The sequence below is a fragment of the Ceratotherium simum genome, chromosome 21, assembly GCF_057802395.1.
Source record: "Ceratotherium simum simum isolate JZ-2026a chromosome 21, ASM5780239v1, whole genome shotgun sequence".
In the NCBI taxonomy this organism is placed as follows: domain Eukaryota; kingdom Metazoa; phylum Chordata; class Mammalia; order Perissodactyla; family Rhinocerotidae; genus Ceratotherium; species Ceratotherium simum.
In genome coordinates, this window is record NC_141920.1 from 10,777,872 (window position 1) to 11,064,484 (window position 286,613).

General features: G+C 50.4%; 1 protein-coding gene across 2 annotated transcripts; it reads left to right on the forward strand.

Annotated features, from left to right (window-relative positions):
• The first annotated feature begins 48,250 nt into the window (after window positions 1-48,250).
• NFATC2 (nuclear factor of activated T cells 2) lies at window positions 48,251-190,948 on the forward strand. 2 transcript variants are annotated; one of them, XM_004430266.3, is made up of 11 exons: window positions 48,251-48,380; window positions 65,833-66,844; window positions 71,320-71,491; window positions 112,372-112,574; window positions 113,525-113,697; window positions 128,372-128,512; window positions 145,455-145,510; window positions 145,885-146,011; window positions 148,269-148,958; window positions 178,786-178,873; window positions 186,388-190,948. In XM_004430266.3, exons 1-10 carry the CDS (start codon window positions 48,251-48,253, stop codon window positions 178,827-178,829), a joined length of 2,748 nt encoding a protein of 915 aa, XP_004430323.1. In that variant the 3' UTR covers window positions 178,830-178,873; window positions 186,388-190,948. The 2 variants fall into 2 exon arrangements, with proteins under 2 accessions (XP_004430323.1, XP_004430322.1); XM_004430265.3 differs by lacking the exon at window positions 178,786-178,873.
• Window positions 190,949-286,613: the final 95,665 nt, after the last annotated feature.

Consider the following 286,613-nt stretch of genomic DNA (forward strand, 5'->3'; position numbering starts at 1 on the left):
TAGAACCACCCTGTCGGTGGGCAGCCTGCTCACACCCCCCGCTGGGGTCCCCGAGGGGCAGGAATGAACACGCGTGCTTCTCAAACTCGGGAGACCCAACGAGCAGGAGCCTCAAGTCGGTTGTGAGTCCACGATCCCGACCTGCACCCTTCAGACTGATCCCGCCAGAGACCCCGTCCCACGCAGGCGCTTCCAGGGGTCATCTTAGTTGTGGGGAGAGGACAAAGAAACAAAAAACCCGAGCTGTTTTACAGGAAACTCCTGAGTTCATAAACCGTCCGTGTAAGGACTCTGTCGACCTTTTTCTTGGTTCACCAATCTGGAAAGAACTTAAGAAGCACCACTGACACCCTCCCCTCGCCTTGGAACTCGGACCCGCGTCTGTGACAGCCAGTTGAGTCTGAAGTCAGAGGCCCCGTGGTACACAGCGCTGTTTAAACACTTTTCCTTACAGTAACAATTACAACTCCCCCTGCCCGCCGACAACACTAGGTATTTCTGCCAGAGTAAGCACTTTTATTATTTTGTGATGATTATATCTTTTGATGATGGTTGTGTGTGCGTGGGGAGAACGGAATCTGTTTGTCTTGTCTTCCTTCCTTTCTGTACAAAAATGACTGACGAGCTTCTCCATCCTGAATAATTTCTTACACCTGACGATTTTGATTCTGATTTTGCGAGCGTGTGGGCGCACGCGTGTGTCGCCTGTGGTGCTGGGTGGGACTGGTTGCACTGACCCTGGCTGCTTGGGGCAGAGGACATGGCCACAGAGCTGCGAAGGGCATCCCAGGGAGCATCCCGACACCGGCGCAGACCACCTGTTTACAGCCCCCTGGCGCTGGGAGGCCGAGAGCTGGGACTTCTCCCACTTTTAGCATTGTTGCATCCAGATCCCTGACTCACTTCCCTTTTTTGTGGCAGTAATCTAAAATGCCAACGTCTGCTTACCCTTTCCTCTGTGTGTTTTCTGCTGAACATTTAGGTTATCCTGACAGTACTTTTGAATGTATTTTGGGTTTTATGCTCATTGAAAGTTGACACGATCATGCCTGTTTTTCCTCCTCCAGACTTTTGTTTTTATCCTTTGTTTTGTTTGTGCTGGGGTGGGGATGGGAACGCCTTCACGCCTTGATGGGGCAGCATTTTAAACCTTTGCCAAAATTGCAGATGGGACCTACGTGTTCTTCAACTCCACCCTATTTAAGGCGAACACCTGTCAGCCATTTTTATCTCTGACCTTTTTTGTGTGTTTGAAATGTGTGTATGTCTGAGGGTATGAAGTCATCTAAAGTTTTTGGAGGAGTTATTTGGTTTTCATTGCATTAAAATCCTATCGCTCCCAGCTTTGTTTTCATTAAAAAATATACAAGGAGCTTTGTAAATACAACAGATTTTATTTCTCCCCCTCTCTTTTAATGTAAAGCTTTTTGTCGTTTCCATATACTTCTTAGGAAATATTTCTCTTGATTATGTCCATTTCATCTTGGAAAAAATGCATATTATGTTTTTGAATGGAATTGAAAAGCATACCGCTGTGTGAGCAACCTGGAGTTGCGTAGCATCTTCTCACGCCAAAGCAGCATCACCTGCCTGTGAATCTGTCTTCTCCGTTGCAGCGTGGCTGGAGACCCAGTCTGTTAATATCGCTGGGCAATGTCAGTAAATACGTGTTTGTGGGGGGGATGTGGGGGGGCGTGGTGTTTGCGAAAAAGAATTGTGGCTAATGTATTATTTTGTTGCAGTGGGGCTGAGTGTAAACTCATCTAGGATTCCATGACTTCCTCATTAGGAGATCTCTTTATATGTAATCCTTGTTGCAAGTATTCACCAGGACAGCGTTTTTTGATTAGAAGGAAGCTGTGGTACAGTATGCTTTAATTTAGCAGGAATTCCCAGATGATTTAAATTCTCGAGCCTGTGATGACACACACGTGATCCTGCGTGTTTCCCAGCGGTTCTACTTTCATTGTCTGCCAGCGTGGTCCGTTGCTGTTACCCAATAAAGCTTGTGTACTTTATGCCTTTGAGGATCATTTTAATTTGTGCGGAAACGTGAATTCTGCTGTCAAATGAGGGCTTTTCATTATAATGCTCCTTTTTTGTGTGTATCTCATGGTACAAAACATGTAAATAGCTTTTACTCCCCTTAAAATATTTTGATTTCAGTATAAAAACCCCATGCATTATTTATTATTCTGTACCGTTGTGTATTCCAGACATGTCAGAATTTCAAAAAGTGATTGATATAAATAGAAAAAAAGTGAAAAACATTTTATGATTGATATTTTATTGATATACAGTCCTTGATCGCTTTAGATACTTGATTTTTTTAATCAAGTGGTAGAAGATTTAGGAATGCAATCACTTAAGTTTTAGGCAAAAGGTTTTTAAGCTGTTGTGTAGGAAGCAGAGGACGTCGTGTTTTATTCATTTAATCCAGTGATTCTCAACCAGGGGTGATTTTGTTCCCCAGGGGACATGTGGGCATGTCTGAAGTCATTTTGGGTTGCTGCAACTGGGGGGAGGGTGCTCTGCTGGCGTCTAATGAGGACAGTCCTGCATCTGATGTCCTGCAGTGCACAGGACAGGCCTCACAACAAAGAATTATCCAACCCAGAGCTCAGAAGTGTTGACGTTTGAGAAACCCTAATATAATCTACACATGTCGTTTTTACCATTTGTAAGAGTCTTGCTTCATTTCCAAAGGAGCCCAGCAGTATCAACTGTCTGAAAAAACCAGTTATGCATCCAACTGACCAAATGTTTTAATTAGTATCTATTGGCAGTGAGGGCTGCTGGTTTCCTCTCACTTGGCTTTCAGCTGAAAGGGCTATTCTCCGTTTATCAATTAGAGAATTGTAAATTAGCTGTATCTCAATCGACAGTGGCCGCCCTGGGCAAATCAAGGACATACTTCAGCTCTCGTTACGTGGGCTCAAGAGCTGCAGATGAGCAGTACTTTTCCTTAAACGTGTATAGTTATCAACGTAAAGGCTTCAGGCTCTGCATCTGCCTGCTGTGCGATTCCGTGCGTGTGCAGACGCTCCTCCGGCCGAGCGCCAGGGGGAGCTTGAGGACCGACAGACATTCCTGTTTCCTGTTTTCAAGAATCGGGCAGGCCCAGCATAGTCAACCGCTCTGTTTCAAGACGCCGCGTTCATAGCCTCAGAATTTATTTCATGGCCAACAGCTCTGTTAGAAACAGACATTTCTTTTTATGTTGTTGACCAGACTTTTGCTGGACTTAGCTTGAAAAGGAAAAAAAAAAAACGGGGGGGTAGGGGGGAGATGAATATTTATTTGATCTTGGATATTTGCATTTTTGAATAATTGGCAACGGGGAAGGCTGACCCTACTCACTATTCAGGCTAACAAGGTTTTGAGACGAAATGTTCCAACACCCCAAGTACTTCAGCTGTTTTTGTTATGAAACTTTTCAGGGTGACACGAAACCCTGCGGTATTTGTGAGGAGATCTATAAATGATGGATTTGCTCACCTCAAAATAGAACTGTAGTCGCTCCAAACTTTCCAGAGGTCGGAGCACAGTAACAGAATTCATTCAGAACTCGCTAATTTCCTACTTTAACTGGGTTACATAACAGGACAGCCCCGCCTTCGCGCCTCTCAAAACTGCTCATGAAGTGATGGTGAAATGTATCATTAAAAGCTAGAAATAGCTTTGCTCAACTCTGGGAAAAAGATGAGTTTTTTTTCTGATATCCCCCCCTTTTTTTCACCCAAACATTGCATAATGTTGAAAAAGTCAGATCTTTCCATGGGATTTAATTTCGTTCTCCATGTGGCTGTGGTCGGAGGGGTAACTTGAGCACTTCGGGGGCTGGCGGATTTTTGGAGGATCACGCACTCCGGGATCAGTTTTCAGCGAAGCCTTAGCAGAGAAACACGCCCGATCCTGGGGTTTCTCCCTCTCCCTCCTGCTCCCCCCTTTGTGGGGGTGAGTTATCTGCGACGTAGCATCTTTTCAGAAGGCCTGCCTTCTCGTAGGAATGCCGAAGCAAAGCCACCCTCAGCTTTCCATGTTGAAGTTTTGATCTTAAACGGTTCCCCCTAAAGTTTGGGGTAACTGGATCGTGTGTGAAGTCACCCGCCCCACAATCTGTGCTCGATGACCAGCCGGGTCTCATTTCTAGAACCCAGCCTGGGGTTCTGTTGGCTCACACTAAGAACTTGGTGTTCCAGGCCTCTGCTGTCCATTTTCAAGAGATTTAAGAGAAAAACATTTTTTTCTTTTACTGGGTCCAGATAAGCCCAGGAATATATATATTTTTTCCTTCGATTGCAGCATCTACAGAGAGAGAGAGGGCTAGGAGTTGTGTGAAATATGCTGATTCCTTCACTCACTCATTCACTAAATATTTACCGAGCACCTTCTGTGTGTTGGGTACAGTTCTTTGGGCTGGAGGCACAATGGGGAATAAGATAGACAGTCCCTGGCCTCAGAGTGATGCTATTCTTGTATGTGTGAGAGAGACAACAGACAAACAGACACAGACTCTAATAGCCTCTGAAGACAAAGCAGGACAAGGAGCAGGCAGAGAGTGACAATCAGGTAAGAGAAAGTGATGGGGCCAGAGAAGGCCCCTTGGGGATGGGTCACTGGAGCAGAAGCCTGAGGATGAGAAGGAGGGAGCCGTGGAAAGCTATCGGCAATGTGGTGGCCAGGCAGGGGAATGTGCAAAGGCCCTGGGGTAGGAGAGGCTGGGCATGTTGGAGGGGCAGAAAGAGGGGCACGTGGCTGGAATGCTAAGGAGGAGTGTGGAGGAGATGAGGGCAAGGAGGGAGGCCGGGCCCACAGATGATGGTGGTCAGACTAAGGAGTCCCGGATGAGAACTGAGCAAGCATTATTCAAGTTAGCCCACTGCACTTGACCTATGTTCGCTCCTTCCTTTCTGCTCCGCCTCACTGACTGCCCGCTGCCTGTTCTCATTTCCACCTCAGTGTTCCATGGGGGCTCAGGTGAGCACCCCCTCCCTGCCCGGTATTTCCGCATGAACGATGCTAACTAGTAAATACAGGGGCGCAGAAGCCAGTCTGTGGATGAAGTTTCCTCTTGCTTTTCCAGCAAACACGACCGAGGGTCTCTACTCTACTGGGGGCGCAGGTGGCGGAGGCGGCTGTTCATGCACGTGTCCTGGAAAGCAGGCCACCTAAGAATTGGGAGGCGAGTCTGGAGGGAGAAGAGGTAGAGAAAAATTAACTGGGTCATGTTCTTCGAAGCTGCCGCATTTCCAGAACGTGCCCACTCGGGTCAGATCTTGAAGACGAGGCCTTTGCGGTTGTGAACTGCGGGAGCCCAGGCTGTGTTCAAATTCCTCCCGAGGAAAGAGAGAATAACAAGAACAGGCTGTGCAAAAGAATGTCGTTAGTGTCTTAAAGATGGGCAAATATTCATTCTCATTTGTCTCTTATGTGAAACAGATTTTTAAAAGGCAATTGGGGTAGCTAACGACATCCAGAACCGTGTTGATTCAAGTGGGGCTGGGGGGGCAGCTTCAGTTGGCGCAAACGACTAATCAGGCCTAAAGAAAGGGGTGAGTTGATTACCCTGGAAATTGCGCAGGAATTCTTCAAAGACGCGGCCAATAATTAGAGTATAAGATGCCGCTCTCTATGCACATAACTTAGCATAATGTTATTAGGCTCATCACCACCAGAATTAGAGAAAATCAGGCCAGAGAGAACCCGCTAGCCAGGCGGCCCTATGCCGACGTGGAGACTCGTGCTCCAAAATGGCCTCATGCTCGAGGAAGACGCCGAGAAAAAGCACCTCCTTTCTTCTGGGCCCTAATGTGGTGGGAATAGAAATGAATGCAATTCATTTTAGGGAATGTTCTGGAATTTGGGGGGATGCAGCATAAGGCAACGTGCCATGGACCCAGCTGGAACCAAGACAGACTTGGTTTGAACACCAATTCCCATACTTACTGATATGGGGCCAATTCCGTACATTCTCTGAGGTTCAGTCCCTGGCCTGTCATCAGGAGTACGAACCCCACTTGTGAGGCTGAGCGATGAGGCTCGTGGCACTGGCGACGGTGCAGAGACAGAAGTGGCATCGGTTGTCCTCACTCAAGACCTCTGAGCGGAGGGCAGGCTGCAGGGGGAGGGGGGCATCGTCTCTCCCCAGCTCAAAAGTCCTTCATACAGATGGGTTCACGCACATGTTTTCTCCAAACACTGAGGTCACCTGTCTGGACAGAGTCCTTAGATTTCGAAGTTTGGGCGCAGAGGCAGTATCCCACCTTGAATCTTGCCACGTGCTTTTCTCTGTCTTCGCAGGTGCCCTGCCTTTGAATGCCCATCCTGCGTCCTGCTCTCCCAGCCTGTGCTCTGAGAGGGGGGCGAACCTGCCTCCATTACGCTGGGCCGGCCGGGGCATCCCTAAGGGGCTCCCACCCCTTCAGGGCTGGGGGTAGATGCAGCCAAAGGAGAAAGGGGGCTCCCAAAAGACTCCAATGACTCAGGGGTTTGGGAGGGAGAATGAGAATAAGTCATTGAATTGGCAAATGATTTAACACATTTTTTTTCAAGAGAACAAATTCTATTTGTTCTCTTGTAAAAAATTAATGTAATAGAATAGAAGGCAAAATTGGCTTGAATTTTAAAAAATAAACCACGAGGCTCGAGAGAGATGATGGGGGAGAGGTGGTGGGTGCCCATGTGGGCATCTGCTCTGAGGGGATCTGGAGGGACAGCTTGGGGGGACCTGACTTCTGGTTGTATCCTCAGCCAGCCCAGGGCCTGGCCCGGGGTTAGGGCTCAGTAAACCTTTGTGACTTTGAGTTGTTTTTTTTATTGTGGCAAAATATACATAACATAAAATTTACCATTTTAACCATTTTTAAGTGTACGGTTCAGTGGCTGAAATCATTGAGTTTTAAGAGTGGATTCTGGAAGATTCAGGAACCTGACTGAAAAACGTGTGCCTTGCCTGGTCATGGCATTTTCCAGTTGCAAAATGCTTTTCCACCTGTGCCTCATAATCCTGTGAGGAGGGTGTTATTATCCCCATTTTGCAGATGAGAAAAGCATCACTGAGAGAGGCCGAGGTTGACCAGGCCCACACAGCAACACAAATGTTCACAGCAGCACCATTCATAGTAGCCAAAAAGCAGAAACAACCCAAGTGTACATCAACTGATAAATGGATAAACAAAACGTGATATATCCGTACAGTGGAATATTATTCAGCCATGAAAAGGAATGAAGTCCCGATACACACTACAACATGGATGGGTCTTGAAAACATTATGCTAAGAGAAAGCAGCCAGGTGCTATAGGCCACATATTGAGTGATTCCATTGATATGAAATGTCCAGAATAGGCAAATCTATAGGGGCAGAAAGCAGATCCACGGTTGCCTAGGGTTGGGAAGATAGGGACGACTGCTAACAGGTACAGGGGTTTTTGGGGGGTGATGAAAATGTTCTAAAATCGGATTGTGATATGGTTATGCAACTGTAAATACACTAAAAACCATTTAATTGTACACTTTAAATGGGTAAATGTTATAGTATGTACCTTATATTTCAATAACACTGTTAAAAAACAAAACTCTGACGCCAAACTGTCTCCAGATGGCGGTACCATGTTTTCATCCCACGGCAGCAATGCATGAGAGTTCCGGGTGCTCCACGTCCTCGTCAGCACTTGGCATTGTCAGTACTTTTTTTTAGCCATCCTAACGGATCTGCAGTGGTAGCTCTTCGTGATTTTCCTTGTCAATCCCTAATGGCTGATAACACTGAACATCTTGTCCTGTGCCTGTTTGCCACCCACATATCTTCTTTGGGGAGGTGTTCCTGTCTTTTTCCCGTTATCTTTTTTATTAGATTGTTTTCCTATTGTTGAATTCTGAGAGTTCTTTATATATTCTGGTTACAAGTATGCTGTTGAATATGTGATTTGCAGAATTTTTTCCCCCACCTGTAGTTTGTTGTTTCATTCTCTTTATTGTCAATATTTCTAATTCTAGCCACTCTGGTGGGTGTGTTGTGGTATCTCATTGTGGTTTTAATTTGCATCGAATCATTTCTTAATCTGGTTCGTGGGGTCTTGGTTCAACAGCAGTTCTGGCTATATGCAAAGTGCTTGACATACGGGGTCTTTTGGGAGGGAGACTGTTGTTACAGTCTGTTTTCTACAGGCAAGGCTGTAAGAGATTCAGGGACTGGCTCGAGGTGACACGGCTCCTATGAGAGAGGTGGGGCCAGGGTTGGAACCCAGGTCTGCTGTCTTAGAGGCAGCTACCTCTTCTGAGCTGTAACCCACTTCAAGCCTCAACTTCAAGGCTCCTGGTAAAAGCAATAGCCTGACTTCTCTCCAGCGAGCCGCATTCCTTTACGGCAAGTCACGAGAGGTTGAGAAATGCCAGCAAAGATGACGAATGAATCCTCCATTTATCCGACTCCCATCGTTCCCAAGGACCCTCCTCACCTCCATCCCTGACACAGCACTTCCCAGGGAATTGCCACATACATTCTCTGGCTGCTGTCATTGTGGCTGCTCCCACCTTCTAATTATGAGCAGAGTCAGCCTCGGGATGGGGTAGAGGCCTTGAGCCATGAGTCATCGTGGGGATGTCGTCACCCTGGGGGGAAGAGAGCCCCTGGGCTGTCTGGAGGCCCCGTTCAACATCCATGAGCACCCACTGGGCAGCAGGCAGCTTCTGGGCCCGGTGGATGCGACATTCATGATCTCTGCTCTCTGACGGAGCTTCTGTCTTAGACGGAGGGGAAGCAAACAAGCGTCCTTTAGGTCTTTGCTCCGATATCCCTTCTCAGAAAGGCCTTCCCTGACCGCCCCATCGAATGATACAGCCTGTCACTCCCTAGCCCCTTCCCCTGCTGTATTTGTCCTCAGGCACTTAGCACTATTAGAGCATTATTTTCAGTATCGTCCACTAAAATCTGTGCTCTTTGACTTATTTGCTATCCTGAGTACTTAGAAAAAGGTGTCACATAGTGGGTGTTCAATAAATGTGGAATGAATAAATGAAGTAAACGAATAAGATAACTGCATTTCACAGTGATAAATACCATGATGAAATTACATCAGGATGCCATTAGGGAGACTGACTGGAGTGGGGTGAAGGGTGAGGAGTGTGTGTGGCTATTTTAAATTGGTGGTCGGGGAGGGTGTCCTTGAATAGGTGGATTTTGAGCTTAAACCTGATGAGGGGAACCAGCATTCACAGATGTGAGAAAAGAGTATTCCAGGCAGAGGAAATAGCATGTGCAAATGCCCTGTGGCAGGCAAGAAGGCTTCCGTGTATTGAGAAACAGAAAGAAGAGCGGTGGTGGCCGGCACTGATGCATGGCAGGAAGTGACTATTGTTGTCTAGCCTGTCTCCACCATGCCAGAGCTTGCTGCTCTCTGACCTTCTAAGGTCAGCTTAGAGAGTGGACCCACTGTGTGTCACGTTGAAAGACTCCAGATCCTGGGATCATGGATTCCCAAAGCCAGAGATATCAAGGATGTGGCTCATACCCTAGACCACATTCCATTCCCCAAGTATGTCAGATTTCTATCTCCACGTCCAGAGCTGTGGCTTTGGGTAGCTGCTTCAACCCATGAGAAAGCTCTCTTAGTTCTTGAGAGCATCTCCCCTGGGCCCAGGAAATGCCTCTCAGAAAGGAGACTTCCGAGAGCCACGTGGCTTCCAGTGGGAGTGAGTGTGCTGGGTCTTAGGCACTGCCACTCGTATTATCTCGTCGAGTCCTCGCTGTAACCGTGTGGGTTGAGTGGAATCAAACTCATCTAACAGATGCAAGAGCAAGGTCCCCTACATTCCAGACCTGGCAACTTATTAACTATGAAAGGCTGGGCAAATAGGGTACTCTGTGTCTGAGACTCTCCATCTGTGAAATGGGTGTATGAGTGTATGTGTGCCCAGTCCCTAATTACTGTTGGGAGAAATGGATGTGGTGACCTACGGGAAGTGCCTGGCATGGTGTATGAACATGTAAAGCCATTCTGTACCAGTTACAGCTCCGTGTTTGCACGGAACCTAAACCAGCACTGGCAAAGTTAAGCCAAGACATGGGGAGGGGGGATTTATTGCCACGATGCAGACTGGCTCACAGACTGGAACTTCGGCTTCGAATGGGCCAGAACCAGGATACCCTGGGGATGCAGGTAGCAGAAGTGAATCCACCTCCAGTCAGCTCACTGAAGCTTGTTTTTATCATGTCCAGCTGTTTTGTCCCCCGACCCTACCCAGCCACCCCCACCTCGCGTTACTTGAGAGTCCTAGTGGGAGAATCTCCTGAGTCCAGCTTGGGTCCCACGGCAGGGTATTTTGATTGCCAGTCCCTCCAGACTGCCCGCCACGAAGAAGAGGTAATTCTCCAAAGGGATCGTTTCTGTTTCCCCAAGAAGAAAGGGCAAACGCACGCTTGGGGGTCAAAGGATAACACGCGTCCCCTGCAGTGAAGATGCTGGCGTTGCCACTGAGCTGCCTGCTCACGGTGGCCCCTCTCCAGCTTCAGTCCCTGCTCTGTCAAATGAAGGCACTGAGTTCCACACCAGGGTGACTCAGAACCTCTGGTGGGACTCAGAAAAATGAGGACGGGCTCTTCTAGGCCATGTCTTTCGATGAGCTTTGAAAGCTTCTCCTGGAAGTCCCTCTTACCTCTCGTTGGCCAGGACTGGGATACACGCCCACCCCTAAACCAACCACTGGCGCGATGGGAATGGCTAAAGACCAATCAGATCTGACCCCGTTCTTCCTGAAGGTCAGGAGAGGGGCGACAGGGGGCGGCCCCCAGGGTGGTCGGCCAGGCTCTCTCTCAAGTATCGTGGGTTCTGTCGGACAGACTCCTCTGAGCCAGTAAAGCTTGAAAATGGGAGTCAGGGTGTCCTTTTCCGTCTGAAAGTTGTTCATGAAACTGGTTGTGTCACCACCGCTCCTTGGAGCATCTCAGAGGGAGGCCATCTGTCACCTGCCAGGTAGCTCAGCCGCCCCAGGTACCGAACCTACCTAAAACGTGCCAAAGCCAGCGGCAAACCTGCAGAGGAAAGAAACACCAGGTGGTACCGTCCACTAAATAAGGATTGTGGCTGAATTGAAAACAAAAAAAACAATTCATCTTGCCAGGCACGTTGACTTCAGGCAGGTTTTAATTACAGCGCCAGGTAAGCCCGGCTCTGCCCGTCGGGGGCTGTCCCCAGCTCAGCTGTCAACTCCGCTTACCTTCCAGAGGGCTGACAATTTCATGGGGACACTTTTTCACTCTCGCGTGACCTAACACAGCCACGCTTCTCAAAAGCTGGTAACTAAATTTGAGGTGCTGAAAGAAATATTGCAATGGAAATAATGCTTTAGGGAACGTTTATATGCCTTGGAGTGAATTAATGTCTCGACAAAAGAGCCCCTTCTCTAAGCACAAATATATGCTTTTCACATTCCTTTTTAGGCACCAAGGATTTTAACAGCAGCGTAAATCAGAATTTACAGGCCACGTATTTCAAGTATGGAGTTCATTAAATGTGTGAAACTTGACATTTGTTTCAGGGAGTGCCTAGGGTCTCCAGTAAAGAATCACAAATTGTGTTGGGCTCTCTGATCAAGTTCAATATGGTAATCCCCCTGTGGAGGTGCACAAAGGCGCAATTTCTCTTCAAGCCTCCCCAAGCCTGGTTCTCCCCAGACCCCTCCTTCAGGGGACCAGGTACTAACAGGAGATGTGGGTCCACCATCTTACTTCAGGTTGAGGAACATGGGTGGCGTATTCTTTTAATTGATTCCTGAGAGGTGTCAGTGCATCCATTAATTCCGTGGTCATGTACTGAGCACCTACTGTGTGCCAGGCCCCATGTTGGCCCCGGCAATGGGGTGGTCAATGAGACAAAGTCTCGCCTGGTGGAGTTTGCAGTTTTAGGGGGAGACGGACATGGAATAATTACTTTCACCAACAATTAGGAATCGCCCGCTGTAAGAAGAGGTATGAAGGAAAAGCCTGGGGTGTTATGATTCCCAGGGGAGACCTAATTTTTTCTGGGAGTTTTAGGAAATGTCTTTCTGAGAGTCATAGTTAAGCTGAGACTTGAAGGATGGGTAGATCTTAGCTAGATTAAGAGTTGGGGATGGGGGGTGGAGGGAGAGGGGATAGTCGCAAAGCAGAGAGCATGCCCTATCCTCAGTTAATCAATGACTAAATATTTATGGACCACTTGTGCTCTGGGTTAGGCGTTACGATGGAGAGAAGGACTTAGAACTTGTATCAGCTGAGACTCATGGTTGCAAGTGACAGAAGCCCAATTAATTGGGAATTTATTTGCTCATGTACCTAAAAAGTACAGAATAAGGGCAGCTTCAGGCGTGGCTGGATCAAGGATGAAAATGATATCAGGCATTTGCATCTATCTCCTGGCTCTGTTTTGCTTTATGTTTGCTTATTTCTCAGGCAGAACCTTTCCACCTTGTGGCTCCAGCAGCCCAGGCTCACATCCCACTAGTTTTCCAATCCCAGCCAACAGAATGTCTCCTCATTAGCTCCAGCAAAAGTTCTAGGGTTGAATCTCATTGGCTGGTCATGCGTCCAACCCTGAGACAATCACTGTGCCGGGAGTGTGGAATGCCCTGGGGGCCACCTCTGGCTCTCATGCCATTACTGGAGCCAGAGAGAGGTGAGGTGAGCTCTGCCTAAGCCACGAGAATGAGGATGGAAACGGAATGGTTCCCCAAAGGAAGATTGGGGAATTGGAATGAAAAGATGGGGTAACAGCTGTGGGGCAGGCAGAACATCTGTCACAAAATCAAAGCTTCAGGTGAGTGACTCTTGTGGTGCTGTGCCAGGTGGCCCTGAGTGCAAAGATGCTTTCCTGAGCTCCTGTTCTGTCATGCGTGTGCTTAGAGAGAGCTGGACCAGGACGTCTCCTTGTCGTCTAAGTCCCTGTCTCTGAGAAGGGACAGGAGGTGCACAAATGACCAGGATTCGAGCATGGGTAACATGGTCTTTGAGAGCACTGTGGGGACAGAAAGCGAGGAAATGACAGCTCTGATTCTCATGGAAGGGAGATGTGCCTGAGAAGCGCCTTAAAGAGGAATCAGTGTTCAGGCAGGCAGTGATGAGAGGAGGGCACTCAGGTCAAGGGAACAGCAGGACTGAAGGCACAGAGGCTGGAACACAGAACATGTTCCGCTAACTCTTTCAGAGGCCATTTTCTCAGAAGTATAGAGACGTGTAGGAAAGTCATGAGATTACAATGAGGAGAGGAAGTTGGAACCATATCATTGCATTGCCAGTGACAGAAACTCATGTCAAACAAGTTCGAACTTAAAAAAAGAGGGTGGGTAGTATGGGCTTCAGGCACAACTGTATCCAGGGACTTAAAGATTTTTTTTTTTATTGAGGTCACATTGGTTTACAACATGATATAAATTTCAAGTGTACATCATTATATTTTGACTTCTCTATGCACTATATCATGTTCACCTCTAAAAGTCCAGTAGCTCTCTGTCACTGTACACATGTCCCCCTGTACTCTCTTCTGCTCTCCTCCCATCCCCCTTCCCCTCTGGTAACCGCCAATCTGTTCTCTGTATCTATGTGTTTGTTTGGTTTTTTATCTTCCACATATGAGTGAAATCATATGGTATTTATTTTTCTCTGTCTGACTTATTTTGCTTAGCGTAATACCCGCACGGTCGATCCATGTTGTCACAAATGGCAAATTTCGTCTTTTTTGTGGCTGAGTAGTATTCCATTGTGTATATACACCACAGCGTCTTTATCCATTTATCCATCAATGGACAGTTACGTTGTTTCCATCTGGCTATTGTAAATAATGTTGCAATGAACATAGGGGTGCAGACATCTTTTAGAGTTAGTGTTTTTGTGTTCTTTGGATAAATACCCAGAAGTGGGATTGCTGGGTCATATGGTATTTTTAATTCTCTTTAGTTCTATTTTTAATTTTTTGAGGAACCTCCATACTGTTTTCCGTAGTGGCTGCACCAATTTACAATCCCACCAACGGTGTACGAGGGTTCCCTTTTCTCCACATCCTCTCCAACACTGATTATTTCTTGTCTTTTTGATAATAGCCATTCTGACGGGTGTGAGGTGATAGCTCATTGTGGTTTTGACTTGCATTTCTTAGTAATTAGTGATGCTGAACATCTTTTCATGTTTAAAGATATTTTACAGACCACTTCTTTCTTGATCTCACAGCTCTGCTTAAATCTGAGTTGGCTCTCCCCTTGCGGTGGCAAGACGGCCCTTGGCAGTTCCTGGCTGCGACTTTTCAGCCTGGCAACCCCAACAGAGAGAGAGAGAGAGAGAGAGAGAGAGAGGGCCCTTCTTTCTTAGTAGTTCCAGCCGGAGGCCCAGCGTTGACCATGGTTGGCCTGACCTGGCTCACGTGGCCAGCCCTGAACAAAGTCCTGTGTTCAGGGGAATGTAGACTATTCCAGCCTGGGTCACACAACGCCCTCCTGGACCTGGGACTGAGGGCAGTCCCCAAACCACATGGACTCAAAGTGGGCGATGTGTGACTCCTCCCTCTTCCCCCAAGAAAACCGAGGGTGGAGTTACCAAGAGAAGAGGAAAAAAATGCTGGGAAACCAAAACAACAGACATCCATCACAGGAAGGTTTAACACCACAGTGAGGGAGCTGGTATTTATTTCAGGAGGCAGTGGGGAGCCATAGACGGTTGTTGAGCAGGGGAGTGATATCATCATCCACACTGTTCTTTGGGAAGATATCTTTGGCAGTGGTGGTGGGAGATTGGTCAGTTGGAGTGGAAAGAAAAGAGCTGAGGTGATGGGAGAAGAGGCTTTGCGATGGGTCAGAAGAAATGAGACATACGTCTGAGATAAGGAAGGCAGTGGCTGCCAGAGTGGAAAAGAGAGACCCACGTGGGAGGGACCTCGATGGGATGGGCTTGGGGATGTGCTGGGTGTAAGGCAGAGTCCCAAGAGCCGGCTGGAGACTGGAGGGCTGGGGTGGGCGCCATGCCCCTGGAGGTGGTGGCGATGCTGGAAGGATGTGACCCCGGCGAAGACAAGCCTTTGGGGGGAGAACAGAGGAGCCTGTGTCTCTCCTCTCGGAGCATTTGGGGCCAGTTGCAAATCCCATGGGCATTGCGTTCTGACTCCGGGGAGGGTGGGCCCTCGAGCAAGATGCCATTTTCCGCAAAGCCTTCCAGATGTGTGCTTTGTTGGTTGTGGCTTTATTTACTTATTTTTTTAAGCGGTAACAACAGAGGAAAAAAAGGAAGCAAATCAAAGCTGAAATAAGGGGCCTTGAGGAGAGGGGCCTGGGATGGGCTGGAAGTCGGGGCGGGCGCTCGGCCCTGGCCCCAGGCGTCCTCTGCTCCCCGGGCTGTCTGGGGACGGCTTGTTCGACGTCCCTCCCCTTTCCCTGTGCCCAGGCCCCGAAGTCCCTCAGGGAAGGAGCCCGCTGGGTTTTCTGCTGTCCCAGCCGGTGACTCAGACCTCCCGGGGCCTCCTGCCTCCACCCCGAGGGCGGCCGCAGGGCTGCCTCCGGAGGACCCTCGGGGGCAGCTGCTTCCCTGGTCCCTCCTGCTTGGAAGCGTAATTCCTAGGACCCGGGCTTGGTGTGAAACACGGCTCCACACAGCTGTGTGACCCCGTGTGAGTCACCACACCTCTAGCCTCAGTTTACTGCTTTACACAACGGGGACTATAGTGCGCCTTCCTCCTAGAACAGCGCCGTGGGGAGGAAGCGAGAGGAGGCCTGAACCCTCCATACGTAGGAGGCATTTCCAAACGAGAGGCTCGGCGATGGCTCTTTTCCTCCGCCGTGGCGTCCTTGCTGAGGGAGAAACCACAGTCCGAAGGATGGCCATGGAGCGACAGTACACACGCCCGCTGTCGGGCCACCGGCTGGTCTGAGGAGGGAGGCAGGGCCAGTGGGTACCTCTGTGCCCTTGTTGAAGGCTGTGGGGTGGGACATCAGTTAAGACACTCTGGGGTTCAAGTAATCCACAACCTGGCCCAAACTGGTAAGGTTGCCAGACAAAACACAGGATGCCCTGTTGAATGTGAATTTCAGAAAAACAACGAATAATTTTTTTAGCATACATATGTCCTATGCAATATTTGGGACATACGTACGCTAAAAAATTTATTCGTTGTTTATCTGAAATTCAGATTTAACCCATGGCCTGTGCAAACTTACAAACTGATCTGAGTAAAAAGAGGGAGTTTATTATTGAAAATCCAGGGGTGGACTTCAGGCTCAGCTGGATTCAGGGGTTCAAACGACGTGACTGGGACTGGGTTTCTCTCCCTCTCTTGGCTCTGCTTTCACCACACTGACTCTGCTCTGGCTGCCCCTCCTGTTGCCACATTGGCCTCGTCCTTCCACCTTCATTTCCAGCAGGAAAGAGTGAGTCTGTCCAGAGCCCAGCTGAAGGCGCCTTGGGTAACAGTGGCCCTGACTCGGTCACGTGCTCATCCCTGAACCTGTCACCAAGGTCGGGGGATTCTCTGTGCTGATTGACTCAGGCCTTGGTCACATGACCCCTGCTTCCTTCCTCCCTCCCTTCCTCCCTCCCTCCCTCCCCCCCTTCTTCCCCCTTCCTCCTCCCTCCCTCCCTCCCTCCCTTCCTCCCTCCCTCCCTCCTTCCTCCCTCCCTCCTCCTCCTTCCTCCCTCCCTCCTCCTTCCTCCCTCCCTCCCTCCCCCCTTCCTCCCTCCCTCCCTCCCTCCTCCTTCCTTCCTTCCTCCCTCCCTCCCCTTCCTCCCTCCCTCCCCCTTCCTCCCTCCCTCCCCTTCCTCCCTCCTCCCCTTCCTTCCTCCCTCCCTCCCCCTTCCTTCCTCCCTCCCTCCCCCTTCCTTCCTTCCTCCCTCCCTCCCCCTTCCTTCCTCCCTCCCTCCCCTTCCTCTCTCCCTCCCTCCGCCCTTCCTCCCTCCTTCCTCCCTCCCTCCCTCCCCTTCCTCCCTCCCTCCCCTTCCTTCCTTCCTCCCTCCCTCCTCCTTCCTTCCTCCCTCCCTCCCTCCCCCTTCCTCCCTCCCTCCCTCCTCCTTCCTTCCTTCCTCCCTCCCTCCCCCTCCTCCCTCCCTCCCCTTCCTTCCTTCCTCCCTCCCCTTTCCTTCCTTCCTCCCTCCCTCCCCTTCCTTCCTTCCTCCCTCCCTCCCCCTTCCTCCCTCCCTCCCCCTTCCTCCCTCCCTCCCCCTTCCTTCCTTCCTCCCTCCCCTTTCCTTCCTTCCTCCCTCCCTCCCCTTCCTTCCTTCCTCCCTCCCTCCCCCTTCCTTCCTTCCTCCCTCCCTCCCCCTTCCTCCCTCCCTCCCCTTCCTTCCTCCCTCCCTCCCTCCTCCTTCCTTCCTTCCTCCCTCCACCCTTCCTTCCTCCCTCCCTCCCCTTCCTTCCTTCCTCCCTCCCTCTCTCCTTCCTCCCTCCCTCCCCCTTCCTTCCTTCTTCCCTCCCTCCCTCCTCTCTCCCTCCCTCCTCTCTCCTTCCCTCTCTCCTTCCTTGCTTCTTTTCTTCTTCTCCCTCCCTTCCTCTCTTTCTCTCTCTCCCTCTCTCTCTGTCATTTGTATTGTTATTTCGCTATACAGCGTGCTCATGACTACACCAGACTGTTCTTTCGAATGGCACGTGAAGCCCAGGATAACATTTTTCTCCGAGTCCCGAGAACCTCAGTGTCATCTGTCTTTTGGAGACTCTGGTGTCTGATGCTGTCTGTGGTCCTGTCCCGAGAACACCAGTGGCGCTTAGTAGTAAGGAGCACTCAGCTGAGTCGTTCTGTCCTGGGTCCTGGCTCGGGGTGGTCACGTTTTCTTCTAATGGGGATGTCAGCGTGTGCTTCTTCCTTATTATGCAGAGGCCCGGGGGGAGGGAGGAGCGGGAGGGAGGCCCCCGGGTCGGGGGGGGAGAGCTTTTGTGTGTTCCTGTGGAGTGTCCCCAGAAGGGTGGGTGGCAGCCTAGCGTGCTGCCAGCAGACGTCAAAGCCAGCTCTGCTTTGCCATTACAGTCGCCTGGGAGGGAAGAATGTGCAGATTTATGACAAACACTATGTAAAGCTCCATTGGGGATTGGAAATAAGCGTTTCAAGAGCGTTCTCTTTGATTTCACCCATTTTACTGCTGCCACTGCCGTAGTGAATCAAGATGCTCATCAGGTGGTATGAACAAAAAGGCTTTGAAGAAAAGCTGCCTTAGAATCTGCTTCTGGGCACACGCCAATTTTCATCCCTTGTCAGCAACTCACTCGAGCCGCCATCTTGTCTGCACGTGACCCACCTGTAAACTGGGGATGGACCCTCCAGGTGTGTGGACGGAGGGCGGGGAAGGGGTGCGCTGCCAGAGGCAGACCTGCGGGGCTGTTTCGCCAGAAGGAGGGTGAACCGACGTGACTACCGTGGGTCTGGGTGAGGTCCCAGCTCTGCTTGTGTCCTGGCCACCCTTACGGAGTCACCCTGGACTCCATCCGAGGGACCAGTGACCCCTACACATGGAGGGCCCCATCCTCCCCGGCAGGACTCAATCAGGACACGGTCCCCGCCTGGCCTGCACGGGGTGTGCTGTGAGGGAGGGGAAGAAAATAAGTCAGAGAAGCAAGGGGAGCCATCTGTGGAGCCTCCACTTTGTCAGCTCCGGGCTGGAGCCTTTACCTAGCTGGTCTCTATTCCTCACAGCCGCTGTTTGAGGTAAGTGTGATCATCTCTGTGTTACGTAAGAAAACTGAGTGTGTCGCTTGGAACACTTGTGGCCACAAGTAATGCAAAACCTGGCTCAAACATTAAGGAAATGTATCGTCTCATTATCAGGAGCTTCCGTGGTAAGGTGGGTTTCAGGAACCGCATGATCAAAGCTCCAGCTACATTTCTCTGCATTGCCCTTGGTTTGCCCTTGTCTGTCTTCATGGTGGTGAGGTGGCTGCTGTCAGCAACTGGGGCGGCATTTCCAGAATTCAAACTCCTATGAATGAAATAGGAGATGTTGCAAGTGACAGAAAATCCAATTCAAAGTGGCTTAACTGAAAAAGAAATGTTTTTGTATATGTGAGAAGCTACATGACGTTTCCTGTGGCTTCAGGTATGGCTGGATTCAGCAGCTCAAGTGTTGTCAGCAGCACTGAATCTCTTTCTGTCTCTTGGCCTTCCTCTGTGTTGCTTACATTCTCTGACGTCTTGCTATATAGAGTGCAATGCACCAAGGTGGCTGACGGCAATTCTAGGCTTACATCCTTATATCTCAGGAGAGAGAGAAAATGTGTGTGTGAGGAAGATTCTCTTCTCTAACAGTTCCCACTAAAGTCCCAGGGCTGATTCTGATTGGCCTGAGCTGGTCACTCTGGATGCTGATTAGCTGGACCCAGGTCACATGTCTATCCCAAAAGCTGGATAGACGCAGGCCCTCCTGAACTGCACGAGCTGAGAGTCAGAAAGGTTTGATCCCAAAATAAGAATTGGGCACCGTTTCCAGGAGAAGAGGGAAGGGGTGTCAGGGGCTCGGGGCAAAGCCAATGGATATTTAGAGAAAGCCTTCCCTCAGAGGGTCCCCCAGCAGGCCGTGGTGGAAGGGTCCCTCTGCCCTCCCAGCCCCTCCTCCCCAGGCAGGGTTTGGTTTGGGGTGTCAGGACTGGGACCTTGAGATTGTCTGTCACCTGCATTCCACGCTCCGACTTTTCAGGTCTGGCGAGAGGCCGGTGGCAGGCTGTGCCCTCCCTGCAGCCTTTCATTCATAACTCCCATTTTGGTTTTTAATGAGTATTGCTCTTAAAGCTAATTACAGTGCAGTTTTACACAGTACTGCCTGCCTGACTGCAAACCGAGTCAGTGCCAGGAAAAGGCATCACTTTGAGAGAATCTGGCCCAGACGGCCAATCCAGGGGGCTGACCTGTCTTTGCAGAAAGAAGGAAGGAAGGAAGAGAGGAAGGGAGGGAGGAGGGAGGTGGGAAGGAAGGAAGAAGGTAGGTAAACACAATTCAGGGAGTGGAAGCACTCCCCGAGGAGGCCGCCCGTCCCCTGCTCCGCGGGGTGGGGTTCTGTTTGAGGACCCCTTCTTGAGCCGCCAGCTCAGGCAGGGCTTCCAGACGCTAAAGGGTGGGCTGCAGAAGGCGCTTCTAAAGAAACATCAAATGGTGCCCAAATGGGGCAGATCAAAGCATCTTCCGGAGGACTCGGATCTTCCACATGTGCCTGCCTCTGGGAGAAGTTGCCGCACACGCACGTGAGCTGGGGCTGCAGCAGTTTTTGGGTAAAAAGATTGAGAAGTTGCATCCGTCTGGCCCTGAAAACAGACGCATCTAAGGTAGTGCGAAGCTCCTAGTTTTCCTCCAGAGCTGGGTCAGCAAACTTTGTTTGTAAAGGGCCGGATGGTCGATATTTTCAGCTTTGCAGGCCGTTTGGTCTCCATTGCAACTCACTTGTGCCGCTCTGCCATGTCATCAGGAAAACAGCCCCGGACGATGCAGAAACAAATGTGCGCGGCTGCGTTCCAGTAAAACTTTATTTATAAAAACAGGCAATGGGCCAGATTGGATAGTAGTTTGTCAGCCCCTGACCTAGACCAACAAATGGTAGCAACAGTTAGTGCCCGAGCCAGGAAGCTGGTGTTTTTAAAAGTCAGCGTTACTCAATTCTAATTTGTACACGATGAAATGCTCATCTTAAGGTCACAGTTCAGTCGGTGTCGACCCCCAGCCCGGTCAGAATACAGAACACCCCCACTGCCGTTTGCAGTTGCCCCCGTCCGCTGCCCAGCCAACTGTTGATCCAACTCCATCCTACAGGTTAGTCTGGACTGTTCCAGCGTTCCGTATAAACGGGCGCCTGCAGGGTGCTCTCTTTTGGTCTGGGGAGGCTGTATGTGAGGCCCTCCTGGTCTGTTCAGCGAATCTGTTTGCTCACTGTCCTCATTTTATTCTGGATCTATGAGTTCTCTAACACACTGCCCTTCAAAAGGCAAAGGTGGGGCCTCATTCCTTTGCCCTTGAATGTGGGCTGGACTCACTGACTTACGTCAAAGAGCAGGATGTGGGGGGAGCGACAGAAGTGGCTTCCGATGTCATGCCCTCTCGTTCTGCCTGGTTCCCTTTCTCTTCACTCACTCGCCCTGAGGGAAGCCAGCTCCCACCCCACAGGGTGCTGAAGCAGCCCCGAGGAGGGGCCCATGTGGGGAGGAAGGGAGGCCTCCCGCCAGCACCCACATACCAGCCATGGGAGGGCACCATCTCGGAAGTGGGCCCTCCAGCCCCAGTCGAGCCGTCAGATGGCGCAGCCCCGGAGCACGTTTAAGACCCTGACCCAACCAAACTGTTCTCGAATTTCTCATTCACTGAAACTATGTGAGATAAGAAATGTTAAGACACTAAGTTTTGGGTTGATTTATTACGCAGCACCGGGTTACAAATACAGTCACGGGCACAATGACTCCATCTGTCCCTCCACTCATTCATTCATTCAACAAATATTGATTTCTTTAACAACAGTTATTTAATAGCTAAACTTCTGCGCTGTGTACTGCTCTCTCCTAAGCATGTTCCTTGTATTAACTTCCATCAGTGTCCCCATTTTGCAGATGAGGAAGCTGACTCCCTGAAAGGTTGAGTCACTTGCCCCAGGTCCCTTGGTCAGTGAGTGGTGGAACAGAGTTGGAACCCAGGCCCACAGTCTTCACCACTGCGGTGTGTGCACCCCTCTCCCTTCTGCCCTTGCTTGTCCCCAGGGAGACATCGACCACGGCACCCGTGGGTCCACCTGCTTCCGCATCTGTTGCTCTGCAAGGACTGTGCTCCTCCAGGCCGGAGGCTATGTCTTTTGTCTGTGGGGTGCTGGGCCAGAGTAGGACCTCAACCAATGTGTGTTGACTGACCAACTGACCAACTGGAGGGATGGATGGACGAGGCATGCCTCACACTAGGAAAGCCTTGGGGATCCTGAACAGCAGTGGCACTGCCCCTCTGCTTTAGTGTGAGACTCTGTCCTCCCCGCAGAGGCGGACAGCCCTGGAGTCTGCCCTCCCTGGGCTCAGGACGCAGAGAGCCCCAGAATAAGGACCACCGCTGCCCTGCTCCGCGGCCCGGAGCCGGCCGCCTGGGGTCCGGCATGAGCGTGTTTACCTTGGAAGGCCCGGCTTCTTTTGTAACACTCACTCATTGTTGCCAGGAGCCCAAAAATACTTTTATTAATGGAAAAACAGGGATGGCTCCACAAAGAAATATTTTGACGAGCCCGAAGGAGCCAGCGGGAAGGTTCAGAGCGTATCCTCAGGAAGCTGGGCTTCTTATCTTCCAGGGAGCCCCTGGGAGGGGAGCCCCCGGGAGGGGAGGGCACAGCACGCTGCTGCGGGCGGGGCGCCTGCCCAGTTTCTGCGAGGGCTCCCGGGCGTGGCGTCCAGGGCTGGATTGCGCTGAGGTGGCTTTCTGCAGGGCGGCCTGGTCCCGGCCACGCCCCACTCGAGATAAGCTCCCCGGGGCCCCGGGGCCTTATTCGCGGTCGCTGCCCATGCAGGCGTCCCCCTCGCGGCCCGTCTCCTCCCACTGCACATGAAGGCCGGACGCCGCCTCCAGACATGTCTGGGCCCCCAGGCACCTGGCAGTGCCCACGGGCAGAGGGAGCGTCCAACGTGCTCTTCTGGCTCTTCCTCAAGATCAGAGGGCCCCGGTGAGGGGGTTCTCCTGCGCTGCGCTCGCAGAGCCTAGGGCCCCCTAATGTGTGTCAAGTGCTGTTTTAAGCACCCTGACATGTGCTGACTCCTCACAGCAGCTCTCCAACTGTGATATTACCCCCATGTTGCAGATGAGGAAACCGAGGTACAGAGAGGTTAAGTAACTTGTCTCAGGTGACAAAGGTAAGGAAAGGCAGAGCTGGGATTTGCACCCAGGCCAGTTGGCTCCGCAGCCTGACTCTTAATCCCGTCTCTGGCCGTGTTTCTGAAGTGCGTATCTGATTGTGTCACTCAATGTCTCTTGATGTCTTTGTACTCATAAAATAAAATCCATATCGGTTAGGTCACAAGTTTAGCTGTTGTACTGAAGACCACCAAATAGCAGTGGCTTAAGCAAGTTAGATAGTTACTTTTCTCTTGCAAAATAATCTGGGTGGGAGATGCAGGGTTGATATGGAGGCTCCCTGATCCTTAGGGACCTGAGTTCTTTCTGTCTGTCAGCTTTGTCTTCATTAACACAGTTTCTACCTCATGGCCCAAAATGGCTGCTTGAGCTCCTACCATCAAGTCCCCATTTTAGCAGGAAGGGGAAAAGGGGAAATGGAGCGTATGCCCTGTCTCTTTAAGAGTTTGATTCCAGGCTTTTCCACCATGTGACCTGGGCCAAATCATTTAACCTCTTTCTTCACCTTTGAAAAGGGAAAATCTTCTAACTTCTTTTGAAGGTTTTGAAGATCAGATGAGTTAATACATGTCAAAGACTTGGAACAGGGCAAAGTGCAGAGTAAACACTCAATGAATTTTAGTGATTATTATTATTGATGCTGTTTAGATGACGCTGTTCCTAAAGGCCTCCGCCACCCCCATGACTAGGTTATGTGCCCTCCCATGTGTTCTATGGCTCCCCAGCCTCTCCTATTGCAGCGCTAGAATCTGCTTTGTAATGTCTGTTGACCTCTCTTGCCCCCCTGGATGGAGAGCTCCCTGAGGCCACGCACTATCTGTCTTGTTTTCCTGCTATTTTCCCAGCAGCAAGTTCAGGGCCACACAGCAGCTACCCAGGAAACTTGTCAAATGCATGAAGGAATGAATATTTCCGTGACAGCAGGCTCACTACCACAGAGGATTCTTCCTCAGGGCCTTTGCACATGCTGTTCCCTCTGCTTTCAATGTGTTTCCCTAGCTATCTGCATAGCCAGTTCCCCTACTTCATTCTATTCTGCTCACTGTCACCTCTTCAGTGAAGCCTCCCCTGACTACCCCTGCTAAAAGTGGCTCCTTTCCCCATCCCTTTCTATCTTCTTGCTCCACTGTATGTTTTTTTCTCAGCACATGTCTCCGCTCGTCAGTATCTTCACTTTTGCTCTTCCCCGCTGGACGGTGAGTCCAATAAGGGCAGCATCGGGGCGTCTGTTTTGCTCACAGTTGCATCCCCAGTGCCCAGAGTATTGCAGGTACGTGATGTTTGTTGAATGAATAAACAAAGCAACAACATAGCCCATTTGATTTTTAACAATGAGGACAAAAATTCTAGTTATATGCACCTCGGTCCTCCTTTTAACAAAAGAAAGGCCTGGACGTTTCCAGCTCAGCTCTTGGAGGAATGCAAACGCGATCAACCTCTCCTCGTCCTCCCTTGCTTTTTCTTCTGCCTACAGGAGAAAGGCAGGCCAAGCCTGTTGCAGCCTCGAGAGCCAAAAAGCCAATTCCCTCTCGCTCCACGTCAGCTCTCCAGCTTCTAGGAAAATCTTCCCCATCTCCGAGGGCCCGGGGTATTCCGAGGGCTGCTGCTGGCCTCCCGTCACATCCCGGTTCGCAGTCCTGGAGCGGCCGAGGGAGCCCCGCGGAGGGGCAGGCTCTCCCTGGAAACTCGCTGTCAGCAGCCCGATGAGCTGGCAGGGAGCATCTGGGGCTCTCTCCAAATGCCTCGGCAACCTCCCTGTTGGGTCACATTCCGGCTTGGGGGACCCTGGGATTACCAGCCAGCGGCTTATTGGGAGGGAGCGAGATTCAGCACTTCTGAGTTGGAAAAAGCGGTGCTGGGTCTTATTTTGGGAACAGTCAGTCATGAGAACCTCCGAGAGCAGATCGGGGCGGCTATTAAAAGAAAGACAATGTATTTTGAAATGAACCAGGTCGGGGAGACACCTCGCTCCCTGCCACAGCCATGGAACGGGGAGTTCTTTCCGGATGAGGCGAACCTTTCCATCTCTTGGAAGTGGGGAAAGCCTCTCCAGCTGCCCGGCCACCGCCCGGTTCCTTCTCCCCTGCCAACCCCAGCTGAGCATCCTATCCACCTCCTCGGCCACGTGATGGGGTGAGGGTCCCCCTCAGCCAGCTGAGACGGTGGCCAGACAGTCATGCCTGCCTGCCGTTCATTCAACACACGTTGAGAGGACCTAGGAGCGTGGCTCTGGAGCCAGGCTGCCACTACCCAAGTTCACGCTCTGTCTGTCGCTTCCTGTTTGGTGACCTTGGGTCTCTGTGCCTCAGTTTCCCACCTGCAGAATGGGGATAATTGTAGTCTTCATCCCACAGAGTTGTTGTGAGCACCGAATGAGTTAGTACACGTGGAGGGCTTGGGAGAGAGGCTGTCACATCATCATCACTCGGTAGACATTCGATAGGATTCTTTACTGAGTACCCACCAATTCCAGACTTCAGTCCAAGCCCTGAGGAAGACAGGCATGCCCTTATTTCCCTAGTCTAGTGGGGAGATGAGTCATAACCAAGCAAACAAACAGATGAGACAATTTCATGTTCTGTTATTCACTCAACAAAACTTTGTGAAGTCCAACCATATGCCAGGCATCATTCCAGGTGCTGAGGAGACAGCACTGAATAAAATACAGTTCCTGCCCTCCTAGGGTTTATATTTTAGTTGGGAGGCAGAGGAGACCTATAATACACACAGGAATATATAATTTATTTGTGGTAAGCGGTAAATGCTGAACAGAAATACAAGAGGGTGTTGTGATTGAGATTTGTGGGGTGGGATCGAGCCTGGGGCAGAGGAGCCTGTTTTGGAGACGAGGGTCATGGAGGGATGCTTTCATAGGGTGACATTGAAACTGAGACCAAGAGGATGAAAGAGGCCGCCGTGAGAGATGGTGGGACCAAGTGTTCAGGCACAGGGATAAGGGAGCACAAAGGAGAGGAGGTGGGACCAGGACAGGGAAGGGCAGTGAGGCTGGAGTGGGAGAGCTGACGGGAGAAGGAGGGACGTGAGATGGGACAGGTGGGAAGGGCCGGGTCTTGGAGGCCACTGTATTAGTTGTCTGTTGTCCCCCAGACTTAGTGGCTGCCAGGACCAAGTGTGTATTCTCTCATGGTTTCTGTGGGTCAGGGGCAGCTTAGTTGGGCGATGTGGCTGCAGGCATCCGAAGACTTGGCTGCTGGCGGGAGGCCACGTGCACCTCTCCCCAGGCTGCTTGAGTGTCCTCGCAACACGGCAGCTGGCCGCCCCAGAGTGAGGGATCCAGGAAAGCACGGCAGAAACCTCACATCTGCTATGACCTAGCCACAGAGCCACAGGCCACCATCAGCACTATTCTGGTGTTGCACAGGGTGGGCGGGGCTACACAAGAGCGGGGACACCCAGGCGGGCACCCCTGGGGCCTTCTTGGAGGCTGGCTATGGCAGCCCTGGTGACGTGTTTGCATTTTATCCTAAGAGGGACGGGAGACCTCTGAAATGGTGTCTTTGGTTGAGCTGGGTGCTGGCATAACTGCTGTATGTAGTGGCAGGATGATAGTAATTTTAGTGCCGTTGTGGAGTGCTTACTGTATACCAAGCATGCACTTAGTGCTTCATTAGACACAGTGTCATCAGATCCTCGTGTCTCCCTAAGAGGCAGGTATAGCTCCATTTGACGGATGAGGAAGCTGAGACTTCCCCAAAGCATCGTATCCAGGGTGACACCGGGAGGCCAGTGGGACTACAGGTAAAGAGAGAAGAGTGGGGATGGGAGGAGAGAGAACGCAGCCTGGCGGGAGGCCCAGCAGGGAGGAAGGATGGGAGAATTGGGGGCTCTGGGTGTTTCTGGAGGGCAGGAATGTGGAGCTCAAGGGTGTAAGAAGTGAATGATGGGGCTGGAAGGGAGGGGGGTAGGTTTTATAGGTCTTCGTGGGCCACATATGGGACTCTGGACTTTATCCAGAAGGTAATTATAATCCAATGGAGGGTTTTAGGCAGGAGGGATGACATGATCAGATGTGCCTTCAGATTCTAAAGTTTCAGACAGATCACGCGGGACGGAGTGGACAGAGCAGCGAGGAAGCTGTGGGCGTCCCCAGGAGGGAGATGTGGGGGACTGAGAGACTGGTGACATGAGGAAGAAGACAGGTGGAGGGTTCCAGAGAGTTCTGGGAGGGAGATGTGGCCGCGGGAGGAGGGGACAGAGTCGGGATGCGCCCACCAGCTTCCTCCACCAGGCCCCCTGAGCCAGGCCCCCCGCCCGCCCTCCGTGACGTCCCCAGCATTACAGTTCCCTCGGACAGTTCCTGCTGTCCTTCACTGCCGCCCCCTCGGCATCGCGGTGGCCTTGTCAACCCAAGAGAAGGCAGGGCCCGTGTCCTCTAGTTGTGTCCCCACCCCATTCCCACCACTCGGCCAGAGCCAGGTGCACCGTGTAAGCCAGGAATGAATAGATATTTGACGGGAGCTTCTCAGAGCAGTTGAAATGACATATGAGAGGTGGCGTAGCCCGGTGGACGAGAACGTGGGCTCCAGAGCCAGGCGGTTGGGGTTCAAATCCCACCTCTGCCACTTACTGGCTGTGCCACCTGAGGCAAGCTGCATAGCCTCTCTGTGCTGCACTTTCCTCCTCTGGAAAATCATAATCACGGGGTTGTCGTGAGGATTCAATGAGTTCCTGCCCGCCACGTAGCAGGTGCTCAATACATGTTCACTGTGATGGAGAGATGGACAAACCTCACAATTCTGGTTCTCGGACACCTGTGTCCGTCCCACTCTCTGTGTTTGAGGCTGTGGAAGTCCAGAGCAAGTCTCAACTGCCGTCTACCTTTCAGCCAGGAAAGGGTTGACGGTCAAGGTGACCGACAGGCAGAGATGACACTCGGGCTGTAAATGCGAGGTGCCCTCCTCGAAGCTGCCCGAGCCCTGTTAAATATTTCTGGTGTTGAATCAGTTGCTTGGGCAGCTCCAGTGAGTGATGTCTCAGCAGAAATACCTGCGCGTCTTATTTACGAGGCTGTCGGAGGGACGGGAGGCTAATAAAAGGCTTCCCGGTGAATCAAGGTCTCCTCCAGCCCAGATGTCTCGCAGTCTCCCGGGCCTTCTCCCCACGGCCACCTGGACGCCTTCTCTTTGCTTTGATTCTTTCTCTTTTTCCTCACACGCTGGCGCGTTCCCACCCCAGCTGAGAGGCTCTATTTTTGGGAGTTTTCGTGGAGAATTTAGTGGGCGGAAGCTCCCCACCCACCCCCCTCGGAGCATCCCTTAAAAAAAGGGAGAGTGCTCGAGAAAAGTGAAAAACAGTGGGTGGTTCAGTTCAAAAGGACAAAATATTTCTTGCCCTGGCACTGGGAGAGGAAAGAAATTGTCTGAGGAACCAAAGAACAGCTAAACTAAGAAGCCCAGCGCTGCAGCCCAGAAGGGCAAATTAGGTGACTCAGCTGGACTCCCCCGTTCCAGGCCTCGTAGTATTAATGTGCTTTAAAAGGGAAAAATGCTCAACTGTGACAAAGAGTGGGCTCTATAAACATGTGGCTAATGCTGATTCCACCAACTTCCAAAAGGCGTCCCCCTCTCCGCAGCGCTGGGCACCTGCGGCCATCACTCGCCTCCGAGGCCTGAGTCTGGGTGGGACGGAGTCTAAAATTATCCCCGATAATGAGTCTGGCAGAGGAGGGCCCAGCAGGCTCGTTTCCTGCCTTGCTTCTGGGCTCGGAGACCTCGGCTCCCAGGGAGGCCTCTGGGAGGCAGGGGCTGTGGTGCCAAGAACACGGGCTTCGTTGCCAAACAGAGTTGGGTTCAAATCCGGGCTGGCTGTGTGAACATCAAGTCATGGGCCTCAGTCTGCTCATCTGTAAGCAGGGCTCGCGGCGTCGAGCTCAGTGGGAGGGTGACATGGACTAGATTTTGCAAAGGGCCTGTTTCATGGCCTGGACTCGGCAGTTGATGAATAAAGGGAGGCCTGGAGGTGAAGGGCATGGACCTCAGTGTCAAACAGCCTTAATCCTGCCTTAATCACTACTCACTCTTGGAGCGTGGGAAGGTGTTTTTTTGTTTTTTTTTTAAATACACATTTTAAGCATTTATTATATCCTTACGCTTCTTAGCATCACATCCTTACGTCAACTCTGCCTCCGAGGAAGGCATTAATAGTGTCCCCATTTTACAGAGTGGGTGAATGACTCTGTGGAAGAGCCTAGAATCTGATTCTAGAGCCTGCACTTTATCCCGCCTCTCAGGTTGTCTAAGCCAGTGGTGCCTGATAGAACTTTCTGCAGTGATAGAAATGTTCTATTCTGCCCTGTCCAGCTCAGTAGCCACCAGCCACATGTAGCTTTTGAGCACTTGAAATGTGGCTCGTGGAACCAAAGAACTGACTTGTACACTTTATTGAATTGTTAATTAGTTTAAATTTTAATAGCCACCTGTGGCTGGTGGCTACCATATGGGACAGCGCAGTGCTAACCGCTCCCGGTGTCAGTGTGATACTTTGCGGAGGGTTGAGAGCAGGAATTTATAGATGATTCTAGCTTGGAGCCTGACACACAGCAGGAGCTGAGTGAGGGCTGCTATTCATAGTATTACCAAGTAGACTGGCCGTCTTCAGAAGACAGTGGTTCGTAGGCTTGCCTGCTGTGTGGACAGCGGCAAAGGAAGTGGAGTGCTGACAGCCATTCATGCCTAGGGTCACCAGCTTGTCCCAGCTTGCCCAAGACTTTCCCAGTTTGAAAACTGAAAGTCCCACACCCCGGGAACCTCCTCAGTCCCAGGCAGACCAGGATGGTTGGTCATCCTGTTCTTGCATCAGACGACGGGGCGCAGAGTCCTCAGGGAATGTGGCCTCCTCAGTAGGCTCACTGAAAAGAATCTCCTCCGCGGCCTCCCAGGCTGCTCTCCACTATTTGCCAAGTAAAGCCTCAGGGAAGCCATCTGCCCTGTATGTGCCTCAGTTTCCCTTTTGGAAAGTGGGGGAGAAGGATCCCCTGCTTGCAGGGTGGCTGCAGGGAATGCGAGGTAAGGTAGTCAAGGCTCGGAGGCGCTCAGGAGGTGGGCAGATATGGCTGCTCTTGGGGAACAGTGTGAGTTAAGCCCTGTTGCTGGAGGCCACCCTGGTTGGGGCAGGCTTCCAGGCGAGGTGGGGGTGGGGGGCTTTTCCCTGTTACTCTTTGGGGGACAGACAGCATCTCCAGAGTGGTCATGTCTGAGAGCCCAGTGAGGCTACTGTGGGCCGAGGTGTGGAATCCAGAAGGGTCCCACGGATGGAGCCAGCTCCTCTCAGCACCTCTTCAAGTCTGTCTGAAAGAAAGAGGGGAGGGCCCAATGAGTCACAGTCTTGGTGCTACCCTCAGTTTTATCAGAGCCCACAACAGTATCTGCAATGGCCATTTTCAAAGCTGGCTTTATCTGTGGGCCCCCCATGTCCCAACCTGCATGCAGGCGAGGAGGCAAATCTAGGCTAAGTCCAGAAAGCATTTTGACAGCTGCCCCTCTCCCCCTCCCCACCACCTTCTGGGGCCTGTGGCCCACTGATGGGAGCCACGCGTGGCATCCCACCGACCTTCTCCTGGAGGCTGTGCAAAGTTCATGACATCCCTTCCCTTTATTTTCCTGTTTATTCAGAGCATGTGTAAACACATGGGTTGCCTGGTTTCGGCGTCTCTTTGGCCATTTCATTATTGCTGGAGCCTCTGAGCATCACTGGAAACCTTGGGTTTTCTAAATGAATCTAAAAATAAACTCTTTGAAAAAAAAATCTTGGAGTTGGAGAGTTGACACAAGGCACCGTTATTTATTTCTTTTCCCTCCTCCTCCCCCTCCCCCTCCTCTCCCTCCTCCCCCCCTTCTCCTCCTTCTCCTCTGCCTCCTCTCCAGCATCCCTGAATACAAAAAATCTGGGCAGTGAGCGGCCCTGAGGGACTGGGAAGGGCCCCTGGGTCGGTGTCCAGGGGCCCCGACCACCTGGGGTGTTGGTTTGCGTCTTGGGCAGCTTTCTCTGAGAGGCGCCCGCTTGGAAAACGAGGGGTTTGGGAGTTTGGAGCATGATTTATTCAAGCTGCACGGGCTGGGGAAGGCGGCGGCTGGGGCAGTCCTTGCAAACAGCCGCCCGGAGCTCCTGCAAGGCCGACTTGGACACTCGCGCGCCCCCACCCCCTTCTCCCCGCCGTCGCCCGCATGGCTCCCTCTCCCTGACTTTCCTCGCGAACAATCAGGGACTTGTGCTGGCGGCCGAGGGAGCCACGGAGCTGGCTGGCCGCGGAGGAGGCGACGTCATGGATTCCTGAGTGTGAAGTTTGCAGGAAAGCCCTTAGTTTTGGAGATGGACGGGATCCAGTGGTTTCCATGGCGCTGGATAAACAGGAGGAAACAGTGAGGGAATCCCGTTATTTTACTGCATTGAAAGCCTATAAACACGGAGCGCGGGGAAGGAAGTCGCGTTCCCTCTCGAGTAAGCCCGAGCGCCGAGCCGCGCCGACTCCGCCGCGCCGGGAGCCGGGAGCCGGGAGGCGGGAGGCGCGCAGCTCCCGGGCCGCTCGCGGGCTCCTCGGCCAGGGCAGCCCCGCGAGCATGCTTTAGAGAGGACGGCGCCCCCTTGGCTCCTGGTCTACAAAAACAGACCCCTCTCCCGGCGCGCGCCAAGCCCCCATCCCCTCCAGATGCAGAGAGAGGCTGCGTTCCGACTGGGGCACTGCCATCCCGTCCGCATCATGGGGTCTGTGGACCAAGGTAACCGCCTCGCCCTCGGTTTCAGCCGTTTCCTCCGCCCGCCTCCAGCCCTTTCCCTTCTGCTCCTTTCCCGGGCGGCGCTTTCAGCTCCGGGCTGAGGTCGCGGGGAGGCCCGGGGACCCCGGTTTCCCAGGGCGCACAGGTAGCGTGGCCGGGAGGAGAGGCGCCCTCGCCGCGGCCACGGAGGGGAGATCCGGGGCGCCGACTCGAGACCACTTTGCACGGGGGCGGTGAAGCGTCCCGAGGCGGGATTCCCTAGCCGAGTCCGTCATGAGGATTTTCCCCTCCGTGGGACACGGGAGGGATTCTCGCTACTAACCGCTGGCTGCTTAACCATTTCCGCACTAGGCTTTTGACAGCAGATGCCATTCAGCTGTGTTGTCCTTAGATTATTACTATTATTATATCATTATTTAGCTTTTTCTTTCTTTCTTTCTTTTTTTTTTTTTTTTTTAGGAGAACAGGCTTGGTCTTTTACTGTATAGTAAATATAGTAATGAAGACTTTGCTTGTTAACAGTCGCAGCAGCAGATGCTCTGGGACATTTAAACAATTTTTACCCCCTTTTTTGATGTGCCTGGTGGATACAGTCCTCCGGCTGCCCCTTTAAAGTGCAATGTACCATCAGTTTGGCGATCTGATTACGGTCTACTTTCCGGGTGTCTGCCTCCTTTTCCCTCCTCTCGGAGTTAGCCCTGGCATCATACTACTTAGGTCTCGCGGGAGGGGCTTAACGTATAGGAATATGATATGAAAATATCCCATCTGGTTGGGATTGTGGAGGGGTTTGGGCTGGACTCGAATGAATCCGTCTTTAAGAGTGGAAACCGGGCAATGTGCTGTGTTTTTCAGAGGCCAGCCCTGCGTACAGCAGGGGCGCACCGCCCAGAGGGCAGGGCTGCAAGAGTTAAGTGAAATAAATATGCGTAGGAGGAGTTAGCCTCGTGTCATAAAATCAGACTTGAATGTAGGTTTTGTGCTCTGCGTGGCTGATTAAAGTTCTGGAGGGGAAGAAATGACAATTTCAGTACATAAACCTGAGGGGCTTTTTTCTGAAAACCAGAGTGAGGCCAAATGCCTCGGGTTAGGTAAATGATGTGCTTTGCCGCCGGACCTCAACGACGCATATTTTTAGCTGAGTCGCACTTTTCAAAGCGAGACCCTGCCAACGCGTTGAGCGTTTTAACTGGTACCAGTTTATCCTGTCCTCTGCCAGTGGTCAAGCAAATGACATAATGGCCAAAGAACATTACTAATGTGGCATCATCTTTAAAATTGATGCTCTCAGACAGGCGACAGATACATTAAGGACGCGAATTGGTTTTTACTGTCGTGCAGACCGAAAGAGAGTGTTTGATGTTGTGATGGTGGGAGTGGGGGTGCGGGGACAGACTAATGCCAAATTTAGCTCTATTTGGAAAGAGAAAGAGAACTTGGAAGAGAAGTTGGGCTTCTGTTTCCCTCTGTGATCTGACACAAGCCTCACATTTTATTGAGGCTGCTACACCTCTGCTCCAGGTTTATGAACTCGCTCCTCTCTCCCGGTTTTGAAGCTGTGTATTGTGTGTGTGCACGTGCATCTTCCACCCTCCCCAGCCCATGCTCATGTGTGCAGGGATTGTGAATATGTGCGTGCCACTGCGCGTGTACACATGTGGGAGACAGGGCACCACATTGTTCCCGGCAAACCACACTTGGCATGCCAAGGCAACCGGGCACACAGAATGCAACTGCAGGCATCAGAGACAGCTGGAGCGAGAGACGCTTCCACCGTGCCCTGCAGAGGGGTCTCCCGAGGGAACACCGAATGCCCCTTTAAACTCAAACACCACCATGATCACAGGGACAGACCTGAAGTGTGCCTGCTGATGGGTGGGGTCATTAAATAGCGAATAGAAATATTTGCACGGTAAGAAAATACTGAACTTGCTGTGCGGCGTTGGGTTGAGGCCCTGGGAAAAACTGAAGATCTGAAAGAGGTGTGTTCAGTTTTATCTGCAGTGGGATGATGGAAAGTATTTCAGGAATAAACAAACCCAGGGTGAGCTCTGCTCACTCCCAGACCCAGACTCTCTGCTTTCTGCTTGGATTAGAATTTCTGCTCGGCCACATCACAACTGTGTGGTCTTAGGCAAGTGACTTAATCTCTCTGTGCCTCAGTTTCCACATCTGTAAAATGGGGCCAATAGTAATGTCTCCCTTAAAGTTTGTTGCGAGATTAAGGGAGGTAACACACATAAATCATCTATCTAAATGGTGTCTCGCTTATAGTCAACGTTTGATAAATATTAGCTGTAATTCCTATTATATTAAAGATGCAAAACAGTAACGTGTTGCTGTAGCAACTGGATTTCACAGTGACAATTCATTGAAGAGACGCAGTACTTTAAACCACTCGAGGGACTTTTTCACTTATTGGGGCTTCACAATGACACAGGTTGGGCTACGATCATGGCCTGTGGAGCCTCGATTTCCTCATCTGCGGAGGGGAATAATGATAGAGCTGACCTCGTAGGGCTGTCACAAGCATCGTATGAAGTCACGCACGTAAAACGCCTGCCTCTCTGCTTCACTTGCGGTGAACACACACTGCCTGTTGTTATTGTCTGACAGTTGAGGACAGTGGAGCCAGCTGTGCCTGAGGTCACACAGCAAGTTAGTAGCACAGTGCTGGGCACACAGGGAGTGCTCTGTCACCATCCGCGATGGTGACAGCAAACGTATAGTGAGCACTGACTGGGAGCGGCACGTCTGAGTGTTTTACAAGAATTCAGTCTTTTAATGGTCAGGGCAACTGTACACGGTAAGTGCTGTAATCATTGTCTCCTTCATGGAGCAGGGGAGTAAGGCACAGAGAGGTGCGGTGACTGGCTAAGTGTTGCCCAGCAGAGAAGTGGTGGAGCCATAATTCGAACCCAGGCTCTCACCACATAGTCTGCTGTCTCTGGAATTCACTAACATGGTCATAATTTTTTATACCATTTGACAGATGAGGAAACTGAGGTGGACCAGACCTTGGTCCTGGGCTCTTTTCCCAACACCACGTGGTTCCTTGAATATCCTGGAAAGGGTAAGAGAGAAGGGTTGGGAAGATGTGGGAGGTACCAGCATCATTGTTAGAGATGGGGAAACTGAGGCAGCAGTTTGTCCCAAGCGTAGAGTGAGTCAGGGAGGGCTCCTTGCCCTGTCTTGCCTCAGGGAAATGAAAGCCCACTGTTTCCATTTCCACTAGAGAAAGAAAAGTCCCCAGATGCCAGGAGGCTCAAAAGCCAGCACTTTCTGTATGCACAGAACTGAGACCCCTGCAAGGACACCTCCTCCTGGCCACGCCCTTGCCTTCCAGCAGGATGCCTCTCCTCCAGCAGCCCTTCCAGTCTCATTTCTCCTTCTCTTCCCAGAGCTTCAGAGAGAATCGCTCGTTTTCCCAGATACTCCTCCGACTACCTTTATTAAAAACTTTCCTTAGCTGGATTGTAAGCCCCCTGAGGACACGGGCCGGGTCTCCTATTTCTGTGAGTCTCCGATGGGTCCCAGGTAACATTTCTACACCTCGGAAGTCGGCAGCTTGAGATCTGAGTGAGAGGTTCCCATCCTGGCTCTGCCCCTTGCTCGCTGCACGACCTTGTGCAAGTAACTTCACTCTCCCGTGCCTCAGTTTCCCCACATGTAAAAGAATGAAAGTAATATTATCTGGAGTGATAGTTAATATATTTAACAACTGAGTATCAACCCATCAGAACAGCTGGAGCAGAGTCCCAAGAGCCTCCCTGCTGGGCCAAGCTTTAACCCTTTATTTGCTGAATTTTGGGGAGGGTCCCAAGGCAGCAGAAGCCCTTGGAGGAGGGGGGTAACAGCAATTATTTACCACTCTATGGAGAGTTTCAATCTTTTAATAAACAGTATGACCCTCAAAATACCCACTTAATAAGTAATTGCTGTCGTTATTATTGTATAATTCATTAATTCAACATCCCCCCCCAAAACAATTACTAAGTGTTTTCTTGCACATTTTCTCATCGGATATCTCACACTTACTCCATAAGTGAGTGAGTGAGTATTTCTCATCTCACCTGGAAGAAGCCAGGCAGGTTCCTGTTTGTGTTCCTTTGCTAGAACAGGAATTTGAGAGTCCCTGGCTGCCCAGCCTGGCTTGGAGGCCTCCTCTGGGCTCGCTGGGCTGCCACCCTGTGCTGCCCCAGCCTGTGCCGACCACACGGGTGGTAAGTGGCCTGCTTTGTCCGTGTCCTCCTCCACATGTGGACTCTGGGAAGCAGAAACCACAACTGCCTTGTCCAGCCCTATGGCCCCAGTGCCTAGGACACTGCCTGGCACTTAAGTAGGTGCTCAGAACGTTTTTTGTTAAATGGATGGACACATGAATGAGTGAATGAATGAATGATGCACAATAGGAGTGACTTGTTGGGGTCACAGTGTTAAGACAAACTCTGGAACATCATGCCATCTTTTCAGCTTCCTCTCCTCTGCCTCCTTTTGACAATGGCGGTGGCCTTTGACTTCCGTGTTGTCCCACCTGGGGCTAGTGACCTAAGCTGGATTCCTCCTGGGTCACCCGACAGGCAGACACGTCCATGCTGTTGTCTGGAATGAATCAGCCCCAACACCAGTAAACAACAAACAAACAACCACCACCATGACAATGACCTCAGCCATCCCTTACTGAGTGCCAACTATGTGCCAGGCACCATCCTGAAGGCGTTCCGGGCGCCACCTCGGTAATGCCCATACCAGCCTGACTGTTATTGTCCCCATCTCGCACAGGGAGGCATAGTCACACCCCCAGGGTCACATCGCTACGTCCCCGAGCTTGGACTCAAACCCACTCCATGACGCTCCCCGTTGGGCTGAATAATCCCAACAATAAGGTGATCTGTCTTCCCTAGTGGACACTATGGTTTGGCCACGTACTTACAGATATTCTCTCAGAGGATTCTCACAATATAACCCGAGAGGTTGGTGTTTGCCCTGAGCCCCCGTTTAGAGAGGAGAAAGCTGAGACAGAGCGTGGTCCAGGTGACTCAAGGACAGACCCGGACCCTGTGGGTGCCAAAAGCACGATGGCTAAGGCCCCCTGCTTTGTCTCTCCTGCGTCCTGCGGCAGGACCCCAGCTGGACAAGAGGCCGCAGCCCCCTTGAGGAGCCAGCCCACTACCAAGTTTGGAGCAGGGGGTGTCTCCTCCCCTGCACCTTGCCTTTCTGGGCCACTCAGCAACTTCTGGCAGCCGCACCCCTCCCTTCTTGGTTCTCTCCAGCACAGCGCACCTGCCTGGGGACCCATCTCCTCAAAGCCTCTCTCGGTGGCTGGAGCCCAGCTGCGACTTCTTCGGCCTGACCCTCTGCCCTTCCTGCCCAGCACCGTTGCTCCTTCGGAGTCATTCGTTTTCATCAACATTTTTGCAGCATCTGCTATGTGCCACTTACCGGCCAAGATGCTGGGGACAGGGCAGACAAGACAATCTGTCCTCACGAGGCCAGCTCCAGGCAAGGGGGCCCAGGAGTGACCATCCGAGACGATTCCAAGTGATGTTCAATGCTAGAGACCAAAATAGGAGGACAGAGCTGCCGATGACGTGGTATGTGCGTGCGTGCATGTGTGTGTGTGTGTGTGTGTGTAGTGGGTGGGCCTATTAGCTTCCTGTGGCTGCCATCACAAATTACCACAAACTGGGTTGTTTAAAACAGAAATCTATTCTCTCACAGTTCCGGAGACTAGAAGTCTGAAATCAAGGTGTCGGCAGGGCCATGTTCTCTCTGAAGGCTCCAGGGGAGGATCCTTCCTTGTCTCTTCCAGCTTCTGGTGGCTTCTGGCAATCCCTGGTGCTCCTTGGCCTGTAGATGCATCCCTCCGCTCTCCGCCTCTGTCTTCACGTAGCCTTCCTCCTTGTGTGTTCTCTTCTCTTCTTGTAAGGAGACCAGTCATTGGATCAGAGCCCTTAGCTCTAGTATGACATCATCTTAACTTGACTACATCTGCAAAGACCCTGTTTCTAAATAAGGTCACAGTCGCGGGTATCTGGGGTTAGGACTTGAACATAATTTTGGGGGAGGGACACAGTTCAATCCACAAGAGAAAGGATTGCTCATTCAGACTGGATGGCCCCCTTTCTCTGTAAAGAGATGTCTTTTTCCTGGACCTCTGAATGGCGAGGGATCTGCCTGTAACATGTCTGGGGGAGGAGCATCACGGGCAGAAGGAGCAGTGATTGCAAAGGCCCTGAGGACAGACGTGTGCTCTGGATGTTCCACAAACAGCGAGAAGACAAGTGTGGCTGGAACAGAAAGCACGAGGGAAGTGTGATAGGAGGCAAGATCATGGAAGCAAGGCAGGGCGGGATCACGCAGGATCTCCTGAGCGGTTGGAAGTTCATTCTCAGGGTAATGGGGAGGCACTGGGGGAATTTTAAGCAGCAGAGGGTGTGGCCTCATTAATCTTTTCAAAGGATCATACTGACAATTAAGTGGAGAACAGCCTCTAGCCAGGTAAGAGGGGAGGCTCAGAAGGTAGGTGGGAGGCTGTTGTGGTGGCCTGGGTGGTGGACGATGGGGGCTGGGACCAGTATGGGGCAGTGGGGTGGGGAGAAGTGGCACCTCGAAGTCCACAGAGCGTTCTCCATTGTGATTCTCAAACTGTGTTCCCTTGAGCCCTGGGGTTCGGCAGGGATGGTCCCTGTCTTTGGCACCTGAGGGGAGATGCCATTAATTTTGTGAAGAATATAAACAACTTCAGACATGTCTTCCTCTCGGCCCAGCCTGGATTCCCCACACCAGCACCTCCTCCACCCCCTGCTATCACTGGGAGTCATCAGACTGTTCCGGTGTTTCATCTTGGTCCAAAAATGTCCCTTAGCAAATCCACCCTTAGCTAATAACCCGGGAACGGTGTGACTCAGTAATGAGTATCAGACTCGTGTGGGACAAAACCATTTCCCTGGTGGCATGTGTGACTTTAAAAGTCACATCACAGCCTACTCCGTGCCTCCGTTTCTTTAACTGAAAAGTGGGGGTCATAGTAATCCTCACACATGGGGGGTGCTTTGGGGTTTAAAGATCATGTCTGGGATGCTCTCGGTGTATATAAAGTGGTCAGTTCATGTTAGCTGTCATTTTTACGACTACTTGACTGTTTTATTTTTTTATTTTTAAATTTTATTTATTTATTTATTTTTCCCCCAAAGCCCCAGTAGATAGTTGTATGTCATAGTTGCACATCCTTCTAGTTGCTGTATGTGGGACACGGCCTCAGCATGGCCGGAGAAGCGGTGCATCGGTGCGCGCCTGGGATCCAAACCCCGGCCGCCAGCATCGGAGTGCGAGCACTTAACCGCTAAGCCACAGGGCCAGCCCTACTTGACTGTTTTAAATTCAAGTTAATACTTTCCTTCAGCCTAATAACCTTCACGAGTCCTTCCTGAAGGGGATAAATCCATTTTTTAGCAAATATGGGGTCTTTTCTGTGGGTTCTGGATGACCTACTTCAGTCATTCAGTCGATGAGTCCAGAGGTGTGTGTGGAGGATCTGCTAGATGCAAGGCCCCCGGCTAGGTGTGTGGAGAAAATCCAAGATGGATAAGACACGCTCGTTTGCATTTGCAAGTCAGATAAAGACTTTTTGTTCTTAAAGTAGACACACTTCTACGTGAAGCCATTTACGTGCTAAGTAACTAAAAGTTAAGGTGAAATCTGTGTTGACAGAGGAATGAAAGAGAGGGCAAGAGCAGAGGCCATGTGCTTTTTTGGGGGGATACGCTCCAGGGTGTGGTGGTGCTGAAGGCAGGCTGGTGGGGGGTGGCTCTGAGGTCCCTGAGGTCAGCTTGCTTCAAAGATTCTGAAATCGACACAGATGTTCGAGTCTGCAAAGACTACGGCAGGAGAGAGAATGGAGGTGGGAAACAAGATCCTGGGGGGTGCGGACGTCTAGGAAGACAGCCTGGGTGACAGAAGGGTGACAGAGGCGAGAGGGTAAAATGTGGACGGTTGAGAAAGGGTTGTGGGAGTGGGCAAAGACTGAGCAGTGCTCCCTCCCCTAACCAACCAGCCCTCTGCTGCCCGCCCTTGAGGCTCTGATTCAGTAGACATGAAACTCCTCTGAGAAGAGGGATGGTGGCCTCTCCTGCTTAATTAAAGGCAAGGACAGTAGTTTAAGGGGAGGGTGAGTTTGCTGACCATGCTCCCCTGTTAAATAGCAGTTCCGTCCGGCAGAGGGGAACGTGTGATGAAGCCAGGAATGGAGAGGAGAAACAAACCAGGCCAAAGTAGGTGAGCAGGGAGCAGGTGGGAGGAGTCAGGAGCCTGGAGACCGGGGTCCCAAGCTCACGTGCTCACAGGGGACGGATGGGGGCAGTGGGTGGGGGCTGTGGGGACCTGAGGGCAACAGGATCATCTGAAGGGGCTGCCTCTACGCAGCTCCAGCTGACTGGTCCCTCTTGGATTTTCCCATTTTTTAGGAGATACTGGAAATTTTGATTTTTAGATGAAATCTTCCAATTAAAAAATGCTAGTTCAGGGGCTGGCCCTGTGGCTTAGTGGTTAAGTGCACGCACTCCACTATTGGCAGCCCGGGTTCGGATCCTGGGCGCACACCGACGCACTGCTTCTCCGGCCATGCTGAGGCCGCGTCCCACATACAGCAACTAGAAGGATGTGCAACTATGACATACAGCTATCTACTGGGGCTTTGGGGAAAAAAAGGGAAAAAAGAGGAGGACTGGCAATAGATGTTACCTCAGGGCCAGTCTTCCTCAGCTAAAAAAAAAAAAAAAGAGGAGGATTGGCATGGATGTTAGCTCAGGGCTGATCTTCCTCACACACACACACAAAATGTGAGTTCAGATTCAAAAATCATTGCTGGGCAGGCCCAACATAACATGTCTGCAGGGAGGATTTGGCTGAGCTACTGCAAACCTGTGACTTCTGCTGCTGTCAGACGGGCATGTTCTACATCCCACATCTTGATTGGGATTCGGCTTTTGGTAGAATCCTGCTCTCCTAAAACATTCACCGTCAATGCCTGCCCAGGGGTGGCTGATGTCAACAAACTGCCTTTTGCCACAATCTCCTCTTGGAAAATAGTTTTCTCACAGCAGAGGAGTCCTGTTCAGGCTTCAAAAGATGATGTGGATGCTGGATTGGAGTGAAAGTCAGGTTTGAACTGTCTTGTTGTTCCCCCAATTCATAAGGAGCTCATTCCTGAAAACGGCTTTGGGGGAGGCAGAACGTAAGGGGCGCCAAAAACTCAGTAATCAAGATGAATAATATTGTAATGTAGTATTTTAAAAATCAAAGTGAATGCAAAAAATCCCTGATGAACCAAAAATAAAATTAAAAATGTTAACCAAAGACAGGATCAGTATTACTCATTTTTCCTTTGGCCTCAGGCTCCAGTATGGCTCCACATGGCATGGTTACCGATCCGGTCTTTTTTTTTTTTTTTTTTAAAGATTTTATTTATTCATTTTTTTTCCCCCAAAGCCCCAGTAGATAGTTGTATGTCATAGGTTCACATCCTTCTAGTTGCTGTATGTGGGACTCGGCCTCGCGTTGGACGGAGAAGTGGTGCCTTGGGGCGTGCCCGGGATCCCAACCCGGGCCGCCAGCATCAGAGCGCGCGCACTTAACCGCTAAGCCACGGAGCCGGCCCCACCGATCTGGTCTTTATTAGAATTGTAATAGCTTGCTCACTGTGGATTGGTTTTTGCATTCATTTTGATTTTTGAAAACATTTCATGAAAATATAATTTATTTGATTCCTGAGTTTGTAGGTGCCCTCTAGAATTTTGCCTCCTGCGCATCATTTCAGTTCCAGCCTGTAGGAGTCACATGTGTCCATCTATAAATTATAATATTAATATTGAGAGTGATAATCCCAGGATGTGCTTAAATTGAGGGGGGATTGTTTCTGGAATCTGGCAAAGAATGTTCCTGCTTTTTGGATTAGACTTAAAAACATTTCAGTGCCTATATTTTATACTCAGGGTGTTGTTACAATGGGAGTTGTCAAGATGTGGGGTTCGTGATGAGAATTTGTGACTTATTTGTTATGTACTGCCATCAAGACTGGCTACAACATTTACAGGGTCGGGTGTAAAATGAAAATGCGCAGCCCCTCGTTCCAAAATTACTAAGAATTTTAAGACAGCGACAGCAGAGCATTAAACCAAATGCGGGGTCCTTCTGAGCGTGGGGCTCTGCATGACTGCACAGGTTGTATCCCCATGAAGATGGCCCTGCCTGCCACTCAGGTTAGCATCTAAGAATCCTTGAATATTAGAGCTGGAATGGGGACTCAGGTATTATCCAATTCACTCTCCCCATTTTATAGATGGAGAAACTGAGGCACAGACGGACCAGATGATTTGCTTAAAGATCACAGAGTGAGTTAGAGGAAGAATTCGGATTGGATCCTGGGCCTCCCAGTTCTGTGATGTGCCTTATTGTACCACAAGGTCACCCCAACCTTGGCCAAACATTTATGTCTTCATGCCTGTGGGTGAAGGCGGGCTGTGATTGGATTCAAATCCACCAGTCTTGTTATAATGACCCCAAGAACATATTTTCTGTACCAGGATATATTTTCTAGAACAGTCTTTTTTTCCTCTTTCTTAATAAAAACATGTACAGGCAGAATTTCCCTGAAGCCATTGAGTCAGATGAAATGTTGTTTATATAAAAATGATTACAGGTATTATAACCACGCTAGAGGTTGGGCCGCCAATTATGCAAAACACCGAATTTCTGGACATACCTGACTAGTCCCATTAAACGGAGGAAACCAGGGACTCAGGTTCTCCTCTGGATGCAACTTGATGTGCTTGACGATCTCTCAGTGGAAGCTCTGTTGGGTACTGTTCATTCCTTCCTTCCTTCTTTTTAGTGAGTACTGCCATGTGCTGAGTCCTCTTCTAGGATGTGGGGATACCGCCAGGGTTGCCAGATAAAAATACAGGATATCCCGTTAACTTTCAATTTCAGACAAACCATGAATTCTTTTTTACTTTAAATATGTCCCATCCAATATTTGGGACATACTTGTACTAAAAAAGCATTCATTATCTGAAATTCAAGTTTAACTGGGTGTCCTGTATTTTTATTTGCTAACTCTGACAACCATAGATACGCCAGTGAACAAGGCAGAGAAATATCCTTGCCCCTGTGGGGCTCACATTCAAGTGAGAGAAACAGGCAAGAAACAGATGAACAAATATAGAGATGAATAAAATATACCGTAGAGGTAAAAGCTATGAGGAACAGAAGACAGGGTGTGGAAACAGAGAATGCCAGGGGATGCTGTTTTTATTGGAATGACCTTGGAAGGACTGTCTGAGGAGGTGACACGAGAGCTGAGGAATGAACAGAGCGAGGGAGTGGCCAGGCAAATATCAGCGGGAACAGTAGGTGCAAAGGGCCTGAGGTGGGGTTGTGCTTGGCATTTTCAAGGAACTGGTGGACGATCAGGGTGGCAGAAGGGAGCAGAGAAGAGGAGAATGGCAGGAGATGATACCCAAAGAGAGCTGGGTTGGGGGCAGCCTATCCCGGGCCTTGAAGGCCAAGATGTTTGTATTCAATTCTAAACTTAATGGGAAGTCACGGAGGGTTTACCAGATGTGTATTTTGAAAGGCTCCCTCTGGCTGCTTTGTGTAAGGGCAGAAGTGGGGGTGGTGAGACGAGGGAGGAGGCTACTGCAGGCATCCAGGCGAGAGATGATGGGGGCTGGGATGATTGGGGCGGGAGGAAGGACGTGAAGCTGGTGAGACATGGGTGGATTTGGGTTTCATCTTGAAGATGGAGCTGCCTGGATTTGCTGAGGGTTTGCGTGTGGACGTGAGAAGAGAAGAGGAATCAGGACAACTTCTTGGTTTTTGGTGGGAGAACTGGAAAATGTGAGGGTGATGTCTGAGCTGGGAACAGAGGGAGAGGAGCCGTTCAGAGGATAACAGGGTTTGGTTTGGACTCATCTTTGAGATGCCTGTTGGGTACCCAGACGGAGACGTTGGGTGGACGGTGGGGTATATGAACCCAGATTTCAGGGGAGAGGTCCAAGCTGTAGATAAAAACGAGCTTTATAGCGGAAGGGGGGAAAAGGGCAGAGCTGTAGGTGATGGGTCCCTCTGGGGCCAACGTGAAGGGGCCTCAGAACTCAGAGCCACTGGGGGGTGGTGGGGGCCCAGGGGTCAGTGCTCCTCAGATATTTGTATTCAGGTGGAACCAAGTTACGCTGCATTTTAAGAGGTAGCTAGAAGAGGAAAAGAGAAACTCAAGGATGGACCAAAGGAAGAGAGTACGTGTGTCTTTTCTATGCTTCCACTTTTTCCTGTCTCCACTGCCGTCACATTATCTCTTGCTTGGTTGGCTGCCAGAACCTCCTAAATGGTGTTCTTGCTTCAACCCTTGCCCCCCTGTAGTTTCTTCTCCACGCAGAACCCAGAGCGATCGTTTAAAAACTCAAATATGATCTTGTCATGCACGGCCTAATACTCCTCAGTTCTTCCCCATTGCTCTTCGATCCAAAATTCTCCACACGGTCCCCACTCACCCCAGCCTCACTTCACACCATCTTCTTATCCATTCCTGAGCACCTGCCACTCCAGTCTTCTTTTGGTTCCTCCAACACTTCATCCTTCCTCCTGCCTCAGGGCCTTTGCACATACTGTCCCATCTGGTTGTTAGCTCTTTTCCTCACTATTTCTTGGCTAACTTCTACTCAACCTTCTGGTCTCAGCTTAAACATCACCTTCCCAGAAGCCTTCCCTGAAATCCCTGTCTATGTCGGGTTTCCTTGATATAAGCTCTGTAGCACCTTCTCCTTTCCTTTTATGGCATTTATCTCGGTTTGTAATTATGCACTGGGGTAAATGCTTGTTGAATTGAGCTGAATTCCTGGGCCAGGGGCGGACAGTACCAACGTGTGCTAGAAGTTTCAAACTCTCAGTGGCTTCACTAGCTTCCCATTGCATTTTTGTTGGAGAGGCAGGAGAAAAACTAAAGGGCCAGGGCCTCCAAGAAGGGTCAGCTGCTGGGCAGAGAGAAGGTTGACAGAGCTGCACTGTTCAGGCCTCCATCCACCGCTCACCTGCCTGGGGTGGCCTCTGAATGCATAAAGGTCATACATTCTGCTCCTAGCCCTTACTCCTAAGAGCACAAATTATTTATTTTGGAAATGAAAATATACCTTCCCCTCAACGCAAATCTCCACCCTTCAAGGTGGACCTTCGAGAAGAAAACCCTCTTACTTCCCACTGTTCCAGCAGAAGCTCTGTTACGGGTCACGGCCTAGTCTGAACCCTTTCCCGAGTTTAAAGAACTCGGATTGCTTTGGTGCAGATTCCAAATCCTAGAAGCTTTTAAAATATATCCACTGCTCAGAGGAACAACTTAGGCAATTAGAATCTTGTTTAGAATTTCCTGAACTCTTCTTCTAAGGCTGAAGTTTTTGTAGCACTTTATCAGTTGTAAAGTGATCTTCCCTTTATCATCTCATCTTATTATTGGGTATCTCAAGAGGATGTCAGTTGCGGGTAAGAATTTAGGTTCTTGCCCTAACAATTGGGTGGCCAGAGAAAGCCTCAGGGAGGAAAGCCCTTAAAGAAAAAAGGTATGGATCTCATATACATAAGGAGAGTCAAACTCTTTTATGCATCCATTCACCCACTCATTCATCCATCCCTCCAAACATCCACTCTTCCATTCATCCCTCCCTCCATCCTTCCATCCATCCATCCGTCCATCCGTCCATCTGTCCATCCATTCATCCATCCATCCCTCTATCCATCCATCCATCCGTCCATCCATTCATCCATCCATCCATCTACTCTTGCATCCATCCATCCATCTATCCAACTATTTATCTGTCTATCGATTCATCTAAACATCCACTCATCCATCCATCCGTCCACTCATCCATCCATCCATCCATCCATCCACCCTTCCACCCGTCCACCCATCCATCCACACGTCCACATCTCCACTGTACATAAAGCTGTGAATGAGGCAATCATGACCCCTGCCTTTGTGGATCTCATAGGCTAGTGGAGATAAAATTCTCTGATTGGCCAAGCCTGGGTCATTTGTTCACTTCTTTGCCGGGAGAGGATGAGACAACTGGGTTGATAATTCTACCAAGATTGTATCAAGGGTAGTTTCCCAAAGGAACACACTGGGGTGCTCTTATCAGAAGAAGGGGGGAAAGATTCCAGGTAGGCAAAATCAACAGATGTCCACTAGATTAGAGGCATTTAATCATTATGGATGGGGGGATGAGAAAGGACGTGTGAGGGTGACACCAGCCTTTCTCCTTTTCTACAGCACACAGGCAGGCCGGTTCCTTTGTTTATCCCTGACCAAATTTCAGGGCCATAAGGACACAAGAGCATCCATCTCCTTCTAGATACTTGGCTCTAAGTGTCCTAGGCTGGGTCATCTCCCCTCCTCCACCTAAATTTACCAGCCATCCCCTAAGATGCTTGTTGGATACACCCCTATAGCTGTGCTTAAGGTTAGGAAACAAAGAAGAGGATTCTTTATGCTCTGACAACCAGAAAGTCCTTCTCAAGTCTTTGAAAGTTGGCAAGTCCTGAGCCAGGCCCCGGACCCTGGAATGGAGTTTGAGTCTAAACCAGTGGTTCTCACTCTTGGCTACACACTGGAAGCATCTGGGGAGCTTTTGCAAAATACTGATGCCCAGGCCCCACCCTCAGACATTCTGATCATAACTGGTCTCTGGTGGGGCCCAGCCGCTTGAATTTTTTCACAGCCCTCCAGGTGAGTCTAATGTGTAGCCAGGGTTAAAAACCACTGGTCTAAGTGCAATTTGAAAACCCTATTCACTGCTGTCCCTCTTTGCTTTCGGGATATAAGCCTGATGAGGGTAGAGACCCCGTCCTGTTGATGGCTGCATCCCCAAGAGCTGTAGCAGGGCCAGGTACCCAGCTGGTGCTCTATAAACAGTTGTGGAATGAATCACGATTGACAGCTTTGCACACACCCCTTAATGGAGCAGAGATGGCTGCCCCTGAAGAGTGCACATTCTCCATACTTCTGGCATGTGGGGAAGGGTTTGAGTCAGTCCCCACGAGTCAAGTGTGGTTCTCAGGGAGTCCCTGAACCGCTCCCACCTACTCTTCTGATCCAGTGATACTCAACGCCGGCTGCACTTTAGATGATCTGAGGTCATTTAAAAAAAATAACTTTGGATGTTCTGGTTCAGTGGTTTGGACTGAAGCCTGGGCACAGGCATTTAAAAATGTGTCCCAGGAGATTCTGAGGTGCTGTAAGGGTTGAAGACCACTGTTCTGATCTCCTTTTCTACCTCTGTGAGTCTGTTTTCTGACTTCAGCTAGCTTGGACCAAGATATCTGGAAGTGTTTTATTGGGAGGTACTGGGTTCTGATGTAGTGTTCCCCAAATGTACCTATTCATAACATTCACCCTGGGTGCTGGCTTAAGAATACGCATTCCTGAGCCTCTGCTACAGACTTAACGCCATCAGAAGCATCAGTGAGGGGCCTGGGAATCTGTGTTTTTGACAAGCGTCCAGGTGTACTTGTTACCTGCCAAGCTCTCCAGCTGCAGTGCTCTCCTTGCTCTGCCTCCAACACACAGAGCTCCTTCTGGCTTTTGCTGTCTTTTGGTTCCCACTGCCAGAACTCTCTTCCCCCAGATCAATCAGGTTCCTCCAAATGTCGCCTTCCCAGAGATGCACTACCTGACCATGGAAGTGACTAAAGCTTCCCCAGCCCCCAGCCTTCACCCCCTGCCCGGGGTTACTTCTCTCCTGACACCCTCCAGAGAGGACCTTTGTTCCCTTATCTCCTTCAGGCCTCTCCGGGCACCAGAGCTTCCCAGGGCACAGGGTCTGGTGCATGCTGGGTCCCCTGCACCCGGCTGGTGATGGGTGGCCAACAGGTTTAGATGTCAGAGTGAGACTAGTGCTTTCAGAGTATCTGTGATTCCTCTCAGGTCCTGGGAAACTGCGTCGAGGGGCGTGCAGGTGACGGAACTGTAGGTGACACTAATGCCACAGCTGTGGGCACAGAGAGGCACTTGGAGAGACAGGTCTGCGATAGAAGGGAGTGGGTGCGCCCCCCTCGCCCCTTAGAGAAGAAAAGAGGGAAAGGCTGGTCACGCAGGGCAAAACTACCAGAGGCAGCAGCTTGCCGGCCTAGATCCTGAGTCCGGCAGGGCGCGCAGCGCTCAGCGCGGGGAGGGTGGCAGCCAGCGGCCCCCAGCGCGGCGGCGCCGAGGGCCTGGCGGTGGCCCGGGCCGGTTGCTAGGCGCGGAGCCGGGGCAGCGCGGCCGGGGCCGGCGGGCGGCCTCCTTCCTCCCGGGCGCCGGGCAGCCCCGGCCCTTGCGTCTCCCTCCCTCCCTCCCCCGGGTCCCCGGGTGGCGGCCCCGCCCCCGCCGGCCTGGCCGCCCTGTCCCCGCCTCCCCCTCCCCGGGCTGCAACAGGTGCCTCCCGGAGCAGGAAGCTCGCGCCGCCGCCGCCGCCGCTCAGCTCCCCGGGGCGCGTCCAGGACCCGCTGCGCCAGGCGCGCCATCCCCGGCCCCGGCGTGCGTCCCCACGAGGACAGCGACCCCGCCGCTCGGCCCACCTCTCCGCCGCGCTTCCGGCCACCTTCGCCGCCCCCGGCGGGGGCCCAGGAGGAAGCCGAGCCCGCCCTCGCCCTCGCCCTCGCCCCCGGCCCCGCAGCCCTCCCGCCGCTTTGCGCCATGGACGCCCCGGAGCCGCAGCCGGACCCCGACGGCGGGGACGCCCCGGGCCGCGAGCCCGGGGGCAGCCCCCAAGACGAGTTCGACTTCTCCATCCTCTTCGACTATGACTATTTGAATCCTATCGAAGGTCGGTGGAGGCTCCCCCGGGCCTGGCCCCCGAGCCCGAGCTGGGGCCGGGGCCTGCGGAGTGGGCACAGGGCCCCTCTTTGCTCCAGATGTCACACTTCCTGGGGGGCCTGGAGGGAGATGCCTCTCCCCAGGTGTGAGGGAGGGCACGAGGCGTCAGGGACTGCTGCCACCCTTAGGGGGCGGTCGGCTCCCTCTCGCCCCGTGGGGCGTCAGTTTCCAGTTACTTGTGACTTCTCCCTGAGGGTCGCCGGTGGCAAAGGAAAAGGTGGCAAGGGGCTCAGCTGGCCTCTTGCGTGCTGCTGGGTCGTCAGAGGGCCACGGAAGTGATTGATTTGACTTTGGAGGGAGGAGAGGAGGAAGCCAAAGAATGGAGTTCAGTGGGTGGTGCAGAAAGAGGGTGCAGCTGAACCTGATTATCAGGGCCTGAAGCTGATTGTCCTCCCTCCGGGCACCGCCGCGTGCGCCCCGCGTTTGTTGGGGACTTTGTGTTGAAACTAAGGGAGAGGTCGTCTGTGTCTAACGCTGGAGGGTGGTTTGACTTCGCTGTTAGGCGGCAGGCCCATTTCCTCCCTGGGTTCTGCTGCTGCGTGTTCGAATCACCCCGAGTGGATCAGTCTGAACTTTATTAAGGGATCCCGGACCTCACAGTCATCCTGGATGTGGATGGTTGTGGGGTTTGGGGGCAGGAGCTGGCGTGTGAATTCAGGAAGCCGCAGGCTGTTCCTGCCTAAATGACCTGTCACTCTGTGCCTTCAAGGGCCCTCTGCTGCTGGGGGCTGGGGACTTGGGACTTCCCCAGACTGGGCGTGAGTTCACGTGTTCAACAGGGGCCTTCGTCAGAAGGAGGAGGAGGTCGCACACTCAACCTCACTGTATTTTTCTGGTTAGCAGGTTGTCTTGGGAAAAAAACAAAAAAGCCAACCAGGCTTCCTGATTTTGACAGCCCAGCCCAGCCAATGCTTGTTGAAGCCTCAGGGGCAGGCCTGTTGGTAACTTCCAGATGCAGTTGGGGCTTGGCTGCATCCGAGTGCAGGATGGAGTTGTGCTCGCTGGTTTGTGTAGGAGGCCTTTTCACGGACGCTCAGATACTCAGGGGCTTGCCGGTTCCCAGAGATGCTGTGTTAGGCAGGTGCATGAGACATTTTAACTTTCCGTCCATCTGCATCTTCACTGGCTACCTTAGGTGAGGGGCTTGCTTTGACTTTGGGGATCCCCTTCACTTGGGTACAAAGGGAAGATGGTGATTAGTAATTATTCTGTACTTTGGCGGGAGATGGAAGTAATTAGCCAGCCAAAGAGAGGAGTCTTCTGGGGTTACAATCTGGAGGCCATCCTTTGCTTTGAAAAGATACAATTAAGAATCTGCAAGCGATCCCTCTCGCATCAGTGGTCTTTCTGTTCGTTCAGATTAAAGTCATGTTTTGCAGGAAAATAATACTTGCATCCCTCCCAGATTCACAATCAGCTCACTTTTTTTTTTTTTTTTTGCAGGGGGGAGATTTCCGGGGAAATAGTTTCCACGCCAAATCTGATGGGAGGTGCTTTTTATAGTTTTTCTTGGCAAGTGGTGCTTGGTGGCCGCCAGATGAGTGTCTAAATGACCACAATGAAAGCCCGGGAATCTGTTATGTTTTTTTTTTAAGTAAATTTTATTTTTTGGAACAGTTTTAGATTTACAGAATAGTGGTAAAGATAGTACAAAGTTCCCATATACCCAGCACCCAGTTCCCCATATCACTAACATCATACCTTAGTGTGGTACATTCGTTATAATTAATGAGCCCATATTGACGCATGATTATGAACTAAAGTCCATACTTTCTTCAGAATCAGACTGTCCTTGTTTTTATGACCGTGACAGTTTTGAGGAACACTGGTTAGGTACATTGTAGAATGTCCCTCAATTAGGGTCTTTCTGATGTTTTTCTCAAGGATAGATGGGGGTTTTGGGTTTGGGGGAGGAAGATCACGGAGGTGAAGTGGCCCTTTCCATCCCATCATGTCAAGGGTACATCCTGTCCACATGGTTTTTCACTGTTGATATTGACGTTGATCACCTGGCCGAGCTAGTATTGGTCAGGTTTCTCCACCATTGAGTTGCTTCTTTCTAACTGTGCTCTTTGGAAGGAAGTGCAGCCACGCTTAGGGGCCACGCTCTGGATCTGTAAAATAATGACTGTTTGCTGGGAAGTTGGCAGCAGAGACGTGTCACGGCTCAGGAAGAGAGGGGACGTCAAGAGCCTTGAGAGGCTAAAGCGAGCTGTTCCAGACGTGGGTCTGGCTCTGGCTTACCCAGATGTTAGCAGCGGTCCCCTCTCTCTGCTTCCGCATGGTGGAACTCCCCAAGGGCCAACACCAGCTCTTATCTTGCTGTTGGGCTTTGTCCCAGGTGACAGTACATTGATGATGTGTGTGAGGTGTTACTCTTAACTCTGGGCATGAGCTTGGCAAAAACCGAGGAAGGAAAAGTACTGCTAATGGGACAGACTTTGTCAGAACTTGGTGATGGTACTTAGGGAATTTGGGGGAAGTGGGATGCTCACTTTCTAGAACTTTAGCATGTAGCAGACGTTTATGAGCTCCTGTACTACCCCTCCAACCCTAGCAGGTGGGCACTATTGGCAACTTCATTTGACAGAGGGGGACGCTTGGGCACAGAGAGGTGAAGGAATTTGCCCAAGAAAGCAGAGCTGGTAAATGGCAGAGCTGAAATATGAACCTGAGCACTGCTGCGGAGCCTGCGTGCTGAACTGCTGTGTGAGGATCCCTCCTTCCCTCGTGTGATGAGAGACACACGTGAAGTTTGTTAGGTGCCTGGCACCATGGCAAGGCCAGAATTTAAAACATGTACCAGCAGAGTGATCTTTGGCCAGTCATTTAACCTCTCTGGACCTTTGTTTGCTCATCTGTCAAATGGCTGAAGTAATGGTACTTCACCACCTAGGATCGTTGGCCTTGAGTGGGTTAATCCATTTAAACCAATTAACACAGGGTGTGGTTTGTTACCAGCATTTTCTTAAACCCTTGATTTTGTTAGAGGTGCTGCATTAGTGTGAGCCATTATTCATTTACTCAGCCAGCCAACTATTGAGCACCCATTGAGTTAGATCCTGGGGATATAACAGGAAATGAGACCCCACCCCTGCCCTCGCTGAGCTAGGGCCTCTAATTGTGCCTCTGTTTTCTCTTGTCTAATTGCATTGACAATACCTCCAGTGGCATGTGACAGAGTGGTGGACATGGTGGGCGTCCTTGCCTTGTTCCTGACCCCAGCAGGAACCCACTCTAGTGTTGGCTTTAGGATTGAGGTGTATGTATTTAATTATGTTAAGGAAGTATCCATCCATTCCTATTTTCTTGAGAGTTTTGGTTAGGAATGGGAGTTGAATTACGTCATAGACTTTGTAGCATCTATGGGCAAATATGATTTTATTCTTCTTAGATCAATTAATATGTTGACTTATATTAATAGAGTTCCTAATATTGAAACACTCCTGGTATAAACCTCACTTAGTCACTGTGTATTATTTCCTTATTGTGATGGGGCCAACATCTGTTTGATAATATTATATTTAAGATTTCTTTTAGCAGTATCATGAGTGATATTTGTCTGTCATGTCCCTTTTGGTGTGCTATTAGGTTTAGGTTTCTTTCCTTTTCTATGATCAGGAACAGTTTATGTATTGTTAGGACTATCTGGTTTCTAAGGCTGTGATAAAATTCCCTCGTGAATCCATCTGGACCTGGTGCCTTTTTATGGGTTTGTTCATGATAACTTTCTCTATTATGTCCATGGGAATTGGTCTGTTTACACTTTCTATTTTTACTGGAGTCAGTTTTGGTAAACTGTATCTTTCTAAGAAATGATCCATTTCATCCATCTAGGTTTTCAAATTTATTTGCCTAGAGGCATGCAAAATAGACTCGTATTTTTTCTAGTGAGAAAGATAGCTAAGTACGTAGTAACAGAAGGCATGAGGACAGGGCTGTGGGGGTCCTGACCAGGGCTACCGACCCCGCCTTGGACGGGAGTGGGGTGCTGGCTGTCAGCAGACAGCTCAGAGTTTAATTCCTTTGTGCATGCTTGTGGATTCAATGGATTCTTACTTGTCCCAACTTGTAATACATTGGGAGAGGCGGATGGGGTCTGGGACTCCTTGCTCACCGCCAGAGGTGCCCGGTCTCCTCTGGACTATGTCAGGAAGTGACCTGTTGGGAGCGTTCACTCTGGTCTGCTCAGTAGGGCTGGCGCATTTCTCCTTCAATTCCTGGGAAGCTCATGCATGTGGCGCCAACTCTGACCTTTCAGAAAAGAAGACAGACTCCTGGTCATTGCTTGTAGAGTCTATTCCGGTGTTCCTTAAACTTTCTGGTCACAGCCTTTGAAACGCTGCTGAAAGCCACAAATCCCATACGGACGCACACTGTAGGAGCACATGTGCATGCATACCATGCATGCGCACATTGCACATGTGCATCCCCCCCTGCCCCCCACGTGCCTTTTATACCATTTGTCAGGTAGAGTCACAGATCCTGCTGTGGCCCGTTCCCTAATGTCGCCTGCACTTCAGCTCAGGAACACCTGCTCTCAGCCCACTCACAGGGACAATTAAAGTCTCATTCTTGCAGCACTCATTCACTGAATGCTGGTTTTGTGCCAGGCCCGGTGGGGGTATAGAGATGAATTACATGTGGTCCTGCCCTCGCCTGGCCCCCAGGCCAATGTGGGGCACAGCCTGGTAAACAAATGGGGACAAACGACGTGCTGGGATAGAGTATCAGGGTTTTTTTTTTTGGTGCTTACTAAAAATAGAGTTCTACCCTAAGCAAGCAGGTTCGCTAAACACATGTGACATTCAGAGACGTTGCCGTCTGTGTCGAGTTAAGGACAGGCCTTAATAAGCCTGCTTTGTACAAATAGTGTCTCCAGGTGCAGCTGGAGAGGTGAAATGAGGGCTGGAATTGAGTGGCGGCCTCATCAGGGAGGCCGAGGAAATAGAGAGCAAGGTGCCTTAATTATTCTTCACTATTGAACACATGTCATCCCACCTTCCAAATTAAAGGCCCTCTGTTGTTTAGGTGACCTGAGATTTTGATCAAGAGGAGAGGCTCTTAAAACCTTAAAGCAGTGTTATTCGGCTTGGCTGCCAAGGATCTGCAGCCCTGTAAGGTGATGGGGTTGCATAAATTTTGAAAAATGCAGCATCTGCAGCCAGTGGTTCTCAATCCTGGATGCACCTTAGAATCTTCCAGCTGCACCCCAGACCAATGAAGTCAGACTCTTTAGGGGTCAGTTAACTTTGCTGAGAGTCTTGCAGGTAAATAGGGCAGGCCTTGCTTGAAGCCAGGCAGCCGGGGTCCCAAGTCCCTGCCCTCAACACTACAACTTATAGCCAGAATGTCGCCAATGAGAGCAGCAGGACCCCAGATGGAGCTGCCGAGTCCAGCATTGTTGGGTCCCATGTCTGGTAGCGTGGGGTGCATTCACCCCTTCTATTTGATATTTATGTAATTATCAATTGTATGTTTACTATTGTCCGAATGGTATGATACTCATTAATAAACACGCAGCAAGAATAAAAGTAGGAAAGGACAGGATATACATGGGAGTTCTGCTGTTTTTATATTTCTTCCTACATCCCAGTGGATTGTCATGTGTGCCTCCTGGGGCGCGTGTTCCCCCAACTCCGGAGGCCATTGGCTCAGCAAGTGAGAGCACCAGGTCTGGAATCAGAAAATCCTGACCTCTGGAGGGCATTGGCTGCTTGGAGGAGAGAGTCTTCGCCTTAGCCTTTGATGAATCCTGAGCCTTAAGAGAAGGTGGGCCAGGAATGAAGAGTCTGGTCATTAGAAAGGAGCCACTGGCTGCAGGGCTTGAGTTGGCGCTGTAGCAAGTTATCTGACTTATGCATGTTCCCTTCTGACTTTAAAAACTCTCATCTGGCCACTGCCTCAGCCCCAGAGCTTGGCTGGCTGCATAAGCTTTCTCGGTTGTCCAGACTCCATGGCTGGGAGGTTCCCCTGTGGCTGCCTCTCTCAGGGAGGGAGGGCCTCTCCAGGTGTCCTGTCCTGGCCTCGTGGGACCCCCTGAGCCAGGGCCAGGAAGGAGCAGCCCTGGAAATGCAGTGTGATGGATGCCTTGTGGCTTCCCCCACAAAGGGACTTCCTCCTTCCTCCCTCCCCGGCACAGGAAGTAGCCACAGCCTCGGCAGAGCTCCGGCCAAGCTTGGCTTTCCTGGGCTGGTGTGAGGTTCGGTTTTTGCTGATTGCTCCCAAACTGAGCTCAGGGGAGAAGGCAAGACAGGACCCTGGGCTCTTCCTGGGATGGGTCCAGGGCTATCTGCTTCCCTACTTGGAGCAGAACCAACACGGTTCCCCCAAAGCAAGAGCACCTGCCTTTGTCTTTTTCCTGAACTTTTATTATGAACTTTTTCCAAAATATGGAAATGTGGAGATAATGGTATAATTAACTCCCATGTTCCCATCCCCCAGCTCCACTAATTGTCAACGTAAGGCCAATGTTATTTCATCCCCTCCCCAACATGGTCTCCACATCCCCAACCCCAATTACTTTGAATCAAATTCCAGATAGCATAATATTTTATTAATAAATAGATTATATATAGCTCTCAAAGATAAGGACTCGAGAAAAATAAAATACCATCATCAAACCTAAAAAAACCCAATAATTACTTAATTTCAAATGTCCAATGTTCAGATTTTCTGCTTGTCTCACAAGTGTCTTTTTATAGTTAATTTCTTTGAACCGAGATCCAAACCAGATCCTCACGTTGTATTTGGTTGACACGGCCATTATGTCTCTTTTGTTCTGTGGAAGTCCCCATCAGTCTGTGTTCTTGCCATTTATTTGTTGAAGAGACAAGGTCGCTTTTCCTGTGTGGTTCTGCACATTCTGGATTTTGCCAGCTGCATCTTTGTGGTGTGTTTTAACATGTTCCTCTGTCCCCCTGCATTTCCTGTAAACTGGCATTTAGATCTAAAGCCCTGTGTTTTGGACTTTTACTGCTTTGTTTCCTCTGCAGAAGAAATACATCAAAGGCAGACTGTAAGCTACAAGCAGAGAGATTGCTTTTCCTGCGTTGGCGTTTGGGATCCTCCCTCCCTCTTAATCTGACGTTTGGGGAAGGAGCATTTTCTCAACAGAGCCTGTTTTAGTTAATAAAATGTATTTCTAAAAGCCAGCCCTTCCCATGTGAATTTTAATTGAGCCACGCCTGGGCGAGCTTTCTGAAGGGAAGACAGTGATCTGCAAAGCTCAGGATGTGTGAAGGTTCTTATCAAAACAGACCTGCTTGGGCACGCCTGCACGAGGAGGAATGTGACATGAGGAGGAAAAAGCCTTTTAGTCTGAAATGCCTGCAGAAGTTATCATAGAGACTGCAGAGAGGGGCTGGTTACCTCTGTGAGCCTGAGAAGGTGGGCTGCAGGTCTGAAGTGTGCAATGGGTGACATCACCTCCGCTGCCATGAAGAAAGGGGGCAGGTCATTAATGACTGGGCTTGGCAGGGGATACTGTGCCTGCCCTGGAAATGAAACTCCTGGGGGAAAGTGTAAATAAAGGACCTGTCAGTTGATAAAGTATTAATTTTAAATCTCTGCCCCCGGCCAAGGGTTACATGGGCCCCACTCTCTTTAAGGGGGAGTTTCCACTTGGATTTCAAGTTGGCTGAAAGAAAGGTGGGAATCAGCTTTAAAGGCTGTGCCGGGGGCTGTGGGCCTCAGTAAGGGGCGAAGCTCTGTGAGATGCTGGTGTAAGGGTGAGGGGTCTTTGCTAATTTGGTTGGAGGATGTAAAGAAGGGCAGGTGACTGTCCCTCCACCGGTCACCATATTAATGGATCTAAGAGTGTGAGTGTGCTGGATCTTAGGCACTGCCACTCGTATTATCTCGTTGAGTCCTCGCTGTAACCGTGTGGGTTGAGTGGAATCAAACTCATCTAACAGATGCAAGAGCAAGGTCCACTTACATTCCATTAATGGTAATGGATCTAAGTCAACATATTAATGGATCCATTAATGGATCCACACCTTGTGTGGGCCTCTGATGGAGAGATGGGTTTACCCGTGGTGAACCCTGTTGCTGTGGGAGGATTATCTGAAGTCTATTTCTGGTTAATTCTTCCGACCAGATCTTTCCTTCTCCTTTTGGTGAGGAAGCTGCCCAAGTCCTGCTCTGTGTCATGCACTGTAGGACGAGTGTGGAGGGACTCTCTTCTCTTAGCAGTGGACCTCTGTAAATGACAAGTTTAATCTCAAATGGCTATCTTTTTAAAAACAGAGGCAGTACAGCCAGGTGACTGGGTAGATACATTATGATGTAATCACACAATGGAGTACTACACAGCAATAAAAAAAACTATGGCTGCATACAGCATGGATGAATCTCAGGCATAATGTTGAGCAAAATAAGTGACATGTACATCCTGTATGATTTTATTTATATGACGTTTAACAGCAGGCAAACCCAGTCCATGGTGAGACAAGTCAGGCTAGTGGGTCCCCCTGGGTGAGGGTTACTGGCTGGGTGGGGCCACCAGGGGACCCTCTGGTGGGATGGAAGTGTTCTATATCTTGAGTGGTGGACACACGGGTGCATACATATGTAGAAAGGCATGGGATATACATTTAAGATTTGTGCATTTTACTGCATTTAAGTGATGCCTCAGTTTGGATCCCAGCCCTGCCCCTGACTGTTTTTGTGACATTGGGTGAATCCTGCACCCCCGAGCCTCAGTTTCCCCACCTGTAACACAGAGGTGTTGATTGTACCTGCCTCCCAGGGCTGTTGTAAGCTGCAGAGAGGCACAAAGTACGTGTGAAAGCTAGTGGGTCACTGCACATCAGCTGCTCGAATGAATAAGAATAGGAAGGTCTCTGCGTTTCTTGATGGCAGGAGGCCCCATGGAATGACTTGAAACCAGCCAGAGGTGGCTCTTTCCATCGCATTTTGAGGATGGAGATGAGGCCTCACGTCTGCCAGATGCCTGGGCCTGGCCGCCCCATTTCCAAAAGCTGACCTCGAGGCATGCGTGCTGTAGATGCCATACATTTCCCTACGCCTCTCCAAAAGGAATACGTGTCAGCGTGTGGGTGCATGTGTTTTTGCAAACAGCCATGCCAGCAGCCAGCCAGTAAGGCTTGCGGCTTGCAAATTGTCCCCAGTGCTGTGTCCTGGGCACCTGGCCTCATGGCAGGCTGCCTGGGCAGCAGGACCGAGCCCTCCTTTCTGCCCCGTCTGGTGAAGGCAGACAGCCGTCTTCGCTGGGGCCCGGTCAGCAAAGAGCGTAGTGTTCAAGGTGGCTTTTTTCAGCGGCTCCACATGGACGAGACGGGATGGTAAACTGCCTCCCGTCCCTTTCTGGCGTTTCTGGACCTGACTTATCTGGATGGAATTTCTCGCCTTTCAGGCCCTGCGTCTGTATGTGTCATCTCTGAATGACGGGTGTGACAACCTGATCCTCCGTCATTATTAATACACACGATTCATTGATTGGGAATCCAGTTACTGCTCTGCGTGTGCTCGTGGGGGCAGCAGGGCCTGGGGGACTCTTTGGCAGGTTTTCTGAGTGTTTATGGCTTGAAGGCAATCTGTAGCTTTTCAAAGAAGGCCTTTCCTATGGGTGGTGCAAGCCGGCAGATGAAAAATCCATCCACTGTCCTGCTCCTTTTGGCGATTCCTCGCAGCCCCCAAGGCGTAGGAAGTTACTAGAGAAGTCGGGGTTGCGGAGGCAGGATTTGCTCCCTCCATCTTCACCCCTCTCCTCCGGCCGCATGTGTGCCAGGTTGTGGCATCCTAAGTGCTGCCATGGCAACAGACTGTGATGTCTCAAACCCAGGGCCTGGGACTCGCACCACCTCGGGGTGTGAGCTCATCGGGCGATGGGTCTATCGCCTCAGACGCGGAGGGACCGCAGCTCCGGGGCCCTGCCGCCAGCCTGAGGGGTGTCTGGCCTCCGGGCCATGCCCTGGCTCCTCTCCTCCAAGTTGCTTAAACCTGAAAGCACGGGTCCATGTTGTCCCCTCCCTCTCCCCCAAAAGGACTGACGCCTCCTGTAGGTTCCCCAGCTGGGTTTCTATTTCGGTCATTCTATTCTGCTTCCTGAAAATTCCACCCGCCCGTAGTTCTAGGCGGAGAAGATGTTCTCTTGCTGTTCCTTTTTTGAGAAGCGATCTGTTGGCTGGCGGGCTGGCACTGAACAGCTGCCTCAGGCTTGGCCCTGTGTCCCTGAGGGTGAGCAACGGGCCCGCAAGAGGCTCCGGGAGGAGAGGCGCTGGCAGAGACCACCGTGTGGCCTGAGTGTGATTTTTAACATAATCGTTGACTCAATCCTGGGGCAAATGGAGGGACTGTGAATATTCCAGAAGAAAGGAATCGGTGTCTGTAGTTGTCAGGGGCAGCCTGCCTCCTGATGGGGACCCCAGAGCAGTTCCTATTCTGGGGACACCTCATTTCCCTGTGTTGGGGGTTAAGGTGTCACCATCCAGGAAATAGCCCCTTCCGTGAGAAGCAGGATAGAGTAATGGTTATGGGGGTGGAGGGGCCAGACTCCCTGGTCTGAATCCTGCTCTGCCACTTAGAAGCTGCGTGATCTTTGGCAAGTTAGTCCTCCTCTCTGAGCCTCATTTTCCCCATTTGTAAAATGAGGAAACTGTAGCACTTGCTTCATGGGGTTCTTGTGAGACAAACATTAATATGTGTTAAATGCATACACAATGGTTCTTGGTATAAAGTAAATGGTATAGATGTGTCAGCTATTATCATTTTTGTTATTACAAGTAGCTCACTGAGTCATTAACACTTTAGTAAGATTTAGTTGATCAGCTCCCAGGTAACCCAGGGGAAAGGGTACAAAGCACGGAATGGAGGGGGTGTAGGTCCTTTACCTACACCACATGTTGTCTGAAGGCTGGCAGAAAAAGAGAATTCCCGAAGTGCTGAACAGGCCATTTGATTTTTATAAAAATTTCCTCCCTGTTTCTTTTTTTAATGCTTTTGAAGGCATTGGAGACTCATGTGTGTCATGCTTTCAAGTAGTTGTAAAATAAAGCAATGAGAGCAGAGAAAGGGTAGAATTTTCACTTAAAAGATCATTCTTTCCATAATAATAACATACCGATAGGCCCCATTTATTGTTTATTCCGTGTGTTTCGGGCTTCATGGGGATTAGGTGAACTGTCAGGTTGGTATTGTCACCAAGCTCATCACTGTGTTGTACACGGGGACTCGGAGGTCCCCTCCGTCACACAGCCGGGGGTGGTAGAGCTGGGGGTCCCCCAACACCGTGTGTTGACCGAGACCCGATCCCAGTGCAGACGCCTTGCTGCGATGGGGTGGGGGTGGTGGCCTCCCCAGCAGTCTTGTCCTGCAGTTTCTGAGAGTGGCTGAGAGCTCCCCAAATGTTCCTGGGGCCTAGATGTTGGGGTGAGCGCCCGGGAACCTTGAACGGGAGGGTGATGATAACTGGAACTTGCAGATGTCTCCTGCAGAAATGGGCTCCCTGCGAGGGCTGGCGGAGAGCAGACGTCTCCTTTCTGGATGGTTTCAGGTCTAGGGCCTGACTCACGGACTGACGCCTCCAACTGGGTGCAGCCGGGGGAGGCGCCGGAGCCCCAGCCACGGAGCGGGGCTCTCAGCCGGGGGCCACCCTGCCTCGCAGGAGAAATCCGGCAAGGCCTGGAGAAGGTGTTGGGTGTCCCCGCTGGGAGGGGGCCGGGATGCCACTGGCATCTGGTGGGTGGAGGCCAGGGATGCTGCTCCACACCCCGCATCCCCCACAGGGAAGAATTTTCCAGGCCCAAATGTCAGTGGTTCTGAGGTTGCGAGTCCCTGGCCTCGTGGCTGATGGCGCTCAGGTCCGACGCGTTCAAGCTGTGGGGCCTGGGCAAGTGAGTTCACCTCCTTGTGTCTCAGGTTCCTTGTCTGTAAAAGTGGAATGAACAGTGCCCACCTCATAGGTTGTCGTGAGGATTAAATAATTTACTACATGTCACATGCTGACAACAGTGCCTGGCGCGTAAGTTCTCAGTAAATGTTAGCTGCTTTTGCAGTTTTTATCGTTATGATTATTATTGACTGGTGACCACTATCTGTCTTCAAAAAGCTCACAGTCTAGTGAGGAGACAGACAAGTGAGTCTGTAATTGATAGACTTGATGGCGTGACTCTAGGTTCTGGGAACACAGAAGAAGAGCTGCCTGATCCAGCTTAGGGAATCAAGGAGGGCCTTCAGGAGGAGGTGGCCCAAGTGAAATCTTGATGGACAACCAGTGGCTTGCTAGGAGAAGTGAGGACAGGAGATATGGAAGGGAGTTCTGGGCAAGGGGAACAGCATGTGCAAAAGCACGGAGGCACAGGGGACCTAGAGCAGCAACCTCCGAATCCCCCATCACTGCTTCCACCTTCTTCCTCTCCTCGAGTACCGATGCCTTGAGTGTGGGCCACATACCTCCCCTGGCAGCCGAGACGGTTTTACGTGGTCCACCGATGAGTACACTGCATACACTGAGTGCCATCTCCTTCTCAGTGCTGCTGTCTCTGAACTAGTCAGCAGGAGTGGAGTCTCCGTGAGGTGCTAATGTGTCTTTAACGTCTTTCATTCTGACTCTTACCATTCCCTACCCGCCACCCCCAGCCTTAAAAAGGGTAGATTTCTGGGGTTGTGGAAATGTTCTATGCCTTGATTGTGCTGGTGGTTATGAGGGTGTATGGCGTTTGACAAAACTCATTAAACTCTACAATCAAAATCTGTATATATAAGTTATACCGTAAGAAAAGAAATACCTTAATAAAAAAAGAGCATTGAGAGGGATGAGAGAGGAGGCCTCAGGCTCAGAGCCTTTGGCCGGCCAGAGTGTCTGACTTGAATTTAGTGACTTTTCTTTTTATTGTATTTTTGCCCTACCTTCTATTTGTGGAGGTGACACCGATTTTCCATTTGTGGTAGTGGTGTAAAGTTCCCTTTTAAAATAAATATCAAAGTAATCTGTGAGTGAATTTAAATAGAAATATTAAGTAAATAATATTTACTGGTGGTACACGGATCTAGCAAAGAGCATGCAAGTGGTAAGAAAAGCAAGATTTTTGGAAATCGTTCTGAGAAAATTTGGTGGTTCTGAGATGAGACCAGCTTTGCCCAGTGCCTTGTGGGCACGCAATGACTGTAAGGGAGCTGTCTGCGCGGTGGCGGTTGTGTAAGGAGAAATAGCAAAGAACCTCGCTACGTAAAGAAATGTTTTCATGAGCCATTTGTGTGTGAGATTTACTGTCAAATATCCAGAGGACTGAGAATTAAATAATTATAAATTACCTTCCTATTCCCTGCTTGCTATTAAACTTTCAAAATCTTGGGGAGGAAAAAGAAAAGAAGAAGAGAAACTCGGCTGCTAGGATTAATTAAAACCAATGTAAATGCTTTAAATGCTTTTGCTCAGCAAACCGGACTTTCTGTTTTTAAATGCTGCCAGGGAGCGTGAGCCATGTTTTGTTTTCATGATTTCACATCAGCCCTGAGGGGGTGTTTCTGATAAGATGTAATGCAGTTTTTCTGATAAGGCCGGAATTTTTGCTAAGAGACTTCTTGTGTTTTGTTTTGCTGGTTAGCAGGGCGGTGGATTATCAGAATGTTGTCAGACATGGATTTGACATTGATCTGTTCCTAGATTAAAAATCTATGCTCTGTTACCTGCCAGGAAGGCGTGTGTGTGTGTGTGTGTGTGTGTGTGTGTGTTTTCACACACAAATATAAGTTTATATTGAACTGCAACTTTGCAAGAACTCTAGATCCTACAGACTCTGGCTAGAAAAATCAAAGGATCTCACAGCCAGAAGCCACCGAGGGGACTGATCTGGTTTAACACCATCCTGCCGTAAATGAGAAAGCAGAGACCTAGAGTGGGTGGGGGACTTTTCTAAGGTCACACAGCTAGTTGGTGGCAGAGCGGGACTAGATCTCAGTTTCCTGCTTCCAAAACCAGGGTGTCATTACTATATATCATGTTATGTCACCTCCACCACCACCTTTAAAATAAAATTAAAAAATGTTTCTTTTGGGAATAATGCTGCTTTTCTCAATGTAAGTCAGAAAGCAGAGTCTTCTTTCTGCCCTGCCACTGCCCTCTAATTACTTAGTTCCCATCCCTGGAGGAAGTCACTATTACCTGTAACTTCAGAGAAAGCCTGTACACCGTCAGCATTGTGTGTGTGTGTGTGTGTGTGTGTATGTGTACATTCTCTCATCCTCTGTTTTTACACTATGTATACTGTATGCATCTCACTTTTCTCCTTAAACACTGTATCTTGTGGTCATTCCATATCAATGCAGAAAGAACTTTTTCAACCCTTTTTGTAGCTGTATTGTATCTCATTGTATGAATGGACCAGAATTTAACCCATCCCCAATTGATGGACATTAGGTTGCTTCCAGTCTTTTGAGATTATAAGCAGGGCGGTACTAACTAATTTTATGCACATATGAGAGTAAATCTGCAGGATAAATTTCTAAAAGCGACATTGCTTGGTTCCAAGGATACATGTGTCTGGAATTTTGATAGATATTACCAAATTACTCTCTCGAGGTTATATCTTTCTACCTTTTGGTTTGGATATTAGAATCTTTGAGTAGTAGTTTAAATATTTCACATAGACTTTTCTGAACTCACTTTATTTATTTATTCTGCCAACCAATAATTATTTCTTTTTGAGGGCCTGCTTTGTGGCAGGTCCTGTCCAGGTGCTAGGGACACAGTGGGGAGTGTGGGTGTCCTCATGGAACTTACTGATTGGTGAGAGTAGGGCTGGAGGCTGGGGGAGAGGCAGACAATAAACAGATAACGTCAGAATGACTTCACTGGAGTTGTGAGAAGTGCATGGAGCAGAGCAGGGAAGCGTGAGTGGGGTCTGATCTAGGCAAGGAGGTCACATGACACTTTTGCTGGATCGAATGAGTGGCTTTAGTTATGTAGAGAAGGGCATGGGTCTGGGTGGGGGAGGAGCTGTTGAGGAAGAGGGAACAGCAAGTGCAAAGGTCCTGAGCAGAAAGGAGCTAGGTGCTTTCTAAGAACAGAAAGGCAGCCAGTTTGGCTGGAGTCCAGAGAGAGAGGTGAGGCTAGAGGGTCAGGCAGGGCCAAGCCAGGCTGGCCTAGTTGAGGTTAGCTTTATCCTAAGAGCTGTGGGAAGCCATTTCTGGGCTATCACCTGGGCCCTATGAGACCGTATGAGATCAGCTCAGCTAAACTGGACAGCACTTACTCCAGGCTGGCCCAGAAAGGGCACCGGGGGGTGGGGATTACCTACATAGCCACCTCGGCTCCCCAAGGAAGGGGCCAGTCACACAACTTGAGGGAGAGGTCCCATTTCTGGCTGGGAGGCCCTTGGACATGATTCTTTCATTTACTTATTTGCTTAGTCACTCAACAAATGTTTACGGACGGCTTACAAGTACCTGTGCTGGATGCTTGGCAAATAATGCCAAACCACGGTAGACGTAGTTCCGACGCTCGTGGGGCGTGGAGTCTGGTGCAGGGCTGCAAACTCGTATGAAGGGCCAGATAGTAAGTACTGTGGGCCTTGTGGGCCATATGGTCCCTGTTGAAACTACCAACTCTGCTGTCCTAGTGCAAGAGCAAGCCATCAACCGTATGTAATTAAACAAATAGGAGTGGCTGTGTTCCAATAAAACTTTATTTACAAAGACAGTCCGTGGGCTGGATCTGGCCCATGGGCTGTAGTTTGCCTGCCCGGATCTAGTGGGTTGAGATTCCCTAAGCAGATAATCTCTGATGCGATGTGAGCCTGTAACAGGTGTCGACAGAGAAAAGATGGCAGGGAAAGGGGATGGAGAATGACACTGGGGTGGGGATGGAGATCTTTTTGATGGGCCAGGCTAAGGACGTGCTGACTGAGCAGACACATGAGGGATTTAAGGGGAGCAGCCATGTGGAGACCTCGGGGGAGAGCTTCTAGGCAGAGGAGACCGCACACTTGAGAACTCCAAGGCAGGAGCTGCTCGCAGAATAGCGCCGAGGTCGGGGGGCTGTTGTCACGTCAGGGTGGGGATGGGTGGGAGAGGCGAGGCAGGCCCGGGCTGGGGGAAGAAGTGTGTTAAGGACTTGAGAGCACATCTGGGAAGCCTTTAAATGGACATTTCACAAAGCTGCTCTGCAGAGAACAGATGGTAGGGGCAAGGACAGAAATGGGGAGACCAGGGAGGAGGCGACCACAGCAGCCCAGGTGGGAGAGGACGGTGGCGCGGACCAGGGTGGTCGCAGTGGAGGGGGCAGCGCATGGACGTGGTTGATATTGTGGCAGGAGAGCGTCAGGATTTGCTGATGGATTGGATGTAAGGCGTGGGAGAGGAGTTGAGGCTGACCCATGTAACAGACAGAGCAGGTGGAGGGGCCTCTGGAGCTGGGGGTCTGGAAGGAGGAGTGGGGTGAGGGGTGGCGGGAAAGAATAGCTAGTTCCTCCACTAATTCCACCCTCCAGCTGTGGGTCCTTTTGAGGTGGCAGCAGAAGCCCGAGTTGGGAGGCCACTGTTCACGAGAAAGTTAGGTCCTTCTGCATTCACTGGTTTTAATAGTTGGGAGACTAGACAGCCATGCCTCTGCTTTTGGGGGCCAAGTAGCTCGTCTGTGGGATTTCTAATCCTGCTCATTCTGAGTCTTTGGGTGAATCTCTTCCCCTCCCTGGACCTCAGTTTCCTCATCTGTAAAATGGCACAAGATGAGACGTGACTCAGAATTCCTGGTTCTAAATTAAGCCACTTTTTACACTTGGACGTGAACATCTGGGATTTGCACCCAGAGCTCTGTGGACTGCAGAGCCCGTGCAGCCTCTCTCTGCCTCCTGTAGCCGTATCCCACGTGCAGAGTGATGGGATGGGCCTCGAGCAGTGTTTTTCAAACTGTGGGTCACGACCCACTGGAGGGACAGGAAATCTGTGTAATGAGTTGTGACCAGCATTTAAACAAAATAACCCCAGACAGGAGGGAATATAAGAGTGTCTCATATGTAGCAGGGGTAAGTATTGTTTGGTGAAGCTTTTGTTTCAGTTGTGAGTGAAAATGATGATGTGAACTGGGTAGTGAAATAGAATGCATTTCTTCGAAGGGTTCCATTGAAACAAGAGTTTGGAAGCCGTTAGCTCAGCTCATTACCCAGGCCTCGGGCTAATGCCACCTGGAGAGGCCGAGCTGTGCTCCGTGCACCTGCACTAAACTCTTCCCGCTGCGATCTCTCTCCCCAAGGAATCTGGGATGAAGTGGCCTCACTTTCCTTCTAGTGAGGGAAGGAGGTTCCAGCTTGGGGTTTGGCGAGGTGGGGATTTAAAAAAAATTAACAACAGGAGACAAAACCCAACCTGTGATTGCTCTGCGTGGAGAGTTCTGTTTTAGAGGCTTAAAAAGACCCCTCCCTCCCCCCTTCTCTTTCCAGAAGAACCGAATGCACATAAAGTCGCCAGCCCACCCTCCGGACTCGCATACCCCGATGATGTCCTGGACTATGGCCTCAAGCCATACAGCCCCCTTGCCAGTCTCTCTGGCGAGCCCCCCGGCCGATTCGGAGAGCCGGATAGGGTAGGGCCCCAGAACTTTCTGATCCCGGCCAAGCCAGCGGGGGCCTCGGGCCTGAGCCCTCGGATCGAGATCACTCCATCCCACGAACTGATGCAGGCAGGGGGGCCCCTCCGCGTGAGAGACACTGGCCTCCTGGTGGAGCAGCCGCCCCTGCCGGGGGTGGCCGCCAGCCCAAGGGTCACCCTGCCGGTGCCTGGCTTCGAGGGCTACCGCGAGCCGCTTTGCTTGAGCCCCGCTAGCAGCGGCTCCTCTGCCAGCTTCATTTCCGACACCTTCTCCCCCTACACCTCGCCCTGCGTCTCGCCCAATAACGGCGGGCCCGACGACCTGTGTCCCCAGTTTCAAAACATCCCTGCTCATTATTCCCCCAGAACCTCGCCAATAATGTCACCTCGAACCAGCCTCGCTGAGGACAGCTGCCTGGGCCGCCACTCGCCCGTGCCCCGTCCGGCCTCCCGCTCCTCGTCGCCTGGTGCCAAGCGGCGGCATTCGTGCGCCGGGGCCTTGGTTGCCCCCCTGCCCGGAGCCTCACCCCAGCGCTCCCGCAGCCCCTCGCCGCAGCCCCGGGACGACGGCGCCCCCGCTGGGTACCCCCCCACGGCTGGCTCCGCCGTCCTCATGGACGCCCTGAACAGCCTCGCCGCGGACTCGCCTTGTGGCATCCCCCCCAAGATGTGGAAGACCAGCCCCGACCCGTCGCCGGTGCCTACCGCCCCCGCCAAGGCCGGCCTGCCCCGCCACATCTACCCGGCCGTGGAGTTCCTGGGGCCCTGCGAGCAGGAGGAGAGGAGGAACTCGGCGCCCGAGTCCATCTTGCTGGTGCCGCCAACCTGGCCCAAACAGCTGGTGCCCGCTATTCCCATCTGCAGGTGAGTCGCCTTTGAAAACGGTTTATTCCGTGGTTTAGTTGTGAGAGAAGGTTTTCTGGTTGTGAGCGTGGGATTTAGAGTTGGCTAGATTAGATTTAAATCCTGACTCTCCGTTTGCTGTCTGTGAGACCTCAAGAAGGAAGTTAACTCTCTGAGCCGCAGTTTCCCCATCTGTAAAATGGGTGTAAGTGTACCCCGCTTACTGGGGGGTTGTGATCAGGGTGCAGTCATAGAGCGCAGGTGGTTGCTCACCTGGCAACTGGCTCATTCATTCATTCAACAAGTATTTCTCAAACACCTGCAGTGTGCCAGCACTGTTACAGGTGCTGGGGAGACAGTGGTGAACAAAATGGGCAAAACCTCTCCCTTCATGGAGCTGACATTCTAGTGAGCACAAAGCAAGCCTTGACACGTGGGATTTTCTCTCTTATTATAAGAGGAGTTGAAGTTTGTTGGCATCTGCTGTGTGCTTCAGAGCTCCAATTAGTGCTAGGAAGGCCCTAAAAATAAACGTATGAGCCATAATCCTCAAGGGGCTTAAAATCTTGGCAAGCTGAAGAGATGCATGTAGATAGATCCATGTAGGCCTTGGGGTCTCTAAGGACTGGGTTTGAGTCCTGGCTCTGCCACTCACTGGCTGTGTGATCATGGGCCTCTCTGGTGCTGCCATCCTGCTGTGCCCATAACAGACGTCACTAATCATGCAGGACCCTCTTTCTCATTGAGCACCTTTCTAATGCTGTGCCCAGGGCAGACATTGCTAATCAATCTGGGCCATCTTTCTTATTGAGCACCTTACTGGGCCTTGGTTCATTCCTGTGAGATGAGGATAATAATAGTACCTACCTCATGGTATTTTTTTTTAAGAATTAGGTGAGATGATATATATCAAATTCTTGGCATAGAGCCTGCACAGAGTAACAGTGCAAAACCGGGGCAGCTGGGGGCCAGCGCAGTGGCATAGTGGTTAAGTTCGCATGCTCTGCTTTGGCGGCCCTGGGTTCATAGGTTCGGATCCCAGGCGCAGACCTACACACTGCTTATCAAGCCGTGCTGTGGTAGCGTCCTATATACAAAATAGAGGAGAGTGGGCATCGATGTTAGCTCAGGGCCAATCTTCCTCACCAAAAACAAAACAAAACAAAACAAAACAAGGGCAGCTGTTATTATTATAAGGGAATCTTATTGTTATTATAGAGGGAGAATTTAGAAACTGCTTCCTCATTGACAAGCCTTGCGCTAGGAGATTGGGCTACAATAGCTGTTAGAGTGGTGATAGTAACAGTAATTATCACCAGCAGTTAAGGATGCTTGCTGTGTGCCGGGTGGAATTCTAAGCACTCTGCATGTATTATTTCATTTAATTCTCACATACACCTGGTTTGGTATTATTTTTATCTTCATTTTTATGATGAGAAAAATGAGGCACACAGAAGTTAGGAGCAGACAATAATTCTATCTGTTCTCTTAGATGAAGGATCTGAAGCTTTATGCTTCAGATTACCACTATCCCGTGGTTTTCAAAGCATTGTTTGCTTTTAGCAAATGGAAGCTCTTTTTTTTTTTCAAATAAAATATTGAATTGAATACCAACATAGGTGATGGTAGGCTGTTTTGATTGATGTGGGGATGAAGATAGCCAAAGACCCTGTCCACTGCGCTTGGCTCACCCCCACCCCAGACCAAAAGGGACCGTACGAAGCTTCCAGTCTTATATGTCCTCCAAAGAGGTTCTGAGAACACCTGTGCCATCGTAGGTCAATTGGTCTTCCTTAAAGAAGGAGTTTCTGGGTTTAAGAGTTAAATCAATGCCTTTGTGCAGAGGCCCCTCCCAGCTGCGGACGGAATTTACAGAGATTTCAAAGGCCATTTGGCCACGCAGTTCTGAGTTCTGTGACTCGAGTGTCACAGAGCCACCTTAGGAAATGCTGATCAAGACCAACCCCTGGGACAGGTTGGGAGACCCGGGCTCAGAGGGGTGAAGTGACCCACCTGTGATCACCCAGCTGGTTAATGACAGAGCTGGCTGTGAGAATCCAGGATTCTTGACTCCTCATTCTTTCTGCTGCAAATCAGTCTCCAAAACGTGATTTATTTAGTGATTGGGGTTGGGGAAGAACATTACTATAAAATATGATAGTTTTGCATTTCTCTGAGATTTCATTATTTATAAAATCCTTCCCTCTCCACTGGTGGCTTGGTCGGAAAGGTTCTGAATGTGTTAGAGGGCCTTAGTCCCTTATGAGTGCCAGTTCCCACCAGCCAATGAGATATTTGCAAGAGTTTTCTATAAGATTGAGAGGATGGGGCGTTCAGGGAAGTCTCATGATGATATTTATCTGAGGGCTGGAATTCAAATACAGAGTTTCAGACTGGCTCCGATGGTCTAATTCTTAAGATTGTATTTTAGTAGTCAAAGACTTATTCTGGAACCAAACAAAATTGGGAGTTGATACTTAGAGTTATCTCACTAAATCTTCTGCTCACTAAATTTTTTGATACTTCCAAAGATATTAATACAGAGGAGAAGTGGTTTTTTTATGAGCCTTATTATTTTGCAAACTTAAAAGTTTTAATTTGCATACATAAATGAGAATAAGGATATTTAGATGCTTGAAGCCATGTTGGCACTAAGTAGCTAAGGTAGAAATAAAGGCACTGTGGACACCCTAAGATTTCAGGGTAAGAGGGACTTCAGGAGACAATCTGGTTGGAAAGAAGAGACAGAGATTGACTTGAGTAGTGAGGATATAATTTTAAGTTGGATTTATGTTCAAGTTCGACTCTGGCACTGATGGAGTTTATGGGCGCCCACCCCCCTCCATTCTCCCCTTGGTACTGCTATGATAGAGAAGGGATGGAATTGGCTTCGTTGCAAATGCTTAACTAAGTCCAGTTGATAATGTCAGCTGCTAGCAGCTCTGGGCTTAGTGGGACAGAATATCCTGATTGGATGAATGATTTTTGCCATATGTGAAAAATCAGGACATAGTGACACAAATCCATACATTTGCAACTTCAAAGCTACTTTGAATATAGAGGGATTCTTTGAAATAAAACCGCTCATTCATTCACTCATTTATTCGTCCATCTATCCATTCATTAACTATTCACGAGAACCTATCAAATGTCAGACATTGCTCTAGAGTCGTTCCATAAATGAGATATTTTCTTGGACCTATTTTAAATAAATTAGTAAGATAAGAAACAGTGTAGAGATGTGGTTGGGGCACTGGACTGGGAGTTGGAGCTTTGGCTGTGTCTTGCTGGATGATCTTGGGAAAACATCTTTGTGTTCTCTGAGGCTCTGAAGGAATGGGCCAGATAGATCATCAAGACCTCAGTCAACTCTTACATGACTTAATTCTAACCACATATCAAGTACCTGTTGTGTGTGCTGCGTGGGATTGAGACTGTAAATAAAATGAAACTTAGGGCATGCCCTCAAAGATCTTACAACCTCAGATGTAAAGGCGTGTATATCTAGTACCATTAACTAAGGTCAGATTGTCTATTTAGTAACTGTCTATTTGAAATATACAATATATTGCAGCAAAAAATAATTAAAGCTAATATTTATTGAGCACTCATTGTGCTAAGCTCTTTATATGATCTTAGTATTCCCCGTTCACAGTTGAGGAAACCAAGGCCTAGGCAGATAGAGGCATTTGCTCAAAGACACACGGGTAGTTAGAGATGGATCTGGGACTTGAACTTGGGTGTGTAACTCCAGTCGTGTTCTTGACTTTTACTCTTCATTTAATTTTAGGGAGTCTGAGTGGTCTGGCTCATCCATACCAAAACCAGACACATTTCTGTGGTTAGATGTTCTATACTTGACCGAGAAGTAATGACTGTGACTGGAAATGGCTTCTCCCTAAAGTTTTCTTTTAATTGAGATCATCACACGTAGAAATAAGAGCTGAAACAGCTCTCAGATGCCACCTAGTCCGTCTGTTATGTGGTTATAGGAGACTGAGGATAAGAAAGATGAAGTTGCTTGCCTAAAGTCATGGGGCAAGTTAGTGACACATGTGGGGCCCCTGATTTCCACTTCAGTGTTCCTTCTCCCACACTCACTCCTCTGGAAAAGGGAAACATCCTGGCGAAGGGATGTTTTTTAGAGGTGGGAGGTGATAATCTTCAAAATTCCCAGAGGAAAAGAAGTTACAGCAGTTAGAAACATGCTAGAACTAACATATAATAAAATTATCTTCATAAATTGAAGATGTCAGTCTTACTGTCTTCATCAGGATGGAAGAGAAAGCAAAGAAGAAGAAAGAGAAAGAAAAAGATCTCTACCTTTTGAGCAGCCCCACCTATCATGTCTGAGCAATCCGTGCCTTCCAACAGCCAGCGTTTTATTCGTATGCCCCCTGGACATGATTTTCAGAAAAGGGGCCATTTACGTTTACTGTACAGGTTGACTGGTTCTGACTGATTTTACACGTGGCTGAATCTGTTTCCTCCTGTAGCATCCCAGTGACTACGCCCCTCCCTCCACTTGAGTGGCCGCTCTCCCACCAGTCGGGCTCCTACGAGCTGCGGATTGAGGTGCAGCCCAAGCCCCATCACCGGGCCCACTACGAGACCGAAGGCAGCCGAGGGGCCGTCAAAGCCCCAACTGGCGGCCACCCTGTGGTTCAGGTATGGACTTGAATCCTCTTCCTTGTGTGTCCCTCGTCTGTTGCTAGGTGATCCGCTTCTGCCAAGCCACTGCCTATTGCTTAGTAGGTTGAGGTATGTGTCTCAGCCTCTGACTCCTCTGAGGGATGGGAAATTGGAGATTGAATGAGTGTCAGAAGCCAGTCTTGCTGAGCTGGATAAGAGTAGCGATGATATTCACGCTCAAGCTGCTTCCCCCCTCCCTTTCTGCTTGAGAAAGTGCTAGAGTTCTGTAGAGGTTTGTGTATTGATAGGTTTCTGAAGCCATCATTTTGTGTTTAAATTTCATATGAGAGTCCACTGAGGAAAATAAAAAAAAATATACTGAAAAGTAGGAAAAAGTTACAGCTATATATAGTCAAACTACTTAAAATAACTATTATTAGCATTTTGATGTATTTCCTGTTGCCTTTTTTCTATTCACAAACATGGCAATATCTATTCCTGTACATTTATATACTTGATGTAGTTTGTACTTTGATTTTTCTTCTTTTTACTTTACATTATACAGTGAGTATTTTCTCCTGTTTTTTCTTAATCATTTTCTTTTATGTCTGTGGCTTTTGATTTAACCACAATTTTTTTTTTCAAAATAAGTAGGGAAGTGTTCTTTCTTCTCGAAAATAATTAGAGTTGAAATATTCTTAATTGTATACTCTGGTTAACCAGGACCTGCTGACTGGTGCCCACCAACCAACTCAGTTAACCAGACCTTCAGTCCATTTAAATTAATTACTGTTTTTTTTTTTTGTTTGCCTTAAAGTGGAAGTATTCTATGATAGGAATTCTGTGATAACAATCTAATGCCGTGGGTATTAGAACTCTCTATAGTGTTTGTTAAAAATGCAGATTCTTGAGCATCTCCTGAAACTACTTAATTAGAAGCTGTATGACATGAGTAGAGTTCAGACAAAAACAAACAAACCCCAAACCCCAAAATCTCCACAGGTGCTTTGGGTGTGTATATCTGGTTCAGGCCTTTTATGATAATACTAGGAACTTACAAATCCTGGCAGTTGCTTTTTCTAAATCTGACATCACAGCCATCTTGGGATCTGTTTCTATTCATTGCTTCTTTTCACTGACCACAAGTCACATTTTCCTCTTTCTTTGCATGTCTAGTAATTGTTGACTATATTCTGACATTGTGATGATAATGTATACTGGACATTGTAGAGACTCTGGATTTTGTTATCTTCCTTTAAAGGAGTTCATTTACTGGCTGATCACTTTGAACTTGGGTAGGTTTGATTTTACACTTTGTTAGGGTAGGCCTGTGGAAAGTTCAAGGTGTTTCTCATGCCCTTCAACTTGATGGGGTTAGCCTTCAACTCCTTCCTTTGTAGATCTAGTTGAGCCTTGGTTTTAGACCCTGCTAGAGCAGGCCTAGAGTAGCCCTCACTCTAAGGCATGCCCTATTCCTAAGGCATAGCCTTTTTTAATGCTTGGTGGGGAGGTCACTCCTCTCTGGTGGGCTGGAATTCCAATATGCCAGCCCTGCTCAACCTGTAGTTTCTCTGTTCCCCTCTCTACCCCATAGCAGTGTTTCTCTCTCTGCTAAGTTCTGCACATTCTCTCTCTGCACTTACACAGCCCAGACCTTGGCCTAGGACTGAGGGCTCCCCCAGCACCTTACTCCTCTCTGATGCCTTCCCACAGATTCCAGCTGCTTCTGCAGCCCAGGACTCTGAGCTCTGCCCTCTCAGCTCAGCAGGACCACTGTGCTCCCTGGTGTGGTGGGGAAGCTGTCCCCAGGCAGAGAGCTGGAGTGAACATGGGCTTACTGCCTGTGCTTCCTACCCTCAGGGACCACAGTCTTGTGCTTCCTGCTGCCTCATGCCTGAGAGAAGTTGACTTATATGCTTTTGTCCTATTTTATAGTTGTTTATGGTGGAAGGGCTGGTCTGGTACCATTTACTCTGTCAGGCCTGAAAATGGATTTTTGGAAGTGAAAGTCTTCATATCATTATTGATCTAGGCTTATCTATTCTTGGATGCTGACTTCCTGGATTGGAGGGTGGTGTAGTGTGTATTGGAATCAAAGTCTTTGGTAATAATAGAGAAATTCATTCAAAGCATATTAGGAAAAGGGGATTGTATGACGAGGCTACTGGGGTACTGCATAAAACAGGCCAGGAGATTCCACTCGAGAAGAACCTGGACTTGGGGAGTCACTTCTGCAAGTATTTGTTGAGCACCTGCTTTTTGCCGTGTACTGTGTTTGATGCTGAAATACTATGAAAAAAGAAGTTATGGTCTCCTTCTTCCTGGAGCTCATGGTCTAGGGGGTAGAGAGTCATTGACTAAATAATCATGCAAATGATAAACTTACAAATAGTGGCAAGTGGCGTGAAGGAAAAGTGCACGGGGGCTCTAGGTGTGTAAAATGGAGGAGCCAACGTAGATGAGGAAGATTTCACTGTTAAGATTTCCCTGAGGAAGAGACTGGGGCTGAGGAGGCGTAGGGGGAACAGCATGTGTAAATGCCCTGAGGCAGAAGGAAGCAGACCACAGCAGAGGAACTTGAGGAGGCCTGTGTAACTGGAGCATGTAGGGCCAGAGGGAGAGGAGAGAGAGGTAGGAAGGGCCAAGGCATGCAGGGTGTGGGTGGCCATGGGGGAGAGTTTGCCTTTTATCCTGAGATGGGAAAAGCAGGAAAGAAACATGGTCTGATTTAGGCTTTGATAAGCCCCCCTCTGATTGCTCCGTGGGGGTAGGAGTCGAGATGAGGAGGAGAGGCAGGAGGCTCTGTCCGTGGTCTCAGTCCTTTTCGGGCTGTGGTATCTTCATTCTCTGGTCATTGAACACACGTCTGTTGAGCACCTACCATGTGCCAGACATGCTTCTAGATTCTGGGATGTGGTGTGAACAAAACAGCCAGAAATCCTCGCCCTCAGAGGCTTCCAGTTTAGCAAGGTGGTAGTAATAATAGTTCACACTTAGCGAGCGTTTACCGCATGTCAGACCCTGTTCCAAGTGCTATATGTGTTGACTCATTTAATGCTCAAAAGAGTCTTATGAAGCAGGTTACAGGTAGGTCGAGGAGACGTCAAGGAACTTGTTCAAGGTCACAGCTATTGAGTGGTGGACCCGGGATTTGGACCCGGGTGTCTGACTCCACCTGCTACACAACTTTCCTGATCGTCCACGTCTCTCTGCAGACCAGCCCTCCCTGCCCCCTCACTCACATCAGGCAGAAAACGCCTGGAGGAAAAATGCCGACGCTCCTGCCTATCCATTTGATATGCTATCCCAATTCTAGGCCCCTCACCAGCTCACTGGAGCCCAAATCCTGGTTTGCTAGGCTCTGCTCGCTCATTCCTCAGGGGCTGGGGCCATGGAAAGTTCCAGAGAAGGGAATGGGCTGGGTGTGCAGTTCAAAAGACACTCGCTATACTGCACTTGAAGTTCATGCTCCTCCTTCATACAGCCCCCAAGGATCCGTCCCTCTTCTTGCTCGTAACTTTGAAAACCCCATGTATGACTTAAAAATTTGTAGCCATATCCTTAAAAGACACATAGTGATGTATTTTTTAAAAAATCATTTGAATAGATTGTGTTCTCTTCAAAAATGAAATGTGCTAACCCCTGATTTTTAGCATAGGAAGTCAGTTTTTTTTTTTTAAACTTCTTTGAAAAATGAAGAAAAGAGGGGACTTGAAGAAAACTAATGCTCTTAACCTTTAAGTAGGTGCGAAAACCCCTTTCGAAATCTGGAGGTTGCCCTTTCGTTCCCAGAAGAGCAGTGAAGCCCTGTTTGGTACCTTGCCCGGTGCTTCTGCTGGGTTCTCTCTTGGTCTCTGTCTCTCTCTTTATCTCCACATCTGTTTCTATTTCTGTACTGTACCACGGCTCCTTTTTCCCCTCTCAATTCTTGGTCCCCACCCTTCTCTTTTTTATTTGCCACACTATAAAACTTTATTTTTTTTTGCATGCCTAGTGGTTTTATGCTCCTCTTTATATGAAAGTAAAATGAGTACAAGACTATTTCTTTCTCTTTCTTTAAATCTAAAATTAAAAATCTTAGGCATATGCCATGTTCGGCTGTTTTATTTTTTCTCTTGAATGTCACTTGGTCTTGGGAGAAAGTTTGTTCCAAACCTTAAATGCTTTGCAGATCTCATGACTCATTCATTTGGTGAATATTTTCTCAAGGACTTGCCGTGTGCCGGGCACCGTGCTAGGCGCCAACGATACAAAGATGGGTGAGATGGACGCAGTTCCTGCCTGATGGAGGGGGCACCGGAGGTGCAAAGTAGGCCAGATGGTTCTGGTGTGACCGTTGCTGAGATGTGGGTGGGTCAGAGAGGCCAGCTGGAAGGACCCCTGAACTCCAGGGCAAGATGTGGCTGATTCGGAGCCCATCTGTTGGATTCACAACTGGGGGGTAATGCTTCTACAACGCAAACCAGGCCAAGAGAAAGTACTTGGAAGACCTGCTTTAGAGGGAGGGTCTCGCTGAGGAGGTGACCTGCCTACTGGGACCTGGAGCAGGTGACAGAGTCAGCAGGTGACAGAGCCAGCAAAGAGAGGAATGATGCCTTTCCTCTCTGTGTCTCTCCTTCTCTTTTGGTAGTGGTGGGAGAATGTCCTGTGCCAAGACACAGCACATGCAAAAGTCTTGAGGCAAGGAAGAACTTGATGTGTCTGAGGAGCTGAAGGAGGGACAGTGTCACTTGAATTTAGCTTGGAGGGTGACGGGTGGGCAGGGCCAGGCTGTGCAGGACTCACAAACCAAGGTGAAGAGCTAGGATTTTATTCCAGAGCAAGGGGGAAAGAGTGATGAGTTTTTGAGTAGGAGAGCAAGGTGATTCTGATTTTATATATATATATATATATATATGTATTTTTTTTTTTTGCTGAGGAAGATTGGCCCTGGGCTAACATCTGTGCCCATCTTCCTCTACTTTATATGGGATGTCATCACAGCATGGCTTGACAAGCGGTGCACTGGTATGTGCCTGAGATCCAAACCTGTGAACCCCGGGCCGCCGAAGTGGAGCTCATGCACTTAACTGCTGTGCCACCAGGCCGGCCCCTCTCTCTATTTTATATGTGGGACACCTGCCACAACATGGCTTGGTAAGCCGTGTGTAGGTTCGCACCCGGAATCCGAACCTGTGAACCCTGGGCCGCTGAATCGGAGCGCACGAAGTTAACCTCTATGCCACCGGGCTGCCCCCTTAACATTTTTAAGATCACTCGGGCTTCTCCCTAGGGATTGTGTTAGAAGGAGTAAGGAGGAGGCAGGGAGATGAGATCGATAGGCTGTGGCAGTGCCAGGAGAAAGATCAAGGTGGTGAAGGCTAGGAGGTGGCAGTGGGAGGGGAGGGGTGGATTCTATGATACGATCTTCAGGACTTGGTGCTGACTTAGATGTGGGAGGTGAAGGAGCACCTGGGTAGAGAGTGGTGTCCTATGCCATGTGGGAAGACTTGGGGAAGAAGCGACTTTCTTAGGGGAAGATTATGAGTTCAGTTTGGGGTGTAGGAAGGGCTTGTGAGGCGTCCAGGCAAAGATGGCAAGTAGGCAGTTGGATATATGAGCCTGGAGCTCAGAAGCAGAGTCCTGGACTTTCTAACTCTCAGGCCCGTGGAATGGCACAGGACCACACGTGCTGTTATTAGAGGGCTTAGTGTGTATCCACTTGTAAGGATTTATTTCCCACGCCCTCAATAGCAACCTGCGTCTCTCCAGAAGCAATTGACTAAGGAGAGAACCAAAGAAGAGATTGGAGAAACAGGGTCACAAACTGACAAGCTCATGGGGGTCAGGCAATGAGAGGAATGACTGAATTGGCCAAATGTCGGGGAGCAATAGGGAGTGGTGGGGAGTAGGGCACAGAGAGTGTGTGCCTCGTCTCAAGGAGGCAGCCACTCTTCAGCCCCCGTTGGTTGTGCCACGTGGGCATGTGGGTCCAACGTTGCCAGGTTTTACAGATTTTTCAAGGGGGGCTAGGAATCTGAATTTTTATGTGAAACTTCTAATTTTTAAGTTTTGGCTACTAAATCAAACTTTGCGTTAGATTTGGCTAAAGCCAAATATCCTCAAGGTTATCCTCTGGGGGTAAACAAGGACTGTGCTACTTCAAGGTTTGTCAGACAGAAAGGGAGATAAAGAGAGAGGCTGCATTTATATGATTTCTCAGAATTGTCTGGTTAGGGAAGACGCACCGTTAGCCAGGCCCAGACAGGCTCTCCTATAAAGCTCTAAATCCCCTTGAAATAGAACAAGTTTATGGTTCTTTCCAAGGAGCCAGGGAATCTTAATTCTTTGGTCTGACTTTGGTCTGACTTTGGTCTGTAGGGATCAGACGAGAAAGGGAACCACTTGATTCACCTCGAAAGAGTCACACGCCTTTTGGTGGAAGCCTGCCATCATTTCCTCCTTCTATTTCGGGACAGGGTGCAGTGGTCCTGTGGTGGACAAACCTTCCGTTCACAGGCAGCTTTGTGAGGTTGTGCTTTTAAGCATTAGCTTATGGGATCTAAGAGTCCCCCGGTGAGAGCGGCCTGTATAACGCCATTGTCATTAATCCTCTCCACGTCTACTTCCAGACCCTCAACCATATTCCCGCATAGAAATTCCTGGGAGAGGACACTCCGTGACCTTCCTTATCCATCCTCGCGCTGGGGCTTTCAAAAAATATTATTCTTACCCCTCTCTGGGACATGTTGTCAACCAAAAGAAAGATTGGAAAGCCATCCTTTTAGTGAGAAAGTAATGAAAATATGAGAACGTTTAACGATAGTACACACCTCCAAAGACAATACTCCTGATTCTTTCAAACAGATGTTCAGACATATGGAAAAAACATGGTCGTTCCTTTAGGGGAAACTCCTTACAGATGCAGAATCCTGGTCTCTGTTTCGTCCTGGGGAGCGTAACGAGCTTCACAGGGCGGATTGTGAGGGGCCGGCGGCGCACCTGTCTAGGTTACCCCCGCCCCCACCCCCCTCCCCCACCCCTCTCCCCCCTCCAGAGGACGCCAGTAAAGCTGACGAGCTTTCATCCCGTAAAAGGGATGATGAGATAGTGATTTTCATCCCGTTGGATTTCAGCGTTTCTACTCTCTGCGACTCACTTTCAGTTATATCACGGAAAGGGAAGAAAGAAGCCAGAGGGGGTTTTCTCCTTATCAGGAGACGCTGGAGCCGAGACAGGGAGCCACGCTCCTTTGGCAGTTGGCTGGGGTGTTGGCTTCTATTTGGCTAATAAAATTTCCTGCTTAGTGAGGCCCCCCGATTTTAAGACATGAAACAGGAAGCAGATCTTGCTGATGCTAATTTGTCTCGATCCGGGCTGCCGTGTTGGCGTCTACAGAAGGTTCCATCAGACCTTCTGGAGGAGTGGCGTGGCAATCGGGCAGCTCAAGCTCCGAGGAGGGGAGTGTGGTCTGAGATCATTGGGTGTTCCTCTGCCCGTTCATTCATTTGTTTGGAATATTTACCTTCCATGGGCTCGGCCCTGTTCCAGGTGCTGGGAGCACAGCCGTGAACAAAACAGACAAGAATTCCTGCCCCGTGGAGCTGACGTTCTGGCCGGGGGAGATAAACAATAAATCTAATAAATAGGAAAATTAAATAGTATGTTGGAAGGTGATAAGTGCTGTGGGAAAACTACCAGGGCAAGGGGCTGGGGAGTGGTCAGATAGGCCTTCCTGAGAGGGGACATCTGAGCAGAGAAGCAGATGAGGGGGTCAAAGGGGCAGGGATCTGGGACGAGAGCTCCTGGCCGAGGGGACAGCCAGGGCCAGGCCGGGCGTGGTCTAGGAACAGGGGAGGCCCGCGTGGGAGGAGCAGGTCAGAAGAGGGGGAGGCGGGGGCCCAGAGGAAAGGGGAGGGGCGGACTGGGGCTGGGACACCCTGTAGGACTTTGAGTCTCAGGGAGGTGGGAGCCAGGAGCGACGGGCTCTGACTTAGGTTTTGGGAGGATGCTTCTGGCTGCCTGGCTGATGCGGATAGACTGTAGGGGGCGGGGACGAAGCAGGGAGCGGGTGAGGAGCCGCTGCCACGGTCCAGGCCAGAGAGGATGTGGCTGGACCAGGGTAGGGGTGGAGGCATGAGAAAGTGGTTGGATTCTGGGGATATTTTGAAAGTCAGGCTAACTGGATTTTTGAAAGATTGGCTGTGGACGAGAGGTGTGGGTGTGGTTGCAGCCTTGGGAAGGCCGGAGTTTCCAGGGTTGAGCCTCCTTCTGTTTTCAGAGGGAAGGCCTCTTCTAGAGGTGGCTTTATCGTTTAAAGACGGGGATGGGGCAGGGTGTGGGTGCTGGGGACAATTTAGGAGGAGCCGTCCTCACCCCCTCCTGTCTGTACCAGTCTCTTGATTATAACACTGGCCATTCATTTAACAACTTTTAAGAGTCCAGTCCAAACCATGTGCATCCATAGCCAGATGTGGCCCCCTGTGTGTGACCGTGGCAGAGGCTGGAGTGGTCACAGGGGCCTGGTGAAAAAATCGAGAGAGGTGCTGGCCTCCAAGGGTGAGCCAGGTGGAGAGGAGAGGAGGGGGTGTCCAGGGCGGGGGCCGGAGCGGGCACAGGTGTGGAGGGACGAGCTGGTGTGGGGCTGGAGGGTAACACCTGCTCATGCATCTTCACGCCCAAGGCACGGTGAGCAGGAGGTGCTTTCAGTTCACATTGGAAGATAAGTTATCACGAATGAGCATCAGTAAAACATTGCACTCAAATGTAGGCAGAAAACAGAAAGCTTCCAGAATCTTGAAGAAACAATTGTTCCAAAAAGAGAGATTAAGTCTGAGGCTTGCCGTATGTCTGCCAACCAATGGGAACACATAGAGGAAGGTTCATCTGTTCCACAAACAATTTTGGGGGTCCCTCCTACTGGCTGGGCATTGTGGTGTAATGATGAGAGCTACACTTACTGAGCACCTACTGTGTACTTTCCTTAGAGTAACCTACTTAATCTTTGCAGCAATGCCGTGGAATGTAGGTGGTAGGATTGCTACTCTCCTTTTATCGACAAGGAAACTAGGACATAGAGAGGTTAAGCAACGTGCCTGATGTCACCCAGCTGGTGAGTGGTGGCGTTGATTTGGACACAAGAGGTCTGAAGCCAGAGCCCACACTGAACCCTGGGTCTGTGCTGCGTCTTGGAAGTTTTCGGGAAGGGCAGGTGGTTTGGGGCCAGGCAGTCCTGGCGTTCCTTAGCCTTGGGCCTCTGGGTAACTGCGGCTGCAGTTTCTTCAATGCTGAAGTAATCTTTCAGATTATTTGTTTTGTTTTGTCAAGAACCATCAGGATTCTAAACAGAAGTGCCCAGCGTGATCTTTGGCACAAAGCAGGCGTTTAATCTGGCGTTGTTCTTTTATTGAGAAATAGAGCGACTGATGTGGATCTGAGGTCTTGGGAGCTCTGCTAGCCTCAGATTAGATCCTGGGCCCCTTCAGGATTTTTCTGGTTGAGTTAACCAAATCTGAGACTAATCTAGGAAACGGAGGGCACTCAGGGTTGTTTATTTACACATTGTCTGTGGTACAGATATGACCTTATTTCATCCTTGAGGAAGCTGGAGTGGTCACAGGGGCCATATTTTGTCCATATTTCGACCACACAGGGGGTTGGGCTGTTATTCCCATCGTACAGCTGGGTGGAGAGGCACAGGGGGAAGCTGACATCGCCAACTAAAGGCAGGCAGCCGGTGACCAGTGGGGCCCTGAGCTTGGCTTTTAGCTGCATCTGTCTCTCCCCCATCCTTCATCCCTTACCTGCCCCTGCCGGCTCTGCGTCAGCCCCAGCACAGAGCGCCCCAGCTGGGGGTCGCCAGGAGGGTAAGATGCTGTGGGGCTTGGGGAAGGCTCCTCTGCGGCAGCTCTGGGCGGTGCCCGGCGGTGTGATGTGAGCACTGGACCCACGCTGGGCGTGCGCATCCCGCCCTCGCCTCCGCTGTCTCCACTGAGGGACTCGGGCGAAGGAAAGGCTTTCTCTGGTCCCGTGAGGATGGAGGCGTCTGCTGGTGCTGGGTTTTCAAGCACCTTTGGCTCCAGCATCCCGCAGGAGAGAGGGACTGTGACCTCGCCTGGGACCCCTCTGGAGGCCCCCAGCCGTCTCGCTCTGACCCATCTGCAGGCCGGCTGGTGTGCACGAGGAGGAGCTCCCCTGTCCCCAGCTGCTCCTGCTTCGGGGTCCCCGTGGGTTTAGCGGGTGGGGGGGGCCAAGACATCTTGGTCGAACATTCAGCGTTTTCTGTTTTGGTTCCGTGAATGAGACTCGTAACCGCCTCTGAAGGCGCGGACTCCGCTAACAACCCAATCAGTACCTGGACCATGAGGGGGCTGGGAAGGCAAACAGGGAGGTGCTGGCTTCTCAGGGGCCCTGCCCCCTCTGCGAGAGCAGCAGAGCCCTGCTCTGGATCGCGGGGGACAGCAGAGCCCTGCTCTGGATGGCGGGAGACAGCAGAGCCCTGCTCTGGATCGCGGGAGACAGCAGAGCCCTGCTCTGGATCGCGGGGGACAGCAGAGCCCTGCTCTGGATCGCGGGAGACAGCAGAGCCCTGCTCTGGATCGCGGGGGACAGCAGAGCCCTGCTCTGGATCGCGGGGGACAGCAGGGGGCCTACACCGCTTGTTCCGAGCCTCCTGGAAGGCTGTGGGCTGACTCTGCCCAGCATCACGTCTGTTTACACGAGCGCGTCACGTGGAGTGACTCATGCTGTCCCTGCTCTGGCAGTGGGGAAACTGAGGCTCAGAGGCACTGAGTGCCTTCCCCAAGGAGCACGTGGTCGCTAGTGACAAAGAGGCTGACGCTGACCGAGCTTTCCCTGTGTGCCAGCTGCAGGAGGTAGTGGAGCTGTTAGAACCCCGTGTACAGATGGGGACACTGAGGCTCAAGGTCCCCCAGCTCATGAGAGGGGGTGATGCTGATGCGCGCCTCCCAGGGTTTTTGCAGACTCAATGACGTAATACCGCAAAGTGCATCGCACAGGGCCTGGCATGCAGCAGGCACTCAATGCGTGCTCATTGTTACTGTTTCTTCTTCCTCTTCTCGATTTCCTTCTGCGCCATCCTGTTAGGAGAAGAAAGGGAGCGTTTGTCCTCGCGTGGAAGTTTTGATTTCATGCTGCGCCCCTGGAGCCGGGGGGCACGGGAGTTAGATATGAGGATACGGTGGATGACATTAACGCCCATCATGAGCTGAACATGTGTTCTGTGCCAGGTCAAAGGGCTTGCTCTAGGTCATCCAGCCCGGATGTGGGGAGCTGAATTTAAAAGCACGTATGTCAGGGGGGCCGGCCCAGTGGCACAAGCAGTTAAGTGCATGCGCTCCGCTGTGGCGGCCCGGGGTTCGCCGGTTCGGATCCCGGGCATGCGCTGACGCACTGCTTGGCAACCCATGCTGTGGCGGCGTCCCATATAAAGTGGAGGAAGATGGGCACGGAGGTTAGCCCAGGGCCAGTCTTCCTCAGCGAAAAAAAAAAAAGAGGGTTGGCAGATGTTAGCACAGGGCTGAACTCCTCACAAAAAAAAAAAAAAAAAAAAAACCATGTATGTTGGGCTCCTTGGCCAAACAATTTCCACTGTTCTGTATGGTCGTCAGGCCCATTGCTTGGGGGAGGCTGATTGTGAACATTCTGACACCGGTTTGAAAACGTTCGTGTGTGTATGTATACAGATACACAGACACACACGTATAAATTATATCTATATTTAGATATAAATAGACACACGTGTGTTATATATAGATACTATGTAATGTATATATTTCCGTGTCTGTGCTCCTTGAATTTTTATTCAATTATCTGTTTTACTTTTTCTTGTTTTAATATGTACTTATTGTGTAAAAAATACAGGAAAATACAAAAAAGAAATCGAACAGCACCCTTGTCACCTGGAGAGAACGGCTCTTGTTGCTTGGGTGGATTTTCTTTCAGTCTTTCTTCCCTGCCTGCACATTTCATCTCATTGTACTCACTCCCAGCCCCGCTCACAGAGTCAAGTCTATATCAGGGGATTTTGATGACACCAGGGGGAAAATCGCATTTACCAAGATCTGAGTAAGATTGGGAATTGTTTTAAGTGCTTTCCATGTATAAATGGATATAATGCTACCATTATTTCTAGGCAGTACTTGGAGACACAGAGAGGTTAAGTAACTTACCTAAGGTCACACAGGAAGTGGATGAGCCACGAACTGAACCCAGATGGTCTAGCTCTAAAGCCTACACTCTTTTTGTTTTTTTTTTTTCGGTGAGGAAGATCAGCCCTGAGCTAACATCCACGATAATCCTCCTCTTTTTTTTTTTTGCTGAGGAAGACCGGCTCTGAGCTAACATCTATTGCCAATCCTCCTCCTTTTTTTTTTCCCCAAAGCCCCAGTAGATACTTGTATGTCACAGTTGCACATCCTTCTAGTTGCTGTGCGTGGGACACGGCCTCAGCATGGCCGGAGAGCCGGTGCCTCGGTGCGCACCCGGGATCCGAACCCGGGCCGCCAGTAGCGGAGCACGTGCCCTCAACTGGTAAGCCACAGGGCCCACCCGCAAAGCCTACACTCTTAACTAGATAGGCCACAGAGAAGAAATAGAAATCTTTAATGATCCTGAGCTAATTTTCCAGGTTGCTCCTAGGGGCTTTTATTGTTGCTTAAGTGTTTTGGAAATTCAGGGAATAAATCCAGTCTGGGGGAGCATCAAGTCAGATTTTTCCCTTGTTCGCTTGCTCAGGCTCTGTGCCTAGGTGTCTCTCCTGCCCCCCCACCTGGCTTCCTTCTCTCCCTGTGTTTGGCCACAGCAGCCAGAAGGCCCCTCCCAGGTGCAGGACAATAGCCGGCTTGTGGGGTGGGGCAGCCTCACTGTGGACTTCTGTGGACGCTCCTGAGCGTGTCCTGGTGTGAGGGCCCCGAGCCTGGGCCAGAGCCCCGGGAGGCTAGGGGAGCCTGTGCTCGGGGCCTGAGACGTCGGTGTCTCTGGGCTTAGCTCCCACATGCCAACCATAAGGATCTGGTTATTGTTTAGCCGGTCCTGGGACCTACTGGACCATCCTTGCCCTTCAGCCTGAGTCGTTCTCACTATGCTAGTAGTGTGACTGTGAACAAGGGTAATCTGACCTCCTGGGGCCTCAGTTTCCCCAACAGCAAATTGAGCAGAATGTTGCTTGTCTTTTAGGATTTCTGTAGGAGATGGGAATGTGTGTAAGACAGTTAGTATGGTACTAAGCGCAGACTGCTCTGGTTTCTTTTGTGAATTAATTGTTGGGAAGGAAAGGCATTCACATGGTGCAGAATTTGAAAGGTTCAAGAGATGGCAAGACCTGCCTCCCACCCAGGACCCGGGTGGCCACCTCCTCTCCCTGAGGCCCCAGTGTCACCCGTTTCTTGAGTGTCCTTCCAGAGGGGTCTGTGTCTGTCCTTGTGGTTGTAGTCACTGTTGTCGTCACCATCATCAGCAGTGTTACAATTTATAAAGGACTTGGCAGAATGCCCCATACGTTTAAAATTCCCATTTAATGATCAAGGCAGTTATTTTGAAATTAAAAAGGCATCGCATTTCGATTTTCCAAATAAGAAGTGAAGCTGAGTTGATCTTCTTGGCATCGTTTAGTTCACCAAATAGACCTTCCCCGTGAAACTTAGGTTTCTGTTAAGGAAATCCCATCTTCCTCATTTGACATTTACTATAGAACTGTAAATACTGCTCTAATAAATACAGGTTTTGGAACCTGTGTTAGGTACGTGTTTGTTAAGCCTTGCATTTACCTGACCCCAGGTTTAGTGACATAAAGTAATCCATCAGCAGACACTGGCTGTATTCACGTCTGTAGATGGGGCCTTCCTCTCTCCTCCAGAAAATGATACCTTGAGGATAAAAGCAATGGATGGCATCAGCAAGGGCAGGACGCCAGGGTTAAAAAGTAGCAAGGTAGGGGCCGGCCGGGTGGCGCAAGCGGTTAAGTGCGCGCTCCGCTGTGGCGGCCCGGGGTTCGCCGGTTCGGATCCCGGGCGCACACTGACGCACTGCTTGGCAAGCCATGCTGTGGCAGCGTCCCATATAAAGTAGAGGAGGATGGGCATGGATGTTAGCTCAAGGCCAGTCTTCCTCACAAAAAAAGAAAAGAAAAGAAAAAAAAAAAGTAGCAGGGCAAGTGTTGAGTGGGACTGTGAGTGGTTTTTCTGCTGATCTGTTTATTCCTTAGATATTGATTGGGCTTCTACCGCGTGCCGGGCGCTGTGCTGGGTGCTCCCCACTCAGCTTGGTCCATGGCCCAGCAGCAGACACCCCTGGGAGCTTGTTAAAAATGCAGGATCTCAGGCCCCCCACAGCCTGCTGAGTCGGAACCTGCCTTTTACAAGATCCCCAGGTGATTTGTGTGCACAGTAGAGTGTGAGGCACATTATTCTAGGGGTCGTCAAACTATGTCAGCCAAATCCGGCCCACCACTTGCTTTTCTAAATAAAGTTTTATTGGAACAGGCACGCCTATTTATTTACATATTGTCTGTGGCTGCTTTGCGCTACAACTGCAGAGTCGACTCCTCGCGACAGAGACTGTGTGGCCTGCAAAGCCTAAACTGTTTACTGTCTTGTCCTTTATGGAAGAAGTTGGCTGAATGGAGATGGAGATAGAGTAGTGATCAGAACAGACAAAACCACCTGCTCTCACGGAGCCGGTGTTCTGGTGGAGGGAGACATGCAACAAACAAACAAATCTACAATATGTTGGGTGCTAAAAAGGCAATAAGAAGAAAAATAAGGTGGAAGGTGGGGGATGGAAGATGATTGTGAGGTGGTGAGGATGCTACTTAGGGAAGAACTTTCTAAGAGGTGACATTTAAACAGAATTTTGAGTGCAGTGAGAGAGTAAGCTGTGTCACTATCTTGGGGGAAAGTGTTGTAGGAGAGTGAACAGCCAGTGCAAAGTCCCTGAGGCAGGAGGTTTCTTGGTGTCTGCCTTGGGCGTCAGTACAGAGGTGAGAGCTAGCCGGGTCTGATTTAGGAGTTAAGTATTGAATGTGGATTTTGTTTCCACATGACCTTTGCTGTGGCATTTCAGTGCCTTTAGAGTCCATGGAATGTAGACAGACGTCCCCAGCTCACAGCCTAGAGATGTCTTCTGGGTGTCACTGGGTACAGTTGCACAGGCTGTGCACTGCACGAGGGCGCTGCATATCATGAGGGCACCATTCACATTTGCATATTTATCGAGACAGTGTTCTGACACGTGCCTGCCAAGGGTGCAGAGGAAGAGGTATCTTTTGCTAATCTGCACACAAGTGCCAGACAATTTAGCCGTGCCCTGGTGGTATAATTCTTAAAAAAAGAAAAAAGTCTGAGTGTGACTGTCTTTAGGTTAGTCTTTGCACTGGGTGCCCAGCTCATTTACGTTATCTGCATGGCCCCTGAAGACATTTGAATTTAACTCTTGATAGTGAGAAAGGCATTTCTGCTAGGCTAAAGGACATCCCTCCTCCATCACTTCCCTTTCTCGCAGATGAGGTCTTCCTTGCTTTTTCCTTCCCTCCCTGTAGCCTGCCAGACTGCGTGGGACAGTGGGGGGAGCCTTATCAGCTTCCGCCTCTGCCTGTGTCTTGCTGTGCAACCTCAACCCACACACTTCTCCTCTCTGAGCTGTGGGAACCTCTGCTCCAAGATGAGGGGGTGGTGCTCAGTAAGCTCCCTCCCACCTCTCAACTTGCATGATTGTGTGACTCAGAGTAACAGGTATCACCTGAGTAGAAGTGCCTGTGTTTAGTTCTGTTCTCTTTGAGGTGGGAGTTCCAGCTTCTCGTCAGCTTGGCCTGCCTTAACTTGCATGGTTTCCTAGCTCCAAAATTGACTCATTCAGAGACTTGAAGCTGGTTTTTTTAGAGTTTGGGGATGACTGAGCTAGAAGGAGACTTAGAAATCATCTGGTTTGAATGACTGTTGTGTGTGATTCATGTATCATCTTACTGAGGGCTTCAGCTACCGTGTTACTGAGGGCTTCAGCTACCATCTTACTGAGGGCTTCAGCTACCGTTTTACTGAGGGCTTCAGCTACTGTTTTACTGAGGGCTTCAGTTACCACTTTACTGAGGGCTTCATATGTGCCCTTTTGCTAAGCTAAAGGTATCTCATTCAATCTCACACTGAGTACTTAAGGTAGGTACTGTCATCATCAGTTTGCAAATGACCAGATCAAGGCTCAGAGAGACGATGTGAATTATAAAGATAACACAGTGACTCAATTGGCAGAGCCGTGGTTCAGACTGTTAAAAGCAGAGGTTGGGAATGTATTATTTGCTGACCATGTAGAATATGCCGGACGCCATCGAAGCACCAGCGTGCATTACCCATCGTGACCCTGTGAACTGGGTCCTGAAATCTTACAGATGAGGAAACTGAGCTTCAGGGAAAAGTGTGGCTTGCCCAGGGCCGGGCCGGTGCAGTCGTGAGGAGAAGCATTTCAGCTTTTCTGGTCTTTCTCCTTCTCACGCGCTTCTCTTTGCCTTGTGAAGTTTTCGTGCATCCTGTTTACCTGTCGGCATCCGTCACCGGTCTGTGCATCTGTGCCAGGGAGGGGGGTGCTGGTACTCTGGTGGCCACTGGCTCAACCATTTCTTACCACCTTCCCTCTGCTTCCTGGGGCCGAGTGGTCATCATCCCTGGTCTGGGTGACAGCTACAGCTTCCTGACTGGTTCCCTGTCTCCACTTGTGCCCCTCGTCCAGTCTGCTCTCCACACAGCAGCCAGGGGAATCTGTTTGAAATGTAAATTGGTCCACACCACCCCCCTGTTCTGAATCCTCCTGTGTCTCCCCTCTCACGCACACACCCCTTACCATGGACTGGAAGGCCCTGTTTTATCTGGTCCCTGTCTGCCTCTCTACTCTTCCCACTCAGTCCACTCCTGCTCTACTGGCCTCTTGCTATTCCTCAAGCCCTCCAAGTAGGCTCCAGCCTCAGGGCCTTTGCACTTGCTGTTCACGTCTCCCACATTTCCACATGACTCTCTTTTCTGCTTCACTCAGGTCTCACTTAAACTGTCACCTCCTCAAAGAAACCTTCCCTGATTCCTCTATCAAAATAGTTGTCCCTTCCCCTGCCATCCTCTGACTCTCTACCTGTGTTGTTTTTTCATAGGCTGATATATTCTTCCTTCCTTCCCCCCTTCCCTCCCTCTCTCCCACTTATCCACCGTCCATCATGGCTCCATCCCCAGTCCCAGGCACAATGCCTGTCACACAGTAGGCACTTAATCTATTGCATGAACAACGACAGTCAAGTTAGTGTCCCCACTGTTCCTCTGGGCGTCGTGAGCCTGTCTGCCTCGGCCCCTCGGGCGCGTGGTCCTGGGACTCGGGTGACGGCTGTGCCGACACAGGCGGCTCCTAAGTGGCTTTCCTGTGCTGGAGGAAACGGAGGAAGGAAGTCACAACAATCACAAGGACCAATTCATTTCCCTGGGACGTGCCCAGGCTTCCCCTGCCCCTGTCTCCTGCCCAGCGTGACTCGGGCTCGCCTGAGGCCAACAGCAGTCGTGACTCGATGGAAGAGGCACGAGTTAGTTTTATAATGATTAAAAAGAAGAAAAAAACCTTATTTTTCACTTTCCTTTTTTAATCAAGAAGTATGCCGTGGGTGTTCCCTTGTGGTTTTTTAGTCAAAGGGAGGCTTGTTGTTGAGCACCGAGTTCCCCTCGGGCTCCAGCTTCGCGTGTGTCTAACTTGAACTTTGAACTAGTGCTTTTAGGGCTGGGGGTCCGGGGGTCCCTCTCGGAACAAGGGTGCAGGCTTGTCGATTGTGTCCCAAGTGCCCTCTGCACCGAGGCCGCCTCCCAGATCTTCCCTATCTTCTTCCTGTTCCCAACCACGACCCCCTCCCAGCCGGTCCTGCCCCTCCAGCAGGAGGGAGGGGACCGAGCAGAGGGGAGGGGGCCCCGCAGGGGGGAGGGGACCGGGCAGAGGGGAGGGGACTCCACAGAGGGGAGGGGGCCCCGCAGGGGGGAGGGGACCGGGCAGAGGGGAGGGGACTCCACAGAGGGGAGGGGGCCCCGCAGGGGGGAGGGGACCAGGCAGAGGGGAGGGGACTCCGCAGAGGGGAGGGGGCCCCGCAGAGGGGAGGGGACCGGGCAGTGGGAGGCAGGGGCTGCAGAGACGGGACTGGGAGTGACTGTCCGTTACAAGAGGAGCATCTGAACATGGGCTCCCGTGCGGGTGATAAAAGGAAGGTGGTTTAGTGGGGGACCGGGGGTCTCCAGCGAGTGCTGTCGGGGAAAGGAAATGCAGGAAAGGGCCGTGCAAAACGGGATCATACTCAGGTCAGACGGTGACCTCAGAGCAGCGCCGCGCGTGTGTCTAGAGAGTGTGTCCTGGTCCTTCTTACGCACCTGTGGCCCCCGCTCTCACACGTCCTTTCTTAGTGTGTTTATTTTCTGGTGGATTTGTTATTTGTCTTGCCAGGGGAACAGGAGGATTGGCTCCTTGCCTCTGGACCCCGGGTTGGTGACATTAAGAGGCGAGCACGTTGCTGCCGTCTCCTCGGGCAGGGGCATGACTTTGGAAAGTGCATGGCCAGGGGGAGGTGGACTCTGGGAAGCTGTGACGTGTTGGGGACCTGGGTGTGAGTCCTGCCGTGTGGTGGCCCCCTCTCCCCTCTCAGGGCCGGAATGCAGTGACATTGCTTGGCGGGAGGCTCTTCATTACCTCTTGGGCCCGTCTGCCAAACCCCAGCTGCGCTGCTGAGCACACAGGGCACCCTGATGGAGGCACCTGGATGGCACCCTAACCCCACCCCCTCCATCCCCGGGGCCTTCCAGGGACATCTAGGAGGTCAGCCTGGGCAGCAGTGTTCATTCAGTCAACAAATATTTCCAAAGTGTCAGCTACGTACCCTGGATGGAGGGAGAAATGAGATCAGTGCCTGCCTTCAGGGAGCTCTCGGTCTCATGGGAGACCTGGGTACGGGAATAACTGAGGTCACAAGGGTGGCAGTTTAACAAAGAGGTTAATAGCAGGGGGATGGAGCCCGAGGGCCTGGGTTCCTCTCCTGACTCTGCCCCTTACTGGCTGTGTGACATTGGGCAAGTCACTTAACCTCTCTGTGGCTATAAAGTGTGATGATGATGGTACTCAAAAAAGAGATGGTGATCATAAAGCATTAAGCAGAGGGCCTGGCAGAATGAGTCCAAGAAGTGGTAGTTATTTTTTGACTAAGATAAGGGCTAAAATAGGTAAGGGATGGAATAGAGAGAGAGGTGGTGAGGGTCTGGGCTGACCTGCTCACTCTGCCTCAGGAAATCTGGGGCGGCTTCCTGGAAGAGGTGACACTTGAGTGGGGTGTTGAAAGACGTAGAGGAAGAACGTTCCAGGCTTGGGGAACAGCCCAGTAAGCATGCAGAGGTCGGAGAACACCGTGAGAGCTCGGGGCCTGAGCCTGTCCAGAGAGGGGTTTTAGCAATTCATACTAGTTGCGAACATTTACTAACTAGGAGATTTCTCAGAAGTTAGATTTCTGGCTGATGTTAACGATCAGCAGATCTGGCAACACTGGGCCCACTTCCCGCCTGGTAATAGCGGTCTGAAGCTGGGCGACGGCCCCCCTTTAGACCAGAGCTGGGCTCCCAGGTCCTTCCAGTTCTAACCAGGCCCACTTCACTCATTTGAGTCTCTCACCTGGTTCTTCTGGACATCTCGTTGGTGACCCTGGACAGGGGTTGGAACCTGCTCCGGGAAATGCTTAGAAAAATGAACCCAGATCTTGCTGACTTTACTGTCTAAGCATTGACCCTAAGACATTAAAAAAAAAAAATCCGTATAGAAGAGAGGCTTTGAATATAAAGTTGACCTTCCCTTCTCACATTATTGTCCTTCTTTTAAGTAGAAGGGGGGGGGGTCTGTTCTGATCCACACATTTCCCACAGGGACAAAGGAGGGATAATTGAGGCCTGAATTACATTCCTCCTCAGATCTGGCCCGCGCAGCTGACCTGAGCTCCTTATGTACCTGGGAGTGGGCACGGGCTGGGCTCATGGTCGGTTTCAAGCTCAGAAAGGAACGGAATTGAACTCCGTGAATGTACAAGACAGAGCGAGTCGGTTTCCCGTGGTCCCTCCACATTCTCCGCTTGCTAAAAAGGAGCGCTGCGGAATTTGTTTGCATTCTGCCAGACGGCAGAGGAAATCCCAGCTTGGAGCTGGATAAGACAGAACCCAGAACAGGACACGTACATGATGTACGTACTTACACAGCCCCGAGCTTCATCTTGAGCATTTACGCTGGAATTTGTCTCTTCTCCCCCGCCTTAAGTTATGGAGAAGCTGCGTTCTCTCTGAGCTGAATATTCTGGTCACATTCAAATGCCTGTAGGAAGGGAGGCTGGGGCTAGCTGGGATTCTGGCCCCACAGAGTTGGGTTGGTCTTATCCTGCCCATCTGGAGGTCATCACTAACAACCCGATGCCTGTCCAGTGACTGGGTGTCTATTCAGGCCCAACACTGGCCTCGCTTCCGAGCGAGGATGGCTCGCAGGGGGCGGGCACACCCATTTGCAGTCATGTTTGGTGCAGACGTGGCCGTCTTCTCGACAGCCGTCTTTCTCAGCTGACAGAGGACCCCAGAGTCTGGGCCACCCCGGCCTCACTAATCTTGAAGGAGTTAGAGTGAGCTTTTCCTTCTTGCAACAAACTTCATTTTCTTTTCCTTCCCAAAGTTCTTCTTGGCACACGGTGGCTTCTCAGCCGGTCACCTCCCCGCCACGGAAGGTGAGGCCCTCTCCCTCACTGTGGAATGACGGGCGGGGGCCTCCTTGCTGGCAGCCAAGTTCCAGCCCCTCCACCCTCGCAGGTCCCGAGTCTCAGGACTCAGATGGAGCCCTGTGAAGCTCTGGGCCGTCGGAACGAACGAAGGTCTGAAAATAGTAGCAGAGGAAAAGGGCTTTGGGGCATGAAGTAAGGGGGGCCCCAGCCTCTCCGGACGGACGTGTGCGTGCATCGCCGTGTGCGCTGCATTTCCACTTGAAAGTAAAGGGGAGATTTTAAACAAAGAGGGAAGGAGGAGCAGGTGTAGCAGAGGAGCAGCGGCTGGACTGGCTTTTGATTTCTGCTCGCGCTGCTTCCGAGCTGTGCGCCTCGGGCAGCTTACTTAGCCGCTCTGAGCTCACGTGTGGAAGTGCAGTGCCTGGTGCAGGGCTTGGCGTGGGGGCAGCGTGGGCCCCATCCTTCCTCTACGTCCCATATTCGAAGGAGGACTAATAAACCAAATAAACTAATCATGACTGAGCTGCCTGAGAGAAAGGTGTGAAGTTACTGATGATGATGGTGAGGATGGGGATGGTGAGGATGGTGAGGATGGGGATGGTGAGGATGGTGAGGATGGTGATGGTGAGGATGGTGAGGATGGGGATGGTGAGGATGGTGATGGTGAGGATGGTGAGGATGGGGATGGTGAGGATGGTGATGGTGAGGATGGTGAGGAGGGGGATGGTCGGGATGGTGATGGTGAGGGTGGTGAGGATGGGGATGGTGACGATGGTGAGGATGGGGATGGTGAGGATGGGGATGGTGAGGATGGTGATGGTGAGGATGGTGAGGATGGGGATGGTGAGGATGGTGAGGATGGTGATGGTGAGGATGGTGAGGATGGTGAGGATGGTGATGGTGAGGATGGTGAGGATGGTGATGGTGAGGATGGTGATGGTGAGGATGGTGATGGTGACGATGGTGATGGTGACGATGGTGAGGATGATGAGGATGGTGATGGTGAGGATGGTGATGGTGAGGATGGTGATGGTGACGATGGTGAGGATGATGAGGATGGTGATGGTGAGGATGATGAGGATGGTGATGGTGAGGATGGTGAGGATGGGGATGGTGAGGATGGTGAGGATGGGGATGGTGAGGATGATGAGGATGATGAGGATGGTGAGGGTGACGATGGTGATGGTGACGATGGTGAGGATGATGAGGATGGTGATGGTGAGGATGGTGACGGTGACGATGGTGATGGTGACGATGGTGATGGTGACGATGGTGAGGATGATGAGGATGGTGATGGTGAGGATGGTGATGGTGACGATGGTGAGGATGATGAGGATGGTGATGGTGACGATGGTGATGGTGACGATGGTGATGGTGACGATGGTGAGGATGATGAGGATGGTGATGGTGAGGATGGTGAGGATGGTGAGTGCTGACATTCATCGAGGACTTACTATGGACCAGGCCCTGTTCTAAGCTCTGTACATGTGTTATATCATTTGATCCTCACCATAGCCCATGAGGTGGGTATCTATTATTATCCCCCTTGTACAGATGGGGCCAGTGTTCTATAGCCCAACGATTCTTAGATCTGAGACGCAGATGGGGCCGGAAAAAGCCGATGATGACAGCCACCATGTCCTGGCCAGGCTCTTTGCTAGTTGTTTCTACCCATCCCTGCTCGGGGACCTGGTGCTGACGTCGGCACGGATGAGGGAACTGTGCATGGACCGAGCTGCCCTCACTCCCTGGACTCGGTCCCGGTCTCCGTGCACCCGGCCCCTCGGAATCAGCACCGCCGGGTCGTCCTGCGGCGCTGGGCTGGGTTGCTGCTGCGTCGGAGCCGCCTCAGATGGAGGAGCGGCTCGTGCCCAGGACCTGGCGAGTGAGAATCACCGTCGGGGTGGGAAGACGCTCGAGTGACGAGAGGCTCTCTCACTCACCCCGAGAGGGCACAGATCCGCTGTGTCCATCCAGGGCGTTCACCCTGTCAGTGGAAAGGTGGGCGGAGTTGCCTATAAGACCAGAACTATTTCTCTGGCACGTCATCGATGTCACATCATTGAACATGACGTGATGCCACCGAATCTCATTCCGTGTCCCCAACAGCCCCATAAGGACATCATAAGAATCGTAACAAGTAAGATATGGGTGATGTTTATCAAGGAGGTATCACGTGTGGGCACTGTGCCAGGAGCCGCATGTGACAGCTCCTTTAGTCCCTGTCACTCCGTGAGACAGATAGGTGTGTTTCCAGTTTACACACATGGAGGCATTTTCAGGGTCTGAGTGACTTGCCCAGGGTCAGCAGCCAGCGAGTCCAGCCGCTGGGACCTGAGCTGGGGTCTGCCAAGCCCCAGGCCTACACTCTGGGTTCCACTGCTTTAAGATCACTTCTTCTGGTTTCCTGATGGCAAAACCAGGGCCCGGATGGCAAAACTTATCGTTTTGGTGACTTGCAAATGCCGCATGGCTAACCAGAGGCCCAGGCTTGGAGGCTCACGACCTCATGCTCTCTGAGACACTGGCCCCAAGCTGCCAACCCCAGCATGGATGCTGCCATTCGGTGCGCACGCGGACACTTCGATGACTGGGGGACACGGGGCGACATGAAAGCAACACGGCCGGCCTTGACGGGGGCCCCGCCCGGAGCTCACTTGGAGGCAGTTGAAAGGAAAGCCCCGATAAGGAGATGCTTTATCACGGCCTCTTGACAGGCCGGCTTCCTCCCTTCTGTTGCGTGAGCCTTAAACCCCTTCCAGGCCCTGGCGCGGAGCCCGGCCGCCTCCCCTCCCACCGGCTGGAGCAGGCCGGCAGCGGTGGGAGCTGGGAGCGGGCCTGGGTGGGCGGGGGCCAGCCCTTTGAAAGGAGCCCGAGGCCCCCCCTCGCCCTTATCTTGGCCCCGAGGTGGTTCTGGGCCGGAAAAGGGAAGCGCAGAGAGGAAGGGTTTTCTCCTGCGGCTTTTGTGTTTGGTTCGCATTAAATGAGGCCGGGGTTGTTGTTTGTTTTCCCAGTTTTCAGCGAAAGGATGACAGATGACTCTCCGCGTTGCCAGCGCTGGGTCTTGGGGGTGGCATACCACACACCATGTGACACTCACGCACTCTCGCACCCGGCAGTGTGCAGAGTCCCCTCCAGGCTCTAGGACAAGCCGAGGGCCGTGCGGGGTCCGCGAGGGGTCCTCCGGCCCAGTCAGCCCCGCGGAGCTCTGCCGAGGGCCCGGCGATGGATGGTCCCCGCGGTGCCAGGGCGTGGAGGGCTGTGAATTCACTCACTCCGGGGCCCTGGCAGCCGGTGGCCTTGTCTAGACAGGAAGATGTGTGTGATTGGGTTGAAAGACAGGCTGGAGCTCCTGCTGGGGTGGGAAGGAGCCCGAGCCTCGGGGCCAGAACACGGCTTTCCCCGGCCGAGGGAGCCCAGGCTGCGTGCATGCAGGGGTGTCGGTGGCACTGCCGAGGGCGCGGGGGACAGCAGGAGCTGGAGTGATGCGAGTGGAGAGGGGACCAGACCGTACATAGCAAGACCCTTACAACCTTTCACAAGAGTGGGACCGTGGGCAGGGGGCGTGCGTGTGTGTGTGTGTGTGTGTGCGTGTGCGTGCGCATGTGCACGCGGAAGCTCTCAGTTGGTGGGAGAAGAGAGAGTAAGAAATGGACAGCCTGATCCACGAGCAGATATTCACATGAACAGATGTGCATAGAGACCCAGGTAGCCAGGGGTGTGATGGAACCAGCTTGTACTAGCTCACGGGAGCCGAGTGTTAAATTTTCAGGAATTCTCCTACATTTTGATGTAATCTATGCCCCTGAGGTTATTTACACCCATCATTTCGTATGGCAGAAACAGTATGCAATGGTGTGCCACTGCATGTCCCCTCCCGGATCCAGAGACACCATGTTGGTAGCTGGAAATCAGCCATGGTGGGTGTATTTACACCACGGAAATTGGCAAACGCTACAAGTCAAGCCTTTCCCTTGAACAACTGGTTGTTAAACGTTTCCCAGCCCACTGCTGTATCCCCCACAGGACAAGGGGCTGCCTGAGCAAATGCCATTTTTGGTTTCAGGAAAATACATCCAAGTTTTGTACTTTGGTTGATTTTCCTTTTCTACTCCCTGCCCTGCACACGGGACCCTTCTCCTAGCACACGGGCAGGGGACAGTCCTTTGTCTTCTCGATGTTAAGTCTTTGGCAGAGCTTCTGAGTCCCTGAGCAAAGGTCTGCTGAGCCTCTCCTATGTCCAGGCACCGACCCAGGTCGTTTCTTAACAGTCCCTGATGATCTACAGCATCTGCTCTGGGCCCCCCAACTCGGTTGTCTTCTTCCCTGGCACCTCCTGTGATGGACTTTGTATATTTATTTTGTTGTGTATTTATTTTGTTTTTTTTGTGTATTTATTTGGTTGTGTATTTATGGGCACCTTTGATTTCTGACTGGTGATCCTGGTTTCCTATTTATGGTAGTGACATACAGTTTATATAAATTTCTATAAGGAAAAATGAGTTAAATTTTAAAGAGAAAGATTCGGTAACTAATAGTCCAGGAAAAGCTCGGGACTGGGGCTGGAGAATGACCGAGGTGTGGGGACCACTGTGGGTGTGCTCTCTCTCCCCCCTTCCAGCACAGCAGGAACAGAATATCATGCCGTGCTCAAGAGAATGGGCCTTGGAGCTAGACCTGCCCGGATTGGAACCCTGGCTTCTCGCTTGCTGCTGTGTGACCTTGAACAAATTGCCTCGCCTCTCTGGACCTCAGTTCCCCCTTGTATAAAATAATAGCCCCTGCCTCATGGGGTTGCCGAGAGGACTGAGTGAGCCGATGGACATCAGCACTTAGAACAACGCCCGATGTTTCTCGAGCACTCGATGCGTTATTAGCTGTCGCTGTCACTGTTGTTGTTATGGTTAATTATAGCACCCTCCTGTTATACAAATTTTCCCCAGCATGGCATTTTTGAGAATAGGCAGCGCTCAACAAATATTTGTTGACTCGAATTGAGTTCTAAATTTTTAGAAAGCTGCCAGGCAGGCCTGGCACCTCTCAACCAGGAAAAAGCGATTCGGAGACCAGACGGAAAGTAAGCAGCAGTTTTATTTCTAGCGAGCACCATCGTCACTCTGCGTGTGTCAGCCAGCCGTCTGTTCCCCATCCACCCCCCCTCTCGGGGAGACCTTTCTAGACGCTCCTCAGGTGGTGCGTCAGAGGGCGGGAAGCCGTGCAGACGGACCTGGGGGTCGTTACCCGATAGGGTTCTGAGCAGTTGGATGGCTTGATTTCCTGTCTGGGGCAGTTTCTTTCAGTGCTGGCTCTTTAGAGAAATCACTTCTTCTGAAGCCTTTTGTGAAGCAGACTTGGGCACTGATCTGTCTACTGTTTGCACCTTGAGTTGTTTTTTTTTTTAACTGAAGCTCACCTAAGCATGGTCCCCGCTGGAATGATCTTACTCCCGCTGAAATGCAGTTGAGGGGAACATGAAGGTGTGGAGGAAATGATGTTATGGTGGTACAATGTGATGAGTCTCTCAATTAGGCTTACGTTTAGTTGCATCTAACAGAAACCCAAAATAACAGTTGCCTAAACACTCAAAAATTTATTCTCTTATGTGGAAAGTCTCGAGATGGGTCAGCCAGTGTACTATGAAGTCATCAGGAAGCCCGTCTCCTTATCTCTTCCTGTTCCCCTCAGGGTCACCTCATGGTCCAAAATGATTGCTGGAGCTGTTGCCATCACATCCATATTCTAAGCAGTGGAATTCCAAGGAAGAAAGAAGATAGGGCAGATGCGGCCCACTCCCCAGCTGGGTTAGCTTCCTCTCAGGAATCTTTCTGCAAGTCCTCCCCACACTGTTGCTTACATCTCATTGACTCAAACCTAGCCATGTGGCCACATTTCTCTGCAAAAGAGGCTGGGAAGTGTAGATTCCTAGCTGGGCTCACTGCCACTTAGATCATTGGAATCCTGTTACTAAGGAAGGGAAAATAGATAATGGAGAGAGAGAGCAAGTGGTCTCTGCCACAACAGATGGCCTTTAGAAGGATATTGTAACACTGTCTTTAAAAAACTATTTTAAAGTTTTGAGAGGTGTGGTCCCTCATTTGTTATCTGATGTTCCGTAGCCTGTGGTCTAGAGAGGTGAATACTAAACTCGTAGATGCCACAGGGCCTTGGGAGAGGTCCCTGGAGGAAGCCACCAGAGGGAAGGGCAGGGAAGGTCTCCTGTGATGGCCCCTGGGAACCTGTGAGATCCTCTTTTGAGAGGCTGCGCCTAAACGTTAAAAACCCCCACTTCCCTCTGTCAGCCCTGTCTGTCTTTTCAGTGCTGAGTTTCCAGCACCTAGAACTGTGTGTGGCACATCGTAGGCACTTTATCTACAGTTAGTAGAAGAATAAGGGAATCCGAGCCTTGGTTTCCTCATCTGCAAAACCCAGACGAGCACCCTCGTCCCTCTGGCCTTCAGGGACAGAGCGTGCGCCAAGGAGCCATGGGGACGGCAGGTGCCAGGGCCATTAGAAGTCAGTGCTCACAATGCTGGGCAAGGTGCAGCTATTATTACTGTTTACTAAGGTCTTTTTCTTGTAACAAAGGCAATATGTGCTCATTGTAGAATGTTTAGAGCATACAGATTACTCACTCATAATTATTTATTAGGCACCTACTATGTGCCAGCCTCTGTGTCCAGGTGAAGGAGAAAAATGAGGTGTTCATTCCAATGAGGAAACAAACACTGAACAGGCTAAACCATAAATAGGGTCTTTTCAATTGTGATGAAGCGTTTTAAGGGGAAAAAGTGGGAGATAGGAGAAAATGCCTGGGGAGGTGGTTTACTTTCTATTGGGGTAGCCAGAGGATTCCTCTCCAGGGATGGGTTCATTTAAGTTGATATTCGAATGACAATAAGGAACCAGGCAGGCGAGAATCAGGGAACGAACATTCCAGATGGAGGGAACAGCAAGTGCAAGGGCCCTGAGGCAGGAGCCTGGGTGTTTGAGGAATGACAAGGAGGCCCTTAGTGTGGCTGCCTGCAGTGGACGAGGGAAGAGCGGTAGGAGAGGAAGCTGGAGAGAGAAGAAGGAGTCTGCTGGTGCATGACTTCGCAGGGAGTGGCATTTGAATTTAATTATTTATGTACTGGGAAACCATTGCTGGCTTTTGAGTAGAGGTGTGATGTGACTTGATTTGATTTAACAAGACCCCTCTGCTTCTCATGGAGAATCTATTTAGGATGGGGGGCAAGAGAAAAGCAGGAAGATTATCAAGGGGGTGGGCCAGGGGTCTAGCGAGAGAGGGTGGTGGTGGGACCGGGGGCATAGGAAGGGCAGTGAGAAGTGGAGGAATTAGAGGTGACTCCGGAGGTTTCTGATAGACGAGCGACGGGATTCCAATGCAGATTTTCTGCAGAAAAAGCCACTCTCCATAAGTCAACTTAATTGAAGAGTGGTTCTCAGGGGGGTGATTTTGTCCCTGGGGGGACATCTGACAATGTCCAGAGGGGTTTTTGGTCGTCACAACCGGGTGGGGGGGGGACGGGGTATTGGCATCTAGTGGGTAGAGGCCAGAGACGCTGCTCAACATCCTACAATGGACAGGGGAGCCCCACAACAAAGAATTATCTGGCCCCCAAATCAGTAGTCAACCTCGGTCGGTAGTGCTTGAGGCTGAGAAATCCTGATTCACTGGGTTTTTGCCCCATGTCTGAATAAATTGTGGGATAATCATCATCGCGAACGTTACCACCCACCCAGAGAGGAACCCGACTCTTCACCAAAGGGCTGTGCAGTCACATGGGTCAGGGGCTGTGCTGAAGAACAGCTTCCAGCGTAGCATCCTCCTCCGAGAGGCCCTCTGCCGAATGCACGACTAACGAGTGAGTGAACGGGCGCAGGATGGGCCTCCTTTAGGAGGTGAGTCAGAGTGGATCGGCCACACGCCGCCGTCGTGTTAGGAGAGCCAGCCCCGCGCCGCTCCACACAAGAACGGGCTCCTTGTTCCTGTGTGATGCGATCTGTTGATCTGCCAGAGGGCCCCGCCTCTCCCCGGTCACCGACAGAGGCCCGTCTCCGTGCCGGCCGTCTGGCCATGTGCAGGGTGCGAGAGTTATGCAGAGCCCTCCAAACACCCACCCTTTGAAACGAAAGAAATTGGATCTTAAAATCCCAAAATAGAGTGCGGAAAGGTACACATCACGTCTGCCTTCTCCTTTTTCCCCCTTGTGGCAAAAGTGACTCAGAATTCTTGGTCTGGATCCAGAGAGACCTGCGCGGCCTTTGGGATGGGGGCAGGGGTGATTTGATTGGGAATAACTCACCTTTTTATGCCTTGGCTGGCTCGGCGGCTCGCTCGCATTTTTCAAGTCCTGCTTTTTCCCAGCCCACCTCTCGGGGTTCTTTTGCAGCGTTTGGCTGCAGTGGAAGAGGAGGGGTCGGAACTCACGCCTCACCCGTGGTCCCTGACTCGGCAGACCATTTGTGTGAGGCTGAATTGCAGTTTCTCTGGGCTGTTTTATCAAAGCGTTCTGAGGGGCTGCCGTCGAGGCTGGTGGTTGGGATTCTCGTCCCAGCATCCCTGGGGTGTTCACACGCCGCTGTGTTGGGTACCACTAATCAGGGTCAGGTAGGTGCATGGAATGTCTGTGACCTGCCTTCAGTCTTCAGTTGCCCGCTCCAGGGGCACTCAGTCCTCTCCCCCTTCCCTGCTTCTCCCAGAGCCCAGGTCCCCATGGACAGTAGACACTTTATTCCTCAATATCAGGCCAGTGTCTGGAGTGAGAGGCTCCTGGAGAGATGCTTTTGATGCACGCTCTCCCTTCTTATCTTCGGTGAGCATACGGGTGGCAGGAAGTGTTCTCCATGCCTCGCTTTTCCCTCGCCATCTCCACGAGGCTGCCAAGTCGCTGCACTTTCGCCTCAGCCTCTCCCTGTGTTGATCCCTAAATGCTGCCTGGAGAAGAGATTGTAAACTTCGTTTTCCAGCCTGAGTTTGTCTCCTCTTTGACTTCCAGTGGAGTTAGCCTGGTACAATACGTCTCTTTCACGGTGAGACACATTCCTGCAGAGTGGCTCAAATTGTAGTGAATTTAGGCAGACTCCAAACGTGGGGATTCTCTTCCAGACATGAATAAGCCTCCTTTCTCAGGGTCACTGGAGGATGAATCACTTGGCAATATGTTGAGACACATAGGAACCTGAGACTCAATCTATTCACTTATTTACTCAGCAAATATTTATCGGGCAGGAACTGTATGCCAGCCACTGTTCAGGGTGCTGGGGCACAGCGAGGAGCAAGGTTTCATTCTAGTGGGAGGGACAGACAGTAAGCAAAGCATGAGATAACGCTTGTCACTATCGGGAGGGAAATCAGCAGGAAGCTGTGACAGAGTGACGGTGGTGGGGGGAGGGGGCTCTACTTTAGCTGCTCAGAGGAGGCCCTGAATTTAGGCTGAGACCTGAGGAATCAGGAGGAGCCAGCCATGGGAAGATCTGGGGGAAGAGTGTTCTAGGCCGAGGGAACAGCAAGTGCAAAGGCCCTGAGGTAGGAACAAACTCAGCCTGTTTAAGGACCAGCAAGGAGGCCCATGTGGCTGGACCAGAGTGGGGGAGGTGAAGTTGGTGACATGTGCAAGGGCCACGTCATGCAGGGTTTCGTAGGCTGTGATGAGGAGTTTGGATTTTATTCTACACATACCTGAGGATCATTACATTTTAGAGCCCAGAGATGACAACCTTCAAGATGATTTCTTCCAAGAACTGAGACTAGCTAGAGAAGAGGAATTTGCCAAAAGTCACCCAGCCATAGGAGGAAGAATATTAATAAAAGTTAACATCTATTGAGCGCTCGCTCCGTGCTTTACGCATAACTCACTTGATTCTCCCGACAGCCCAGTGAAGTGTATAGTGTCATTAGTCCCATTTACAGATGGAGAAACTGAGGCCTGGAGAGGTGAACTAACTTCCCTAGCATGACAGAGTGGGTGGCAGTGCGAGGATGTCACCCCAGACAGTCTGCTCCAGGGCGTGGAGCTCTCCGTGATACGCTGGCTCTGCCCAAGGGGGAGTTACAGAAAGAAGATGTGAAAAGTACTTGTTTGGCTTCTTAAGAAAACAAAAACACAAAACCCCATCCAAAGTCGCCTGAGAAGGCTTGCATATTTGAATCCAGGACTTCCAAACTCATCTGCTGTCTGACTCGGTGGCTCCTTGGCTCGGAGAGGTGGTCGGTCAGGATGGGGACGCTGGTGGGGAGCCGTGGCTGAGCTGACACTTCTGTGGAGGGGACCAGGAGCTGGGGGTTGAGGGTGGAGACGGGTGGGCGGGGCAGAGAAGGGAAAGGTCGTGTCTCCAGCCTCTGTCGGGGGGAGAAGGGGCAAGATGATCCAGTTTCTTTGTTCGGAGACCCCTGGGGGGGCTGTGGGAGAGGGGAACGGGGCGCAGCCCTGGTCTGGACTCCCATTAGGCCGATGTGCCTCGCCTCTCATCTCCTCACACTGTTTTCTACGGCTTCCTCGGGGTTTCGATGTGGACATGGTAATTGGAAACAAATTTAGCATGTTTCGGCCCATGAAGCTTCCCTCCAGTCAGCGTGCTTGCTGTGCGGTAGAGATGTCTGGTTTTAATTTCCAGTGATGTGAGAAATAGAGAAGGACTTGATTCTTAATTTAGAATACTGAGAGAGACTGACTTGTTTTGTTTGCGAGCCCGTGCAGATGTCTAACTCTCTTTTTGTGGCTCACGGTGCGATTTCAAAACGTGGCCCTATCAGTGGGCATCTGTCCATTGCCGGCCACAGAGGTCTCCTGCCAGGCTGAAGGCGTATCTGGCCGGCGGGACCCCAGCTTGGGTCAGGGAGCACACGGGGGCTCCTTTCTCATCACACCCCGGAGATGCCGTCCCCTCTGTTTGGGACAGGGCGGTCCAGGTACCCGCTGTCCACCCAGGCGCGTCCTGCCCACGCGGAGCAGGACACAGTGGGCGCTGTGGGCCGGGAGGTAGTCGCCTGCGCTGGAGGGAGCCGCGTGGGCACCCCCGCTCTCCTCCCTCCCCGGGTGCTCGCGCTCCGCTCACAGTGGCACGCGAGGCTCTGCAGACGCCTCGGCCAGCAAGACAGATAGGCTGCTGCCGCTCTGGGGGGAGGCAGGACAAATGACTCTATCACAGCGTCAGGTGGGGGTAAATGGCTGATGCAACAGAAAGGGGGTGGGCGGGTGAAGGCTGAAAATGGCTGAGGAGCAGTATTGGGGCGGCCGGGCCGGGAAGGCCTCTCTGTCGGGGCTCATCCTAGGAGCGGTCTGAGAGAAGGGAGGGAGGAGCCCTGTGGATATGGCGAAGAGCCCTCCACGCAGAGGGAACAGTACAGTCGACACCCTGAGGCAGGAGTGTGCCTGGTGTGTGCCTGGCTCGCCTGAGGACGACAGTGGAGGGAGGGGGAGGGTGGGCTGGAGATGGAGAAGAGGGGGCCAGATCATGTAGGATCTTCCGAGCCACGAAGGACGTTGGCTTTTTAATCTGAGTAAGACGTTTGCTCTTGGGGGAACAACAAGATCTAACAATTTGAAAGGTCATTCTAGCTGCTATGTGGAGAAGACTGTGCTGGGGGAGCGGGAGGGGGGCAAAGATGGAAGCAAGGAGACCAGGAAGGAGGCTACTGCAGCAGTCCAGGCAGGAGATGGGCCCAGTGGAGAGTCTACTGCAGCAGTCCAGGCGGGACATGGGCCCAGTGGAGAGTCTACTGCAGCAGTCCAGGGGGGACATGGGCCCAGTGGAGAGTCTACTGCAGCAGTCCAGGCGGGACAGGGGCCCAGTGGAGAGTCTACTGCAGCAGTCCAGGCAGGAGTTGGGCCCAATGGAGAGTCTGCTGCAGCAGTCCAGGCAGGAGATGGGCCCAGTGGAGAGTCTACTGCAGCAGTCCAGGCGGGAGATGGGCCCAGTGGAGAGTCTGCTGCAGCAGTCCAGGCGGGACAGGGGCCCAGTGGAGAGTCTACTGCAGCAGTCCAGGCGGGAGATGGGCCCAGTGGAGAGTCTGCTGCAGCAGTCCAGGGACGAGGTGATGGCAGCTCAGACCAGAGTGGTGGTAACAGGGCTGATGAGAAGCAGTTAGATTCTGGATGGATTTCAAATGTTGAGCCACCAAGACTTGCTCCTCGACTGGATGTGGTGTGTGGTTTGCTTCTGTCTTGGTGCAGGCCCCGTACCCTGAACTCACAGGGAGCCTGCTGGCACCTCTGCCAGCCTCCTCCTTTGCTGAGGTCTCCACCTTGGACTCCTGCTCTTGAGGTTTCCTGGGTGGGTCCTGGGTCTTGACTTTCTTGTGGGATGGGATGGGACGTTCACATGTATTTGTACCTTCATCACTTTAGTTTCTCTCCATTGTGGCTTTTAAAGACATGTCAAGGTTCACAAAGAGAAAAGCAGAGGGTGTCTCTTTCTCTGAATGAATGTTTTGGTGTCATTTTTTACTTTATACATTCCGAAAATAATTTTTGTGTTGAATTGTAATCATTATAATATGTTCAGGGGAGCTACAACCGTGGGTTCCTGGGACAACAGAACTCTTCCCTGGGAATGATCAAAATCCAGTGGACATTTTTAATAGGACATGATTTCTTTTCTACTTTTATTTTTAATTTTATTTTGGATAGACACGCAAGATATACACACCTTAGAAACACAAATAGATATATTTGTTCTCACTGTTATGGTATATTTTGGAGGTTATTCTCTATCAGTACATAAAAAGTTTCCTTAGGGTGCCCATATGGTTGCCCAGGTTGTGCACTGCACAACTCCAGGGGTGCCATTTGTGTTAACTGTCATGCTGGTCCCTAGCATACTCCTTCTTTTTTATAACAGCTTTGTATTCCATAATATACCACTACTGACTTAACCAGTACTCTTTTGATGGGTCTTTGGGTTGTTTCCCATCTTTTGCTATTTTATAGAGTGCTGCATCGAATAACCTTGTCTTTAGTTTTTTCCGCACATCTGCTGGGATGCCCATAGGATAACCCACTCACTAGTAGTGGAATTACTATGTCAAAAAGGGCGTACATTTGTAATTCTGAAAGATAACTGCCAGGTTGTCTACCACAGATGGGGTGCACTCTATTTCTGCAGACTACTCTTAGGTGTGCATATTTCAACGAGGCCAAGTTTCACGTGGGTGGCACCTTGTTCTGTCTTTTGCATCAGTCCCACAGGGAGCAGAGGAAGGGAGCGTTCCTCCTGCAGTCAGATCTGGGTTCACTGCCTCCTGCTTGGTGGGGCCCTCACGTCTCTGACCCGCGGTTTCCTCTTCTCTAAAAGGGCATTCGAATGGTTCATGGAACTTTACGAGGATGGAAAGGGGCAGACGTGCAACAATTGGGCAACTAATTATATCTTGCAATCATGATAAAGACAACAAAGGAGGCTATTACTGGGAGGACCCTCTGCATCCGGGGAGCAAGGAAAGACTTTCTTGGGAAATAACATTTGAACCAGGCTCTGCACTCTGACTAGGAATTAATTAGGACAAAGTTGGGGGAAAGGGTAGAGGGGGGATTGTTCCTGAAAGATCAGACAGGGAAGACTGAGGTAAGGGGGTGGGGGCGCTATGTGGGGAGGGGCCAGCTGGCGCATGCGCATTGGAGCCAATGGGCACTGGGAGGCTGATGGCCAGTTGATGTTTATAAAGGTGGCTCTGGCTGCAGAGTGGAAAACGGGGGGGTGAGGGCTGGAGGGGATGCAGGGAACTCCTTAGGGGAGAAGTGGTGGTGGTTTGGAAGTGAGGGAGGGGAAGGGTGGTGGATTTGGGTGTGCTTTAGGAAATAGAATTGATGGACTTGGAGGTGGATGCAGTATGGGGGTGAGGCAGAGGGAGGTATCAAGAGTTAGGATGTTTAATGTGGTTGTTAATACGTGCTCATTAGAACGATACGTAATGTTGTGGATGACTGAGATGGGAGTAAAGTGTGGTGGGTGTGGGGTCGGGGTGGCAGGTATGCTCTGCGACTTTTACATCCAAAATTAAAGGCAGAATTTGGGATCCATGTGTATTTGTGGTAATCTTCTCCCCACGTGCTGTGTGCCGTTGGGAACTGCAATAAAATGCCCCCCCTGGGCTTTCCCTTCTTTCAGAGTGAAACCTTTGAGGATGATAACCGATTTCCTAATATTCCAGATTCAACAAAAAAATGCTTCTTAAGGTTGTTAAAGTTTGATTTTAGTAAAATTCAAAACAGTTTTTTTGGCCAGTTGCCATCTTGAAAATCAGTCCCACATTTTGGATTTGGTGGCAGCCTCGTCCAGCTGAGAGTATTTAAAAAGCTCTGAGCAGAGCTGGTAGAAAAATCATTTTAAGGGAAGTGTCATTGACGAGTTCTCCTTGTGGTGTTTGTACTGGGGGAGAGTTCGAATAACCTAAATGCCCAACCATAGGGGATAAAACTGGTCCATACATAGGATGGAAACAGCAGGGCTGGGACGAGGGCAAGGCACTGGGGGAGGGGGCAAAATTTAAGGCAGCACTGGCTGTCAGGGGCCCACCTCGCATTTGCACAAGCCTGAGAGCCAGCGCCTCCTTAAATCATTTGCAGGGGCAGCTCCCTGGCCTTGCGATAGTCTGAGCCATGGAAGATACTCTGCTGTCATTTGAGGTTGTCTCATTAAACAAGATTTAAAGTCTGGAAGGACGTATGCCAAAATGCTTCCTGATTTCATGGGAGTATTCTCTTTATAATTTATATTTTTTATATGGTCGATTTTTCCTACGGTGGAGGAACCCCATTGACTTGTATGACAAGACAAAGGGAGAGCAAGTATCAGCAAACACCGACGCTCTTTGGTCTGTGCCTCGGGACGGTCACATTGCTGCAAAGCGTGGGCAGAGCCTGAATTTGGGGGTGGGGGTGGTTCTGAGGAGCTTTCCCTGTGACGCCGGGGGTCTCTGAGATGAGGAGACCATGTTCACTTCTGGCTGCCTTTTGCGGAGCTGGGGGATGGACTGCAGTGCCTGTTACAAAACGCACGATCCAGATAACCCCGACTCTGGGCGAGTTGGCCTTTTTCTGAGTCAGTGACACAGAGGAAGCCAGTCTGGCCGTATCCCTGGGCTTTGACCCTGTGGCTCTTGAGCTGTAGGGTCATGAGCAAGTCACTTAATCCCACAGAGCCTCAGCTTTCTCATCCAGAGAAGGGGTGACCCTGCTTTCCTGGGAGCACTGCTGTGCAGATTAAATCAGCCGTGACACTCCGTGCTCGTGCACCGGCTCTCAGGCTGTGCTGAATGCTCTAGAAACGCCCCTTCTTCCTGGGAGCTTGTCGACTGCCTGGGAAATTACCAGAAGCAGAAAACTTTTGCTCTCCTCTCGGCTGCAGGAAGTGGAGCCTCTTGCTTTGGACGCGGGCTGACCCGAGCTTCTAGGTGGCAGCAGGTGTCTGCCGTGGCTGGAAGGCGCCTCTGCCTGCGCAGGCCCCTGAGAAGACCTTACCTTTGGAGAAGCCTGGAAAGAGGCCTCGTGACCGAAGTCTCCCTAGAGTGGGGACGCAGGGCGTTTGAGACCTTGAGGGCAGGTCACGCCGTCCCAAGACATCAAGCTCTATTTGCAAGACCCAAATCACTCAGTTTTTGGAGAAGCAAGGAAATGGCTATATGCTCTTCTTAGCGAATCTCCGGAGAGCCAGCAAGCCTCCTCCAGAATGAGCATGCTGAGCGATCAGGGCTCTGGGCACCTTCCAGCACCTTCTGGGGAAGGGGAGGGTGGAGATGAGAGGGGAAGTGTTCTTTTCATGCGGGGCTGCGAGGTTCTTTTATCCGCCCCTCCCCGCTGCGTAGCCCACAGAGGAGGCTGGAGTGAGCCCCTGGGTTTCACACACGAGGCTGTTTTGGGTTGTTTTTCACTTTGTGAGCCTTTCACATTCATTCTTTGCCTTTCCACTCAGTTCTGTAATATCACCTCCACGTTTTGATTTGCGTCATTGTCTGATGACAAGGAAAGTTCTCGTTTTGTGGGCACCTACTGTGTGCCGTGCTTTGAGGCCTCACAAAGATCACCTTATTTAGCCTTTGAAAGAGCCCTGGGGAGTGGGGGGTGAAGTCCCTGTGTTATGTGAGCAAATGGAAAGTCAGAGGGGTGGAACCACTGCTCTGAAGTCACACAGCCGGTGAGATGCGGGGCCAGGTTGAGACTCAGGTGTGTCTGACCAAATGTAAAATCCTTTCTTCTTTCTGCCACACCACCGCCCTCTCTGGTGTTTCCTGGGCGGGGGACTCTCGCCAAGGTGAGGTGGGTTCCATCTGCTCACGTTGTGTCAGCTGGTCCAGCTCAACCAGGGGGCTGCTCTGGGACGCGGACGGGTCCTGCTTAAAGGATTGGGCTTCTCTCTCAAGGAGCAGTGTTGTTTGTTGGTGTTGATTTCTGTTGTCTGTTTCTTTCCTTCCCTCCGTCTCCCTTCCTCTCCCCCATTCCCTCTCTCTCGTTCAGCAGGAAGAACACTCTTAACCTTATAATTTAGCACTTACTCGTATTTCATTGAGGACCTGATCTGCACTTTCTGACCTGTGGTCATAGATCGTAGAGCAGCTGTGAGGCCACCAGATGCCAAGGTCAGATAAGGGTGTGGCTCAGAGCCTGATGACCCGGGGTTCTCATCCTGGCTGTGCCCTGTGTTGACTGGGGCAAGTTGCCCGACCTTTGCAAGCCTCAGTTTCCTCATCTATGAAATGGGCCCATCCTACCTGGAGTTGTTGTGATACCTGTAAAACGTGAATGCAGTGCTTGGCCTGAGGGAAATACACTGCATTGTTGGTGACGGTGACCATTCATTGATCATATTGAACAAAATAGACAAGGTCCCTGCTCCCATGGACCTCGTGTTCAGGTGGGAGAGAGAGAGCCTAAGAAATAACTAACTACACAAGAAAATTTCAAATGGTAAAGAAGTAACTATTCCAGCGCTGTGCTAGTGAATGTTCAATATCCAATTCTCCGGAAAAAAAGATCCGTGATTTGTAGCACTTGCCAATTTTCGTTGTGTAAATATTCCTACTGTGGCTGATTTCAGGCTACCCAAGTGACGTCCACTGGCTTTTAAAATTCCTAAAAATTTAACAGTTGCAAGGCTGAAAGAGCTGGCTAGCTCCAGTACTGGGTGTATGTCAGTAATGAGGTTCGGGAAAGACCTGAGGATCTGAAACTAAATGTACTGGTGGAAGAGTATGCCAAGCAGGCAGGATGGTTGTGCAAAGGCCCTGAGGTCAGAACGAGCTTGGAGTGCTCAGGGAACAGAAGGATGGCTGGTGTTGGCAGGAGGCTAATGGTGTAGAGAGAGAAGGCAGAGGCTAGGCTGTTGGAAGCCTCAAGACCACGGCACCAAGTTTGGATTTTATTCTTAGGCCACGAAGTCTTTGGAGGGTTGTAAGCAGGGGCGTGTCTGGGTCTGATTTGCACTTTTTAGAGATCATTGGGCTGTTTTGTGAAAGACCAGGAAGAGGCCAGTTAGAGGACAGTGGTGGCCACTCAGGGGGAGTCCTTGGTGGCTTGGACTAATGTACCAGCAGGGGAGGGGGCAGAAGTGACTGGATTCAGGTAGAGCCATGGGGACGTGAAAGATTTTATCTGCAGGTAGGTGTTCCCTGGCTGTTTGTCATGAGTACACCCAGCCTGCGATTTCTGCTCTTCTGTCATCGGGAAGAGGAAGGAACCTCAGACCATCAGGGCCCACTATCTGTTTTACCTACTTTTCTTCTCGATGCCCTGTAACACTGTTTACCACTTCCTGAGAAATCCACGATGTGCGAGGAGGAAATATATTTACCTTGAGCCCAAATGTAAAGCAAAAACAATAAGAAAACAAAATCTCTTCTCAACACTGCCCTTCTTCCTTTAATTTTTATCACCGAGAACAGTCCCCTGTTCTCCAGTGTGCGTAGGGGAGAAAGATAAGAGGCTCTGACTTCATTTCCGTTTTGCCCTGGGCTGCCTCTCAGGTGTGTATCAGACACGTATCTAAGTGTCCTGGGTGTCGGCCTGGCAGGTTATGAAGAAGGTTGTCATCTGGCTCTGCTGCATCCCAGCCTGTCTCTCTGTATAGTTTGCAGAAGGGCTTGAGAGAGCGCCATCTTTCTGGACTGGCATTGTCCAATAGAACTTTTCTCGAAGATGGAAATGTGCTGTGTCTGTGCTGTCCATTATGGTAGCCACCAGCCATTAGTGGCTACTGAGCACTTGAAATGTGGCTAGTGTGATGGAGAGACTGAATTTTCAATTTTATTTAATTTTTGTGTTATTTACTGTATTGGAGAGCACAATTCTAGACCACGTGTAATCGTCCATTGCTTAGGAGCCTTCGTTATTCGCAGTTGACTGGAGAGCCTACTGAAATTTCTGCAACTTCATGGAAGGGTGGGATCTTGGTGAGCTGTCACTTGTCATAGACCCCCTCAATTTGCAGAGAAAGGAATATGCACAGAAGGGCAAAAGGATTCAATGATTTTCCCAGCGTTTCTCAGCTGGGGAGTGGCAAGACAGGAACCCATCTTCAAACTCTCAACTCAACATCCAGTGTTAATTTCACGAGTTTCCAGGTATCTCTTCTTCCTATAACATTGTCAATAAAGTTAAAGTCCTCTTTGACCACCTTCTCAACCTTGATCTCCTCCCTCATCCCTAGAAATGATCCTGGTGTGGTCACTTTGGAGTGCATCCTCTCACACCTTCTCCTATTGCATTTACATGTGTATAAATGGATGGATTGAAAACATTCAGCATTTTAAAAATAAGTTGTATCACACTCTCTGTATTTTTCTACAAATTGCTTTTCTCTTTCAACAGTATGTCTTAGATCTGGATCATTTCATAGATCTCTACCTTCCTTTTTTTTAACTGCTGCAGTCTTCGATACCCTGGACATGTCATACTCCTCGTAAGCCTATTGATGGAGCTAATTATTTGTTATTCCATTTGTTTTACTAAACATTTTTGTGCATGTCTCCTGCATGCACAGTATTTCTCCTAGGGTACATACTGAGAAATGGAATTGCTGGGTCATGTGGAATACGTATTTTTAATTTTAATAGCTGCGACTCCAATACTCTTTAAAATGGTTACACCAATTTATGTTTCTGTCAGCTGCCTGAGAGTGCTTGTTTCCCCACAGTCTCCCAAACACTTGATATTCTCAGATATCTACATGCGTGCCAGTCTGACGGGTGAAAAATGGTTATCTCGTGGTTGTTAGATTTGCACTTTCCTGTTTATAAGTCAAATTGAACGTCTTTTCTATGCTAATGGCTATTTGTTTTTCTGTGAATTACCTGTTCAAATCTCTTGCCCATTTTTCTGTTGGATAGTTATATTAATTCATTCAACAAACATGTACTAGAATGCCTACCATGTGCCAAGCATTATTCTAGGTGCTAGGGATTTTGTGGCAAGTTAAATAAACAGACATCCCTGCTCTCAAAGGGGATAGTCTCGTTGTAGGAGAAAGAGCTAAGCAAAACAGAATTGAGAAAATATTTAGTATGTTATATGGCATAAAAAGAAGGAAAAGGAGAGAGGGAGAACCACTGGGGATGGGACTCAATTTTAAATAGGATGGCCAGGAATCTTGTTCTTATTCACTTGTACACATTCTTTATATATTCTAGGTACTAATCCTTTGCCTGTTATATGTTGCACATATTTTCTTCCAGTCATTAATTTCCTTTGGACTTAGATGGGGTACTTTTGCTTTGCTCTCTCTTTTTTTTAAATTACAAAATCTAACTTGTTAAGTGGAATATATTCATGTAAAAAGTGAAAGTTCATTCTTCTGATCTTCCCATTGTCAAGAGTTCTGGTTTGTCTTTTCACATTATTTTCTATCCTCACTACATGCAACACTTCCCTTCCCCAACCCCCAACCAGCAATTAATCATAGTTTCTGGCTGTTTCTCAGTAATTGCAATTCTGATTTACCAAATTCTTTCTCGTGGCTACTTAATATTCCATTTTAGAGAAGATCCGTGTAATTTATCTAAGAAGTCCCCTCTGGCTGGACATCAAGCTTGCATCCAGTTCTCTGTTCCTCCAGACGCTGCAGCAATCCCGTGCTCTTACCACTGCCCATGAGTTTCCTGATCTTTTCTGTTTGTTGGTCTCCAGCCACCATACCCTGCATGTTAATGTTGCTGTAATATTTTTATTTGTTTTCTGCCCCCCAGCTCCACGGCTACATGGAAAACAAGCCCCTGGGACTTCAGATCTTCATTGGGACAGCCGACGAGCGGATCCTTAAGCCCCATGCCTTCTACCAGGTGCACCGGATCACAGGAAAAACCGTCACCACCACCAGCTATGAGAAGATCGTGGGCAATACCAAAGTCCTGGAGATCCCCCTGGAGCCAAAAAACAACATGAGGGCGACGTAAGGGCTGGGGCTGAGGGTGGTGGGTCTTTATGGGGAGGAGAGTGGGGCCAAGGGGCAGGGATTTGGGACAGGGGACTCTATGGGGTTGGAGGAAGCAGCCATGGATGGTGGTTCCCACTGTGTGATGGACCCATAGAGATTTCTGTTTTAAAAGTTCTAGACCTAAATATTTTTCACGTGTATTAGACATAAGAATACTCATGCATCTTTGGATTTGGTTGTTTGGGATAAGGTTAAATTTATTTACATTTAAAAAATTTATTTGACCTAAAGAAACTCACAAAGCTAATATGCATATGGCTAAAATTTGGGAAACATTGCACCCATGTATTTGAGTTTAAACAACTTTATATTAGAAAATAATCTCAAACTTACTGAGGAACTGCGAGAATCATACAAAGAATTCCTGTATACTGTTTACTCAGATTTACCAATTGTTAACATTTTCCACATTCACTCTTATCACTCTTTCTCACCCTCTCTCCGTTTTCTCCTGAACCATTTGAGAGTTAGTTGCAGACATCAAGGCTGTTACTTTTAAATATTTCATCACGCATTTCCTAAGAATAAGATTGCTCTTATACTTCTAAGTGACTTATCAAATTCAAGATATTTAATATTGATACCCTACTGTTATCTATTGAATAATCCATAATCAATTTTCGCCAGTTGTGTATTTGAGTTTTTCGGATACTTCTAAGAGTACAAAAGTTGGCATGAGAAATCTCCCTGGGGAAGTAACTTCCACTGGGGAATGTCTCTACTTTGTAAGTGTTTCATCTCCGTCTTGGATAAATTCCTGGCTGAAATATTTATCAGTGCATTGCAATTACCCCTGTCGGGGGCTGCAGAGTTATTTTGTTTAACTGACTAGGATGGTTTCGTGGGTGATCTTTCCTGCTCACTAAGGTGATCAGTTAGAAATGGGGGTTTCAACCTTCCGGCAGCATCGACTGTGCTGGGATCCTGAAGCTCAGAAATGCCGACATTGAGCTGCGGAAAGGCGAGACGGACATCGGAAGGAAGAACACGCGGGTGAGGCTGGTCTTCCGGGTGCACATTGCAGAGTCCAGCGGAAGGATCGTCTCCTTGCAGACTGCGTCCAACCCCATCGAGTGCTGTAAGTGGGGCTCTGGGCAGGGTCGGTCGTGGGAAAGTACTGTCCATGACCTTCTACCCCGGGCAGTGTACCTGGGCCAGGTACCCAGCAAGAATACACAGGACCCACAAGGATCCACAGTGGGCCCAAGATGACCAAAGGGGCCCGACAGAGCACATTTAAGGATTCTCTCTACTTCCATTTACTTGTGGAGGGTTTTGAGGCCTCTCAAGAGATTGAAAAATAATACGGCTGATGCGTAGCCTACAGCTTTGTTTAGAAGATTCGAAGTGTATGAATGTTCTGGTCTTAGAAAGGGTAGATGCAGTTGGACTGAGTTGGTTGTACGTAGTGCCCCCTTCTTTTCCTCCTCTTCTTTCGGTAGAGTAACAATAGTATCACAGTGGCTCTCGCTTATTGAGTGTGACTCCATGGGTCACGGTGCTCTGCACTCAGCATGCAGGGCTCATTTGATATTCCCAGCAATCCTTGGGAATAGCTGGTGTCATGATGCCCATTTTACAGGAGAGGAGGGAGAGAGATGAGGGGTTGGGTAACTTGTCCGTACAGCCATCAGGGGCGGGGCTAGGATTCTAACAGGAGCTTTGGCAGGCAGGGGCCATGCTCCCCCGTCACCCTCAGCTCATTTTCACATGTTTACTGAGAATCTGCTCGGTGTCCAGTGCTGTGCCGGGGATCTGCAGATGAGTCAGACTTTTTCTCTGTCCTCAATGAGTTTACAGTCTGGTGGAGACAAAGATACCCAAACAAACATGCAGAAGATTGTCAGAATCCAGTACACAGTGGCCAAGATCCACCATCTGGAAGGGCTCTGAGCAGAGAGCTGCCTCAACTCTATCAGGCTTCAAAAGAACCAGCTGCTTGGAGCTCATTCTCAGGCACTTTTTGCAAGTTTTGTTGTTGGTTTTTGCAATTAGATGTGACAAAGCTTATTGTCTGCTCAGTTTTTGAGAGTTTAGGTATCATTTTTAAAAGCATAAAGAAGAAAAAAGTGAACATTGTTTCAGAAACAAAAAGTGGTTGTTATTTTTCAGTGTTTTTCTTCTAAGAATATTTTTGTGTTACAGTCATGTTTCAAATTCAATTATGTTGCAGGAATTTTTTTTTTTTGCTTTTTACCAGACATTTTACCGTAACTAGGTGTCACAAAATCAATTGCTTACAGAGGCCAGGAGGTCGAGGAAATGAGTGAAGTGGGTTGAGTGGGCAGCAGTAGGGAGTGGTGGAGACTGGGGACCAGGATGGCACATTTCCCACCTAAATGGGCTGCTGCGACTCATCTCCAGCTAGGATTTCCATGTGGGAATGCAGAATCGGTGTGGCCAAATCTTCTGATTTTTTTAAGATAAACCAAAAATCTCCTGATTTTCAAAAAGCAGCAACATATTCAAAATACTCTGTGAATCAGACAAAATCTGCATATGGCTTCAATTAATCAGGGGTAGTCTTAATCAGACACTAATGAGTAAAGGGAAAGCATGAATATTTTATGCAGAAAGGGTTGAGGAAGACTGGTCCTCGGGATTCCAAGCCAGCAAGAAGAGAGAGTGGACCCTCTTTGGGAGAAAAGCCAGAACTTGGTCTTGGTTGGTCTTGGGACACGGACAGAGGAGCCCTCTGGTTTCTTCCAGCCATGCAGACGGGGCTGAATGTGGTGTTCAGTTTCTGCTCTGCTGTGAGAAGAGAAAGACCCAACAGCAGACAACGAGGGAAAACAAGTGTTGAGAAGCATGTCATCACAGGAACGTTGGAATTCCCCTCTTCTACCCAGCAGACCCCACCCCTGTCCCCCGAGGGCTAGTCGTGGTGGCTGCCTCACCCTGGCCTTGGTTCTGAACTTCTCAAAATGTTTAGGGAAGGAAACTCAGGCTCTTCCTCAGTGATGTGGGGGATTTTGAGAAGATAAGGTCTCCCCTTTCTGGCAGGTGACTCACTCTCCAGGATGGGGCTGTGGTTTGTTGCAAAGTGGGGAGCAGGAGGCCTCCAGAGGGACCATACACAGGAGCCCACATCCCTCTCCAACTCTGGGTCCCTTAAGTCAACTATCTCATGTTGATCTAAGACTTTAAGGATCGTCACTGAACCACGCGCACCTCCAGCAAGATGTTCAAGGCGTTATAAAGTTGTTTGAGCCTTGAACATAGGGTTTTTTCTTTTCTTTTAAAATAGCGTTAGGCTGATTCAACTACCTGGTTTTGACAGATAAGGAAACTAAGATTTCTTGGTAAAGTGATTCACTCATTTTTACTTGGTAGGTAGCAGAGCCAGATTCTCCAACTTGCTAGTTCTGTGAAATACCTTCTTTTGGTTTCTGTAACATCACCCTTTCTGCAGTACCAAACTGAGCTACCAACTGGCCACCTTCCGTCTCACCCAGAATCTTCTGTCATTTTTATTTCCTTCTTTGTTCTGTTTTCCTAGACCAGTGCCTGGTCATTCCATAAATATTTATGGACTAATTGACTTACTGTATGATCTTTAGGGAGATAGTCAACAAATATTATTGACGATTAGTCCACAACATGTATTGACACAGTATGTGTACAATAAATATTTATTGCCTAATTGACTTAGTGTATACCCTTTGGGGAGGGCGACTTGCTAAGAAAAACACTCGATGGGCTGGTATTTATTTGCAAGGCTAATTTATTGACTTTGGAGGTGCCTTTTAGTAACTGTCTTAGGGATCAAGCGGAAGTTCTCAGATTCTAGTAGGAAAAACTTGAACAAACCACTGGAGGCCACTCTTTGGAAAGGGGACTTATTTGCTAGAAATGCAGATTCCTTGTGTTTATTTAGAGACCCGCGTGTCAGTCAAATCTCACCTTTACACAGACGGGTGTCCCGTCTGTCTGTAGTCTTCTGTCTCCACCGGATCTTCAGTGTTGCCAAGGAGATGCTTTTAGCCCTCCTGCTTGTTCTCAGCAGAGCTGCTTTTGAACCTTCTCCTGTCTTCTAAGCTCTGGGTGCCGCCCCCACCCCCTTCCCACTCCAGGCAGATAATGGCGCCTCCCACGTCTCCGAGAACATGGGAGAGGTCAGAAGGAAACACCCTCGTCTTCCCCAACAACAAACCTACTCGGGGTTGCAGCTGCAGGTCTTTCCTCATCCGGTCCCTTGGAAATGAGACGGTTCTCCTTTGTCCCCTGGGCTCTTCAGTGTCCCCAGCTTCAACGCCAGGTTCCCTCTGGTGGCTGAGCCTTCGCTTCCCTCCGCTGTGAGTTTCCTAGGGCGGGCATAACCAATCGCCACCAACTGGGACCCTTAACACAGCAGAATTCATTCTCTCTGAGATCTGGAGGCCAGAAGGCCGAAATCCGGGTGTGGGCAGGACTGGTTCCTCCTGGAGGCACTGAGGGGAAGCTGTTCCAGCCTTCTCTCCTAGCTTCTGGTGGTGGCCGGCAAGGCTTGGCTTGTGGACACTTCACTCCAGTCTCTGCCTCCACGTTCATGCGGCCGTCTTCTCTGTGTCCTTTTCTGTCTCTCACAAGGACACTCTCATTGGATTTAGGGCCCTCTCTAATCCAGGATGATTTCATCCATCCCTACCTTGCTTACATCCTCAAAGACTCTATTTCCAACTGAAGTCACATCCGAGGTTCTGGGTGGACGGGAAATTTTGGCAGGGGCTCTATTCAACCCACTACGCCCCCTCAGCTGTGTTTCTTGACTTCCTTCTCCTCTCAGCTCCTCAATTCCCAAATCCATTGGGATCCTTCTCAGACTTCCAGGCTGTCACCTCCGTCTAGAACATGGATTCTCAAACTTGGCTGCACGTTGGAATCACTTGGGGAGTTATAAAAAAAAATGATGCCTGAGTCCCACCCCGGAAACTGTGATTCAGGTGGTCTGCGGTGCAGTCTGGGCCGGGAGACTGTCAGAGGCCCTGGTGATTCTGACGTGTGGCCAAGTTTGAGACCCACTGACTTCGCCTCCCTGCCACCCTGTCTTTCAATCAGTCAATTAATTCCTCCTTATCCAAGGCTCCTGTTTAGACAACCCCTTGGGGAGGAAGCTTGCCCTGATCCCAGAGGGTGCGGGATCTTTGTGCTCTGACAACCGATTTACTTGTCAGTCTCTCTCACGTAAGGGCAGGGACCCGTGAGTGTCGGCCAGGGCCTGGCCCATAGCAACTGTCTCTAGAATGTTTGTTGAACAAAAATGAAAGAACGAAAACAAGCATCTTCCAGGCTGCCCGGTGGAAGAGAGAGGCCTCGATGAGACAGCGGGGAGATGTCCAGAGTGCAGACGCCTTGTCCCATGAGAACCTTCCCGTGGGGTTTCTCCTGCCCCACAGAGGGGCCTCTCCGTTCATGGAGTTTCAGAAAATACCGAAAGCAATTTTCCACCCAGCCCTGCCCGCTCAGAGCACAGAATGTCAATTCACTTTGCAGGAATTGGGGGGTGGATATAGGGTGTGGACTACAAAATGGATTTTCTCACATGCTCTTTTCAATCTCTCCCTTTTTGTGACATAAATATGTTTTACTGAAGTCTAATTGAGATACGATAAATCGCACAGGCTGTAACTCTTCAGTTCAGTGATTTTTGACAATTGTGTGTACGGCGTAACCACCTCTCAGAACAAGATACAGAGCGTTTCCTTCACTCCTGAAAGTTCCCCCAGGAGCTGACCCCTTTAGTCAGCGCCTCCACCCCAGCCCCACACACACGGGCAACCGCTGTTCTGATCTCTATCACCATAGATTAGCTTTCCCTGTTCTAGAACTTTGTATAATGGAATGAGACAGTGTGTACCCTTGTGTGTCTGGCTGTTTTTACTCAGCACGATGCTTTTGCGATCCGTGGCTGTCATCGCGTGATTCGGTAGTTCATTCCTTTTTATTGCTGAATGGTATTCAATTGTATGGATATAACAATTGTTTATTTACCATTGATAGACATTTGGGTTGTTTCTGGGGTTTGGGTATTCTGGATAAGGCTGTTATGAACATTCTTGTTCAAGGCCCTTTGTGGACAAATGCTTTCATTTCTCTCGGGTAAATTCCTGAGAATGGAATTGCTGGGTCCTTGGGAAAGTGTATGTTTCAGTTTATACATTTTCGATCTGTCCAAGAGTGGATGAGAGTTCCACTTGCTCCACGACCTCACCAATGTTTGGTTTTGTTGGTTTTTTTAGTTGCAGACATTTTAGTGAGTGTAGGATGGTATCTCATTATGCAGAGTGCGTAATTTGCATGCTTTGCATAATTTGCATTTCCCTAATGACTAACGATGCTGGGCCCTGATTTGTGCCCTGGTTGACGATCGATATGTCTTCTTTGGTGAAGTGTCTGTTCAGAGCTTTTGCCCATATTCTATTGGGTTACTCATATTTTTATGGTTAATATGCAGTAGTTCTTTATGTATTCTGGGTATAAGTCCTTTGTCAGATAAATGTATTATGAATATTTTTCCCCAGTCTGTGGTTTACCTATTTATTTTCTCAATTGTGTCATATTATGAGCATCAATATTTTATTTTGATGAAATCTAATATCTCATTTTCTTTTCTTATGGGATTAGTGCTCTTTGCATTCCAAGGAATCTCTATCTGAAGGTAGCAAAGATTTTATGTTTTCTTCTAGAAGCTCTTTGATTTGGGCCTTTAGGTTTAGGGATATGATCCATCTCAGGTTAATTTTTGTGTATGGTGTGAGATAGGGTTGAGGTCCATCATTTTCCCTATGGAAATTCAGTTGTTTCCTATGCCTTTTTCTGAAGCAAGAGCTTAGAAAGCCTGAGACTGCGTTCCCTCCCTGCCACCTTCCGTTTATATTCTCCACTCCACTCTCCTGGGGCTGGCCTGGGAGAAGGGTGACCACGCAGCATTGCTTTATGAAAATCCTTAGAATTAGTGGGACCAGACTGCATATTGACTGCCCTTTGCTTCATGAATCAGAGAGGCTCCTGCTGTCCACCTGCCCCTGACAGAGCCACAATGACCCACATAATTCTCGTGGGTTTCTTAACGTTCGTTTTTTCAATTAAAAATATATTTGGAGTGCATTATATACTGTTTTAGGCCTTGGGATACAGCAGTGAACAAAAGAAGTCCTGGCCCTCACGGAGATCACGTTCTAGTGGGGAAAACCCACAATAAGCAAATAGGCAAAGACATCATTTGAAGCAGAGCTAAGTGTCATGACGAAAATGACGAGGACTCTGTGTTGGTGACTGGGGGTTGAGAGAGCAGCAACTTAGTCGTGCTAATCAGGGAAGACTGCCCTTCCTTAACATGGTGGTATGTTAACCTGGACCTGAGTGATGAGGGACCATGGCCCAGCTGGAGGGCAGAGCAAGTGCAAAGGCCCTGAGGCAGGGATAAGCTTGGGGTCTTCAGGGAACAGAAGGGCAGCCTGTGAGGCTGTGTGGAGTGAAGAGGGGTAGGGAGAGGGGTAGAAGGTGATGTCTGAGAGGAAGCTGGAGACTTTGGATTTTATTCTAAGTGAAATGTGAAGCCTTGAGTACTAAGTAAGGGACTGACATGATGTGATTTATATTTTAAAACTCATTTAGCACAGAGCCTGGCACATAGTAGATACTAATAAACACTGAAAGACCAAATGAAGGGAGAAAGGGGGAAAAGAGGGGCAGAGCAGGGAAAGGTAAAGGAAAATGAGCGATTTTCCATCACCAACGGTATGTCAAGCACTTTCTATATTGCTGCTGAATCATCATAAGAACATCATGACTTGGTGTCTGTTCCCATTTTACAGATGGGGAAACTGAAGCGCAGAGAAGTTAGATAAATTGCCTGTGGTCACACAGCCAGTCAGGGGCCAAGCCAGCTGTGACATCCACGTCCTGCTGGATCTCAGGACACCAAGGCTGAGCTACATCACAAGTGACAGATTAATTTGGGCCAGAACCCCAAAGGGTGACATCATCTCGTGTAAACCAGAGACCAGCTCAGTGACCCTCTGAGGGCTGTGGGCGCCCTCCCACCACACAGCAATAGATCGTCTCCCTCGAGATCCTATAGCAGTGAATCTTGGGTGAAATTCAGACATTGGGCAAAGAGCAGGCAGGCCAGGCCTTTGTCAGCCCCTGCTCTCCAAGGTGGCTTTTAAGCAGTGACCACGAAGCCACATTTCAGGGACATCAGAAACCTACATGAGGGGGAGAGGCTGTTTAGGGTGGTGGCTAGGAGTGCGGGCCTGGGTTCAAACCCTGCCTCTGCTACTTGCTAGCTGTTTAGTCCTGGGAAGTCACTTAACTGTCTGCACCTTGGTTTCCTCATCTGTAAAATGGGGATAGAAATAGCACCTATCTCATCATGGTAGAATAACCCCAGTTCCTCTCTTGTGGGGTGTCTCATCCTTTCTCACTTACAGCCCTCCCCGTGCTCTGCAGAGCAGACTTTCCAGACCTCTGGCTGCCACTCTGTCACTGCCACTGAGAGACCACAGCCTAGGTGGCCGTGGGCATGTGTGGGAGTTTAGCAAGCACTAATCGTGTCAGGTGAGCTGGCAGCCAGCTGCACGCCCTCCTGCTGAGAGCGAGCCTAGATGGTTATCTGGCTGGTGCAGCGGGCGGCGGGGCGGTGACTGCTGGAGGGTTGGGTTTTAGGGGGAGCCCAGGATTGGGGTGGCTTCTCCGCTGATTGATATGGTTACCTGACCATACGGTTATGGCCCTTCGCTGAGCTAATTATGCAGGGGTGGGAAGGCAAAACGACCCTTTATTGAAGATCTTTGGTGTGCCCCCAGCTGTCACATGTATTAGCTCATTTCCATCCTCATCACGGCCTCAGAAGAGTCGTCTTAAAGATTCGCTCAGTTCACTCATTCGAAAATATTTATTGAGCACTGACATGTTTGAGGCGCGAAAGGCTGCCCCTCAGAGCTTATATTCTAGTGGGTTGGGGTTCCAAAGGGCTAAGTGATTTGCTGCAGTCACAGTTGGCAAGGGAGGGGCAGAGCTGGGGGTTGAAGCCGCGTCCTTTTCTCTGGCCAGGCTGCCTGGGGCCCCTCGTGACCAGGGAGCTCGTCCGTCGAAGGGGAGTCATGGAGCCGTCAGGAAGGGTCTTGTGAGATATATGGGGATATTCTGAAGGGGCCACCTATTTGTACACTGGAAGGGTTAGTAATCATCTGATCAGGAGGGGAAACACTAGGTCTTCCTCTGGGCCCGGTCCCGTGTGGATTGGATGAGATGAGATACACCGGTCCTGCAGGGCGGCTGTTACTGCTCCATTTTCCGTTTGAGGAAGCTGAGGTCCCCTGAGGTCCGGAGCACGAGGTGGTCTCATGCACTGCAGACCCCGTGCATTTGCAGCACACGGCACCCCACACCCGTGGCACGAATGTTGACAGGTCCCTCACAGAGGTGAACCCCACACTCAGGGAGAATTGGGTTCCTCTGTTCCACCCTCCTACTTCCCAGGGAAGACCCAGGAATGGCCAGGGCGGGGGCTGAGGGGCCTAGGGGCTAGTCTGCTGGTCCTACTCATGGCCCCTCCCAGGCGAGGCCTGAGTCAGCACCACATTCTGGGCCAAGCCAGGCTCCGCCGGGCCAGGCTCACAGCCAAGGACGGGGCCTGATGTAGAGACAAGAAGGGAGTGCTCGGCCAGGGCCAGGATGAGATGGAGGCGAGGACCCTCCTTGCCTGGGCTGGCCGGTGGGGTCCCACTGGGTCCTTCTCCGTTTTACTAAAATGGGGCCCTCGGGGTAGTGGAATCCCACAGTCTGGTTTCAAATTCTGCTTGTCTGCCTTCCTTAGCTGTGAGTGCTCAGGCATCTTCCTTCTCCTCTGGAGACTCAGTGCCCTCAGCTCCGGAGTGGGAATAATTCCTGCTTCGTGGTCTCATGGAGTTTAGCAGTAAAAATAAACATGACTCACATTCATCCAGCCTGATGGGTTGCCCCACACTTCCCATGCCTTAGCTCATTTAATCTGCAGACAGCCCAGAGAGGTTGGTACTATGATTATTCCCGTTTTATAGATGAGAAAACAGAGGCACAGAGAGGTTGAGTGAGTTGCCCAAGGTCCCAAAGCTAGGATGTCACCGAGCTGGGCTTTGAGCTCGGGCAGTCACACAGCAGCATCCTGACTTTTACGCCTGATCCTAAATTGCCTCATCATGTGTGTTTTATAAAATAAACAGAAATGTATTAGGATGCGCCTGGAATCCGAGGTACTCTCTATGGCAGCTGTAATTATTTGCTATTATTAGCAGAACCCACCCAGTCTGCACAAACGAATTGCCCTGACTGGCCTCTCCCGCCTCTCTCCTGAGGTCTCGGGTGGGTCGTAATTCTTGGCCATGCAGGCCTATGACAGGGTGAATTGCCGACGGGCAGGCAGTCGTGTCCCATTTGCAGGCCAACTGGGAGGTCCCCGCGCTGGTGTGCATTTCCCTTGTGGAGCCTTTTGCTGCTGTGGCTCTGCTCCCCTCCGCCGCTGTTGCTAGTGAGAGTCAACACTGGTTAAACCAACAGTGCCCTGTTGATTCAGGGCTCATAAAACGCGGGAGCCCCGAGCCCCTTTATGATGTGCCAGAAGCCGGGGCAGGAGGGAAGCCTGGGGAAGTCTCTTGGCGAGGGCCACCTCCAAGCTTAAGGTGGAGCAGAGGGTCTGGACCCCACCCACAGGCAGGGCCCTCAGTTGGCTTCACAGTGGCGGCCCCCGGGTTGGTAGAACACGGCAGGGTGTGCAGTTTGGATGGTTGAATGGTTGAGAAGCTGAATGGGAGTCCATGGGGGCAGGTAGGGGTGGTGGCGCAGGCCTGGGAGGCCCAGGGGCTTCCGGAGAGCCCTCCCCTAGGTCCCGGACGGTGTCACCCCAATTAGCAGCCACGGGTGTTGGAGGTTGTTGCATCAGAGAGAGAGGGAAGTGGACCCCAGGAGGGTAATTTTGCTTGCTGCTTGACTCGCCTCAGTTCCTCTTTCAGAGGCTAATTGGATTCGTGTGCTTTGCCCCCAGGCTCTCTGAGGATGCCGGGGCCGCCCCTGGAGGAGGTCCCCTTGTCCTCAGGTGGCCACGTAAGTGTGGAACTTGACTCTCAAACAAATATGTGTAACAGGTCACCTGGAAAGATTGGTAAAATACACACGTCCAGCCTCTGTCTAGGAGACGTGGGGGCAGTGGGTCTGGGGTGTGGCCTGGGCCTCTGCATTTGTGTTAAGCTCTGCTCACAACTGGGTAGTTGGGCTGCAGGTGGCCTGGGAACCTCACTTTGAGAAACGCTGGCGATTGGGGTCAAGAGACCTGGGTTATGGTTCAGGATCCACCAAGAACAACAGTGACGAGAGCAGTAATGTGTGTAAACACGGGGACACGGTCAGCATATATTTGGTGAAATATCTAAGGTAAGACCACAGCACATAGCCGGTGCCCAGCACCTGGAAACTGCTCGAGAAACCACAGCTTTTAGTGTTGTTAACCTTGCTGGCCGATACTTACTGAGCCAAACACACTTTTTCTGAATTCTCACCTTTAATTCTCATTATAACCCGTGAGATGAGTCTGTTAACAGCCCCATTTTTCAGATGGGAAAAATGAGGTTTAGAGCTGGGAAGCCCCGTACGAGGATCACCTTGTGGCAGACTTGGGCCGGACCTGAGGTTGGTCCACACAACAGCCCTCGCCCAGGCAGGGGCTGCCCCTCACTGAAGCTGAGCTCTGAGCATCTGGTTTTCCATCTGTAAAACGGCAGTGATAGTGTCTTCCTTGATTATCCAGCAGGGCTGTAATTTAAAGCTTTAAGAAGATCACAAATGAGAAAACATTTTGAAAATGACGAAGCAAGCAAGCAAGAGTGGCATTTTGAAAGTTAACAAAAGTAAAGACCAGTTTGTTGAGTGGTTACCGTGTGCTAGGCACCGGCTAAGTGTTTTTGTCTTAGATATATATTTTTTAATTGTGGTAAAATATGCATAACATAAAATTTACCGTTTTAACCATTTTGAAGTGTACAGTTCAGTGGCATTAAGTACATTGGCAATGTTGTGCAACCACCACCACTATCTAGTTCCAGAATTTTTTCACCAGCCCAAAAAGAAGCCTATCCCCCTCAGCAGTCACTCCCCAGACCCTGGCACCCACCAGTCTGTCTCTGCGGAATTGCCTGTCCTGCACATGTCGTATAAATGGGATCACACAATATGTGGCCTTTTGTGTCTCGCTCCTTTCACTTAGCATAATGTTTTCAAAGTTCATCCGTGTTGTAGCATGTGTCAGTAGTTCATTCTTTTTTGTGGCTGAATAATATTCCATTGTGTGGATATACCACATTCTCTTTATTCATCCATTGCTGGACATTTGGGTTGTTGACATTCGATGTTTTACCAAATGCACACTGACCATGTCCCCATGTTTGTCTACAGTATCTCTTGTACTGCTTGCAGCTGACCTATGAGGGCAGCTACTGTTAGGGTTTTACAGAGGAGGCTTGTGTGACTCAGAGAGGTGAAGTGACTTCCCCAGGGTTACACAGCAGGGAGGCGGCAGAGGCAGGACTTGAAACCAGGGCTTTCTGACCCCAGAGCCCAAGCAGTAGTAGACGGGGAATTCTCCTGCGGCTCCCAGGGTCCTGCCTTATCCTGTCGTGACGGTATGGCAGGTCAGACCTGGTGTGGTCTGTTGGAATTGTTAAGGATTGTTTTAAAAAAAAACATCTATGCTGGGGTCCTCCCCTTCAATGGTCCTCTGACCGTTGAAGTCAGAATATCTAGAAGAGTGGTTCTCAGCTAGGGCTGATTTTGGCTGCCTCCTTCCTGGGGGTGCATCCAGCTCTGTCTAGAGGCATTTTGGTTGTCACACTAAGGGAGAGGGGTGCTACTGGAATCTGGTGGGTAGAGGCCAGGGAGGCTGCTAAGCATCCTGTAATACACAGGACACCCCACAGCAAAGAAGGATCCAGCCCAAATGTTAGCAGTGCTGAGGCTGAGAGACCCTGCTCTAGAATTCGGGCCTGGGTGTCTTTGTTTTTTAAACTCTCCAGCTGATTCTGACACGCACCCAGGGCTAAGCAGTGCTTCTCAGACTTGCTAGTATGTGAGACTCCCCAGGATTCCTTGTTAAGCTGCAGATGTGGGTTCAGGAGGTCTGGGTGGGGCCCGAGGTTCTGCATTTCTAACAAGCTCCCAGCCGCACTTTGAGTTGCAGGGCTGGGGTCTGGATAAAAGCTTACGGGAAGCTGGACTGGCCTCTCGTTGTTGTCTTTCTTAAATTTTCATCGAAAAAGATAGTTTTCCTTCAGGTAAGGAGACGGGGCGGGAGGTGCAGATTTGGCAAAGGGAGAATCAGTTAGTTACTTGAAACTGTGAGGCTTCGAAGGGAGAAGCAACGAGCTTGCTTCAGGAAAGAGGCGAGTTGTGTTTGCAGCCATGCACAGTGATTCACAGAGCAGCCATCCGGGCAGCCTCCCGCCCAGCGCCGAGAGCTCACGGCCACGTCCAGTCCCCGGCCTGGCTGGCTGTGAGCCCTTGGTCAGCTTGCCCAGTAGCGATGACTCAGGCTTTCCACCTGCAAAATGGGAGGGATGGCTCTTGCCACCTCCCCACCCATCCGAAAGCCCCCAGCTGCCCCCCAGACTCATCAAAGGCAGATCTTAAAAGCCGGAACCTGCTTCTCCAGGCGATGCGGCTGCTGTTTTCACTGCTAATAAATCTCCATTTGTAGCAGCTCAATTAGGAAGTCACACAAAACTCCTCTACTGAAAGAAAGGAATAATAACCCAGCCCACGTGGGAGAAATTAGCAGCTTCTGCAGCGAGGCCTTTTGGCTGTAGACTCTTAAGTGGCAGCCCCTGGAACAGTGCTGGCTGGTCCCCGGGCACAGAGAGCGCCTGGGCAGAGCCGGGGGTGGGGAACCGGCAGGGGACCGTCGCGAGTGGCTGGGCTGCACCCAGGGAGAAGTGTCTGGGAGCGCCTGGCTGGTCCGCAGCAGACTTCTTACACGTCGCCCAGTGTGCACGGCCGCTCCTGGTGGAGCCAGCTTCCACGCGGCTCTGGGGCAGACGCCGGGGTGCTCGGCTGCCTGGAGGCCCGGGCCGGCCGGGAGGGAAGGGTTAGGTTTGGCCCTCGGGCCTCTCGCAGTTGCTGCCTCTGCTCCCGGATGGGGAGGTCCGCAGGCCCCTGGCACGGAAAGGGCTGGCCCTCCGCCCAGTTCTCGGCTCCGGGAGGAAGGCCAGGGGCTCAGGCTGACTCACCGAGGGGAGGGCCGGCCTCTTGGGCCCACGCTGCCAGGCGAGGCCTGCGCAGATGGCTCCCGCGCTGCCTGGGGCGTCCCTCCCCCTGCCCGGGGGGCGGCGGCTGCAGAGGGTCTTCACTCTCTCCCACCGGGGAGAATCGGTGGCTGGTGCAGTGGCTGCGAGGTGGGCTCTGGAGCTGGACATACAGCTCTGGAGGGTTCAGATCTAAGCCTCACCACATACCCGTGGCCAAGTGGCGACCTGCCTTCTCTTAGCTTCAGTTTTCTTCCCAGACAAATGTGAATAATTTTAACACTTCCTTCCTCAGAAGGTTGCTGTGGGCATTCAAGTATATCGTGTGGTTAAGCCTGTTCCGTTCTTCCATTTTTCATTCATTGTAGTTATGGGTGAGGATAAAGATGATCTAGAGATATTGATAACGTGTCAAGATATATTGACATACACCCATATCTGTCCCCATGCATCCATCTGTCCATCTGTCCATCTATCTCAAGCACCTCTCACTCAGTCCTGGGCGCTATTTCTGGCCCTGGGCGTACAGCAGCACACAGAGCAACGCCCCCTCTCCCGGGGCTTACGTCCTAGTGAGGGGAGAGACAGGAGACAGACAACCCAGTAAAGCTCCCTGCAGTGCATCTGCAAGTGAAAAGTTCTTTGGAGAAACACAAAGCGGGGTAAAGAGAGGGAGACAGATAGACAGACAGACAGACAGATGGACAGGGGTTGGGTACCGCTGTTTGAACCACGAGGGGGGAGGGTAGAGGGGTGGGGATAAGGAAGCCTCTCTGAGGAGGTGACATCTGTGTAGAAACCTGCAAGAAGTGAGGAAGGGGAGCCATGGAGATAATTGGGGAAGAACCTTCCAAAAAAAGGAACTAGAAAGTGCAAACCTCAAAGAGAGGAGTATGCTGAGTGTGTTTGAGAGATAGTGAGAACATTCTAGAAGTGTGGCCAGAGCAGAGTGAGCAAGGAGGAGTCTAGAAAATGAAGTCAGAGGGGTGATGGGGGCAGATCATGGATGTCTTGAAGACCATGTTCAGGATTTAGAATTAATTCCAAAGCAAATACATCTAAACCCTTCAGGAACCAGGTCCTCAGATGTAGCCCGTGTGAGTGGCCAGGTGTTTGCTGACGTCAAATGCGGGAGAGAGGATGCTCCAGCAAAGGGAATCTCTTATGAAAAAGTTCATTTGCCCATCCTTTTATAAAACAATAAAGAACATATCAAATTCTCCTACACTTTCCTCCCTATAAAGAGAGCAGGTGTCTGTCCTTTGAGTCATGAAATGAAACGTGTTGTTAGAAGAAAATTAGCCCAAAGAACTCGGGGCACTTTTACAAGAACACGACATTTGCAGAGTCACCGGTGTCAGGGGTGGGGGTCCCACGTTGGCGATGACAACAGGTGACAAAGGCGGGCAGAACGTGTGGTATCTTGCTGCTGTGAGATCAGAAAGCCTCCTTTGAGTGTTGGGCGCCGGTCATGACAGTGACTTCTTTTTCTCTTGCCCCCAGCCCAGCGCTCCGCCCACGAGCTGCCCATGGTGGAGAGACAGGACGTCGACAGCTGCCTGGTCTACGGGGGCCAGCAGATGATCCTCACGGGACAGAACTTCACGGCCGAGTCCAAGGTTGTGTTCACCGAGAAGACCACAGGTCAGGGGCCTTCTGAGCTCTTTTCTTCTCACTGGCGCCTTACAAAGGCAACCGTCTTTTCTTCCAAACAGCACTGATTTGGGGGTAGATCCCACTGTGTGGGGTGTTATATTCTGTTCTTGTTACTCTCTGTGAGATGTGTCCCACGTCTCCAGTGGTTGTGACGTCGGCCCAGTTCACCATCGTGCGAACGTGCTGTACTGCGTGTTAGCCGATCCTCGGTTGTTTCATTGGATGTTAGATTGTCCCCCCGTCCCCAACTCTTTTTTTTTTTTTAATTACTTTTTCACATAGAGAGCAAACTTTTCCAACTTTTGCTATTCTCAAGAAAGGAGGCCGAACAGCACGGTGATGAAGCACACATGCTCTGGCCCTGGATATCCTGAGTTCAGATCCTGCCTCTGCTACTTGTTTGCTCTGTGATCTTAGGCAAATTACCTAACCTTTCTGTGCCTCCATTTCCTTGTGGATAGAATGATAATAACAAGAGTTCTTACCCCAGAGGGTTGTCACGAAGGTTAATTGAGTTAATATATGTTGAGTAATTTAATAGCACCAGACATATTGTAAGCCAATAAACATTGGCTGCTTGTACTTTTATTATGAATAGTGCTGCAATTACTCTTCTTATACTTTTAAGGTTATTTGATTAGTCTTCTTATATATGAATTGCTATGTGTATGTTTTTGGTTTATTTCGGGTTTATTCCTAGCAGGGGAATTGTGGATAGTCATTTTAAGGGCTTTAAATACATATCGCTAAATTCCCTTCAGAAATTTGCAAATTGAAACTTCCACCAACACCATGTCAGTAATGGTTTCACCCCATCCCAGAAGTGCCTGTTTTTCAATTAAAATATTTTCTGACCTGGTACTTCTTTTCACTTTGCACTCCTTTGCTGTGAGAGGTTTAATGTTGTGGTTTATTGGCCTTGTGTATTCTTTCTTCCCTGCACTGTCTGTCAATGTGTTTTGCCAAAGAGAACACGGTAAAGAGAAGATGATCTGATGGAGGAAAAATATCAAGTCATGCCATTATTTGATAGTTATGGGTGCTGGACCTAGTTTTTTTCTCTAATGGGCACGACTTCAGTAGGTTAATGCAAAAGGGTGTTGATGTTTGTCTGTCTGTATATCGCCCTTAGGAGGCTATAACAGGCAGCTTGTCCAGTTGTGGGGATTGTGCACTGCACAAGCACACCTCCTCTGGGGGCTGCCATTCAAACTGGATAGATCTGTCTGTGTGTTATTGGGATGGGCTGGCTCTGTGACTGGGGCATGAAAACTGCTTTCTCCCACTTTGAAAGTGTGGTAGAAGGCAGAATTGATTTTAAAGAACTTTGATGAAGCTATTGAGGAAAAAAAAAAAGAAAAAGGCATTAAGTAAGGCCATGGCCATGGGGGCTGGAGATGGACGGAAGGGTGTGGGAGTGGTTTGGAAGGCACGTGGTCGGTCGCCGTGGGTTTGCGGGGCTGTGGTGGGGTAGTGAGGGGTTAGGAAGGCAGACATCTAAATGCATGCAATGCATTCTATCATATGGTTGTCCAGCACTTTATTTAACCAGTCCCCTTTTATTGGACATTAGGCTGGTCCAGCTTTGTGCTATTATGAGTAACTCAGTGAGGAACATCCTCTGCATTCCTTTTGTCAGCTAGGTAGGGACCCATGCTCTTGGGCCAGTGTGCCTGTGTTTACAACCCAGCTCCACTACTTTCTAGCTGTGTGACCTTGGGCAAGTTACTTAACCTCTCTGGGCAACAATGTCCTCATCTGTATAACGAGGATGATGACAGTCCTATCTCATAGGGTAGTCATGAGATTAAGAGTTCATACATGTTAAGTACTTATAAAATGCTTGGTGGATAGTAAGTGCTCGATATATGTTAGCTAATGCTATTTGTTACTGTTGTTTCCTAGGGTTAAGGCCTGCGTGTGGGGTAGTGGATTCAAGGGGTGTGCATGTTTTTAAGCATTTTGATATATTTTGGGGGAGGCTTATTTTTCAGAAATCTGCAGATTGAAACTTCCAGCAGTACCATGTCAGTAATGGTTGAGTAAAATGCTCTCTATGGCAAGAATTTGCTAGGCTCTTGTGAGTCAGAGAGCAAACCAATGTGGCTGGAGTAGAGGCTGGTTAACACCAGAAAATGTTTTGATAAGCAGGCAGAGGCCAGAACAGAGACGTCTCCCAGGGTCAGGTAGAGAGACATGGCCTTCGTTTGCTCTGCACATGGGTGAGGTACTAGGGAGTCATGGTGGGTTCTTGAGCAGGAGAGTGGCATGAAAATGTAAATGACCAAGTAAGCATTAGCCTCTCCAGCTTTGATGTATCCTCTGTACTGGGAAACCATCCTGCTGGCCTTCTGCTGACTTTCACAAGAAATGTATGGCTCTGAAGCACTTTACTGGCAGAAGGGAAGATGCTAATAATATATAGATGTCTTGTTATCCATGTCCAAGTTGGCAGTCTCCTTGGGGGGGCTGATGGAACTGTGTAGGGAGGGCTTGGAGGCTGGGTCCTACCAAGTTCCTCATGGAGTTAGGAGCCAGCCAGCTTTCAACTGTCAAAGGAGCTCACGTCCTTGTGAAGGGCATCAAGGGCCCTTAATTAATTGATGCTCAAGGGCATCCGTTAAGTATTTGTTGAATGAATGAATGGCACTTACTCTGTAGCTTTCCTTTTCTTGGTATCAGAAGAAATTCCAGTTCACCCCTTGAAGGGAGGGTAACTCAGAGCCTGTTCCAGCTTTGGGAAGTTGTGTGTTGCTAAGAAGAGCAGGAAACAGCTTCCTCTGATCACTCGCCGTCTGTGGGCGGGCCCTCTGCTGGCCACCTCCCACGTATTGTCTCATCTGGCCCGGCACCCGCGGCAGGCAGACGGCTGAGCCTGGGGGGTCAGGGACTCACTGGCAGATAGTACCCAGCACAGTCCTGTGTCCGCCTCCCTAGGCCTCAGTTTCCCTCTCTGTAGAGTGAGATAGTAACAGTCCTTCCCCCGTAGCGTCACTGAGCCGGGTTTCGTGGTGCACGGGAAGCGCTCACTGAATGTGCGTTATTATTTCTATGGTCTCTCCCGCCTTGTCATTGCTCGGGCCATGTTTATTCGTCACCCAGTGCCCCGGGCACGGCCTGGGTGGGCGAACTTTGTGGGGGCCGTACGCTGCGGCAGTGACAAGCCCTAAGGTCAGACGGCCTGAGTTCGAAGCCGTGACCTGCCTTTAGTAGCTTTGTCATCCTGGGTAAGTCCCTTCTCCTCTCTGAGCCAACATTTCCTCTTTAGTGAAATACCGATGATTTACTTTTCTTGAGAGATGAGAAGATTAAGTGAGATCACACAGATCAGGCTCTTTGCATAGAGCCTGGCACATCATAGATGCTCATTAAATGTTGGCTTCTGTTATTATTATCATTATATTTAGGCTGTGGCAGGACAAAGATGAGTAAGATTTTATCTCATGGAGTAAGTAATAATAATAAACTTTGTGCTGGGCCACTTTTCCTAAGCACTTTATAGGTATTAACTAATCTGATTCCTCATGACAGCCTTACAACATAGCTCCTATTCTCCCAATTTGACTGATGAGAGGCTGAGCACAGAGAGGTTAAGTAACTTGGTGAAGATCACACAGCTGGGAAGTGGCAGGGCTCGGTGTGACCCCGGCAGCCTGGCTCCAGAGTCTACAGCCTTGACTGCTCGCTGTTCTACTCTGAAGACGCTCAGAACCGGGTTAATTTCCCTGAAGACCCTTCAGCTGCCCTGAGCCACTGCCTTGAGCCGTTTTGGGGTGAGATAGACCCTTGAATTCTGCCGTGGGCCTCTGGGGTCAAGAGGATCCATTTCAAACCCTTTCCCGTCTAACTACAGAATCCTGGGTGAATGCAGCTCCTGGACTGATGCCAGCTGACGGGCAGGGGTATCTGAGAGCCCCTGGACCCCCAGAGAAGCGGTGGGCTTCCCCGGTGGGACGTCTGGCTCCGGGGGCTGTGACAGACGGGGGCTTCCTGCATTCGCAGGGAGCTGGTCCTGTTCTTCTGACCCCGGGAACTCGCCTCCCAGTCCGGGACCGCCTTCTGCAGGGGGAATCCCTGTTGCTCAACTTCTTTTTTCCAAAACGCATCTCCGTTCCCATCTCCATGGACAGCTTGGCCGGCGAGGGCGCTGCAGGGCGGGGTGGAGTGGAACAGTTGAAGTTTTCCAAGGAAGGGGAACCCCAGCTGGTTCTCACATTAAGGCAAGGTGACAGCCTCTCGGGCTAATCTTAGCCCCAAGTTGGGTCATCGGCACCGCCAACTGCAGCGTTCTTTTTATAGCCATCGACTGAAATGGAACTGGCAGTTTCCACTCCAGCGGGATGACAAATTGGAGAACGGTGGAAAAACAGTAGGAGAGGGGCAGCGTGGTGTTGCTTAAGTTAGAAAAGCTCGGTGTTTTGGAAAATGGCATCTTATTTATAGCAGCAGTAATAATAACGATTATTATATTATTTTTGTTGCTATTTTTAATTATTTTCATGACTTCCAGGAGCCTGTGTGATCTGGCCTCTGCCCGTCTCTCTGATTTCGGCTTTTCTGACTTGTCCCCTTGCTCCCTTGGCTGTAGGGACACTGTCTTCATTCTGTCCCCCATCAGGCCGCGCTCGCTTCTGTCTTAGGATCTTTGCTTTCGCTGTTCCCTCTTAGAATGTTCTTCCACCATTTTTTTTTTTTTTTTTTGCTGAGGAAGATTGGCCCTGAGCTAACATCTGTGCCCATCTTCCTCGATTTTATATGTGGGACACCGCCACAGCATGGCTTGATGAGTGGCGTGTAGGTCCATCCCTGGGACCTGAACCCGAAAACCCCGGGCTGCCAAAGCAGAGCGTGCCAAACTTAACCACTGTGCCACCGGGCCGGCCCCACCATTTCTTTCTAAGTCTGCGTCCTCCTTTTCCTTCAGCTCTCAGCTCAGAGGTGACTTTCTCGACAAGCCACTCCTGGACCGTCCACTCAGGTGGTTCCTCCTCCCCTGCAGCCCTGTCCCCTCTGTCCCATGGCCCTGCTCTGTTTTTTTCTCAGTAGCACTTAGCACTTCTGAAATTATCTTGTCTATTTGTTTGCTCATTTATTATCTGATCTCCCTCGTAACCCTTAGTTCCTTGAGGGCGGGGACTTGGTGTTTGCTGGTCTATCTGCAGCATTTAGAACAGTCCCTGGCACACAGTCGGTGCTCATACATGTTGTTGAATGGATGTGTCATCTCCTTTCATTGTCACACCGGCCTGAGAGGTGGGCGACATTATCCCCATTTTACAGGGAGGTCACTGAGGCTCCTAGAGGTCCAGTCACAGGCCCTAGGTCAGCCCCCAGCCGGTGACAGAGCTGGAATCCCAAGCAGCATTTAGCATCAACTCCCGAGTGATCTCTCTAGTCACGTCCAAGAGGACAGAGGGAAACCAAACAGAACCATCAGGATCTTGCCTATCGACCATTCTCAGTCGTTGCTGAAAAGCCTTCATAGAGTCTCTGAAATGTAAAAAATGTGTAAGCTTCCAGGCGAAGTTCACACCGGGAAGTCCAGGCTGTTCCTGACTTCAGCCCGTCACCCTGGCCCCTGGCCACCCAGGCCTCAGGCGGAGTCGGGGGTCCCAGCAAAACATTGCAAAACAGGAAAAAATCTAAGGACACAAAAATAAAAGTGATGTGGCAGCGGAAACGGGGTTGCCATGGCTCCGCGAGACTCGCCGAGCCTGGGTGGGATCCAATGTTTTGGAAGGTTCCTCCACATGACACAGGGTTTTGGAATTTTTCAGCTGGTAAATCTTTCTTAATTCAGGCCCCCGGCCCTGGCCAAGGAGCTCCCTGGCTCTGTGCGTCCCGCGGGGGCGTAGGTTGGAAACTTGCCTGCATCGGATTACTCAGCTTTGAAACTTAAATTGTTTGAAGAGCATTTGTGTTTTGTTTTGTTGGATGGTTTTCTTGGAACAGGGCGATGGCAGAGGCTCCCATCACCTGTTGAGAGGGCAAATTGATTTTTTAGAAAGGAGGCGTGGGTGGTGGAATTCCCTCTCCCACTGAGTCATCGCATCCTAATGTGAGTCATTTTATTGCTTGGAGGTTCCCAAAGGTTGTATTTTGAGCTTTGTTTAATAAATATAAATGCATATGCTTAAAATAATTTTTTTTGCTAAATTAAGTATTTTTCCATGAATTAGTATCCTGGAAAAGTTGGAACCATCTTCGAGAAGGCACCTCCTCCTCCCACCTGTTTTTCTCCGTGGGTTTGGTGCTGCCTGGTGTGGCGTTTTCTCAAACAATGGCCCTGGTATGGGACTCTCTCTAGCCTGGGCTTCCCTCTGGGAAAGGTCAGACTCCAGGCTGGGCTGGGGCATGACTAAAGCTCTGCAGACCTTTGCCCTCGGTGACTCACGGCCACAGTGTCATTGGGCCCCCTGGGCTGGAGCCCACCATTTACACACAGCTGGCTTTCCTCCGAAGACAGAGGCCAGGCTCCGCTCTGAAGCCCCCCTGGAGATAGAGAAAATGGTCCCATTTTCAGAGAGCCCGAAATATTTGCCCAAACTTCGATCCCCTTGCATATAAATAAGAATAGACTTCTGAGTGAAAAAAGGCTGCAGTTCATTCTGTTTGGATGCCTTTGAAAGAGGACACAGAGAAGTGAGTTTTCTAATTCACTCAGGCCCTAGTGTTTCCACCATCAGAAATTGTTCTTGGTGTCAGCAGGCCTTTGTGTAATTTGCACTTAGCAGGCTGGAATTCCCGCCCCGCCCCCCCCACCGCCCCCAAGACAATCATAGTATCTTTTATTAATTAACTGTCTGACACCCCTTTCTATTATTTTTTCTATAGTTTTTGGTTGCATAAGCAGGCTGGATTTTGGATCATCTGGCAGATTTGACTTGAAACCTAGATCGGCCTTGTATTTTGTGCTTTGGAACTCAGTTTCCCCATCTCTAAAATGGGCTTGGTGGGATTTTAGCGATGAAGGGGATCAAGGATCTGGACATGTCGGCACATAGTAGGTGCTCAGAAGATTCACCTGACCCTCCGTGTGCCCCTGGGAGCGCAGTTGACTTAACAGGGAGTCAGGAAGGCAGGGCCGTGTTGCTGTCTTGTCTGGGAGAAGAGTCCTTCAGGCGCAGGGGACTCTCCCCCCTCCTCTCACCCCCGAGCCCTCAGACTTCTGCTGTCACAGCCTATGGAGCTGGAGGGACTTGACTAATGGCCCCGGCCCTGCCCCCATCTGACAGATGGGAAAGCCGACTCACACAGCAAGGTGACAGAGCTCGTTAGTGGAGGGCCAGGTCTGAAACCCCCGTTTCCCGGTTGCCAGAGCGCCTGGCTGTGTGAAGCTGGCGTGGCACACCTATAGATGACCGCTCGTCACCGAGAAGAGGCGCGCCTGGCGTGAGCGACAGATGTAAAATGACCAAGCCACGCTCTTCTAGCCTCGCTCTGCTCACTCTGCCCCAGGCTTCCGTAGTCATCCCCAGCTATTTACTGAACACCTACTGGGCGCAGCTGCTGTGCCAGGCCCTGCGGACGCGAGACAGACGAGGTCCCTGCCCTCAGGGGGTGGACAGTCTCACGCTTGTTTATGCAGGCCACTTTGAGAGGGAAAGTGCCGTGAAGATGGTGAAACCACGTCACGGGAGCGAGAGCTAAGGGTCTGGAGGGAGGGGGAGAAACATAGGACACTCAGTTAAATTCGAATTTCAGACAAACAACGAATTTCTTTAGTATGAGTGTGTCCCATGCAGAGAGTTTGGGACCTACTTGTAGTAAAAAAGTATTCATTTGTTTCCTGAAATTCAAATTTAACTGGAGGTCTTGTATTTTTATTTGTTAAATCTGGCAACCCTGGAGAGAGCAGTCAGGGAGGGCTTCCCTGAGGAGGTGGCTTTGCGCAGAGCCCTGAAGGAGAGAAAGAGGGAGCTGAGTGCATGGTTGGAAGAGTGTCTCAGGCGGAGGGAACCACCCAGGGGCGCAGCCTCAGCCTCGGGGTGGGCTTGGGACCTTTGAGGAACTGAAGGCATGCCCAGGAGGCTGGTGCAGCCTGAGAGGTGGAGGGTGCGACACCAGCCAAGCCTGGAGGGGTCTCTGTGGGGTGGTCAGATCGTGCCGTGTCCTGTAGGCACTGCGAGGAGTTTGGATTTTATTCCAAAAGCAACGAGTAGCTGTCGGAGGCTTTGAAGCAGGGGTGACATGATCTAATTTATGTTGTAAAGATTGTTCTCACAGTCTGGCTGGAGAATGGACTTGGGGGGGGTAGGTGGACGCTGGGAGGTGAGTGGGCAGACACTGCGGTTGTCCAGGTGGGGACGGAGGGGTGAGCCCACCAAGGAGGTGGCGGGGCAGGAGGAGAGAGGGGAGGAGTTGGAATCAGGCCCTTCCTCCCCAGCTCTCAGTAGCTACACGTGGGCAGTGGTGCCATTCGGGAGGGTGAAGTCCTAAGCTAAGGCCCCGTCTGCTCGGCTCCTGAAGCCGGCGCCCCCAGGGAGCACGCGTTCTCCTGCTAGCCGTGAAGAGCAGACTGCAGTGACTTCAGCCGTCTTCATCTAGCTAATCCTCAAAGCAGAGCCAGCACTGGGAAGCATCACGCACGGTTTGCTAACACAGACTGACACCGTGATTTCCTCCTCGTTTGCCTCGAGCCCGGTGGCACGCTCGGAGCCGGGGTGAGGATGGATCGGCTCTCCCCGTCTGAGAGCTCGCTCGTCAATCCTGCGCCTGCTGACACGGCCCACAGCTCTCAGGCTGGCTGCTGAGACTCCAGCTCAGACCCAGCGCCAGCCCTGCTGCCTCCCGACACTTTGTTCTGCCGTAGGGCACAAGAGCTGCCTGCAGAGAGAGGCCAGCTCACCAGCTCAGTGTAGGGGCCGTCAGTCCACAAACGCGCGGGTGATGGAGTCCCGCTCTTCCAGTGCTGCGGTCAAGTGGAGATGAGGGCTACAGTGTTAGCTGAGCCATGCACGCCCCCCACCCCAGTTTTTTTCTTGCAGAATCTTGCTAAGTCTTCTCTAGACCCAACCCCTTTGCCCAAAGCAGTTGGCTCTTTTCTCTTCCCCTCTGAGTAAGACTTGGAAGGGCGCTTCTCGTGCTGGCTGCCAGTCCCCGTTAATTTAGGACGGAGGAAGTTTGCCCAAACATCTGCTTCAAGAGACCGAAGTCCTTTATTTCATCCCTGCTCAGAGCAGTAGAAGTGTGCGTGGGCCTCTTGGGCCTCTTCTGGTCTGGGCAGGTTTTCCCAGAGGCGCAGGCCTGGGGTGCGGGTCCGGAGGTGAATCAGATAGAACTCAGGCTGAGTTGCTGTGGTTGTGTTTGTTTCCTTGTCTGCACCCGTATTCCAGGCTCCTTCCTCATCAGTCAGTTCCCAAAAATGAGTCTTCAGTAAGGGCTGGGCGACTTCTCTTTGTGGAGTCTTTGTGCCGGAGAGGCCTGGAGAGGTCATACATTTCCTGCGCTCTGGCTGTGGGCCAAGCGCTGGGGAATCCTGAGTCAGTCTGTTTATTCCACCCGTGTTTATTGAGCGCCTGTATGTGCCAGACACGTGGTGCTGGGGATAAAGCAGAGAACAAGACAGGTGCATGGCCCTGCCCTCAGGGAGCTCACAGCCCAGTGGCAGAGAGAGAGAGAAAACCAATAGGCAGGAAAAATGATGTCAGAGAGTGGGTGGTAGGAGCAGAAAATGACAGAGGATGGGGACAGGTCAGGGGACGTCCCTGAGCTGAGCCTGAGGGTGGGAGGGAACTGGTCCTGGCGGGGTGTGGAGAGCAGCAAGCATGGTTGTTGGAGGGACCGAGAAGGTCAGTGTGGCTGGGGCAGAGTCGGGGGGTGGGAAGCAGGCAGGGTCCCACCCCAGTGGAGCTGAGGAAACGTGCGTCCGTCTGCTCGAGCTCTGGTGGGACCTGGGGCCCTGCTTCCTCGTCGGGGGGCCCTTGAGGGCAGGAAGGCACGTGTGTGGTTCCTATCATGGTCCAAACAGCCTGCGCTGGGCCTCTGTGCAGTAGGAGCTTACTCAGGCTGGTGGGCCGTGCCCGGCCTCTGTCTAGGATCGTGGCCGCAGAGGGCTCCTGGGAGACAGGCAAGTCAACAGGCAGTTGCAGTATACCTATTCATTAAGAGAAAAACTTTATTTTAAAAAACACTACAAATGCACACGAATTACAGTCACCATAGTTCTGCCGCATTTCTGGAATCATGTGACAGAAGATGTGAAGGTCCCTTGTCCTCCATCCAGTCCTGACCATGGGGGTGTGACAGTGGGGCTCGCTGGGGCACAGGTCCCCTACGTTTAAGCTGACATATTTATAGACTCACAAGGTGGCATTGTGCTGCACAGACTGGTCTGCGGTGCTTAAAGAAATCCCGCTCTTTAATATAACAGGGACACGTTTCCGGGTCAGAAAATATGACCTTCCTTGTCCTAAGGGCTGCCTGGTGTTCCTTTATCTAAGGTAGCTGATATTCCGTAGCGAGTATGGATGGCCCATAATTAATTCAGCCAGCCCCCCATCAGTGGATACTTTCTCTGTCCATTTTATTTATTCACAGTGAGAGATGTCATGCTATGAAATGAAATGAGAAACTGTGATGCCCACCAGAACCCTTGGGTCAGGATGGCCAGCCGATTCTTTCTCCCTAGAGTCAGACCTATGTAAGACATGAAATTCTAAATTAATAATGAAGGCAGTGCTCACTATGGGGTGGGCATTTTGCTAAGCATTTGATGTATAATCTCTATTTGAATTCTTGCTACAACTCTTTGAAGTCAGTAAATTAACGTTATTGTTTGCCTGTGAGGAAACTGAGGCACAGAGAGGGTAAGCTAGCACTCAGGGGCCACACAAGTAGCAAATGGTGATGACAGGACTTGACTTGGACAGAGTGACATCAGGCTGAGAGCCCCGCCAGCGTTTGTTGTGAATTCCGCTGCCTCCTGGGAGCTCAGTTCAGAGGGTGGGATTAGTGCGTTCTCTTGTGAGGACCTGTGCGCTGGGGGTTGCGGGGTGGGGATGGAGGAGGAGCCCAGGAAAATGGCCTTGAGGTATTTTGCAAACCGCACACTTCCCTTAGAGACCAGCCCTCTTGAGAGTGTCTTCTACATGCTACATAGAATAGAGGACAGCCACGTCAGCGTTCACTTCCCGTTGGGGACTTGTTTGTTGAGAACTGAGGGCAGACCCCACGTGCGACGCGCAGCCGGGCTGATTCCTGAAGCCCTTTGGGTGTCTGATGCCTGAGGATGCAAAGGGAGAAAAGAGGCCCCTGGCCTTGGCTCATGGTTTAGGTCTTGATTTCTCATTCCTGTGAGCTCTGTCTCTCTTTTTGAAAGTTGAGATAATGGGGAAAAGACCGATTTTTGAAAGGAAGGAAAATCAGGCACCACGCCACCTGTCTCACATAACACACATTGTTCCTTGGTAAATTCCCTCCAGCCCATGCGTGCAGGCAGAAGGATTTATAATTGCAATCAGAGAGTGTGGATTATTTTTTGATTAAAAAAATGCTTGTGGTTTTTTTCAATATTAACACATTGTGGGATAGATGCAAAAAATGGTAAAGAAGACAATATTTAAATAATTTGTTGCCATTAGCCATAATAACAATACTCGCCAACGTCTGCCGAATGTTTCTGCTCTGCTGCGTGTCTGTTATCTTGGAAAGAACCGTATGAGGTATGGATACTATGATTATCCCCGTGTTTTGGATAAGAGGCAAAGAGAGGTAAAGCATATTATTCAAGCTCACAGAGCTAATTGGAGGCAAAATAGGGGTTCGAAGCTGGGTCTGTCTGCTCCAGAGTTTGGGGTATGCGGGAATAAAATGTAGAGCACTGTGGTGACACAGAGAGGGGACACAGAACATGCTCGAGAAGGCTGGGGTCTCCAGTAGACGTGTCACTGAAGGCCTGACATAGGACGCCAGAGTGAGCAGGCATTTCCTCCTAAACCCATGGCTTCTTTCCCAAACTGACATGGGGCTCTGGGAGCCGGCTGTGTGGAGGCCGCGCAGGCCCGGGATGTGGCCGCGGCTGCCTTACTGCAGAGGGCGTGCTGGGGAAGGGCTGCCTGCAGGTCCTGTTTGCTCTGGCTGCAGCCCAGAGGAGAGCGGGCGGGCAGGAGGAAGGGAGAGTTTTTAAGTGCAGGGCTGTACAGGGATGTCCCTCTGCGGCCCGTGCTGGGGAGGCCTGTGTGGACAGACTCTCAAAGGAGGCTGGGCCGTGTGGTGGCCGAGGGCCTCCTGGGCACGTGGTTCTGATTCTGAAGAAAAGAGAAGGTCTAGTCCTGGGAGCAAGGGCCCCACGGTCCAGGAGGAGGGAAAGCGAGATGGTTCCCTGTCCTGACAGGTGGCCGGGGGTCCTTGGTTTCGGGGGAGGGAGGGTGCAGCAGCAGAGTGGGACACTGACTGAGATGCCATCGGCTGGTGGCTTTTTCTGGCTAAAATGTCGTGCAGTCATGAGGAAAACATCAGGCACATCCCGACTGAGGGGCCTTCTGCAGACACCTGTTCGCTTCTCCTCGAGATGTGGGAGGCAGAGCCAGTCTCTTTCTCTCAAAGGCCCGGGGCGGGGGGGGCCATGGAAAGTGAATGGGAGATGGGGGGCTGGGGCGGGGCAGTGTGGTGAAGTGGGGAGCACGGCGCTGTCAGAAGAGGCCGCCGTGGTCTGGTTCCCGTGTGGGTGCTCAGAATGGTCAGATCATCTGAATCTTTTTTTTTCAAGAGCAAAATCTGCATTGTTAGGTGAAATCTCATTTTGAAATGGCAGCAGCTAATTGAAAAACTGCCAAGCCACTCTGCAAGCCGCGAAACAAGCCAGGTCTCTGGGGTAAGGCCAATTGGCCTTTAAAAAAATTGTGGTAAAATACACATAACGTAATATTGATCATTTTAACCATTTGTAAGTGTATAATCCAGTGGCTTTAAATACATTCACAGTGTTGTGTAACCATCACCACTATCTATTTTTAGAATTTTTTACATTTTCTGGAACAGAAGCTCTGTCCCCATTAAACAATAACTCCCCACTCCCCACTCCCCTGAGCCCCTGGTAACCTGTATTCTTTCTGTCTCTATGAATTTTCCTCCTCTGTGTCCCTCATATAAGTGGGGTCATACAAGATTTGTCCTTTTGTGTCTGGCTTATTTCACTTAGCATAACCTTTTCAAGTCCGTCTGTGTGGCAGCATAGATCAAAACTTGCTTCCCTGTTAAGGCTGAATAATATTGCATTTTATGTATAGACCGCCTTTCATTTATCTGTTCATCCGTTGATGGACACTTGGGTTGTTTCCACCCGATGGACCTCTGCTTTCTTTGAGGAAGCATTCTCCTGCCCCAGCAGCCACTTAGATTGTGACTAGTACTTGTTGCAGGAATTTTAATTCTGATTGTGTCAACAGATGGCTGAGCACTGGGGTGTGGAGTGAGGAAGAGTGGCCTCTGAGAATGTCCTAGAGAAGGGGGGAGGCAGTGAGAGAGGTGGCGGTGGGGGAGCTCAGGGTGTTACGGGAGCCTAGGGCGGACAAACTTAGTCTAAAACAGGAGACCGCAGCTGAGTCGTGGAGGACAAGCCTCCTGGAATGCCTGCCCGCCGCCCTTCGTTAACTTGGCGGAGAAGCTGCACGGGCGCAGGAGTCTGAAACTGCATCATGTTGGCGGGATAAGGAAGGCAGGCTCTAAAGTCAGGCTGCCTGGGCTCAGACCTGGCTTCCTGACCTGCTAGCTGTGTACCCTCAGATGGCGTCTGCAGGCACAGGGGAAGCAGGGAAGGGTTTGAGATGTGCATGAACCTTTGTGGTGGATGTGACCCTAGAAATATCCCCCCTCTGTAGGGCCTTTCTCCAGCCTCCCAGGAAGTGGTTCATCTTATCTCTGCTTAATAACCTTGAGCTTCTCTCCTCGAAAGCTTCTCCTTCATTGTTGGCCTGTGCCAGTCATTGCTTAAGGACTGTGGTTTAATAACTATATCCACTGCCTGCCTTTGGACAACCCCCCTTCCTTTCCTGGGCCTCAGTTTCTCCATCTGCTGATGTTGGGCTGGCCCGTTTCTAAGGGTACTTACTCTCAAGGACCTGTGCACTAGAATTCTGTGGCTGTGGGTGGCTGGAGTTTTGTTTATGATGTACGCCCACCAGCGATGGAGAAAAGGGTAAAATTTGGGAGGAAGAGCTCCCTCCCATTTCTCTTGGGTCCCTAGACCAGAAGAGACTGTGTGAGAACCGTGCTCATGGTGACACTCTTTTCATCAGCCCACCATTTTGTATTCTCTGTGCTTCATCTCCCACTTGTTGGCAGGAGTCAAGGAAGAGGGCTGAGGGTGGAAGCCTTATGGACCCAGCTTAACACTCCTGATCATTTTTCCAGGTACTTCTCCCCATTTTCCCCCAATTATGAGACTTCAGAAAGTGGTTCTTTCTTTTCAAAGAGAGTGAAGCTCATACAGGGTAACGATCCAAATGAAGAGAACCATGGTACCGTTGGTGGCAGAGCTCAATTCAGCCAATGAGAGCCGAGGAGGGTCCCCCACCCAGACAGCAGCACATTATTGTCCATTTCCTTGATTAATTTATTACTTGATCTTCTGACTTAGGGCTCACGTTGCAGTTAGTGAATGAGAATGCACTTTTTTTTGTTTGTTTTGCCTGATTCTTTTTTTTTTCTGCTGGGAAAGATTCACCCTGAGCTAACTTCTGTTGCCAATCTTTCTCTCTTTATTTTCCTTTTTTCCTCCCCAAAGCCCCAGTACATAGTTGTATCTTCTAGTCGTGGGTCCTTCTAGTTCTTCTATGTGGGCTGCGGCCACAGCATGGCAACTGACAGACAAGTGATGTGGTTCTGCACCCGGGAACCGAACCCAGGCGAGTGAGGCAGAGTGCACCGAACTTTAACCACTAGGCCATCAGGACTGGCTCAAGAATGCACTTTTTTTTTTTTTTTTCTTTTTCCGCTGGGAAAGATTAGCCCTGAGCTAACATCTGTGCCAGTCTTCCTCTATTTTGTACATGGGGCTCCTCTATCTTGTACGTGGGGCTCCGCCACAGCGTGGCTGACGAATGGTGGAGGTCTGCGCCTGGGATCCGAACCTGTGAACCCAGGCCACTGAAGTGGAACGCACCAGACTCAACCACTACACCACCAGGCTGGCCCTGAGAGTGCACTTCTTAATGAGGACCCTCACCTGGCTTGTACCACCACCTGAGAGGGGAAACACGTGTCTCAGTGGGGTGACCTCTGACCTGTCTTTGACAAAGAAATGAGGATTTTCTCTGACTGGTTCTGTCCAGGGCTTTGCACCCTGAAAGTACCCTGTCTTGATGACTGAACTTCAAATTCCTTGATGCCCATCCATCTCTCTTTTCTTGCTTCCTTCTGAGCAGTGGCTGATGTTAGCTTCTGGCTTTTTCTTGGCCCCATCAGTAGCCTTTGGAGCTGCTGACGCTTTTGAATGCTCAGACCTGAGATGTTTATTAGGCCCCTGCCGTGTGTTGGGTGTCGGGGAGACGGTGATGAATATAACTCGGGGCCTCCCACAGGGAGCTCACACCACAGTGAGAGCCGGTGCACTGATCACCTTTTCCTCTTCCCTTTCGACATAAGCCCGCGTCTCCCTTAGTCATTTCGGGCCTGGCACGGAAGAAGAGGATTGTAAGGCCGAGACTTGCAGACTGACTTGTTACAGGGGGCTCGCTCTGGCTCATTGCTCATTTGTTGTTAAGATCATCTAGATTGCATCAGGTTTGGAAGCAATCACAAGACTTTTATTAATTATTATTTTGGGAAATATGTTCTATACTAGGAAGTTCAAATAATACGTGGAAACCAGATTTCTGTAGGTGAAACTTAAGAGCCAAGATGAAATCTAACCTACCATAGAAGATGCCAGTAGTTGTGCTTAAAAAAGCGAGGGCAGCTCTTTGGCCAAATGTTGATCATGCTGCATACTCTAACCCACGTTGGAGAGTTATGCCGCATGTGAGGAGATTAAAGGCTCTGAGAAGTCCTGCAGTAAAGAGACCCATTTGACTTTGACTCAGCATTTTCCAAATGCTTATTAGCTTGTAGAATTTGTTTCCCTTTCTCATAAACCCGTTTAACATTCTTCAGAGCCAGTGTTCCACAAAACACCCTGGAAACACTTGTGGAAATGATTTGTTTCAGCCGAAAACTGCCCAATGGCCAATGTAGGTGGACAGCAAAAGAAAGCTATTATTTGCAAATGCAGCGTTTTGCTTGGCCCAACTTGTTGGCCGCGAACTGGGGAATAGTGCTCTGCTCCAGGGAAGGAGACTTTGCCGTCGAGCACAACCTCTCGTCGCTTGTTGTAATGGGCCGTGTGAGATCCAGGCTGCCTGCTCACCAAAAGGTGGAGGGTGGGTTCCTGTGTTTCTCCCCTCTCAAGTGACCCACAAGCCAGGACATCGTTTAAGCCTCTTAGGACAGAATATGTAAGCCACCTGTGTTCTCAGACAGTCAACAAGGCATGTCTGGGACAACCAGTGATCCGTAATGGGGCTCCTGTGACAGTCTTGGCGTGTGCAGGACATTTTAGAAATAGTCTTTGGTTGAGCAAAGCACATGATAGAGTATAATGAATAACAATACTGCTTTTTTTTTTTTTAAAGAAAGAAAGCTATACAGACATTCGGATATAGAGAAAAAAGATAATGATGGTGGGATGATGGGCAATTTCTATTTTTTTTTTCCTAATTTTCTATTGTTGCCCAGTTTCCATTGTCAACCTGCATTCCCTTTGCAAAAAGAAATATACATATATATAAATAAAAATACATATATGTCCAGATATACATATGTAACACAAACACACGTACACACCTTACTGAAATGATATAATACAGAAACCAAGATAAGTTGGTGAGTTTTTGTCTTCCATCTTTGGTTTCTAATAGTTCCTTCAAAGTCTGTAATTTTTTAATTTTTCCAGATGGGCAGCAAATTTGGGAGATGGAGGCCACGGTGGATAAAGACAAGAGCCAGCCCGTAAGCACCTGTCCAGGATGACCGGACGCCCTGTCGTGTTTCCCGCCCACCTCCTTCGTGCTCTCTGTCCTCCTCCTTCCCTTCCTTCATAGAGTCCCAGTGCTTTGGGCCTAATGGGCTCTCAGTAGGTAATGAGTTGATGAATGAATTAAACATTTATTGAGCACCAGGCCCACTGATTTGTAACTGTGACATCTTAAATAGAGTAAGTGGCAATTCTTTCTTTGCTGCAGCTGGAAAGTCAAGTGGCCCTTAAATAGAATTTTGCCTGTAAACATATGGAGCGTGCCTTTTAGATGGGCTGGCTCAACGTGCCTAGGGCCTCGATAGGAGTTTAGACGTGGTCGCTGTTAACGACAACTCCTTCCTTCCAGAACATGCTTTTTGTTGAGATTCCCGAGTATCGGAACAAGCACATCCGCACGTCGGTGAAGGTGAACTTCTACGTCATCAATGGGAAAAGGAAACGGAGCCAGCCTCAGCACTTTACCTACCACCCAGGTGAGGAGTTCTCCCTGCAGGCCCCCGTGCTGTGGAGAGGCAGCGAGTGAGGACACATGAGGTCTGCTGCCAGCTGGGCGACCCTGGGCAGGTGACTCAACCTCTCTGAGCCTCAGTTTCCTCATTTGTCAAATGGCACCTTCTTGGCACCTTCCCTGTAAGAGTTACAGAAGTCACATGCTTAGCACAGTGTGCGGTAAGCTGATGTTAGCATCAGCTATTAATATTTTCCTCTGGGAGGGTGGAATTGGAGAGGCGCATGTAGACTTGTTCAACAGAAGGTTGCAAAGCTGATGCCTCCTGTCCCTGTTTTAGATTTGATCGTGATAGGGGTAGAAGGTGGATATACCCTGCTGACCCCACGCACAGCAGGTGGTCACCCTGTGGCTGAATGGAGTTACTGGGTGGTTAACCAGGCCAGGGGGTCTTGTTCCACAAAGTGCTACAGTCCCAGAAAGGGCGACAAGAGCCAGTTTTCCTTCATTCATTTGTCCAGAAAATATCTGAGTGCCAGGCACCGTTCTCGGCCTGGAGACACAGCAGAGAAGACAGCAGATAAAACCCTCACCCCGTGGAGCTGATGTCCTAACAGAGGGGATTCAGATAAAAGATAGTATTGACCGAAGGGGATTCAGAGAAGAGATAACGTTGACATCATTGATAAGTCGGATCACGATAAGGGCTACAGAAATAGGCTACAAATGTCCCACCGCTGAGACAGGCTTGCTGGCCACCTTCCCAGGATTGGAAACCTATAATCTGAGAATATCCCCCGGGGTATAATTTCCATCCTGTGACAGTTTCACACCCAGCCTCAGGGCTGCTGGAAGGGTGAAACCGAGGGGAGGGTACTAGCAGCCCGGCCTCTGGGGGCTTGGCTTTGGTGAAGCGCGTCCACAGGTTTGTGTGGCCCCCTTGAGCGTTCCGCCATCCCAGGGCTGACGTGACATGCTATGAGTGGCAGTGGCCTAACGGGACCCCAAACTGTGGGAGAACATCTCTGGGAGGACCCTGGACTGCAGCCCGGCGATCTTCTCTAATGTTGAGGTCCTCAGTGATGTTTAATGGTGCTCTCTCCTCTTGTCTGTGGTAACGAGACTTCCCTGGCCGGGCAGTGGCAGTCCCTCGTCTGAGCACGGCCTGGGCGAGGACTCCGTCCCCCAGCTGCCCGGGGACTGAGATGACAGTCTCTGAATGGCGTCTTGAGAAATGATTTCGCGGTTGAAGTCAGAGCTGCGCTTTTACTTCAGATCCTGAACCTCCCTTGCCTCCTCCAGCCCCCCACACTTGGCACCCTCCAGCTTGATTACAGTCCTGTCCCTGATTCACTCACTGCAGTGAAGAGAGGACCGATTCCTCAGCTCCTGGGACTGGTAATGTTTTAGTAAAGGGTGTCGGAGAAGCAGAAATGCTGGCGACTGTCCTGGGTGGGGAGAGAGGAACGTTAACCACAACACTAATAGTAATAATAGTGAGATAATAATGGCAGCAGCAGCAAGCCTTGAGCATTTGCTGTCTGCCAGTCTCTGCGCTGAGCGCCTTGCACACTTATCTCATTTCATCCTCCCAACAACCCCATGGGGGGTATGCTTCTCACTGCCAGGTAACAGATGGGGAAACTGAGGTCCAAGCCAGCAGGTCTCATTTCCCCAAATTACTACAGAACTACGGAGGGTGATAGTCCCCATTTGGTCTTCTTTCGTCCGGAAAATATCAGAGTGCCAATTAAGTGCCAGGTACTGTTGTAGGCCCTGGGGACCCAGCACTGAACAGAACACACACAAAAATCCTCCCTTTGAGGAGCTGACATTCTAGTGGGGGTGTTCATGTAGTAAGTGAGCACATAAAATATACAGACTATTTCAGATGGTGGTAAGTGTTATGGAGGACGCAAGCAGGGAAGGGGGACAGGGGCTGCTAGGGTAGGGCGGTGGGTCATAATTTTGAATCGAGCATTCTTTTCTGAGCTCCCCTCCCTGGGAAAAAAGGCTGCAGAGGTCCAAGGCTGAGACAGACCTACCAGCCGCCTTTCCACTATTGGAGAGACCCATAGTTCGAGATCATTGCCCAGGGTAAAATTTCTGACCTAAGACAATTGCCTGGGGATCCTCTTGCCCGAGGCTAATAAATGACAGAGGTCAACTGTTTGACGCCTGCCATTTGGACTCCCAAGGCCGTGTTCCCGACCGCTGTTGGCTAATCCTCTGTGCACACCTCACTAAGAGTGGTGCACCCCTGTGCTTTTCTCTTCTCACAGTCCCAGCCATCAAGACAGAGCCCACTGATGAATATGACCCCACCTTGATCTGCAGCCCCGCCCACGGGGGCCTGGGGAGCCAGCCTTACTACCCACAGCACCCGATGGTGGCCGAGTCGCCCTCCTGCCTCGTGGCCACCATGGCTCCCTGCCAGCAGTTCCGCTCAGGGCTCTCCTCCCCTGACGCCCGCTACCAGCAGCAGAACCCAGCGGCCGTCCTCTACCAGCGGAGCAAGAGCCTGAGCCCCAGCCTGCTGGGCTACCAGCAGCCGGCCCTCATGGCCGCCCCCCTGTCCCTCGCGGACGCCCACCGCTCCGTGCTGGTGCACGCTGGCTCCCAGGGCCAGAGCCCGGCCGTGCTCCACTCCTCTCCGGCCAACCAGCAGGCCTCGCCGGTCATCCACTACTCGCCCACCAGCCAGCAGCTGCGCTGCGGAAGCCACCAGGAGTTCCAGCACATCATGTACTGCGAGAATTTTGGCCCCGGCACCGCCAGGCCCGGCCCGCCCCCCGGCGGCCAAGGTCAGAGGCTGAGCCCCGGGGCCTACCCCACGGTCATTCAGCAGCAGAATGCTACAAGCCAAAGAGCCGCCAAAAACGGACCCCCGGTCACTGACCAAAAGGAAGTATTACCCGCGGGAGTGACCATTAAGCAGGAGCAGAACTTGGACCAGACCTACTTGGATGATGGTAAGAGGCTTGTTTTTCTCCTTGCCCATAAGGACAGTGCCCCCCACCCCCAGCAAGTTCACTGCATGGCCTGGGTGTCCTCTTCACCCCTTTGGGCCTCAGCGTCCCCCTCTTTAATTTAAGGGGGTTGAATAAGATAACCTCGAAGGCCTCCCCCTACTGTGTGCGTGAGTCATTTCCAGCGGGAGTTTGGGGGTGAGCTGTAAGAGTTTTAGTTGCGTCCCTACAGCCATCGCAACAGAGAGAGCAAATGAGGGCGGTTCTGGCCGTGGGAGTGTCCCCTGGCCATGAACTGGGTCAGTTTCACTGCTTCCACGCTCTTTCCATTTGCCAAATTTAGACCAAGGAGAGGAAAACAGAAAGGAAGGAAAGCTAACCTCTTATTCCTGTAGAGAAAAAAAATCCCACTCTATAGCCCTCTTGTGTGCATTTGGGGGAGGGCGTGGAGAGAAGGGAAGGAGAAAGCTCATTGAAAAGTGACTGTAAGAGAACGGAGCATGAATGGGGGCTTGCGGGCAGGCTGCGGGCATAGCTCTGCCATGTGCTCACGGAACAGAGGCGCATTGATGGGAGGGGAACAGTGGGCTTCCGTTGTGGTGAGCCCAGCTGATGGGGTGGCTGGGCCAAGGAGAAGATGCAGAGGAGGCTCCCTGTGCGTCTGTAGGTGCCCGAGTTTATTGGCGGGGCCCCGCTGGAGGGTCGTCTTGTGAGTGGCTATGCATGTGACACTGGTCTGTGATCTCAGGGAGGAAGGGCCAGTGGAGTTGGCAGGACTCACCTGGGATTAGCCAGGTGCGGCTGAAGGACAGAGAGGGCGGGGCAGGCAGAGCAGCCGTCCCCTGGGGGCCCCAGGAAAAGAATACAGGCGGTTTGAGTTTCTTACGGGAGAAGGGAAACCTACACCGTTGGCTGCCATCCACAGCTCCAGACCCCCGTTTTACAGCCAGTAGCATCTGATGTACCCTGAAACCTCAATTATTTAGGAAAATTTACTCTCAGGAACCCAGCCAGGGAGGAGGAAGTAAGGCACAAAGCTTTAAAATGGCCACAACAGTTACCATAAAGACCAGGTACTAAATATCAGACACTTGAGTGGCGGGAATCCCTGGGTGCTTACTCAGGGACTAGTGACTTTTACTTTATGCAAAGTTATGATCATCTGGGTTATCTGGGGGCTCTGTGACTTCCAGTAGTTTCCACGTCCTCTGTCTAGTAAAACCGCTGATCAAAAACTTCCCCCAAATGCATCCAGCGAGGATCTCTAGGGCCACGTGGTGTAGGGTCACGCCGCCCCACAGCCTTACAAGGCCGACCTCCAGGATCGCTGCATTAATAATGGATCTGTCTAATCCTGAATAATCAAACACAGGTTGCGTTAGGGTCACCGTGCTAGGTTGTAAAAGGTAAGACCCACGTGCAATCTATTCTTGAACAATTTACACCCCAAATGGTTAAGATGAAGTTTTGGTGCGTATTTGAAAGGGGGTTATCACGTGGGAAATTCAGCTAACGCAGAGAGCCTAGTGCGAGCAGATAAATGCAACATGGCTGTAACCAGAGCCCTCTCCACGTGCACGCTTGGGATGTGTCGGGGCTGAGGCACTTCATAAATAAATGATGCCGGCACGGGCAGGTACCTTTCCCCAGCTGACTCTGTGTCTGGTGTAGGTTTAGTGTCCAGAGTGAGAAATGAGCCAGCCCCTCCCGCCCTGCCTGTCAGGAGTTAGTGTGTGCCCTGGCTCCCCGTCAGTATCCAAGTGGTCGTGAGGAACCTTCCAGTGTCTGAGTGTCGTTTGTAGCCCCAGAGCCTTTCCTGTTTTCACAGAGGCCTACTGTTATGGAGAAAGCAACCGAGAGTGGAGACTCTTCTGGCCTCCTACGTATCTTTCTGAGCAAGGCAGGTTCAGAGTCTTGGTGAGGGTGAGCTCCCCGCAGGTCCATAACATGAGCCAGCTGAGGAGGTCTCGGAGAGCTGAGTGCAGTGAAATTTCTTCTCCTGATGGAGCCTTCCTTCAGTACGCTCTGCACAAGCCCAGTTCCAGGGGATTTTAGGAGGTATTCTCTGAAATGAGGGTTCCATGGCTTAAAAAGGTGAAAAAACTTATTAAAACCAAGTTTTTAAAAAACTTGTTTACTGCGGGACTTTTCAGAGCCTTTATGTGCTAGTGGACATTATCAATCTCTAGAATGAGGGATGTAGCACTTCCCAAAATTACTCCATCACAGACAGGAGAGTGACAACTCCCAGCGGTGCTGTTCCCGTTATATTTTATTGTGCTCTCTGTGAGGGGAGCCCCTGCAGCATGGCAGGCCTGGAACCCCGTCCCCCAATATCTGGGAGAAATAATATGAAGGAATCTCAGAGTTCAGAAGCCCAGCACTACCCCATCCCAGATGCCATGTTCAGGCTTCTCCATTCTTGGGCTTCACGTTCCTGGGGCCAGATCATGACAGGGCAGTAGAATACTTTCTACCCACGTGGCCCCCAAAAGGCAGCAGTGTGGCTGCTGGTTAGATGTCCCGTGCTTTGCCAGCGTTGTCCCCGAAGTTCTGCCCAACCCGAGACCCTCCGATGGGGAGATGCCCGAGTAGCCTGTTGTGCCCAGTTGTCAGCCCCAGACTGCACCACCGCTGCAGCCACAGGAAGAGAGGGGTGAGGTTTTGTCCCCTAATTGCCGGGAGTTCAGATTCCTCCCGTGGAACATTCTCAGATTCCACTGTTGGCTTTACAGGTGTGGGATTCAGACTTCTCAGCTTGTTGTTTTGTGTGTATTTCTGACAGGTAAACTGGAAATCCCTGGGTGTCATGTCTCTGGTCTGGTTGGGAGACACCCTAGCTTTGTAAGGTCCTTTTCTCTCTTTCGATGAGTACTCAGAGGGGGTCTCCCCCGCAGACTACATATCTGGTTGCACAACCTCCAGCAGAACGTGCTTCCAGTGTGTGGTGCTTCTCGTGTGCCGGTCACTGGCCTGGGGATTTTGGCAAAGTGGACATTCCTTGGAAACTTTGTGAGAGCTGGGCTTAAGTGTTTCGAGGGTCAAGGGAAGGTTCCGCAGCTGCGAAAGGAAGGGGCCACCAGCGGACTCAGGTCCACATGCAGACGAATCATCTTTGAAGTTGGCCCCGCCGCTGGACTGCCCCCGGGAGCCCCCGTGTTCGGTTTTCCTTCCCTGACCCTTAGCTGACGACCCGGAGCGTCTTGTCTGGGCGTCCCACCTGGCTGCGTCGTGTGACTGCTGCTTTACATCTCTCCTGTTCCCAAACTGCATTCCTGCACACAGACACTGTCTGTCTTGGCCCCATTTTTCTCTTGGAACTCCAAAATGCAGCTTCTACTTTCCCCACTCCAAGGACTGGAGACACTTTCAAAAAATCTCTTTTCGAACTAGCAAAATAAGTGATATTCCAGGACAAAAATGCATCCTCACTGCTCTCCTTGTGTTCCTCCAGCCCCCAACCCTCCAGCTCAGGCACTTTTTCACAGCTCTCCTGAAATGTGTGCTCTGCGCACACTCTCATGCATTTTATCTCTGCTCCCTTGTCGCCTTCTGGAACTAGTTTCTTATTCTAAAGCCCCAGGTTGTACCTGGGAAGCGCCAGCAGCCCCCAGCAGTAGCCGGATCCTGTGAATGAACTCTTCCCTCCCTGCCTTCCTGCCTCCCCCTCCATCCTGACCCTCCCTTCCTCCCTCCCTCCCTCCCCAGCCCTCCCCCCGCCGCACAGGTGTGTACTGGTTGCCTCCTCTGCGCCAGGCACTGTCCTGTCCTGGGCCTCAGGGATATACTGGTGAACAGTCCAAGTCCTTGCTCTCGTGGGCAAGGGAGATAGACAGCAGCGTGTAAGGGAATAATATGCATATTTCAGATGGCGATGAAAAGCCACAAGGGAAATTACACAACGTTAAGAGCTAGAGTGTGGCTGGATGGGGTGGTCTTGGCCCCCTCAGACCAAGTGCATAGAAAGGCCACTCTGAGGAGGTGGGCTTCGGGAAGATCTGGGGGAAGGGTGTTCCAGGGAGAGGGAACAGCAGATAGCAGAGGCTAGGAGGTCAGAGGAGTGGGCTAGCCTTGGCAGGTTTTTGGCAGCAGTGCGATTTGGTTTACCTGTTGAAAAAGATCACTCTGGCTGTGTTGGGAAGATGGACTGTAGGGAGGCAAGAGTTGGAGACAAGGAGTTTACTTCGTTTCAGACAAAGCTGGAGATGGAGAACGTGAATCCCACCCAGGAACCTTACAGAGGGAGGAGTGGCGCATCTGACCAAGGGCTGCCTTATGCGCACCGTCATTAGTGCAATTCTTTAAAATGTAACTGGAATTGTCAAGATGTGATTCGTTCACAATAGTTCTTACCACTTCCGTTGCCTAGAATGAAGGGCGTCGGCCCCCTCACTGCCCAGGGCACCTGGATTGAGCAGGTGGGGCGTGTTTGTGCTGCGCAGGCCCGGGTGACGGGAGAGATTCAGAGGGGACTCTTGCCAGGGGCTCTTGTGACACCGTCTCCACAGAACTGGGGTTCTCAGGTCATCATGCAGCTCCGCAGGCTCTGGGGCAGCGAATCTACACCGGTTGCCTCGAGATTCAGCCACAGACCAGAGGACTGAGGGACGGGATGAGGCCTGGGACTCAAAGGAGATCCTCAGTGCCCATCTGGAATTGTCTTGGGGACAAAGGATGTGGTCTCAGTGATTGCCAGAGCCTCTGCCAGCGGCTCGTAAGGACGGCTGATGGGGGTGTGTGTGTGCTTGTACACGTAGGAAGAGCACACACCAGTCTACTCATGTTTGAATCTGCTTCTCTATTCTCGTGAACTACTTAAAATCAATTTATTGAAATACATTAAATAAATTTGAATATTTCTTTAAGTATATTTAAATATTGAAATACATGCACATTCAGAAGTCAATAGTTGCTCTGAATTTCACCAGGTGGGCCACCCGTGTCATTACCACCTGGCCATGCATGCATGACATAGAATCTTGTTGGCACCCCAGCAGCCCCCATATGTCCCCTTCTGTCCTCTCCATGAAAGTGGCCACTCTCCTGCCTTCTAACCCCAGAGATTTGTTTTCCCTGTTTGTGCAGACAGAAGTCGTATAGTGGTGCTCTTTTGTGTCTGGCTTCCTTCCATCAACCACAAGCTTGTGAGCTTCGGCGATACTGTTGGGTGTAGTTGAGGTTCATTCGTTTGTTGTCCTGGATCATTGCACTACAGTGCAATAGCACAATAGCCTACAGTCTCTGCATCCATGCTCCTGGTGATGGGCATTTGAGTTGTTTCCAATTTTATGAGTATAACCTCTGAGAACATTCCCGAGCTCTTCTTTGGGCACCCACGCGTAAGGTCAGGAGTGGAGCCCCCACCAGATCGTGTTCCACAGTGGTTGTACCAGTTTGTACACCCACCACAGTGCATGGGAGTTGTGTGAGGTAGTTTTGAGTGTAGCTCATTTGATATCTTCTGACCTTGGGACCTACCCTCATTCCAATGAATGTGCCTAGTTATGGGGGATCCGGGCTGCAGACTCAGGGGGCAGCAAGCTGTTTGGGTGTCAGCTGCTCTGACCCCTGGTCAGGCCAGCTGCCTCAACTCTCTGGGTCTCTGATTTCTCACCCGTGAAAACTATACCTCCTGCTCAGATGCTCCAGCTGCCAAAGATGCAATGAGATCTGAACCTGGGGCTGCCGGCAAAGGGCGTGAGGCTCCTTGGAATCGTTCAACAATTAATATTGGCTCCGTTACTAACAATAACGATGATCCTCACAGCCCTGCTTCCCTTCAAGTTTCTCGTGGTGCTTTCTCCAGACTTAGCTTTATTTTGCCCACTTAAAGACTCTGGCCTTTTGTGTTTGACAAGAATATTCTCCATGAAAGACAAGTAGGAAAAAGCCCCAGAGAGAGAGCTGGTCTGTGACTCACAGGGGCTGGTTTTCAGGCAGCAAGGAAGCAGTAAGTTGTTCTCTTCACCTCGGGGCCGGAGCCTTCCTAAGTTTCATTTCCCCCCTGGCCAGCTCTCTTCTTGCCCAGTGACAGAACACGGAGGTTCAAATGAGCACGGCTGACCTCGCCCACGAAGGTTAGGTGGCAGCGAGTGGCTTTCTCTCTACCCTTGGAAGAGCCACCTGGGCACATTGGGAAGAGCCGACCACACCACGTGGAATTCTCCCTGGACGTGGCTGCCTTGGGCTGCCGGGCAGCACGGAGCCACAGGGTCAGCCCCACTGTGTAGACTGTGTGCAGTGCGTGGGCTGCGTCACGCATCTCTTGTTTCCGTTTGGTCTTGTTTTAATCTTCCCAGTTCTCAGTATTTACTCGCCGTGTCTCAGTGGCTTTGAGTGTTGGCCCCACCACTTACTTGGGAACTTGGGCAAGTTACCAGCCTCTCTGTGCCTCTGTTTCCCCATCTGTAGAGTGGAGATGATCCTGGCTCCTCCCTCATGGGACTGTGCTGAGAACGAAATGTTATTGCATGTCAAACCTTTAGAACAGGGCTTGGCACAGAGTGATTCTTGATAAGTGTTAGCTGCTATTTTTGTTTATTTATGATTTAATTGACTTGACTTCTTATAGGCCATAGGTCACATTTTTAAAAATACATTTGTATAAGAGAATAAAAAATTGGCTATTCTGGTTTTTGGGGATGGGAAAGACCCCTTATGTCCTGTCTCTTCCATGTGGGCAGAGGGATGGGGCAGAGCCCCAGGGCACGAGCTCAAGGTTCCCTTCCCAAGCTTCCTTCGGGGACCCTGGGATGTAAACCTGCACGAGGGAGATGGTGCCCTCGGCCCAGGGGCAGCTGGGAAGTCCCAGTAGCGTGTCCCCTCCTGGGCTCCCCTGGCGGAGGGTGGACCAGTGGCCCAGGTTTTGCCAGTTGTGCCATTGACAGAGGGGCAAGATGTCCTTTTAAAAGGCTGTGCTTTGTCTGGCAGCTGGATGTGCCTGTGTGTGAGAAACAGGCCAGGGAAGAATGGACAGAGGGACGCACCCTCCAAGGCGCAGGAAGGGGGAAAGGAACCGAGGGTAAAAAAGCGTTCTGTGACTGGCACGGCTTTGTTCTGCAGGTCAGGAATCTTTAATTGGGGCCACTTGGTGCCCACGGCAAGCCTTTGACAAAGCAGCTCCTGTTTGGCGAGGCGGGCGAAGCCCACAGACGGCCTGGCTGCTGCTGAGAGCAGCCCATGTGCCTGGCTGCTGTATCGGCCCCACAAGGGCCGGGCCTCCTGGCAGCCTCCCTGGGGACGGTGGCGCCCACAGAGGGTGACACGCAGGGCTTCTCTATTCTGCTGAGAACTGAACAAAACGGTTGCCTGGCGGAGCAGCCCGGAGGCTGTGGGCACCTGAGAGCCCAATTCGGGTGGTGTAGTGTGGGGCCGTGCAGGATGCCAGAAACCGCCAATGCCAACTTTAATTCACCCAGCTGCCTTTAGTGGGCGACAACGAGGCCATGCCCCTGGGAGGGCTTTGGTCAGTATTCTTTTTAAAGTTCATTTAAAAATATTTACATTTTATATAGGCAATACATTCGCATGCTCAAAAAACAATTTTTATAGATATCCAGCAAAAGTCTTGCTCCCATTTCTGCCCTGCCCCCCGAAAGTAGTTTTTCTGGAGACTTCTGGAGCAGTATTTCTCAACCTTTTTTCTATTATTGCCACCCTTTCCACTCAGGCTCCTTGTCAGACAATTTTTTCATAATCACTGCCTCCAGGAAACATCAATGCCACAGATATACTGTATATCTGTTTATGGACCATGGCCCTTGGCAGAGCCTCAAACCATTGTGATATGTAAGATTTTTTCATCCCCTGAGAACCAGTTTCACCCCTGGGGTGGCATCATCCCCCTTGGGAATGCACATTATAGAGTTTCTTTATAGAATCGTGAGCAGATGCAAATATATATTCCTATTTTCCCCTTCCTTCTATAAAACATAGTGACACACACACACAAGTCCCCGTGGTTGGGGACTTGGTGTCTCTTGCATGAGCAGCACTTGTACATCTGTCTGTCACTCGGCGAATGGGCAGGTCTGTCAGGGGCCATTTCTCAGGAATGGGGTGGCTGGTCCGAGGGTCCACCTCGAATTGGGGCCCATCGGGGGTAGAGTTTCTGGGTTGTCCTGCCTGGCTGTCAGTCTGGCCTCACCACTTCACTCTTCTGTGACCTTGGGCCAGTCTGTTATGGTAGTGGCCCCAACTCTGAGGGTTAGTGCGATGGAAATGGGGGCTTCCTGGTAAGGAAGCACTTGGACCTGTACTAGGCCTGCATGGACGTGCACAGTAGTTATGCTGTTCCTCCACCACCACCAATATCATCATCATCATCAGTTCTGGGCCACTGCTATGGTCTGAATGTTTGTGTCCCCCCTGCCCCCCAAATTCATGTATTGGGACCTAACCCCCAGTGTGATGGTGTTAGGAGGTGGGGCCTTTGGAGGTGATTAGGCCATGAGGGTGGAGCCCTCATGAATGGAGTTAGTGCCCTTATAAAAGAGACCCGATGGAGCTCCCTGGGTTCCTTCCTCCTTGTGACATAGTGAGAAGACAGCCGTCTAGGAGCGAGTGTCCGAATCTGCCAGTGCCTTGATCTTGGACTTCTCAGCCTCCAGAACTGTGAGAAATAATGTTTGTTGTTTATAAGCTACCCAGTGGCTGTTTCGTTATAGGAGCCCGAACAGACTAAGACAGCTGTGCAGGCGGTAGGGGCAGAGCTGGGCTTTGAAGAAGAGCCCAGAGGCTGACTTGTAACCTGTGTCCTTATCACCCTGCTAAGCTACTTCTTCCTAATTTAGCAAAGGACAGTTAGAGTCTCACTAGAAAATTCCAAAGTCCAGAAAACTGCTTGACCAGAAACGAGCCCACAAAATTTGCAAGAGCGACTGTTTGAAGGTCGCTTAATTGAGCTAGTAGCAGGTCTGAGTCCCTCTCCCAGGGGAGTGAGCCTCGTATAGGTATCTGTCCCTTGGGGCATCTTTACTTTGCCTCTCTTGATGTCGCCCTACCTTTTAAGAACCTCAGCTTTCTAGCTGTGCCATTTAGCTGTGCCTTCACCCCAGATGATGTGTCCTTTGCATCACTGGCTTATGTGAATATAGGGAGCCACCTTCCAGCTGACTCCAGACCAGGAAGTGCTCGGCCATCTTTGTGAAATTCTGCAAAGCAGATGTTTCCAAAGGAATGTGCTCTTGCGTTTCGAGGTCAAAAGCTACCAAACCACAAGAAAGTCTGTTCTCAGACTTGCTGTCCACTGGGCGTGCATTCCAGAGCAGCATCTGACCCACAAGAGCAGACAGGACCCAATAAAGAGGGCCAAGAGAGACATCGTTTGGTGTCATCTGAGGGCCCCGGTCATCCACCAAAACCGGCACTTTTAACTATTCTGAGTCATTTGTGCTGCATTTAATTTCCACCTCCAAATGAGGTTATTCTCGTGTGGTAACAAGTGAATATCCTTGCGAAGGAATGAGGTGATCAGTTAGGCAAGATTTCTGGTAGGTCAGCCTCCAGATCTCTGTTTAACGGTCCTCCTGTACTTTCATTCTTACTAGCAGGGTGCAGAGGCTGGCCTCACCACCTCCCTTAGTGAGCATCCTGGATGTGCCGGAGGCTTTGCTCATTTCTGGACGATGCAGCAACTCAGGGTGGTCACTGTGAACGTCACTTCATGCAGGACTGTGGTTGTGACAGCTCTTCACTTATCCTGGGCCATAACCTAAGATAATCCAGAATTTTTGTGTTAAAAAATACGTAACTTCCCAATATTAGCTCTCGCTGTCATTTGTTTCTCTCTAGAAAAGTAGAACTTGAAAAGCAATTTAGTTACTTGAGGCTATGAATTAGATGGGGGGCAGTTCATCAAATCTTATTTTAATACTAGCCTTTTCTCTGTACTCCCTCCCTTCTCCCCCAGCAATAAACGCATTTCAGATAAATAGTAAAGCTTTATTTTCCCCCCAAAAAAGCCCTTCTTTTGTGAGATTGTCCTGGTTTTACTCTATTCCATAGAATCGAGAATTGGATGCATCTTGTCTTCTGTGGCCTTCGAGTATAGTTCTTTTCTTGCTCTGGGCCTATTCAACTTTATTTTAGTACCAATTTTCTTTTACTTTTCACTCTTTCAGAAAAAAAAGAGGGCCTTTGTTCTCGCAGAATGATGAAACCATTTCTCTGGCTCTTCTCCACTGCATTCTTGACACCTCTTTAATTTGTTGCTGACCTGGGGTCTGGTTAAGCTGAGACTGTCTATAAATGCAGGGTTGGGCCTGTTTTGCCCATCGAGGATGTGAAGAGCCTTTCTCTGGGTGAAGTCAGAGGCAAACAGGGTTGGGTTTGAAGGAGTCTGTTCTGGTCCTCAGCAACCGATCCTGCCACTTTCAGGTTTCAGGATGACATCTGCCTCATCCCTTTAAACTGCCGTGAAATCAAATCTCTGGCCAGGCACCCGAAGTGGAGAGCTCCCTGGTCATTTAACAATGAGCATTGAGCACCCCAACTTGATTTTATGACGGGATTGTCTCTTGCAAGCGATTTGCACTGAAGTCCCGGGCATTCTGCAAACCTACAAATGGGTTTCATCTGAAGCCTGTTAGTTCCACCATCCCAAGAAAGTTGAAAGGACACTCCCTGGTTGTTAGTTTCCAGAAGTCTGGACAGAGTGGAGGTTCTGTTGCATAAGCCGACTACGTGGAGAACGCCTTTGAAATGTTCTGCAGCCGGTTCTTATAGATTTCTGGAAGTCGATGGTGTCTTTTGAATTCTCAGCTTTATTGGATGCCTAAAAAAGAATTGACCCAAAGTTGATTAATGCACCCTTTCACTTCTTACAGACGGATTGAGTTGTGGTCTGCTTCAATACTTGGAACAGGGGCAGCCAACTGGTGTTCCACAGGCTGCGTTTAGCCTGCAGATATTTTGTTTGGCCCACACAGTATTTAAAAAAATGTTTGGATTAGATGCCAACGTTTAAAAACCAGGAGATTGCATATAAAAATACAGATTTCCAGCTTTCCTTGGAAAATCTGAGGATCTGGCCACCCTGGGCCCCACATTCTGCATGGTGGCTACCTGAAGTCAAAGTCAAGGCTGGCGCAGTGTGGAGAGCACCTCCTTTAGACAGAGCATGCACTTGCCCTTGTCCATAGCCCCTGGCACTCCCTCTCGTCTCCTGAAGATGGACGGTGTGTCCACTGTTAGTTACTGTCATGCTTGTGTTACTGTTCCTCTTATACATGCTGGCTTCTCTCAGTCAAGCTGGACCTGTTGGGCATTTGCATTTGGGGCTCCTCGTCTGGAAGTTCCCCTCGCGTCTGGGGCTGCCTAACCCAGGACCTGGAGCTCAGTGGGGACTTTGGAGGTCTTAGCTCCTCTGTCTTTCTTCCTTCCCCTTCCTTGTGGCTAGGAGCAAGATTTTAAAAAACTTTTTGTGAAATGTTTTGAATGTATATAAATATCGAGTAGCACACTGCGCCCACGTACCCACCGCTCAGCTTCAACTGTTACCAACTCATGGCCAATCTGATTTCTTCTCTACCTCCATTATCTGCCACCTCCATTTCATAGTAATAATTTGAAACAAATCCTAGACATCAAAAATCCTAGATAAAACCATATCATTTCATGTGTAAATATTCAGTATGTATCTCTAAAAGAAAAGGATTCTGAAAATACTCATAATACCATTAGCACGCATGAAACTTAACAAAAATTCCTTACTATCATGAAGTATGCAGTATTTAAACTTCCAGTTGTCTCATACATATCATAAAGGTATTTTCTTCTTCGTTTTTAAAATTATTTTATAGTTTGTTTGAATCAGGATTCAGACCAGGCCCACACACTGCAAGTGACTGCCTGGTTTCTAAGTGTGTTTTAATCTAGAAGATCCCCCTCTAGATTAAATAGTAGAACCTTCTTTTGGTTTTATTATTATCATTATTATTTTGCAATTTATTTGTTGGAAAACCAGGTTGTTTATCCTATAAAATTCCTCACAGTCTGGCTTTTTCCAGTGAGTTCCCCGCGGTGAGGTTGAGCATGTTCCTCTGTCCTCCGTATTTCCTGTAAATTGGCAGTCGATTCTAGAGGCTTAATTGATTCAGGTTCGATTGTTTTGGGCAAGTCTGTTTCATAGGTGGTGGCGTATCCTTCTGTCAGGAAGCGCATGAGGTCAGGTTGCTTCTCTTTTGGTGATGTTAGCAGTTGTTAATGTCAGTGCCTATTAATGGAGACTAGCTCCATTAACTCAGGGGGGCATTGATTACAAAATGGTGATATTCTATTCTAATTCTGTCTCCCCTTCCTCTTCTGTTAGCTGGAAAACTTCTATAAAGAGAAACTTCCCTTCATCAACAATGGTAGAATTCATATAGGAAAAGCAGGATGAATGCTTGATTCTTTCCTTTTATTTACCAGTTTTTAAAATAATGGGTTGGTTCATTAACATCCTCCCATGGTGATCAATTAGGGGTTTCTCTTTGGTACCATTATACACATAAATTTAAGCATCATTGATGTTTTAAGATTTTAATGGGCTTTTTTTGGTAGTTCCTTTTTGTCCTTATCATTTGATGGATCTAAATAATGTGACTTCCTCTCCTTTCTTTCTCTGGCTTAGTCGTGTGCTCAGATAGTCTGAGGCATCAGGGAGGAAAGAATCCTGCATGTAGACTAAGGGTTATATCCCCTACGTGTGTGAAGGGGAAATCATAAAATAGTCTTGAGTGCCAGCTGGCTGAGATAGTCCTTGTATTAGATAATCCTCGCAAAGATTAAGGAGTCTTTAATTTCTGATTTCAGAACAGTTACAGTTTGCAGGGCAGGGGAAGGTTAGGTATTGATTAAGATATAGAGTATAGAGGGCTGCTGTTGTTACTAAACCAGGCTCGTTTTGCCTGCCACACAGCCTGCCAATCACCGAGGTAATGAGTTTTACAGCAGAGAAAGGATTTATTCACAAGGCAGCCAAGCAAGGAGATGGGAGAACAAGTCTCAAATCTGCCTCCCCAAAAATGGGGATTAGGGGTATCTATGGGATAAAGGGGGAGGGTGGTCTGAAGTATGGGGATAGATGATTGAAGGAAAGGAAAAGTGAGGTAAGTGATGATCTGCGCAAGTGTGGTCAAGCTTCGTGGCTCTTTACAGGACACGTGTTCACAAAATGGTGGCATTAGCATGATCTGAGGGTAGAGTTTTCAGCCCCCCTGATGTCAAACGGTCACCTATCGGACACTCGCACAGGCCCAATTGATGGGTCTGTGGTCTCAACTGGCCTGAACCGGATGAGGAGTTGACTCTCAGTTCCTGAAAAACAACTTAAGCCCCTGTTACCATGGTGACCCAAGTGTCAGAGATGTTATCGATAAGGAAGCTAGTGGGAGTCTGATAATACATTGCTTATCTACATGACTTTTAAGAATAATCATTAATGGCTATCTGGCCACCACTTTCACTGTAACCGAAACCCAAAGTAACAGTGGCTTAAACAGGATAGATGATTTCTTTCTCATGTAACAGCACAGCAGTCTCATGCATAAGCAGTCCGGGGCTGGGATGCTGGCCCCATGGTGCCAGGACTGGGCTCTTTCTGTCTTATCACTCCACCATTCTTAGGATGGTACCCTCATCTGCACTGTCCAGGATGGCTTCAGGATGGGAGCAGGGGGAAGGAGAAAGGAGGTAGGAGAGCCTGCCCCTTCCCTTTAAGGGCGTAACCTGGAAATCGTGTATATCCCTTCATCTGATACCTCATTGGCCAGAGCCTTGTCATGTGACCACACTGAGCTGCAAAGAAGGCTGGGAAATGTAGTTTTTAATATTTACATTACCCAGCCATGTGCAGAGCTAAGATCTGTTTCTGTGAAAGACAAGGAGAATGGATTTTGGGTCTCTGCACAGGAAGCATGATCATAATGGGAAAGTAGCTCCAAAAGGAGGTTGGATATTTTGTATTGTTTAATATTCTTAGGAGTTTCTTCATCTACTCCACAAATGTTTATTGAATGCCTCCCATGTGCCAAGTGCAATTTTTAGGTCCTGAGGACACAGCGGTCCACGAACTAGATGGAGTGCCTGCCTTCGTGGAGCTCCCCTCCTCGTTGGGGAACCAAACAAACTAATAAATATGTATTATAATGTCAGGTGGTAGTGAAGAAAATCTGAAACAGAATGAGGGAAGAGGCCTTAAATGTCCGGTTATTGCTGATTCCCCCAAAATTCAGAAAGCTCTTCTCCTCAGAGCCAGTCCAGGAACCCCAAAACATTTTCTTATTACCTTTTTGCCTGAAACAGGTGTCTCAACCTTGACCCTGTCGACATGTGGGGCAGATCGTTCTCTGTGGCGGGGCCGTCCTGTGCACTGTGGGATGTTCAGCGGCATCCCCTGGCCTCTCCCCACCAGATGCCAGTAGCCCACTCCCCCCACACCTGCCCCAGTTGTGACAACCAAATATGTCTCCAGATACTGCTGTTTGTTCCCTGGGGGGAAGAATTGCCACCGGTTAAGAACCACCAGCCTGAAGGATTTGGTGCCTCATTCTGGTGGAAACGGCAGCTTTATAATGTTGAGTGTTGACCAAACAATGTGTTTTTTTGGGGAAGGGTATCCACTCTGGAAAGAGGCCTGTTGTCTGTAGACTGGAGAATCCTCAGAGCTCTCTGGCTGTGTGAAGCCCCCAGGAACTGGTCTCTTGCTGTGTACAGCGTGTTGCCTGGGGAGTGCCCAGGACTGTGGCTTCGGGGTCGGAAGACGTCGATGACTGGTTGTCAAAGGAAGCTTCACTTGGAGCCCCGCTTCGCCTCTCCCTTGCTTGTGGCCTTGGGTGAGGCATGTGTGAAAAGCGATTTACAGACCGTCAGGGGCCCCACGAGGACCGGGGAGGGCCGATGGCGCCGTGTGGAGGCAGCCTCCTTCTGCACTGGGTTGCGACGGCTGCATCAGGAAACTGCCAGGAGGCCTCTTGTTTGGGCATTTGCCTTCGTGATTTGCTTCCAGTCAACTGGTGCCCATTTAGTCATTCTTTGAATGGACATTCACTGAGTACCTACTGTGTGCTGGGCTTTGTGCCAGGTGCCGGGACAGAGCAGTGAATCCAGTGGATGAGGCCCCTTCCCTGACAGAGCTCTCTAGGGGGAAAAGCTGTTAATTAAAAGTCAATGGGTAAATAATGAGAATTTCAGATGGGGCTAAGTGCTCTGAATAAAACAGGGTGATGGCAGGAGAGGGAGTAACTTCAGAGGGAGCAGTCAGGGACTGAGGAGGTGACATGAGACCTGAAGGAGAGGAGGTGGGGGAAGAGAGTTCCAGGCAGAGGGCACAGCATGTGCAAAGGGCCAGAGCTGGAAGAAGCCTGGTCTGGTGGAGGACAGAAGAGGTCTGGGGTGGCTGAGAGCCATGACCGGGAGATGAGTGAAAGGGAGGCGTTGAGGGCAGGCCAGACCACGGAGGGCCTCACAGGCCACAGTGAGAGCTTCAGATTCGATTCCAGGCGGGAAGGGCAGCTGCTAGCAGGTGGAAGGCTGTAGTTTGGGGTGTGTGTTTGCCAGGCTGGCAAGTACAGGAAATAATTATAACAACAGTCCTCCGACTTAACGAGCACCTTCCGAAGGCAGAGACTAATTATCGTCTCCGCATCACAGCTGTGAAACCAGGCTGCAGAGAGAGGAAGTGATTTGTGTCAGGTCACAAAGCTGGAGGCCCAGAGGGTGAGCTTTTAGAGTCACGTGTGGGAGAGAATGATCTAGAGTCAATTCGTAAACAGAATGGAGCATTTCTCTTGGGCCTTTTCACTCCCGCTATCTGATCAGACTCCAGAAAATTGGCTTTCGCTCCAGACCCGCCGGTCTGACCGCCTCGTGGACACCTCCGCTTGGAAGCTCCCAGGAATCTCAGACTCAGCAGGTGCCAGAGTGAACTCATACCCACCCTCCTCTGGCGGCCTAAGGAATTTGGAGGTGTGGCCTGAGGCAAGTTACTTAATGTCTGTGACCTCAATTTCCCCATCTGTAAAATGGGGATAATAGCAGTGCTTCAGGTTTAAATGAAATGATACATGGAAAGTGCATGTAACAGAGTCAGCACATAGTAAGCATTTCGTGGAGAGTAACTGTCAGCCTTGTCATCTTCCTCATCGTCATCTTCATCTGTCCAGAGTCGTGGACATGTCTCAGTCTCTGCATTTGGGATGTGCCAACCCTTCTCTGTTATCTTCCCACCAGTTCCAGGCTGAGGCCATCTGCTTGGGTGCCACCGTGAGCCTCGTTGTCAGGGACCCCGGCCCGGTCCATCGGGACACCCTGCTGCGTGTGGGGTGTGGGATGTTGACTGCCATCTTGTTTGTACTAGCAGACGACCAGAAGCAACCTAAATGTCCATTAATAAGACACAGCCACACAGGGGAGTTCCTGAATAGCTGGCGACCGGAGTAGAGGGGGACTTTTTCTGTTTGTGTGTGTGGTTTTTTTTTTTTTTTTTGTGAGGAAGATCGGCCCTGAGCTGACATCTGCCAATCCTCCTCCTTTTTCTGCTGAGGAAGACTGGCCCTGGGCTAACATCCGTGCCCATCTTCCTCCACTTTATACGGGACACCGCCACGGCATGGCTTGCCAAGTGGTGCGTTGGTGCGTCCCCGGGATCCGAACCTGCGAACCCCAGGCCGCCGCAGCAGAGCGCGCGCACTTAACCACTTGCGCCACCGGGCCGGCCCCTGTTTGTGTTTTCATACTTTCGAGTTTCCCTGTCTTCTTTGCCATATGCGTGTATTGCTTAAAAGACAAAAAAAAGGGACACATTTCAGGTCCTAGAAATGACCCTAGAGGCTAGTATAAAAAATGGGGATTTAGAGTAGAAAGCTTTTAGTTCTGATTGGGGTGTATCTCCCGCCATTCGGATGCGCACTTGCCCCTCGTGTGCACCCCTCTCGGCTCTGAGTGGAGGATGACACGTGGCTGTGCTGAGACTTTCTTGCCTCTGAAGCTTTGCCCGCGCCATAACCCCCTCCTGGAACGCCATCCCCTCCCTTTGTGCCTTTTGAAATCTGACCAGCGAGCGTTTCAAGGCTCTGACAAGGTCTCTTCTCTCTGCAGCTGGAGGGTTTTTCTCTTCCTGAGTCCTGGAAACACACGTGGTCCTTTGCACTTGCTGTTTATCACCTACACCTTTCAGGGGGTTCCTGTATATTTTTTCCTTCCCCTCTCAAGTCCAAGTCTGTAGGTGGTAAGGACTAATGTCTGTGACTTGTCTGCACCCTCAGCTACCCCTCAACTTGGCAGCACTTGTTAATGTCCCCTTTGCTCAAGGTGTGGCCCGGCTCCCTGCACATAAGATGCTCACCAAACATTTGTGGAGTTGAATGAATATCCAAGAATGAAATGGAAATCATACACTGCCCGGGTTTTAAATGGTTTAGAACTATTCATCATAAAACAACAACAATAATACTTATTTTCAATAATAATAATAATAGGAACTGTTTTTTCGATAGCACTTATTGTATAGCAGGTTCTCTACTTAGACTTGACTGTATTAACTCATTTAATCCTCACAACAGCCCCAGGAGGCAAGTTTCATTATTCCCATTTTATAGATGAGGAAACTCTGGCCCAGAGAGGTTAAGTAACTGGCCCAAGGTCACATAGCCAGTGAGTACATTTGTAGATGTTTTTTATCTAGATTTTTTTGAGGAAAGATGCCACACATTTCTTTGGGAGTTCAGGAATGCAAATAACAAACCCTAGAGCATCTGCTAACAAGATTCGATAGCATATACAACCTGGGGAGTCAGCCTGTGTCCTGGTCCTAGAATCAGGCCTCAGCAGGACAGCTTTGGAACCTAGGGCTGTGAGCTTTCAAAAGGCCTGAAAAACAAGTGTGAGAGACACAGGGTGTGGGGGTGGGGGTAGAGGAATAAACTTCTAGATCCAAGAAGAGAACTGCAAAATTGAAGTGATAAATGTTTAATGACATGCCTATAAACACAAGATGTCACCCAGTCACCTTCAACCTTTATAGCAGTGTTTAAATTATATTTATTGTGAGCAATGGAGCATTTTAGTTGCTTGGCATGATGGGCCCTGGAGTTTCCAAAGGTGGAAGTGCTGGGCCCTTGAATGTCCCACTGGGACTTTGCAGGGTCGCAGTGAAGGGGGCGCATCCCTGTCTGAACAGCACCGGGGCCTCCAGCCGGTCCCTGGGCTCCCTCTCAATGCCGCGCTCCCCAGGCCTCGGAGTGTCCAGTGGACTTGACTGAGGCAGAGTCTGCAGCCCAGGCCGGGCCAGGCCCTCAAAAATGTGCTGGCTGCTGCGCCCACTAGAAAATCGATTTCTCGCCTCCGGCCAGCAACGCTGCCCAGCGCCTGGCCATCCTACGGTTGTTGTGACAGCAAAACCAAGTGCCATGGAAACGATTGTGCAACCCAGGAGCAGGCTGCCTGGAGAGCCGGGCGGCTGCTCTCAGCTCGGCGCGCTGGGCCCTCGCCTCGTTCTGCCTCTCTCCCCATCCCTCTTGTGATTCTGTTGTGCTTGGCCTGGGCTTGCGTTGGACTCAGAAGTGCTCCTTTTGCGGGGAGACCCGCGAGCTTGCTCCGCTTTCCATGCCAAGAGACCAGCCCAGCTGGCACATGCGCCCCTTATCCCTTCTGCTCCCTTCCAGCTCCCCGTTCCTCCCGAAGATAGCGTCCCCGGGGCCCAGCTGGCAGAGGGCATAAGGTGCCCGGGGACACCTGGGAATGGGCATCCGAGCCGGCGGGGCTTTCCTCTGTAAACAGCACAGCATTTGCATCCCTAGCCTTGCCAGGGCTCTCCCGGCAGGCCGGCCACCGGGCCTCCCTCCCACTGTGGTTCCAGGCGTTTCTGGGGGCAGAAAACAGAAACCAGCCCTGTGTTTTCCAGGCTGCCAGGCTTCTGAGCAATTCATGCCTCGGCCCAGGAACTGGAACTCCCTTCTCTGCCCACCTCAGCCCCTTTTGGAAAAGAGGGTACCTGCTGCCTCCAGGCTGGCCCCCTGTTCTGTTCTGATTAAAGAGAAGGTTCTGAGGATGGTCTTCTGCCCGCCTGAGTTGCTACCCCTGTGGCCGCTGTCACAGCCCAATCCTCCTAGCTGTTTGATGCCAGAGTGGGGGTCCCTGGGGCTCACCCCACGATGGCCTCTTGGCACGTGACTGTGGCCAGGCCTGCCCTGGAGAGAGTTTCCTGAATTCAAACTCTGAATCACAGTGCTCACTTGCTCAGGGCGCTTGCTGCTCTAGGGGCCTCTTCCCCATTCAGGGTCCCCTCTGTGTGGCTGTGTTGGCGGAGGGGCAGGAAGGAAGGCAACCTGTTAAGGTCATTCCCGATGGACTGGGAGCAACTGATAAGATGAGGCCCCTCCTGTGGGTGCTCAAGTTTCAGAGAAGGGCTCGTTCACGCCGGCGGGTCCCTCAGGGAGAACCGGGAAGGGAGGTTTTCACGACGAGGTTGGCACCTCTAGTTTCTTTTTGGAAAGTTTGGCCTCCTGGCCCAAATTTCTTGCACTTTAGTTCCACTCAACACATTTGCTGAGGGCCTACTATGTGCCAGGCAGAAAATAAATCAAAGAGCATCGATTCAGTCATTTCCATTGTGGTTTGTAATATGGGCGTGTATAGGTTACTCTGTGTGCGTGTGTGTGTGCACAAGCGTGCATGCAGGGGAGCAGCCCAGGAGCTAGTGTGGGCAGGGGAAATAAGTTGGCTCAGTCAGATCCTCCTTGGACTTCAGTGGTTAACTCTGATCGTTTCAGGCCCGAACAAAAAGCTTCTGTCTTTACCATTAAACCAACGTTTATTGGTGAGGCAGGAGTGCAGGGTAGAGCGGTTTCGAGTTTGCTCCTGGAATCACTGCCTGTGTTTAAATCCTGGTGCGGCCACCTTCTGGCTGTGTAACTCTGAGCACGTCCCTTCAGCTCTCTGAGCCTTGGTTCACTGAACTGCAGAATGGGAATCATAAGAATAATAACGCCCCCCCGCCCGGGGGCCCTGGTGAACATGGCATGGTTCATGCCTGTAGATTTCTTAGGATAGGACGTGGTACAGAGCAAGTGCTCGGCACAGGCCAGCCACCAGCCTCATTTATCAATACCTGCGACCAGCCAGGTAAATACTGGGTGAATGAGGGGAAGTCCCTGCCCTGTGGATCTTACCATCTACTGGGGAGAAGGGATAATAAATGCCACAAAGAAGTGTATTTCAGGTGGCGAGACGAGCTAGGCAGGAGAGAAGCAGGTGTTATGAGAGAAGACTTTGGACAGGGTCATCAGGGAAGGCCTCTCAGAGGAGGTGACACTTTCCTCCCCCAAGTGTGCTAGAATTCATTCCCTCCTTCATTCCCTGAAGGGTGAGCTGCTTGCTGTGGTCCCCCACGCGAGTTCTGTATGGCGGGCACAAAGGTAGTCTGTCTCAGTTTGTCTTCCTTCCTCCTCCTCTCCATCCTTCCCCTCCTCCCTCTCTGCCCAGCTTCTTCCTGCCCTGCCCCTCTCTCCTGCCCTCCTCTCTCCTCCCTTCCTCCTCCCTCCCTTCTTCCCTCCTCTCCTTTCTTCCCTTCTTCCTTTCTCTCTTCCTTCTTTCTTTCCTTCCTTTCTTTAAATACCAAATTGCTCTTATTAAGTATATGTAAGATAAAAAAATAACAATACAAATAAATACCGTGTACCTACCCTCAAGTTTAAAGAAAAAGAACATAACCATTCCTTTGAGTGCCTCTGATTTAAAAAAAAATTTATCTGGAAAGCTTTCAGTTATGTTTCTTTATAAGAAGACTTTTTATAATACTTTTCTTTGATACTATTATCACAGCTGAAAATGAATAATTCTTTAATATCATCAAGTTCACTGTTCGGATTTTCAACTGCCTCATAAATGCCCTAATTTTTCTTTTACGGTTTGTTTGACGGGATCCAAGGCAGGCCCACACGTTGTGGTTGTTTGAAGTGTGTTATCTGTTTCTTTCATCTGTCCATGCCCCCTTCATCTTTGTCCCCATGCCGTCTTTGCTTGACGAGTCCAGGTGGTTTGCGTAGTCTGAGATTTGCTGATTGCGGCCTCATGGTGTCATCTAAACGTGTTGCTCTGGCCTCAGTATTTCCTGTAAGGCAGTAGTGGGGTAGAGGCTGGATCAGATTCATTTTGATGTTTTTGGCAAGACAACCTCGTAGGTGGTGGTGTGGTCTCCCATCAGGTGGCTTGTGGGGTCTCGTGTCTTTTCTATGATGTTCTCAGCATGATGCTCATACCTGGGTTGAATGTATAATTTTGAATGTATCCTCTCCACTCTCACCTTAGAGTAATCACTGTCCTGAATTTTGTGTTGTCACTTCCTTTTCTGTATAGTTTCACCACGTGTTTGAGTTTTGCATGCTTCTGAACTTTACCTAAATAGAATCATTCTGTAAGTAGTTTTCTGCAACTTGCCTTTTCCTTCAACATTATGTTCTTGAGATTCATTTGTTGTCTTTGCTGTAGCTGTCATCTGCTGAATCAGACACGCTGGGAGTGGGGCCCAGCAATCTGCTTGCATGACCCCTCCAGGCAATTCTGATGCTCCCCAGTCTGAAGTTCTGATTTTGGAAATCTTTTTCTACCCTGATGTCATCCAGAGCTTCTCCTATATTGTCTTCCAAATACATTACAGTCTTACTTTTCACCGTAAGTTTGTAATCCTCTTGGAATTGATTTCTGTGTCCAGTATGAGGTAAGGTTCTAATTTCCCTGTTTTCCGTGTGGATAACTGGTTATCCTATTGAGAAGTCCATCTTTCCCCACTGTAATCAATCCATCAGTGTGGTAAATAGCGTTTCCATCTAAGCGTGGGCCTCCTCCTGGTCTCTCTTCCATAGATGAATGTGTCCCCAGCGGCAGTTAATTACAGCAGATCTGTAAATATTACTGATTTCCGGTAGGTTCCTTCCCCAGCCTGTTGTTCCCCAGAGGTGTCTTGTCTATTCTTGGCTTTTTGCTTTTCTGTGGACATGTTTGAGTCAGCTTGTCAGGCTCCACAGAATGGGACTGAATCTTTAGATCAACTTTAGATCGTTGAATCTCTAGCTCAAATGGGGGAAAGTGGACACTGTGCAATATTGAGTTTGGTGGAGTTTTTCTAAAACCTGCTCAAGGTCATCTTTCATAACAGAAGTGAGGGTAGAGCCGCCTCCCACAGGGGCTCACTGTCATCCCCAGCCACCGACCCTGCCGCGTGGCTGGGATGCACCTCACGATGGCCCCACAACCCGCCTCCCTCCTCGAAGCTTGGGGGGCCTCAGTGGATGGAGTCCAGGGTTGGGAGGATGGAGAGCTTTAGCTGGAAAGGCCGACTCTCCTGTCTCTAAGCATCTCCAGTTTGCCGAGGATCTGCTACTCTGAAAACCTGCCTCCCACTGAGGTCTTTCCATGGGCAATTTCTAGCCATGTCCCAGCTGCTGTATGAAATAGGTTCAGAATAGAGATGTTCACACATGGAGAAACGATTTCTCCTCCTTTAAGTTGGACTGAGTGGAAAATGAAGGTTTAGGGTTCCAGATCCACAGTCCTTGTCCTGACCCCATTTGCTGCGTGGTAGCCATGCTACCCCCTCCCCCAAAATAGGATCCCATCGCCATGGTAACCATGTGCAACTGAGAGGCTGTGTCCATACCAGCATATATGCAGGGTCCCCCTGATCCATCTAATGGCAGTGTGGACATTGGCACGTGCTAACAGATCTGTCGGTGGGCCGTAAATGAGACGCTGTATGTGAAAGCATGGGGCCTCATAGAAGGTGTCCACCAAATGTTGCTTCATTGGCCTGGACACACATGTCCTCTAGGAACTGTGGACATGAACTCGGCCACCTGCCTCCTGTCTTTCCAACTGGCATCCCCAGGCCTTGAGGAGCAGCCCTCTGCCTCTGCCCTCAGGCACTGCTCCCTCGGCCCCTCGATGAGCCGCGCTGCATGTAGATTTGGAGTTCTGAGTCATGAAGTCTAATGGTGGAGGGGATGTGGAGGAGGATGCTGGGATTAAGGCCGAAGGGAGCTGAGTGTGGGGACATGACCTGTCTCGTGCGGCTTGACCAGCGTAGGACGGGTGTGTCTCCCCGGAGGCTAGCTCAGGACCAGTGGCCTCCTCTTGCCTCCTTGGGGCTTGGCGCCTTCTTGGCTGCAAGCTGCTCTGCCCCTCCCCCGACCTGCCAACGACATGCCCTCCTCCCAGTTAGCACCTCGGCCTCTTACTCGAAACCAGAGCCTCAGAACTGCCATGTTTACTCATCCCGAGAGCTGGGGACAGCTTGGGACATGGAGCGGCGTTTTTCTCGTAAGCTCCGAGATCTTGCTGGTAAGATGTCTGGGTGGCTGGCGCTGTGCAGGCCTGCTGCCTGGGCTGGCTTCCGGGGGCCTCTGGTTTGCAGAGTGCGGGTGACTCAGAGGGCTGTTCTGCATGTCGCTGGCCCAGTGCAGCCGGTGCTCCGTGCAGGGTGGCCTGGGAGGGGGCCCCTCTCTGCAGGATGTGAAAATGCATCTCTGAGCGCATGGTTGACCTCAGACCCACCCACTCCCAAGATGCAGAAATAGCTTCCGAGGTGAAAGTGCTTTGGTGAAGGCGGCTGGCCTGGCCGTCCACTTGATTCTGTCTGTTAACCAAATGTTCTCTGTGTGGTAGGCTAATACGTATTAACAATGATAATAGGAACAGCTGCTAACACGTTGTTAGCTCGGCATTGTGCCAGCTGTCTTCATTGCACATCTTTCTGGAGTACACATTATTATTCCCATTGCACAGATGAGGAAACCGAGGCTCAAGAAGTTCAAGATTGGCTCACGTGCTCTCAGTGAATGTGGAGCGCTTACTGTGTGCCAGACACTGTCTGAAGCACCTGTCATGTGTTGACTCATTGATTCCCTCTAACATTAAAATTCCCTCTAAAATTGTTAGGAACAATTATTGCCCCCCTTCACAGGGGAGGTGCAGAGAGGGTCGGGGCTTCCCTGGAGTCCCAGCAGGATGTGGCAGGCTGGGATTTGGACCCGAACAGTCTGGCTCCCCTCAGTGTGCTTCCCTGAGGCTCTTCCCTGGGGTGAGAGCCCCTCCCCATGTCGCTCAGCTCCCACGCTGATCGGTCTGCGACCCCACCCTCAGGGACTTACAGCCTCAGCAGACACAGAGGGGCTGCATTTGTGATATCAGTGCAGGGTGGACAAGGGAGAGGGGCTGTTGGCTGGAGGAACCCAGGCGGCATTGGAGGCTGGATGTAGACAGAGACGGAGGATTCGGATGCATAGCAAAGAGAGGTGCCTTCCCGGCCTGGAGCTAGACTACATAAAGGTGTGGTGGGGGCAACGTGGGGCCATAGCAGCGTCTGCTCCTTGTTCAAACCCCGGGCCCCCCACGGACCAGTGTGGGACCTTCGGCCAGTCATTTAACCTTAGCTGCTTTGCTAGCAGGGGCCTGCCACGTGAGCATCAATGGAGCAGTTCGAGAGGAGTGTACTCTGGCCACACAGTGCTTATGGGGCTGTCTTGGTTCAGGCTACTATATCAGAATTCCACGGATTGGGGAGCTTAAATGACAGAAATCGATTTTCTCACAGTTCTGGGGTCCAGAAGTGTGAGATCAGGGTGCCAACATGGTCGGGTTCTGGTGAGTGCCTTCTTCAGATGGATGCCTTTTTGCTGTGTGGCAGGGAGAGAGCAAACAAGCTCTCTGGTATCTCTTCTCATAAGGGCACTAATCCCAGCATGAGGGCCCACCCTCATGGCCTCATCTAACCCTAATCACCTCCCAAAGGCCCCCTCTCCAAACACCATCACATTGAGGGTTAGGGCTTCAACAGAGTAATTTTGACGGGCAGAATTCAGTCCATAGTAGGGACTGTACAGCTGGAAGTTTTGATCAAGAGGGTGAATCAGGAGTTAGGGCTCTGTCTGCGTGTCCTGGGAGAGTTAGTGTATCTTAGGGACACCTGGTGTCATGTCACACACACACGCAGAGTCTTTGCCGGTCACAGCCTGTGAGTTGAGAGCGCTAAGTGCCGTGGCCGGGCCTGTGAGTCTCACTTGGAGAACTTTAGGACTGGGTCTGTTCCCTGCTCGGACCTGGTGGAATTTCTTTCTAGGCTTCTCTTGCCTGTGAGCCTGGAAGGGGGTGCTGGGTGGCCCAGGGGGGTCCTGATTTAGCTTGCTGTCACTCGCCCCACAGGCCCTGGGCTGAACCAGGAAGGTGGAGGGTGCTTGGCCCTGCATTTGCCCTCCCCCATGCCCCCCCAGGCTGGTGGTGGGGGCGGCGGGCTTGCCCAGGGCTGGGCCCCGTGGTGAGGGCTTGCCAATGGCACGTGGGGACAGGCCTACACTCCCAGGAAGTCAGCCTGCAGGGCCATCAATTCTGATAAACTAGGCTGAAGGACTCGAGGGGAAGGCAGATGTGGCTGAAATCTTTTAGGGGGGGAAATTTCAAGACAGAGTACATAAGACAGAGGGGAAGGTATCATGGAAGGAGCGTGAAGTGGTCAGGAGGCCTCCTTACAGGATGTGGGCTTATGTTGGGCTTTGGAAATGTGTGGGTGTATGTGTGGTTGTGTTTTTTTTTTGGCGGGGGGTTGTGCTGTGAGCTGGTCATGACATATGTGGGAGGACATCGAATGATCTGGAAGGTGAATTTATGGGAAGGGGAGGTGGAGGCTGTGCTGGGTGATTCGACAGCTACACAGTGAATCCTTTCCAAGCAGCAGGGCCATGCTGGTTTTTGAAGCAAAGGTCTTGCGAGGCAGGCGGGGGGTTTGGACCTCCTCCGAGAGGCCACGAGGAAGTTTTGTGCAATTCTGTGACATGAGGAAAGTGGTTCAGGATGGAAATGCTTCCTGCTGCTCCAGGCTTCCACCTGCTCATCCAGCAGAGGGTTTGACCCCCGCGCCCAGCCTCAGGGCCATCTCTCACGGATAAACAAGGACAGACAAACTCAAATGTCTTCACATAAAAGCTTGGTTAATTCCTCCAACCCCCAAAGAGAAAGATGGCTTCCCAAACAATTAGGTGTTTATTTTATCATCTCATTTGTGGTCGCAGGCTGACTTGTGGGTTTGGATCACTGTTTCTTTCCCGATTCTCAACTGGGTGTAGTAACAAGTGCTTTTCTTTTGCTTCTGTTTTGTTTAAAAAAAAAGGCGATGACTTATTTTGCAGTGCTTGCTTTGTGGCTGAGGCCACCGAGCAGAGGTTTGGGGTCGAGGCCGTGAAGAAATGGCAGAAGGACAAGGAAGTAAGCCGTGGTTTGTTCGAACGCTCTCCCTGCTGTGGTTGCTGCCATAGAAGCTGTGTGGTTGCTTGACAGGAGAGGTGCAGCTTAGCTGCCTCTAGTCAGAAGATGTTCTGCTGAATGGAAGGAAAGGATGAGGCGGAAGGGGCCTGAGTTTACACAGTTGGTTAGTCCTTCCTTGTAGGGCAGCTTAGCTCAGAGAAAAGTCCGAGTTGTTTCTCCCTAGACTGTAAGCTGATGTGTAATCACGGAAGAAGTGGAGAAAGGAGGAGATGGGAGCGGGTTCTCCGCCGGTTGGGAGGGACATCAGTATTTCATTGTAGAACCATCAAACTGAACGTACCTTAGACTGGTCTCTCTAGTTCCCATCAGCTCCGTGACACAGACGCACACAGGTCTTCCCATCTAATTCCATCTCATTCAAAGACGCATGCCTATGCTCAGAAGGCTGGAAGCTAGTTGCATAATTTGTCAAGGTGACAGATTCTTGGGTCTGTGTGTTTGTCTGTATTTTCTCTGTTGACATCTTGTGCTTTTGTGTTAATGATCAGTGTTGATGATAGTGAACCACTTGCAATCCATAACCTGTTACCATCAAATCCACAGACTGATGGGATGATTCCCCGATTTATGCCTAGGGTTGCAAAAATACAACATCACTGTATAGCTCTTCAGCTCTAGCCTCATAAAAGACCACAAAATGGGGCAGTGATTCTAGGACCCTGCCTTTGGGAGGGTTTGTAGGTGTCACTGAGGCAGCATATGGTAGCTCTTGATGTCCACCCCCCCTGTTACTAACAACTGACCAGAACAGACACACTCATCAATGGAACTTACTTCCTGTTGAAATGTGGAGGGAAATAGAATTGTCTTCTTGGTTGTTGGAGAGGACTGTCTTGGACTGGTCTCTGTCTCCTTCCACATCTTTTTCTCTCACTCTCCCGTCTTTCTTCTTCAGAGGGCCCTACTGCAGAGTTAAAAATAAACACCTGCCAATAAGCCAACTATATCATCTCATTTAATCCTCACAGCAACCTTGCCAAGGAGGTGTTCTTATCCCTATTTTATGGGGAAACTGAGGCTCAGTGAGAGGCTGTGAGACTTACACAGATGTACTGACAGAATGCTTTTGTTCCAAGGGTTTCTGATGCTAATCTGCATTTTAACCCAGCCCCCAGGGCAGCCTGACGATCTTCCAAATGGGGAGGCCCTAGCCTGGGACTAGCAGCCATGGAGCTGGGGCCACATCTTGGCTATGCCCAGAGCCAGGGGGCTGTTCCTGGACAAGTCACTCCATCTTTCTCTGCCTCAGTAAGCTGACCTGAGAAATGGGCATCACACCACCGGCCCCCGGAGATGGCCGTGAGGATTAAACGAGACGTGCAAACAGCAGCCTGCAGAGGAGGATGATTGGTGGGCGTCTAGGTCTTGAGTTGAATTTTGGGTTTTAGTTGAATTAAAACAGGCCTTTCCTCTGACTCTTTTTGCCTCTCTCTTCCACCAAGAAACAGACAATTAAGGAGTGAAACTTCATGACTAAACAGGAAACTGCACCTCAAAAGGCCACAGACAAACCTGTCAGTTTGCTGCTGTATGAATTCTCTGAACTCGTGACGAGGGGCAGGGAGTGGAGATAGAGCTGGGCTTGGCTTCTTGGGTTCTGGCCTTTTGGGTCCCCTGAGACCCACCCTCAAAGCCCCCGGGTCCTGGCCGGCTGGTGTTAGGAGCCTGGTACCTGGGGTTCCACCTCGGTTTGAATTGCTGCTCCAAGGCTGTGACCTTGGGCCTGTGCGTGGCACCTGGTACCTACTAAATGCTACTTGAATGAGTAGATGTGGATAAAGTGAAAACGTCTTGGCCATTAGAGCACCTTGGAGCTATTTTTTCTGGGAATAACCACTGAGCCGAATGCTCTACCTTAAGTTCCAACGACACCACCCTGCCGTTGGCGCAGACCAGGGGCCCCGGCACAGAGGCAGGGCGACGGGTGAGGGGCCAGGGCAGTGATCCAGACAGGAGGTGGTAGAGACTGTTAGTTTCTGGATAGATTTTGAGGGTAGATCCAGAAGCATTTACATAGGGAGGGGATGTGGGCTGTGACCAAGATTGGCCTGAACAACAGGAAGAAGGGAGTGTGTTTCCTGTAATGGGAATTAGAGGAACAGGCTCTTCTTTTTAGGGGGGTTGATGGGGTGGGAGTGAGTATCAGGAGATTGCTTTTGGCCATGTTAAGTTTGAGATGCCCAGTGGGCAATTAGATATCTAAGTCTGAAGTTCGGGAGTGAGGTCTGGGCTGAAGACATTCATTGGGCCATTGGCAGGATACAGGCGGTGTCTCAAGGCCCTGAGTGAGTCATCTGACAGTGCCTCTGCTCTTGGGTTTGGAACGAGCCGATGTGTAGTAGAGACAGAGATGGCCTTAGGGCCACAGGCACCTGGGATTTTGGAGAGTGGACCTTTTTGCTTCAAGTGATAGCCTGACACACAGGGTCCAAACTGTGATTATAGCCGCTACTGAGGAGGAGAGGGGAGGTGGCTATTTCGTCCTGGGCCGCAGCAGCCTGTCACTCACCCCAACGGGGCCCAACCAAACCAACCCTCCTGCAGCCCAGCATTTGGGAGCCCAGCCTGTAACTGCAGAACTGCCGGAAAGATCTCATTAATGGGTATTCTCTGCCTTGAAGATGAGATTTCAGGGAGCTCACACCTTTTCTGGAAAGAGCATCCTGCTTTACCTACTGATGCTGATAAAGCTGCATTGAGTACAAGTTGGATCATCCCTGTCGGAAATTAATCCCAGAAAATATTTCTATGTCAGGCGCTCAGAACGGACTCTAGCCTTATAATTTGGTCAAAGGGGATTGAGGGAACAAGCGTTTTGAACGCTGTAGGCATGATACAGCCCTGGAGGGGAGTTCACTGTTATATAAAAGTGAGGAGAAGATGTGATATCATAGAATGGCTTGTAAAGTAGCCTGCTGTCACGTCCCCTTTTTAAGTGCCTTCAGTGCTGCGATTGGGCAGGGGTTGTAAAAAATAGTAACTGTTTTCATTGTCGACCAAAAAAAACAGGAAGCAAATGTGCAGTCTTGTGAATCTGCATGCCCACTGAGGTTGTGTGTCTAGTAAGAAGGAAGAGGGAGTCAAGTTGAGCAGTTAGGAAAGCCTGAGGGAGGGTTACAATTAAGTAGATCCTGACTTTCTTTGACCGCAGCAGAGGCCAGCTTTTTTATGTTCTCCTCTTACTTGGCCATGATTTGAAACTCCATGACATACCGTCCTCTCCAGCTTAAAAAAACAAAGAAAGCCCACCATAATTTTGCCCATACACTTTGATCTCAGATCCCCATCTCTTTGCACAAAGTCCCTCGTCTCAGTGATTATTACCCTGGTTTTGGGTTAATTCTGGCACAAATGTTATAATGATACAGAATTCGGGCTTAAACTACATACAGCCAGAGGCTTAAGTTCTGTCCTGTGTTCCCAGTGGCCCTAGGTTAAGAGGTATTCATTAAAGAGATGATATTAGCATGAGTTGGAAGCATAATAGAGATCGAAGGTGATTTTTCTTCTCAAAAATGGTTTTGCAAATCTTTTTCAGAGCTGATAGACACACACCTTAGCTGGATACAAAACATATTATGAAACAGAATGACTGTGATCTTTGATCCGAGAAATCAAAGTTAAAGGTAATTGCTATCTTCTGCCTCTCCTTTTGTTTTCCAGCTGTGTGTTTCCTTAACTTGAATTTTTTTTTTTTTCGTATGAGAAAACTTTACACCCTGAAGGCCCTCTCTCCTCGTCTTCTGACCATCCTCACAGATAGCATGTCCTGCTCTTGAGGGCTGGGCCCCACCACTTCTGAAGTGGACACCCCTGGGGGACAGCCCTGAGCTTCTCTGCGTCTGTGAGGCTGGAGCTCAAAGTTGGGGTGGGGAGAAGGGGGGACGAGGCTCTGGGAATTGCATGCTCTCCCAGGGGCCCCATCACCCCGTCCTAGGAAGAATGCAGCTGTGCCCTGTTCCCGTCTTTGCAAGTTCTGCTCCTGCACTGTGCCAGCTCCTTGGTTTTGTAGACTTTGACTGGCGTATCCAGTTAAGTCAGGCTCTCCATCAACGGTGGGCTGTTCTGCCCTTGGGAACAAGAGAGGGCAGGTAGATCAGAAAACCCGAGAAGCGCCCTGTGCTTAGGTAATTTCTGATTTTGATCTCATCAACTCGAAGCTCCAGCTCTTCCCAGGGGCTTTCTTGTGCACTTTGGGGGCGTTAACTCGCTGCCTGATTTCTGGATGTGAACCCAGCTTCTGCGACCGGGGTGGAGCCGTGGTTTTCCCACTGAGCTCAGTGGAGCCCCTCACCTGACTTGAGGCAGCTGATCCTCCTTGAGTGACTATGGATCCTGGGCCAACGCAGTGTCAGGAGGCTCTGGGTATAGAGTCCATGTGGGACAGTGAGGATGTCACTTGACCTTTCTGTGCCCCAGCTGTCATTGCATCCCCTGCACACTCTGATTGGAGTAAGCGCCCAGCACATGGCGAGTGACCCCCGGAAGTCAGCCAGCGTCGGCATTGCTGGGTTACCCGTCTCCTTCCGACTTCCCAGCTCGCCGGGCTGTGGCTTTTGAATGGCCCCTTGGTCAGTGAAAGTGGGTTCATTACATCACACTGATGGCTCACTCTGAAAACCCAGTAAAACTAACCAGCAGATGCCGTGCGCATTAGCACACGTAGCGGAGCTAACACCCCAAAACCTTGTTTCCAAGAGGGTGGGGCTGCGACGCCTCCTAATACTGGCGTGAGCCCTTGGTGGGGCAGGGTTTCTCTGGCACATTCTCCAGCAGGGACTGTCAGCACTGCAGTCAAAAGCAATAATAACACCAGTGAACTTTTGCTGGACACCCACCAGGTGTCAGGCTCCCTCCAGGGGGCTTCACGTCCAAGGAATCAAGATGACAAAAACGCAGCTGAAGTCAGTGCGAGAGTGTGGGCCGTTCAGAGAAGCTGTCAAAGGGCCTTTTTCATGTGCTGCCTCCCTCCCTCATGTTAGATCTTGGCAGCGCTTCTGACCTCACAGGGCCTGGGAACTCGGGCGGCTGGCTCAGCCTTCCCAGCGCCCAGCTCTGCTCTGCGAGGCCTCGGAGGGGATTTACCACCAGGCCCTCTTCAGGCCCCACCCACGGCTGAAGGCCACAGGCCTATCAAGGGTTTTTTTGTCTTTTTCACTGAGCCTCTGAAGTCTGGCCCCTCTGGAAAGCTCTTCTCCAGTGTTCTCCAGTGCCCCCAGAGCGTGCAGGGCGGATGGGAGACGATGAGAGGCTGGGAAGATACTTAGCACGGACAAGCAGAGCCCTGGGGGACCTTCGTTCTCAGAGGACAGATCATTTCAGCTTTGATACCAAGGTCACAGGGGCAGGCCCGAGGCCAGTGGCCATCTTCCCCCCCAGCCCCTTTCCACTGCTCGTGGGGAAACCAGAGCTGTCGCTCAGGGCACAGTCTCGGCCTGGAGGTCACTCTTGGCCTTGAGAGGAGCTCTACCTGAGAGCAGCTGGGACGAAAGAACACTTGGTGAGCTTTGTGGTTCAGTATCCTAAGGTCCAGCCCTCTCATCTCGCCCCAAGCCTGGGACTCGGGAGTGAGTTCAGCGAGGTGTGCAGGAGAAGGGCAGTAGGGGGCCTGCACCCTTGTCGGCTCTGAGGCTCCGAGTTGGCCTGGAGAACGCAGCCTCTCTGGATCCCATCCAAGCTGGAGGAGTGTCTTTCAGGCCATGGCCTTGGTGGCTGGCCCCAGGCTCTCGGGCTCGTGTGGGAACTCACACGATCTCACCGAATCATAGAAAACATGGTTGAGGTTTGGGAGAGAAGCTGCAGGGGTCTATCCACTCCTGCCTGTTGCTTCTTTCTCGGGGGCTTAAGTTCCAAAGTCAGCAGTTAAGGGGAAAAGTCCTACAATTAAAATTATCCTTGAAAATCTCTTAAGGGGAACCCAGCGTGTATCTGTGTGGTTTTCTGTATGTAACGCTGAGCAGCCATTCTTCACAAGCTGAAGTTTGAGAACCTCTGAGCTTGGCTAAAAGAAGGAAGTCAGCATGCAGGTGTCCGGGCCTTCAAGTGAATCAGAAAATTCCTGGGGCAGAGTGGGATTTTTAATAGCAATCAATGCAGTTTTTAGAAATTTAACACCAACTTAACCCAGAATTGTTTGAGGAACAATACTAGTAAGAGGCATTGGCTTCCCCAGATTGCCATCCCAAAAAAGCAAAGAAAACAGTCTGCTTTCCTTTTCTTTTTTGCCACTGGTATATACTAGGGATCAGCAAACTATGTCTCTCAGGCCAAATCCGGCCCCTGGCCTGTTTTGGTTAATAAAGTTTTATCGGTACACAGCCATGCCCATTTGCTCATATATTGTCTATGGCTGCTTTCACACTAACAAAGCACGGCTGAGGAGTTGAGTAAGAGGCCATAGAGCCCACAAAATGGAAAATATTTTTATCTGGCCCTTTACAGAAAAAGTTTGTTGACCTCTGGTCTATTCTCTTCTTTTTCTGTCTGCAGTCATTTTTATTAGAATAATTATATTTTTCTTGTTGATTTGTAACACCTCTTTATATATGAATGACCGTTTGTCATATGTACTGAAAATATATCAGAGATTTCTTCTTTAAAGTTTTAAAGAGAAACAACTTTAAATCTGTCCATCTTTTCCTTTCTGGTTTCAGCCTTAGTTTTCAGGCTTAGACATCACCCCTGAGTGACAAGTTCATCAGTGTTTTCATCACAGTGCCTCTCTCTCAGGGTAATAAAAGGTCAGAGGTACTTGTGGCAGACTCAACACCACTGGCCCCAATTCTGTTTTGAGAAAGTGATACTCAGTGACCACCTTAACCACTCAGCACAGGGCCGCCTCCGCTGTTCACTTAGCAGAGCCTGCCCTTGCCTTTTCCTGGTTCACATGAAAGACACTGAAGATTTCAGGGCCCCCAGAAGACTGTGCTACTGAACTTCACAGCACAGTCTCTTTACCAGTCACGTAGCCATATACTGTACAGGTTAATACAACAGGCCCTGGGTTCAAATCCTAATCCCTTCCCTTCACCTGCTATGGCAGTTGAGTGCCTGTCTCCATTTCCCATCTGTAAAACGAGGTTTGGTGTGAGAAATAACTAAGTGCTGAGTACAGTGCCTGGCACATAGTTAGCCCTCAATAAATGTGAATGGCTTATATTCCTGTGTAGAGAAAGGTGCCAGACAAATAACAGACCAACAACCCATTCGTCAATTGGGTAACAGCGGAAAATCAGCTTCCCTAAATCAAGCGATCTAGGCTGATGGTGTGGCATCCTTGTGGTGGGCTAAGATGCATGCATTAGGCACCTGCTGTGTGCGTGCTGCAGTGGGGATACGGATGACTCAAATAATCTGGCACAGGAAGGGCAAGCAAAGCGTTCTGAGAATTCAGTACTTGCTTCTGGAGGGAGTGAAGGCCCCACGGCAGGACTGTGAGACGGCTTCTAGGAGAAGGTGGTGGTGGGGGAGAGTCTATTTGGAGAACTGCACGTGGCCCAATTTAGGAAGAGGTGGGAGGAAAGCTACAGAAGCTGGCATAGGATAGATGCTCAAAAAGTTTATGGAATGAATAAAACATTGATGGCACTGATACAGAGCAGTGGTTCAGTACTCAGACCTCAGGGCCAGACCTGGGGACAGACCCCAGTGCTGACACTGTGATCTGAAGCTACTTAACGCCTTTCTACGCTTCTGTTTTCTCATCCGTGCATACATGTTGGTACTTCCCATGTACCAAGTCGCTGTTGAAGCCCTAGGGATACAGCGGGAAACGAGAGCACAAACAAAGCACTAGCAAGCAAATTGCCAGGACCTGGTGAGGGGAGGAGATTGGGGGAGGAGCACAACTGGCGTGGGGGGCATTGCAGATCGCAGCCAGGGCAGGCTTCCCAGAGGAGGAGACTGTGTTTGAGCAGAGCCTTGAATGAAGTGAGGGAGGGAGGAAGGAGAGCAGCCAGGGCAGAGGCTCTGAGGCACGAGCTGGGCATGGTCGAGTGCAGAACGGAAGCCGTTGTGGCTGGTGTGCAGTGAGCGGGGGAGGGCAGCAGGAGGCGAGGTCACCGGCAGTGCAGGGACCAGATCGCCGGGCCTCTATGGGGCCTCTGGGGAAGCAGGTGGAGGGCGGGCCCAGAGCGGGGTTTTTGGATAAGGGGCTCGTAAGCACGCAGAGGGGCAGAGCGAGGTAGTGAGACTAAGAATGTGAGAGTGAGGCGGTGACAGGGCTGAGCGGGGAAGACCTCCTCCCCACTAAAAGATGGGGAAGACAAAGGGAGAGAGTTCATGGTGGACGTCATGGAATTGATGAGCCCGTGTTTTCAGACTGATGTGGCTGCACTGGAGTAGCTACCCCCTAGCTGGCATTTCTGCTCTAGAACTTTCTCCTTGTTCACAGCCAGGAGAGCAAGCTGTGAGGTTTCAGAAAGAGAAGGTTCCTCTGCCCAGAGAGGTTTCAGTGGGGTTTGAGTGGGCCTCGCTGCACAGCCGCCTCCCCACCCAACCGCGTGAGGTCTGAATGCAAGGCGCTCGCTGAAGGTTTCCAGATGCCACTGTTAGCTCCTACCCGAAATTGACTTTCAGAAAGCAGGACCGTTTTCATCTGAAGGGAGGGGAAAGCCACTTCTGCCTGCCTGACACGTCTCCCAGCGTCCATCCCCATCCCGGCCCCCGCCACAGGCCCTGTGTTCTGAGAAGGGAAACGACCCCTTTGTAGGGGCCGAGGTGCCAGCATCTCTGCCTACCAGCTATTTTTAGAAAGCTGGGCTGTGGAAAGTTTCCACTAAGGATCGACTCCTCTCGTTTCCTAGGTTGAGAAAACAGGAAGCCCTTCAGAATCCGGGCTTTGAAAAGCTTCTCGTGAAGCTGCTCTGACCCCCGCCCCCCTTTCTGCTTTCACTGCTGCCCCCTCTCTGCCTCACAAAGGGCCCTGGCAAGGTCTGTGGAGGGGCGGGGCTGGGGGTGCCATTTTTCCTGGGTTCCTGGTTTAGGACCCCTGGGAGTCAGCTGGTACACAGTAAGTGCCTAATTAATGCTGGTTAGCTGAATATAGGAGTTCATCCTGAGTTCCTATTTATGGATCCATTCCCGCATTTCGGAAATGTTTGTGATTATAATACACACATTCTCATACATTCACATGCATGTATCATATTCTAATACATTTATACATTATCTAATACATACTACTCTACGAACCAACACCTGCTACACACTGGGCACTGCGATAACTTTGTCACTTACACTATCTCTTCCAAGCTCCTCAGCAACCCCAGAGGAAGCTAGTATTTTTGTACACAATTTACAGATGGGGAAACTGAGGCACAGAGCAGAGGTGGGGTTCTAACTCTGGCCCTCTGGCTCCAGAACCTGAACTCTCGCCTTGCACGTGCCTCCAGCCTGCATCTGAGGAACAGCAGAGGAGCCCGACTGGCTTCTGACCCAAAACCCAGCCCCGAGGTCAAAGCGTGGGGGTGTTACCAACCGTCGCAGCTAACGCCACTGAGTACTGAGTACCAGTCACCAGGCGCGTGCTGGGAGCCTGTGTGGACGTCCAGGCCTCATCCTCACAGCAGCCCTAAAGGCCACACGCTAGCATGATTCCCTCTTTACAGGCGAGGAAACTGAGGCACAGAGAGGTCAACCACACCAACCGGCTCACCCGGCTTGGAAGCAGTTGTGTTCACTCTCCTCTGTCACGGGGTGGCAGACTCATCCGGCAGGGGTTTCTGGGGAGAAGCACCCTAGGCCCAGGAGCGCCTGGTTTGAACAGGGGGAGGCTTTGGGCAGAGCTCAGCAGTTAACCCTCGCTGCTCATTGTCCATCTCTAACTTCAGGAGAAGGCTCAAGTCGGAGGAGGCTGTGGGAAGAATTCAGCATCAGAACTAGGAGAGGGGAGATTAATCCACCTTTGATGGGATCCCAAAAGGGTCTGCCTCCTCTCCTCTCCCACCTCTGGGGCCAGTCTACACAATCCAACTGCAAAACCGCAGGTGTCCACACACCTTGTGGCATGTACGCACCTCCGCCCTGGGTCTGGGCTGCCAGTGATAGCAGCTTCTTTCCAAGAACTCGGAAGGAAGCCTTTTGCAGGAGCCACTACTCTAAGACCTTACTGCCTTGATTCCGGGAACCAGTGCCCCAGAGAAGTGGCCCAAATGGGGGAGGCCAGCGTCTGATGCCAGCGGCGGGTGCTGCGTTCTTGGGTCCCTGCTGCGAGGTCCACAGTCCTTCTGGGGTTGGGGGGGGGGTGACCAAATTTTCCAGAACCCCACCAAGGATACTTTCTGCTTCAGAAGACTCCCAGCCTGATCCTGCACCAGTGTGTGTGTAGGGGGTGGGGAGCTGTGGCGGGGGGAGTCCTGGTTGTGCTGAAAGAGAGGTTACATTTACATGGATGGCTACGCTTTGTCTGGGGCACCCCACCCACTCTCTTCTAAAGGCCCCTCTTTTGAGAGCTGTATGTTTTGTGGGTCAAGGAAATGTGTGCTAGTCATGTAGTAGGTATTTTCTAGATGTCATAATAATGGAAGGAGTTTGGTCTACATTAGAGAGCCTGAAGTGCATTAAATAAAAAGACAGAGAGAATGTTACTTAAAACATGCCCCACGGCCCAAATCCATTTCTGCCACGATTTTTTTTTTTTTTTTGAGCAAGATTAGCCCTGAGCTAACATCTGTTGCCAATCCTCCTCTTTTTTGCTGAGGAAGATTGGCCCTGGGCTAACGTCCGTGCCCATCTTCCTCCACTTTATACGGGACGCTGCAACAGCATGGCTTGATGAGCGGTGCGTAGGTTCGCGCCCGGGATCCGAACCTGCAAACCCCGGGCCACCGAAGTGGAGCACACACACTTAACCGCTGCGCCACCGGGCTGGCCCCCTGCAACGATTTTTTAAAGTTAACATTTGGGCAATTTTTACTAATAAATCCATAGCATAAAATATTATAATCCAGAAAAAAAAGTCACGATGTAAGAAGGCATTTCTCATGTTAAAAATTGTCAAATGTATTAGTGCAGAGAAAGAGAATGTGTTTTAAGAAACAGCCCAATTGTTTTAGCTTCTAGAACGCTAACCTGATCCGTGTTTGTGGTGGCCTCTCACTCGCCCCTCCTCTCTTTTCTCTCTTTCTCTTTTCTTTTGTAGTTAATGAAATTATCAGGAAGGAGTTTTCAGGACCTCCCGCCAGAAATCAGACGTAGAAGAAGCCATTAGCAAGACACCTTCCGTAGCTGAGCCCTCGGAGCCTTCCACTGCCCCCACCTCTGTTCCCTTTCCTGTACATCTCCCGGCCCGGAGCCCACACGCGGGACATGTTCTGGCAGAAAGCTGACTCTCGATTCAGGAGCTCGCCACCTCTCTCTAGAAACACCAGGGAGAACTCTCTGCCTTTGATTTTTGTTTTAAATCCCAAAGAGCATCTCGGTTGACTTTAATGGTGTCCCGTCCTCACCTTAAGTGCCTGCTGACCAAACTCACGTTCTGAACAAGACGGCACGCTGGACCGCGCCGAGATGGAGTGACCGGAGCCCGGGGGCCCGGGCTGGGGTGGGGCGGAAGATGTGGGCACTGTGATTAAACGGCAGCCCTGCCTTCCTTTTTCCAGGTCCCAGATACAGCCCCTGTACCTTTTGAAGGAAAGGAGTTGTCAAACAGAACACCCAAAGAACGTGGCCCAAGAGTCCAGCTTACAGGCCGAAGACACGCAGAGAAGCAGGACCGCCATCCTTGGGCGTCGCCTCTTCCCGGCCACAGCTGGGCCACAGCTCGAGCTTTACTTCTCAGTTTTCTCATTCGGAAGCAAAACCGTCTGGCCCACACAAGATCACCTGTTAAAACTTCTCGGCGTTAAGTTATGACACTTGTACACGTTTGTTTTATTTCTCTCTGCTTCAGAAAGCTGGCCAAAGGCGCCTACAGGGGGCGCCTTCTCGGCCAGCGGCTCCTCCCCTGCAGCCCGCGGTCCGGGACTGGAGCAGGTGCCCAGGCGGCCGAGCGCCCGGCCGCCGCAGCCCTGCCACCCACCAGCTTGCTGATGTTCCTGCTTTCTTCCTTCCTAACAGCCAGAGTGCTTTGCCCATAAAGTAGTTAAGAATCTCAAGCATGTGCATTAAATTTTGAGAAAGAGTGGCAGAAAGGCTAAAGCAACCAAAAAAAAAAAGAAAAAGAAAAAGAGAGGGTATTTTTGTTAAGTGAAACAGTTTTGAGATGAGGCGATTTTTGGCTTAAGTGGCGTCAGCGTTCTGTGAGTGGCTTTCCCCGTGATAGAGGAAAAGGGCTGAATTTCCTCTCTGGCCTAGACTCAAGGTGGGACACTCAAGCTCAGGATTTGGCCCCAAAGGTCGTTGGTTGTTTTTACCTGAACCCATTTAAAGCTCCCTTCGGCCCCAGGACCTGTGTGCATTCACTGCCTCGTCCAGCACAGGACTCATCGAATAGATGCGGATCCACTCACACATTCCTTAGTTTGAATGCACTCTGCTCAGGCCAATTGTGCGCTATTTGTGAATTTTCCCCAGTTGTTTCTCTCCACTGGGCACACCCAGAGTCATCCAGAGTCTTCCTCCTTGGATGCAAACCAATAAAATCTCAAAGTTCTTGGCAGGTGAGTTTTTATCACACAGATGTGTTTCTGTTTGCATTTATTGCAGACACCCTGGGGACGAGTGAGGATTCCTTTTCAGCTGTTCAGTTGCTTTCCCGGTAATCAACAGAGTATAGATTTTCGTAACACTCTTCAAAAGGCTACCCTCGGAGTGATTTCTCAATCAAATCTGCTGGGCAGAAGGCCTGAGAAGAGCATCATGGCAGTTAAGGGCCCACTGTGGGTTCTCTAAGTCCTGGCTTTCTCATCAAGATGACCCAGAGCAACACCTTCCTGAGAGCTGGGCCAGGTGCGCAGGTCATGGTGACCATGGCCTGGTGTGTTTGGTGTTCTAAATAGAGGACAGAATGCCCAGGCTGGGGCCTTTGCACCCACGCCTATGTAACCTTTTGGCCAAGACCTAGCATTTTCCCCCCAACAACAGGGGACCTTTCTGCCACACTCCCCCGAAGCACAGAGTTTAGCAAAACTCTTTTCCACAAACAGAATGCCAGTAAGAAGTTGACCGCTGCTGCAAAGCTTCTGGGATGCGAGCTTCTTGCTAATAAAAAGCTTATTATACAAGCAGCTTTACCTAAAGAACTTTTTCTCCAGCCACATTGACTTCACGGGGAAGAGTTAGTGTCTGGTGAGTGATTTGTTCTCACTTGACCTGGCTAGGAGCCATCTTTTGCACATGAGGGAATTTGGCTTTTCCTCAGTTATCTGAACGTTTTACCCAAATGCCTTCCTGCTATTGTAGCAAAGTCACTCAGCTTCACTGTGCATGGGGTGAAAAAGGACTAATGCATTTTCCATCAATCTTCTAACCATGGTAGTGAAATGGCCTCCTGGTAGTTCAAACTCTTGTACATACATATGTACGTGTGTGTGTATAATACACACACAAACTCTTTTTTAAGACATCCTAGCTGGATATTATAGGAAGCACTTTCATAAACAACTATACCAAGTAGCAGAGGAAAGAGAAACAAAAGCATTAGTTTTGAGACATAAACAGGCAAGAGAAAGTCTATTAGGAACCGACAGCTATCAAGAAAGTTTTGTCAGTTACAAGTGCCAGGAGGAAGTTTTGCCAAGAGTAATTGCTCATGAAATATTTTCGGTATGGAAAGAGGCAATAAGATCCTCTAGGAGAACGAGAAAGTAACGATGTCTAAGTGGTAAAGATGTGTGTGTCGCAGGTGTGTTAGAAGGATCTGAGGTTGAGGTTTGCACTTGTTAACATCCAAGGAAATGTAAATATGTAGCACTTCCAACAGAAATCTACCATGTTGCTGAATGTAGTATATTTCCAAAGTTTGCAAGTCTTCCTGTATTGTACAAAAAATACTGCTGCTTGATAATATATAATAGCAATCCAAATTAATTAGTATGTTATTAAATTTTATTTTCTTATCTGTATTTTTATGCTTTTTATCTGTCATCAAAATATTGCACCCCTGTTGGAATTAGAAAATATTTATAAATGGTCAGAAATCTTTTTTAAGTGTCTCTTTTTACATATATGTTGATGATTTCTTTTTCCCCTAAGAGAAATGATGTATTCTTGAAAATTTGTTAATCATTCCAGAAAAAAAAAAAAAAAAAACCCCACCTCAGTGCCTGTCACCTGTCTCCTAGGAGAACGCGTCTCCGGAGAAAGGAGGAGGGATGGCTTTGTGGAAGAAGGAACCACCTGTTTCTTGAGATTGTTGCTGATGTTTTTCAGCTCTAAGCCTGGATCTTGTCACTGAGAATAATTGTAAAGGGCTTAGATCCCCCAAATAAGTGATCCAGTAGATGATTTTGAATTAAAAAAAGAAAAACTGCATGTTTGTAGTGGGATTCTAAAAGAGTTCGTGTTCACAGAACCCTAAGAAGTCCAGGCTAATGTTTACAGAGCTGACTGAATCCTGGCAGATCACCCCCCTACGCATTATCCAAAGGACACCCAGAGTTTTCCAGCATAGACACAGCCTAGGATGAATCGAGTTGATTCCTTCTAAGAACTGGGAAGCACGGTTGTAGCCTTTCTTGTTTACATCCCGTAGCCAAGACCCCCGTCTCAGGAAGCCAGCCTTGGCCAGGATGGGAGCTGTCGCATTTAGATCAGAAGCCGATGTGTTCTAATTGTCCCTCTGGACTGAAGGGAGGCTGAATTTGTTTATTTTCATGTCCAAACGCACTTTCTAAGTGCTTTCTATTGTTCTGAATTGAAAGAATATCAGGGGTTCAGTTCACAATTTTTTTCACGTTTACAAGAGGCATGGGGTTGTGACATTCTTGACAAGCTGGGGTGAACGTCCCTGAACTCACTGTCTGGAAGGTCAGCCTTGTAGCAGGTGCCCAACACACTTAACCTCGGGTCTCCCAAGCTTGGGACTTGGGCATTAAATCTCATGGAGCCCAAGCAGCCACTGCGGTGTCTTCCTGCATTCCTGCTACATGCCTAAGAAAAGAGCATCACGCGAAACTGTGATTGCAAACATCAGTCTCCCTCAACTTTCATGAGTGCCTCGAGTTACAGCCAACGCCACAGTCTTAACTCAGTTTGTTTAAAAACAGACTTTTCTGGTGATTGGTGAGGCAGAGATGCTCCCTAAGCAAGCCCCTCTGAAAATGAGATGGGGTGTTGGGTGCTGGAAGAAAGGCTCCACACTCTGCCTTTATGCAGCTGTTGGCAGATGAGAATCAACTCCACCTGCCTAGTTCAGGGTCTGGATGAACTGGATGCTAATGATGTTGTTTCCATTAGAGCTGGTGCTTTCAGCTTTCTGCTTTCTGCATCTGCCCGAGCAGACGGAGGCTGTGGTTGGGACAAGCTTAGCGTCCTGAATATCTTGTCCAAGAACCTCACTTACCCTGTCGCCTCTACAGCCCTCAGAGGGGAGGGGATGTTGAGAATGTCCTAATTAGTTCTCCAACAAATAGAAAGAAGTCTCTCCAATGGGGTAGTGCTGGAAGGCATAGGTTTTGAGAATCTTAACTGTTAAAGGAGGCTGAATACATCACATTCCTATGCAAATCATTTTTAATCTCCAGTTTAATGTAGTTTATTTTTGCTATATGTAAAGTATTTTTATACGGCTTGTATCATGATAGTTTAGCAATAAAACAGTTGAAAGCAATGGCTGCTGTGGTCTATCTTTTCTTCTCTAGAACAGCTGCTCCCTGTACGTTTTGAGTTCATACAGCCGTGAACATGTTTGTGTGCACATACCCTGGGCATGGTTACTCCTCATCTCAGCCCGATGAAGTAGGTGCTCTCCATTTTACATCTAACACTAGGGCTCAGAAGCCACTTGCCCAAGGTGACAGAGGTCACCCTGGATTTGTCCGACTCTCTCCTTGCTCTCTCCACTGCAGCTCTGCTGTCATCTGTGTCTCTACACCTCTTTAGAAGTAGCATCCATGTAAAGTAGATTTATAATGTCCACCTTGGGCCAGCTCACAGAGGGTCCCAAGCATTTACAGCCAACTGGGCTAAGCTGGCACCCAGAAGGCAAACACAGTCCTCTGCTTGAACATCTTACAAAATTCCAAAGTTAAAAAAAAACGAAGTATCTTTTACCATCAAACCCACAAACAGAATTAGCTATTGTAAATACCAGAACTTTCCAGCTGGCTTCCTCTTTACGATAGCTTTTTTCCCTTACAGCTAAAGCACCTAAGAGATTTGGAAGTAATTGCTATTTAAATCTTAATATTGTTCAAACATCATCCCACTCCGCTCTTGGAATGCCTTCGTGGGGACTTCCAAGTCCCCTTTCCGTGCCTGGAACCAGCAGCACCATGTGAGCGGGGAGTCCCAGGCACATATAGGTCCTGCATGGGTTCTGGCTCCTGGAAGCACCTATTGAAATGCCCACAGTCCCCCTCTGGTGTCTGGGACCAGCTAGTTCTCATTTCTTCTCATCAGGGCACAAGGTCAACCAGATGCCCCAAAAAGCTCCAGAACCCACAGCTTATAGGATCCAAGCCGGCTTCCAAAAGAGCTTCCTGGTGAGCAGATCGCTCCTGAGGGCCAGCACAGGATTTTTGTTTTTTGTGGGATCATGTGAGATCGGGCCACCAGAATGGTGCTGAAAAGTTGATTTGAGGATGACTCAAATTGCTTATGTAGACAGCAGCCCCACAAAAACTACTTGCCCAGGCCTACACACCCTAGGGGCAACTCTGCCCCTTAGGATTTTTGCTGTAGCTGTGTGCAAGTGCTTTTCTTATTAACTCACTTTCTGAAAACCTTATGCCACTTTTCCTGAATAGAAACCCAGAATCATCGTAAGCAGGAAACAAGGATAAAATGATGCAGCCATTTAAAAAATAAATCCGTATTCTACATTTATATGTGAGCTACACTTGATAAACACAATCAAATTCAGCCCATGCCTCAGTTTCCCCAGATGTAAAATGAGGATCAGAATAGACTCCCCCACACACAGGTATTGAGTGCTTCATAGTAAACATTAGCTATTGATACAATATCCTATCATTTAGGAGATAGATTTAAGGTTCACTCAAAGCTGGACCACATTTTCCTGATATCTGGAAGGAAACATTCAGAGCTCTACCGATAGGTGTTGAATTTTGCTAACTGGATCATTAAAGCCAAAATTTTGAGCTTATTCAATTTTCAAATCCTGAAACGAAAGGGAAACTCACACCTGGGCATCCAACCTCTCCCCTTGGGGCAATGCTGCAAATCTGTGACCATCCCTTTGCTACGTGCAACAAACAGCATGGTGTAGTCTCGTGCTAAGGAGTAGAACTAGAACGCTGGTCTAGTAACGTGGGAATTTAAGTACTAAGACTTACAGGAGAAAACAAAATGCTGACTCCTTTGCAGGCTTGTCAGGTTCATAAATTGGAAGGAAACTGGTTTCTTGGCAGAAGCAGGTTGCATATGAAATAATCCTGGGAAGGAAGCATAGACCTCAGGGACCATTAAGAAACGAAAGCAAAGTTGTTTGTTTGAGGAGCCCCAGTAGCTGTGATGAGCTAGAGGAGACAAGTTTGCTGTAAACTTCATGCCATTTTATGGTGCAAAGATGAAGGAGGTTGGACCAAACTTTCTCCAAAAAGGGCGTCCCATTCTAAACTGTCTCTTCCTTCTCCCTCCTGGTGAAATCCAGAAGTCGAGCTTGGTCAGTGGCCCATCACCGAAGAGATGAAAACCCCTGCCCCATCCCAGGATTTCTGGGAATTCTTGGTTTACTAGAAATGTCAAACCCTGAGGCTCTGCACTGAAGTCCAGACACAAAATCCAATGACAGTCTGATCTTAATTTTTTTTTTAGGGGGGAGGGAGGAGATCATGGCCTTCTATGAGCTATTGATGAAACTTGCCAAGAAACACCCCCGGAACATGTTGCTGCTGGTCCTCAAAGTGTCAGAGGATGGCTATGGAGAGCTGATCCAGAGCCCTCTGCAATTAATGCCATCAGGACAGCTCTTGAGGAGAAGCATTCATAGGACAATCTTGGCACCAGATTGTACATGCACCCTCACATTTACACTCTCCAGACTCACACAGCTGCCTGTGGGACTTCTCCACTGTGACAGCCAGGAGGCATTTCTAGTTCAACATGCCCCCATCTTCCTAACTCCCAGTCTCCTCTCCCGCCCCCTCCAGCACACCCTGTCATCCTCATCAGTTTACGGCAACACTGTCTAAGCAGCCGCGTAGTCCAAGACCTGGAGTGACCCTGGATCCCTCGCTGTCCTCAGGCCCCGCGCATCAGCACCCCTTGGAGGGTCCATCTCTGAAATCACGCCTCTTTGCTTCCTGCCCACGGGGCCACCTTTATCTTCTGTCCGGATGACAGAGCAGCCCCTTTGCTGCCCTGGTTCACTCCTGACCTCACTGCCCACACAGCAGCCTGACGGAGCTTAAAGACAACTCAGATCATGTCACACTCACGCTTAAAGCCTTCCAATGGCTTCCCCTTCCATTTACTCTTTTCTGACTTCAGCAAGGTATGATTGACACATAAAAATTGTATATGTTATGGTATATACCATGGTATCTTGATATATGTAAAAATTGTGAAATTATTACCAAAATCAAGCTGTTTAACACATACATCACCTGACATAGTTAACTTTTTGTGTGGTGGGGACACTTGAGATCTACTCTCTTAGCGAATTTCAAATATATATTCTTATTAACTCTAATCACCATGATGTACATTAAGTTTCCAGAACTTTCTGATCTCATAACTGGAAGTCTGTAGCCTTGTGGCCAACATCTCCCTATTTTCTCCAACCCCCAGCCATTCATCCATCGACAGACACTTAGGTTGTTTCCATATCTTGGCTACTGTGAAAAATGCTACAATGAATGTGGGGTGTAGGCATCTCTTTGAGATTCTGTTTTCATTTCCTTTGGATATATGCGCAGAAGTGGGATTGCTGGATCATATGGTAGTCCTATCTTTAATTTTTTGAGGAAGCTCCACACTGTTTTCCATAGTGACTGCACCAATTTGCATTCCACCAGTGGTGTATAAGGGCTCCCTTTTCTCCACATCCTCTCCAACACTTATCTTTGACTTTTTGATAACAGCCATCCTCACTGGTGTGAGGTGATATTTCATTGTGGTTTTGATTTGCGTTTCCCTGGTGATTAGTGATGTTGAGCATTTTTCAGATACCTGTTGGCCATCTGTATGTCTTTGGAAAAACATCTGTTAGGTCCTCTGCCCGTTTTTTAAATTGGATTGTTTGTTTACTATCGGGTTGTATGAGTTCCTTATATATCTTGGATAGTAACCTCTTATGGGATATATGGTTTGCAAATATTTTCTCCCATTACATAGGTTGCCTTTTCATTTTGTTGATTGTTTCCGTTGCTGTGTAGAAGATTTTTAGTTTGATGTAGTCTCACTTGTTGATTTTTGCTTTTGTTGCCTGTGCTTTTGGTGTCAAATCCAAAAACATCATTGCCAAGATTGATATCAAGGAGGTTTTTCCCCTACGTTTTATTCTAGGAGTTTCATGGTTTCAGGTCTTACATTCAAGTCTTTAATCCATTTTGAGTTGGTTTTTGCATATGGAGTGAGATAAGGGTCCACTTTCATTCTTTTGCATGTGGATATCTATTTTTCCCAGCACGCTTTTTTTTGTTGTTGTTGTTGCAGGGGAAGATTCGCCCTAAGCTAACATCTATTGCCACTCTTTCTCCTTTTTTCTCCTCCCCCCCTCAAAGCCCCAGTACATTGTTGTGTGTAGTTTTAAGTCCTTCTGGTTCTTCTATGTGAGCCGCCACCACAGCATGGCTACTGACAGACAAGTGGTGTGCTTCCGCGCCTGGGAACTGAACCTGGGCCACCAAAGCAGAGCGTGCCCCACTTTAACTGCTAGGCCATCAGGGCTGGCTCCAGCACCATTTAGTAAAGAGACTATCCCTTTCCCATCATGTATTTTTGGTGCATTTGTTGCAGTACACTGCTGCAACAGGAATTTTCATAGTTTACATTGAATCTGTAGATCACTTTACATAGTATGGCCATTTTAACAATATTCATTCTTCCAGTCCATGAGCATGGGGTAGCTTTCCATTTATTTGTGTCCTCTTCAGTTTTTCTCATTAATGTTTTATAGTTTTCAGAGTACAGATCTTTAACCTCCTTGGTTAAGTTTACTCGTAAGTATTTTATTCTTTTCGATGCTATTGTAAATGGGATTGTTTTCTTAATTTCTTTTTCTGCTAGTTCGCTGTTAGTGTATAGAAATGCAACCGATTCTTTTGTATCCTGCAACTGTACTGAATTCATTTATTTTAAGTTTTTTTGGTGGAGTCTTTAGAGCTTTGTTATATATAAGATCATATCATCTGCAAACAGACAATTTTACTTATTCTTTGCAATTTGGATGCCTTTTATTTCTTTTTCCTGCCTAATCGCTCTGGCTAGGACTTCCTATACTGTGTTGAATAGAAGTGGTGAGAGTGGGCATCCTTGCTCCTAATTTAAGAGGAAACGCCTTCAGCTTTTCATTGTTGAGTATGATGTTAGCTGTCGGCTTGTCACATATGGACCTTAACATTCTATCCCTAATGATGTTGAATTTTGTCAAATGCTTTTTGTGCATCTGTTGAGATGATCGCATGATTTTTATCCTTCATTTTATTGAAGTGGTGTAGCGCATTTATTGATTTGTGTATGATGAAATATCCTTGCATCCCAGGGATAAATCCCACTTGGTCGTGGTGCTTGATCCTTTAAATGTGCTGTTGAATTCAGTTTGCTAGTATTTTGTTGAGGATTTTTACATCTATGTTCATCAGATGTCGCCCTGCAATTTCCTTTTCTTGTAGTGTCCATGTCTGGCTTTTGTATCAGGGTAATGTTGGCCTCATAAAATGAGTTCAGAAATATTCCCTGCTCTATATTTTGGAAGAGCTTAAGAAGGATTGGCATTAATTCTTCTTTAAACGTTTAGTAGAATTCACCAGTGAAGCCATCTGGTCCTGGGCTTTTCTTCGTTGGGAAATTTTTGATTACGGATTCAATCTCCTTGCTAGTAATTGGTCTTTTCAGATTTTCTTTTTCTTTATGATTTAGTCTTGGTGGGTTGTATGTTCCTAGGAATTTATCCATTTCTTCTAGGTTATCCAATATGTTGGTGTATAATTGTTCACAGATGTCCGTTATGATCCTTTGTATTATTGAGGGATCAGTTGTAATGTCTCCTCTACTTGCAGATGACATGATAGTATATACAGAAAACCCTACGGATTCCGCCAAAAAACTGTTAGAATTAACACATTCGGTAAAAGTTGCAGGATATGAAAATCAATAGACAAAAATCATTTTTATTTCTATTCACTAACAAGCCATCCAAAATACAAATTAATCCTATTTATAATATATCAAAAAGAATACTTAGGAATAAATTTAACCAAGAAGATAAAAGATCTGTATGCTGAAAACTATAAGTCATTGATGAAAGAAATTGAAGCAGACACAAATAAATGGAAAGACTTCCCATGTCCATTCTACCCAAGAAATCTACAGATTCAATGCAAACCCTATTAAAATTTCAATAGCATTTTTCACAGAAATAGGAAAAAAAAATCCTAAAAGTTGTATGAAACCACAAAAGACCCTGGACAGCCAAAGCAGTCTTGAGCAAGAAGAACAAAGGCAGAGGCCTCACACTCCCTGATTTCAAATCACATTACAAAGCCATAGTCATCAAAACAGTATGGTACTGCATAAAAACAGACACACAGACCAGTGGAACAGAACAGAGATCTCAGAAATAAATCCACACATACGTGGTCAATTAATTTATGACAAAGGAGCCAAGAATATACAATGGGGTAAGGACAGTCTCTTCAATAAATGCTGTTAGGAAAACTGGACAGCCACATGCAAAAGAATGAAGTTGGACCCCTATCTTACACCATACAGAAAAATCATTTCAAAATAGATTCAAGACCTGAACATAAGATCTAAAACCATGAAACTCCTAGAAAAAAACATAGGGGGTAAGCTCCTTGACATTAATTAGTCTTGGCAATGATTTTTTGGATTTGGCACCAAAAGCACAGGCCACAAAAGCAAAAAAATCAACAAGTGGGACTACATTAAACTAAAACACGTCTGCACAGCAAAAAACCCATCAAGAAAATGAAAAGGCAGCCTACGGAATGGGAGAAAATATACGCAAATCTGATAAGGAGTTAATGTCCAGAATATATAAAGAACTCATAACTCAATAGGAAAATCAAACAATCCAATTAAAAAATGGGCAGAGGAACTGAATAGACATTTTTCCAAAGAAGACATACAAATGGTCAACAGGTACATGAAAAAGTGCTCAACATCACTAGTCATCAGGGAAATGCAAATCAAAACCACAGTGAGATATCACTTCCCACCTGTTAGAATGGCTGTTATCAAAAAGATAAGAGAGAAGTATTGGCAAGGATGTGGAGAGAAGGGAACTCTCACACACTGCTGGTGGGAGTGCAAACTGGTGCAGCCACTATGGAAAACAGTGTGGAGCTTCCTCAAAAAATTAAAGATAGAACTACCATATGATCCAGCAATCCCACTTCTGGGTATTTATCCGAAGGAAATGAAAACAGGATCTCGAAGGGACACCTGCACTTTGATGTTCATTGCAGTATTGTTAACAATAGCCAAGATACGGAAACAACCTAATCTTCTGTCAGTGGATGAATGGATAAAGAAGATGTGGTATGTATTTACAATGGAATATTATTCAGCCACGAGAAAGAAAGATATCCTGCTGTCTGTGACAACATGGATGGACGTTGAGGGCGTTACGCTATGTGAAAGAAATTGAAGAAAGACAAAGACAGAGAAAGACAAATACTGCATCATGTCACTTCTATGTGGAATCTAAGAAAAAAATAAAAAGTCCAGCTCATAGAAAAGTAGTTACCAGGGGCTGAGGAATGGGGAAAATAGGGAGATGCTGGTAAAAGGGTACAAACTTGCAGCTATAAGATGGCTAGGTCTTAGGATCTAATGCAAAACATGTGACTATAGTTGATAACACTATCATATAATTGTAATTTGCTAAGAGCACAACTTACATGTTCTCACACACACACATAGAAGACCAATATGCGAGGTGATGGATGTGTTAGTTAACTAGATGGGGGATCCTTTCACAATTTCTACCTATATCAACTCATCATGCTGTGCACTTTAAATATCTTACAATGTGTCAATTATACGTCAATAAAGCCGGAAAAAAATCAATTTCTGTGGGAGAATGACAGTAGAAAACCCCTATTCTGCCATCTTGCTGACATCACTCCTTTATTTTTTTTTAAAGTTTCATACCTGGAGTGGAGCTCAGCCACTCAGGTCTGAGACAGTGCACGAGCCTCAGTGTCCTGCCGATCAAAGGACCGAGACCTTCCCTCTGTGTGTAGAATGATCCAGATTTCAGGCAAGACTTTCAACTGTCTTCCCTGCTTGCCACTTCTCCCGGCTCACCTCTGGCCATCCCTGGCCTCTCTTCTGTTTCTTGTCCACACAGAACCCTTCCCCATCTCTCTCTTTCCTCGTTCCTGAAATGCTCTGACCCAGAGATTCAGAGACCTGGCCCTCCCTCGTTCTTCAGGTCTCCAGTCAAACACCTCGTCCTCAGAGAACCTTCCTGACCCCCAGATGTAATGTGGGATCTACCCCCACCCCGCCCCCACGCACACTCATCACGACGTTTTTAATTCTCCTGTTTGGATAACCATCTGCTGGTTTATCATCTGCTCTTACACCTGTAAATTGCATGAGGCAAAGATAGTATTTGCCTTTGTTCAATGCCATATGCCCAGACCCTGTACATAGTAGGCCCTCCGGAACTGTGTGTTGAATGAACAAACGTATCTAAGTTTCATATACACAAGTGATGTTGAGAACAATGGATTCATCCGGAATGCACGGGAAATTAATCACTTCCTAATATTTAACATTTTTTAAAACCAAACATCTGACTCAAGAGAGACCTTTCTTCTGTCCCATATGGCTCACTTTATTCACTTCTAATTACACATTAGTGTATTGCAGCCTGTCTTCTAGAAAGAGCCAGTCTCCTTTGCTGCAGAAAGCAATAAAGACCATTCCTCCCTGAATCCTGGAGCCTGCCAGGCCGTTATCTGCCTCTGGTATCCTGCAGTCACTTTGGCCCTCCTGCCTGTAAAATGCTCGCTGCCGTGGCGCAACAGCTCCTTGGGGACAGGTAAGAGAAGGGCAGCCAGCCAGCTGCCGTTTAAAAGCCAAATGTGAGACGTGATTTCTCCGGGGTGAATAACTCGAATGCCTGCAGTGGGGCGCGACGCGGCCAGGTTCCCCTGCTCGCCACGTTATACTGTGCTAACACGCCTTGGCCACGGCTCCCCTCCAGCTGGTCTTCCTGAGAAGCACCTGCAGCCGTGCAGCTCCGGAGCCCACGTTCTCATTTATCCTCCACGTGGTGCAAAGGAGCCAGGGCACCCTGGGGCCCTGCTGCTATCTTCCTCACAGACCTTGCAGAAGGTCCTTCTGACATCTACCCCTTGGACACCTTCCCCTGCCCCAGCAGGGACCAACACTGCCCAGAGCAGGTCCAGGCCCCCTCGGAGTCGTGAAGTGGGGGTCCAGACCCCACCCCTTCCCGTCTCCCAGTGCCCACGGCCTCACCCTCAGGGCTAATCTCTTTGGCCCTTTATCCCTGTTCATGTCAGACTCTCAAGCCATCCCTCGTCTCCCACTCGCTGGCCCCCAGGAGGTTCTGCAAACCCCACTTTCTGCCTCTCCAACTCCGGAAACACTGCTTTTTCTTCTTGCCCTCTGTGTCTCAAGCCCACCAAAAACAAAGCCCCCACATCCCCAGTCTTCCCTTCCCAGAGTGCCTGGTGTTTTTGCTCTGAAACCCACCGCATTCCTGAGGCCTCTGCTTCCCTCGCAGACCTGTGACAAGTTATCACAAATGTAGTGACTTAACGCAACGCAAATTCACGATCTTAGGGTTTTGGAGGTCAGAAATCCAAAATGGTCCCACTGGGCTAAAATCAGTGTCAGCAGGGCCGGTTGCTTCTGGAGGCTGTAGGGGAGAATCCGTTTCCTCGGGAAGGTGACCCCAAAACTCTTTCCTGCATCTTCAAGGCCAGCATGGCATCACCCCGACCCCCACTCCCAGCATCACATCTCCCGTCTGACTCTCGGCCTCCCTCTTATAAGGACCCTTGTGATTACATCGGGCAATCCGCATAATCCAGGCTACTCCTCCCTGCTCAGGATCAGCAATCACACCTGCGCAGCGTAAGGTACCCAGCCGTGTAAGGCGACATCCCCATGGGTGCCGGGGATCAGGCCGTGGACTTCTTTGGGGGGCCGTTGTCCCGCCCACTCTGCCCCCTCAGAGGTGGGTTGCTTCCATCCCACAGCTCACATCCCCGGGCTCTGGGGCAGTGTCTCCCTTACTCCTTTTCACCACCTCTAGACTGTTCTGCACCCCATGCCACTGTCCTCATTGCTTGGTGATTTTAGCTCCTGGGTCGAGGCACTTCCCTCAGCTCTGCCCCTGTCTTCATTTTTGGCAATTTTGTTGTCCATTAGAGGCTCCTTTCCCCATCCTGACTTCTCAGTTTCTTCAGTTCTTCTTGTCCTGTGATTTCTGTCCTCCTTCAGCTGTTGTACCCTAGCGCAGTGGTTCTCAAATCTCAGTGCGGATCAGAAAACCAGGGGGGCTTGTGAAAATAGACTGCTGGCCCCAACCCCCAAGATCCTGATTCAGTAGATCTGGGGTGGGGCCCGAGAATCTGCATTTCTGACAAGGTCCCAGGTGATGCCCAGGCTCCTGGTCCTGAGGCAGCACGCAGAACCACTGCCCTAGGCCTGGAAATTACTAATAACGGTAGCCCCTCCATCTCCATTGTCTCAGTTTCAAGCCCCCCACTCCTTGACCCTGTCTTCTCTCTCTCGAGCACCCGACTCCAATGATCCTACATCCCACCTGAGACTACAGTCCTCTGCCCTACAGCCTGTTCACCCCTGCCTTTCTCTCCATGTTGCTCCTGCCTCCCCTTTCCCAGCTGACATCCCACAGCCGAGCGTTATCAACCCCCCACGCTGGTTAGACCCAATGCTGTTTCCTCTGCGCCAGCAACCACGCAGCTGAACATGGCTGCAGAAAAACATAAACGCCCTGGACCTCCATGACCTCCAATGATGGAGGGCTTCTATCACCCCTGGAAACCAGAGTCCATCTCTCCTTGTCTGCCCACTCTTCTGGAGGATGCTTTCACACCTTCTCCTCTCTCCTTAAACTCCCAGCTCCTCCTCCCACCACCCTCCCTCTCTCCTGATGGACTTACTTCCTCTTTCCTGGGGAAAACGGAAGCAGCTGGAAGGAACTGCTGTGAGCTCATACCCATCGCACGTGCCCGTACCGGCCTCGGGGCCCCTGTGTTCGCTCGGCTTTGCCTCTCAATGCTCTCAATAGCACTCCTGCTTCTATCTGAGCCCTTTCTCCTCCGTCCCCTCTCACCTTCTCAAGACATCACCCCAGCATTCTCCCTCTCTCCCGCCCCATCAGTGTTTCCTTCTACACTGGATAATTCGATCAGCATACAAACATGCAATTATGTCTCCTACCTTCACAATAATTGTTGATCCTACAATCCCCTTCAGCTCTCGCCGTATTGCTCTGTTCTCCGCTACAGAAACACTCCTTGACACGCTGTGAATATCCACTTTCTCCCATGCCTCTTCTGTCCTATTCTCTCTTGAACTCAACCCCCTGACAATACCTTGTCAAAGTCACCAGCGACCCCCAGGTCATTGTTAAATCCAGCGGTCAGTTATCCATCATCATCTCCCGGACGGATCATCAGCATCGGCCAGTGGGCGCTCCTACGTCTTGATATGCTTCCTCCACGTGGCCTCCCTCGGTCCCCACGCCTCCAGTTCTTATTCTTTCCCTCTGGCCTCTCCCCACTCTCTGTTGCTGGTTCCTCCTCATCTCCGCAGCATTGGCATACCCCCGGCTCAGCCCTGGACCTCTTTCTATCTGCACTCATTTCCTTGGTCATCTCGTCCAGCCTCGTGGTTTGAAATACCATCTATGTACACAGGACTTCCAAATTTATATCACTTGCCTGCATCCCCCCCTGAATTCCAGACTCAATTATCCACCTGCCTACTTGACAAACTCCGTCTGGAACTCACGGCGGCTTCTGGCCTCAGACAGCGAGGAACCGAGGCTCTCGGTCAAGGGTCCGCGAGGAACCGGATCCTGCCGACAGCCGCCGATTCTGCCTAGAGGTGGATCCTGCCCCAGGAGAGCCCTGAGAGGATTTTGGTCTCCGCTGACACCTTGATCACAGCCCCATGAGAAACCCTGAGCAGAGGACCCGGGTACACCACTCCTGGATTCCCGACTCACAAAAACTGTGAGATAATAAACATATGTTGCTTAAAGCTGCTAAGTTTTGAGGTAATTTGTTACACAGCAATGAATAACTAATACACACAGAGAGGTCAAGTAACCAGCCAGAGGTCACACAGCTTGTTGGAAGGGAGTCAGGATCCAAGCCCAGTCTGTCCCCTGGAGCTTGTACTTTTTAATCTCAAGGCATACCACCTCTCACAGTAGTCTGCATCTTGTGTCATGATGCTCATTTCCACCAGCATCTCCACAAAGCAGAGGGACGGTTGGTGAACCTGCTCCTAACAGGCTGCTGCGCCTGCACAGCTGCGTTGTCAACTGGTCTCCGCGCTCCCTCCCCCCATTCACTCGGCGGCCAGACGCTGGTCCTGATGCTCAGATCAGACCCATCACTCTCAGGTTTAAAGCCCTGGGATGGCCGTCTCCTGTGACTCCCAGGGCTGCCGTGACTGGGCTCCGCCCATCCCTGCCCCACCCAGAGCTGGCGCCCCCAAGTTTGCTTCACCCAGGCCCGGCCGGAGGATTCGCCCGCCTGCTCCAAGCCCACAGGTGTCCCTGCACCTGTCCTTCCCCCAGCCAGGGCCGTCCACCCCATCTAAGGATTCTGGAGGAGCCTCCTCCGTCACCCTCTCCCCTGTCCTCACCTTCCCTCTCTCCTGGCTCCCAACCACCAGCATTCAACCATGCTGGGTGCCCCCTGTCTAAATAAACCAGAAAGAGAAAGAGAAAAAGCCGTCAACCCTGGCTCTCTCCGCTCCTCCCAGCCAAGGGTCTGGAAAGAGCTGTTGATGTGCCATGTCCTCGCTTCCTCTCCTCCTGTCCACTCCCCGGCCGCTGCCATGTGGCTTCTGCCCCCACCCCCTGCTGAACCCGGGGCCACCGCTGCCCTCCTCCAGCTGAACCAAATGGCTTCTTCTCTTCCTGGACTTCTCTGTAGCGTTTGGCACTGCTGAGTTCTCCCCACCACGTGGGCCTGTCCCCTCCCCCTTGGTTTTCAGGACACCCACACTATCTGTTTCCCCTGCTTCAGCCTGTTGGACCCTCTTTCTCAATGGCCAAAATGGGGGTTCCCCAGGCTTCAGCCCCAAGTCCTCTTGTTTTCTCATCCATGGGCATCCCATAGCTTTGATCCCATCCTGAGACGAATAACGCCCACGTTCATTTGCTCCGGCTCAGAGCTTCCCTCACCCACTGACACCCTGTGGACAGGTATCTTAGGCCCTTCACACTGTCATACCCAGAATGGAACTCATCATCACCCTCCATGCCTGCAAAATGCTGTCCCCTTCCTGTGAACCCCTCTCAGAAAATGACATCACCATCCACCCCCTTGCGAAACCTAGAGCCCCAGGATTCAGCCTTGATTCCCCTCCCCCTCCCCAGCCCAATGTGGCTAACAGGTCACTCCTCCGTCACCCTCCATCTCCATAGACGATCTCTCCCCTGACTGTCTTTCCTCCCCATGAGAAGCTCAGCTCCCTGTGGGCAGGGCCCAGTCTGTCCAGTCCACAGCTGTGCCCACAGTGCCTAGGAGGGCCAGGCATGCGGCAGGCGTGCTATTTGACGAATGAATTAATACATTTTGCAGTCAGTTTTCTCTGGGATTCTTGCTCAGCCTGTCTTCTGAGAAGCTCCTCCACTGTCACCTGTGTGGTCTGGGGGTGATGGGGGATGTTTGGGGAGACACAAACTTTCTCCTGCACTTGACGAGACCAGAACCCCACATTAGACCTGAATCACTCCTTTGGTGTCCAGCCTGGAGCTAAAGAGAGAGAACCCACTGCAGCAGGGGGGCACCAGGAAAGGAGGCGTCCTTAGAGTGAGGCCAGCTGCATAACGGCCCCCATAGCTGTCCACGTCCTAGTCCCTGAAACTGTGAATAGTCACCTTACATGGCAAAAGGGACTTTGCAGCTGTGTTGAAGTTAAGAACCTTGAAACTGGGAGATTGATTTGGATTGTCCAGGTGGGCCCCACGTCATCACAAAGGTCCTTGTAGGAGGGAGGCGGGAGGGTCAGAGTCAGGGAAGGAGATGTGACGACAGAAGCAGAGGTCAGAGTGATGTGAGCCGAGGAACACGAGCAGCTTCTAGAAGCCGGAAAGGCGAGGATCAGAGTCTCTTCTAGAGCCTCCAGAAGGAACCAGCCCTGATGACATCTTGATTTTAGGACTACTGAGCTCCAGAAATGTGAGATAATGGATTTGTGTTGTTTTGAGCCATTAAGTTTGTGGTGATTTGTTACGGCAACAATAGGAAACTGACACGAATACTAACATCTGCTTTTCCCTAGGTACCTACCGGTGGGGGCCAGCCACCGCAGTGGGCCAGAGTTACGGGCTGAAAATTCATGTGTTGAAATCCTAACCCCCAAGGTGACGGTATTAGGTGAGGCCTTTGGGAGGTGATTAGGTCATGAGAGTAGAGCCCTCATGAATGGGATTGGTGCCTTACAGAGAGGCCCAGGGAGCTCCTGTTGGGAAATCAGCCATCTGCACCCAGAAGAGAGAACTCCCCAGGACTGAACCACGCTGGCATCCTGATCTCGGACTTCAGCCTCCAGAACTGTGAGAAATAAATTCCTGTTGTTTATAAGCCTCCCAGTCTGTGGTTCCCTGTTGTGGCAGCCCCAGTGGACAGAGACAGCCATTCGTGGTATTCTGCAAAGCAGGCGCTTGCCTTATCCCTGTTGTACGGATCAGGAAACAGGCTCTGAGAGGTGATGTGACCTCCCTGGGGTCATGCCGCTGGCAGCAACAGAGCCAGGCTGCAAACCCAGGTCTCCTTGATCGCAGCACCGATATTCTTCCCACTAAGCCGCATTGCTTCTCCAGGGCACTCACGTCTCTTTGGGCTTCAATTTCTCCATGTCACGAGTTGATTTGATTAGATCAGCCCTTCCACCAAACATGCTTCGTGAGTTGTTAGTAGGTGTTATGGGGGAAACGTGGGGAAAGATTTATGGTAAAATATCTTAGGAAGTGCTGAGTTCAAGTTAGAAAGCCTCTCTTGCTTTTTGCGGCCGGCCTTCTCAGAGCCTCTAGGAGGCTGAAGAGTGCTGTGACAGTTTAAGAGGCAGGCAGTGAGTGCAGCCTCTCCTAACTGACGCTGACACATGGGACCATTCTGAGTGGAACATTGCTCAGGACTAATTTGGGGGACGTTTCCCTCTGAAGTGCTGAACTAGATGATCTTGAGGGTCTCTTCTCATTTATAAAAGGCCAGGATTCTGTGAGTTTTAACCTACTGTGAGCAGGTCTGAGACTGATCGTCATTTTGCCAAATTCTGCTCTTGATAGAGAGGCCCACGCAGAACGCCGCCAGTAACACATCCCTCCCGCGAGTTTCCTACAGCTGCTGTAACAAATTGCCACAAACTTGCAGCTTAAAACAACAGTTATCATCTTACGGTTTTGGAGGGCAGAAGTGTGTCTGGGCTACAGTCAAGGTGTTGGCAGGGCTGTGTTCCTTCTGGAGGCTCTAGGATTTTCCTGCCTTTTTCAGCTTCTGGAGGCCCCCCCCGCATTCCTCGGCACACGGCCCCTTCCTCCATCTTCAAGCGAGCAACGGCGGGCTGAGCCTTTCTCGCTCATCCCTCCTGCGCTGTTCGAGGCCCTCGTGGGTACAGTGAATCCAGCTGGGTACTCCAGGCTCGTCCCCCTCTCATTAGGTCAGCTGAGTAGCACCTTTATATCATCTGCAACCTTAATTCCTGTCGCCACATAACATAAATTCTCAGGTTCTGGGATTTGGGGGTGGACATCTTTGCGGGGCCGTTATTCCGCTTGCCTCAACTCTGAGCTCAGCACAGTAGCGACTCCCATGTGTTGTGTTGGTGACATTCTCACTCCAGCTCTTGGAGGGAGGGGCTGCCATCACCCCCACTTTACGGAAAACGGAGGTTCGGGGTGTGAACCTCCAGACGCCACTCCGAGGGGAAGCTGCCAAGCTGGGACTCACGCCCGTGTCCACCTCATGCCCTTGCTCTTGGCCACCACGGGGGGTCTGTCACCCACATGGCCGCCTCTCCCTCTGGAGACTCAGCCCCCAGCTGTTTCATGCAGAGGAATAGCTGGGACAGTCCTGGGCTCGATGCCGCCACTTACACAGGCAGATGACCCCACGTCTCTGAGCCTCAGGGTCCTCCGCCTGGCATCCGGAAGGATCCGACGTGAGAGCGCCTGGCGCGGAGCACCCACTGGGGCCTCGTGGGCTGAGTCTGTATAAAAGGGTGGCTGGTGGCCCACAGCTCTGAGCTGCACTCGGGGGCCGGGCAGTGGGCTGGCGACTCTTCTGACTGCATTGTAAAGCCACGGACGAAACGACATTTGACATCTGACCCAGGGAGAGAATTTGTGTCCGTTGAGTGTCGGGCCAGGTGCTCTCACACAGGCTTGCTCACATAACCCATCCAAAGCAACCTTTGAGACTCCTAACACCATCATCCTCGCTGCACAGAGGGAAAGGAAGGCCCAGGTAACTGTGATAAGAGCTCCCTTTTGTTCTTTCGCTCAACAAATACGTATCTCTGCTGACTGTGTGCCGAGAACAGGGTGTTCTGGATACGGCAGAGGAGCCGACATTCCAGCGGGAAAGACAGACTGTAAACAGGGAGATATGGAGATCAGTGACAAGTGTGTGGAGGAAAGGAGCAGCAGGTCAGAGCAGAGGGAACTGAACAGGGTGGTGGGAGCAGGAGGGGGGCAGTGTTAGGGAGGGCGTTTATCGTGTGCCTGGCACCATCCTAAGCCAGCGCTAGGAATCATGTCCCTGGAATGTGCAGGGGAATCGCAGCCACCCTGCGAGGCAGGTCTCTGGACGTTTTCCAGGCAAGATGGGAGGTTCAGAGTGGACCCCGGATGATGGCCACACAGCAGGAAGTGGCAAAGTCAGGAAGCAGCAAAGTCTGAAGCCAGGTCTGTGGCACCCAAGGTAGACATGCTTATGACCCCTGCCCTTGACCCCAGGGGGGCCATGAGTCTTAGATCTTTGGGGTTGCAGTGCTACACCAAAACATGTCCAGGGGCTATTCTTCTTTGCCGAGCAAGAGAGAGGAAGAGGAGCAGGCACTCCCTAGGATGGGTGCGGAAGAACCGGTCAAGGAGATTCGTTTTTAGGATCTAAAACCTGAATCTGGCCATGAACACTAGCATGGAAATGCACGTCTTCTCCAAGTGAATATTACGAGCCTTAGAAATCCAGCTTCCTCCCTGGCCAGGCTGCTGGGAGATGGACTTCTTGGGTTGGCCAGAACCCCAAAGAGCCCCCTAAGTGAGTACAGCTGTCAGGCTTCCGTCTTTAGAAACATTCACGTGTTACCGTGACACTAAATACTTTCCTTCCTAATGAGCATTTCCCCCCAAACATCTGTATGAGAAAAGATATGTCCTCTGGGCCCAGCCAAGGCAAAGTCTGTGCCGAAATTTCCCTTTATGCTGAACATTGAGGCACGTTCTAAGGCGAGAGTTTCCCAGTCCTTGGGAGACTGAGAGAGGGACTCTCGGTGGAGCCCTACTGCCCCCTAGAGGGACGGATCCCGAGGACCAGCTCGGGGATGCTCAGACCCGGGGCCGGGGGCTCTCCCTGGGCCCCTGCAGGAGCAGCTCCCTCCAGCTTCTCTGCCCCTCCCTGGTTCTCACCCCAGGACAACCCTTAGCTGAACTCAGTCCAGCTGCTGAGTCAACAAGATGTAGGAGAGCCTGAGCCCCGCTGGCCCAGCCAGGTCCTGGGACCGTGGGCTGAAGCCCAAGGATTCGGCTTGCTCTGCCCCAAATAGAGGCCACCATCCATGGGTACTTCTGCCACGCCTCCCCGAAGACTTGTGAGTCCCAAACCCCAAAAAGTATAGGATGTCCCGGGCCCCCAACCTAATTCAGACAACCTGACGAGAAGCTGTAAAATAAGAGCGAGGAGTCCACAACGTCTCAGAGTTTTCATGATGACTACTTTGATATCTTTTTCATTTTTTAAAATAGATATCCCTCAAATTATTAAAAAAATGTTTTTGGTGCCTTGCTCCGCTCATGTGCTAATAATGTTAACATTTAAGTATTCTCTTATGAGGATTAGCCATTGCGTGTGGAACAAGCACTAGGATCCCCGCAGTTCTGAGGGCTCCCCGTGGGTTCACGCCCCGGCTCCTCAGGACGGCTCCTTGAGGTTGTATTGTTGTGGCCATCACCATTTTACATACGAGGAAACCAAGGTACAGAGAGATTAAGCAACTTGCTCAAGATCACACAGCTAAGAAGTGAGGGGGAGGTTCCAACCTGGTCCTTCTCAGCATCCAGGGCCCAGCTTATGTGTCACCTCTTCTGGGAAGCCTTCCCTGACCTCCCAGGTTAGAGCTAGTCCACCCCACCTGCCCCCAACCCTACGGTCTTGCCCCTCCCTTGTTTCCTTTGCAGCTCTACCTGTAACGTGCAGTAGTGTTTCTGTTTTTGTTGGGTCTGCCTCCCCCCATGAGGGCAGGAGGTGGATCTGTTGGGACTGTTTCAGGATGCCCAGGGCCCAGCAGTGTGTCTGGAACACAGTAGGTGTTCCCTCAATACTTGTGGAATGAATGAATGAAGATGTACAGTTTCTATTCTCAACAAATTCCCACTCAGTGGAGGAAATAGACCTTATTGACTGTCGTAGGTTTGAATGGTGCTCGTAGGTTTGAATGGTGCCCCTCACCTCCCCCAAAAAATGTCCACCAGGAACATGTGAATGTTACCTTATTTGGAAAAAGGGTCTTCGGGGGATGGAATTAAGTCAATGATCTCAAGATGCGATCATCCTGGATTATCCGGATGGGCCTAAATCCAATGACAAGTGTCCTTATGAGAAGAGGAGAAGATAGACACAGAGGAGAAGGCCATGTGAAGATGAAGACAGAGACTGGGGCTCTGCTGCCACAGCCAAGGGACACCAGGAGCCCCCAGAAGCCGGAAAAAGCAACGAGGGATTCCTCCCTAGAGGCTTTGGAGGGAGCGTGGCCCTGCCAACACCTTGATTTCAGACTTCCGGCCTCCAGATCTGTAAGAGTCAATTTCTGTTGTTTTAGGCCACTCAGTTTGTGGCAATTTGTTACGGCAGCCCTGGGAAACTAAGACACTGACCAACCACAGATGGGTTATCAATATTCAAACATCCCACAAACGGGCCCCCAGGACGCGGGCACTAGGAGGCGCCATCCGACAGGTTGCTTTTGCGGGAGGAGCGGCCAGCTCAGCCCTCCATGCCTTATCAGAGCACCTGCCATTCACCCAGTCAGCGGCGAGAGACGCCCCGCCTGTCTTCCAGTCTCATCAATGAGACCCTCACAGTCTATTCTAACCCACTTTTGGATTTCCTAGAATCCCCTTTCCCTCACTCACACCCCTGCTAAATGGAGCAACTTCCTTACACACAGGTGTGTGACTCTCCTAACCACACAGGGGCTCCCTTCCCTCTGTGTGCAGGTCCTCGCCCCCCACCCGGCCTGACTCCAAAGCCGCCTCCCTCGTGATTCCCCTAACCCCTGGTGGGAAGGGATTTCTCCCTCTCTGGCGCTCCGAGCCTCGTCTCCCCAGGAGCCTGTGGAACCCTGGGCAAGGAGCACTTCACGCCTCACCTGTCTCTGCACGCTGTCTGGCACATGGTAGAAGTGTAGCAAATGGTGAAAACAGCCACCTCCTTGGCCAACCACAGCTTTCTGCTGCCCCCCACCCCTGTGCAGCCAACTGCCCCCCTCCTGTTCCCCTCTCCTGAAAACACTGACCTCTGACCCCACTCAGGCTGCTCACCTCTGCCCTCCCTCTCCCACACCCTCACCAGGTCCACGCCTTCTGCCTCAGGGCTGACCAGCCTTTGCCGCAGGGCTTCCTCCTCCTAATCAGATCTCGACTCTGCCCACTAGCTAGTCCTGACCACGTGGGTTGGGGGCGTTGACCTCACACCCTGACCTTCCCAGCCCCTGGCAATGCCGCTCAGACCTCAATCTCCGGTGGTACCTGCCCAACAGGATGCTGTGCAGATGAGACAAGGACCCCCTTGGAAACTGTGTGGTCTGCAGTGAGTACTCAATGACAGTAGCTAGTGCCGTGGACAATGATGACGACCCTGACAGTCACTGTTCTCACTCCCAGCTGCCCCGGGTCAATACGTGTCTCTGGGGGCATGGTGGGGGGCGGGGGGTGGGCATCCTAACTTTGGATCAGGCCAGCAGTACCCCGAGGGCACTGGGAAGGCCCTGGTCCCGAGCGGAGCCAGGAGCGCACACGCCCAGCCCTGGCCTTCGTCCACTCAGCGTCCCTTCTCGTTCTGAGTCGGTTTCTGTGGTGCTGGAGGATGATTTGAAAATGATGCGAGCATATTTCTGAGGTCAACTTCTAATCAGAAACGACTCCCAGACGGTGCCCTGGTTTAAAAAGAAAGAAAGAAGAAATGGAGTGAGTCATCATCCAAACCATTTGAATGAAACAAAGACACAACAAACCCTGCTTTCCTCTCGAGCCAGAAGAGATTACCTCAGTCCGGCAGAGACGCAGCTGGAGGGAATTAAGGGGATCTCCGGTTCCCCGAGATAGCGAGGGCGGCACAGCCGGCCCACCGTGACTCACCGCGAGGACCAGAGATGTGGCCCGTCTGGGCAGAGTCTGGAACTCTCCGAGGGGCCTGCAGCAGGGGCTGCAGCTCTGAAGGGGGCTCTGGGAGCCCGGCCCCAATGGGTGGGGGAGCAGACCCAGGGAGCAGTCAAGGAGTGGGCATGAACAGACCCCAATGTTGGAGCCATTCCACCCCCACAGTATCTTCTGGGGACCTAGAGGTTGCTGCCAGGTCTAGATAAGGTTTTACAAATATCCAAAATGCCCCAATGATGATTCCATTTGCAACGTCAGCAATCTCTCCTCTGGATTCTCCGGGGCCCCTTCATTCCGCACTGTTGCCCTCTGGGGGAAGGGCGAACACAGCCTTTTCTCAGGGGATCGTGGGGCTCCCTTTGGAATGGTCATGTCTGCCAAGGTTCTGCACTGGAGACTTTGCCAGACAGACTTTTCCCGGGAGTGGGAGGGAGGCCTGACTGGACGGAACTCAGGGGTCAGGCTGAGCTGGCTACTAGAAGTGGGCTGCAGACCCCACCATAACTATTATCCCAAAACGCTGGACTTCTGCTCAGGATTGTCAAGATGACTCACTCATTTAGAGAATTAATTGTTTTGCAAATTGTACTAGTTTCTAAAATGACAGCAATAATATATGCACATGATAAAATAGGTTTCTCAGTCATGAAGCATAAACACAAAAAGTCTTCCTTCACCCAAGTACACGCAAGCCCACTCCCCAGAGGTGTCAATTCTTGGTGTTGGCTTTTCTGGTTTCTCTGATGGTCAAGTTTACCTTTAATAATATGTCTGCTTCTGCTTCTTGACTGATCAACCATACATGGTATTGAACAATTCCTCCCATTGAGAGATAAGAAAATTAGTGTAGTTACTCTGACTTCTGTATTTTCCCCCTTCCCTGCCATGCATGTTATTATTTTTACTTTGTGGACCCTGACATCAGCATGTCTGAATTCAAATACACCTCTGCCACTTCCTGCTGTATAACTTTGGACAAGTTACTTAACCTCTCTGTGTTCCAGTTTCCTCATTGGTAAAATGTGGATAATGATAGGTTCTACTTCATAAAGTTGTCATAAGATTAAATGTGTTAATTCATACTAGGTATTTAGAACAGTGCCTGCTATACAATAAGTCTCAATAAATGTTAGCTATTAGTTCTCATTATTCTGTTCTAGAATTTAGAACTAAATCTTTGAAATGTCAACAGGCTGACTCTAAAAATTGAAAATCGATAAACAGCACTTACAACATGACCAAGTAAATAGTATTCACTAAGCGTGAATGGACCCACAGAGAAGGAAGTGTGATCCCAGGTCACTGAACCTTTATCCCTCAAAGGAGAATCTTCAAGTCTCAGGTCTAATACATACACTTTTAATTTCTCTCATATTCTTTGCCTCTTCTGTATAATTGTGAACTGCCACTTTAAAAAAGTGTGTATGCCATCCTCTTTCTTAGATTCTTTTCCAGGAGACTGACATAGATCCTTCGGTAATTTTTCACATAGAATCCATGGATTGTGAATTTTTGAATTCTTGAATGTATAACAATACATTTTGTTTTGTTTAGCATTTTGTTTTGTTTACAATTTATTTTGTTTAGCTATATAAAGAACTCTAGATTGAGAAGCTTTTACCCTGAAAACAGAAAACATTTCTTCATCATCTTCTGGCATCTAACAGGACAAATCTGGTGTTAATCTGATTCTCGATCTTTTGTAGTTAACCACTTTAAAAATTATTTCCAAAATCCTGTGGGATGCCTCTTTATTCTTAAAGTTTTAAAACTTCCCCTGATGTCTGTAGGGGATACATCGTAAATGGAACGCGGTGGAGTGTGTAATCTGAAGATTCAAGTCTTTCTTGGAGTGCAGCGAGATGTCCTTCTCATTTCTTCTATTATTTCCTCCCCTCCATCCTCTCTCTTCTTGTCTTTTGAAATTCCCATTTTACAGAGGTTGGAATTCCTGGATTTATCTTCTCTCTCTCAACTTTTCTCTTATATCTTCCAGCTTTGCCTCTTTACATTCTGGGAGATTTCTTCAGTTCCGTACTCCAGATTACTAACTTTAGCATCAGCCATCTCTGTTTTATTTTTCAGCCCATTCACTGAAATTTTCAAATGCAATTGTATTTCTCATTTTCAAGAACGATTCCTTCTTCACTGACTACTCCATTTTCATATCAACCTACTCATATTGATGCAAGTGTCTCTCAAATCCTCCTGAAGATACAAACTAGAATGAAAATGATTTTTCTTCTTCTTCCTGAATTATGTCTTATTCCAGAGTGAAGCATTCAGTTTACCCACTCTGATCCTTTCCCTCTGTGACGTTTGTTTTCTCCAAGTGTCCTGAGATCCCTTGAACGCTGTTTACATTGACAAATAAAGGATCCAGTTGGTTAACGTCTGTAAGGCGCATGGGTTTCCTCTGCAACTCCATATGGTTTCCTTCCCCAGTGGGCCTCTCCTTGGCCTGGTGGGACAAGCCATGGGCAGGGCATCCCTACCAGCAAGCCTGCCTACAAGGGACAAGGGCAGAAAGCAAACAGGCAGGCCAGGGAGACCACCAATTGCCAAAGTAAAGAGGATTAAACAAACAAGCGGGTCACTTTTCTCTGGTAGAAGGAAGTCTGAGGGTAGCAGTCTGCAGACGGGAGGGTGGCTCAGTGATATCATCAAGGACCCAGCTCCTCCTGGATGCCCACTTCTCATGTTTGATGCTGTACCTTCACTCCCCAGCTTCTGGTAGGAAGAGGAAGACCAGGGAAGCAAGAAGAGAAGGTATCTATATTAGCAAACTAAAGCTATTCCAGAAATGCCCAGCAGATTTCTGCTCACATTCGTGGTCTCAAGGGAAACTGGGAGATCAGACTTGTTAGCCAAGTACTTTGTGATCTTAAACAAACAGGGTTCCTCTTAGGAAGGAAGCAGGAAACGAGAACTTGGGTAAGCTACCAACTGTGTGTGCGATGGTCTTCCCATGTCCTCCCACGGGAGGAGGTGCTCATCTCCCTCCAGCCCCACGTCTGGGTCAGAGATCTCAATTTCTCTCCTCTCTCAGCCCTGTGGCAGAGATGGCTATTTGTCCCCCAATACTGATTCTTTCCCTTTTTTTAGTACTAGAACTCCCATTTTCACTGGGCACATGGACACCTACAATAATCACCTTTCCCAGCCTTTCTGGCATCTAGGTGAGCCAGCGTGGCCAAGTTCCAACCAACAGGATCGTTGGTGGTGTCGATGGTGTCTGTAAAGCGAAGTGGGGTGTGTGCTCTCTCCTGTCCCCTTTCCATTGGCCAGGCTGCAGATGTGGTGGAGAATTATCTGGAACACCCCTGCGGATGGCAGGGCTTCAGGGTGGAGGGAGCAAGGACCTGATGTAATGGACACCCCGAGTTCTGGTGACATCGTGGAGCAGAGTGGCCACTTCAGCCTTGTCTTGAGAGAGAGGAGAGGAGGAGAGAGGGAGATGGAGAGACAGAGAGAGAGAGAGACAGAGAGAGAGACAGAGACAGAGAGACAGACAGAAATCTTGTTTTAGTCACTGTTATTTGGGCTTTTGTTGCACGTCTTAAAAAATGACAGTCCAAACAGCCACCCTAAAGATGTCATCTCAGGCCCATTTTTTTTTTTTTTTTTAATCACCTTCACTGGCTGTGGTAGGCGGAATCATGGCCCCTCAAAGATCTCCACATTCTAATCCTGGAACCTGTGAATATGCCTCCTTATATGGCAAATGCGATATGGCAGATGTGATTAAGTTAAGGATTATCTAGGTCAGCCCAATGTAATCATAGGGGTCCTTATAAGAGGGAGACAGGAGGGCCAGAGTCAGAGAAGGGATGTGATGACAGAAGCAGAGGTCAGACAGAGAGATTCGAAGATGCTGCTGGCTTGGAAGATGGAAGGAGCCACGAGCCAAGGAATGCAGGCTGCCTCTAAAATCCGGAAAAAGCAAGAGAATGAATTCTCCCTCAGAGCTTCTAGAAGGAGCTCAGCCTTTCTGACACCTTGACTTTAGGATTTCTGAACTCTAGAACTGTAAGATAATGAAATTTGTGTTGTTTTAAGCCATTAAGTTTGTGGTAATTTCTTACAGCAGCCATAGGAAACTAATACACTAGTTAAGGATGTTCTCCAAAAGAAAAGAGGCCGTTTCATCCAACGCTCATAATGCAAATTCATAATGCAAATGAGATATTTACAACCCTGCCGGGGGACTACTCCTATCACCCCCATTTTACAGATGAGGAAGTTGAGGCTCAGAGAGGTTATGTAAATCATCCAAGGTCACACAGCTAAGTGGCAGAGCCGGGATATGTTCCTACATGTTGCTCTTCTGGTTCAGAAGGGAACAGTGTAGGGTGGAACCCATGCCCTGCCAGTCAACCTGGGAAGGAATGCCTTATTTTTTCCGACTTGTCAGGATATCCTTCTAATCCCCTAAACCCACTTCTTCTTGGTAAAAATAGCCTGTGCTCGGCTGCAGTTCGGTGGCTGAGACCCCTCATTTGCGGCTGCACATAAGCACACCGCAGGCCTCCTCGCTTTGTTAGGAGAACAGCCCTCCTGTGACGACAGCAGCATGAGTCAGGGGTGCTGAGGGGGGGTACTCCCAAGAGCAGGCTGCTCAGGAAACCACAGGGACACGGCCTCCACCCCATCTCAGCACACTCTTGGGACGCTTACAGCATCTCCCATCAAGGCCACTTACAGAGGAGTTGGAGGGAATTCTGACAGCCAGCGTGAGCAAGGGAATCCCTGGGTCCCTTGCATCTTTCCTCTTTCTGCTTCTCTACCTGTAGTGACACCTCTCCTGAGGCCCAGGGCCGCCGCTACCTGGGTGTCTGTGCAGGGGCAGGCCCACTGTCCCCTCTATCTCAGCCTCAGCCTCGTCTCTGACACAGGCTGTGGGCGATTAGAACGCAGAGGTACCCAGAGGTTCTCACTGACCCCAGGCAAAGCACGTCTAGGGCCATACTTAATGTCATAAACCCTCACACTCTCATCTTTAAAAGGACCTACCTCGGGGGGCCGGCCCGGTGGCGCAAGCGGTTAAGTGCGCGCGCTCCGCTGCGGCGGCCCGGGGTTCGCTGGTTCAGATCCCGGGCGCGCACCGACGCACTGCTTGGCAAGCCATGCTGTGGCGGCGTCCCATATAAAGTGGAGGAAGATGGGCACAGATGTTAGCCCAGGGCCGTCTTCCTCAGCAAAAAAAGAGGAGGACTGACGGATGTTAGCACATGGCTGATCTCCTCACAAAAAAAAAAAAAAAAAAAAAAGGACCTACCTCGGGGCTGGCCCCGTGGCATAGCGGTTAACTTCAGCAAGCTCCACTTCTGTGGCCTGGGTTTGCCCGTTTGGATCCTGGGCCCAGACCTATACCACTCGTCAGCCATGCTGTGGTGGCAACCCACATACAAAATAGAGGAAGACGGGCACAGATGTTGGCTCAGGGCTAATCTTCCTCAGCCAAAAAAAAAAAAAAAAAAAGGACCTACCCTGTAGGATTGTTTGAGGATTTGACAAGATACAGCAGGGAAAGGACTGAGCACAGTCTTAGCATAGAGAGCTCACAATAGATGACTGAGTTTTTCATTATTATTACTATTATGATACATTGATCCTCTTTAACAAAACTGGTTTATTTCTTGCCCCATTCTCCCAGGTCAGGTTTCCAAATCTAAGGCAGAGGTTGTAAACTAGTGGTCCCACAAGTTGTGCCCAGCCCGCAGATGTGTTTTGCTTGGCACACAAGGTGTCAGCCCACACAATTGTTGTAAAACTTGAGATAGTTGCCAAAGGAATCAGTTAGGGTACAGGTCCAGCGCTGACCTGGAGACCCCAAATAACAGCAGCTTAAAGAAGAGACAGTTTTATATCTCTCTCCCAGAACAGTTCAAGGATAAGCAGGTGGATATGGAGGCTCCATGAGGCCAGGGTCCCAGGCTCCCTCCCGCCTGTTGCTCTGCCTGCTTCCCAGAGTGTCACCCTCCACAAGGTCCATGGTGGCTCACCAGCACGTCGTCTGGGTCTGTGTTCAGCCAGCAGCAGAAGTGCAGGGGAGGGCCTGCCCGGCTTTTGAGGGCCAAGCCTGTCAGTTGCCCACTCACTTCTGCTGACAGCCCACTGGCCTGAGCTTGGTCACTTGGCCACACGTAGCCGCTGGAGGTGTAGCTTACTCAGGATGGCCATGAGCCCAGATAAAATCCAGAGGTGCTGCTATCAAAGAAGAAGGAGAAAATCAATTTGGGGATGAACAGCAGTCTTGGACACATGGGCATTTAAATTCGGGAAATTTTAGATTCTGGTGCACATTGATGATAAGTAGAACTGACATGCATTGGGCACCTCTGTGCGCCCTCCTTGTATCAGCTGGATGAGGGAGGTGCGTCAGACTGTGAGCTGGCATTTGAACTCAGCCCCAAGTGATGGCAACACCAAGCTCCTTCCCCTGTGCGCTGGATGCCACGCTAGAGAAAGCCTCGGAGTGGCCCACTGAGTCCATTCCACAAGCCCCTCCTCCCCGTTCCTTCCCTCCTGATCACTCAGGGCCCCCCAGGCACACGGCCTCCCTCCAGAGCATGCTTCCTCCCATCTGGTCCTCAAAGCGGGGACCATGGAAGGTGCCAAAGAATTCTGTTGGCACCACCCCTCACTCCGGCCCTGGAAAGGCCACCGGCCATCCCCTTCCCTGGCTCCCCACCCCTGCCAGCCCCAGAAGCCAAGGAGCCTTTCAGAGAAGCTAAGCTGGTGATGCTGAGGCTGTCCTAGGGGAGGATGCTGGGCCACTCGAGGGCCGCCAGTGGCAGGGTCCCCCACGCCACGGATCCCGGCTGCTCCAACAGGAAAACCAGCCATGTGTGCCTTTCCCTCCCAGTGGGTCATAAATATGGCTCCCGGACATTAGCCGGGCCCCACGCTCCCGACCCGGCACCTCCAAGGGGCGCGAGGAAGGACTGAGTCACAGCCCCCGGCTCTTTCTAAATTGGACTTAAAACGAAAAAATAAATAAAAGAGGGAAAGGGGCTGATTGTTTTTAAGAGGAGAAGAATGAGCGTTCTTTGTGCTCACACGCCTCCAGAGGGACCCCAGGGAATGAGCTCAGAGCAGCAGCTCCCCCGCACCAAACCTCACCTTCAAAGTGACGCCAGGAGCCAAAGAAAATATTGTGATAAAGTCTAAGTTACTGCTGATGCCTGCCCGGCCACTTGATTAACTGAATTGAGTGCAAACAAATCTCCCAGCTCCTTCCTCTCTGCAGATTTGGAGGGGGGAGGCGAGGCTGGGCTCAGAGCCAACCCCGCCCGCCAAACACACCTCTGCGCCCCTGCTTCTTCTCCTGTTTCCTTCTACATCGTACACGCGACTCGCTACATGAGCCGCGGCCCCGTGCAGCATGGAAACGCAGGGCCCTTGTTCCAAACGCAGGAAAAAAAGCGCCGCTAAGGGTACTAAAGCCCCTAAAATATAAAGTTTTTTTCCTTTCTTCTGTGCTCTCTCTCTTCACTTGTCGTGGTGTTTTTTATTTGCTATTTAATGTTATTCTAAGTATAGACCAATTTTAAATTTTAAATTATTAGCATGAATTTTTGCCGTCCACCTTGATATTGCGCAATCTCGATTCTAAACGCGAATGTAGGAGCATTTAACCCGTAAGCAGAACCACCACAATTACACCACTTGTATTTTGTGCCGGTGTGTGCGTTCTGTCCTCACCGGAGCCGCGGAAACGCCGCACAAAACAAACTCAGCTGTTTCTGTTGCACGTGTTGATGCGTGCATTTCCACCAACACTCTCTGCCCTCTGCTTCCTGGCGAGCGAGGAGGGACTGAGCGGGGGAATCGTGGGTGGTGCGATCTTGCCCTTTCCTGGCACGTCTTCCTTATCAGCGTCAACGGTTCACTAATACGGGGCAGTAACCCGCGTAAGGAAGGGTTCCTTGGTCGTTTGTGTTTCTTTCTGCATTCGCCTCTTTCCACATTCACAGCCAGTTGTGGTTCTGACAGAGAGCCCGGCCCCTCAGAGCTGTCGGCGCCCCAGTTACGCCCTGTCATAGATGTAACATGCTGGCCTTGGACTGGCTTTGAGCCTCACTGGACTCCCCTGCCCGGAGGTACCCCAGATTCTGAAATCATGGGGAACAGCGTCCACTATGTGGAACAGCGGCTGTGCGCAGCGTGCGTATCTCCTCTGCTCACGCACCTGCTGCCTTGTCCCATGGGACATCACGTACCAAATTCAAGTTCTAACATGAAATTATTAGGAATTTTAAGATGGCAAAAGTGCCCAGTGTGGGGCCTTCTGAGCGTGAGGCCTGGTGCAACAGCACAAGTGGCACAGTCAGGAAGCGGATCCTGATAATATTCTATTTTTCTTACTCATAATATATGTATATCATAGAAAAATTAAGCAGCACAGTCAAGCAAAATCTGAACGCGACAACTACCACCTGGTGACAACCACCACCTAGCGACAACCACCACCTAGCGACAACCACCACCTAGCGACAACCACCACCTAGCGACAACCACCACCTAGCGACAACCACCACCTAGCGACAACTACCACCTAGCGACAACTACCACCTAGTGACAACTACCAGTAACACTGGCTGGCTAACTTTCCAGGCCTGTGTCACAAGATAACTTATCAAAAGCCTCCAGTGGTTTCTCCAGTGCCTCCCACCCCACCTAGACCCCAGTGCACTCTCCCTGCCCGCCAGCAGGCCCAGCACGGCCCACCTCCCACCGCCTTCACCGGTCTTGCTCACCCTGCCCAGGCACACGGGCCTCTTTCCTGGAACGAGCCTTTCCACTTCTGCTCCTGCAGATCCCTGCGCCTGGATCCCCGTTCACAGCCCCTCTGGGGCTGCCTCTCCAGCCTTCAGGTCCCGGCTCCCATGTCACCTCCTCTGAGAGCCCTGCTCTGACCATACAGTGCCTCCCAGTCATTCTTCGCCAAAGGTCAGACCAGTAGCTCTCAGCAGGGCTGTGCCCGGAGCTGACGGGCTTCAGGCTGGGTTTCTGAACCAGTCACAGGTGGGGGTTAGATGATCACGATTGGCTTAGGCCAGGGCTGGGCAACTGCTGCCCGCTGGCCAGGCCCGGCCCACTGCTTGGTGCTTTATTGGCACACAGCCACGCTCATTTGTTTGTGTATCATCACTGCTCTCCCACTACGACAGCAGAGTCACTTAGTTGTGACAAACACCGTGTGGCTGCAAAGCCTTACGTATTTACTACCTGGCCCTTTACAGAATATGTTTGCCGAGCCCTGGGTGAGATTGGTTAGAACTTGCTCCTGGATGTGGGGACAGGGTCAGCTTCTCCTGAGTCTCCTGGTTGCATCAGAAAGCGGTGAGCACCTAAACACAGTGGGGGCACCGGGAGGAAGGAGGGAGGGGCATGAAGGCTGAGTGATCGACCCGCAGCTGCAGTAAACGGTAGTGCACAGTACACACGAGGTGTGCTCCCCTTTACGGCGGTGCTGCGGTCTGTTTAGTAAATCTTATAAGAAGTGACATCTGGATTGCTTCTAAATTTTCGCCATCACAAATACCACTGTAGTGTACATCGTATGTACACATCTCTGGAACCCCGCCCACTCTTTCTTACCTGGACGGGTGGTCGCAGTCACAGGCCTGAGCTGTTCTCCCATGGCCCAGACCTCTGTCGATTTCCAGGGTCGGAGGGGAGACTGAAGTCTGGCCTCATCCTCCAAGATGAGTGAGAGGACCGCTGTCGAGATGCTGTGAAGACCAACCACAGGATGTTAATGGAGGGGGCCCCGTGTTGGTCTCTGCAGCCTCGCACTCCACTTGGAAGGTTGGCTTTACTGCTGCCCTTCTACACTGAGGAAATGGAGTCTCAGAGATGCCCAGTCTCTTGCCCAAGGTCGCATAGCCCGTCAGTGGCTGAGCAGGAAATCTGCACCACACTGTTCTACTGGCGAGCTGGGGAGGGGCACTCTAGGATACATTGCTGGACCGGCCTGTGAGGGGATGATTTCAGAGGGTTAAAAACATCCCAACACAAAACCCCTCTTGCACCTGCTGGATGGTACTGTGAACTTTTCAACCAAGAATCAAGTGTTTCGTCCTACGCTTGGAGAGAAAACATGGAGTGTGCCTCTTCCGGGGAGAAGCAACATGCCGACTGAAATTGCTAAGGTACAGAGAATGGGACAGAGATGTTCACTGAGGGCCACCCCAGACCGGGCAGCAGAAGGGAGGACTTGGGGGTACGTCCCAAGGCACTGGGATGGGAGAGGGACAGCCAGGCACCCAAAAACAGATGATGCCCCTTCCCAAGGCAGCTGGGGCCGGCCTCCAGGCCTCTGAAGAATTCTTTTTCTAGCACCTCCTGCTGGGAGATTGTTTAATGAACGGCCCTGACAAAACCACTTCAACCATTGCCTCAATTTCCCCTGCTTACAAATCCACTTAAAAGATTTTGGGGCACGCCCCACAGCACCCAGAGGTCTGTACTGAGGATGCAGCACTGGGGCTTGCCAAATTCAAGTCACACCAGGCTGCCTTCAGGATCTGGGCCACATCTGAGTACCAGCTCCACTATTATAGAAATGTACCTTACAGGAAACTTAAAATCATTACTATCAATAATAAACCAGCACTATTTGTCCTATTAGGAAGGCGACCATAAAAATACGTGACTATTACATTAAACAAGTCCATTAATGCAACGCTTGACACTGTCCCTGGCGCCACACGGGTCTGTGGACCGAGAGCCTGAACCCACCCGCATGCCCCAAATGCACCCCTCAGTGTCTTCGGGCTCTCCCAGGTGGCTGCCCAATCTCTCTTCCCTTGGACTCACCCCACCACCACCAGCAAGTCTGGGGTGCCAGATTTTACGTAGATTTTCTGCCAGCCCCTGGAGGAAGTTTTTCCGGAAATGAAGCCACAATAATTAGCAGCAGGTGGTATGAATTAGGAGGAGCTGAGCAATGTGCCAGCCTCCTTTCTAACCCCACCCCATTACCTGTAGGTGGAAACCTTTACGTCCCTGGTCCAGAACATTCTCTAGCAGCCTCCCCACAGGCTTGCTGCCCCAGACACACCTCAGGTGTCCTCCCTCAGCTTCTAGCATTTCCACGGCACCACATTGCAAAGGGAGCCAGGCCCCAAACTCATCCAGAAGTTGCAGGAACTTTAAGCCTGGCTCTGATGTATCTTTCCAGAAACTTCTTTCACTACCATGCACCCAAAGGAAGGTTGCTGGGGGGTTTGAGGAGAAGGATAGGTCATGGCCTATGAACAGGAACGTGTGCCCTCTCTGAAGAAATGTTTCTGGAACTCTCCTTCCTGAGGTAAGAGGAGTGACACACAGTCAGTGGTAGAGAGAAAAACAGCTGACTGTTTGTCTGGACTCCCCCCACCCCGTCCCCTTCCTCCCTGTCCCCTGTGAGGGAGCTGTGGCGGCCGGTTCTGCCTGTGTCTGAGTGGCCGCTGAAATTCAGTGGGGGGCGTAGAAAGAAGCCTGACTGTGACCCCAGATGTAAGATATGTTCTCCGGTTCAATCATGTTCAGTCATGAATTTGTTGCTTTTTTTCTCCTGTGTTGGACAGACTGCAATTGAGCCTCAGGATCCATTCTCCTCCTCTTCCGTAACAACTGAATATTTTCACTGGGCACGTGGCTGCCCAGAATAATGACTACATTTCCCATCCACCTTTGCGGCTGGTGTGGTCATGTGACTAATTCCATCTTGATGTGAGTTGAAGGAGCACTCCCAATTTCCTAATAGTAACTTGAAGTGAGAAGGGGCACGCCTTTCCTCCAGCCTGCTTTACAGTGAGACTGTTTTTTGGTCACTAACTGCCTTTGTGCCTAAATCTCACGAGGCTCAGAGCTCGGAGAAAGTGTTTCAAATTGCAACAACTAATACTATCATCTTCCACTGTGATCAGCTACCACCCAATGAAGTTAGCAGTCCATACTCAGCCTAAATATAATAACATTAGCATCATCAACTGATAGTTATTTATTGCTACATCCTTCCAATCCCAGGTAGAGTGCTTCCCGTGCACGATTTGCTTTAATCCTCAGAGGTTGCTCTTAGTAACCCCATTTTGCCAATGAGTAAACTAAGGCTCAGAGGGGTTAAGTAACTTGGCCAGGTTCACACAGCTAGCAAGGTTCAACTCAAGATTATCTATGGCCAACGCTCTTAATGACACTATTTTGCCTACCCCAGATAGCAACTTATACCATTTTTGAGTGCTCGCTCTATGCCAAGGGCTCAATAATGCCCTTTACATGTATTAACTCATAATCCTCCCAGCATATCCATAAGGCAAATATTCTCCGCCCCACCCCCCAACCCCCTTTACAGATGAGGATGTGAACTTGGAGAGGTAAGGTGATGGTGTCCACTTCTCTAGGAAGAGCTGTGCATCTCCCGAGGGGCAGCTCTCGCCTGCTCATGAACCTTCCAGCAAGCTGACCTCTGAATCCAGCTGGTACCCCTGCCCTCCACCTGCAAGGCCACGGCGTGCTCGTGATGCTGTGGAGGAACGACCGTGTTTCTCGGCTTCCTGACCCTGCAGGCCCACCCTGGAACAGAGGCTCTGGTCTCTGGAAAGAGTGGTCAAGCTGGGGAAGAGGACACTTCCATAGTTTTCAGCTTGGCAGCGGCCTATGGGATGGCCTGCTGGCCCTCACTCTCTCTTGTGGCGTCCCAAATTCCATGACAACCCTGGGTCTGGGCCCTGAGGCCGTTTGTCGAGTTAGGTGTCTACAAACTACTGTCTGGGGGCCGAATCTGGCCCACCGCCTGCTTTGTACCACATACGAGCTAAGAATGGTTTTCACATTTTCAAGTGGTTGAAAAAAATTAAAAGAGTAATGGTTCATGACATGAAAATTGTATGAATTTTTGACTGCCTCTAACAATAGAATGTGGCAGAAGTGACACAGAGTGACTTCTGAGGCCACACAGTTCTGTAGGTTTATGTAAGAAACCTGGCCACCCTAAAGCCACCATGCTGGACATACCATGAAGAGAGGTCACCGAGAGAGAGAGAGAGAGAGAGAGAGAGCGGCCTGAGGAACCCCAGCTGCTTGAGCTGACAGCTGGCATCAGCATCAGAATCTGCATCAGCATCTGCATCAGCATCTGCGTGGGCATGAGCATCAGCATCTGCATGGGCATGAGCATCAGCATCTGCATGGGCATCAGCATCGCATGGGCATCAGCATCTGCATCTGCATCAGCATCTGCATGGGCATGAGCATCTGCATCTGCATGGGCATCAGCATCTGCATCAGCATCTGCATGGGCATCAGCATCTGCATCAGCATCAGCATCTGCATGGGCATGAGCATCTGCATCAGCATCTGCATGGGCATGAGCATCTGCATCTGCATCAGCATCTGCATCTGCATGGGCATCAGCATCAGCTGCATCTGCATCTGCATGGGCATCAGCATCTGCATCTGCATCAGCATCTGCATGGGCATGAGCATCTGCATCTGCATCAGCTTCTGCATCTGCTTCTGTATCGGCTTCTGCATGGGCGTCAGCATTAGGATCAGCATCGGCATCTGCATCTGCAGCTGCATCAGCATCAGTATCTGCATCAGCATTAGGATTAGCACCTGCATCTGCATCTTCATCAGCATCAGCATCGACTGTGAGCGAATGAGCCTTCAGGGACTCCAGATGCCAGCTTTTCTGAAAGCCGCCCTAGCTGACACCACGTGGAGCAGAGACAAGCTGTTCCTGCCAAGCTCTGCTCAGATTGCAGATTTATGAGATGAGTAATTAATAGCTGTTATTTATGCCCCAAAGATTAAGTGACGTGTTCAAGGTCCCCAGCTCATAAGTGGCAGAATCCCACCTCTGTTCAACTCCAGAGTTTCTGCCCTTCGCGGTGTGAGGATGAAACGAGATGACGTGTGAAAAGGGCCTAGCAGCCCCTGGCACGTGCCGAGTGCTCAGTGAGTGGGGGCTGCTGTCACTGCTGTGGTCATTGTTATTGCTGTCATTGCCGTAAGTTGCCCAAGGCCCCCCAACAATTTAGAGACGACTGGGTCTTCCCCTCATTCTTGGCCCAGTGCTCTTCCCTCGCACTCCACCTCTGAAGAGAGATGAGATGAGATGTTTGCAGAGCACTTAGGGTAGGGGCTGTGTGAAATAATGGAAAATATATAGAGATTGGTCTCTACCCCTGGTTCCTGATACAGAGCTCCCAAAACCCTTGTAAAAAGGGATGCTAGGAGAATCTTTTGTTCTAATATTTGGTCTTTGACATCGGTTCCTGACACGGGGCTCCTAAATCCCTTGGCATTTCCTGGGCAATACAAGCATCTTTTGTTCTAACGAGGTGACTCTTGGTGGGCTCCTGGGCGGGTCACTAGGAAGACCAAGCCATAATTAGAAGCTTGGAACTTCGAGCCCCACCCCCATCCTCCAGAGAGAGAAGAGGGGCTGGAAAATGAGTTAATAATCGATCCTGCCTGCATGATTAAGCCTCCATAAAAATCCCCAAAGGACGGGGTCTGGAGAGCTTCTGGGTTGGTGAACGCACCCACGTGCTGGGAGGGTGGTGCACCCCAACCCCACAGGGACAGGAGCCACTGCACTTGGGATCCTTCTGGACCTCGCCCTATGTATGTCTTCATCTGACTGTTCATTCGTATCCTATAAACTATCCTTTGTAATAAATCAGCAACAGTTAGTAGTGTTTTCCTGGCTCTGTGAGCCACTCTAGCAAATTATCCAAGCTGAGGAGGGGGTGGTGGAACCCCCATTTATTGCCAGTTGGTCAGAAGCACAGGTGACAACCTGGACTTGCGATTGGCACTGAAGTGGGGGGCAGTCTCGTGGGACCACACCCTTAATCTGCAGGGTCTGCACTAACTCCAGTTAGTGTCAGAGTGGAATAGAATTGTAGGACACACAGCTGGTGTCGCAGAATCGCTGGAGGTATGGCAAACCCACACGTCTGTGTCAGAGGTGTTGGAAGTAGTTGTGAGAGAAGGAACAGGGAACAGAGTCTCTTCCTGTTCGGCCTGGCGTACGGGGCTGCTCCATCACTCAGAGCTGCTTTCCTTGTTCGGTACAAGTGGAGATAGAAGCTCACTCGCCTCCTGACCCTCTGGCCTCGGCTCCTCCCTGGCCTCATCTCCATGCCAACATGATTTATACTCATGGATGGATCCATTGTCTACTGCTCACCCCAAACCTGGCACCAGCCAAGACCTTTGAGATTCCAAGACTTTCTCAGCCCAGGGTCTTCTCGGGAGGCTGACCTCTCCCCAGCGAGGTCGACTCAGGACGAGCTGCTTCCTGACTCTTGGCAGAAGCGGCTGACACCCGCCAAGCAGACATTCTCAGGACAGAAACGCCCTGGGGCTCTTGGAGGTTGGAAGTTCTGCCATCGGGAACCAGACACTGGAGCCTTGTGACTCATTGCTTTCCCAAGGTCATTTTGAAGGTCAGCTATGCCGAAGGCTCCAGAAGCCATGCGCCTCGTTGGTCAAGCTTGCAAATACACCTCCTGGCCACCAGTTCCTTGCCTCCATTCCTGTAGCCCTGGCCTTGAGCCAGATTTCCCCCAAGTGTACTCAATGCTGTGATAGTCCGGAGATGTTTGGTTTTAAACTTCGCAGATGCCAGACCTCATCCCTTCTCCACCCAGGGATGCCCTTGGGGCCATGGGTTAGTCACGAGGCAGCTGGAGTGACATTCTCCCAGGGCTGGCACCAGACTGGGCGTCCTGCCGGGAGGCTCCTTCCTGGCTTGATCTAGTGTCGTGTGAGTCAGAGAGAGACACGCACAGAAACACCCTGTGTGTCTGAAGCACGCCCCAGAGAGCATGGCTTTGGAGAAAGGCCTAAAGCTGGATGGGAGGGCAAGCTCTGGACCCTCAAGATGAAGGAGTGATCTGCCAATCATAAAGCCCCTGAGTGCCCCGCAGGCAGGGGCCTCCCCAGAGAGCAGCGTTTGGGCAGCAGCCCTGTATTCTGTGCCATTCCCGGAGCAGCCCGGATGACCGCGTGTGACAAAGTGTGCCCCCTCCAGGCCGCTCCCATAGGAATCATGTGGAGATCTTGTTAAAAATGCGTATTTCCAAGTCCTAACCCAGACCTCGTGAATCAGAATCTCAGGATCATGCATTTTTAATAAGCGGCCCAGGAGAGTGTTCAGCACAGGGAAGTTGCAGCCCCATCCGTCTAGGCTGCTGGAGGGAGCGCACAGTCACCGAGCACCTGCTGAGTGCCCTCAGTGAATACTTACCCGGTGCCCGCCATGGGCCGGGCGCTGCCCAGACCCCTGGGGATTCATAGAAGAAAACAACGCATACAAAGTAAAACAAAGAGTGGCTGGCCCGGTGGCATAGTGGTTAAGATCGTGCTCTGCTTCAGGCGGCCCGGGGGTCACAGGTTCAGATCCCGGGCGCAGACCTATGCACTGTTTATCAAGCCATGCTGTGGCGGCGTCCCACATAAAGTAGAGGAAGATGGGCATGGATGTTAGCTCAGGGCCAATCTTCCTCAGCAAAAAGAGGAGGATGGGTGATAGATGTTAGCTCAGGGCTAATCTTCCTCACCAAAAAAAAAAAAAAAAGTAAAACAAAGAAACAAAAGCTACAATGAAATAAGAACAGAGAAAGCCCCTACTCTCGTGCAAATTTCAGTTCAGGCTTTTCTGGTAGAGGGGCACCGGGACAGAGACCTGAGCCGTGAGGCCGGGCCTGGAAGAGTCAGGGGAGAAGGTTCCTGGTGAGACAGCAAGGGTCAGGCGTGCCAGGCACTTCACGTACACCCCCTCATTTGACCCTCGCTGCATCCCTGCACAGGATTTATTAGGGTCCCCACACTGCACCCCCTTTCACACAAACCCCCTCCTTCTAGAGTCTCCATCTCAGCGGCAACTCCATCTTTCCAGTTCGTATGAGTTTCCTTGGCTGCTGTAACAAGGTACCACAACTTCAGCTGCTTAAAACAACAGAAATTTATTCTCTCACGGTTCTGGAGGCTGGAAGTCTGATATTGAGGTGTCGGCAGGGCTGGGTCCTTGGGGGGCTCTGAGGAAGAATCCACTCCACGCCGCCCTCCCAGCTCCTGGTGGATGCCGGCAATCCTCGGCGCTCCTTGACTTCAGACGTGTTGCTCCCCTCTGCCTCCGTCTCCACACGCCCTTCTCTGTCTCTGCGTCCTCTCCTTCTCTTATGAGGGCGCCTGTCCCTGGATTTAGGGCCCACCTGGAATCCAGGACGATCGCATCTTGAGATCCTTGACTCCATTACATCTGCAAAGACCCTTTCTCCAAATAAGATCACTTTCACTGGTTCCAGGGGTTGGGACCTGGGGTATCTTTTGGGGGGCCACTATTTAACCCACTACATAGTTTCTCAGGTCAAAACATTTGGTGTCACCCTTGATGGTGACTCTCTCTTATAGCCTCCCTCCAATCCGTCAGCAAATCCTACTGGTCCCAGCTTCAAAATATACCCCGGATGTCTTCCTCCACCCACCACCTCTCTGATCCCACCACCGTCCCCTCCCACCTGGACTCTGGTGCTCGCCTCCTCTGGTCTCTCTGCCCCTCCCTGGTGCCCCACCGTCCATTCTCAGCACAACAGCTCAGAGGCTCTGTTAAAACCAAGCAAATCCTATCCCTCCTATGTTCAAAGATTTCAGCAGCTTCTCATCTCAGGAGGAGCAGAACTTAAGTCCTGACGGCGTTGCATCAGGCCCAGAGGGGCCCAGCGCACCCGTCTCCCTCCACCCCGCCTGCTCCTTCCTCGTCCTCCTCCAGCCACACCGGCTCCCTGGCTGCGCCTGAACACACCAGACGGGCTTCTGCTGAGGGCCTCTCTTCTCGCTGTTCTCTCTGCCTGGACTGCTCTTTCTGGAAGCATTCAAACAATTCCTTCTCTCACCTCCTTCCAGTCTCTGCTTAAATAGCTCCTTCTCCGTGAGACCAAAAACCCCAAGAAATCCGGACAAGGAAAAGCACCGTCCGAATCTCACACAATCTAGAGCGGGGCGCTGTTATGAGCACTGACGGAGGATGAGAGAAGAGGGTCCAGCTGTGACCATCCCCTTCCAACGGCTCACGTTCAGCAGCGTGGAACGGCGTCTCCTTCTCCCCGGTGCAGCCTCACCTCTTGGTTGGGCCAGGAATCGTATTTGCATAATCACATTAGTTTTCTGTTTCTTGTTTTTCAACTTTAGAATCGACCTCTGCCTTCCTTTTAGCTGCAGGGCAGGGTGTCAATGTTATAACCTCGGCACGGGACTCCCACAGTATACATACGTGTTTCTCTTACTCAATCCCACTCTGCAAACTTGGGAAAGCACCACATTCCAGATGTCCTACAAGGGGATCTATGGGGATTATCTCGTTCAACCCTCAGAAAGCGCCAGAGGTAGAGGCGGACACTGCAGAGGCACAGACAGGCCAGGGGACCTGCTCAAAGTGACATCACGCAGTTGCCACGCGGCAGAGCCGGCATTTGAACCCAAGCCTTTGGACCTCAGAGCACATCTCTTAACTATTAGGCGATGTCACCTCTAAGCCAGAGCATCTCAGCCTCAACGCTGTCGACATTTTGGGACAGATAACATTCTGCCGTGGGGGCCGTGCTCCACACCGTCGGATGTTCAGCGCCGTCCCAGGCTTCCACCCACTCGATGCCAGTAACACCCCCACCCCGCTGTGCCAACCCCAAATGTCTCCAGACTTTGCCCGATTTCCCCTGGGTGGCAAAGTCACCCCTGGTTGAGACCCTGATTCACCCCACGTTCTCTCCTCTCGGCTTCAGTCCCAGCGAGTCCTTCTTTCCCACAGTTTGTGGGGAAAGGGCTGCGGGTCAATTCCACCGCCCACCGCCCACAGGGCCGCCCCTCTGGGCTCCTGCTGAAGGACACCCTGCTTCCTCTGAGCCGCCCGACCCTGCAGCCAACCTCTGGGATTCTAGGAAGAGCTGAGGGGAGACTGAGAATAAGACGAGGGAAGGAAGGCAAAGCGGACGGCAGCAGAGCCGATATGTTGGTGACGCCACTGTGGGGGGACAAAGAAACCCAAAGCAGAGCCCTGAAATGCTTTTCTACTGGGGTAGGTGGGGTGGAGGCGAGCAGATTGTGAGTGAGGGGACAGGCTCGCAGCTACAGGGTTACCACGGCTGCACCTGGGCGTGGCAGGGAGCTCCGCTCCTGAGACACAAGGAGATCGCTTCTTTGGTTTTGCTGAGCCACATTTTCCTAAAACCAATAAGTGACTTCTAACCCCAGACCACAGCCCCTCTGGAAGAAGGGAGTTTGTCCCAAGTAATGAAGAGGTGAATGAATGATGGGGGAAGCACCAGGGGACTCCTTGGTCCCCAGCACTGTTCTCGGTGGTCAGAACTGCAGTTCTTCTGGCTGATCTAGTCACACTACAGCTCATGGTGACAGAGACTGCTGATTGTCAGCCAATGTCCAAAGACTACATTTTTTAGCATCCCTTCCAACTAGATATGCTGAAAACTATGATTTGGTGCAGGAAATGTAAAAGGAACTTTGGTGGGTTATTGCCAGGAAGGGTCTGTAAGAGGGAGGCTGTGAGGGCCCTTTGGCTCCTCAGTTTCTTCTGGCTGCTGGCCTAGAAGGTGATGTGATGGCTGGAGCTGCAGCAGCCACTTTGACTCATGAGATAACCTTGAGGATGGAGGTCACATGCTGAGGATGGGCAGAACAGAAAGATAGTCATCTTGATCTCTAATTTTTTATGAGAGAATAATAAACTTTGATTTTATTTAAGGCATAATATATTTGCTTTTTGTCTGTTATATTTAGTGAAACCTAATCCTAACAGATGTAACTGGTTATAAATGGAAATCTGAAGTGGGAGTCTTCCTCTGAAATGTTTTACAAAGGCAGCCTTACACATTTATGATGTTTAGAGTTCACCTAAAATCAAAGCTCTCTGTTTCAATGGCACAACTTGGGACAGGGAGAAAGAAAGGGAACAGGCCTGGTGTTGCTGTGTAGACAATACTAGTTACAGCAATTGTGAATGACACAGAAAAGTGGTTTCTTGGCTGGGGGTGAGAGCGGGGGTTCAAACGTGGGGAGGGTGGAAAGTGGGGATGAGCTGGAAATGTACTCCATGGGTGGGGATAACACTCGTGCTTCTGTGATTAGCAGAGTTAGAGGCGGGTCAGGGGCCACGGCTGGAGTTGGTAAGTAGCCTTTTGACACTGGCACATGTTTTCTGGTTTGATCAAAATGAAACATCATTAAAAACAGCTCCATGGCCCACTGTTGTCTCTGCCAGGGCCTTGGGAGGCACCCCTGTGTCACGTCAGGCTGGATGTAATTGGCTTTGAAGTTTGTGTATGCGCGAGCCTTTGAGGATTGCAGCTAACAGAACTCTGGTGGAGAAAGAAACTTCGAAAGAGTCTGTTTACCAACATGGGCAGAAACATCAAACAGTCACGAAATGAGGCTTTTGCTGAATGAACCTGGAAACACGTTCAAGTGGGGTGGCCCCTCTTTCAGTCACTTAGGAAGAGCGAAGTCATCTTAAGATGCCATGCCAGGGACCCAGATCGAGCTAGGCCTATGGGCCGGTGGTTAGGGACCAGACTCTGGAGTTAGGCTAGCTGGCTTCAAATCCCTTCTCTATCATTTACCAGCCCAGCTCCTTCACCTCTCTGTGCCTCAGTGTCCTCATCTATCACACGGGGACATTATCAGCATCTGGCTCACACCGATGAAGTGCTTAGGACAGTGCCTGGTTCACAGGAGATGTGCCATACGTATGAGCTATTCTTTTCTTAAATTTTTTTCTGGGAAAGATTTGTTCTGAGCTAACATCTGTTGCTAATCTTCCTCTCTCTTTTTGTTTTTTTTTTTTTTGCCTTCCCAAATCCCTGGTACATAGTTGTATATTCCAGTTGTAAGTCCTTCTAGTTCTTCTATGCAAGCGGCCACCACAGCATGGCTACTGACAGATGAGTGGCGTGGTTCTGCTTCTGGGAACCAAACCTGGGCAGCCGAAGCAGAGCGTACTGAACTTTAACCGCTAGGCCATCAGGGCTGGCCCTGTGTGGGCTGCTCTTTACCACCACTACCACTATCATTACTGCATGGTTTCTATTCGAAGTTAATCCCCCTGAAAAGAGTTGCTTTTATTGCATGATGCTTAGTTGGTTGTTTTTATTATATTTATTCCATTAAAAATCGAATAAGGAGAAACAGAGTCATTTCCACCTCCTGTTCTTATTTTAAAGCAGATAACCTTGGAAGAAGTTTAAAAACATCTCATAAAATGGATTTAAGATTTTTAAACAACTCAGCAAAATAGTTGCAGACATATCCAAACCTCTCACTTAAAAAAGAAAGAGCTCGTGTAGAGTCAGGTTTCCTCCTGAGTGTGCTTTATTATTCAACTGGTTTCATGAATTTGCTTCAAATTTAGGTGAGTTTAATGTGGACAAAGGGGATCCATGAGACTTTGGCTCTATGGAAAGTAAGAGGTCATTCTGGGGAAGAGGTGAGGGGTGGGGGTGTCTGTGGTTGATATATAGGAAGCAGTTGGCACTGGGGAGACTGCTGGGCTCAACTGGATGCTACCCTTCCTGAAGCCTTCTCTCTTTCATGAGAATGCCCCTTGTGCAAAGCCACCACACTGATGCGGGCTCACCAGAAAAGAAAGCTGGCTGATGGCATCAACCCAACATTGGTTAAGTTGGAAAGAGTTGGGGACTTCAGGCTTGGGTTTTATGCTCAGAGGTGGTATGGAGTGCATCTGTTGTTTGGGTTGTTACCTTCTGTAACAGCATCCTGATTTTCTGTGGGGGGGACACCCCTCCTCATCCTCAATCAGGATTGGTTGGGTGGAGTCACCCTATTGCAGACCAGAGAGCAGGCACATGACCCAGGCCTGGCCAATCAGAACACCACATACCCTCGGCTACAGTGATTGGTTCAGGAATGGACATGTGACTCAAGATGGGCCAATCAGAGTTGACCCTGGGATTTTTGCTGGATCTATTAGGAAAGAGATGCTTCCAGCCAAGGTTCCTAAACTTGTAGAACAGGAGCTCAGAGTTGTTGGTGGGGATGGGGTAGGGAGGTTTAGCCCATGTTTGGGAAGAAGGTACCTGAGAATACAGCCACGGGAGAGGAAATAACAATATGTGATGGAAACAGAGAGATTTCTGGAAACACTGCCCTGCCCTGACTTTTCTGTTACCTGAGCTGATGCATTTCCTCTTTTGGCTTACGTCCAATTCAGTTGATTTTCTCTACCTCTGATCAAAAGGCTCTTGACTCACCCGGGAGAGAACTGAGACCTTTGACCATCCTTCCCCCTCTGGGACTGGCCTCACATGGGAAAAACAAGTCGGCAGCAGAAGAAAAGAAAACCTCACCAGAGGTCAGAAGCCAACTGGGGACCCGGGTGAGCTGCCAAGGTGCCTGGACGTGAACAGTGTCACCACTCGGGTTCGTCGTGATGACCCCGCAGGGCCATCTGTGGGCACAGAGCTGCATTTGCGCCCTCCCCAGTGGTGGCACAGACTACTCTCAATCACACCCATTTTCTCTCCATGTCCTTTTGTCACCATCCTTCTCGTACCTTCTGGAAGGGCTATTACTCTGTGCTAGGCACTTGGAATCCACCAGACCTGGCAAAGGTGAAGGGCAGAGATGGAAACAAGGAGTCAGAGTGAAGACTGTTTCTGCTGACCCATGTGAGGGGGAGAGGAATGAATGAATGAATGAATGTCACTAATGTTTATTGAGCACTTACTATGGGCCAGGTATGTTCCAAGTGCTCTATACATATCCTCTCAGTTGACCCCCACAATTCTACAAAGTGGGTCTTATGATAACCCATTTTACAGATGAGGAAACTGAGGCACAGACAGATGACCTTGCCCAAGGGCATATGGTTAGCCAACCACAGAGTTAAGTACTCTTAACTACCACCAGGTCAGTGACAACTCACTGAGCCCTACTCCATGCCAAGCACCGTGCCAGGTACAAGGGAAATAATTATGCACATGGGCCCTGTTCTCACAGCTGTTTCAGCATCTGAAATATCTTAGGAAATTTAGGTTTCTTATCTGTCTCCTCCACCAGAATGTTAGTTCCATAAGGGGAGGAACCTCCCTGGTCTCATTCAGTCTCACCTTCAGGGCTGAACGGGCCTGGCATACAGCAGGCTCAGAACTGGTTTAATAAACAAGTAAGTCTAGAGCAGAGCTTCTCAGTCTCGTTCCTATTGACATACTGGGCTGGCTCCTTTGCTGTGGGGCTGTCCTGCGCCTTGTAGGCTGTTGAGCAGCAGCCCTGCTCCATCCACTGGATGACAGTAGCACCCTGCCCCACTCCCTCCCCCACACCTGTGACAACCAAAAATGTCCCTGGCCATTGCCAAATTGTTCCCAGTTGAGAAGCACCGATCTAGAATGTTAGACAGCTCCACAGATAACTTACATAATTGCCTGAGATTCAGGAACTCACCATCCGAGGGGCTGACGTGACACGTCTGACACAGAGAGGATAGTTAAGGCCTTTGTCAGGATCCTGAAATACCCATTATGTGAACAAGCACGGTGGGGCCTGAAAACTCAGAAATGACTCGAGCCCACAAGTATGTTGCAATTCCCCATCAGCGCTCGGAACCCTGAAATCTATACATGGTCGTGGCGAGACAGAACGCGAGACCCCGAGTGATGTCAGGGGGCAAGTGGGCCTGAGCGTAACCGTTCCAAGCAGAGTCCTATTTCAGAGGTTCTGCTGGTTTGAGCAGACGCCATTTCTCAGGAGGGCGCCATGTGCAGATGGCAGCAAAAACGTAACGGAATTTGCCTTGCCACAGCTGGCAAAGGGAGTTTTCATCGAGAGGGTTCTTATTTCCTTTGAGTGGCTTGTTTCTTCTCAGGGAGAGAACTGGAGAAAAACATTTCAAAAGTGAGCATCTCTCCTGGTGCCCCGATAGCACCCCACACGGCTCCTTCTCCAGGGTTTTAGTAGAATATAGATAAAAGATAAAAATCATATATATAAATCACGTATTACATATAAATCACGTGTGTGTCTGTGTGTGTGTGTGTGTGTGTGTGTGTGTAAATCTTGTTTTTTCTTGTTCCAGGTATCTTCATCCATTATCCCAGTTAATTTTTGCAACAGCTTGACTAGATAGGTTTTATCAACTCTACTGGTGACCAAGCCTACGGCATGGAGAGGCTAAGTGACCTGCCCAAGGTCACGACCCCAATCTTTTCTATCATGGAGAACAGCACCACCATCCACCCGGTCACTCTGACCTCAGCTGTAGGCGTGCCTTGATTCTCCCATTTCTCTCAGCCCGCACATCCAATCCACAGGCAGGTCCTGTGGGCTCTCCTGCCAACAGATGCCCCAGGTCTGGTCACATGTCTCCCCCTCCCTGACAGCCATCTCTGACCTGCAGGACTGCATCGGCCTCCTCCTCTGCTGTGGCTTCTTGTCTCTGGCTCCTCTGTCCAGGACCTTCTTGCTGGGCGGCCGGTCATCCGCTGAGATGCCAGCTGAGGCTCCCGTGGCCCCGAGGACCAGTCCAGGCTCCATGAGGAGGGCTGCCGGCCTTGGCTCCCTGTCCTGAGTTCTCAATTGGAGATTCTCCTTTGCCATTCCCCAGCACACCTCCCACCACATTTATTGAGCACCTACTATGTGCCCACCCTTGAGAGTCCAGGCCCTGGGAATATGGCAGGCAGTGCATGAGGCAAAGTTCCTGCCCTGATGGCATGAACATGTGCGGCCTGCTCTCTAACCCAACCAGACCACTGCTAAAGCACCATTCCCTCTTCTTCCCAGGCCCCTGGAGAGCTGGTCCCCATGCCCAGAGTGGCCTCCCCACCCTCTCTCTCTTTCTTCCTGACACACGGCTAATTCCTACCCTTCTGTATCGGTTATCTGTGCTGCATAACAAGATTTTTCATCTCCTGGTTTCCGTGGGTCACGGTTTCTGTGGGTTAGACATGCTAAGCCGGGTCCTGGGCTCTGGGATCTCACAGGCAGCAGTCACCCCACACTTTGACGGGGAGGGCCCCAGGCTCACTCACGCGGCTGTGGGCAGGATTCAGGTCCTCGCGGGCTGTAGGCCGGAAGTCTTCCTTAATTCCTGGCCGTGCGTCTCTCCATCGCACATGTAACAACATGGCAGCTGGCAGAGGGAGCAGGTGAGGGGGCAAGAGGTGGTGCCAGCCAGACAGAAGTCACGGCATTTTGAACCTAGTCTTGGAAGTGACATCCATCGTTTTGCCATATTTTCTTCTTTGGAAGCAAGGCACCCGGTCCAGCCCACACACGAGGGGAGGGGGTGACACAACTATATGAATACACGAGGGGTCATTAGGGACTGTGGCAGAACCTACCATACCTTCTTTCAGCATTAAACATCAATGTCTCCTCCTCCTGGAAGCCCTCCCTGACTCCTGGGTTAGGAGCCCCTTCTTTAAGCTCACACAACCCAGGGATCCCCTCATAACACTTATTACACAACTGCATGTGCCCTGTTGGTGATCCCCCTTCCCTCTCCAGACTGGGGGCTCCTGAAGGACAGAAACTGTCTTATCAGTTTATTGGTTGTATTCCCAGCCTCTGCCACCTTGGGCACGCAGTTGGATTCAGTGTTTTTTTAAACCGAATGTTTCTTCGCTAGCTGAAAAGTAGTGATATATGTTAATTCCCTATTCATTATTTCATAGATACATATAACATTAGACTGCATGGAATTTAAGACAAGAACAGTCCTTACAGATCATCTCAGAGTGAGTATCTGATTTATTTTGTTTTAGAAACGGAATCCTGCCTGAATTCAAATTCCTGGCCCCTCCCCATGCTGGCTATGGACCCTTGGACCCATCCACCCGAGTTTCCCTGTCTGTATAACAGAGAGAATAGCTGATGTTCATCGAGCACCCACTATGTGCTGGGGGTTATCATCATTAGCACATTATGTGCATGATCCCATTTAATCCTCTAAACAAACCGAGGTAGACATGACTGCTGCTATTCCCACTTTAGAAATAAGAAAAATGAGGCACAGAAAATGGAGTCACTAACCCAAGTTGAAAGAGGCAAGGATTCGAATCCAGGCTACCTGGTCCAGAGCCCACCTAACTCATCAGGTTATTGTAAGGGTTAAATGAGATTATGCACACAGTTCTTAGCTTGGTGACCAGCATATGGTAAACGCTCAGTAAACATCGCTATATACGTTTAACGTCAGCTGAATATAACAGAAACTCAAATGCAGCTTAAAAAAAAAAATGTGGTGCTCACTTTCCTTTCATGCGGAAGACAGCACAGGGCTGGCACAGCAGTGCTATGATGCCATTTATATCCCGGGCTCCTGCTCAATCATCCTCAGCACACGGCTTCCGTGTTCAATGATAAATTATGGTCCAAGAAGGCTGCCAGAGTTCCAGCCATCACGTTGGAGTTCCAAGCAGGAAAAAGGAGGCAAAGGAAGAAGGATCAAAAGGGTTCCCCCTTCAGTGAGTGAGTGAACTCTTTATTAAGAGCCTTTTTAAAAACCCTGTGTGGTAACTTCAGATTATATCTCACCGGCTACCTCCAGCTATAAGCAGGGCTGGGGTTGGGGTATTTTAGCTAAATACAAGTTTTTCCTTGTTTATTATACTATCAACAGAAGCCCCATGTCTAAGAACGGAGTGCTTGGATTGAAGTGGGAAGGACTGGGTGCCCTTGGCTCCCTCCTGCCCCTCACTGTGACCTTGAGTTGACCTGAGAGGTCCCTAGGAGTGCCACACCACACAGCGTGAAAACTGCCTCTCAACCTCGGTCAAGTCGGTCAACCTGTCTGCGCCTGAGCTTCAGCACTTGGCAAGTGGGAATCATGAAGGTGATGAGGACCAAGCGTGACAGAACAATGTACATGGTGGCACAGGACCTGGCACTCAGGCCACTTGCAATAAGGGTCACCTCCTGTTTTGTTATAACCTGGACGGAGAAAGCAGCACAACCGAACATCTGGGCCTCGGACTTCTCAAAAAGTGCTCTATTGGCTTTTTCTTTTAAGCAGTGTACCGAATCGCACTCGGCTGGCGGGCAGCACAGAACACAGCGGTGCCAGGGTGGACCCCACCGCAGCGTTTTTCCACAGACGCTGCCTGGTTGGCCGGCTCTCAGTGGGAGCTGTGGTCCCCGCAGAACGGCGCGTCCTGGGCAGACCGCGCGGTGCTGCCCCTCGGTGACTCATGCATGTCTGTGGGGAGCCGGGACCAGAGCCCTCACGCTCTGCTGCCAAGTAGGCCTGGCTGGTCCTGCTTCCCCTGGGGCTGGAGATGCCCCAGGCTTCTTTGCTGATCCTCAGAACCCTGAACCCATCCCGAATTCTATGCTGGAGGGACATTTGCGGCCTGTGCTTAATCCGGGGCCTGAAGCATGCACACTTACCTCCTGTAACACAGGTTCAACAGCTCCCGGTTCAGACAAAGACCATCACGTAGTATCATGACTCCTCAGGGAAAGAGACAGAGCCCCCTCCTGTGCCGTCCCCACCCAAATTCTGCCTGGTTATTAAGACCACAGGTTTGAGGACCTCAGCCCTGGGTTTGAACCCTGACTCTGCTACATCCTGATTGTATGGCCTCAGAAAAGCAATATAACCTCTATGGGCCTCAGTTTCCTTCTCTGGCAAATGGGGACAGTCATAGTGTCTGGTGAGGATGGAAGGAGGCAATGCACGGGAAGGGTCATGCCTGGCACCAAGACATGCCCAGGATCACAAGCCACTGTGATCACCATCTCATCATAGAACTTTCTGAGCCTCACAGTCTGGCCCCTTATCATCTCTCTGACCTCTTCTTCTGCCATCTTCCCCTTTTCACCTGGTCCAGCCACACTGACCTTTTTGCTGATCCTCTGACACACTGAAGCTCCTGCCTCAGGGCCTTTGCACCTGCTGATCTCTCTGCCTCGAAGACTGTTCCACACAGTTCACTCTCTTTTCTCCTTTCAGTCTTTAATCAACTGTCACCTTCTTGGTGAGGCCTTCCCTGACCGTCTTACTTAAAACTGCCGTTCCCTCCACCTCACCAGCCCCCTCCCCTGCTCTATTTTTCTCCACAGCCCTTACCCTTCCTCTGGCATTTTTTGGGCACTATCTGTCTCTCCTCATGTATTAGTTATCTATTGCTGCATAACAAATTACTGCAAAACTTAATGGCTTAAAACAATAGGCACTGATCACCTTACAGTTTTGTGGGCCAGGAATTGGGCAGCAGGGTAGCTGGGTGGTTCTGGCTCAGGCTCTCTCATGAGGCTGCAGTCAAGCTGTCAGCAGGGGCTCCTGTCTCATCTGAAGGCTCGACTGGGGCTGGAGGCTCTGTTTCCAAATGGCGCCCTCAATTGGCTGTTGGCAGGAGGCCTCATTTCTTCACCATATGGACCTTGCCACAGGGCTGCTTGAGTGTCCTCACAACATGGCAGCTGGATTCCCTCAGAGCGAAGGATTCAAGGGAGAGGATGATGGACGGCATCTGTCTTTACAACTCTGCTTCAGAAGTCACCTCCATCATTTCTTTGCACGTATGGTAGACCCTCTCATCCATGGGGGATACGTTCCAAGACCCCCAGTGGGTGCCTGACACCATGGATAGTACCAAACCCTATACATACTGTGTTTTTTCCTATACACACAGACGTATGATAAAGTTTACTTTATAAATCAGGCACAGTAAGAGATTAACAACAATAACCAACAATAAAGTTGGCATTGGTGCCATGATTAAGTAAAATAAGGGCGACCTGAACACAAGCTCTGTGATATTGTGACAGCTGATCTGATAACCCAGACAGCTACTAAGTGACGAACGGCTGGGGAGCATCTGCAGTGTGGACACGCTGGACAAAGGGATGATTCCTGTCCCAGGAGGGACTGAGTGGGACAGTGCAAGATTTCATCACGCTGCTCAGAATGGCGTGCAATTTAAAAATTATGAATCATTTATTTCTGGAATTTTCCATTTCATATTTTCGGACTGCAGTTGACAATGCTAAGTGAAACTGCGGAAAGTGAAACCATAGATAAGGCGGGACTACTGTATATGCATTTTGTGTGTGTGTGAGTGACGTAAGTCATCCCTATTCGGTGTGGAGGGGACCCCACAGGGTGTGCATACCAGGAGGCAAGGATCACTGGGGCCATCTTGGGGGCTGGCCACCACGGCCGAGCAGCATGTAAATACCAGGAGAGCAGGACCATGTCTGTTTAGTTCACTGATGAGTCTTCGGTTTCCAGAATAATGATTGGCGCATAACATATTCTTGATTCACTTTGTGGGATCACTGACTGACTGAATGAATGACCAGGACCAGATGGGAAGATGGAACTTCGTCAGCCGAAGCGGAACACACAGACCTCTCTGCGGAGGGAGGGGGCACGGCCTCTCCAACCAGGCTTTCTCCCGGGCAGCCTGTGAAGGACTCAAACCATGCGCTGCAACCTCAGATAAATGAGGAAATAAAAGAAAAAGCAACAGCTCCTGAACACAAGGCCACCTCCTCATCGTCTCCCAGAATGTTCCGAGCAGGAGAGACCTGAGGCTGTGTTATAAGGGGCACTGGTCAGATGTCAGAAAGTTAGGCATCTACTCCTGGCTCAGCCACTTAACTGATAAACCACTAAAGTTTAGTTTGTTATGTTTGAATGGGAGTGACCATACCCATTCCGCCTAGTACCCAGGGATATAGCTCATTTATTCATTCACGTCGGCCATTTAACCCTAACCCCTGACTTCGTGGATTCCCAGGTCAGTGGGAGACTCAGATGGACTGGCACATTCTGAAAGCAGCACCCCACAGTATGACACACCGCTGTCACGTGCCGTGATGAATTGCTGTTGCGTGTATTGAGCATCTGCTATCTGCAGGCGCTGTGCTAAATCTTGTGTATATTATCTATCTAATCTCAGTTTTACAAGTGATGCGATTGCAGTCTCAGCGAGGTTAAGTAACTTGCCCTAAGTCACACAGCTAGTAATTTGAATCTAGGCTTTCTGATCCCTAAGCCTTTCCTGCTACACCAGAACTTTTTCTTATGCGTGTTTTACATGTCTACATTTAAACTGACAGTGGGAGTGACATTTCTAATAAAAGCCCACGTCAAGTCACTTACTGACATTTACTTTTTAATGTAAATCGTTGTGGTGGGTTTGGATTCTGTCAACTCAGCTAAGTTGGAATTGCCAGAATTCCTTTCCCTGCGTAGTTTCTGGTTAGCTCGGGCCACAAGAGATATTTTAGGCAAGATCTGGAAGGTAGAAGTGAAGCAGCAGATATACTGTTTTTCCGCTTGGAAGGTGGGCTCGGGGGGAGGGGGGCTGTTGCGCTCACCACGTCCACGCCCTTCTGCTGGGTCCCTGGTTGGCGTGGGGCAGCAGGGAGCCCGCAGCTTCCAGCTCCTGTGGGTCGGCTTTCAGCTTCTCGGAATCCTGGGGAGGCGTCCGTTTAGTTCTGCAATGCAGGACGCCACCTTCTCCTGCAGATCGCTGGGTGGGGCTTCCAGTCTGCCCGTGGGTTCCGGCTCGTCCTTGTGGCTCCAGGCTGTCCTCACTCCCTCCCACTTCTCCTCCATTCTTCCTTTGTGGCGGCCGCCCTGCCGACTTCAGGCTCCAGCATCAGATTCAAGGAAAAGGGCTCCCCTGTGCTGTTAAACTGGCTCCCACATTTGCTAAGGTCAAATCCCCACGATAAATCCCTCCATCCCTGTCACTGATCAAACCTCGACACAGTAATCGAAGGCTAAGTCTCATTCCATATACTTTTTTTTTTTTTAAAGATTTTATTTATTTTATTTTTTCCCTCCAAAGCCCCAGTAGATAGTTGTATGTCATAGCTGCACATCCTTCTAGTTGCTGTATGTGGGACTCGGCCTCAGGATGGATGGAGAAGCGGTGCCTCGATGCGCACCCGGGATCCGAACCCAGGCCACCAGCATTGCAGCGCGCGCACTTAACCACCAAGCCACAGGGCCGGCCTCCATGTACTTTTAAATGTAATAATCTAAGCCTATTTTCACAGCTCCACTATTTTCACATACCTATACAAAATATCTATGAGCATATAAGGAACACCTATATGTGCTGCTCATCATGGTTGAAAGATCTGCTTGAAGTTTTTAGAAAATACACTCAAGATGAACGGCAGGTCTGTCTGGAGAGGAGCAGAGGGGCTGGGTGGGCGGAGGGGGAGGGCATCCCTTTGCCTTTGACCCAGACTCCTCTTTGGTTCTCCCAATTCACTAGGTGGTTTTCTCCCCAGACCCGCCCCCGAGGCCCTGGGCTTGGCTGTGGCTTTGAGGGCAGGAACACCTCCAAGCTGGCTGCTGGGGAACGCGGACTGTCTAGTGGAAAATCCTGATGCCAGCCCGAGCCTGCATTGTGAGCATGCGGCGAGACGGGAGGAAGTGCCCACACAGCGGGAAGTGATGCGTCTGTTGGACAAGGCCAGCGGATACTAGTGGAGATTCATAAACTTTTCCAGGCTCTCAGAGCAGAAGATGAGCAACTTCATTTCTGCAACCACAAATAGTACATTCCTGAGCTTGTACGTGTGTGTATACATATAGATGCATTAAAATGACCAAATCGGGTATAATTCACAAAAGATCAAAGAGCAATAAGCAAATCCACGATTGAGATTCCATTTGCCTAAAGGAGAAAATAGTAATTAATAAATAACTCCCCGTTTATACAAAGTGAAAAATAGCAATTGGAAAATCTGTTGACGAGCCTCCATTTATCCAGAGGAGGAAGGAACAATTAGCAAATCTGTGGATGAGACTTCATTTAGCCAAGGAGGAGAGAACATTTTACAAAAACACAAATAATCTACTTTATAAAGGTGGAAAGACTGACCTCAACTGTTTATCCCAGGGGTCAGCAAACTATGGCCCATGGCTGGGGGCCGTTTTTGTAAATAAAGTTTTATTGGAACACAACCATGCTCATTCTCTTACTTATGGTCTGTGGCTGCTTTCATGTTACAGGAGCAGAGTTCATTAGTTGGGACAGAGACATATGGCCTGAAAGCCTAAAATATTTATTACGTGGTCCTCTAATAAAAGTTTGCTGACCTCTGGTTCATTCTATAATCTTTATGACCAGTGAGGTATCCAACTACTTCCCTATTGCTTTCCTGTTTTCAATAAATTGAGCCTCGTTAGCAGGAAGTCTAACACCTGCTCTCGAGCCTCTTACTCCTCCCCAATCCCATTGTCGGAGACCTCTGGGATTTACTTGGTCCAAAGGGGGCCAGTCCTGCTTCCAAACGACAGAACTGGGCGCGTCTGACCCACGCACTACGTCCATCGATTCTCCTCGCCACTAGGGGTCACTGTTGAACTCGGGCTGCGCACATTCCTCCTAACTCGCTGCGTTCATGATCAGCCATCGATCCCAGAACCAATTGTACTAGGATTGCTGGGGCCTGAGGGGAGTCCAGCTTACCCACTGGCCCTGTCAGAAGCAGCCCTCCTCACAGCTCATTTGGGTTCGTGAACTTGGGCCAGGTGCTGCCAATCTTGATGATTTTCCTTGTGGGTCTCTTGTCCTGAGCCAATGGGTGGGAGTTTCTCAGTCCACTCTGATGGGTTTTCCTGACTTCTAACCTTGAGGAGCAATGGTTGAATATCTGATTCCCTTCCTTTCCGTGAAGTGATCCAGCCCCCATCACCCCCACTCCCAGCAGCTGGGTCTTTATGGACCAGCCTGCCTCTGTCAGGTCACAGAAGTTCCTTTACAACCACCCTCAAGCAATGGATGTCTCCTTGTCCCCTGTTTACACGGACTCAGAGAACAAAAAAGGTTATTTCGAGGTAATCTGAGGAAAGGTGTGGGCAGGTTCAAGGATCTTCTTACAATCCAGAGGAGGTGATGATCTTGAGCCCACTCAGCTAAGCCTTTGCTCACAGCTCACAGGTTCCTCCCTGTCGTAGGGAGCTTCTGAGAGGCCCCAATGATCTCCATTTTCCAGCCTTCGTGTCCTGGAATAATCCCTCCCTTGGAGTAACTTGTGTCTAACTGGCAGATTACCTCCATGTTGGGAGGGTGTCACCACTGCAATTAGATTACAAAAGGTTCTGACTTCCACCTTGCTAGCAGACTCTCTCCCTTGCTGGCTGTGATGATGCAAACTGCCAGGTTGGGGAGGCCCACGTGGCCAACAGCTGCCTCACGTTGTGAGCTGCATGACGGGGAGGCCGGTGTGGCAAGGAGCTGAGAGAGGGCTCCACCCAGCAGCCAGTGAGAACCCAGGCTCCCAGTCCAACAACCCTTGAGACACTGAATCCCACCAACAACCACCCGAGTGAGCTTGGAAGTCAATCCGTCTCCACCTGAGCCTTCAGATGAGACTCCAACTTCTGGCTGACATCTTGATGGCAGCCTTGTGAGATGCTGAAGCCTCGGACCCAGCCAAGCCAGGCCTGGACTCCTGACCCACAGAAACTGTGAGATGGTTTTAACTGCATATCGTTTTAAGCCACCGAGATTGTGGTCATCTGTTCTGCAGCAATAATTAATACACCTGTCTCCAGACCACACAGGCACCCCACTCATGCAAAGCTGTTAAGTTTTATGACTGTATCTACCTTTTAAGAGTTCTACATTTTTCAGTAGTGGGTGGCATGCAAGTAAAAATACTTCTCAGAAAAATAAAAAGTACAACCTAAACAGCTGAACATGTTGAAGCGCTTGTGCAAGTCCAAGGAGGGTAACAAACGGCACCCTCTACCTCGTAGGTCCAGATGTTGGGTGGTGGTGTGGACTGAACGTTTGTGTTCCTCCAAAGTTCATATGTTGACATCCTAACCCTGTGATGGTGTCGGGAGGTGATGATGTCATGAGGGTGGGGCCCTCGAGAATGGGATTTGGGCCCTTATGAAAGAGGACCCCAGAGAGCACTCTTGTCCCTTCTGCCACGTGAGGGCACAACGAGAAGATGGCTTTCTACGAACCAGGAAGCGGGCCCTCGCCAGACATCAAGTCTGCCAGGGCCTCTTGATCTTGGACTTCCAGCCTCCAGAACTGTGAGAAATGAATTTCTGTTGTCTTAAGCCTCCCAGTCTGTGGTATTCTGTCATAGCAGCCTGAGCAGACCAAGACAGTCCCTCCTACAACAGAATCCTTTTAAAGCTAACACTTATTGCAGGTAAACTGTATGCCAGATATGAGGCTAAGTGTGTTAGCTGTATTATCTCATTTGATCCACCCCAAATCTCTTCTGAAAGGGGTACTATTATTAACTCCAGTTTTTAGATGTGGAAACAGACTCAGAGAGGCTGTCTGACTCACTCAGGCTCACACAGCAGGGAAGGAGTAGGGCTGGGATTTAAACCTCAGCAGTCTGATTCCAAAGCCCTCCCTCTTCACACTTCTCTCCTGCCACAGATAAGTTTCATACAATACCACCTCCCCTGGGAGGCAGAACAATCCTTCTGGGTTCCTTATGAAGCCCCCCGATTTCCCCAGCCCAAAGCGGGCACAGCTGTGTCTGCGCCCTGGTCCCCTTTTCTACCCTGGACCCCACAGGCCAGCCCAGAGCTCCACGAGTTACTCCCTGATTGTGCATCGCATGTGCAACACTCATTCTCAACTTCGCCCTCTCTTTATGGGGCATCTACTCTGCCAGGCCCTGTTCTAGGCATGAGGACACAGTAGTGGACAAGACAGGCAAAAATCTCCGCCTTCATGGAGCTGACATTTTAGTGGGCGAGAGACAATCAGTAAATAATCAGATAGATGACATCATGCTGGGCAATTACAAAGGCTGTGGGAATAAAAGACAGGGTAAGAGGAATAGAAACAAGTTATATGGATAGTATTTTAGATAGAGTGATCATGGAGGGCTTCCCTGAGGAGGCGACAACTGGGTAGAAACCTGAGACCAACATTTCAGGCAGGGGCACAGCCAGTGCAAACACCCTGAGGTCAGACCGTGGGAAGAAGCCCAGGCTATCTGAGAGACAGCAGGGGGATTTCGAGGCTGAAGTGCCCAGAAGGTGGGCAGGGGGAGTACTAGGCAGGGCCTACACCATGTAGGGCCTTGTGGGAATTTGGATTTTATTCTCTTTGTGAAGAGAGGCCTGTTCTTATGCACTGATAGCTCTTTGTTTGTGGGGCTCCCTCCAGTCTACTCACACCTGGCCAGCGGGAAGGACAGGGTCCCTTAAGCCCAGCTCAGGATCCGCCTTTTCCCCCGAGGGCAGGTTCTGCTCGCTCCCACAGAACAACCGCAGTGTGAGAGAGCAGACTGGGAGGGGGGACTGGAGCGGTGGAAAAAATGACTCATTGCTAGCCCTGGCAGGGAACCCTCCTATTGCCATATCTGCTTTCTGTGTGAGTGTGGAAAACCCACACTCCCCAAGGGACCCCGGCCTGCCCCCAGTCACAGACTCCTCCTCTCTCCCTTCCGCACGAGCTCCAAGTCAGGAAAAGCCAGGGACCCCCTGCCCCAGGCCCCTTTCCTCGTGGTGCGTGTATTCCGACAGCAAAGCTTAGGTCTTGATCAACACGGCACCTAAATCGCCGGATTCCCTCCACGGTAGGTCTCACTCCGGGCCCCTCCTGGTTGGCCACCACTACAGTTCTGTGTACTTCAGCCTCCAGAAATGTTTATTTTGCATCTGCGAGTTCGCAAGGCAATTATTGGTAACCGAATCCCCAGTCCAGGAAATCTGACTTCATCAGGACGCTGAAGCCCAGGAAGGGAGACACTTCTGGGCCCTGGGCTGACCACAGACCCCACGGAGGGGAGTTCCGCACCGTGGCATCGGGTGACCTCAGCGAGGCTGGTGTCCGAGACGTGACGCGAGGGCAACCCCGGAGGAGGCCAGACCCGGCGTGTCTGTCTGCCCACCAAAGCCCTGGGCGCTTCTATTTCCGGACCGAGCAAAGATGGATCTGGCGGCTATAGAAGGAAATTACCTGTTACTGGACTTGCCATAAACCAAGATCAATTTCCAATTCTACGGATTTCTGAGTGGAGGGGGTTTAAGGTTAAAGATTTACAAATTTATAAAATACTACTGCTAAAATGACTTGCCAGAGCCTTCTCCAGCACCCTAGAGAAACATGTAACCAAGGACACGCCGGAAAATTTCCACACCCTCTGAGCAAACAATATTCCAACTCTGTGCTTTAAACACACACACACAGCCAGTTCCCCTGAAACCTTTCTAAAACAATACAGTTTTCAGCATAGGCACCAAGGCTAAGGCACAGGACTAAAACCCTGAAGCCTTAAAGCCTATTTCCTGGGTACTTCCATTTCCTAGGATGTGAAATGAATTAGCAAGGATTTCAGCGTCCTAACTGGCCCGGACCTGTGACAACAGTGACTAAGAGCGGTTTAGAACCGAAGGCAGTGTGTGCAGGAGGGAAGCTCCCGGTTATAGAGTCAGACCTGAGTTCAAATTCTGCCTCTGCCCCTTTCTATTTGGGTAAAGCTGGGCGGGTTTCATTCTACTTCCTTCTGGAAAATGGAGATAACAACATTTAGCCTTTCACGTGTGTTTCTGGGAGGACTGAATGATGCAATATGTGTAAATGGACTCAGTAAAGTATAGCAGTTACGAGTATTACACATCAGCTGATTCCCAGAAAATCTGCGATCTGCTCCTGCCTCCTCTAACCCCTGGGTGCTCAGAGCCCATTGTCCTGATATCCAGACCCCGGAGACCTTGGGCCTCAGAGGGGGTGTCTGCAGGGACAGCTCTGAAGCCCAAGTCCAGCCCAAGTTCAAGCGTCTTCTTAGCGGTGTGACCTGCAGCACAGCCTCGCGTCTCTGAGCCCCAGCTTTCTGTCTGTCACACGGGGCGGGTAATGCTCGCCAGCCAGGGACTGCTGTATTAACGAAGGCCACGTCCGTGGCGCTCTTTGGTAACTACAGAGTGCTAGACCAAAGTGAGGCAATGGTATCTACTCCTGGTTCTTTTTCCCCTTCAAACCGCTGGGCCTTCCTCCTTAGGCTGTGTTCTCTAATGCGCTATTTCTCACTAAACTGTGAATCAGTAACCAAGTGAGTGAGAAAGCCAGTGGTGGAATGTGTCCAGATGTGCCTTGTAAGGCTCCAGATTAGTCCCCAGGACCCGTGGCAGCCGGTTCAGGCTGAGCGAGAGGCCAGCCTCCTCCCCACACCTCACACGGGCGGCCCTGGCCATAAGAGCGGGGTTGGGCAGGGGTTTCTCTGCAGACAGACCCCCAGAGAGGCTGTCCCTCAGAAGATGCTTCCAATCCATGACGGCCCATCTGCACGTCCTGTAAGGGAGGTCAGCTTTTCCACGTGGTTTGTTCTCTCCCTTCTCTCTAGAAGGCCTCAACCTCGGCACTGCTGCCATTTGGACCAGATGATTCTTTTTTTTATTGAGGTCACATTGGTTTATAACATTATGTAAATTTCAGGTGTACATCGTTACATTTTGGCTTCTGTATAGACCACATCGTGTTCACCACCAAAAGTCTAGCTTCCACCTGTCACCGCACATACGTGCCCCTTCACCCCTTTTGCCCTCCCCCACCCCCTTCTCCTCCGGTAACCACCAATCTGTCCTCTTCATCCGTGTGCTTATCTTCCATGTACCAGTGAAATCATATGGTATTTGTCTTTCTCCTCTGACAGATCATTCTTTGCTGTGTGGGCTCCTGTACACGGAAGGATATTTAATTGCATCCCTGGCCTCCAGCCACTAGACGCCAGTAGCACCTCCAGAACTGCAACAATCCAAATATCTCCAGACTTTGTCAAATGACCTCTAGGGGAACAAAATGACCCCTGGTTGACCGCTGCTTGGAGCTCCTTGTTATTTTTCCTCTGGACGCGCTCAGAGAGCAGACCTTTATCCTCATGCTGATGAACCATCATCTTCCAATCAACACGCCCGCCATCCATCAAATCCGGTGGGATGGTGTGTGTGTGGGTGGGTTACGTGACTATGTTCAGCTTGTGCGGCTTCCATCAGGAGGAAGGAAGTGCCAGGGTGTGGGTAGGCGTGTGAGGAAGGATCTGCTTCCTGGACAGGCCCCCCTGCAAATTCCTAATAGTGCTGACTCAGCAGAGAAGGTTTCTCACGCTGGCTCCCCCACGTCGTCACATCTTGTGCTCAGCGCAGAGGCCTGGGGCTTCCCTTCCTTCAGGGCCTATGAGTGCCCGGCACCGGGGAGCCCACAACAGAGCTGTGAGGCTGGCATTATCCTCCCCTTTGACAGACGAAGAAACTGAGGCTCAGAGAGGTAACGTGAGGAGCTCGAGGTGGCAGATCGATCTTACTGAAAAGTTTATGTCTGTAACAGACCCGCCTTCATAAAGCAATCTTGCAGCCTCGAAGAGGAAACCTTTGCCGTCTCAATGTGGAGCCAGGTCACTGCTAAGCATTTATAGGCTTATAGAATTTCATTACTAGGTACTTCAAGCCTACAAAAAAGAACAGAAAATAATATACCAGAAAGGCGTGGATCTGCTACCCAGCTTAGATCAAGTCTGCTTCATGACGAGTTATTGAATAAATTTTTCTTGAAAAATCACATATGTGTAGAAAAATGCAGGTATCATATGTGATCAGCTTGATGAATTTTCACAAAGTGAAGCTAGCACCTAGATTAAGAAATCCATTACCAGTACCCCAGAGAACCCCTTCATGCGCCCACGGTTTGTTTTTTAAGAAAGAAAGCATGACAGACAAAGTTAAAGCCCCATGAATAACCTCCCCATCCCATTTCTCTCTCTCTCGTCCCAGTACCATAATCCTGTATACACTGCTTGCCATTCCCATATTTGCCTTTATATTTATAGAACATATGCATGTATACGTAAACAATACATGTTGTTGCTTTTCATGCTTAAAACTTCATGTAAATAAAATATTGTGCTTTTCTCATTCTAAAATGTTTTGAGACTTTGTTAATAAATGCAGCTGTATTTTTTTATTGGTGTCGTAACAGTTTATAACATTGTAACTTTTAGTTGTACATTATTGTTTGTCAGTCACCATATAAATGCGCCCCTTCACCCCTTGTGCCCAACCCCCAACCCCCTTCCCCCTGGTAACCACTAAACTGTTCTCTCTGTCCGTGAGTTAGTTTATCTTCCACATACGAGTGAAATAATGCAGTGCTTGTCTTTCTGGCTTATTTTGCTTAACATAATACCCTCCAGCTCCATCCATGTTGTTGCAAATGGGACGATTTTGTCCTTTTTATGGCTGAGTAGTATTCCATTGTATGTATATACCACATCTTCTTTATCCATTCATCAGTCGAGGGACACTTGGGTTACCTCCATGTCTTGGCTATAGTGAATAATGCTGCGATGAACATAGGGGAGCCTAAGCCTCTTTAGATTGTTGATTTCAGGTTCTTTGGATAAATACCCAGTAGTGGGATAGCTGGATCATAAGGTATTTCTATTTTTAATTTTTTGAGGAATCTCCATACTGTTTTCCATAGAGGCTGCACCAGTTTGCATTCCCACCAGCAGTGAATTAGGGTTCCCATTTCTCCACAACCTCTCCAGCATTTGTTATTTTTTGTCTTGGATATTATAGCCATTCTAACCCGTGTAAGCTGTTATCTTAGTGTTGTTTTGATTTAAGTTTCCCTGATGATTAGTGATGTTGAACATCTTTTCATGTGCCTATTGGCCATCTGTATATCTTCTTTGGAGAAGTGTCTGTTCATTTCCTCTGCCCATTTTTTGATTGGGTTGTTTTTTTTTTGTTGTTGAGTTGTATGAGTTCTTTATATATTATGGAGATTAACCCCTTGTCAGATATATGATTTGCAAATATTTTCTCCCAGCCGATGGGTTGTGTTTTCATTTTGATCCTGGTTTCATTTGAATGCAGCTGTATTTTTCACTGCAAATATGTCGTAAGGCCTTTCTCCATCCTCCTGTTGAAGGACACTTGACAGTTTCCCACTTTTCTCTATTACACACATTCACACACGATGCTGCGATGAACATGCTTGAGCACGGCTCCTGCACACTGGACTGAGAGTTTTTCTGGGGCACATATGGTGGGGAACTGGTGCATCACAGGATATGTGTGTACGAAATTTTGCTCTCCACGGGGGTTGTAGCAGAGTCATAGAAATCATAGAAATTTTAAACTGGGGCGAGTACCACTGGCCTTCTCTCCAAAAGTCACAGCCTGTCAGCCCTTGGAGCTGAAAAAGCCTGCATAATATTTGAATAACTAGAGCTAATATTCACAAATGGGAAGATATCACACAAAATCTAGATGCGTAGCTTTTCGAGAAAAATTGAAAAGCTTGGCAATTCTGGGCCCAGATGGCTGCAGAGGTGCTTCTTGAGGTGGAAAACGAGGGGGAGAAATACCCCGGCTTCTCTCCCCAGAATGCAAATCCTCCCGTTGGCCGAACCAGCTGCTACGGAAGCCTGCAGGGCTCAGCCCTCCCCGATAAACTCATCCTCCTTCTGTGTCTCCTCAACATTACATGGTGGTCTCCCCCACTTGATTTCGAGCTTCTTGAGGGTAGGGCAGATGTTACTGGTCATCTCTGTGCCTGTAAGGCCAGGCCAACAGCCTGGTCACAGCAGGAGTTAGATCAACTTGTTAACGGACGTGACAGGTTACTGGAAGGGACACGGACAGTGACACTTAAGGAAAATGCTGAATTGCAGAGGTACAGAGTCAATATTTTAGGGTTTTGGGCCGTACGGTCTCCATCACAACTATTCATCTCCGCAGTGGCACACAAAAGGAGCTGCATACACTAAGTAAACGAATGGGTGTGGCTGCAACAGAACTCGATTTACAAAAACAGGCAGGGGGCCGGATTTGGTCTGTGGCCTCTCGTTTGCAGAGCCCTGATGTAGACCATGTGTAACTGGTACCACCTGGGGCTGTGTGTGCACAGCTCTCTGCGCCCACCAGCTGAGCTTCGCACAGCTCTCCTCCCTTTGAAGAGCTGGAAGTCAGGCCAGCAAAAGAGAGTGCTGAACTGCTGTGTGCTACAGGAAAGAGGAATCTGGAAGAAAGGGAGAGTTGCAAGGAGAGGGGAGAGGGAAGAGGAGCTGGGCAGAAGAGCTGGAGCCTGGAGCCAGAACTGTGAAGGCTGAGAGCCTTTTTAAGATGAGGGATGCCCAGCACCAAATTGAAAGTCGTCTTCGGTTACTGAGATGTGCGCCCCTCCACTGAGCAAACCTTCGCTCTGCACCCAAATGCCTTTTTAGAGTGGTGTGTGTGCATGTATGAAAGTTAACAGAACATTCTCTATCCCTCACACGGGTTGATGCGACCTGGAACAGTGGCAGCGTGAGCAGGGAGGCGAGACAAGCCCTAAGCAGAGCAATTGCAGTGGGAGCGAGAGCGGGGCCTAGAGGTGCCCCGGAGAACGTAACCTGGGGGCCTCATCGGATGTTGGGGCAGGCTGGGCACTTCCCACAGGCCCTGGAGCGGGGCCGGAGCCTGCGGAGGGCGGAGTCGAACTGCGCGAATCTGAAGAAACCTCACCCCTGTTGATGACAATTCCTTCTCCCCGACTCCCTATAAAGGACTTTTAGGATCGCCCGCTATTTTCTCACACCCTCTTTCTGGCCAGTCACACGATCCAGGGACGATGGTTCCGACTCCTCAGCTATCGCACGCCTGCCCCAGCACGAGCTCTTCTCCCAGCTCCGACGGAGTCCTGAGGGCTCCGGGGTCAGAGGAGAGCCCGGCCGGCCGCTGGCTGTCCACAAGCCCTCCTGCAGGATCTGAGCTAGCGTGTGCCTCGGTTTCCCGAAAAATGGGGGTGTGTCACCCACGTCGCAGGGTTGTTGCCAAGATGAGATGGCGTGCAGTAACTGCGCCCCAGGTGCTGGTCCCCTGGCTGTGGTCACTGTCCTAGCGGTCGTTCCCAGGACCCTTTCTCTGAGCCACGGGCGGTGGCATCAGCAGCCCTGCTCTACGTTCCCCCGCCCCCGCACCGATCCCTCTAGAAATCCAGATGCCTCGTCTCCCTCACCACGACCCTGAGGTCAGGACTCACGCCCTCACCTCCCCACGTCCCAAGTGGCAGGCAGACCCCCAGCGCTCACAGGCCCACCCTCAGTGTCGGCTGAATGAACCCACTGTCTCCCACGGCTGCCCGGGGAGAGGCAATTACCAACCAGACCTGACAGGTGGAGAATCAGCAGCTCAGAGGTCACCCCAAAGTCACTCAGCCCCAAAGTGGCAGAAATAGAAACCAAATCCAAAGCCCAACCTCTGCCTGTTATTGCCCAAACGAGTGGAAATTCAAAATCATTTCTCCTGTTTTGGGCATGAGCTCTGGGGCATCTTTGAACAGAACTGGGTGCTCGGGACTAAATTCACCTCAAGCACGGAGGCCAGATGGGCAAGAATCCAACTCGGGGAGGTGAGAGGCTCCCTCATCGTCCTTCTCCCCTTCGTGTCCCCCGCCCCGACCTGGCCCCCGGCCCCGGCGTGCCCCCACCCGGAGGAACTCGCTCGTCTGAAGTGAGGGGCCTGATTCTGCAGCTTCTCCAGGGACGGGAAGGAGGGCGGACACCCTGTTACCTCTGCTGGGACCCAGCACGGGGGCGACACAATTCAGCCACTCGCTGCCCCGAATGGAGTCGCGACAGGGCAGGAGGGCAATCTGGCCTCAGCCATTGATTCACAGAATCCTCCAGTTCAGACTCTTGACATTATAAACGAACTCAGAGGGATAATCAGTGAACTTCACATGAAAAGCATCGCTTTATTAAACACAAATACTGAAAATCTACCACAGCCTTCACATCCCCTTTCGGCTTTAAAAACCATTTTCTAAATTTTAAATAATGAGGTGGCTGTGACCTTCCTCACCCTCTGAGAGGCCCTGATTAGGTGTCAAAATCAGGATGTCTCCAGAGGTAAACAAGAGGCGGTTTATACAAAATCTAAGATCATCACAAGTCAATTAGGGCTCAGGCAAGCTTTTGTGACAAACATTCTCTAATGAGTTGCATCCCTGCCCCCTCTGGAAGTCCATGAAAGAAGGAATGTGACATTAAATAATACGGAACAGAGGCTCTTTGACTGCTTCGTGTCCCAACTCTGTGCCCGTCTGATGGCTGCTCTGGGCCTTCGTCCAGGGAAAGGTGCAGAGATGCACCCAGATTTCATATCCAATTCCAGGGATTTCTAAACTCCACCCATGGACCCCTTAAGCCCCCAGGTTAAAAAGCCTTGGTTGAGGTTTTTTTAATAAGCAAGTTAAAAATAAAGAAATGTAATTCATGATCAATGCCACTGTCCCCAGTGTGATATTCAGGGGTGTATTCTACAGGCCCCAAATCCACTGGCTGGAAGCGTAGCCTCCATGTGAGACGGACGTGGGTTCAGTTCCTGACCCCATGATGTTGGGCACTTGACCCCCTCGTTAAACTTGGCACAGGAATGGGACTGACCTCGCAGGGTCGTCAGGAGGATCTCGTTAGTTTGTAAGGGTCCCTGGCATACCGTGAGTGCCCAGTAGGTGTTAGCTCTTATTGGTGCTGGCCATCATTGGTGTCCTTCCCTTCCAGGCCTGGGAGGGAGGGACAAGCCCTCTGCCCAACGCAGGCCTCTGCCTCCCACTGGTTTGGAGGACGCTGGGTTCACCTCGTGCAGCCACTAGAGGGAGCACGTGCCTTTCCTAACGGAGGCCGTGCTCCCGCCGGGCCTTCCACTGGGACCCCGGACCTGTGACACTGGAGCCTGACCCGGAACCTTCCCGCCCAACAACAGCGGGGTGGGGTGGGGAGCGGCCCCGCTCCCTGCTGTTTTCTCTGTTTGGACAGGCCTCTAACTTACGATTGAGCACCGAGGCCTGAGATTCCTTCTCTAGATCCCAGGGCTGCTCCTCTGCTCCTTCTGGCCCTTGGAGTCCTAGCTGGTGGCAGCAGGTCCAGCCTGGGTGACCAATTAGGACGGCCCCTGGCCTTTCCCAGCGCCCTCCCAACCCTGCCTTCTTGCCTCGAATGCTGGCGGCTCTGCCATCCTGAGACTGTGAGGTGACCAGGCACAGCCGAGACGGCAGAGCAGAAAGATGGCCTGGGCGCTCCTCCAGCCTCCTGTCCCTCCTGGGAATGTTCTCGCTGCCCCTTCTGACCCCCCCAATGGCTGCCCGTTGCTCTGAGGAGACAATTCAGACTGAGGCCTTGAAGGCCCTACCCAACCTGGTCTCCTTCCTTCCCTCCTGCACGCCAGCCTTCTTTCCTGTTGTTCCACCACTCAAGGTCCATTCCTGCCTCAGGGCATGTGCACTTGCCAATTCCCTCTGTCTGGAAAGTTCTTCTCTCAAATTTCCAGTGGCGTTTCTCATCGTTCACGCCTCGGCTCAGATGTTCCCTCCTCAGAGGCACTCTCCTCCACGACCTTCCCCACCCCTCCTGCTCAACCACAAGCCATCCATCTTGTTCAGTCTCTTCTTTGCACGGAGCACGACCTGCAATCGCCTTGTTTATTGTTTGGTTCCTGGTTCACCGATCTTCCTCCCCATGGGGACCTAGGTTCCCAGAGGACACAGTGTGTGCACAGAGTAGGTATACAAGTGATACTTGCTAAGTGAATGAACATATTTTCCTTTTGCAAGACCTCCTTCGAGTAGGTTTCTGTTCATTGCAATTATAAAATTCTCGACCAAGATAAGAGGACAGAAAAATTAGCAAAAAACAAACTACCACTACAACTTCTGCTCTGGACGCTGCAAGCTGAGGTCTCCTCTCTCCTTCCCAGCCTCTTCCCCTCCCTCCAGCACACACAGCATCCCCACCTCACCCGAGACACCATCCGTTCATCTACACGCGGATGTCGCTCCTGCCGTTAACGCTCACCTCCTGGGAAGAGCCTCTGCGGAGTTAGGCGGTTAGCGTCAGCATCCCTCCCTTGGATGCTTCCTCAACAAACGGATGAAGGCGCTGCTGCCCGCAGTGTCCTCTTAGCTCACAGGTGAGCCTCGATTTCCCCACCAGGTGGCTTCTGGAAAATATACACACAGTGAACTCTAGCAGAGCCGGGTGCTGAAATGCGTCAAAGGGCGTGCTCGCAGAGGAGATGTGAGTCACGCCCCCATCACACAGTTCTGTGAATTCGGACTTTGTTCATTGGGGTTTCTGTGAAAACTCGTGGTAGCCGTCACCTTCACGAGCAGCGCTGAGCAGTTACAGTCTCCCTTCCCGGCACCGCGGCTAAGAGGTCCGGCCCTTGGGCACACGGACCTGGGCGTGAGAACCGGTACAACCATGTATTAGCTGTGTGATAGCTGGCCAACCACTTAACTGCTCTGTGCCTCAGTTTCCTCATCTGTAAGTGGGCATGCCAATTGGAGCTCCCTGATGGACTCCTCGAGAAGACAATGAGATTGCATATGTAATGTGGGCACATCTGGCATGCAGTAAATGTTCTCTTAGGGGGTCAGGGAGAGGAGAGACTGTCAGAGGAGGAGGCTGTGTGGCTGTGTGGAAATGCTCCATCTCTCACTCCCCGGGACCTGGCTCTGAGGGACGCCTGAGTTCCTCTCTTACAAGCTCAGCAAGTCACCGGGCTGCCCTTCTGCTCTCAGACTCCCCCTGCATGCATGCAGTCAACAAACCTTTACTGAGCGCCCTCTGTGGGCGAGACACGGTTCTGTCAAGTGCAGTGGAGTATGGTGGTCACGAGCACAGAGCCTGGAGCAACGCTGCCTGGATTTGAACGCTAGCTCCACTACTCACAAGCTGTGTGACCTTGGGAAGACATGTACCCTCTCTGTGCCTCTGTTTCTTCACCTTTAAAATGGGGATAATAATAGGACCTACCTCATGCCGTTGTTGTAAGGATTAAATGAGTTACTTAGAACAATGCTTGGGACACGGTGAGCGCCACGCAAGCATCAGTTATTAACTGTTAAAGTATGCCTGGCCTTCTCAGGGCTACATACAAGGCCTTGCAGGACACGTAAGTTCCTTAAGAACTGAAGCAGCACCAGCTACTGTCTCCTGAACACCTCTTCCGCGCCCACGCGCTTCACGTCAAAGGTTGATCAACTTTTTCCTAAAGGGCTCGACAGTAAATAATTTAGGCTTTGCAGCCAGAGGCAAAATTGAGGCTGTTATACAGGTACTTATATAACCATTTAAAATGTGACCGTCTAGAAATGAGTGTGGAGGAAGCATTCCTGGCTCAGGGGCCTTAGAAACAACAGGCGGCTGGACAGATGTGGTCTGAGGCTGTGGGTTGTTGAGCCCCGCTTTCTATCATTCAATCCTTAAATCAACACAAGGTGAGAAATCACCGTTACTCCCCCAGTTTAAGACGTGGAAACACTGCCTCAGAGACTTTTCCCGAGGCCACGCAGCTGACAGGTGCAGAGGCAGGATTGGGACCCAGCGCTGCCTGGCTGCAGAGCCCCCAGGGTAACCAGTCTGCCTCCTGCTACGTCACCAACACGGCTGACCTCCCCACCCCCCATCTGAGATCCCTCACCCTGGTGGAGCTGCTCACTTTCTTTCCACCTGCACCCCCCCGGAGACCTAGAGTCACCTTATTGCTACACAAGGGTAGTGGCACAGGCGAGCACAAAAGTACAAGAGGGAGTCGCGCGGTGTGGACGTATCACAATTTTCATCCATTCACCAGTGGACAGGACTTGGGGCTACGGGCTGGTTGTCAATCTATCGCCTGTCAGCATCAAATCTGCTCCTCTTCGCCCTGCTCTGTGACACGGGAGCGGCCCTGCACACGTCCCCTCCGCCGGCGGCCTTGCTGTTAGGCGGGGTCAGCAGAGGGAGCTGCAAGGCACCGCGATCCGGGCCAGGAAGGGCTTCCCTCCCTCAGTTGTGAGCTTTGTGGCTTGGGGGGACCGGGCCTGCCCCCCACGCCCCGCAGCAAGTCTCTCGCCACCGTGCGGCCGTCCCTACAGACGGGCCACCTGCCGGCGGCCGCACCCTCTCCCTCGAGCTCGGACTCTCCGCCCGGGGGGGCAGCCTCTGCTGTCTTCCCGCTTCTTCCCGTGCCCACTCTCCCTCCGCCCTACCGCCTGCTTTCCGATTTGCCGCTTCTGTGTCTTGCAGAGCCCTCTTCTAGCCCTCTAGTAGCTAACCGTCTTTTCCTCGTCAACGTTCAGATTTCTAGCGGGGCTTCGTCCCCTGGCTGGACCCTGATGCACAGGTTGTTTCCATTTGGGGGCTTATTATGAATAAAGCTGCTATGAACATCTGTGTGCGAGTCTGCGTGTGGATATTTATTTTCATTTCTTTTGGGTAAATGCCAAGGAGTGGAATTGCTGGGGCACAGAGTAACTGTGTGTTTTAATTTCATAAGAAACTGCCAGAGGTTTTCAAAGAGATTGCACCATTTTACACTCACCATTTTACACTCCCTAGAAGAGCGTATCAGAGTTCTGACTGCTCCACATCCTCGCCAACACTTGGTAATGTTGCTCTTCATTCAAATGAAATACTACTTAGTGAAGAAAAGGAAGGAAATCGTGATTTAAGCAAAAACAGCCATGAACCCTAAAAACTTGCTTTGCAAAAGAAGCCAGGCAAAAAAGAGTACCTACTATTATGATTCCATTTATATCAAGTTCTAGAAGGGGCAAAATTAGCCAATAGTGACAGAAATCAGGTCAGTGGTTGTCTAAGGTGGGGAAGGGGGCCGGAGGGTGACTGCAGAGGGATCTGAGGGAAGTTTCTGGGTGATGGAAATGTACTTTATCTTGATTGGGGGCTAGTGGTTATATTTGTCAAAATTCGTTAAACTGCACACTACAAATGTGTGCATTTTATTGTATGTTAAATTATCTTTCAATAAAATAGATGTTTTGAAAAAAGATTTCATGTTCAAGGGGTCAATCTCCATAATATATAAAGAACTCATACAACTCAACAACAAAAAACCCAACAACCTAATCAAAAAATGGGCAGAGAATATGAACATTTTTCCAAAGAAGATATACAGATGGCCCACAGGCACTTGAAAAGATGTTCAACATCACTAATCATCAGGGAAATGCAAATCCAAACTACAATGAGATATCACCTTAAACCTGTTAGAATGGCTATAATTACCAGGACAAAAAACAACAAATGTTGGAGAGGATGTGGAGAAAAAGGAACCCTCAATTGACTGCTGGTGGGGATGCAAACTGGTGCAGCCTCTATGGAAAACAGTACGGAGATTTCTCAAAAAGCTAAAAATCGAAATACCATATGACCCGGCTATCTCACTACTGGGTATTTATCCAAAGAACTTGAAATCAACAATTCAAAGAGGCTTATGCACCCCTCTGTTCATTGCAGCATTATTCACTATAACCAAGAAGTGGAAGCAACACACATGCCCATCCACTGATGATTGCATCAAGAAGATGTGGTATATATATACAATGGAATACTACTCAGCCATAAAAAAAGACAAAATCATCCCATTTGCAACAACATGGTATTATGGAGGGTATTATGTTAAGTGAAATAAGCCAGACAGAGAAAGACAAACACCGCATGATTTCACTCATATGTGGAAGATAAACAAACACATGGATAAGGAGAACAGATTAGTGGTTACCAGAGGTGAAGGGGGTTGGGGGTGGGCATAAGGGATAAAAGGGCACATATATATGGTGACTGACAAATAATAATGTACAACTGAAATTTCACGATGTTATCAACTATTATGACACCAATAGAAAAAATTTTTTTAAAAAAGGTTGTCATACTAAGCCGTGGATGATGGGCAGTGGGCTAGGCTCGCCCACTAGCCAGGTGGAATGGTCCCAGCTGTCAGCCTCACAGTTGGCATTATTCAAACCCATACTTCAGACAGGTGACAATGGTCACAAGTCTTCAGAGTTGGATAACAGGTGAATTTCACATGTCTGATGCATGTACTGGAAAGTATGGGAGTTCTTCATATTTGAAGAGACTGATACTATAAAAATGATCTCCTAAGAAGATTACACTTAAAACTTGGATCTAAAATTTTTTTCTTTTAAAGAGCTTGGACTTTTTTTTTTTTTTTTGAGTAAGATTGGTGCTGAGCTAACATCTGTTGCCAATCTTCCTCCTTTTTTCCTCAAAGCCCCAGTAGATAGTTGTATGTCATAGTTGTACATGCTTCTGGTTGCTGTATGTGGGACGCTGCCTCGGCATGGCTTGATGAGTGGTGTGTAGGTCCACGCCCGGGATCTGAACTGGCGAACCCCGGGCCACCAAAGTGGAGCACACGAATTTAACCACCATGCCACTGGGCCAGCCCCGGATCCAAATTTCATAGTAAGTAACAACAACAACAAATGTTATGCTTTATTTTGAAAGATGGAATATGAAATTAAGAAAACAAAACATTTTAAAAATTTAAGTTATAATTAAAATTATGTGCTAAATTCTTTAAGTGAACAACAGAATGAATAGATTGAGTATTTTCTTTTAGAGTAATTATCTCTACAAAATTTTTGATAGCCCAACGCAAATAACATCCTTTACTTAAAATTTGATTTTTAAATCACATTATGACAAAAGTCATTTCAAGACTGGATCCATTTTCCCAGAGGACACTCTTAACCTTTGGCAGTTCTTGTTTGAAGCAGTTAATCCTGTCATTATCTTTACCAATTTTTCTCTCCTTTGATTTTTAAATGGACCAGCTCCACCAGATCCTGGCTTGTTAATGTCTTTGACTAGAAATTGAGTTGTTTTTCAATATCACTTTTATCAATTTCATGGAATCCTACATTTTTGGCAATATTTCCAATTTTACTTTGTAATTGATATAGTATTGTCCAGTGTTTGCAACATCCAACATTCGGGAAAAGCTTGACTAACAAATTTGAATAGATAGAGACAAACAGCTGGTATGAAACAGGGAAGAATGGTTAATTAGGAGCTAAATTATAAATGCTCAGTCCGTTTGTGAATATGTTTGTGTTATGGTAACTTCTGCTTCCCTATACAAACTTGTTACTGTGAGGGACTTAGATAATGAATATGCAAATTACAGGGACCCTGTGTAGGAGCACAGAGGAGCATATATGTGATGGCTGGATCGTCAGCAGTCATTTTGGAGCATGAGGAAAAGGGCCACCTTCTAGAGATGGTAAGCAGAAAGTTGGAAGGGATCTGAATTACTGAAGACTGTGGAACTATTATACCATCACTAGACAACCTACCTCTAGACTTCTGTAAGCGAGAAACACATTTCTATCTCATTTAAGCCAATAGCCCATTGTAATCCTAACTAACCCCAAACCCAGGTCCAGGGCTCTGGGACATAGTGAGAAGTTGTGGTTCTCCCCAGTGATATGTGTCACCAGACTACTCATGGGATAATTTTGGGCCTGGATGGAGCTTCCTTGAAACTCTGTCACCACTCAAGCAAGACCTCCGGACAAAAGAGGCTTCCTAGGGGCCAAACGGGCCTGCACGTGAATGTTATTTGCCCAACAGAGTGTAAACAGATTATTAAATTTAAAGGCCTTCAGGTGGGGTGTGTTCTCTTCAACAGACTGTAGGTTGGTCCCTCTCCACTCCTCATGTTCCTGCCCTGGCCCCTGCAGACTTTTGCGTTTGAGACCACCCCCCATTCCCATCCAGCCTCTGAGTGCAGGGACTGTGTCTGTCTTGTTCACTGTGTTGCCTGGAAGGGTTCCTGGAGATGTCTGGACCTCGATGGACTTTTATTAGATGCCCAAATGAGGGAATCAGGCTGTGAGGAATCCAGGTGTCTGACTTCCCAGACGGCATTCTGATTAGAAAGAAGGGGTGATCAGAGGATGAATACACAGAAATCTAGAGAAGAGTGGTCTCTGGAAACAAGAGGAAACTCTTCCGGCTGTAACGTAAGCAAGGAGCCCACGCCATCCCTACTGGTCTCCCCATGAAGCCAAGATAATCATCTCATAGTGGGAATAGCACTAGCTAACTGTCGAGTGCTTTAAAGCAGCTCTGAAATGCTGTTATTTCACGTATTTAGTCCATTCCCACTGCACACCCCCTGTTGCATTAGCTGGTGTAGGGTTCCATAAGAGGCTCGTGGCATCACTTCTGCCTTCTAATCTTAATGAGCTGGAGAGCCACACATAACTGACCACACAAGGGGCCCAGAGCCACATAGAGTGAGCACTGTGTGATGTGCATCAGCTCACCAGACCGCCCAACCTCAGGGCCTTTGCACCTGCAGTTCCCTTTACTGGAGCAGAAGAGGCACATATTTTCTGTAAAGGGCCAGAGAGTACATATTTCAGGCTTTGTAGGCCTTATGGTCTGTCACAGCTCCTCAACTCTGCCATCACAGCGTAAAAGCCGCCATAGACAATACACAGAATGGGCGTGGCTGTGTGCCAATACAACTTGATTTACAAAAACAGGTGGTAGGCTGGCTTTGGCCTGTGGGCCATAGTCAGCCAACTCCTGCCCTAGAATATTCTCCCCCGAGAAAGCTGCATGACTCCCTCCTTTGCTTCTTTCGGCCTCTGCTCAGATGCCCACCCTGTCTGAGCAGCTCCATGCCTGCCATCCTGTTCTTTAATCTGCCTTCACTTTCCCCCACGACATCACATTAGATATTAATTTGTCTACTGGTTCATCACCTAGCTCCCCTTCCGGGAATGTAAGATCCGTGAGGGGAAATCCATAGCTCCGAGGAGTGTTTGGTATCCAGCAGACACACAGGAAATACCTGTGGAATGAATGAATCTTAAAGGACAATCATAATAGATAGAAATAAGAGCCAATGTTTCTGCACATGTATGTTCCAGCCGCTCTAATACACACGTGCAAAATGTCCTTTAATCTTTCAACAGCGCTATAATGGGGATCTATTATTACACCCCTTGTACGGACGGGGAAACTGGGGCTCAGGGAGGTCAAGGTACTTGCCCACGTGGTGGCGTCTGCCATCGCAGCACATCACAGAATGTTAGAGCTGGCGGGGACCTGGAAGATGAATCCCGCCCCAGGGTGGCATCATGCAAATGCAGTACCTGGGTGTGGAAAGAGGAAGCCACGTGCCCGAGGTCACAGAGCACCAAAGGGACAAGTGGAATGAGGACCCAGGTCCTCGCCCTCCGTGCTATAAGGCCACACCGCCTCCAGGGTGTCCTGCGGGAGCAGGCAGGCAGCGCTGTCCCCCGGGTGACCTGCCAGTGGTGGGCTGCAACCTGCCTGTGGCCGGGGTTCCACGGGACCAGCTTCCTCCGGACGGGTCACATCAGAGGCAAACCACACAGCCGGGCCGCCTCCCTGAATTGTAAAATGAAGGTGAAGCCAGGTCATCTGAGGACGTGTTATCGCCCAAGACGCTGAGACGTGAAGCCTCTGTAAAGTGAGCAGGACAAGCCACGGAGAAGCCGGCCCAGGAACAGTGACCCAGATCTCTGTCCCCTGGCACTGGTTGGTGCCCCCTCATCCCCACTCCCCGAAGCTGGCCCCGGAGGAGGGCGAGGGCATCTGTTTTTCATGAGCACTCCTGCCAACGTGTTTTCCGTGGAAGGAACTACTAGGGGCCATTTCCCCTTTCCTGGATTAATCCCAGTGCTTGTATTCCCAAAGCATCTAAGGACCAGAGGCCGGAGCCCGAGCCCGCACACCCGCTGCCTGCACGGGCCGGCAGGGCTGCAGAGGGGCCTGGCTGTGTGCACGGCCGGGGTTTCTCGCCCGGAGAGACGGGGTGCGTTAGTTGCTAGGGCTGCTCTAACAAAGTACCAGCGACTGGGTGGTTTAAACAACAGAAATCTTTTCTCTCACAGCCTTAGAGGCTGGAAGACCAAGATCAAGGAGTTTGCAGGGTTGTTCCTTCTGAGGCCCCTCTCCATGGCTTGTCGATGGCATCCTCTCCCTGTGTCCTCACGTGGTCTCTCCTCTGTGTGTGTCTGTGTCCTAATCTCCTCTTCTTATAAGGACCCCAGTCAGATTGGATCAGCGCTCATCCTAACGACCTCATTTCAAGTTAGTCACCTCTAAAGGCCCCTCTCCAAATTCAGTCACATTCTGAGGACATTTAGCATCCCGGCCCCACTAAATGTGTGTGGCCCTCCTCCGCACTTCCCAACGCCTCCCTGGGGACGAACCACCCTGAGAAGGACCGCCCCACGGCCAAGGGCGACTCCAACACCAACGCACTGGAATCAGGGTTCACATCCTGCGCCTCCGCTCACCAGCCGTGTGGCCCTGAGCAAGACCGCGTCTCCCTGTCCTCAGCCGCCTCGGCGTGAAACGGGACTCACGCTGCCTGGTGGGGCTGGTGCAGTGATCGTGTCACCTGACACGGCATTTCCCAAAGGGCAGCTCGAATGCCACCGAGAAGACAAGATGATTTTGGGTGGTGTGCCAGCTGCTGTCTTTGATTTGATCTGCGTGCATTATAACGTATTAGAAAACATCATTAGCCCAAGTGGGGGATTTCTCTGCAACACAAATTTTCCCTGTAAAAGTAAATCGCCTCAAGGTGACTAATTAGCAGATGGAATGCAGACGTGTAAGCATAACGAGAGAGATACCAGAATGACGGACGGGGGGAACAATACGGGTCAGCCATCAGCACCGTCCTCGCCCAGTGTAAACGTGAGGCACAGAGCAGCCGGATGGCCACAGCCCCAGCAGGAAATCAAGAGTGTCCTCAAACTGAGACACTTGAAGAGATTTAATAAAAGGAGTATCAGGCGTGATCTTTGCAAGAGGCGCCCTGGTCGTGCCTCTCCCATCCGCCTGCTCCTCCCGTACCGCCCAGGCTGCTGCGACCTGGCCCTGCCGACCCCCGGCCTCCCCTCACCGCTGACCCACCTCCCTCTCCCATAACCTTTGCTCCAGCCACGTGGTTTCTTCATTCCTCCCACAAGGAGACTCTTGTCTCTGGGTCTTTGTGTGTGGAATCCTAATTCCACCCGGGTGAGGTCAATATCTGTCAATCCCGTGACACGTCTGCGAAGCCGGCTCCCCATCCGCAGCCTGGGGAAGCAACGGCCCCCTGCCCCCCAGTAACAGATCACACACGTGTACGGAGAGCTCACGGCGCGGGGGCCTGACGCTAAGGGATGTGCGCGTCGTCTTCTTCAGTCTTCAGGAGTCCCTGATGCGTCCCCATCTATAGATGAGGACGCCGGGCTGGGAGAGGAGTCGCCCTTCCCAACCCCGCACGTGGCTCAGCCCACACGCAGCGCTGCTGACTCTGACCCCCTCGCAGGACAGTCTCCCCTCCCACCTCGGCCACAACCCTTTCTTCCAAAGACCCTGGGAAGATGAGCTGAGGCTGCCCAACACAAAACCAACCTCAGTCCATCAATGCCTTACGCTCACAAATTGCTGTTTAAGCGGTACACATAAGTGGTAGCTGCAATTTCCCTTTCTGGGGAAAAAATCCCCTTTTACTCACAACCCACACTCCATAGTGGGCCCCACAAATGGATGGGCCTGAACCTTCCATCGGGGAGAGCACTGTTGTTGACAGATCTCCGGAGGAGATGTCTGCCCTTCTTTCATCCATTTATCCACCCTGCAAACACTTCCTAAGTGTCTCCTCTGGGCCTGGGCTGGGCCGTGCTTCGGGGAAAACACATCTATTCATCGGAGTCCCCGTCCTCCAGGCACTGTGGCTGCCCAGGCAGCTATTCTGCTGTTTAAAAGCTCTCCTTTCAAGAAGGTTTGTACCAGCAGCAGGCGAAGGTCAAACAACCGCAGTGGAGTCAGGTTTTTAAAATAGTGGTTCCCACATTGGGGCAGCTGGGTGTTCCAGGTTCATGGCCTCTGAGAAGGGACAGCAGAGGAGAAAACAGGACAAATGGGAAAGGAGTCAATTCCTGGCTTTAAAAAAACTATTTACATATTTTATTTACTTTGTTTTTATTGTGGTAGAATATACATACTATGAAATTTACCATTAGTGACATTTAGGACAGTCACAATGTTGTGTAACGATCATCACCACTATCTAGTTCGAGATATTTTCATCACCCCAAAAGGAAACCGGACACCCATTAGCAGTCACTCCCCATATCCCCATCTCCCAGCCTCTGGCAACCACTAATCTACTTTCTGTCTCTATTGAGTTGCCTATTCTGGACATTTCATATAAATGGAATCATACAATAAATGGTCTTTTGTTATTGACATTTCACTTAGCATAATGATTTCAAGGTTCATCCATGTTGTAGCATGTGTCAGGACTTCATTCCTTTTTTATGGCTGACTAATATTCCACTGTATGGATATACCACATTTTGTTTATCCATTCATCTGTTGATGGGCATTTGCCTTCTTTCTACCTTTTGGCTCTTATGAAGAAGGCTGCTATGAACATTCATGTACAATATTTTGTTAGAACACTGGTTTTCAATTGTTTGGAGTATATACCCAGGATTGGAATTGCTGGGTCATATGGTAACTCTACGTTTAACTTATTAAGGAATTAATTCCTGGCTTTTTAGTTTCAAATAGTTACAGTCTCTGGAAAGAGGAAAGGTCTTTCAGGCAAAATCAATGCATTTGGGAGAGCACTGATGGATGAGGCAAGACAGACTCCCTATAACCCAAGAGAGAAAGGATTCCTTGGACCAGGGCTAGGTGGGAGAGAAATGGAGAGATGTGATGAGCAAGGCAAGTGAGCATGGCCTGAGCACGGGGGCTGGAGCAGGCGGGACGGGGTAGACAGGAGCAGAGTGAGCGTCTAGGCCCCTGCCCCACCTGTGCACCACGTTGGCACGTGTGGGTTGTCCCACCTCCATTCCAGGGAGCACCCGCCACCCAGGAGCCGGGTCAGCTGCTTTTTACAAGGGCACTAATCCCATTTCGAGGGCCCCCCAGTCATGATCTCATCTACCCTACTCACCTCCCAAAGGCTCCACCTCCAAACACCCTCACATGGGGGGTTAGGGCTTCAACATATGGATTTGGGGAGGACACAAACATTCAGTCAAGCTTTAGAAGCAAAATCATCATCATCATAAAAATCCACTGGGATATTCCAAAACCGAGATCAGTACAGAGCAGGGGTCAGCAGACTGTAGCTGGAGGATCAAATCCGGTCTGCCACGTCCATTTGTAAATGAAGTTTTATCAGAACACAGCCACACCCATTCCTTTACATATTGTCTGGGGCTGCCTTCCCCCTACAATGGCAGAGTTGAGTAGCTGTGACAGAGACGATACGGCCAGCAAAGCCTAAAATATTTACTACCTGGCCCTTTTCAGGATAAGTTTGTTGATCCCTGATGTACATGAACTTTTATTCATCCCCAAATGATATCTCAGCTAAATATATTTCTGGGTTCCATGATACACAAACATGGAAAACAGATAAATTAATGATTTAAACAACAATGTAAAACTATGAAAGTGTTAGAAGAAAACTTTGGAGGGTAATTTTATAATCTTAGGTAGGAGAGGCCTTCCAAGCAAAATAGGAAGCAATATATAGAGGAGGAATATTTTATGTGCTTTTCAGGCTTGACAACCTAAAATTTTAAATATTTGTACACCAAAAGATTCTATAAACAACATTAAAAGACAAATGATTGCCTAAGGGAAAAGATTTGACAAATATGATGACAGAAAGTTTGTATCCCTAATATACAAAGAGTTACCACAAATCATTAAGAAAAATTCCAATCAACTCAAGATAAAAATAAACCAAGCTATGAATAGGCAATTCACAGAAGAAATACACATAGCCAAAAATATGTAAAAAGACAGGAAAGCACACCCATAATTCAAAAGTACAAATTCTGATATAGAGTTACCATTTTTCAAGAAAATCTAACAAATTGGCTAAAACTTAAATTACGGATCGTATTCAGTGTTTGTCATGGAAGTGGGAAATGACCACAGATACTCTGTTGCTGGAAGTACACAATGGTCCAGCCTTTTTGGAGAGTGATTTGACAGAATCTATTTAAACGAAATAGGCGTAGCCCCTTTTTCCCAAAATTTCACTACCAGGCATCTAGGCCTGAGTAAGGAGAGATTTATGTTGCAGAACGTTCATGTCACATCACGTGCAGTGCTACGTGTTGTGCACGCACACGTCTCTACACGTAGAAACAACCTAAACGTCCATCAATAGGGGTGTGGGTTAAATAAAATCTGGTACCAAAAGAAAACTGGACAAGTATAAAGCCACTAAAGGAATGAAGTAGCGCTCACTGGAAGATCCAAGTGAGAAGCAAATTTTAGGACAATATTATGACATGACTCCTTTTAATTTTTTTGGTAAACTATGATTTTTATTATATTAATAAATAATATTATTTAATTATTAGGCAGGTTTATAAATCCTTGTCTAACCTCCCGTTATCCAGGCTCTGGGCTCTTCATCGAGGGAGGCAGGGGTGGTTTCCCGACCACAGGGAACAGCCTGACTGCGCCCGGGTGCCCACACAGCGTGGGCCCTCCAGCCTCCTGGCTGGAAGGGGCGAGTGGGGCTCAGGGGAGCGGTGGCCCCAGCAAATAACCAGGGGCACTCGTGAAACAATGATCTGTTGTTCTCTACCTCAGAGAAATGATAGAATCCGAGCCTCACCGGGCCCACTGCGGGCCACTTCGGAGCCGCTGCCCGACCTGGGCCATCCATGTGCTGGCAAGGGCTGGCGCTTCTAGAACCTCAGGGGCCCATGCGCCACCCCGTGGACCTGTCCCCGTGTCCCTCTTCCTCCTCAGCGGCTCGCATGCTCCTCCTCTACCCCCCGGGCTCACCTCCCTCCTCCTGGCCGCCCCGCGCTGGGGCTCTGCTGTCCGGCCTGGGCCATGGGACGGGCGCTTCACGGTCTGCAGGGGGAGGAAGGGAGGGACGGAAGCTTGAGGATCAGGATGGGGATGGAAGAACCTACGAAGCTGCCGCGTCTCTTACAGGAGGCGCGTTAATCCGTGGTGAGCAACGGGAATGATGCCTTACGACGCCCAAACGCTCTAATCCACTCCCTTCCCGCCTCCAGCTTCGTCAGAAAAGGGTGCTCGCCTTTGCTACTTCTGCTTTGGGAAACTCCAGACTCCAGAAGCCGGGAGAGGCCAGTGGGCAAGACGACATATGTTATGTCAACTCCATAACGAAAGCCCGTGTTGGGAGAACACAGGTGATACACCTCGCGGGGATCCTGGAGGTGGGGGTGGGGGGTAGGAGGGATAGGGCAGGAGCGGATGGGGGCGGGGTGGGGACGTCTCACCAGTGTCTCATCACCCAAGCTTTTGAAAGCTCACTTTCTAAACACTGCTTCTCATTGGCACTTCCAACGCCTCTTTTCCATCGACAGTTGTGTGTGTGTTCAAATTGGTGCAGATACGAAGGAAAAGAGTGAAACGGAGAGAATCCTGTCGAGGCCGGAAGGTAGTTCCAATCCTGAGCTTTGAGGCCGGATTATCAGACTCTTCAGCAGGAGAAGGAGCCAAGTGGTCCGCCAGACCCTCCCCAGAGCGCCCATCAGAAGTTGCCAGACTTTTTCTCTAAAGGGCCAGATAGTTGGTATTTTAGGCTCTGTGGGCCAAGAGGCAAAATTGAAGGTATTATATAAGTATTTATATTATAAGGTGAAAAATAAATCTCCACACATTTTTCATTGATGAAATTCAAAATATAACTGAGTGCAGTTGTAAAAAATAATACAGGTTTACTAATGAGAGAAACGGAATATGGGGGGAAGATAATATTTCACTTAATTGGGGTTCAAAGTTAGTGTTCCCTATCATTGAAATCACTCACAAATGTCTCATTTATTTCAACCAAGTAAAAATGTGAAAAACCATTCTTAGCTTTTGAGTGGTACGAAAACCAGCTGGGGACTGGACTTGGCTGGTGGACTGTCCTTTGCTGACTCCTGGGGTGGACCACTCCCGGCCTCAGGGACCATCCCGGGAGACCTGTCCACTTCTCTAAACTTCCCAGGTAGCCTCCGGGGAACAGTGCCACCGCCATGAGTCACGCAGAGAAAAGCAATGGCTCACTGTACTTTTTGTTGACAAAAAATAAAATACAATGCAAATAGAGCATGTGGCTGTTGTTTGGCTTGAAGAAAGAGCCTCAAATTTGAGTCTTGAACTGACTCTGAGCCACCCAGCCAGAGTCACGAGACCACCACTCAGGGTGGAAGCCTGGGCCAGCACTAGGATGAGGGCAGTGGACAACCCAGGCCAGTGTCCAAACCATCCCCAGGGAGACCGTTAAAATGAACATTCCAGGGCCGGCCCCAGAGAGTCTGGCTCTGTGGGCCAGTGACAGGGCCCAGGAGTCTGAATTCTGACAAGCACCACCTTCCGCATCCAAGTAATTTCGTGGCAGGCGGTCCGCCGTACCTGCGTGGAGAAACACCAGGCGGAGGGAAAGGGTGACGAGCTGGCACAGGGATGCCGAAGTCCCGCGTAATTAACAACAGTGGCCACAGCTGCAGGTCACCCTTATGGGGCGCCACCCGCCTGCCTTCCCGGCACTGTGCCGTAACCCTCCCCTCCAGCAGCCCTGAGCCAGGAACTGTCACCCACCCATTTACTGCTGAGGACGGGAGGTGCAGGGGGATGAAGGGGCTTGCCCAAAGTCACCCCGCCAGTAAACGGTGCAGCTGGGATTGGAGCAAGACAGCCTCACTCCAGAGCCCGCTGTCTTTACATCTAAAGCTTCTTATCAAGTGCCTTCTGGTGACACAGCGATTCACAAAGCCATTCTCAAAGCTGAACAGTTTGGCAATACTTGGAAAGAAAAAAAGGGAACTAAGGTACTGGGACCTACTACCTCTCGAGGGCTTCAGATTCTCACAACAGCCCTGTGGGGTAGGGATGTACCCACTTATCACACGAGGACACCCCAGAAACAGAGGTTAAAGAACACGCCTAAGGTCACAGGTGATGAGTACAGGATCCTACCAAGGTCGAGCCAAGGTTGATCTGGCCCCAACCCAGTGCCTTTATCTCGATGCCACCGATGCTCACTGCCACCACAGTTTTCCTGACCTCAAAAAGCCCTTTGTATCTGTCAGCTTTGGCTGTGTAACAAACCATCCCAGAACCGAGTGGCATGCAGTCAGCATTTATTCTCCCACTCAAAGGTGTGCGGGAAAACCGAGATGGATCTTCTCCACGTGTGTTTATTCTGGGGTCCAGGGCGAGAGGGCAGCAACTGTCTGGGAGTTTGTCATCCTCACGGGTAAAATCAGGAGCTACCGGAGGGCAAGGGGAAATATGCAATGGCTCTCAAGGACCAGCTCAGGACTGCCACACTCACTCTCACCACATTCCATCAACCAAAACAAATCGAGAGGTCAAGCCCAGCATCAGAGGGGCAGGGAATACACTCCTTCAATGGAGGCTGGGGAAGTAGCAAGACAGTGAGCATCTGCTGAACCAGAATCTAAAGGCTGATCTGGGGGATCTGAGAGCTAATGACCGCCCTCCCCTGTCTTGTTTTCAGACACTCTGATACTAGGGTGCAAAAACCTCAGGCTCCACACAGGGGAAGAGAGAGACATTAATTCTGCAAAAGCAAGAAAGGTCACAACCGAGTAACGCAGACAGGATGTAATACGATAGGGAGTGGTGGGGACTGTGGCAAAGTGGAGAGCACAGACCCTGCCAGGCGGCAGCTGCTCCCCACCCTGCAGACTGGTGACGAAGTGCAGCCTCTCCACTGCTCCTGCCGTCCTTGCCGGCCGGCCTGTCTCCCAAGTGCCCGACTGCCCTCATGGGAAAGCTGAGGTTCCCAGGAGCAACCTTCCAGAAGAAGCTCGCTGTTCTTGTGGTATTGCACAAAGAGACACTCTCAGCGCTGCTGGGTGTCTGCCCCAAGCCCCTCATTACGCCTGGCTGGGCTCCTTCCCCAGGAAACAGGAATTGTTCCACGCTGCTCCCCTCCCCCAGGATGCCTTACTGGGGGGAGGGACGAGGCTCGAACCCATTCATTAGGAGTGCAAAAATAGACAGGTTGGATCAAAAGAGGTTCGAATTATAACTAATTGGCCCGAAAGTTCAGCAAGATTTCTTTGTAGGAGGGAGAGGAGGAGGCGAGGGCACAACGAGGGAGAGGAGGCGGGGGCACGATGCAACCTCGGGTTAAACAGCCGTGAGCAGACTGTGCGACTCTGGGGAGTCAGGGCTGGAAAAGGACCCGAGTGCCAGCTGCCTCCAAGCCCCGGGCCACCAGGGACCTCAGGAGGGATTTTAGGCTGGTCTAGCTCTGCCCAAGCCTGTGCTTCCGCCACTGGAGCCACAGGCCTCTGGATGAGGCCCTGCCCCTTGGGGTAGAATCTGTGTGTGTGTGTGTGTGTGTGGGTGGGTGGGTGGGTGTGGGTGTGTGAGGAGATCAGCCTGAGCTAACATCTGTCGCCAATCCTCCTCTTTTTTTGCTGAGGAAGACTGGCCCTGGGCTGACATCTGTGCCCATCTTCCTCCACTTTATATGGGACGCCGCCACAGCGTGGCCTGACAAGCGGTGCGTCGGTGCGCGCCCGGGATCCGAACCCTGGGCCGCCGCAGCGGAGCACACACTTAACCGCTACGCCACCAGGCCGGCCCCAGAGTCTGTCCTTTTTGTATGTTTAACATCCAGGCCTCTCTTTGGAACTGAAACAGCACCCCAACACTCTAGGGGTGCCGCCCCTTCCCCACTGTCACTGTGTGTGATCGGGTGGGGCTGGTTCACCCCAGTTCTGGAGGCGCCCTGGGGCACAGGCCTGCTCCTTGGAGTGGATGAGACTCGGCCCACAGCTGCTGTCTGCGCTTCGTGGAGGAGGGCGCGGGCCTGAGGCTGCAGGGGCCCCCCCGCCACCAGCATGGGGAGCCCGCGGCCAGCACAGGGTCCTCACAGCCCGTGCTGAGCCGTTCCGCGGTCTGAGCAAAACGAAAAATCAGTCAGAATGAGTCTATTTTTGTTTAAGAATTTGGTATTCTGCCTCATGGATATCTGCCATGGATTTTTTTTTTTGCATTGATTTCAATTTTTTTAAATATTGCATTCAAATATAGTTTATCTTGATTTGAGCTTTCTGGCGCCCCCTTACATTTTGCGCCCTGGGTGAGTGCCTCACTCGCCTCACCCTATTCCCGGCCCTGGTGCCTGCAGTGGACAGCCTGGGTCCAGTCCTGGCTCTGCTGCTGACGGGTCTATGCGACTGGAGCAGACCACTGGGCCTTCCTGAACCCCAGGTGATCCATCTGTAAAACAGGGCTGCCAGTCCCCGCCGGGCTAGATCAGACGAGCCGATGTGTGTCGATGCTCCTGTGAGCAGCGGTCACCTGAGTATCGGGGGCTCCTCTGGCTGACCGTGCAGCTCCTCCTCCCCACAGCGAGTGGAGAGTGCACTGCGGGCCGGGCACCGGGCGTTAGCCTCCTGACTCCTGCCACAGCCCCCTGGGATTCGGACCCTAGGACATGCACCCCATAGTTCTGGGCATCCCCGTTCACAGATGCGGGAACAGCCACAGACAGGGGCTCTCGGCAGGGACGGTCAGATCTGGGCAGGAGGGCCCCCGATGCCCGAAGTTCTCAGGGTCAGAGAGGAAGCAGCAAGTGTCACACCTGAGGCGGAAACCCAGAGCTGAGCCCACTTGGTCAATGTTCCCCATCACGATATCTTGCGGTTCATGAATTTTCGTCGCTTGTGCTGCTTTAGACCTGCTTTCACGGTTGAAATGACTGTCACTTTGCCGTGATTGGTGCTCGCCTTCGTCGCTCCCGTGGCAGCGCAGTCCGCTCGGGAGAACGCCGTGTGTTGGTTACTGCTGACACCCCGTGCAGATGGGGCCAGGGGAGCTTGGCCGTCCCGGCCAAACCCAGAGCAGAGGGAGCAACGAAAGCGAAGCCTTTCTCAGCAAACAGGTGACGCCCCACGCGTTCGTGCCTGTCGGCTGCAGAAGGACAAGCGATGTCTTGTCTGGACCATTCGCAGCTGATGAATCACAGGGACTTTCTCACCTGTTTAGATCTCATCTTCTGTAGAAAATTGTTTTTTCCCACCCAGCGTCTTTCCCAGAAAAGAGATTTCTCTTTTTCTGTAACAGCATCCAAGCTTCCCTTCAGGTAGGCAGTCCTGCCCCCACTCTCAGTCTGTGGGGTTTGGGTGGGGCTGACCCCACTCTCAGGTCTGGGTGGACGCAGCACTGAGACCTGGCCAGTCTAACTGAAGGGTACCGCCTTGAAATCTGAACTGCACCCACTGTTACTGAGTGTGTGGGATGTAGGTCTGCAGATACTAACAGCCTTCTTGTCACTATAGGCAGAGAACTTGCCTGAGAACTAAGCTGACACAGAGGAAAGCAGAGCCCACAGGCAGATGGTTTTTGATGATATTATATGAACACCTGGATCCAGCCATGCCTGAAGCCAATGTATCTTTTTTTTAAAGATTTTCATTTATTTATTTTTTTACCCCCAAAGCCCCAGTAGATAGTTGTATGTCATAGTTGCACATCCTTCTAGTTGCTGTATGTGGGATGCGGCCTCAGCATGGCCGGAGAAGCGGTGCATTGATGCGCGCCCGAGATCCGAACCCGGGCCGCCAGCAGCAGAGCACGCGCACTCAACCGCTAAGCCACGGGGCCGGCCCCCAATGTATCCTTGACTTTTCATTTATATGAACCTACACATTTCTTTCTCCTTAGGTCAGTTTGAGTTGGGTTTCTGTCACCTTACAACTGAGATTCCTGAGGGATACATCTCCTTGACTTGAAGACTTGAAGGTGGGAACTGTTTCTAATGCTTCTTGGAATCCTTAGAAGGCCTAACACAATGCTTGGCCCCCGGGCAGTGTGCAGTAAATGTTTTCTGGTATAACAGGCACAATTAATTGTCTGCCCAATAACCATCCTCCCCTCTTCCTTGCTAATAGAACCCTCATTTTGTCAGGCAGGCAATGTGCTTAACCCAAAAAATAGGTCATGATTAATTTAAACCAACTGTGACAATCATGCCCCCAAATTTCCCAGACTCTCTTGCAGCTAGGGGTGGTCCCATGACTCACTTCTAGCTAATAACATCTCAGGGGAAGTCTAATGGGGGGGGGTCTTCTGGGAAGAGTTTTGCCCTTTTGATAAAAAAGATGGATACACTAAGTCTGGCCTTTTCTCCTTCTTGCCTTGGGCATAGATGGGATGTGGGGAGCTGCAGGAGCCATCTTGCGACCATGAGTCAAAAAAAAAAAGCCAAAATACTAAGGAAAGCAAAGTAGAAAGACATAAAAAAGAAAGAGCTCAGGTTCCTCACGTCGCTTTTGAGCAGCTGAATCAATATCAGCAGTTACCTTCTTCTGGGTATCTTGTGTGAAAGAACCCTAAATCCTGCCCCAACACATACACCTATTTGTTTAAGTCACCATTGGTCAGGCTCTTGCTATGTGCAGCCAAACACAGTTTTAACTCATATAGCTAGTTATCAGATTCTTGTGCTGTGTATAATTCAGTTTTTGAGCAAAGTTTTTGTCTGGAGTAAGAGTTTCCAGTTATTAGTCAATGAAAATGTGTCTGCATATGCATTTAATGTGCATTTAATATGTGCGACTAACTTGTGAAACTAATACCCTTACACGATAAGACTCCACACATCTCCTTCAGTCTCTCCAGCAAACACATCCGTGAACATGAGCTAAAGTCACGGAAGTTTAATATTAAAACAGAACACAGGGAACTACCTGAAGGGAGGGGCAAACCTCATGGGTGTGCATCTGACTGGCCAGACCCAAGTAGCATCTAGAGCCTCAGCTGCAAGGGACTCTGGGAAATGTAGTTGCTGGCTTTCTTGAAACAGGAAACAGCCTAGAAGGAAGGTGAAAGGGATATTGAATAGCAGCTCATGTACCACACTGCCTTTTTGCGGTAACCCTGGCAAAGGAGGGGCCTCGCTGTATTTCAAAACTCTTTTCAAGTTTAATTTAATGCTTAGGTATCTAGCACAGAAAACAAACAAACAAAAACCCATGAAATACGAATAAAAATCTCCACACTAAGATAGCTCTGATATATGCTTGCAAACCTTATCCCAAACTTTAACAAACTGCCAAAAACTTCAATATAAACAGTGCCACTAAACTCCCTAATTGGTCTTTAAGTTGAAGACATTAACCTAAATGTGATCTTTAATATAATGCTGGCCAGTGGTGAAAGGTTTATATTCCAAAATAAAAAGTTTATTTAAAAAGAAAGACTGGGATTTGAATATCTACTTCAGTATTTATTGCATCATCTTGGGCAAGTCACTTAAATTGCTGGCTCTTCTGTTCTTTTATCTCTGAAACGGGCACCGTGATTTCCATCCTAGTTACAACCGGGGGTTTCTGTGAAAACAACCTGGGATGACGCACGGGAGAGCATTTGGTAAGTGGTCCAGGGCCATGCGCATATAAAGAACTTGGAGAAAGAGATCCATAGCTAAGAGTTGGGATCAGTATTTGGGGACAGAAAAAAAAATGAAAATAAGACAACTGTTGATCAAGGCAAAACATGCCCAGATATGGCAGACTGGCTGAGAAGATGTGGCTAATCTGGGGGAGATGATGTCAGCGTTTACAGATCCTGGTAAACAGCCTGTCCTTCTAGAAGGCCCACGTGATGTGTTTTCAGATCACGGTCCAGGGAATCCAAGGACGAGCAGGAAACTCGCTGCTTCGGTGTCCAGTCAGCTGAGTCCTCTCCCTCCCACATGTCTCAGCTCTGCCCCTCCCCTGCAGACCGTCACCTCTGCCCAGTCCCGACCTCGTTAGCTTTTGTCCAGATGCCACCAACAGCCTCCTCCCTCACAGGGGACCTCTCCCTCTAATCTTCCCACCGCACAGCCGATAGGGTGGACCTCCTAAAACTCCAATCTGGTCATTCTGCTCCCTCATCAGAAAACCCTCCAAGGACTTCCCGCTGCCCCCAGGCTCCCCACTGAAGTCTTGCCATCACCTCTTCCCGCTGGCCTCTCCAGTCGCACCCTCTGATGTTCATGGTCCGTCATATTCCACTGTCTAGGTACACAACGCTGGGGTTACCTGCTGCTCACGCTACGCCTCTCAGCATCTGCCCCTGCTATTCTCTAGTCCAATCCTGCTCAGACCTCAAGACTCATCTCAGTGGTCACCTCCTCCAGGAAGCCTTCCCTGAATCCCACCTATGGGTCGGACACCTCTCCTTCTGGGCTCTTGGACCTGCTCGTACTTGTGGCTTGTGTCCATCTTATCATCGCCTCTACAACATGGAAACAATCCATGTACATAACTCTTTTTAAAACTTGAGCCACCCCCTCCTCCCTCACACACGCACGGGGAGTAGGATGTTATCATCCCTGGAACAGTAATGATGAAAGTGCTTCTCGGCTGCTTACTGTGTGCCAGACCCGGGGCCGGATACTAAGTCCCCCTAGCAATCCTCTGAAGCAGGTGACACTGTCTTTCCTGTTCTACAGACAAGGGCCTGGACGCTCTGAGAGATTAGAGACCCTGCGCAACACTGCACAGTTACTAAGGGACCGAGACGGAGGCACTCGGACCCGAGGCCGTCACCCCAGTCCCTGGCAGGCTCCTCGGTCAACAATTGCTGCAATTCTGGGTGCAAATAAGCAGAGTGGGAGAACCTGGAAGAGCCCCCTGCTGAGAGCCACCTGGGAGGATGAGGCCCCTGTGTTAAAGCAAGGGAGGGGCCGTGGGAGGCCTCTTCAACTCTACGGTCCCTAGAATCCTGCCCCCCCCAAACGGCCAACTCTGTCCCACCAGGTATCCCTGCCCTTTATATTCTGAACAGCCTCTCAGGGATCCCCAGAGAGCAGCCGAACCTTCAAGAGATGGCGCCGTGGGGTCTGCACAGGTGGGAAGGAGTGGTGTCTATGCCTTCCTCCCCTCCTTCCTTCTTGCTGTGAGCTGTACCTTTGCAGCAACATGGGAGGGTGGGGGAACTCAGAGACAAGGTTGCTTTACGTAGCCTGGATCATACCAACAGTATTAGTACTCTTGCCATCAAACTAAATTTATGAATTCATATAACTATCAAGTCCAAAGTAAGTTAGCTTCAGGAATGGCTGGATCCAGATGTTCAATTGATGTCCTCAGAATTCCATCTTTCCCTCCCTCTCCCCCAAGTTTTAGCTCTGCTTTCCTCTGCATTGGCCTCATTATCAAGGAGACTCTCCCCCGGAACTCTGGCCACCAGCAGCACCTGGTCTCCATCTTACTCATTCATCCAGCTCCCAGTAGGACAACTTCTCTTTTCTAGTAATTCCTATACAAGTCCCCAAACCATATCTTGCTGGCTGGTTTGGGTTTCTTGTTCATGTCTGAATCCTCAAGGTACATCAGGGAGAGGACATGTCCACCAGCCAGGCCTGGGTGATCTGGCCATTCCTAAAAATGGGGGAGGGCGGGTAGGGGTAGATTTCATCCCCACCCAAAATGCCTGAACCAAAGGTAGAGGTGGCAGCAATGTCCCAAGGGAACTGAGGTCCTATTTCCAGAAGTACTGGGCAGGAAAAATCAACAGACACCACTACAAAGTATCTGGGTGACATAGGACCTCTTTCTTCCAGGGTAAATTTCTCCAGCCTGAGCCCATTCAGGGACCCTGTGTCCCATCCCAGAATTAGGGATTCCCATGAAGGGCCCAGAAGTCCCTATACTGCAGGACACATGGGTTGTTTATGAAGGCAGTCTCCCATTCACCCTCTCACATGTCTGGCTAAGATGGTATCAGGATGCAGAGACGGGGAGGGCGCAAGCTGTAAAAATAATCTGCTATTAAGCCCCATGCTGGTACCGCCGGTGATGGCATTTGGAAGATGAAACCAACACCGTTCCTTTGGAGATAGCAGCCACTTTCCAACTGCAGTGATAAAAAAGGAAGGCACAAAGTAAAGTGACATTTACGCGCCAGGAGAAGCACATCCTCTTTCCTACTCCAGAGCCGTTTCAGGAGCTGGGGAGGGGGGACGCGGGCGCCTGCCACCCCCACCATCTTTCAGCCCGTGGGGAGCATCTGGCCTGGGGGGTCCTGCCAGCCCCAGGTGGGTTCAGGCTCCCGTCCTTCGTGCTCTGAGGGGCCCATGCGGCCCCCCTCATCCCATCTGCCGCTCTGCTGCTGGCAAATTTAAATACCAGCCTGTTTCAGCTCAGAAATGTGGAAATTAAGAAATCAAAGGAGGGGCAGCGGGAAGCAGAGAAGAGCCATGAGTCACTTGGACGCCGCCTGCTTGGAATGCCGCCCGCCTGGCGAGAGGCGGTGAGAGGCGGAGCGGGGAGTCGGAAAGAGCTGAGTTCAAATTACAGCTCACCCCCCGCAGGGCCACGCAGGTCCCTGAGCCTCGCCTTCCTCCTCTGTAAAATGGGGCCGCCCCTTTCTCAGAGGCATTCTGCAGGTTCAGGGACGTGGATACACGGCGGCTGGTACAGAGGTGGCACTGAAGGATGTTCATCCTTCGTCCTCTCTCTCTCCTGGAAGGTCGGGTCCCAGCCACAGTGTGGCTCCCTCCTGACCTGGCAGGCAGCATGGCTCGGTTCCCTTCCAGTGGCCCTGACATCCAAACTCCTGCCCGGCTTTCCAGGCCTGCCTCTGCGGCTCCTGCCCCACCCTACTTTGGCTTCTAGCACTTTCTCCATCCCCAGGCTCCACCCATGCGGGGGGTTGCCTGTTTCTCGGTACCCGGGGCTCTTTGCTACCTCAAGACCACGGTGCTCGCTGTCCCTCCCTCTCCCACTCAACTCTTCCCAGGGCCGGTTCCTTCTCCTGGTTTGGTCTCTGCCCAAACGTCACCTCCTCTGAGAAGCCCTCCCTGACCACCCTAGTGAAAGCAGCTGCCTGCTCGCTTTCTAGCTCCTCTCTCAAAAATGATCTCATTTGTTTGTTTATCTGGTTATTATCTCCCTCCTCCAGGAGAATACAAGCATTAAGAGGCAGGGAACGCTTCCATCTTGCTCATCTCTGTGTTCCTAGTGTCAAATGGCATGCCTGGCACAGAACAGGCACTCAAACCTTTGCGGAGGGAGGGAGGAAAAAGAAATGAAGGAGGGAAGGAGGGAGAGAGGGGAGAAGTTGGAGACCCGTCCCCCACCCCACTCTGGAGCCTCTATTCCCCACATCCCCAGGTCTTGGTTCCCTTCACCCTGGCCCCAGCCCCCTCACACACACTAATCCTCCCCCTGGACTCCAGTGCCTGCCCCAACTCTGTGTAGATGGCTGTTCATATATAGCACCCCCCCATCAGTACTTCTCTCTGGTCATGAGGACCAGTCACAGACGTTTCCACATCTCTGTTCACAGAGGTGTCAAGCATAACATTCATTGTTATTTCTGCCTGGCCATCACACCCCCTTCCGGGAACAGAACCCTAATGCTGCCTCTGGAGAACCACCTCTCCCCCCGACTCAGCCCCCGTAGCTCAGATGGACCATCCCCAGCTCCAGGGCTGGACATGTGACCCAGGCCTCGCAAATGAGAAACAGCATTTTCCTGGCCACTGTGATTGGCTAGGAGTGGTCATATGACTCCAGCTGCAGCCACTGTCATCGAATCCCAGGACTCTCACTGCATTTAATTAGCAGAGGCACTGTCTTTCTTTTTTTTTCCTAAGTGGGGGGATGGGGAGTGGGGAGGAGAAAGGGTGGTTGGAGTGTAGAGGACATTTTTTTTTTTTGTGATGAAGATCAGCCCTGAGCTAACATCCATGCCAATTCTCCTCTTTTTGATGAGGAAGAGCGGCTCTGAGCTAACATCTATTGCCAATCCTCCTCCTTTTTTCCCCCAAAGCCCCAGTAGACAGTTGTATGTCATAGTTGCACATCCTTCTAGTTGCTGTATATGGGACGCTGCCTCAGCATGGCTGGAGAAGCGGTGCATCGGTGCGCGCCCGGGATCTGAACCCGGGCCGCCAGTAGTGGAGCACCTGCACTTAACTGCTAAGCCATGGGGCCGGCCCCGGCACTGTCTTTCTGTTGGAAATGCCAAGCTAGGTAGATGTAAGCCTGGAGATGACAGCCATCTTCCCACCATGTGGCGACAGCCCGACTGAGAATAAAGCCAGCATAGAGGGCAGCAGAGCCCAGAGACAGAGAGAGACAGATTTCTATTGATATCATTTGAGCACCTGGATCCAGCTTAACCTGAAGTAGACACTACCCCCGAAAATTTCAATGACCCAAGCCAATAAACTCTCTTTTGTGCTTTAGCCAGTTAGACTTGAATTTGTCACTTGCCACCAAAATTGTTCTGACTCATAGAGCATGCATTAGTCAGTAGCCGGCTGGTTGAGACATGTAGGCGGCAGCCAGGGGGACAGAAGGGGTGGAGAGTGCCAGTCATGGAGAGAAGGGCACCTTTCTCCAACTGTCCAAACTTGTCAAGTCAGAGCCTGTGCCACCAGCATCCTTCCCCCACGTTGTCTCACAGCAGATGGAGGGAAACATTCTCCACCAGAAAGTGGAGAAGGCAGACAAAATGCGGGACAGACTAGACCAGAAGTCAGCCAGGGCTTTGACTAGGAAAACCAGCATCTTCCCAGATGGAGGGGCTCCTGAGCTGCTCTCTGCCGCGAGTACCCAGGCTGCTTTGAGGGCCCTGCTTCCCCTCACCCCAGGAATCAGGCAGCCTTGAAATCTTTCAAGGCAAAAAATAAATCTGAGGTACTAGTCATATCTTCAGAGGAACAAGACTTCAGCCTTCTCTAAGGTACAGACATCTCCAGTGGGCAGGATGCCTCCCACTCGCCATCCGTTCTCAGGCCTGCGTCAGGCATGCCTGCCGGATGCCGTGTACACTCACCGTGTACCTGGGGGCCAGCTGGGCTGGTTCCAGCTCTCTCCCATAGCCAAGTGCTCACCTGAGCCCACTGGAGGAACAACTCCAGAAAACCGGCCCTGCGGGGGTGCAGCCCAGCTCCCCAGAGCCACACTTCAGAGCAGGAACACAGCTGGGGGTGTGGGGCACCAGAAAGGCCTCATCAGTGTGACAGGTGTGAACTTCTCAGGAAGAGTGACAGCCTGGAGACCTCCTGGGGTGTCTGACTCTAGGTGGGCATTTCTCTCCCTGCTGGAGTCCTGGAGGAGGGCCTGGCTGTTTGGAGGCTGGGCTGGGTTTTGTTCAATTCTGGACGCCCCTCTCTGGCTGAAGCCTCACCTGATGTTCAAGAGATGCTCTCAAGAGGACACGAGGAGAGGGATGGTGCTGCAGCTGCAAGAATGTGGGTTTCCGAAAACTCAGCCCCAGGTCTGAACCTCACCCCAGTGCGCACTTCATTCGTTATGCCATGGACATCTCTACGCTGGAGACTCCGAGATCTCTACCTGTGCGCACCTGTCCCTCCCTTCTGAGCTCCAGACCGTAGGGCCAACCTCCCTACGGGTCTGGAGCTGGACACCTTGGCTACAGACACCTCAACCCCAACACCTCCCAGACTGAACGCCCTGCTCCCCGCACCAGCTGCTCCCCCGACTCCTCCTCCTGTGTCTCCTAGCTCAGTGAATGACAGCTCTGATCCCTCCCCCAATTTAAGTTTTCCCTGATGCCCCAACCCCCTCCACCCCCTCACCCCACTGGACTGTCCAGCACAGCCTTTTCTCGCCCGGATTATTTCAGCTGACTCCTAACAGTTTCCCCTGCCTCCACTCTCGCTAGCTGCTAGAACTCCACTCAGCAGCCAGGCTGGTTGTCCTGAGACACAAATCCAGTCCTGCCCCTCTCCTGTCCAAACCCCTGCAGTGGCAATTCTTTGCCAACCCAACGAGTCTCAATTCCTCACCATGGCTTACAAGCCTTTCCTGATCCCATTTCCAGCCCGGCCAAAAGAAAGTATTCAAATGTTTCCTCTAAACCAGGCAAACTTTTTCAGTCTAGGGCCAGATAGTAAATATTTTAGGCTTTGTGGCCCATATGGTCACTGTCACAGCTACTCAACCCTGCTGTAGCAGCTCGAAAGCAGCTGGAGACATTATGTAAATGAATGGTGGTGGCCGTGTGCCAATAAAACTTTATTTACAGAAACAGGTGGCAGGCCAGATTTGGGCCATGGGCTGTCATTTGCCAATCCCTGCTCTAAAGGAATGAGCTAGTTACTCACCATCTCCACATCTCAGGAGCCTCACCTAGAAAATGGGAATAATAACCCCCATGCTGAAGGGTTGGTTGAGGACTTGGAAGAAGTTGTCAAGTGCCTGGCACAGAATCTAGCACACAGTAGGTGCTCAGTCGGTGATCACTACTGTGAAACCCATCATCACTGCTCTCCCTTTCTGCACTGGGCAGACTCAGTCAGCCCTGACTCCGTAGCAAGAAGGTAATGAGGAGAGAGAGCCCCCTTCTCTGGAGGACTGATGTGCATGATGAGTTTATGGAGCTGCTGGGAAACCAGAAAGTTGAGCACCTACTGTGTGCCCAGCCCTGGGCTTCCCATCGTAGAGCGATCAAAATAAATCATAAGGCAATATTCACCCCCTGAGGCCAAGTCTTATCAGTCTGAAGAAGCAAGAAAACTGCAAGAAACGATTTGTTCAACCCGACTGTATGCCTACTGTGTGCCAGGCCTCGTGCAGGCACTAGGCTGCCCAGAGGAATAAGAAGCAAGCACTGCCTTAAAAAAGGCAACACCTAAGGAAACTATTCCCTCTCAGTTTCTAAACTTCTCCCTGCCCTTGAAGGCAGCTTCCCACTCAGTGGGGAGACAGGCTCCATGCACCTGGGGTCCCTCCAGAGCTCTAGGCGAGGCCTGTGTCCCCTCCTGCTCCTTGATGGGACCTGGGGACCTGCCGCTGAATGAAACTGGCTCCTTCTCTGACCTGGGCAGGGCCTGCGCAGGAGTCGGGGTGAGGGCCGGGAAGGGAGGCGGTCCTGGGTCCAGGCTGACTGAAGATCCTGCGTTGGCTCGTGAGAAGAAGCTTCCCCATGGCCTTCATCTTCCTGAAGGACATCTCTGGACAAATGCCGGCTCACCTCCCACCTGGGCTCTGCTTCATCTGCGAGGCAGAGTTCTGGCCCTCGTCCCTCAGGGAAGCAGGAGTCCTGGGCAGAGACTCCTAACTGTGCCGCCGCATCCGTCCCCCACCTGTCTCTGCTAGCAACAGAATCTCCAGTTTCTGACGGAACACATGGACACCTGACTGGAAACCACTCTTCCCAGGCTCCCTTGCAGCTAGGTGTGGCTGCATAACCCAGTTCTGTGCAGTGGGGATGGCTTTGACGGGGAGGGGGTGCACCCTTCCTCTATCTCTGTCTCCTCCTTGCTCCCTGGAACGTGGATCATTCAGATGAGAGGGAGCCATCTTGGGCCATTGAAATGAGAGGAATACCCAGCCACCATGGAGCCACAACCAGGAGGGAGCCTGGGCCCCTGACACCATGAAGTCACCCTCCCCACTCTGGACTGTCTCATCCAGACTCTCATGTGATGGAGACATAAACTGCCTTGATTCAGCTACTGTTATTTTGATTTCTCTGTTACAACAGCTGAATTTAAATCTTAGCTAATGTAAGTGTCAAGCAGAGTGGCCTGATACCCCAACATGCCACCAGAGGGTGCCACCCACTGCACTGTGCAAACTAAGCCATGCTTTATGGATTCATTAAACCAGCGTTCACTGAATACTCAGCATGTGCTAGGTATTCAGCCAGATGCTGTAGGGGACTACTGAGATACACCAAAGTCCTTGCTTGCCAGTTAGTAAGGAAAAAAAAAAAGAGAGTAGCAATGGAGATCTGCTGAGTACTCTCCATATATCCATAATAGGCCTATGAGATATGCTCTAGAAATACTCCCATTGCACAGATGTGCAAACGGAGGTCTAGAAACGTTGGGTTGTTTCTATGGACTGAATTGTGTCCCCCTAAAATTCATATGTTGAGGCCCTAACCCCAATGTGACTATGTCTGGAGATAAGGTCCTAGAGAGGTAGTGAAGCTTAAATGAGATAATAATCTGATAGGACTGTGGCCTTAAGAGAACAGGAAGACCTCCCCCTCTCCCTCTCCCTCGCCCTCGCCCTCGCCCTTGCCCTCCCCCTCCCTCTCCTTCTCCCTCCCCCTCCCCCTCTCCCTCTCCCTGGTCTGGCATGTGAGCCCACAGCAAGAAGGTAGCCATCTGCAGGTCAGGAAGAGAGCTCTCACCAGAACCCTGATCTTGGCCTTCAAGCCTCCAGAACTGTCAGAAAATAAATGTCACTTGTTTAAGTCCGTGGTATTTCGTTATGGCAGCCGAGCACACCAAGATACAAATTCAAAACCAGGCAGTCTGCTCCAATCACTTCCCCGGCCATCCTCCACGAGGTGTGTGAAGAAGCTCATCACAGGCAGACTTGTCCCAATACCATTGACATCACGCCAAGAAGAGTCCACATGGACTGAGCCCTCCCCAGAGCCTGGTGCTGTGCTCGGTGTTCTCTGTGCACTGGGTCTCTGCTCCCTCTCTGCAGCCCTGGGAGGGAGGTGCTGCTATAACCCTGATGTTAAAGATGAAAACTGAGGCAGAGGGGACAAGCAGCTTGTCCAAGGCTACTAAGCATGTTCATGTGAGGCGATGGCAGGGGCTGTAGGGATTTCCATCTCCCTATAGAAAGACAAGGGGCTGGAGGACACCAGAGGTCCTGCCCGGCTCTGTGCCTCGTCCCTATCCCCAGCCAGACAGGAAGACACTCTCACCTGTCCTCTGAGCCGTGAGCTCCTCTCTCACCTGGGCCCGCCTTCCCAGCACAGGGTCTGACGAGTGGCAGGCCTTCCACAGTGTGTGCTGTGAGGGTGGGCGTCTCTATTGGTTTCCACTCCTCCTGACCATTGTCATGTGCAGTGGACAACTCTTGCTTTTGTCCCCAGCACCCTGGACCCTGATTCTGGCAATGGTGCCCTAGTGTCTTAGGGACTGGCCACTGGGACTCCACCAAAGAGCGGAAGTATGCGATGGAAGGCTCAACTAATCAAAGCACAACACCCGCCCTGGCCACAGAGACTGGTTCTGGGACGGGCCCCTGGGCCAAGGAAGCAGGAGGAGACCCCAGCTCGTTCCCACTTACTGGGAGCCCGTGAGGATGGATGGGTGGCAGCTGCTGTCACCATCTTCTCCCAGACAGAGCAGGAGACTGAAGCCACACAGAAGGAGGCAGATCTGAGCAATGGAGTGAGGCTGACGCTCTGCTCACATTTGTGTTCCTGAAGATTGAACTACCCTTGGATTTTTCTTTCACATGAACCAATAAATTCTCTCTCTGTCTTTGCTTAAGCCATTTTGCTACCAATTTTCTGCCCCATTCGAACCCAAAGTGTTCCAATGGTCATCTTGTTTGGGGCCTGTCTCCTACTTTCAATAACGATTCCAACTTACCTTTTAAGGAAGAAAGCTCCGCTCCTCTCCGTGCATCTTTCCCAGAGCCCATTGGTCCGGGTGAGTGGGTCTGTCACCTGCT

What these genes read in the sequence shown, in the direction of transcription:
- NFATC2 (XM_004430265.3), top strand. Translation starts at nt 48,251, where the DNA reads ATGGACGCCCCGGAGCCGCAGCCGGACCCCGACGGCGGGGACGCCCCG. An exon ending in GCGGCCACCCTGTGGTTCAG is followed by an intron (nt 71,492 to 112,371) that starts GTATGGACTTGA and finishes TCTGCCCCCCAG; the next exon opens with CTCCACGGCTACATGGAAAA. An exon ending in CCAGACCTACTTGGATGATG is followed by an intron (nt 148,959 to 186,387) that starts GTAAGAGGCTTG and finishes TTTCTTTTGTAG; the next exon opens with TTAATGAAATTATCAGGAAG.